The 243,793-nt window shown below is 40.7% G+C and overlaps 1 protein-coding gene across 5 annotated transcripts; it reads left to right on the plus strand.

Annotated features, from left to right (window-relative positions):
* Positions 1-57,500: 57,500 nt before the first annotated feature.
* sorcs1 (sortilin-related VPS10 domain containing receptor 1) lies at positions 57,501-242,780 on the plus strand. Of its 5 annotated transcripts, XM_063477026.1 has the most exons (28): positions 57,501-58,293; positions 138,358-138,425; positions 162,235-162,334; positions 179,984-180,142; positions 186,832-186,905; positions 191,116-191,180; positions 192,938-193,056; positions 193,245-193,334; positions 196,311-196,490; positions 198,254-198,400; positions 201,004-201,106; positions 205,782-205,858; positions 208,173-208,264; positions 208,607-208,714; positions 212,400-212,517; positions 213,986-214,119; positions 219,931-220,044; positions 224,417-224,588; positions 225,737-225,923; positions 226,567-226,700; positions 228,960-229,086; positions 230,335-230,447; positions 233,006-233,140; positions 236,192-236,291; positions 236,720-236,825; positions 237,413-237,567; positions 237,700-237,769; positions 239,008-242,780. In XM_063477026.1, exons 1-27 carry the CDS (start codon positions 57,601-57,603, stop codon positions 237,726-237,728), a joined length of 3,699 nt encoding a protein of 1,232 aa, XP_063333096.1. In that variant the 5' UTR covers positions 57,501-57,600; the 3' UTR covers positions 237,729-237,769; positions 239,008-242,780. The 5 variants fall into 5 exon arrangements, 3 of the variants coding, with proteins under 3 accessions (XP_063333096.1, XP_065327223.1, XP_063333095.1); XR_010094074.1 differs by lacking the exon at positions 237,700-237,769 and having other exon boundaries at positions 237,417-237,567; XR_010094075.1 differs by lacking the exon at positions 239,008-242,780 and having other exon boundaries at positions 237,417-237,567; positions 237,700-237,756.
* Positions 242,781-243,793: the final 1,013 nt, after the last annotated feature.

Below are 243,793 nucleotides of genomic sequence, written 5' to 3' on the forward strand. Positions count from 1 at the left end.
TATTTAACAGTATCATTTTATTGATGCTTCACCACATAACAGCAGAATCACCATTAAACCCGAGTGTTAGTGCTCCCTCTGTATTGATCCTGGGCGATGTAACCTCACTAAATGTCTTACTTGGACATCTTGAAATGTTGAATCAGCAGGAAAATAAAGGTGTTGTGGGGCAAAGTAATTGTACAGAGACGGCAGCTCGCCTACTGCTTCGCCGTGATTCTCACTCATTTATGAATCCTCACCGGTTTAAAGGTTAAGAACTATCATCAGATTAGCCATTGATTTCAATTAGTGTTGCCTGCTACTAAACAACCTTTGTCTGTCTGCGATCACTGACTTGTATTGATCCCCAGGCTTGTTCCATTACATTTGATTGCCACTGGCCCACTGTCAGTTCTGGAACGAGATTACCAGTCGTTCTGCATTGTTCTGTGCATGAAGCCCAACTCTGACACCGCATCCAGCCAGATTCTTCAGAAAAGCATGTTTATCCAATTAAATGATGCTAAAAAGGTAAAGCTGTGCATGCTTTTACACAGGCATCAGAGGGGACAAAAGGCTGCCTCAGAAAAGGGTTGAGGAGCGTTTCAGTGCTTCGCAACTATAGATATGTTAAAAATAAAAATAAAAACAAATAAAATATATTGTTAGAAAACAAATAAAAGCATGTTTAGACAAACTCTGCACCAAAGGTCTGTAGTTTTGAGTAGACAGAGATCTTTTAACTGCTTTTATCGTGAAGCATTTCACTGGCTGTGAAGAAAAATGGTGCACAGGCATATCTATGGCTGTGACTTGGTTCATGTGTTACTCAATAATTGGTGCACTCCTGTACTTGAACACATAGCATTACATCTCTGATAGAGAGGGAATATCAACAACCAATAAAAAGAATATGAATCATGTAAAATGTTACATTAATTGTGGTGATAATGTGATTATAATAAGTTGTTAACACTGGTCTCCAGAAAAGTTTGACTCTGCTTTCATACAAAATGATTTCTTGTATGTACTCCCCAGCCCTCCATTAAGTAAATCCTTGGTGCAGCAGTATCCTGCTGAAAGGTTCACTTTAGGTTCATCTTCATCTTTTGGATAGATGGCTTTACATTATTGTCAAGCACACTTTGATATATGAAGAATTCATGCAGGCTGCCTGTCCCCGAGGCAGAGAAGGAACTCCAAACCTTAACATTACTGCCACATCGGTTAACTGTTTGTGTGAGGGTCTTATCCTGAAAGGCTGTCTTTGGTCTGTGCCAACCATGTTTTACTGGTACTACCGCAGGTCCTGTGATGAATTTCATGGTTCTTTGATTTTCTTTGGTTTCTAAACCAGCTGGGCGACCACTTCTGGGCAGATATAGTGGTATAATGTCATGCCCACCATGTTATAGTGTAATGGCGGTCTGATGTGGAAGGAGCGGCTAGCAGATCCAGTGGGCATGTGACGTGGAAGTTAGCTGGACAACTCAGAGGCCAGTCAGTTAGATAGAATAACAGACCTTTATTCGGTATTACAGTTTTTCTCCATTGGTTTGGCTCATTTCTTGAAACAGAAATTACATTCTCAAAACTCTAAGATCATTTGGCAAAACACTCTTACAGTTTAGCACAACACTATAGCTCACCTGCAAAAGCTCATATCTCTTCCAAAACTGTTCAATCAGGCTTCAATCTAAATCCCTTTCTCATCTAAACAGTCAGTGTCTCCAAAATGGCAAAGATCCTTCTCAATAGCTTTGGCTCATTTCTCGACACAGATCGGACATTCTCATCATTCTTGGTGCTTTTGTCAAAATAAACCTGGATGGTTGATCACAACAACATGGTCCACCTGCAAAAGCTCATATCTCTCCTAAAACAGTTCACTTATGTGTCAAAACTACATTTCTTGCTAATCTGAATAGTCAGTGCCCCCAAAATGCATCGTCCCTTTGGCATTGTGTGAGTACTGCCATACAGAATGTTTAGATGTTTTGTCACTATGGCAGAGGACCAACAATATACAACAGAAAAGAGTAGCCTCCAAGGTTTGACATCACAGATTGCACTCACACTACCAAGGAAATTATAACCATTTTATATTCATACGCAAAGAAAGTTTCATACATATGTAAAAAGAAAATGTACATTACAGTAGTAAATTGTATGAACACAAAAACAAAAAACAAGGACTTATTCAGTGGTCGCTGTACTCATTTTCCCGCTCTTGTCCACTGTCTTCACCCTCCTGATTATTTACACGCTGTTGTCCGTCTGGCCACAGATTCTCGTCCACATCACAGCGGATACTTTCTCTTGCGATGCAACGAGGGAAGAAACGGCGTGCATGCCGCAACCATCCCCTGCATTGATCTCCTGTAATGTCGTCCCACGCTGCGTCCATAGCATGGAGCAGGGAAGGCTGATCCTGCGCATTATGCTCATATACTCTCCACCTACAAGCAGAGAAAAACTCCTCTATCGGATTGAGGAAAGGAGAGTAAGGTGGTAGGAACCCCATGACCATCCTTGGATGCGTTGCAAACCAGCCCCTAATGAGTGGGCTATGGTAGAAATTGACATTGTCCCACACAATTACATAAATGGGTAGGTGAGGCCCTACGAGACCTCTCTCATTTTCAGGGATAAAATCGGTATAAAGGCGATCCAAGAAGATGAGGAGCTTGTGTGTGTTGTATGGGCCAAGACTGGGGATGTGAGTGGCCACACCATTCTCAGAAATGGCAGCACACATAGTTATATTGCCCCCTCGCTGACCTGGGACATCCACTGTGGCCCGGTGGCCAATAATATTACAGCCACGTCTTCGGCCCTTGGCCAGGTTGAAGCCAGCTTCATCCACGAACACCAGGATGTGAGGGGTCTCATGTCCTTCCAATGCCATTATTCTCTAAAATAGAGTAAAGAACATAAAATCAGTCATACAGAAGAGTCATATACTACAGTTAGACAATTGCATGTTCTCCCCCACAGGTTCAATATACTACAGGCCACTACTCCAGTGGTTCTAAACTAGTGATAGGCCTATGAGGAAGTACTGCAGGGGTATTTGATAGAAAGGGGAGTGGGAAATACTGATGACTCACTGAGATGTTACAGTAAAACCTACAGTAGATAGATTTGATTGGGAGACAACAAAATAAGGATTATAATGAGAATTGTATCATACAGTAAACTGCAGATTTCTGTTGAAATTGTTGAAGTCAGATGCAGCAAATACTGATTCTGAAATCAGGTAAAGGAGGTATTGAAACCAAATAAGTGAACTACTGCTTACTGTGATTACAGGTAAGGTTATAATGAGAGACAACCAGTAACTGACTTACATTTACATACTGGTAGGGCAGCTCCTTCACTCTGTCAGAGTTCCTCTCAAATGGTACTCTGTAGATTTGTTTCATTGTCATCTGATGCTTCTTCAAAACCCGGTCTATTGTGGAGATGCTTATTGTGTTTATATTCTGGAATATATGATTGTCCTGAAGGATGGCATCACGGATCTGTCTCGATGTGATGGCATTATTTGCCATCACCATGTTACAAATCTCTCTTTCCTGTTGTTCATTGAGCAGTTTTCCTCTGCCACCCACGCGAGGTTGTCGTCCAATCCTACACATAGAACAGAATACAGTAAGTTACCAGTGTAATTGTATTATTGTTTTACTCACAGTAACTTCACCACAATCCTAATGCAACATTGCACAGTGACTGGAATACTACTCTAAACTGTATGAATTATGTAATTCCATAGTTTACAGTAATTTGATTAATATCTTTCTTGTCATATTTAGTATCACAACATTCCACTAGTCCTCTCCACCTGCTAGTATAGACCTACTACTGTAGGCAGATGCACACAAAATCTCTACAGTAAGTTATACATTTTTTGCCTCACGCACAGTGCCCTGTCCTATACAACATATAATTCCATCATAGATTACATAGAGTACATACCTGTTTTCCCTGCGAAAGGTTTGGATGATGGAGGAGACTGTAGAGCGAGGCACATTAGGCTGCACTCGACGACCTGCCTCTGCCATTGTGAGGCCATGGTTTATGACATGGTCTATAATTGTGGCCCGAATTTCATTCGGGACAGCACAGTGTCTTCGCGCACCTCGGCCTCTTCCCCCTATTCCTCCACCACGCATTCTCAGTCCTCCTCTTCTTCTTCTTCTTCCTCCTCTTCCTTGAGGGAGAACTTCCCCTTGTCCGTTTGCTTGGCCTTGTCTATCCATGTTCAGAGATCGGACTGGCTCTGGTCAAGCTCTATATATCTGTGTTTGGCAGCACACAATCATGGAACACACCTGTGTGTGACACTCCCCCTTCGTTAGTCTAGTTTCACCTGACTGTCAATGACTGTCATCAATTTATCAAATATTCAAAGAAATTCATATATGGTATTCACGGTATTATGTTCTTGACCAATTTTGACAATTGAACAGACAGTTGTGCATGCGAGTACTTATACAATGAAATCATGCTGACATGTTTTGGAGAGAATGATCATTAGACTGAGAATCAACTAATCAGTTTAGATCTACAAGATCTATTCATTTGGAAAATGTGCTAAATGTGGGCTAACTGTATAACTGTAGGCTACTTGTACTTAATCATTTGCAAAGATGCACTGAGACAATTGAGACATGTACTAAGGCATTTGCCATTTGATAAAATGAATGAGAAATGCCATTCTGTTGTGAACATTTGCCAAGAGGTTTGGAGGTTTGTCCATGTTATTTTGAGAATGTAATTTCTGTTTCATAAATGAGCGAAACCAATGGAGAAAAACTGTAACAGAACAATAACATACAAGCCAGTTCTCCACGTCTCTACGGTATCCATACGTATATGTGCCGGGGTTAGGTAGTTGCCGGCAGCAGCCCATTACAATGGTACGGTCTCTCTAAACAGACGTACAGAGAGCAACGTGCTCGACTGTAATGGCTGCCGCTGCACTCACACTAGGAGACTCTCCAACTACAATAATAGGACGCCACCTGCTAGTGGTGCTATGCCATAACAAGGGTTGTTACATCAGCTGACCCACGAAGGGAAAGTTTTATCTTAGCCATTTGCTAAATAGACCAATTTTTGCAATCTAGAAGATGTTTCCTGTTTCAATTTTTAATCCTTCCTCAGCCTAACCCTAGATGGCTCGCCATCTGTTTTTTTGTGCTTTTTTTCCGTCTGTTTTGGGGGGTTTCTTAAATAAAACCTTTTACAAAGTTCAAACTCTAGAGACCCAAAATTTAAATAGGCCTCATTCCACCTGTCACTTCTTGACCTACACACAGTGACTTTAGGTTTAGGGATTTAAAATGTAGGGGTGTACCTACTGTGACTGATGTATCAACGACTTTATCTGATATTATACAGTTGGGTTTTTTAGGTGAGAACAGCATTGCTCATCTTATCAGATCACAGGGTCGTAATTTGGATCACAGTCTTGACTCAGAACCGCTGCTCTCACAGTCCATTGTGTGTTTGATGAAACAAAAAAGAGGAACTGAATACCTTAAAAAATGCCTTTGTCTGTAGACACTTGAGGAGCTCTTAGGAGGCAGTTTATTGATTCATTCAAAGTGACACACACAAGTATTTTTCTTTGAGGAAGGCAGACTGTTGCTCTTCAGCTGTGAGGGACCTCTTTGGGCTTTTTGCCCGTCTCTTGGTGGATGGCTACTGGGCTACTTCAATGGCTGTCACATTATCAATCATGTACGAAGATCATGAATCATTCAGTTCATCTTGATTGAATTTAAGAAATGTCTAGTAGGGTTATATTGAGTGCCACTCAGGGACATTTCCAGGGTTTCAATCTCGCTGTCTGGCACTGAGCCCTCCCTCTTCCCACAGAGGAAGAGGGACATTATGGAAAGATACCATAATGTCACGAGTTCCAAGGAGCAGCTCTTTTCCTGTGAAAAGATTTTCTTTAAAACCTGAAAGCATGTTTATTCTTTCTGAGGTTTAAATAAAGGCAAATATGCTGCATTTGAAGGCCAAAGTAAACATATGAAAACATGTAGTTTGTTACTAATTTATTTAAGGTGGAATGAAGAAGCTTATCCCACCAATATATCCACAGCGTGTTGAGAGATGTCTGTGTATTCATTAGAAAACAAAACTTGAGCCTCTATAAGTCACCTGATGTTCAAAGCTTCTGTATGTTATTATTTGACTTGTTTCAACAGAATAATGTAATATTACATTATTCTGTACATTACTCATATTAATCCTGTAATATGAATTATGGAGCTCTGAATGTGAATCACACTTTATGATTAGCTGATTTCTCCAGGCAAGCGATGAGAGTGACACTGTTTGACTCTGTGTTATTCAAATTTAGGCCTAGTTTCAATAAGATCAGAGACAGATTTATTATATAAAACAAACACAGGTTTTCTTTCCTGGAGGAGGACGTTTGTGGTTAGACATATTCACATCAAACAGAAGAAAGAAAAGGAAAAAGACACCCATATGTGTGAGGTTTTTATTCATTTATATTTAATTTATAACAGTTCTTCTCAATCACTGAGGCAGCTGATCAACACATACTCTTAAGTTATCCAACCAAAGACTGTATATAAAAGATGAACATACCTGCTGGTTGTTGACATATGTTAAACAGGTGGCTTGTGTGATGGGTTCCTGGCCAACACCGCCGCCACCCCCACCAGCATCCCTCGACTGCATGGGAGTGGCTGATGTCCGGACTGCTCCCATGCCGGCCCCCAGGGTGAGGCCAGCCAGGGAACAGCCTACCTCCGCACCATTAACCACTCTGTGGGTGGGTGCGGCTGGTGCCCGGCAGGTGCCTTCACCCATTCCTGTTCCCCGGAAGGGGGCAGCAGAGCAACCTCCATTCCCACCACCTGCTCAACCCGAACTGGTGAACAGAGCGCCAGAGGGAGCTGCTCTGCCAGAGCCGAGGGTCGAAGAGGCGGAGGGATGTTCTCAGCCTGAGCTGATGGACAGTGTGCGGGGAGTCCTGCGCAGCTGGAGCTGGAGGTAGGTGCGAGGGAGGGACCTGCGCAGCTGGAGCCGGTGGACAGCGTGAGGGAGAGACCTGCCCTGGCTAAGTTGGGGGTTGGCGCACCAGTGGGACCCGCCTCGCTTCCACCAGAGGTCAGTGTGCGATGGGGTCCTGTCCGCCAGCTGCCTGTCAAGCCACCTGTGAGCCTCAGCCCACGTCCACGACTGCATTGATGCCCCTTACCACGCGGTCGGCCTCTGGAGCAGCTTCGGAGTCATTAGACTCCAGACCATGACATTTATTTGGCTTTTCAACTGACGCATACATCAATAAAATTAGGAAATAATACCATGAGAAATTTATTAAACCTTTTAATACAGAAAGGTATTAAAAGGTTGTTTACAGAAAACCAATCAAATCTCCAATCCTATTTATCCCATTGTAATGATATATACTCTTTTAGGTACCTATTCAGCTGCTCATTAGTGCAAATATCTAATCAGCCAATCACATAGCAGCAACTCAGTGCATTTAGGCCTGTAGTCATAGTCAAGAAGACCTGATGAAGAAAGGTGATCTAAGCGACTTTAAATGTAGCAACATTCTTGGTACCAACGTACTCCAGAAACTGCTCATATATTGGGATTAACCTACACAACCATTGATGGGTTTTATAGAGAATGGTCTGAAAAAGAGAAAATGTCCAATGAGCAGCATTTTCTGGGAGAAAATGTCTTGATGCCAGAGGTCAGATGAGAATGGCCAAAAAGCTTCAAGCTGACGAAAACAGCATGAAAAGATGGATCCGTCTCGCCTCATATCAATAGTTCAGGCTGTTGGTGGTGGTATAACGATGTTTTCCTAACGCACTTTAGGCCCCTGAGTACCTGAGCGTCATTCAAATGCCACAGCCTACCTGGGTGCTGTTGCTGGCTATGTCCATCCCTTTATGACCACAGTGTAGCCATCTTCTGATGGGTGCTTCCAGCAGGGTAACACACCACATCATCTCAAACAGCTTTCTTGAACATGACAATATTTTTCATGTTAAAAGTGACAAAAGAAAAAAAAACAAGACAGCAAAGACAAAATCACTGATTTTGCAGTGCAGTTTCAGCGTTTTTGTGTCTCTCAGCTTATTGTTTTTGTTTACTATCTACATTAAGGCAAAAATAAATTTTTAGTATCTTGGTGGTAAACATAGCTCAGCACTTTGCAACTGAAAAGCCATTCGTCTCCCTCAGGAGTAAGTGGGAACTAAAAGAGAGCTGAATGGAGAGGAGATATTGGACTTCCATTCATCAGATTAGCACTAACAGGACTCTTAATGAATGCTAATGTTGTTTCCTGTCTGTTGCATCTGCTCTCATTCGCCATGTTAACTTTAACAGGTGAAATATGATTGCAGTTTTTATGTTTCCCCAAGTAGTAAAACTTCATTTATCATTTATTGCCTTGTCTTTGAGTAATGTTCCGTGCTACTGTACGAGTAAACACAAATCTAGATTCAATTTTTTTTTAACAAACATGAGGAAGTCTCAAAGTGGTTCAATAAGAAGTAGACCCTGGAGTTTTGTCTTATTTATAGCTGCTACCCAAGAACCACTAATCGATGTCGCCTTAAAGATAAAACCCAGGGCAAAAAAGTCCAAAAACAAGTCGCTGCCGCTGTGGGAACACACTGAGGAAAAATTGGGATTTCTTGTGTATCAGTTTTAGTCTTAGCATGAAATTTGTCCTATTAGCATGAGCTACAGATATATTTTAAATTATTATTGAACTGATTACTATTTATTGTGTAATAAAACATAAAAAAGTGCACAAGGATCAGGCAAGAGTGTAAACAACATCATATAAATGAAAAGCAGGCGATATTAAACCACTTATCCATGGTTTCCAGAGGGAACAGAAGAAAAATTAAAATCAAAGATAATTATGTCTGATTTTATACCTAAAGACATAAAAGCTTAAATCTGCATGTATAAAGTCGGACACCATGGTCTGTCCTGCAGCTATTTTTACAAGGCTGATGAAAACCATCTAACAGTGGCCCCGCCGCAGAATAATAAAAAAGGAACCTCTGCGTGTTTTGCATACTTACAGTTGGTTGGCTTAAAAAAAATAAGCTTCCAGGCTTTTCCATTGGCACAGGCAGAGAAACTTGACACGACACTGCAAAAGCAATATAGTGATGAACAAGTATCTGAGGCTTTGTCCATCTCCGAGCAGAGAGAGTGATCAATGCACAGCCACTAATTGGCTTGTATTTTGTGATGTCTTCCTCTGACATTTTGCTCCAGCACGTCCCGTCTGCTCTGTTTATTGGCTCTGCAGCAGTACATGTATCTGAGTCGCTTGTTTAGCAGCATCGTCAGCGGACACACGAGCGAAAAAAAAGCGATAAAATTGTGAAATAAATGGCTCGTGCATATAATAATGAGCCACCGTGCCTTTTTCAGAGCCAGTGCTTTGCTGAGTGCTCATTTAAAGTAATTATTAATTAAAAGAAGGGCGAGTGAGGCAGTGTGGAAATCAATTACAATAATTTTTTGCCTCTGCTTTTGTTCGGGAATACTTCTAATGAGCTTCATGGATTCCTTCTTACTCTCGTCTAGGCCTGGGCTTAGAGCTTGTGCTCTCACTCCGGCTTTTCCCTTTTCTAGTTTCCTCTCTGCTCCGTGCATTTTCATGCAGCTGCCAGGACTCAAAGCCATTTAGCAGCAGGAAAAGAAGAAAGAGAAAAAAACCCTCAGTTATTAAAAGCAGGATTTCTAATCAGGGTTTTTGACTTTGGACATGAAAACACAGATGGTGTAAGTCATACTGTACCACCCCACTCCACCGTGTTAGGAAAACGCAGAGGGGGTTTCACTTATCTGCATTCTCGTTAATAAGGACTAATCATCAATGCCAGGCTTTAATTAACCCTGCTTTGTTGGGAAAAAAGACATGCTCAGTATTCTGTAAAATCCTCCCTGCTGGCGCCACAGCCCGAACCGACAGAAAACGTCTGCAGCTTTAGAGGACATCCTCTCTATGACTGTCCGCTCACTTCCTCCGAATCGATATCCTCCATATCCACATGCAACACAAAAAAAGATGAATGTTTTCATCTATATTAAAGTCTCTGAAAAGATCCCTTTGGGGGGAAATAGTTCACCTCTTCAACTCTGCTGGGGGAAAGTGGTTAGTATTCTCTGTGATAGATTATAGGCTCTATCATCTTCCCCTTGAAATGCAGGCACACAGCGTGGTAGGGATGCCACAGCATTAGATAAAGGCTTCTTGCTGTCTGGAGTGGTAGCTCTAATTTGAATACGACTTTACACTTAAAAAGTGAGAGCGAGGGGAGTCTGTGAGCTGGCTAATGAGCAGATTGGTAATGCAATTATTGCTGCTTGCTGAATATGGAACATGCGGGCCTATTATTATGCATCAGGACAAACGGGGCAGGGTTGTTATTCTATTAGTTATTCATTATTAACTTCCAGTGACATCACCGTCTAATTAAAAGCGTTACCTTGTATGACATATATTAAACACTGCTATCTGCACAGCTCACGACTAAGCTGTGTTACATGTTACATGTGTTATAGGAGGTGTGATCAAAAGTTCCAGAAGTCGGACGATTAAAAACCAAAAGCCTGATTTGAATCTGGCCGTTCTCCCATTGAAGGTCATCTTATCGGGGGCGTCCAGTCAGCTTTCAGAGCAGCTTCTCTATCACTGCACGACCTCACCACAGACCTCGAACCCGTGCTACGAACAAACATCAACATCTGTTTTAAACTGACCAGAGTTTGTATCAAGGAGCATCACTGGTGATGAGAGCTGAGTCTGGAGCTACCAGTTGAACAGTCCACACTTTCCCACTCTGAAAGCAGAACATCAGGTGAGCAGTAAGTGCACTGTAACCTCCGGGGCATCAGAGGGAAAATATAAAGCACAAATGAGCTGTGGCATTGTGTGCCAACACAAAGTCTGTTCAGTACAGTTGCTGTTCCTTGTGTTTGCTTCCTACTTTTTCTCTGCTGTTCCGGTGCACCGGGTGGAGTGATTGATGATTGCCTTCCTTCTATTTAAAGGAGGTTGGGAGTATGCCTCACTTTCCTTTTTGTAGGGATTTATGGGGATTGTTTGGGGAGACGGGATGGTGATTGTGGGAAAGAAAAACTTCCTTTTAACAGGAATAAACCTCTGGCAGAACCAGGCTCAGGGAGGGACAGCCATTTGCCATGGCTGGTTGGGTGCAAGGGGAGGGACACAATAACCCCCTGACCTAGATGCCAGACTGGACTTCCTGTGATCTACTTCCCAAAAACAGTACAGAGGTCCACAAAAGGAGATGACTTTATTGAGTTCCCATCTTAGGCTCTCGGGTCTTTAGTTTCTTTGTGCTTGTTTTTTACGTTCTTCCCAGTTTCGGTTTTGCTAGTTTAGTCACTGTCTCCTTTTCCTTTTGTTTGTATTTTGCTCTGCCGTTCATCAGCGTCTGCATTTGGGTCCACACTCTCTTTCCACTCCACTTGTCTGCAGACGTGACAGTGTATAGTAATAGCTCAAAATCTCAGTTGAACTTGGTGTGCATTAGTTCTACCTCAGTTCTAATAATGAGATTGTGATAAACTATAGTCCTGCTCTAAACAGCTCGCTTTAACCAGGACTACATTGACAGGTGCACATTGTAACTAAACCATTTAAAATCTCTTTCCAAAAAACACAAAAATCACACTAAACACCTGCTTATTTGAGCAATTATCCATTCAACCAATCATATGGCAGCAGTGCAATGCATGAAATTGTGCAGAGACAGGCACCTTTGAATGCATTTGCCTTTTGATGTTTTATAGCATCCATGTTAGCTGCTTATCTCTGCTGGCTGGCTAACAAACCTGTTTTTGACTCCTAGCATGAAAAGCACAGGTGAAACAAATTTTATTAAGAAAGCCTCTGTTTCATAAGTGTCCCAGTAAATCATAACAGTGAGCCAGCATGCACAACACAGAGACTGCAACAAGCTTAACATAACACAGTTGTCCTTAATTTTGGCATGCATACCTGTGCTTTTTTAAAGGGAAAAGTAAAATTGTCTCCCTAGAAGGTCACTGTAGGTGAAGAATTCGATATTGCATATAAATGTAATTCACAGGTAACATGTTTAGCATGCAAACAAACCAAAAGCAAGAGACCCTGTTCCAATGTCAAACAACACATGTCACTCTTTAGATGTAGAAAGTGAGCTTGCATTTTTTTTTGTTCTGTTCGAAGTCACAAGTATTTAGAGCACCTGTCAAAAGAACAGAAACAACAATATATGAAGAAACTTAAGGATTTTGATGTTTTTGATTCATAAACAGTACCTACTGCAGTGTTTGAATCCCCCCAAATCCCCCAAAATGGCAAAGTCCCAGCATGAGCTCCACTTTGGTGATGTTGACACGTGGAAAATCCCTCCTCCTACACTTAAGATGAAAGCATACAAAGTACAGACAGTTTATGCATTTTCCATCTTAATGATTAGAAAAGGCTGCCATTTGGGAAGTGAATAAAAATAAAATCTTTGTTCTGAAAGCAAATGTTAGAGCTAATTAGTAAATATTAGCTACTAAACTGCAACAACTGCAAACAAGGTCATTCTTTCCTGTGTTTATATGAACTTGGTGAGATCTTTGAGTCTTGTATCTAGTTATTACACAGCTTTTGAGTATTGACCAACATTCTTTGACTCCTTTTCTAGTCTGTTTGTATTTTATTTGTATTTTTTGTATTTTCCTTCTGCTATCTGTACCTGAGCTGAGGTAACGCAAGAATTTCCCCGCCGTGGGATCAATGAAGTCTTGTCTTGTCTTATCTTACTGACATTAATTTAAACTACATCCATATTTGCTGTTTTCATGCATGTTTGCTTATGTTTTATAAAATTGAAATTAAATTAATTAAGTGAATCACATACGCTTAATTTTTAAAATGCCTGCGTTTGGAGCAAACAACGTAGTTGATCAGAGATTTTTAAATATACTCTTTAAAAATAGTTTGAAATCTTCCTGAATTAATTAAAGGTAAAAGCAGAACATGAAGAAACAACTGCTATGACTTTACGTCGAAAGCATTTATGAAGAGATATCGAGTAAAGTTTAATTATCATCAGACTGTATCAGTGTGTACCACAAGTCAGTGTGCAGCAAGTCAGTGTAAACTTTGTTTAACTGGGCAACTCAATAAGAACCAATAATCATCTTGAAGTAATGCTGGTCACAGGAAAGAAGATCACGATGTAACCCACTATTAAAATGTTGCCCCCTGGTGATAAAAGTGAAAGTTAGGTAATAGATATTGCAGGTTTAATATAGAGTTGTGTGAAAAAGATATCCGCCTATGAATCAGTAGCTTGTAGAACCACCTTTAGCAGCAGTACCTTGAAGTAATAATTTTCTGTGCAACTTTATTAGTCTCTTACATTGCTGTTAAGGAATCTGTGTAGTTTGTAATCTCAGTGGGCAATCATGCCTGGTTTTTCATTCATACTGGCCTGAATAGTGCACAGTATTACAGATACAACATTTGATCAGCTAATGTACCAGTGTGGCTCAATAGTATAGAGGCTCACACATTTACATAATAAGCAAAAGATCCTTGGTTTGATACATTCAGTATAAAAATTTTCAGAATCAAACCTTGGCTTTTATCAGCTAATGTCAATGTCTGATACCACTCACTATCAGTTTTATAAGTTGTGAGGACTGTAACCAGCCCTCACACATATTTTTCATGGCAATGCTGCAGTGAAAAATTGTACTAACCCTTCATGGCCCAAACATGGGTGACCACCTCTGAGCGCCATAGCGACAGCTTCATTGCTGTATTACATCCACATGTTTGCCAAACTTGAGCTCACACACACATTATAAACTTCTCTTTTGTTGAGGTCTTAAAGCCCCCCCGTGAATTCAAGTGTTTAACTCTGCTGTTTCTGTTCAGTGACAAAGATTAGTTGGGTATATATGTTGCAAGCTGCAGTAGGTTTGTGATTTTACATACAGAACAAGAGGGAAGTTTGATTCGCACTCCCCCAAGTCTATCAAGAGATGTTTACGCCTGGCTGCTTTTAATACATCAGCAGTGTGGAGCTACGGTGGGAGGATTTTTTGCAGTATAAGGGAGGTGTAGATTTATGGCTCATGCCTACCATATTCACTTGTTTCTCTAGGCCTGAGATTAACCAAGTCCTAATGTAACAATTCAGACATGATTGCGTCTGTATGGAATCAATATCTCATACTGCTGTGAAATTGAGTTTTGGGAGCATAGAGGTGCTGGAGAGCTTATCCCCAGTATAATTTTGACACAGAATTAAGAGCACTGTTTTCTTTTTCAGGCTTTAAGAGGTGCTCATATTGGGCATGGTTAGCAAGCTGAGGTTGTGGTTCATCTTATAACCACAACCGTCACCATCAGGGGATATATTAGGGAACAAGCAAACATTTTGTCCTTAAGTCAATGAACAAGCGTGAGGATTTGACAAGGACCAAATTGTGATGGCAGCTGGTCAGATCATCTCTGAAACTCCAGCTCGTATGGAGCGTTTCCAGTCTACAGTGGTCAGTATCTATCATAAGTCATCCAAGGAAGGAACAATTGTCAACCAGTGACAGAGTCATGGGTGACTTGGGGCTCATTGATGACTGCAGAGAGTGAATTCAATTCAGTTTTATTTATACAGCGCCAAATCACAACATCAGTCGCCTCAAGGTGCTTTATACTGTAAGGCAGACCCTACAATAATACATTCAGAAAAAAAAAAAAAAACAATCATATGACCCCCTATGAGCAAGCACTTTGGTGACAGTGGGAAGGAAAAACTCCCTTTTAACAGGAAGAAACCTCCAGCAGAACCAGGCTCAGGGAGGGGCGGGGCCATCTGCTGTGACCGGTTGGGGTGAGAGAAGGAAGACAGGATAAAGACATGCTGTGGAAGAGAGACAGAGATGAATAACAGATATGATTGAATGCAGAGAGGTCTATTAACACATAGTGACTGAAGAAGAAACACCCAATGCATCATGGGAATCCCCCAGCAGCCTACACCAATTGCAGGATATAAGGGAGGATTCAGGGTCATCTGATCCAGCCCTAACTATATGCTTTAGCAAAAGGAAAGTTTGAAGCCTAATCTTAAACGTAGCGATAGTGTCTGTCTCCTGAATCCAAACCGGAAGAGAGGCCTGAAAAGGTCGGCCAGTGTGGTCCATCCAACAGACGAGCTACTGTTATTCCAATTTAATACTGGTTCTGATAGAAAAGGTGTGAGAATACAGAGTATCACAGTGTGTTGGGCTCAAATAGGCACAGACCAGTCAGGGTGCCCGTGTTGATCCTTGTTCACTGCTGAAAGAGCCAACTATGTGTATGTGAATGTTGGAGCTGGTATCAGAACAGCAGAGGAAGCCAGCCTGGTCAGATGAAGCGTGTTTTGGAGGAAATATTTCAATCTGAGTTTATTTTACGTACCATTGCAAAACTGAGTTTTGAAGCACAGAGATGAGATTTGTAAAGCAGCACAGTTTTGAACTGCTTCAAAAAGTCGGCACAGAAGTAAAAGGAATTGCTTTATTGTTCAGGCTTAACAAAGCTTTCAGGTAGGACAGGGTGAGTATGCTGACATTCTGATTTCTTGATGATGCTTGATGAATGAACCCTTTATTAGTTTGAAACATTCAAACTCAAATGCAATCCAACACACTCACCAGCACTGATTTGTATTCTGCAAACTTTGAACCAAGGTCACATGAAACAAAGAATAAAACCGTGAAAGAATGCTATTCCACGAGTGTTCCTTGGTTTGAGGTTGTCTTGTAACAAATGTGAGTCCTTGAGAATCGCTCTGTTCGCATCATGAATCTCCAGGTAAAACTAATTACAGCTACTTCTGTGCATCATTGCCTGAGGACATCATAAGCCCCAGCTTCACAATAACCATGTGGTGAGGCAGCGCCTTTGTTTAATAGGTGAAAAAGTTGGACGAAGTGGTTTACTTCACAAAAAAAAAAAAAAAAAAAATGCAATCTTAAGATTTCCATCCACCTCTGTGAAGTTAAGCTATTATTCTCAGGCATAAAATATACAAATTGGTACATATCATAGTTGCTTTACAGTGCTGGTAGCATCACACCAGGAACTTTATTCATTCTGTTTATTTAAACATAAAGGTTTTACTGTTTCATTACAGTTATTTTATGTGTTTTACTGTCTGTTTTATGTCTCGGTGTGGGTATGTCTCCAGGATTTGCTTCAGTTTTGGGGCTATGTGAGTTCGCCAATGCAAATTCCGGCTTTCTGCACTGAAATAAAGTTTTGAGTCTTGTACTTGAATGATATTCATTGAAACATTTGAAAAGGATGCTGCTGAATGGTGAGTGCATCTTATTTGTGTGAGAGCACGGCAATACATATATACCAAGTCACACCTCTTAAATAATCCATCAGACACTGATGGGTTGGGCTTTCTTGTTTGCCTTCAGCAGGTTTGCCCTGCAAACATCAAATGACGAGAAGACTGAAAATATGAATATTGATCTCAAAATACACGAAAAGGCAAGGGTCCAATGCAGGTCTGTGTTTCCAAACCCAAAGCATTTCTAAAAAGGAAATTGTGACCTCTGGGGAATTAATTATCAGTAATAGTTTCTGTCTCCATTCATATTCATTCCTATGATTCTATAAAGTGCTGCAGTGCTCAGTTATTTGTGTAAATGTTTTTTTTGTCACTTTGACCTTGACATTTCTTACCTGTCACCAGTAAAATGACCATCAGATGATGTGCTCTGAAAAGATTTTGGCTTACAACATAGAAAACACGTCTTCTGTTCCTTGCTGTGGCGTCAACAGCAGAAAGACAAAAAATAAAAAACATCAGAGAATGGGTTTCAACTAAATTTGCATATTCAACTGTGCTGACTCCAAATTCACAAAGACGGCGTAGCAAATGAATATTTTTGCACCTTGTACAGACCTTGAAGATATTTCTGATAAGCCTCTCACCTCTCTCTGTATTTTTAACAGGGCTTTGGGCGGCATATATCCTAGCTGTCTCCTCGTCTTTCCTGCTAACACTGTCTACGCTTGGAAAACATGCCGGCTTTAGTATCAGTTCAGAGGAGTACGTGGTAGGACTAAGATGGATCAATGCGTTCACACACACCAAGTGATCGATGCTGTTTGGTGTTCATTCGTTTTTCCTGTTTTACCAGCCTTGTGAGTTGTTGATGCACTCTGATAGAAAGATTTTGGCCTTCACAAACACTCGCTTTGGTCTCTATTAGATCGGTGGATCTTTCATCATCTTGGAGTTATTTTTTTTTTCCACAAAATACCTGAAGAACTCCTTTAGTTGGTCTGACAGAAAAATGATTAAGAAATCCTCAGTCACACATGACTGAGAGAAAAGGATGCTGGGTAACAGACATGAGGGTCTGGTAGGTGTCCCGAGCTGCGAGTAGAGCTGCTGCTCTGACTGGAGGAGATTCCTGAACAGTGAGATTATGTCTATCATCTGGCTTTAGAACATTCGCCCTAAAGGTTTTGAATGGGGAGAGGGAGGTCAGGGCGTCTCTGCTCAGTCTGTTGTGTCTGTGACCTGGACCCAGATAAATGGCAGAAGATGGATGGAGGATTAAGAAAGTGCATCGAATATGCAGGTGTTTTTATAACTGCTACCTCGTGGTCACATAGTAGATGTGACATTTGTAAGTAGTAGCAGTGTGAAAAACACCCTATGAAAATCCGGCCTGCACGGTCTGTGTGTGTGTGTGTGTGTGTGCGTGTGTGTCTGTGTGTGTGTGTTGAGGGTAAATTTTGACTTTAATCTCAAATTAGGCACTAATGTTTTTCTCTTAAAATGTGGCCCTAATAATGTGTCATAAATTGTACACCTTTAGCTGTTTAAAATGTGTCTCGGTGTGAGTCTTAGTGTTGGTCTTCATGTGCGAGTGTTTGTCTTTTTGCTACTTCCTGTTTTACCTTGAATAATACTTTCATGCTTCAACTTGTTTTGGTTTGACTTCCTGGTTTTTGTTTCTTTCCCTCCTTTATGATTCTTTGCCCTGTCTTCATTAGTGACACCAGGATTCCTTCCTACATGTCGTCTTTGTATTCCCCTGGTGTTCCTCAATGCTTCTGTTTTGGGCCTTTTCCTGCTTTGGGGGTTTCATGGCTAACAGTCAAATAAAAACTTACTTTTGTTCATTCCACCTGCCTCTGCATCCTGCACTTCCACCTGCACCCGATCATTGTGGAGTCCCATCTTGAAACCTCGAGTTAAATCTATGAGTAGTATACATGGATTTTTGCTGGCTCAGTGTTTTTGATGGTCCTCTCTGATTTTATAGAAATGTTTCCCCTCCAAAAAATACTCTGCTGTAGCTATTAGTAAGTCAGCTGATTGATGGCATGCAGTGAGTGTACAGTGATACCATCTGTGTGTGTTTCTGTTAGCTTAAAAAACCAAAGCAAAGAGCTGAAAGGTGCTCAAAGATGGTCACTCTTTCATTTATTGTACCTTTTAATATCTTTTACGTAAATCAGTCACTGTCACTGAACTGTGACAAACTCCTCCTTGAAGGAAATCTGACCACTCAGCAATCATCTTAGAAACCCTCCTGTGTGGTCATTTTGAAGGATGACTCCTAAACTAATTTTAATGTATCGGTTGACGAATTGTCCCCAAAAAATAAGGTTTTGAAAAACTTTTTTTCTTCTCCTGGAAGTCGTACACTTACCATCTTTGCTAATATCAGTTCAGGGCTGCCAAGTGTTTCTCCTTTTATGGGTGTGACTGTAAACAGGCATTAATATGACTTTATTTAAATTCCATACAGATTCAGCAGCAGACAAACGACTGTGTGTGTATGCTGGGTTACAGAGTCCACAACAGTCAAACAAATCGGTAACAAAAACAGCAGCTCACATGATAAACACACTACATTGAGAATGCTGTTTGTAGATTACAGCTCAGCATTCAACACCATCGTTCCCTCGAAGCTGGACAGGAAACTGCAGGATCTAGGACTGAGCAGCTCCCTCTGCAGCTGGATCCTTAACTTCCTGTCTGACAGACGCCAAGTGGTCAGACTGGGCAGCACCACCTCATCCCCCATCACACTGAACACTGGTGCTCCACAGGGGTGTGTACTGAGCCCTCTCCTGTACTCACTCTACACCTACGACTGCACGGCCACTAGAAACTCCAACATCATTGTGAAGTTTGCGGACAACACTACAGTGGTGGGTCTTATTACCAACGGTGATGAGACGGCCTACAGGGAGGAGGTCAGCGCCCTGACCCACTGGTGTCAAGACAACCATCTCACCCTCAACGTCGCAAAGACAAAGGAGTTGATAGTGGACTTCCGGAGGTGCAGAGGAGTACACACCCCCATCACCATCAACGGCGCCGCTGTGGAGAGAGTGAGCAGCTTCCGCTTCCTTGGTGTACATCTGGCTGAGGATCTTACGTGGTCAGTACACATAAACAAAACAGTGAAGAAGGCGCAGCAGCGCCTCTTCTTTCTCAGGAGACTGAAGAGATTCGGCATGAGCCCCCGCATCCTCAGGACCTTCTATCGCTGTGCCATTGAGAGCATCCTCACTGGATGCATCACCACCTGGTACGGCAACAGCACCGCTCACAACCGCAAAGCTCTCCAGAGAGTAGTGCGGTGTGCTGAACGGATAATTGGAGGTGAGCTTCCCTCCCTCCAAGACATCTACAGGAAGCGGTGCCTGAGGAAAGCGGGGAGGATCATCAAGGACTCCAGTCACCCCAGCCATAAACTGTTCAGACTACTTCCATCAGGAAGGAGGTTCTGCAGCATCCGGTCCCGTACCAGCAGACTGAGAGACAGCTTTTTCCATCAGGCCATCAGACTGCTGAACACTTCATAGACACCTCACCCTCACTACTGGAACTTCAACATTATGCACTCCATACTGTATATAAATACCACTGTTTTGCACATACCAACCTCTGTATATTTTATATATCTTATTTTATTGTTTACTTTATTTCATTTGTAAAACATGTATATACATACTATATACACACTCAAACACACACACGTAGAAAAACATATTTAGTATACACATTCAGTAATGTATATACCTTTACATATTGTACATATATTTATTACTTTTTAGATTAGCCATTTTTATATTTTGCTTGTTTTACATTATTGTATTTTGCACAACTCTGTTGCTTGTGAAGCTCGCACACAAGAATTTCACTCACATGTACTGTACCAGTGTACCTGCACATGTGATGTGACAATAAAAGTGATTTGATTTGATTTGATTTGACATTGTGAGTATCTGAAGATTTTAAGAAAATATGGGCACTAATGACAGAAAGCAAGTATAATCAGTTGCCATGGACACAGAATTATTGGTGTCCTAAACCATAAAGGGCCTCTTTATGTTCTACATTCAAAAGCATTTGCATGTAGTTCATTTTCCTCACAGCTCTTAAGAATCAGGTAGCACTATGCAGTTGCTGAGTAATTGTCATGATAATCACGGGTGCGATACTTTTATTCGCTCTAGTCCTTCTGTTGAAGATCGCAGATGAATGGCAGCAGACAAAAGAACATCATGTTGTGCACCGACCTAATGCTGAAAGAAGACGTGACAGAGGGAAAGAGAGTGAATTTGGTGATACACGAGTTATTTTATTATTGAATTTTCGACTGATTACAAACATAACCCCGTGAGATCTAACTAACACCTAACCCTGTCAAAGGATGTGATTTCTGTCTTTTCAAAACCCTCACGTCAAGTTCCAAGATAAGCAATCTGGGGAGAAAAATGAAGCTATTTGTTTTTCCCCAAAACGTCCTTTTCCCCCCAAACCCAGTGTTAGTCGCCATCTGTGACGATGACTTCGGGGTTAAAAATGTAGCTGAGTCACAGCCAGTATTTTTCAAAATTGCGTCCCAATGCGAACTTGTGTACGCCATCTTATCAAATAAATTCAAACATCCATCCATAGATCATCAGTAAATCACGTCCACGGTGAGAGATGACGGTCTCCACCTCCTCTCCCCACTCTTCCATTTCGTCTGTGTCCTCCTAATCATGTTTATAAGGATCCATTACCTCCTCTCCTCTCACAACATCCCACGTCCTCTCTCAAGGCCTCCTGTCATTGACGGCTGATGATGAATCAACAGCACATTGCAGTGTAACTTTCCAAAATACAAGCAGCTTGTTGTGTTCCTGTGAGACATGTTTCCTGTTTCCCCCCTGCCGCTTCTCTGCAAAGACGGGTGCTGGATGGCGTAGGCATTCTGTAGACATCGACAGCCGAAATGCCCAATTTAAAGGAGAGGTCTGGGAGTTGAGACCATAGCAAAGGGCTCATAATTGGCATCCTTCTTGTCTTATTAAAGGTGAAAGCACTGGGATGGATCCCCAAAGCCTGATCTCAGCCTTTGTTATTCGTGGTGTGTAAACACAACCTCACACAGAGACAGAAAATGTTCAAACTCATTGCGCTGCTTTTGTTCTCGAGCAGCAAATTAAAGTATTTAATACCGGCAAATTAAAGTCATTGTTAATGCAACATCACTCAAATGACAGTATTTAGTTAAATTTGATAGCAAAGCTGATTTTATGTATTTATTTTTTCAGCAAACTATTTCAGGCTTATCAAAAGAGATTTCATTTAAACCAGCTTCAAGCTCCCTTTTCAAATTTGCAATAATGACTGTTTTTCATACTGCTATTCTTTCCGTTGAGGCTTAGCCTTGAAGGCTCTTAATGCCGTGGTGTTTTGTGATGCCCCCAGACAAAGACAGGGTTGATAGATTCACAGCTGCTCTCCACAGCCTCTTCTGCTTCAGTAAAGCGCGGTTGGTTTAACAAGTTTGTGCCATTCGATGCTCAAGGACTTAATCCCCTAAGGGCGGCAACAAAGATACGTTCAGAGGAGAGAAAAAAGTGCTCTCGCTTCTTCTGACTGCTCAGTGTTTTCTCGCCTTGCCTGCATTCTTCAGTTGCCTCCAAAAAGGAGAACTGTTCAAGATCTGCCGCCCCCTCTGAGGTCGCAGCTACCAGCAGTCCACTCTCAGCTGTGCTAGCAACTTTTTCCCCTTCGTGAGCCCCATTTAGAATCCGCTGACACGTGAACAAATCTGACAATTAGCAGTTTGCTGCTTTAGTAAGGGCCCCGCAGTATGGACGAGGTAATATTTCCTTTGCCAGCTGAGTAAGAAGCTGGAGACCCTGAAAAGGCTCTAGAGAGGGTTTGATGAAGATGGCACATGTGCAATTATCATGTTACCCCCTGTGGTTTTCTTTAACAGCCTGTTTTTCAAATGGTGGTGAAATTAGCTCTAGGAGCAAATTGTCGTGCTCTAAACACTTTTGCACTGTATATGTTGCCAGCAATCTGCAGCGTACATCGTTTATGTTCTGCAGCGTGGACAGGCTTTCTGCTTTGCCAGTAGCTTCATTATGCGTGTTCTGTGAATGCACAAATATGCTTTTATTCTATTGTCACGCAACGCTGACAGAAACATCGTTTGACTGTTGCCTGAAAACCTGCTTCTGCACCTTTCTGACAGACCTGCATAGGACTGTTGGCAGACACCGGCAGAGTCCTTGAGCTGTTTGGTGAGGTGAGTGTGTGCCTTCAGTCCGAACCAGAAGAACAGGTCATGTTCATTATAGGAAAAATGCATCATATGAAAGCATCAAATAGCTGTGTGTACAAGTTTGTTTTGTTAATGGATTAATGCAAGTCTTTGATGATTTTGTGGTCATCAAAGGCCCCCGCCTGTGGTATGAGTTGGGTTTTATTGCTTTCAAATTAAGTCTTTACATTTTGAAATTTCTGCAGAAAGCTTTTCTATTTAGGTAGATGACACCTACATGTAGACCTATAATCCTAGATGGAAACTTATTATCAGAGCATTTTGTCACAGTATGGACCCAACATAAAACATAAGTTCAGGCATGACAGGTCTAAATTTCCGTTACGTTAAAATGTTAAGTGAGTAGAAAATAAAGTGATCGCAGAAAATACACTGATTTGTCCTTAGTTCAGAGCACAATTTAGCATCACAGGTATCCACGTGAACCTGGAAACATGTTCTCCTGACTGAATTTCTGAATGAAAAGTCACCTCTGTGACTGTATGGCAGGGGTGGCTTGATCATACTTCAGGACTGTGTTGTAGCTAGTGGCAAGGGATAAGATTACAGTGGATTCAGTGGAATACTGAAGGAAACTCATGCCGAGTTCTACAGGAACATTTTGTTTCTAAAACAGAGTAATGATGTGAAGCACAACTCAGAACATGCATAAAATTTCATTTGAATAGACCTCATAGTAAAGCTAATGGTGTTTGTTGCTGTTGGAGGTTACACAAATAACCTCGGCTCCAAGATCCTTAACAGATGCTTACCAGAACTGCAAACACCTGTGCCATCACTATCCAGCACTACTATAAGGAGAGAACTCAAAGAGAACAAATATAACCCTCCACCAAGGACAGCAAGCCTTTTTTGTGCAGATGAAACTAAGATCAACTGACAACGGATTGAAGGGGTGGAAAAAGTATGGAGATGGCTTGGGACTGTGCATGAAGAAACCTCTGGCAGAACCAGGCTCGGGGAGCGGCGTCTGCTGTGAGTGGTTGGACAGGACAAAGATTATTATTGAAAATGTAAAATGTAAACTGTGAATCAGTCTTAAAACATATGGTTTGTTTTAAAGAATACCCATTAATTTGATAGACTGCACCTCATTCTCATACCTATCCATCATAAAGAACAATGTCCTGAAATGCATGCAAGGTTTGGACAGAAAAACTCCAGGTGTATAATGAGTATGACTAGTTTGTAGTCTGTTGGATTTTCTTTATTCATCCTCTAGTTGAAAGAAGAATCAGCGTGCAATCAGAATAGTGGTGAAATCTGTGAGGATACAGTCACTGACAGCTCTCTGCTTCATCAAATGCTGCATAGCTGCTTGAAGCAGAAAGCCTTTGTACAGCATTAATCGCCACTTTAGTTTTAACAAAGCCACACTTGTGAATCAAGCACTAATTTCCTCATCACCCAGGTCATAAAAACTAGCAAAATGACTAAAGGCAGAAAACAGTGATGGAAAGAAAAGGATCAAACACGATTGAAGTCGTAAAAATCAATGAAGTTTTGCCATTCATGTCACTGAATGAGCGCAATTAAAGTAAACCTTTCTGTTAATCATAGAAGTGTATTGTCGAGAGACCAGCGTGTGCCAACGTTGTAGGATGCATTTGGGATTTCAAGTTTATCCACCAGCTGTTTCTATGTTGGCAGGCCACACCAGCATTGTATATTGCTTTTGGACATTAAATCTGTTATTATCCAGGAAATGTTATCTCCATGGATTATTGTTAGCAAGTAAAGAGGAAAAAGGGTGAGGCCAAGGAAGGGAGGCAAATAGGTGGGCTGTTTAGAGGAAGCCTCCAAGATTATGATCTGGAAGACTTGTGTCAAAAGCAGTGACATAAATGATGAATCGCTGCAGAGCCATCAATAACACCCAAAGAGGACCTGATGGAGGTATAAAAGTGGACAGATAAGAAGTTTTGCTTGGAGCTTTCATAAATCAGCCCCTCACAATGACCTATATAAAAGTGGACAGCACTGACGGGCTGCATATATTACAAACAGACACTGTAGGAAGTACTCTTGTTATAATTAACATGAAGCCAATGACCACGTTAGCACATGTATTAAATATCCAGGTAAAAGGCTCATGGATTTATAATGTGATTTTTTAATCTCACCGATGTTTTTTTCTAACATAGATCTTATAGGCAGGAACTCCACCTCCTGTTATCACCAGCCATTTTCACTCAAATTAAAATAATACTTCATCACATGCGGTTTGTTCCACCTGAACGATGCTCTGTGCGTGTGTGGGCGCGCAGGCATGCGTGTGCTCTTGTTTGTGGTTGACCTTGACCTGGTAATGACTCTGCATCTGAGCTAAATATCAACAGAGTCCATTCCGTTTTGAGGCCGCTGCCATTTAACAGGGAGAGCGATATTAGCGGCAACCTCCTCAATCTAACTGGAAAATGACCTTTCAAAGCCCCACACGTTTCCACAAGAAGCAAGAGGTCGATGATGAATTGCATAAGAGTGTTCCCTGCCTTTATATCGCACACATCATGTAGCCTGCTGCCTCAGGCCAGAATCTATGCTGCACTCTCACCATGTTGGCAGGAAAAGGGAGGAAAGGAGAACTTTCTGTTTTTGTATTATGGCCTTGGAGGTTTGATGCGTATTTACATTTATAGAAACCCTAGTTATAGTTGTAATCACTGATTACAGTTTTCAGTGATCCACAGAGCTTATGGCTCCTATTATATCAGTGTGGCTGCTTCTGTGCTGTTCTGTACAGATTTAACCTTTTACATTGTGGCTCACGAAACATGGCAAACAGACAATGATACAACAGAACCAAACATCCATGTGCATGTATTACCCACAGTGCATTTGACCTGATAGTGTAGTTGTGACATCCTTTGAAGCCATAAATCGGACACGACCAGCTTTACCTGTTTTTTCCACATTATAACTCTGAATATCTCATTTACAGTCACACTGAGGAATCAGATGTTTTCTCATAAAACTGGTTTGCATTTGCTAGTAAAATCATACATGGGTGACATAACTCACCATGAGCTGTGCAGTTACCACAAAACAACAAATGATGTGACCAGAGGTGGGTAGTAACTAATTACATTTACTCAGTTACATCTACTTGAGTAACTTCTTAGGAAAAAAATATTTTTAGGAGTAGTTTTACTACACTGTACTTTTACTTTTACTTGAGTAATATTATTATGAAGTATCGCTACTCTTAGTGGAGAAAAAATTCTGGCTAACCTACTCAGTGTGAGTAACTTCAGTGAATTTCGTTTTGTTGTCCCTAGAGTATTTAAAAGTAGATTGGGAGGCAGAGCCTTCAGTTTTCAGGCCCCTCTTCTGTGGAACCAGCTTCCAGTTTGGATTCAGGAGACAGACACTATCTCTACTTTTAAGATTACGCTTCAAACTTTCCTTTTTGATAAAGCATATAGTTAGGGCTGGATCAGGTGACCCTGAATCCTCCCTTAGTTATGCTGCAATAGGTGTAGGCTGCTGGAGGACTCCCATGATGCATTGAATATTTCTTCTTCAGTCACCTTTCTCACTCACTATGTGTTAACAGACCTCTCTGCATTGAATCATATCTGTTATTAATCTCTGTCTCTCTTCCACAGCATGTCTTTATCCTGTCTTCCTTCTCTCACCCCAACCAATCACAGCAGATGGCCCCGCCCCTCCCTGAGCCTGGTTCTGCCAGAGGTTTCTTCCTGTTAAAAGGGAGTTTTTCCTTCCCACTGTCTCCAAAGTGCTTGCTCATAGGGGTCATATGATTGTTGGGTTTTTCTCTGTATGTATTATTGTAGGGTCTGCCTTACAATATAAAGCGCCTTGAGGCGACTGTCTCTGTGATTTGGCGATGTATAAATAAAATTGAATAAAATTGAATTAAATTGAATGAATTATAAGCACATTTTAACCAAAAATGCATGAAAAACAGACACAAATCTCCAGTTTATTTCAAAGTGAGACTTCTTGTTTGTTGTTTAAATGTTATTCTGTCTGCTGAGCCTGTTGTGCCATTTGGAGAAGTAAAGTAACAAAGTAACACCATATATTGTCACTGTCAAGTTTTTTTTCTGCTTAATTTATTATTTTGTAATCATGTTATTTATATGTAGTATTTTTTTTTTTTTGCTTTTCAGTCTTTAAAATACCAAAATTTGCACTAAACTTTCTATGTTTGTCTGTCTGATTATCTCAGTTTTAAACATCAAATCAGATGTTATGATCAGTTACTCAGTACTCAAGTAGCCTTTTCTTATAAATACTTTTTTACTCTTACTTGAGTAATTTCTTTAATGGTTACTTTTTACTTTTACTTGAGTAAAACTATGTTGAGGTAGTGCTACTATTACTTTACAATTTTTGGCTACTCTACCCACCTCTGAATGTGGCGTTCTGCACAAAAGCGTATTAATCAGTAAAGTCTGATATCTTTCATTGCTGCTATGGTGACAGTAGATTATTCTGCTTGGCTACATTTGTCGAAATTTTAATCAGTCACATTTGAGCACGCTTTAGTTGCATTCAAGTAAACCGTGTGCATTTCACACCTCATCTTTTGCCTTCCCTTTAATCCAGAACCCATCAAGTATCACCTGATGACACATCAGCTTTTTATTAGCTTTTATTTGATTTATCTGCATAAGTAAACAAGACAGAACACAAAATCTCAAACATGATACCTCTCAGGAACACTGCTACCACTGAAAAATTATCTGTTGTTCCCAGATGCAGACTTAGCATCCCAGAACAACATCTGGGAACCCAGATTCAGATAGGTCTGTGTGGCTTTGGTTAGCCTTTGTTACTCCAGCAAGTAGAAGCAGGAGCAGTACGAACAGAGCCAGATGCTTTCTAAGAAGTAGCAGCAAAAGTAATGAAAGTACTGCTTCAGAGCTGTGCTGCTGTCTGAAAATTACACTCAACCTCCAGCTGGAGATGAACGTGTGCTCTCCTTAGTCAACATACTGTTAAACCCAATTTCTAATGACTCTGAATAGCAAAGTTTACCATGCTGTAATGTCCATAGCAGAGCTGTACAGAGTCCTGATCATCTGCATTCCCCCCAGCAACAACCTCCCACTAGAGGATAACTGTGCTGACCCATGACATGCATCACTGCATATCTGTACCCCTGCCAACTAGAGCGGCAACAGGAGGCTATTCTCAGTTTACTTTGGTACCTCTGTAGCTCATGTGTAACATGGCCATTGTAAGATTTACTTACTGTTACTTTCACATCAGAGTCAATAACCTCAGTGTTTTCTGACACATGGTCAGCCGAAACTTTGTGTGGTTAGTAAAGAAATGCTGATTTGGGATTAAGCTGAGCTGTCACTGCTTTTTAATCATGCTAAAAGTAAGGTTATTTTGTAAGGACAACAGTTGTTAGTCATTCCATGGATGTGGGATGGATTTCCATGAATACATATAGAAGATGTGGACTACAGGCTAATTCCTGTTTCCTCTGGCACCTCTGGAAGATGATAAAAAGGCAGTTTTATCAACTTCTGTTTAAAACACAGACTGTATATAAGAGATGACCACAGTCACAGAGGCATCACCTGTTGTATTGAGAAGCTTTAGGGTGAGTGTTTTTTAAGAGCGAGGGGCAGAGCTGACTTAGAAACTAAGGGACACCAAACGCTCATGTGGTCTCCACATGTGATTTAGAAGGTACGCCTTCTTTAAAGCTCATCTGGCTTCATCCTGCTTTTTTTTCTTTTCAAGAAATTAAACATTATGTTGGATTCAGTAAGAATTATAGATGGAGAGTATCGATTCATCACAGAAGCGTTTACTGAGGGCGCAAATTATGCTCAAGACTTCCTATAGACTTCTAAACAGCTGGACTTCTTTTCTGCCCCCTGCTGGCAGTTAGAAGGAATAAAGTGGCTTTACTTGAACAATGAAGAAGAGAAGATGCATTCTGCCACAGCTCCACTCACACCACGTCTAGGTCTTGTGCTCTGATGCATGCCCAACATAGTAAGACGTGGCCTGCATAACCGTATGATGTTCAAATTTAACATCATGTGACTCTGGAGATGTTTATATACTTTTATAATCTTTCATGTTACTCACAATCCAGAAAAAATCAGGAATTCTAATGAGAAAATCTCCAGTCAGAGTTAAATGTTTTTAGCTATTCAGTAAGGCTATGGCCTCAGTGCCATTATCTCCTGCCGTAGCTAATGTATCATATTGCAGCATTCATTCTTAGCAGCACAGCTCATTTCCCAAAGAGGCTGTGGAATATACAGAAAAATGGACGTGCCAAAAAAATCTGTGACCCTCTGCAATACATCAAGCTATTCAAAATGTGACAAAAAAGGGCATGCAATGTGAAAACGTCACTCTCTATATCCTTGTCCTCTTAACTTAAGCGATCGAGCAAATCTGATTCGAAGAAGTGTTTTGCCTTAAACTTCTAAAAGGATACGGGGAAAGAGTTGTGCGTTCACGACGGCCCGGCTCCGTAACGAGATCTATCCATGCCTGGACAATTGGAGAGGCAGCTGTTCTCAGCCAGGCAGAATGGGAGCTGTGGCTTTTTCCACCGAGGAATTAGACATGATGGAGGGAGGAGAGTGGAGAGAAAGGAAAGGGGAAAGAGATGTAATTAGGGAGCAAGACAGAGAGATGCAGGAGGACAGTGAAGACGGAGGAAAGATGGAGGGAGAAAAGCCACTGAAGGAGAAACACAGAGAGGGGGAGGGGGAGGGGTAGCGGGGGGGGAGAGAGGTCGGAGACAGAGACAGTTTGAGCTGAAAATCATTTAGCACTAAGCTAAATGCCAACTAAGAATAGACTTTGAATCAATCAGGCCCAGCTATGTGGCTGGAGAATTAATACGTCCCCTACAAAGCGTTGCCTTTCCCCTAAAGGCTGAAGCAGGGCATATGTTTTCTGAAACCTCTCTAAAAGAATCAAAAATTGAACGCTTTCAAAAGCCCAAGGGGCCCATGCTTATGTAGACAGATTACTTTCATGTTGCACAGTGCAAAGATCAATGAATTTCCAACAACATTCAATAAGAAAGTGACAATCAAATGCACTTTAATATCAAAGCGACCCAACGAGCTTTTGGATAAACACTGTAAAAAAAAAAAAAAGAGTGCTTCAGTAGTAAAGTACATTAAAAGTCAACTCTAAGCAGAGAACTCTCTTTGAAGCACTACAGGTAGTGTGCTTTCTCTGGAGGTGTGACAGCTTGGTTTGGTCCCTCTTCAGAGATGGCGCGATATCTTGGAAGAGAACACAGTAGCTATGTGACAAACGTGGTGCCTATAGGCATCCGTTCTCAACAACAAAGACTCCTCCTCAACAATAGAAGGGAATACAGAGTGTTTTTCTTCATGCATAGCTTTATTTAGAGCTAGCCCCATTTTTGTAGCATCTGATTATATGCAGGGGAAATGAGCTGAGCTAAAAAAGACAGACACTCTCAGCTGGCCCATGCATTTTGTATTAAACTTCTGTGATAACTAGTTCACTTGCTAATTATCAGGGTCTAGGTAACAGTTTGAGTTTTAATCCCAAGAATGGGACAAATTGTTGGCTAATTGCCTCTAAGAGATTTTTATCACTCAATGAAACATTTATCAGAGCGCTCCTATTATTGTGAGTGAAGGGTTTTTTTATTTTTATATATATATAATAGATAATAGTTTCAAAGACAACATTCTATCTGCCTGCTTCAAAGGCGCATGTAGAAATGTGGAAAGAGTTTAGAGAGATTTCTTTAGCTGTTGCCACCTTGTGCTTTGAAGAGGCCATTTTCACCATTGACGATATAATGGATGCCACATGAAATGCCATCCTGCAAAAAATCCTGCGTCCCCATTCATCACTCTTAATCATTACCAGCAGATTTCTCAAGACCGTGTTTATTGAACGCATCTATCTTTCTCTTGTTGTGGCTGTGGACAAAGACGGATCGCTCCAGCCACCAGATTTAAAGACTTCTCAGGCCAAACCGAGCACGGCCGACAGTCCTTTTAAATTCTAACCGCTGCTTGATCTCGAGCATTTTCGGGCAGATTTTACCAACCTGTGGACTTACACGATCCCCAATACAAATACTTCACTGGGAAGTTATGGCAACACCACAATCAATGCAAACCTTTGGACTACAGTGATTTGAAGTCAGGTTTGTGATATTTATTATTCACAATTTTCCTTGCATCTCATATTGTTAGGGTTTAAGAGTATATCCCAACAACACCCTCCACAGCTGAAAATTAGATTCAGTTTAGTTTCATTTCTATAGTGACAAATCACAATCGATATAAAGACCTCAGAATAATACAGAGCAAGCTGTGGGCAAGCACCTGGCAACAGCGGGGAGGAAATACTCCCTTTAAACAGGAAGACACCTCCACAGGATCAAGCTCAGGAAGAGGCGGCCATCTGCTGTGAGCCGGTGATCAGAAGGTGGAATTAGAGCGGGGCGATATGACCCAAAATTCATATCTCAATATTTTTCAGCTGGATGGCGATATAAGATATATATCTCGATATTTTTTTTTAAAGCCATAAGGTAAGAACAAAAAGAGAGTTTAGTCAAAGCTGTGTCCCAGATGTCACACAGGCACTTTTATTAACATACAGTGTAGAGGTACATGAAGAAATTACTCAAAAATAAATTATCAGCATTTATTAAATAATAATGCTCCATAAATAAAAGAACACAATGTTGTTTTTGTGCATAACAAAAAGCTCACAATTGTGCAGTCAAAATGTAAACTAAAAGACGCTGAGCATAATAACAAAGACAGACAGATTTCACAGCTGCTCTATTCCCAAGTTCTACTGCGTGACTGACAGCCTTGAGTTTGAAATCCTCTTTGTAACCATGTCTCTTAACAGGTGTCATTTATGGTCCTTATACACACACAATACGGTAATATTACGTTGAAGCACAGTACGTATCACTCCGCGAGGCTCCACTACGGTAGCCGTAATGCTCCGACAATCCATCAAGCGGTGCGGCTCCGTAGCTTACCAAAGTCGTACTAAAACATTTTTTGACAGATTGCTGAGCGCCGTGTACCACATAAAAACGGTTCGCGGTCAGTAAGCACAACCAGAATTCATACATAAGGTGCACTGTCGATTTTTGAGAAAATGAAAGGATTTTAGGTCGTTAGCACGGTTAGCTCGTTAGCGCGGTTAGCTCGCTAACACGTTGACGCCGTCCAGCCCCACGCACGGGGCGATCCGCGGTAACTCGTTAACGGAGATTTGCCGTGTCCATCTTGTCGTTGCCTGCAGGTGAAGCTATGGGGGAGGGGGAGTTGTGTTCAGTGAAGGAGAGACAAAATGGACGAAAGAGAGGCAAACTTGCGGCTCCACAAGTATAATTATAACGTAACATAGACTATATCGATATAAACGATATTGTCACATCTTATATCTCGTATGATAATATATCGATATTTTTAAAAAAAACTCGATATATCGCCCAGCTCTAGGTGGAATGAAGCCAATGTAAAACTTCCAAAAACTGCAGCTCCTTTAACGGCCCCTGGAGGATAAAGAAGGATCAGTCCCATTTGACTCCCATTGTAAAGTGTCCCACTTTACTGCATGTTATAAAAATGGTTCTTGATCAGTGAATATTATGTCAACTGAATTGGGCATGAATTTTTTAATATATATATATATATATATATATATATGTATAATTCATCCATTTAATTCAATCAATGAAGTTGTCAACACAACTCTATCCTGTGTTGTGGCCTATGAGCCAATCACCTTGGATAGCTGGTGCAGCACACACAGACACAGGTATTAACTCATTAGAGCCTAGTGGGACAATAATGAGAATTTTAGTGGCTAAACTGAAGCACAAACATCTCGGATGGCCTTTTCCACTCAGACCTTGAAATAAACTGTTTAAATGTTCCAAAAAAGGCACCTGTGTGCGCACGCCTGTCAATTAGGGCAACCACACCCCTACTCAATTATCCACCTGCATGAGTTTTTAAAAAAAATCCACCCCCAGTTGAAATGAAGGGGTGTTGGGGGCGGGAATTATCTGTATAGACCAATTAAGTTTCTTTTTCTTTTTTTTCTTTTTTGCATTTGGCTGTAAACATGTTTATTTCTGCAGTCTGACATTTTAACAGGGGAGTCTATGGGGACTGACTCAAGCAGACATTAGAGTAACTGCACTTTTTTCTACTTCCATTTTGCTTTATGTTTCAGCCCCAGAGGTTTCGTTAGCTTGAATACAGCACAGTAGGTTAAACACGTTAAGGTTAATAAACACTTTTTAAATCAAACTGCGACACAGTGAAGACCTACCACAGGTTATCTGTCCTCAACACCTCAGCGTGCACTGTTACCCTCAGCTGTGCGGGCTCTGCAGTCCAGTGAATTATATTGTTTTTATGCTATTTTTACATTTCCTGGTCCTACAGTACAGTTGGTCTTGGTAAACAGCAGCTGTATATGGAAAAGATTCTTCAGCTACAATTGAAGGCATTATGAAACCATCAGACTGAGGACCCTCTGTGCACTCCCCTAAAATGGCTTCAGATGCAAACGTCCATTATTCATGTATCTCTCCCACACTTGCTATACACAAAAACCTTTCTCTGCTGCATGTGCCCAGCCAGAGGTCACGACCCTCATCAGAAAATGCAGAGGAAGACATTTTTAGATGTCTTAAACAGAGTTAAAATCTCTTTCTTTTAGCATGTCAGGAAGTCGTGTGCTGCCTCTGCCTCAGTGCTGCTAATGCTGTGGAGGAATACTTTGCTGTTTTGCCCGCAGTACCATTTCACTATGTAATCACCTAACTCATGAAATTTGCAAAGGTAGTGAATAATTTAAAGTGGCTGCGTTAAAAATTATGTGTTGTACGGTGTCATAACGACGGTGGTCCAGAAACAGGGAGGTAGTGAAGTAGATAAAAAGAAATTCAAGTGAAACATTTTTCTTAGTCACTCATTTATAGTGCTCACATTACGTATTCTTCTGTTTCCAATATTTCGTTATTGTTACTCGAGGGCATGTTTAAATTGAGACGAGGACCTGCTGTTTGGCAGCAGAGGAGGGGAATGTACTGTACCTATGGCGTTATCCATTTTAATCCTGTGCACATGTTGTGCACCAGAAATGAAATGCAAAATGTTGCACGATTGACTCAAAGTACAATAAATGGCAGTTTGAAGTTAGACCATTTGCCGTTGCAAGCTGTTCAAGTGAAGGACGGAATATTGAACTAAGCCTTTCAGCCACCCAGGAGAGCTGCGCTGATTTTATTTGATTAACTGCAATCATGAAATCCCAACTCACCGGGGTGTGCTCGAGTCAGGCCCTTCATAAAAACACCATGTATTAAATAAATATTGCTTTGTCAGGGGGAGAATAAACACTGTTATTTGTGTTGATGCCTTTGTCTGCTGCTGTGCTGCATGACAACTAAGCAAGTAATGAATGATTTCACAATAGCTTATGTAATGAGCATATTGGCACATATCAAAATCAGCAAGTCTTTTCCACATAAAAGGTTGATTAGCAGTATGTGTATTTATGTTGCACTGAGCCCCTAAAGTCCCATAAGGTGGCTTTTTAAAAATTTGTGCATCAAGTTAATTATTTTCTTGTTCTTTTGCTTCTTGAAACAAGTTAATATCTTATTCAGTTCAATTTTATCTATACAGCGCCAAATCACAACAAAAGTCGCCTCAAGGCGCTTTATATTGTAAGGTAGATGTTACCGGCACCAGACCTAGGGGAATCTGGACTGGCAGAAAGCGGCACACAGGCTAGAGAGCACTGCGTAGCCAAGTATGAGCAAACTGTCGATAAATAGAGAGGACACCGAAGTTAGCGTCTTGCTCAGACCGGAGCTCATTTATTTCTGCAACATATACACAATACAAATCACACTAGACCATGCATTCTTCCCATAAAATAACAGAGTTCATAAACAAAAATAAAGTTACAAAAAGCATTCTCTCAAAAGCAAAATAAATACAAACTAATTCAAAATAACTTTACATACTCACAACTTAAACACTCACGTCTAAAGCATAACAACATACCAAAATAACCCATCTCACATTCACACAACCTTTCCTCACATTCGCGCCATATATGCTATTACTTTTGAACATGGCGTCCCCTGAACGCAACACAACATGGCGGCAGACAACTGCAAATGTTTCACCAACTAACAGCTTCCCCCTTAACACATGTACTCGGTACTGCTTGGCTAACACTAAAACAAACACTACAACACATTTTCTGAAGCCACAGGTTGCCACTGTCATAGCATATACTTATATTGCTATGTAATGTAACAGCATTATGCCGATGATACACTAATACTCATTACAACAAAATACCGCAAAACAACATCATCACAATCATCTCAAAATATGGCCGAACAGTTGTTACTCAACTTACATGACATTCAGAACCAGTTCGGTAACATAAAAGTTTGTTTGTCAGTACCTGTGGATTAATAGAGAGGACACCGAAGTTAGCGTCTTGCTCAGGCTGGAGCTCATTTATTTCTGAGCTGCGCATGCGCAGAGCCTATAGCTAGAGTCTCTCTGGTAGTTCCACATCAGTGCAAGAGCACCATCTACTGGCATAATGAGATATAACTTTGGTCTGGCAACGCATAACAATGTCAAAATAAGTCACAATAATAAACAAAAAAAAAAGGGGTAATTGGTTTTCTTACAAAAATAAACAACCTTTTCCAACCTGCTACATAGACCCTACAATAATACATACAGAGAAAAACCCAACAATCATATGACCCCCTATGAGCAAGCACTTTGGTGACAGTGGGAAGGAAAAACTCCCTTTTAACAGGAAGAAACCTCCAGCAGAACCAGGCTCAGGGAGGGGCGGGGCCATCTGCTGTGATTGGTTGGGGTGAGATAAGGAAGACAGGATAACAGCCAGACAATTATCCCATGCACACAGTTTCTTGATCATTTGTTAAACCATGGACAACCAACAACTTTGGATCTGAGCTTGTCGTGTAACGTATGTTTGGCAAAAACTGTAGTTCCTCCTGTGACTACTTGAGGGTGATCATTAGAAGAGCCTGTACCACCTGCTGGGCCACAGTCAGCCCAGCAAAGACTCAAATCCAGCCTACTGCATGCCTTTGGAAAATGTGAAGGAGGACATAAATCTTTGGCCTTAATTTATTCAATTTTTACGATTAATGCTGCAATTATACTACACCAAAGTAATCAACTAATTGAAAAACAATTAAATGACAGAACAATTTCTTTTTTTATTTGAAAATTTCATCTGCTTTTGATCAAGAAAAATTTGTCAATTGACAAAATTCAAAATATTTTATAGATATTAAAATGTAAGTTTCATAGGTAATTTCACAAGTTTACAACAACTACAATGATAGTCTGGACAGTGAAATGCCAGAACTTTATTTAGTTTGTCTTGTAACTAAAGAGTCGTGTTGTCAGGTGTTTTTCATTTTCTTTATTATATAGAAAAACTGTGATGTACAGTTGAAATTGCACTACTTGTTTGTATCTCAGTAATTAAATGTGTAGTAAAACTTCTTCACACAGACACAAAGGGACTTTGACCGGGCACGCTTTGGGAGGACAGCTGTGGTGATTGTATAACTGAAAGCAAAGAGAATTAGTCTGGCTTATTTAAAATAAAAGCGGGCCCACAAGGTTCAATGGTTTAACATCCCTCATCCAGATACTTAAATGAGGGGCGTGGCTACTTTGACAGGTATCCTGACACAGAAAGCTGTAGCTGATTGGCTGACAGGCTTAAGTTCTCCTTGGCACTTGTTATCCGATATGTGGGATTGCAGCTTATAGATGCTGCCACTTTGTGTGGTACAAGATACAGATTCACACAAGACATCTAGAAATGCAGAAATGAAATCTTCTCATTTCTGCACATAACCTCCAGTGACTTTGATAGCTTGTAAAAATGCTTTGCTTTAAGTTTGTTTGTGAAAAGCAATGGTTGGTAAAGCAACTCTTGTGGTACGAATGATCAAAGAATAACGTGCACCTCAACTCTCACCACCTGTAAAAGCAGGTTCGTGGATTCTGTTCTGAAGGCAAGGACAAACATGTAATAACAGAAATTTCTAAACTCCGACCTTAGCATGTACTGTTGGGCAAGGTTATGTTCTAAGTGAAATATTTTTGTTTTAAGTATTTTTACTCATTTGCAGCTCAGTTTAAATCTGAACCGCTCAGCTAGTTATTATGACTTTGTGGTTATAGTTCAATCAGATTATAATCACCATAATCCTAATTGATTGGAGATCATGTATGTGCCATCACCTTTTGTCTTCTTCAGCCTCTCTGAATTCACACCAGGCCAAAGATGATACACAGGAAAACTTTCCCTTTTTAGGAACTCATCGGATTTCCAAGAAAAAGTGCTGTTTGAGAAAATATTCAGCGGGATTTTCAGTGTTTGTGGGTGGATAATCATTGAAAAAGGAGAATAATATTGATGGGTTACTGAATGATAAATCAATTCTACAAGCAGGCACTACTGTGCTAGACAGCTTTAGGACACAGATACTCATACCCACCAGTAGGAGTGAAAACATGAATTAGTAAGAGACTGCAGTGAGTCACACGAGCTAAATGGAAGATTGGCAGTTGGGGAGGTGATATCAGGACTACCTCTGTCCTCTAACAGGGCGCCCACATCCTGACATCACTTCTGGGTCATCCTCTGTCTGACTGGCTTCTGTTACTAAGTCAGAAATGTGATCTGTTTTTTATGACTAAATTTAATTTGGTAGTGGCTCACTTAAAGATTTACTTTTAAGGTAGCCTGCATCAGTGATATGTACCAACACTGAGATTAAACAAGTTCTTCATTAGTTGATCAAATGAATAAAAATAACTAATCACAACCTCTTAATATAGACATTAAGCTTTGGCGATCCTTACAGGATTAGGATGGAGGTTTGAGTTTAGTTAATGATGAGCTCTTTTTAATTTTAATTTCATTTAATTTTTATTTTTATTTCTGCCTGTTGGGAATCAGGCATTCAACAGAAACTGTGATACCAAAGAAATGAGACTTCACCTGAAATCTAACATCTCAGTTTCTGAGTGTTTTCTTCTTTATAAAGTGCCAGTAACAAAACACAACTCTAAGTCTTTGGCGATGCAGTCCAGATCAAGTGTTTAAGACCACTTGAAACAAAACAGCCTGTTTCAGTTTGAGCTTTATTTTCAATAAAATAATTGTTGCATGTTGAAGCTCTACTTAGAACCTTGTTGAGATCCAACCATACAAAATATGATTTTTTTTTACCATTTTTCAAGTGGCCTTAAACTTTTGACCGGGACTGTATGAAGGATTTTATGAAGTCAACTAAACACACTCGAGCTATTTTCAAGAAAAAAAGAGTCTGTGTGTGTGTGTGTGTTAGAGAAGGGGGTTGTTTTGTTTACCAGAGATGAGTTTTTGAAGCGATTCAGACCAGTCCCTGTAGATCCAGGAATATTTGAAAGGTTTCTTTATCATTGTGAGACTTGGGGACTTTGGCAAAATTAAGCATTTTGGACCATAACGTTCCCATTTTAGCTTTAGTTTCAGTTTTATATGCAACTGGAAACATTTACTGAATATTCTCAAGAAAATATCACAAACTAATTAAATTCCAGAATTTGTTCTGGACTGCATTTCATGTATGTTTTGCATGCAAATTTTGCCTTTGAAGAAGGGATTCAGTCTCTGCGCTGCTCGTTTCTTTTGTGTTTCCCCTTCCTCATTTCTGTTTTCTCTCTTTGATCGGAGGAACGTGGGACCACACACGCAATCAATACACACGTCTTGAAGTCACCCACTCATCAGCGCCCTACAGCATTTACACTCCAGCTCATCTCATCATTCTCCACCACATCATAAAATTAGTGTGCTAAAAAGGTTATTTTAAACTATAGTTATAGATTTTTAGTCTCTAGATCTCTTGTTCAATCTCAGTCTTTTGTTTCTATGGTTCAGGTGCATCATCATCAGTCATCATTGTGCTGCTTGCCTGACCAAGCTCTCCACCACCTACTCTGCATGGGTGAAGCTTGCCTGTGCAGCCCTCTGTTTGCACACACTTCTTTATGTTTCCATTCATGAAGGCATCTGATAGCATTTGATTGTAGACTTTGACAATGTCATGCCTCCCTCCACAAAAGTGTTCTTGAAAATAATTCTGTCATTCAGGCAGCTTGTCGGGTCTTTTTTTTTTGCTAACTGGCCAGTCCATTTATTCTGCTTAAAGATGTACCAGAGTGCTTAACCACTTGTAAAAGTTTTTGCTATGTCTCTAATATTTTCATTGTGTATTTTTGACCTAATGATGGCTTCCTTCATATGTAGCTCCATGTCTCTGGATCCTTATATTGAGATTTCCAGGGTAAAGCTGTTAGGATGCCTGGGTCGTTGACCCAGGGTTTTGAGTTTATTATATTATTTATCATTTCTATCAATCAATCAATCAATCAATCAATCTTTATTTATAAAGCACTTTTCATACAAAAAAATGTAGCACAAAGTGCTTTACATGGTTAAAAGCAGCCCACCCCACCCCACCCTCCCACTCACTCCCCACACTCTCATTAACATAAGCGATCATGGATGCATACACACACATCCCCCCCACACACACACCCACACACACACACGCACACTTAAAGAGTAAAATTGGGCTGGGTACGCATTAGCCAAGTGAGGAAACACTATCACAGGGAGCCGTCTGCACCAGGAGCCGGTCACAGACCGCAGCCTCCAGGCTGGGCACACAGCAGGAGGGAGGCAAAGAAGCCCCCCAGCCAGGCTGAGAGAACCCACAGAGCCCCAGCAGCCACGGTCGATCACAGCCCCGGTGCAGAGAGCCCCCTCCGAGGAAACACTGGAGATATGACCTAATAAGAATATATACAGGATAAAGAGATAAAATAAATAAGAATGGGATACAGTATAAATATAAATATAAATAGAGTAAGAAGATAAAAAATGAATAAGAATAAAATCAATAAATATTAGGTAAAACCTAAATTAATAATATAAATAGAATAACAGGATAGAATAAATAAGCATAAAATAAATAAACGTTAGGTGAAAGCTAAATTAAAAAGGTGGGTCTTGAGCCTGTTCTTAAAAACATGTACGTTCTCTGCGGCCCTGAGCTCCTCCGGCAGGCTGTTCCACAGTCGAGGACCATACCACTGAAAGCTGCCTCTCCGTGAGTATGTGTCCTGACTTTAGGGACAATCAAAAGGCCAGTACCAGAGGACCTCAAGGTCCGCGAGGGTTCATATGGTAAAAGCAGATCTGAAAGATAAGAAGGCCCAAGACCATTAAGACATTTAAAAACCAATAAAAGAACTTTAAAATCGATCCTGAAACACACGGGGAGCCAATGCAGCGATTCTAAAACCGGTGTAATGTGGGCCCGCCCTCTGGTCTTCGTCAGCACACGAGCTGCAGAGTTTTGTAAAAGTTGTAAAGGTAAAATATTCTTTTTGGGGAGACCAGAGAGCAGGGCATTACAGTAATCAATGCGACTGGAAATAAAAGCATGCATCAACATCTCCGTGTTGGCCCGAGAGAGAATAGGGCGGACTCTGGCTATATTTCTATATTTCTAGTCTTTGGTTTCTTTGTTAGAGTTCTGCCTTATGGTTTATGTCTCTGTGTAATCCTTAGTTGCTGTCTCCCCTGTCTGCTATTTCCCCGTGTCCAGTCAGTGTCTGTGTCTGCCCTGGTCCCATGTCTCTGTTCCCTCTGTAGTGCCTGCCTGTGAGTCTGTGTCTGTAAGTTCAGTCTGTGTTATGTTTCCTGTTTTACTTTGAAAGTCCGTGTCTCATGTAAATGCGTCTGGTTTTGCTTCCTTTGTCTCGTTAGGCCTGATTTGCCCCAGCTGTGTTTCCCTCCTGTTACCCATTCCCTGATTGCTCCCTCTGTGTATTTAAGCCATGTGTTTCTCTGTGTCCGTGTCGTGATCTACCCTTATCTTGCTGTGTGTTCTGTCTGTATTTTGTATTCTTCGTTTTGTTACACTTTTGAGTTCAGCATTAAAGCTGTTTTGAGTTCACGTCTGTCTCCGTAGTCTGCACTTTGGGTCCTTTTCCTGCCTGCACACAGCCGTTCCATAACAAAAGCTACTGAATACAAGTTACAACATTAAACAACTCTAAAACCTGCTTAATTGGTCGTTTTTGCATTTTGTGTTTCTTGTATCCTTGTGATATTTTGTATTATGTGTTATGTTCTGATTCATTAGTATTCTTTGGTATTCTGTTTTGAGTTTCTTATATTTCTTGGTTAGTTCCTTGATTATTTAGTATTTTTCCCCTCGTGTCTTTCTCTGTGTGTCTGTGTCTATATATGTTGTGTGTGTCTTGTTTCACTCGGTGTTCCCTCTGCTTTTCATGTTTCTCTATGTTTCCCCAGCCCGTCAATCTTCTCTCTCTCCCTCGTGTTCCCTCACTCCCTCTCGTCTACCTGTTCCCCACTCCTGTGTCATGTTCCACTGTTTCCTGCTTTATTGTGAAAGTCTCGTCTTTTAATGTTTGGTGTGCTTCCCGTGTGGCGTCTTGTTAATTTGTATTACCTGTGTTGCCCATGTGTTCTCACTTCTCACTGTATTTATGTCAGCGTCTCCCTCATGGTTGTGCGTTTCCCTGTGGGCCTCTTCGTGTCCGTAGTTCATATAAATTCCCAGTTTAGTTTGCATTTCCTTTGGTGCAGCATTAAAGCTGTGTTTGAGTTATTGTCTCCGTGAGCCTGCACTTGGGTCCTTTCCTGCCTGCACAGCCGAAATCATGACGGTCGTGAAATAATGAGGCCAAGAAATTGTGAGTCAGTTGTCCACTTACGTTCTGCCTGAAGTTGGGGGACTTTGTATTATTTTCAATGTTAAAAAATGTTAAGTGTCATTGTCCAAATGCTTATGGACGCCTGCACCTCTCTCAACAAGGTATGTCCCGCTGAACTGTTCATCTGCGTATAAAATTTAGTCAACTCAGTCAAAAGAACAAAGGAAGGTGCAGGAAAAGATTCCCTGCAACAAAGGCAGCTAAATAGTGGCAGGTAATAAAGTGAGACTTGGATTGCAAAATGAATCCAACTCTGGCTCTCTCTAGCTATCCTCTCCTCCTATCTATGGTTTTCTCATCGTGTGTCTCCCCTTGTATATTAGTATGTACTGCAATTAATATAGTGTTTTTCTGGCTGCACACACACACGCACTGCAAGCTCAGTATCGTCAATCCCAAATTCTAGCCAGTCTAAATCTGGATATATAACTCCCAGGTAAGCACTAGTCTGGTACCCGTCACATCAACACACTGTGTAAGCCCAGAAAAATGAGCTGTCTGGTGTTTTGTTTCACCAGAGAGGCCTGACATGAATTTGCATCTGCGTGTCTGTAACGGTACTAATTTGTGTCACTGCAAATGTCAATGGGAACCCACAACTTCCTGTTTTCACATTGTTGTTTGTTACTGCATCAGGTACAGTTACTGTAGTTACATTACAATCCATTCTGATACTACTCATAGTCAGATTTGTATGGGGGGAAACTGATAAAACATCCAAGAAGTAAAGCTGTGTTCAGCAAACTTATTGCTCCTGTGAAACTGCCTATTGGTCAGGAGTCAGAGATACTTGGGACGTAGCAGGCAGGTGTAAAAGTGTGTAACTGTGCAGAAAAAGAGCATCCAGTCAGCAAAGCCCATCATCTGAGAGTCTTTAAAGTCTCCCCCACAACATATCAAAGCCACCGAGCTAACTTCCTCTGAGGCATATCACTATATCTACGCCGGTTTAATCAGCATTGTAAGTGGTTAATAAAAAACCCAGAGTTATCCAATTAGACAGTGACCTTTTTAATGTTTGTTGCTATGTTGTGTGTTTCGCATCACGGTGTCATTGAGAGGTTTAGAGAGAAAACTTAGCAGACACTGCACTTCTCCCTCTGATCCAGCCACTGAGCCAGGAGCTGTAAATGCCATCACATTAACGATGCCTCCAGGGTATAGACAGTCCCCTGCATCTCTATGCAGCATGTTTGTTAAACACTGGGTGGTCACATCGCCGTCACCGTGCACTGGTGTCATAACCGCACTGTTTAACAGCGTTGCAACCATGGTACCGCTTTAATTACTTTGCCGTAATGAACTGGAAGAATGAGACTCCTTTATCAATTCATGACTAAAAAAACGCTTATATGGTGGATTTTCTTTCCCCCACTCAGATTCATGGCGCATCACACATATCTGCAGCCTTTGATTAATTTTATAGCCACGAGACACCTGAGACGTGTGACACATTCCATTTAAACAATGACTCTCGTTATGCACGACTCATTCAATTTGTTTCATGGTAGGATCATTTCCTATTAAATATGTGTGCGTATGTTTTATACAAAATTCATGTCATAATCATTTTTCACCCCAGACTCATTCAGTAACATGCAGTAATAGAAACATGAAATGGAAGATTAGGGTGAGTGGCTTATGATGCACCGCTGTCCACAAAAGATTTATCTTTTTCATATTATCAGGAAATGAAAGGTTTAATAAGAAAGAGCCGGTCACTCGATCTGAAATCATCAAATTTTGAGTGTATTTTCTGCTTAACCACCTCTGATTTGCCAGAAGATTTTATGGTTTTATATTTTGACGTATATAATGGTTTCTGTGAAATTTCAGTTTCATTTATCAAATCATTTTGAAAAATGGTTCTAGCGTGGTTTCTCACGCTTTGTAATCTGAGGCCATGTTTGAACACGAATATCTCGAAAACCATTAAAGATAAAAGCCTGAAATTCTCACTGTCGTGTTTTACCATAACAAATAAATCAAAGTGTAACTTGGGGCAGATATTTAAAGATAACAGCTAGAGAATTGTCTACTTCAAATATGGAAAAATAAAAAATAAAAATCTTTTATATGAGCACACACACAGCAATAAATAAAACTGACATTGCAAAAGCAGCTAGTGGCAGTTTTTGAATTGTATATAGTCTTTTTAACATTTTTAGTAACATCATTCATTCAGCTTTCACACTGGACAACAAATTTTACAAGTTGTACCACAAAAACAGAAATGTCAGTGCATAGTCTGATCCAAATCAAACAAAACCTGGAGTTTCCTGATGGAAAATCATTTTGTTAAACACGCATATTTTTAATTTTCCCACCTTGTCAGCATGCACTCTGTCCTGGAGGAGTCTGATAATTCAGCTTAAGATTAGGATGTACTTACAAGGCATTAAAAATGCATTAATGTTGCTTTTGTTATATATATTACAGCATTCACTCCAGCATCAGTGCGCCTCAGAGTTTGGAGCCTATAGTCAGCATTCCAACCTTCATCCCAAAAAGTATTTCCTACCGTTAAAATATCTTTTACCTGTTTGACATGGTCAGGTGAGATATTTTAAAATCTGAATGAGATGGAATGATCCAAAGGTAAAATGGTGAGCAAGGCTGCAAACACAATTTTGTGTTTGATTTTGACTCTTACCCCCCTGTATGCCCCACACACTCAACATTTCTGTATTCTTAATAAAGATAAATGTTATCTCACCTCCTCTGGTGCTCAGTGACCTGGTGCTTCCTCTCATGCTTCTGCTCAGGTGTTCCTGACACGTTGTTTTGTTTGATGTTCTTAGATGTCAAATGAAAGTGAAAGTGAAAATTCAAATATTGAATTTCCTGAAAGTCTTATTGAGCTACTTTTTCGTACTAGATAGATGGAACAGCTCTTATAGCAAATCTACCCACGCCGTCATATGTACTGTACATCTTGTCGAGCGTCACCCAACTGTCTCCTTTACAGTCTACAATGAACTGGGCCTGGTGCAAAACAAGAGTTCAAAGCAGAGTGAAAACTGAACTTGCCTTCACTGTGCGGTCAGAAAAACGAACTCTAAAAGCATGTCATGACAATTTTATGAGAAGAAAATATTTCAATGCAGTATTTGAGTATAAAAAACTGCTCTTTGTGGCAATGTCACATTTAATTGTATTGCTTTTAAAACACAAAGTCAAAGGGAAGGAATGGTGATGTTGATTACCAACCTTTGTGCGGTCAGAGGCGCAACATAGCAGGAATACACCCCCAGATGTCCCGATAAACTGGATTCTCTTAAAGCTACGTAAATTAAGTACATAATAAACATATTATGTACTTATGAAAACGTATTGTTTCAATGTATTTTTCTAATGGGGCACGCCCCTATGAATGCTGACTGGTTGGCTAAAGCTGACTTCCTTCCCAGGGGCTGTTTAGAGCCCCTGCCAGCAGAACCATGATCTGTTGACCATGCAGTCAGTCTGCTGATATATCCCATTCTAATAGGAATGACAGATTGACTGTTTTGCTCGCTAAAGCCCTTTTATAAAACCATAGATTGCAGAGCAGAGCCTCTGCCAAAACCACAACTCTCCTCAATAAATTCAAAGGCTGACAGGGTGTCTTTTTAGTCATAAATATGCATAGTGGACTCAATTACTCGGGATGTTATTCGCACAGGTGCTCTGGCCATAGTTTACTATGAGCCCCAGCTTCAGAAACAAGCATGTTATTTATTTGGCTCAGGTGAAGAATCTGAGGTGTGAGGGTAATTGTCACCGGGTTTAGAGTGATTTGTTTGCGTGGGGTTTCACAGCAGTAATGGCTTTTGCCATTTTAGTGACTGAAAACAAATGATTCTGTTTAATAGGACAACACAGGACAACATTCACTTTTCCACCATCAGTGTAGTGCATTCATTGATTCTTAATCCACCCCCAAACCCCCTCTTTTTTTCCTTCCAGCACTCTTCAAGTGAGTTTATGAAATAACTGGTATAGAAATCCCCTGGAGCACCTGCCCCATGATGAAACAGATGTGTCCTAATATTCAGACCAGCTTACTCTAGTAATTGCCGCCAGTATATTAGATACAGAAAAGATGGAAGATGTTCACTGAGAACATATCACTGATGTTCAGGAAAAGACAGGGAGTCGTATTTGAGCTGTTTAGCCAGAAGCAACCATGCAAAGTGAATCTCAATCAACATCCATCTCTCCCTTTTTCTAAATAGATGCAAAACATGTGTGTGATTTCTGAATTTTGAGTAGGCAGTTTCTCATCTGACCACGCATTTAAATGCAGGTAAACAACCGTTCTTCATTATTTTTCTCTGAACTCTGAGGACTCTAGAGATAAATCATAAACACATAAGATTCTGTTGCCTCTCCTTGTCATTATTCAGTGACATCTCACATCAGGGAACAGATGCTAATAGCCGGTGAGAAGTGAGACAGGCTGCTTATTAGGCATGCTCCAACTGAACTGAAAGACCACCCACTATCTTGCAATTATTCTGCAGTCTCTGCCTCAAATTACAGCTTAATTGAACTTCTCACAATCATACCATTGCAAACTATTCCTTGGGTCAAAGTTGACCGAGTGGCGAAGGGCACTGAAACTTAAAGACATCATTAGCACAGCTCATCTTATAATTATCCTCTTAGGCTGGTGGCTCTGCTCAGATGTGAGGTCAATTACAAATATACTTATTTGCATGGAAGTGCATGTTAGTGGGAGGTGTGCAGATTTATCCTCAGGAACAAATTAATCAGTTATCTGACAACTGCAGAAAATACTGCAAAAAGATGCCAGTATTGAACATCATTCTTCCAGTGTGGAGGGGAGTTATTAGACCAAGTTTGAAAGAAGCAATGAACACTGAACGTTAGGTTTTCTTGGCCTTATTTTGTCTGGTGTGACCAGGAGCCAATCGTGGCAGAGTTAAAACACCAAATAAAAGTTAAATAAAATATAATATTAGTTAATCTGCTGATCTGACCTGATCTTTTTGCAATGGCTGATTTTTCAGAAATTGGTGTGAAGCCTCTGACCCCCAACGGTCACACCAGATGCCTTGCCCGCCCCGAGCCTGGTTCTGCTGGAGGTTTCTTCCTGTTAAAAGGGAGTTTTTCCTTCCCACTTTGTCAAGTGCTTGTCCATAGGGTCATTTAATTGTTGGGGTTTTCTCTTTGCTATTGTAGGGTCTTCACCATTGCACCAAAAGTACCTTGAGTCACCTGCTGCTGTGATTTGGTGCATGAATAAAACTAATGAATAAAACTGTCTTCCTTCCCTCACCCCAACCGGTCGCAGCAGATGGCCCCGCCCCTCCCTGAGCCTGGTTCTGCCGGAGGTTTCTTCCTGTTAAAAGGGAGTTTTTCCTTCCCACTGTCGCCAAAGTGCTTGCTCATAGGGGGTCATATGATTGTTGGGTTTTTCTCTGTATGTATTGTTGTAGGGTCTACCTTACAATATAAAGCGGCTTGAGGCGACTGTTGTTGTGATTTGGCGCTGCATAAATAAAATAAAATAAAATTGAACTACAAATAATTTAATTTAATTGGATTGGATATCCTTGTGACTTTGTGCACAACCTCCCAATCACTGGGTCTCGTTGAGTTGATCAAAATCTGTACATAAATTGCATATTGTGTAATTCACCTGAATTTGTTGATGAACTTTAGCAGTGCTTCAGAACATGTGCACAAACTAATGAAGGCATGGCTGTCTGAAAAATGTAAATACAAATCTTTAAAATAAACACTAATACTAATCTTACAACCACTGCTAGTAATAACCCCTTGATTTACATTGATGTAGATAGAATGGATTCACTAACATATGCGTGGTGGTAAGAACAAAAAGTAGGCAGGTGCATATGATTCCACCAGGAATCATGTGGTCAGGAATCACTTACTGTTGTATTGTAGTGCAAGAAACACCTTAGTTACACCTTAGTTGTGAGGAGGAACAATAATAATTGTTCTGTTAGAATCATATCATGCTATTAGGTCTTTAAGGTATGTAACTATGGATCTACTGTCGTTGTAATATGGGTGTGCAATATAACATTAAAGGTGGACATTTTTCTGTTGATTGAACCCTTTTACTTTTATTAATGTAAATGTTACTTTATTTAAGTGCTGCGTTCCTACTTTTAATAGATAACATATCACGAATGAATATATGCCACTGCTTAAATTTAGCAGATAGTAAATATTTTGATGATCATTGTATCTTTTGTGTTTTTTGTATGTTTTTTCTATTCAATATGACTGGAATCCTGATGCTTCTTCAGACAGGAAGTAGCAGAGAACAGTGAAGATGTCCAGCACGATGCAGGAGAGAGATGGAAAGACGGGCTGACTAAAGGTAGATGTTGTAGACTGCTCTTTTTGCCTCACTATATTAAACAGCACAATCACTCATTAATAAGCTTCTGTGTCGCTCCGCTGCAGTATGTTTTAGTGCACGTATTCTATTTGATTTGGTTATTTTTATCACCCGTCTCTGCTGTCTCAGGGCAGCGTGTAATGTAAAGGTGATAACAACCCTGCGTTACAGATGGAAATCCATCAAGCCAATGATCCCCGTGAGTGAGTATTTGGTGACAGTGAGTCTGTGTGTTGTGAAGCCATCTGAACAGCTTATAGCTTGTAGCATTTAACTTTTTTTATTTTCAAGGGCCTCGTGATTATTCAACACAACTCTGTGTGAAGTGGTGCCGTCTATTTCAAATAACGCCCTTGCTTGAAGAGCCAATAAGCAAAAGAGAGCCTGAACAGTCTATTCATCAAAAGTGCGACGTCTTCTGGAGTGACGCTGTTTTTCACATTTTTATGAATAAGTTATTTTGAGCACAACCGCTGAGGTAAACAAATCAGCAAGATGAGCTCCATCTGCAATAAAAGAATAGTAACAGATTGTTCATTTCTAGTCTACTGACTCCACGTAGAAGCCAGTGCTGTGCTCTGCTTTCCCTCTGAAGGTCGCAGGCACTTTGAACATCCAGCACAGTGGACTGAAAATGAGATTCATTAATAATTATTGTTGCCTCACTCTGAGGATACTGGTAATGTTCCCGAGGAGCAAATATTAATATTTCAGCCCCAGTAGGAAAGCTTTTAAAGCCGTCATTCATTTTAGCCCTTCGAATGGATTAAGAAGGATCTTGTTCTACCTCTTAACCCACCTTTTTTCAAACTTTTTTTCCCTTTCCTCTTAGGGTTGATATGAGAACTCAAAACGTTAGCAGGAAACTGCAGTGACAACCTCAGAAATGCGCCCCTACCGCTCTGCCTCTTTCTAACAGAAAGGCCAGCCTGATGAATAGAAGCTAATGGCTTATCTGTGCCTGAATAAAACCTGGTGGATAAACAGCAGGTGGATTTGGTTTCTACTCTGAATGTCAGAAGCATAGCTGATTATGTGTTCAATCACCAGTACTTCATGGAAGAGTCATTTCACCCCTGCAGGATGTTCAAATTGAGGGAGGGTGGGTTTCTAGAAAGGCAGAAGAATCTGGATGCTACTAGTGAGAGCTGGCTTTGTTAGTGAAATATGCACAGTATGAATGAAGTCACTGTGCGATGAAATCCCTCCTTCTTCCTCTGTTGTTCACTAACAATTGCTCTTTCAACAGGACACAGTAGTTGCTTCTTTGGCCTGTTAGGTATATTGCAAGAAAACTATTTGCTCCTGGTGAGGTCTGGTTGAGATGTGCCCCCAAAAAGTGCTGCTGGAAACTGGGCAGAGGGGAATAAAGTACTCTAAAATAAAGTCCAGCGTGAAGGCAAAGCAAAAGAGTCATCTGTGCACGAAGCGAGCTGCCGGAGAGTTTTTCACATGATGCACTGCACAGTTGGATTAACTCTGTCAAAAGTGCTGGTGCTGGATTACAGTATTACCTGGTATCAGTTAGATTCTTTCGCGAGCCCTGACTGCTTTAGATTTGGGTTTATCCAGGACGCCATCAGCGCCAGGACAAAGTTTCAAAAACTGCAGTTCTTCAAATGTCCACTCACTCTAAAAGTGAGTTAGTGCCCATAGTCTCCTGTGTTAAGAAGTTCAGCTTTACAGCAGCTGTAACTAATTGCTGAAAAGCAAACCTCGACCCACCTCATTTAATTCACTTAACTGGACTTCTTGTTCACTTTTAAGTTGCTGGTGTCTTCGGTTCAGTTTATTGCAGTTTATTGTTATGTTATTGTTATGTTGCACCTTTCCCAAATTGCTAGCTGATAGTCTGAGCACTTCCAAATATGGTCACTTGTGTGGTCAACAGTGAGGTTTCAAAATGAGCACTGTTTCAGAACCATGGTATTATTATGCAGTTATTGCTTTTAAGATGTAACGGCACTCCAGAGCAGAGCTGCCTCATCCGGTTTGGAATACTGACTTTGGAAGCAGAATCCTAACTAACTGCTGGTCTTTTTCTGTAGGTACTCTTTTTTTTTCTTCTTTGTGAAAAACTGGCTTTGATTTAGGCTGCAGTCTATTTCTCACAAACTCATATTGCTATGGGTGGACGGTTTTGCAATTAATGGCAGACTGAGACACAAACATGCCAAAAAATGTTGGAAATTGAAAGATGTTGAACTCAGATGTTGCACCCCTCTCCATGAGCCCATGGCAAACTGATTGCTCCTGACCCCATGTCTGCTCCCTGCAGTGTATGAATACCAATAAAGTCTGTGTTACTGGGAAGCTTATTTATCTGGAGTAACTTTCCATTTCAGTTGAACACAGGCAATATAAAAGAGCCATTTACTTAATCTCCCTACTACCCAGTGCCACCCCACCCTCTTCTTCCTTGCTTGGCTTCTGTTCTTGACTTCCTTCCTCTTTTCAACTCTTGCTTGTTCACCTAAAAAAAAAAAAAAAAACCCACACACTCAAGCTTAGCTTTTGCATTCACTGGACTTTTGCCTCTCCTTCTCTTGTTAGGAATGTCTTTAGGCTGGAAAAAGGGACATCCATGTTTGTTCCACTGATTCCAGCTCCTGTTTGTGATACTGCTGGAAAGCTTTTACTGGGCTGGGAGTAACCTCAGGACCTGACCCAGGGAGGGGGAGCAATGCTGTAAAGGTTTTGGCTTTATGAGTCAGTGCTAGTGTTTAGGTGAATGGCTGAAATAATGTGAGGCTTTGAGAATGATAATAGGGACTCTGTGTTTGCTGTGTTTCACATATAATGATTATCTGAAAAGCCAAACAAACACCAGGCTGCGGTAGGACATTTAAAAATATCAATAAATGGACATTAAAAATGAAAGTATATATATAAAAAAATCACTTGCATGATGCCATCTATGACTGCAAAGCAGCTACATTCCTATTCCCCGCATGCAGACCAACATGTTTCATTGTCAATGATGCAGACAGAACTTGAGGCCTAAGGTAACACATAAAAAGAAAGCAGCAGAAAAATGGAGCAAAGTATGAACCTCAGACTGTATTTTGTTATTCATTTGAAGCTTAGCTAGTTTGATTAGCACACTACAGACACGCATATCTGATAATTACATGTAGTAGAATTTCCTTCACTGAGACACAAATGTTTGGATGTTGTGCAGAGCGAGTGGAGTAGAACGAGCTGCAGAGCACGGCGGAGAGGTCCAGTTCGGTGTCTGCAATTAGCCAAGTTTAGGTGTAGTCACAACTGTCAAAGTAGCTCTGCCGCTAACCTTCAGCTTTACCAGTATCTAAGCAGATGATTGACTTGCTTTTGGAGCCAGTCTCAAGTGGCCATCAGAGGAACTGCAGTTTTTGGCACTTCCATGTTGGCTTCATTTTTCAGCCTCTGCAGTTGTAAACTGTTTGGAAACTATCTAACATGGAAATGATAAAAAGAGGGAAACAATGTACCTCTTCATCTGTTCAACATGGTGGAGCTTCTGTTTAGGCCTGTCCGGCTGTCAAGCTGAAAACTTACTGATGATTTCATCAACAGGATACCAGAGCATTTGGTTTGCTCACATTCAGACAGCTGTGTCAAAACTCATGATGCTTTTCATCAGTAAGCAGGATAAAGATAACCTACTAAACCAATGTGCTTTTGGGGGGACTGTATATGGCTGTTTTGCCAGATGCCATATGTGTCTGAACAGTATACTCAAGGTATCTTTTAGAGTTGGATTCTTAATGTTGTTGGAGGATTTGAAGTAGTTGCTGTGTGACAACAGTTGTGAGGTTATCACACCTACAAAATACACATTAGGAGACTACCTTGGTGCTCAAAGGCCCGATCTCACAGAGGAGATCGGGCCTTTGCTGTGACTGCTCCTAAACTGTGGAACAAACTGCCCCTTCACATCAGGGCCTCCCCAACATTGGACACTTTTAAAACCTGTCTGAAAACCCACCTTTATTCCTTGGCTTTTAAATCAGAATGAGTTTGTATTACTTTTATTGATCTTATTCCTTACTCAAATATTCTAATTTTATGATTCTTTTTCTTAACTCTTCTCATGTCTCCCTATGTTTTTATTTCTTTTAATTATCTTAATTGTACAGCACCTTGGTTAACGGTTGTTGTTTGAAATGTGCTATATAAAGAAATTAGACTTTGACTTTGACTGCCTCGGTGGCAGTTAAATAAGTTGCGGTTCATGTCCCATTTAGGTCAGGTTAATACAATATAACCTACTTGGTTAGGAGAACAAGAACGGCCCAGTTAAGCACATGCCCAACTTGACTAAATCTTTCAGAGCGCTGAGGTGGGATAGGCTCAATCAGTCAGCTGATCTCAGTCTGACTGAACTGCGAGCTGCCTGCTGATGATCAGATTAAAGGCAAACAGATTCTATACCAAGCAGAATTTCCCAGAGAAGATACCTGCTGATGTCTGTGTTGGTCCAAAACTCCTGGAGGATTCAATGGCACTTATTATGACACTCGTGTAAACCTACACAAAATAGAACTGAGGCTTTAATTTCCTAAAATCTATGAGGTCACCAGTGGCCTAACTTCATTTAACCACATGCTAAATTAGCAGATTTTCATAAGCTACATGGTGTTGCTCTATCAAATGAAGTATTATACATTTTGGTATTACAGTTTTCTGTTAAAAGCTTTCCCGTTTGGGTGTTCGGAGCAGGCAAAAAACTTCCATAACAAGGGGTGGACGTTATTTGAACCCTTCCTCTACCCTTAACCCTAGGTGGGTTTCAAGTGACACGGTGGGTGTTAAAAGGTTTTTTTCTCTCCTCAGATCAAATATTCTGAAGCAAAGAAAAGGACAAAAGTGTAACTGTCAAACACTTACACTCTGCACTGTGTAAGTGTAAAGACCATTTGAGTAGTTCCACTTGCCTCTGGAAAGGCTTAAAGGCTCTCAGTCATGCTCATTTTACTATGTTAGATTTGTTTGAAGCCCTGCGGTATATTCCCTGCCCTCATTTTTCCCACAAGAACACTTTTTTCTGATTTCTGAAACTCACCACCTTGTTGTGCATTCATAGTCCAAAGGGGTGCACACAAATCAGACAGCCCAGGCCTGCATATTGCCTTTTGCAACATCCTCAAAAATCCATCTCTGCTATTGGCAGGACATCGATTCCCTGTGAATGGATGGTGAGTCCAGACAGGGACAGGAGATGATGTGGTGTGAGACGGTTACAACGCGCGCCCGCGCGCGCACATGTGCGCACACAAACGGGTTGATAAGTGTCTGCTAGCCATGTGGGCCCTGCCCATTGCAGCACCATTAATCCAGTACAATATGTCTGCCTAATGCTGTGTGCCATGAAGAAAGGCAGCACTTATCATCTTTAACGTCTCTGGTAGAACATGGCTGGGGAGGATCGGTCACAAAAAAAGCAAAGAGGGTAATTTAAAGGGCCATTTCATCCATATTACCAAAGAACAATATTGAGGGTGAACAGTGAAGTGCAGGAAAATCATGTGTATAGTTTAACCAGAGTAATACAGAATATTTCAGGTCGATACTACAATTGATGTCTGTGATTTAAAAAAAAGGTTTGGCGTGTTCAAAACAAATAGGATTATACAATATTCATATTAACCCCTTTAATGTGTGTTGTTTTAAGGGGATATTTGCTCTCTGGCACACAAGCTGTGCCGTCACAACACTGTTTCCTCATTACCTTAAAATAAACTTGTGCTGCAATTTATTGTTACATGGGTTTAGTTTATTCTCGCTGTTGTCATCGCTTTCCATGACTTCAGTTATGGAAAGGTGAGACTGGTATGCTCTCACGTAGAAATTATTTTTTGTGAGATTCAGGTGAGAAAAATATAGGTGCATTCATTATGAAACAACTTGTGCAGATTTCTTTTAAAGACAGAAATTTTCCGTAATGCTAAACTTCAGACAGGAGTCTCACCAAACAGCTAGGCAGTTCTTGAGGATTTCAGAAGAGGTAAAAAGGCGACCAATAGTCAGTGCATTGCGCTCCAAAAGGCTCATCGAGCCTGACCTCCTTCAGGCATTTCTCAGAACAGTCAGAACATGCAGAGTTTGACTGTTAAGTCGCTGCTGCAGGTTAGCAGTGCAGACTGGTGTCTTTTCTGCTTGTCATGAACCTCCAGCCCTATTGCCATGGAGCAGTGGTGTATTTTTCTTGGCAGTGGCACCTATCACTTAGGAGACGACTGCAGTCAGTTGTGCTGATGTCAGAGTTTGGATGGAGTCCATGCCAATCCCAGCCAGTCTGATAGAGCAGAGATGTACAGGCTTGTAGGACTGTGTATTTGTACCGGCACTCACTTCCACAGTGGAATCACTGTCATTATAGTATCTCTCTGTGAAGTGCTCTCTGGGTTGTTTTCGCATATCTTGCTTTCAGCTTTGTGTTAATATTTAAAATGCCTGTTTTTAAATGTGGTATTAAAAGAACTGTGTATCTGTATATCTGTAGATATGAAACATTCAGCCAGTTTGTTAACACAGTCTATGCGGACAAGTAATTGAAAAGTAATGTAACAAGTAGTGTAAGGGATTACTTTTTTTTTTAAAGGTAATGTGTAAATAAAAGTCAGACACTGATGCCAACATAAATACCCATGATGCTGAAATAAACAAAAAAACAATTTCCTGTATTTTGGGGACTATTTCTTTTAACCACGACCGCTCCATAGTCTGATTCTTATTGTGAGTATTGTTTTTAGAGCTAGCCGAGGTTATGAACGGGTTACATCTCAGTATAAAGACACAGCCTTTGTGGTCAGTTATGCTAGACAACGTGAAACAAGACTGTTTCAGTGACACAAACCTCTAAACTCACTGTGACTCTATGACACAGACAACAACAAGAACATAATGACTGTAATCTAAAAACATCAGCCTATTATCACAACAGTATACAGTAACACATATGAGAGTACTGAAACTGTAGATAGCTCCCACAAGTGGATATCCCTGATATGCTCATCTTAGGCATGTAGCTTTGGCTGCACGAAAGCGCCATCCATATTCAAAATCTTTTGTTTAGAACAGCCAGCCAATCAGAAGAAGGTTGGCTCAAAACCAGGAAGTTTCTGACAGAAAATGAGCTGAGGGGCTCTACCAGTGCTTAAATAAATAGACAGAGAAATACGACCTCCAAAAAGTTGGGAAGCTGTGCAAAATGTAAATAAAAGCAGAATTGATTGGTATGCAAATTTCACAGTATGACACAGAAAACACATTAAGGCCGTTTAAAATGAGACATTTTACTATTTCCTGAAAAATATTAGCTCATTGTAAATTTGATGGCAGCAACATGTCTCAAAAACTTTGGGATGGGGCCAACAAAGGCTGGAGAAGGAAGTGGGGCCGAAAAGAAACAGCTGGAGAAACATTTTGAAATTAATTAGGTTAATCGGCAAGTGTTCGATTAAATGATGGGCTCTTAAAGGAGCATCTTATAGAACCAGTTTCCCTGTAGTAAAATGGACAGCTGGAACAGACTGCAAATGTAGACATTTTTTGGGATAACATTCCTCAGCGTAAAAGTCTTTGATTAGGTCTTCAAAATATCATCCAAGGATTCAGAGAATGTGGAGAAATCTCTGTGCGCAAAGGAAAAGGCTGAAAATTAATATTGGATCCGTGTGATCTTCAGGCCCTCGGACAGCACTACGTCAAAACCAGACATGATTCTGTCACGGAAATCACTGCATGAACACCTCCAGAAATCACGGCACTCCCAACCTTTCATCATCTGACAACATTTTGAGCATCATGAAACCAAAGATATGACAAAGAAGACCAAGGACAACATTGCTGTCCCTAAACTCCAGCAGGAGATCTTCCCAGGTCCCCGATGTTTACAGATGATTGTTAAAAGAAGAGGGGATGCTACACAGTGGTACGTGGTCCTGTCACTGTTACTGTCATCAAATTCAAAATTAGCCAATATTTTTAATCAAAAATTGAGTATTTTCTGAGTTTAATAGAAAACAAAGTGGAGGTGGAAATGAATCAAATGGGTTTCTTTAAGCCTGGTTTATTGGCAAAGTGCATTAAACTGTGAGTGCAGGGATCATCTAACGAGGATGTAGCTTCTTGTAACTAACCATGAAAACTTCAGGATCAGGACCTTGGAGAGTGCTGCAGGATACATTTTCCCACCATCTCTGAAGGTTACAGCGAGCTAAATGGATTGTTTATCGGGTTTAATAACCCCATGAGCAACAATATAGCAGTAAATGCAAACAAAGAAAAACAAATATAGCTTTAGACAGTTTAGGAAGTCTAAAATCATCATCTGACATGACACTGTTAAATGGCTTGATTATGGTTCAAAGCTTGGAGAAATGAGATGATTTGCTCTCAGGAAACAGTGAAGGTGGCTCTGAATGAGCAGCACTGCACTGTTATCGCCCCAGATGGGTCCTTATCAACAGAAGACTCTTTTCAAACCCAGTGAGTTTATATTCAGCAGCTTTTTCAAAGCACGTGACGCAAATATGTTGGGAGGAAGCGTTTCTCTACACAGGAGTGTTGTTTGGCAATACTTCAATGAGCCTTTACACTTTAATCTGTCGCCTTTAGATATTTTTCCTTGTGGTAAAATAATCACCTCTCCAGGCACAATCTGTCCATTTTATTCCCTAATGGCTGCAAAATAGAAAGCAGCCAGCTGTTGTAGTAGTCTGTGGCCATTTGTATACGCCTTTGTACTACTAAGTGCTCATCCTTCAGTTATTAGGCACAGAGACCTGCAGGGTCAGATAGAAATGAATGTCCAGCCTTGTCCCACTCGCCCCCTGTTGCCTGACACTAAACCATACCCAATGTCTCCCAGAGCATTTAAATACTCATGACTCAGTCCACACTGAGCCTCGCAGGTGCCTCCACAGCTTCTCCGCAGCTGGACTGGTGCGCACAGTAAACGCAAACACATCCTGGAGGGGTGAGAGATGTATGAAGAGATGTAAAGTGTAAAAATCTCATGTTCCCGTGTGGGCTGCTAAATTCTTTATTGCTGTTTAATAAGTCATGGAATATGTCATCCGTGACAGTGCGCTTAATTGGAAACATATTAATACGTTCCAATTACCCGAAGCTCCCGCTGAGACCCGAAAGGGCCCGATCCAAACAAGTTCATCACAGGTAAAATAACTCAGTTTCATTTGCTAAATTAAGAAATGTGCTTCCCCGGAGGGAGGTTGGTGATAAAATCAGCAACAGGAGAGAGGAGGAAAAAAACAAGCTGCAGCAGCTTCCTCTAAAAATGTGGCTGTGAGGAGAAATAAAAGAGCAGCAGAACAAAATGACTGTATCACTGACTGCTTTAATTATAGGCTGCCATATGGTGGCAAATAACAAATATGGAGAAAGACAGTCGCAACATTATCCTTCCATCTCTCAGTCTGGATCTCTCAGCTCCTCCCCCATGCGCGCGCGGCTTCATTTGATCAAATCCTTCAACTTGGACCACTTAGGCTCAGCCGCACTTTTTACAACACTGCATTTGGGCAACGCCACAACTTGCAGCAGTTCCTCTTCCAGAGCCGAGCGCCAGTTTACACCTCGAAAATCAAGAGAGGACAGTCGAGGGGGAAAGGACTTCCAGCACCCACGGCATCCTGCGCACCGCCCGCGATGAACGGGGAGGTCATATTTTGCCCAAAGTGGCACCGCGCGTTTTGGTTTTTGCTTTTCGCGGTGCCCTGCTTCCTTCACACCGGCGAGGCTGAGATAACTTGCCGCTCATGCCAGCCTGGAAGTAAGTGGCTCGGACAGGAATTACTGCTGAAATTTCACACGAGCGAGTCCGCAACAGGGTTCAGGGGACAAGTTTTTGGGAACAGGGAGCGGAGATTCGGGGCCGCGAGTGCGGAAACTCCGCGGCTCAGTTGCGCAGCTGGGTCCGCTGAATGCGCTCGAGCTCGGGTGGAATACCCGGAGACGACCCTCAAACGGAATACACGAGATCTGCGCGCAAAAGGCGAACTCGGCCAGAGCGAGTTTACGCAGATGAAAGTTTCCAACGTGTCGGCGAGTGGCCAGAAGAAGAACGGCCGTGTCGAAGGTGTGAGGAGGCGCGCCAGGAGGAACAGCCACGGGGACAAAGTCGGATCCCCCCGTTCGGCCCAGAATCAGGACCGGGGAGAGGCCACGGGCACGGTGGCTGGGCGCAGAGTGACGCGCTCTGAATTGCGCTGGAGCGGAGAGGAGCGGAGAGCCGCCGGTCCGAGGCAGGAGGAGCTAAAACTTAACAGTTCGACGTTCGCTTTGACCGGAGATTCGTCTCACAACCAGGCTATGGTGCACTGGTCCGGGCAGAACAGCAGCGTAAGTGATTCACTGTGTCAGCTTAAAGCATCACTGGTCATATGCACGAAATCACAGCAGAGACAAGTGTGCGCTTAGGCTGGCCGCCATCAGGTGGGCACACCGGCCTCAGGACAACCAACCGAGTCTCCGCTGCTTAAAGTGTGTGTGTGTGTGTGTGTGTGTGTGTGTGTGTGTGTGTGTGAGAGAGAGAGAGAGAGAGTACAGATCCCCACTTCTTAATTAAACTGTCAGGTCCACAAATGTAATAATCTACACATTTCCACGCATTTCATGGTTTAAATGAAGGATTTGAAATTTATAGAACACAAGTCAGGAGTCCTAGCCCATCATTTCCACAGGAATCTTTTAACTCATGGTATTTGAATCTCATATCAGGCCTAAATGTGCACGTGGTTTTGGTCTGGTGGGCAAAGAATGACCCCTTGAAGAAGGTACAGAGATGGGTTGGGGTGGGAGTCCAGGGGCTTTATCTCAGGAACTTCTGCAGTCTGAGCAACTCAACTGATGTCGGGATAAAGCTGTTCGTTTTGAGCATCTGTGGCCAGAGGGCAGGATTTTTAGGTAGTGCAGCAGGTTGTGGGAGAGGTGAAGCAACTTGAGCCTCCCTCTTTTCTCTACTGCTGACAGGTTTCCTGAGACACGCCAGTAAAAGGAACTGCAAAGTCGACAGTTGCATTTGCTCGTGGGCCCTTTCTTTTAATGGCAGGACTGAGGAGATTAGGTTTGACGGTGTTGCAGGTCACGGCTGGAGTTCCTCATGAGGCAGGAGGAAGAAACTGCAAGTGCACCTGTAACAGGCTGCTTAATTATTGCTTCACTTCTCCAAGTTTAATATGAGGATGGAGCATATTTACAGAGCACATGACCAGCGAAACTTCTGTGTCAAATCTCAAATAAGGTGTCAGATGTTTTGGGGTATCCAGAGTAAAAAGTGTGTTTATGGTTAGACCCCATTCCAAGATCTAAATTAAATACATATTTTTTAAAGTGTCTCAATCAGAATATTGTATTTTTTCCTGTCTCCTCTTTGCCTCACATGAGACAACAGTTGCAAAAACAAAAATGACATATTTTGATAGCATAGGGCTAGGACACCTCGCAGGTTTTGAGGGTTAGCAGTGGGGCTGAGTTTAGCTGGACAGTGTTAGAGACTATTTATTTTGTGTGATTAAAAAAACAACAAATGATTGCATAGAAAAAGTGGAATTCCTTAAATGCAGTTCTTTTAGGATTTGCACTAAAATGTTGGTATTGGCCTGCTTTTCTTGCATGGGCAAAATATTTACAGATAGTGGTATTAATACCTCAAAGTTTACATACTTTTTTATGATTATTATGAACATTTCTCTGTTTTTTAACCATAACATCAATTTAAAGTGAAACCAGTTACCACAAAAAGAGAGAAACCTCCTCTAGACCAGAAAAAAAGATTACTGATCAAAATGATTTCGGATGTTGATGTCAGCTCGGAATTTCACAGCTGCAACTGTAACATTTTTAGGGTTGCATTTTTTTAAATTATTCATGAGAAAGCATTATAATGTCTCTTGATTCCAAAATATTCCTTTTTACACTAATGTGAAGGAAACCAAAACACTCACATAGTTATTGGATTTTTGATGTTTTTCTGGAATAATGACTGAAGACATATTTTTACAAGGTTATTATTTTTTATGACATCCTAATGGAAACATTGGCTTATAATTTCTGCACTGCTTTTGGTATTGAAACTTTGGTAAGAGACACACTTTGGCTTTTCTTTTGATGTGTCACCAGGATGAAAAGTGTGTCTTAATTTTGTGGGTGTTTCCACATCGTGGCCGTTGTCCAGGTGATGACGATGTCAAACGTGTCCTTTGCCTCGGTTCAGCTCTTAGAGCAGGTTCACACTTGTCGCACTCGTGGAATTTTAAGCCATTCACTTAATGGCGAATGAATGTAATTGGACTAGAATTAGCGTTAGGGTCCAGCTGACGATGCTGGATCCCAACACTCAGAGTATCTGGAGTATAAATGTGTATGTGGTGTGAGTCTACTCGGACATTAGCTGGCAGTGGATGTGTCATTCCTTGCCGTGTCGTCCACATTTTATCGGAAGCTGCCTTTTATGCAGCATTTTTGCTCCCTCTGTAGAGGGAACAAACAGCTGGTGTAGGAGGAGGAAAAGAGCTCAACATTTTGTCTTGGCTCGAATCTACGCACGAATCAAAACCTATACAAAGCATGCTTTATCTTAGCATAAATGTTTTTTTAAATAATTGCTTGAAACTTTAATTAACATCACGAGATGCGAAGAGAGACTTTGGGAAGCTTAATGAAAAAAATCACTAGAGCACAGTTCAAATATATTCATCTGCTGTGAGCACTGATATCTCGACAAGGCTGCTTGTTCTTCTTCAGAGTCAAAACATAATTAGCCTCGACTGGAAGGCAATAAAACATAGAAAGTCTTTTCCCCCCTCTCAATTCCAAATGTCCAAGTCCAACTGCTCCACACTGCACAGCTCAGTGTTACACCCACACCACTTAGGCCTGTCTGTAACCAAACCAATTACAGTCAAACACGTATCACTGGCTCCCATGGCCTGCACTTTGCTTTGGACTGAAATCCCATCCTGTGCCTCAGGTGTTTCTGTGGGCTTGACAAACTAGTGTAGCTCATGACACAAAATGACCGTACAGTGGAGACGAGGGAGGAAAAAATCTTGAGAATGTCAGAAACGGTTTGGATTTTTTCCTCCTATTTTTCATTTCTGCTGCTCTGCTTCCACCAACTTGCGTTCACCCTCAAAAACCAAACAGTCATTATTATTTAGCAGCCCTATTTGGTTTTGTGATGTGAATAGACTTGTGTGACTGTGAAACAATTTGCCCCTATTCTTTCAGCCGATGCAGACGACGAACTCGAGAACATCCTGCATTAAATATGTCGAGTTGTTGCTATAAGCAGGAACAGACGTGCTTGGTCTTTACAATCGGAGCCACTTTATAAATAAACAGATGAGTCAACGGCATGCCACAGAGCCAAAGTGAAAGGGATACAGATAAGGGCTCTGATGCTCTTAATATTTAACCTTTAAGGCATTTTTGCTCATCCCTCAGATGTCCCAGATTACTGAAAGCTTGTATATCAGGCTGGATTGGAGGTTGTAATTATGACTCATAAAACATTGGCCACAGGAGTCACGTTAGCCTCAAACAATAAACAAAGGAAAACACGCTTGCAATGTATAAAAATACACCCGGCATCAAAATGAAAATAATAAAAAGGCAGTCTGGACACGTGTATTCTACGTCACGCCCATGATTTGTACTTTTATCATACACTTATCTCCAGCTTCAATAAAAATCCAGGACTCAAGTTTTTTGGTCACATGCCCAAAGTTTAACCTCTAAAACTTCTCCCTCTCCCAGAGAATGGCCCCAGTGTTTATCAAGGGCATGATTTGTCATTCTGTTGGACTTTTCTCTTTTTTTGTGCTTGTCAATCCTTTTCCTTTGTGTCTGTCTCTTTTACTTCCTTGCACTCTCCAGAAAGACATTTGACAGCACAGAGAGCTGCTGTGAACTTGCTGTGTTGAGCTGTGTAGGTGGACAGCACTGCGCTGTAGTAATGGCATGGCAAGATCTAAAGACTGTGTCACTGAGAATCCGTCAATACTCATATGTGTCATTCATAAGTAGTGCAATCAAACAGGTGAAGGAGGCTGTGAATTAAAAGTCTTTCTCATTCATTTCCAGTAAAACATAAAAAATGTAACTGCCATACTGTAAGTGTTGATTCAGCATTAAATTTGAGCTAAGCGCTAACAGTAGAGGACAGGACAAACATTTTTTTTTCCCACTGCTCCATCAGCATTCGATCATTTCAACACAACAAATTTGGCTGTCGGATTAGCTTTAAGTTTGTATAATGAACGAGAACAAAAAATCCTGAACATGTTAGAAATTTAGGATTACCATCTTACAGTTTAACGGCTGCTATGATCTACGTCTCCAAACCGACATATATGCAGGATCAAATTAAACTGGCACTTGTGAGAATTAAAAAATAAACCTAAAACAGATGAAGGTTAAATATGCAAAACAAAATATCTGTGAGGAATGAAGGAAATCTAGTTTTGTAACTCCAAACTTTGACCTGAGCTCCTCCAATTTGGGTCTTTCCTTTATAACTGTAAAAACACCCCCGTTTCATTTCAACTTGATTACTTTCTGACTCTTCATTGTCTTGCCGTCTGCTACAGGATTGATTTTTAATGTTGTAGTGTTTGCTTTTAGTTCACTAAATAGATTAGTGAAGACTTGCGTCTTGAGCTTTGACGTATTCTCTTCCTCTTGGGAACCGTGAGCAGATGCATTTGGTTGTTTTAAGTTGTTACGTTCCCCTAAGGGGTCTAGGCGGTGAGGGGGAAGTAACAAAAAGTGTCCGGGTCAGAAAAAGGAGACAAGGAGGCAAAAGGGTTAAATTAAAGAGTTTTATTAAAGTAGCTCAACTAAAAGAGACGGAAAAGCCACTATCACCATTTAAGGAAACAAACAAAACTCAAGCGTTGGTCAATAAAGTAAAAAGTAAGTCAAAAAAGAGCAGCTCACTAGCTACAACCACACAAACACACACCTCAGTAGCTACAAACACACAGCTCACTAGCTGTAACCATTCACATGGCACTCTGGCCCAGAGCTCACCTTTCCCTGGGCTTAAATACTTTTAATTACTGATGTGAGTCAGCTGTGTAAAAGAGAAAGGTGGCACCTCAGGCAGAAGAGATTGTAGGACACGCCCACACAGGCACCTTCAGTAGGAGGCCCTGCTAGGGCCGTAACATAAGGTCTACATAGAGCTCAGAGTGGATTCAGCCAAAACTTTTGAACAGTTTATCCCTCCCCATGTGATTTTACAGACTTGGCATATTGTGTACTTAAAATACATTCTGTGTGCCTCTGCATTTTAATTTATATATTCTTTATGGTGTTGAATGACAAGTATAAAGGTTATTATTGTGGTTATTAAGGTTACGGTTATAGGGTTAGTGGGTCATTTATAGCATACGATGATTAAAAAAAACCACAAAACAGTTCAGCAGTAGTGTAGTGGTAAAACCTGCCACATTTAATGATACCAGGCTTCCAGTCTGCAGGCTGTATCATCACTGACAAGTCTGTGGTCCTACCCATGAAACAGCCAACCTTAATTGATGGAAATTATCCCCTTAAAAAAGAAGAACTGAGAACTGGTTGTTGTAGAGAACCATTGCCAGTAGTCCAATTTCTTGGAATTATTAGTCTGCCTGCCCTTTGAGCTGCTTATCGGTCGTTGTACTGGCGCAACAATCAGCTGATTTCAGTTCATATGTTGGAGGAGGAAATAGCAGCGCAGTCTACAGTGTGGATATGGACATAACTTTTCTATTGATTGCACAAAAACACGACAGGGCGATGGTAAAGTAAAAACTGCAACCAGGACAGAAGCATCTGCGTTAAGTTGCTAACATAATTTCGCTCTTTTCAAGCACCTGTGCAGACAGTACACTAATGCTAAGCTAGCCAGACAGCATGCTAATGCTAGGCTAGCCAAGAACCTTGAGTGAACGCTGACCTCCGCTCAGCAGCCAGACCCTGAACTTTAACAGGTAACAAACTGATGAGCAGTTAGGCTGCAGCCTCTGTTTCTGTAAAAACTCTCTTTGCGCTGGTTTTCATCATCTTTGTGTTCTGCTAAGAGAAAGATCATATGTGTTCTTACAAGGATAGAGATTTGTGTTGGTGTGTGGAGCCGTAGCCTGTAGGTTTACATTGTTAAATGGTAATTATGTAATTACGAGACACTGTGTTTCAGATCATTTTACAGTGTAACATGAAAGTAATGTAACGAGTAGTATAAGGCACTACTTTCTCCTTGGAGTAATTAAGTATTTGTGTATTATGTGTAATAATTAGCTTTTTGAGTAACAACCACGACACTGATCACAACAAAGTGGGCAAATAACCCCCACATTCACACACACATCTACCCACAGAGCATACAGTTAATTTGCATTAATATAAAGTCTTTGATGTGATGCTTAAAGATGATGGAGACTCTCAAAGGGAAGCTGATGAGAACCCAGTGAGAACCAATAAGGAATCAAATGATAAGTGATAATATAATATTGATTATGGAACTGAAATCGCTACATTCTTATCAATCCCCCATTGCCTCCTTTTGTAGCCCTGCACCACTTTCAGCTCTACTCAATTTTTCACCCGTTTTCCTTAATATTTTTGAGTGTTTCATTATTTGTACATTTACTTTATTCGTTTGGGGAATATTTGTAGATTAGATCACAGAGTTGAAAAGAATGATTTAAATCACAAGAGTGGCCTTTATAATAAAAGCTCATTTGAGGCACCATAAGGGCCAGTGAAATGGTTAAGTACTACAGTGTTTCTACATCACTGTTCAAACTGCCAACTGTTTTCAACTGACATCTACAAGTAATACAGATAGAGAGCGGCAGATCTAACTGATCAAATACTGACTGTGTTCTTGGTACTGGCAGGAGCAGCATTGAAATTCTATGAAAAAAGGTTACAGGTAAAGAGCAGAGTCACTTTGGGACTGGTGGCATATTGCTCAGATGGATGTAAGACATGCACCACCACAGCATTATTTACATTATGAAATGTCAGGCATTAAGTACCTTGGTCTGTCACTCAGAGGGAGTCGGGCTGACATATTGCCTGTCAGCCTCAGACGTTTGCTTTTGAGCTTGCAGAGACATAGGACAAGCCCTGTGGGAACGTACCTAATAAAAGCAAACAGAAGCAGGTAAATTATGAAATGAAACCCCGTAGAGACGACGCAGCGTGCCTTTTTTTTCCTCTCATACAAACAGAAAAGTAACGCATCATAAGATTTTGTCACCAATTAATGAGGAGTCGATCACGTGACACTCTTTGAAGAGTTGTGAGAAGCTCACTCACATATGCTGTCTCAGCTGACAGTCTCACACCATCTCCGGAGGTGTTGAGAGAATCTATTTGTGCATGCGTTCCCATAGCCGTAGCAACACCCAGTTTACCGCAGACCCCCAGATCTGTTTTACCAAAGTCACGTCTCTGCCGGTTCTCTTGACACCACCGAGCCTTTACCGTTTGCTCATTTTCAGACATTTGAGGACTGTCGACACTGCGTGGAGTTGTGAGACGAGTAGTAGATGGAAAACATTCACAACCGGCTCATCAGACATGTCATTTAGAACAGATATGCCACGTTAAAAGGAACCGTGAAGAAGGGAAAACTGGTGTGGTTAGAGGGCAATACGGCTCATCTGTTTTTTACAATCCTGTTTTGTTGGCTTGCAACATATTAAGTCCTAAGTATAAAAGCCTGTTCTTGAAAGTGCACTAAAGGTTTTAAAATTAAATGATTTATCAGTCATAAACCTTTGGAATGCATTTGCTCGCAGTGCAGCCTCAGGGACAGTAATGGCTGTCTCTTTAATTGGTCCCCAACTTTGATCCTGAATGAAATATCACAGCTTGTATGACATGAACTTTTAAACCCAAATTCATGGTCCCCTGATAATGAATCTCAATGACTTTGTCCAGTAATTTTGCTAAAAGCTAAAACTTTCAACAGTGGCGTTAGATTACAGCTATTATATCACCAAACTGTCTTGATGCATGCTCAATCATCCAGGTAGATAGATCCCAAAATGTTGAGTCTGTTCATGTGGATGTAGCATTCTATGATCAAGGAACTGACCTCACAGCTCACTTTTCATTCAGTGGGCTAGTTTCAGTCATTGTGCAAATGTACTGTTTGTAAGGTTGGGGAAACCTGTAAGGTTGACGAAACATTTCTCCCACAAAAAACGCTATGTCCAGATGAACAGAATCAACCTTTTGGTATTGGACAAACTGCTATAACATTTTGTATCCAGAGAAAAATACCGACTGACTGGCCAGACTCTGAGAATTTTCCAGGTACAATTAGAGAAAAAATATAAAATCAAATTCAAAGAAAATCTGCTTTCATAAGAAAAGAATAGCACAAAATACACCATCAGGTCAGTCATTATAACCGCTCTAAACTGCACACAATGACCTATTTTGGAGTAAAGTTTAGCAACATGTTAACACTTTTAATATTCCTCAATCCCAATTGCGTCAAGTTTGGTCAAGATTGCATTTTAGCCACACAAGCATAGTTTCAGAAACTAGAAACTTTCAAAATAAAGCTCTTAAAGCATTAAAGCCAACTGAGTGCAGGAGAATTGATTAGAGAACAAGCATACAAATTGTAGTAGCTATTACCTGCTAATTACACATACCTACTAACTGTGCAGCAACAGAGTAAACAATACAAATGTGGTAAAAAAGTCCAGTTCAGTGACTTGAATCAAATCAAACCGTATCAAACAGCTTCCAGCAGCATCGCTCTGTGCTCTTGACTTTAAGCCTTGACAAATTGATAAATTCAGAAAAAGATCACAGCTGTTATGAAGGGGAAATTAGCCGCAGAGCCATTTTTGCAGAAAACTGTAAACATGTTTGTTTCTGTGCCAAAGTTGACCTGGGACACTATGATGACTGTTTCTGTTTTTGGAGCAGACTTGAGTGGACGTGTAGGTGAGGCGAACAGAGGCGATGAGGAGCTGTTGGGTAGGTATGGTGTAGAGAGTAGAAGAATGGAGGATAGTAGTGGTTTTTGCAAAAAGTATGGTGAAGACATTTTTTTAAGAAGAAGGGGAAACATTGGGTGACATATAAGAGTGGAGAAACGTGCACCTGAGTGGATTACATCTTATGCAGAAGGTGCAAGCTGAAAGGGATATTATACTGTACAGTGGTGTCCGAATGTAGCTTAGAAGCATTGGATGGTAATCTGCAGAATGACTTTGGAAATCAAGACACAGGAATTAAGTGGTGGAAGCTGAAGAAGGATCTGGGTGGAGGGGGAGATACCAGATAGCTGTGACAGTACAGCTGGAGTAGTGAGGAAAACTGAGAAGAAGATGTTTGGTGTATCGTCCTGACAGAGGAAGGAGGAAAAGGAGACTTAGTGGTGAAATGAGGAAGTACAGAAAAGCATTCAAGGTAAGAGATTAGCAAAGAAGAAGCGGAACAGTCGGGTAAGAAAGTAGACCAGTGTGCTATGGGCAGGGTGAGATGAAGGCAGATGATCTGCTGTGATGACCCCCCAAAGGGAGGAAGACGAAGGAGATGACACAACAACATTTAATAAGACAGTAATAAACTACAACAGTCACTTTAGACATATTACTCAATAAGAGTGAGTTATTGTCACATTTCTTTCAAGGTAAATGTTTGTTTTTTAAATGTGACAGAGTGCAGGTCACCCAGACCCCCCACCCCAATCCTCCACTTTTAATCACCAAGTGAAAAATCACAAGTATGAATCCTAAAACATGATAAGAGCTACAATGAAACAAACATTGCTTAAAAGAATCCTGAAGAAGGGAAGTAAGAAACTTGAAAATAACCTTTACGTTTGTGCTTTCGTTAATTAAACCGAATGTTTTTAAAGCTTATTTCCACCATTTCTCACTGTCATGTCTCTAGTTTCCATTCTTCACTTGACCCTTACTAACATGTTTTCAGGTGTACACGCTGTATCTTCAGATGCCTTAAAAAACTTCAATCAATTTCTTATGTAACACTGTTAAAAATGCAGTTTTTATAGATGTTTTCTTGGCTTCTATCTGACAGTGAAGTCGAGGCAGTGGCTCAACTGTTTCACAGGTATAACAGCGCGTCTTCCAAATAGTCACTTTAAGGTTCGCCAAGTAATTAACCTACAAATGCCTTTATTTCTGTTTGTTGACAAGAGAAATGTATAAAACTTGTTGAAATAGATTTTTTTTATCAAGAAATATAATAGTACAGTTTATGAGCTGTTGTTTGAGAACTTGTGTTCTGTACACTAATGTGTTTTTGGAGCAAATAAAGTCACAGATGTTTTAACAAAATCCAGATGATTATTAGTAGAACCTGATACAGGATTTTAAAACCAATGCTGATCTTTGATGATTTAAAAATTAGATATTCCGATATATTGGCTGATGTGTTTAGTGTTCTTTCAGATACTAAATATGCACAGTTTTTCCTAAATTTTGTCAGGTATATTTATTTATTTACTCATTTACCCTTTGCTTGAGCCTGCTCAGATCAGCTAGTTGTTGGTGCTAACAGAGAGTTAGACAGTGCCCTCTGGTGGAAAATGATGCAACAGCAGCTCGCATAGCAGAATTGAATGGCGTTTCTCCGATGCCTTCTCTTTTTTGGTTTACGAGTCGCTGTAAATGCTGATACCCATAGATCGGAAATTAATTAATATCGATCGCATCGCTGTTCAAATCAAATCAAATTCAAATTTTATTTGTCACATACACAACCATACACAGTACGACATGTGGTGAAATGCTTATTGCTGTGCAATGCCCGACCATTAAATGACAGTAAGAATTGACAGATTTACAGATTACAACAAAATTTACAGATTTTAACTTAGAAATTTAGAGTAAAAGAATGTGCAAATAAACAGAGTGTGAGTCCAGCCTACAGTCCTACACCTGGTTCAAAGACCGAATAGCCTGGGGGAAGAAGCTCCTCCCCATTCTCTCTGTTTTGGCCTTAAGGGACCGGAAGCGCTTCCCAGACCTCAACAGTGAGAAGAGTCCATTGTTGGGATGAGAGAGGTCCATCATAATCTTCCTGGCTTTAGTCGTGCACCGCTTGGTGTAGATGGACAGCAGGTCAGGAATAATCTAATTATTAGTTTTAACTGGTTTCCTTATTATAAAATATTTGTGTAAAAATCGAGTCCAATAAATATATGCCTCGAATTACTAGTTATACATTATACATGATAGGTTTACATCATCCTACACACTTGAGTCATGAGTGTGTCCATGAGCGACTTACCCTTTAATATGACATCTTTTTAAGTTGATTCGGTCACATTTGATATTTGTACACAGCCAGTTCTCTGTTTCATGTGCTTTTATTCTCCTTAATCTGTATCCATGTCTGTTTCTTTCTGTTTATTTTACTCACATGCACCCGGTGTCTTGGCCAGACTCTTCCTGCGTAATGCTGCAATTACAGTGTGAGCTTCCAAATCAGGTTGTGAACATCCAAATTTAATGCGAGTGGAGTCTAATCTGTGTGCTTTCAGACCTGTTACTTAGCACATCCTGCTGAGAGGAAGCATGAAAGACACATCGAAACAACAAACATAACCGAAGCTGCTGTGTGGGCTAAGCGATCCTTCGGGTACGTGCCTGGGAGTGATCAGGAAGGGGGGACGTTGTCACGCTCCGCTGAACGGCGTTTACTTGTCATCAAGCTGCACATGCTCATAAGCAAACTAGGTTCCTAGTCCCTCTGTCTTTCTACGAGCAAAATCCCAAGTGAGCCCCACACAAATAAGTCCTTATTTCTTTCAGTCTGAAGTCATATGGTGTAAACTCAGTCTCTTGAGTACTCTGTCTTCCTGCAGGCAAGCTCCCTCTTCACAAAATATATACATTTTGCAGATAATGCGGGATATTGTCAGCCAAGCTTGCGAGGCCCTTAAGAACAGACACTTTATTTAATAAGTACTCTCAGGAGAACCTGAGAGTATTACTCCTACAATCCTTTAGTTTTGAATCATGCACGGTTCCCACTCAATTTGTGACCCTCTGACTTTGCAGAAAGTGGGTAAATTTATACACAGCACAGAGTACTGAGGATCTCATACAGGTAGCTGATTGTTCACAGTTTCTTCCTTTTATATTGATGGTGAAATTATCAACTGATTCATGCATTAAAATGCTCTGGGTTTTTGTTTTTTTTAATTGACCCATTGCGTAATTGTCTTTAATGGCAAGCAAGGAAACAGTAGAAATTCATCAGTTTAAGCCACAGTATCGAGTTAAGATGAACGTTAAAGTCTTTAAAGACTAAAATTCCAAAGTGATCTGTAAGCTACTCTCTACATTAAGCTGAAAAAACTAAGAGCATCGAAAGCATCTGTGCATCAGCGGAAGATTCCTGCTAAAATAATGTGACATCACCTCACAGTCACAGTTCCCAGAAGTGTAGCGCGCCTTCCCAAAGTCACACCACAACCTTAGGCAAGAGCACCTGGCTGCAGCCACTGTGGAGCTCCACAGTATGCTTTTTTTCCCCCTCCAGCTTTATTTCAAAAGGAACAATGACAACAAACATAATACATGGAGGAGACATTGTACAATTGTAGTGCAAAATAATAATAAAGTGGGAGAGTATGTACAATTAAACAAATAAAGATTAAAAGGGAGAAAAAAATAGAAAATTAACTTAAAAAAGAAAAAAGCGAGCGATACAGTGACATTGAATAATAAAAGAAAGACATTAAAAATATTACAAATATTGATGGTTTTTAAAGCTTTCTTGTTGGGAGAGGAACAAATTGTATGGTTAGGGTTCCATGTTGGGTATTTTGGCCGTTTTAAGGCATTATTTGAAATGGCAGAGTGAAGAGTGACAGGAAAGCTGTGGGAGTGAGAGCGGGTAGCACATGCAGCAAAAGGCCATGGGTCGGATTCGAACCCGGGCCAGCCGCTCTCAGCCATGCGACATCTATATGAAAGTCTCTGTCCCAGCCTTTACGATCCACTTTCGCGGTTTCCACTGTATCACGTGTTTCCACCTACTGTGGATCTCCACAGTGGCTGCAGCCAGACCCTTCTCAACTTAGCGGGAAGGTTAGCATACCGCAAGCTAGCTCTTTCGCTCTGTGACAAGCCTGCTAAGTGGATTGGCTCTTTGTTTTAGCTTACTGGCATTGATGCTTTAACTAAATCCTGTAAACGTATGTAAGAGCAATATTTCCCTCTGCTTCTAATCTTAAAGACAGTTCATTTGACTCCTACAGTGTAGGCTAACTCAACTAAAATCATTGTTTCCAACTTAAAAGACAAATGGACCAAACTGTCGATTTGTTTTTTGTCTTTACATGATCTTTTTAACTGATTTATGTTTCAGCTTAAGTGTGTATTTATCAGCCAAATGACAGGGCAAGTAGTGTAAAAGTGTGAGAAATTAGGACAACATAATTAATGAGTCCCAGCAACGGGAAAAGAATGGCCTTGAGCGGGAATGACTTGAATGTCTTGAATCACTGAGTATGTCTCTGTATGTTCACTTACTTAATCATTTCCTGATAGTTCAGAAATAAAGGCATCATTTCAGAAACTGGTTCAGTTCAGCTGGGTTGCCTAACATGTCTGATACAGTAGTGCCATAGAGTGTGAGATTTTATAGCAATAAAAGATTTCATTAAAGATTTGTTAGCCTTGTCATAATGAAACTCGTTATTAAACCCAAAACCTGCAAGCCTTGGCCTTGACTTGTTACAAATGCCTCTATGTGCGCCTTTGTGATACAGCACATGTATTTTTTTAACACAATGCCATTTCTCGTCAGTGCACTCACTTTTCTGCTGCTGCTGGCGACAGTACTGCAGCTGCCCCACTGCCCCTGTGATGTGATTGACACTTTGATGTGAATGACGGTGATGGAAGTGATGGGTGTACGAGAGAGAAGAGCTCTGCACACTATTAGGAGAGCATTGAAGCGTGGCTTAAAGGCTGAGCTGCGAGGTGGAGCACACTTACAGTTCAGATTTTGTCTGGACATTTGTGGAAGTTGTTGAAGCAAATGTAATTTATGCAGCACACAGAGTGTATTAAGCAGGAGCAAGGAGTTAAAATTACTTTGGGATATCTGAAAAAGTTCAGCTTTAGAGATTTAGCAGATACCCTCCGAGTGCAGATTTGCTCTCTGGCACAAACATTCAGTCTCTGGTCGTGGTGTTTATATATTACGCTCTTCCTTTGAAACCTCTTCCCCAACGTAGCAATTCAGATTGACAAGGGTGATTCTTGCAGCTATTGCAAGGCAGCCAAGAGGCTGCGGTCCCATCTCACTCGCTGATCAGCTTGAGAATTGCACGGGACATTTCTGTGGCTCAAATTGAATCCCTGGCAATCTGTAAACCACAGGAATGTGTCTGAAAGATGAAAAAGGTGTTTTCTAAGAGCAAAGCACATTGACTGAGAGAAGCAGATGAGACGGCCGGTCAAGTTAATTGACCGAGCCTGATATAACATGGAGACAGGGCGGTAGGGATAGCTGGCGAAACAGGCGATGGATGGAGGCTCTGGTTTTTAAATGCACGCCGGTTGCATTTGATAAGCAGCTGCTTTTTTTTCTCTGTCTGCATTCATAGCAGAATCCAGCTTCAGAGGAGACCTTGTGTTGCCCACTCATGCTCTTGAAATTGAAATGGTGCATAGCGAACAGTTTCTCTTTAAAGGCGACAACAAACTGATCCTTTTTCCCTTTTCTTTGCCTTTACAAAAGCCTACACTCTTCCTGGCTGTGCGTGCAGAGGTGACCTAACATTGCAATTGACAAATCTTATAATGAGTCCATATCACAGTGCTGTTCATTATGATCAATGTGTTTTCCTGCTACAAAGGCCACTGCTCGAAAAAAGTATAATAACAAGAATATATGTTGAAATGCATTTTTTCTTGTTTTTCTCTTATCTCCTTTGATGCTAAAGCTCACACAGTGTTTCTTTTCTATAGAAGCTGCCAAGGTTCCTAAGGGCTGGTGTGAGTGTCCATGTGTACCCGAGTGTAATCTGTAGATGAATAAACAAACCTTATCAAACACTAGAGAATAAAATGCTAAAATCATGTTTTTTAAAATGATAATTCCCATTTGGAATATTTAACATTTTATATCTCTCAACATGATTAAAAAAGTTACAGAGAACTTACTTTGTTGCTCCTTATAATTAAGATTTATGAAACGTGACTGTAAATTCATCATACATATGCCATCTAAATACTTCTTTCAGCATCTATTAGCCCAGTTAACACCTGTGTTTAGTGGAAGTGCATAATACCACATTAGCGCTGCAAATCAGTGCAATGAATTTTAATTGAAAATGAGAAAGTCAGAGTACACAGAGTACACACTCGGAGCCGATCCTGTAATTATGATGTTTTGCTGATGTAAAAAGGTAAAGCAGAGATGGTCTTTGTGGAGAGGATGATAGTCTTACAGCTGTAATAGAAATTCCCTCCAGATCGCAGAGATTCAGCACAGCTGAATGTCAGGATGCTCTTGACTGCTGAGAGAGAATCACCTGACAGTTTCAGTGTTTTACTTGGTTTACCATCTTGCTGGAGGTAACATGCTTTGTGAGCTTATGCTGTCAGATGTACTGCAAAGGAGAATTGACACCTCAAACCTCAGGCTGTGTTTTTTGCACTCCTTTCTTCTTGGTTATTTACAGATTTATCTTTTAGCAATGAACTCCCATTGACTTTATGTCTGTGGAAGGATATAGCCACAAGTTCAGGGCCGCTGCAATGAAGTCATTTTTCTCAGAACCAGAAGTGACCATATTTGGACAAGTGGGTGGAGTGCTAAGTTGTCAGTGAATGCTAGCAAACATAGTTAGCAAATGCTACTAAAACTGAAGCACAGACTTCTTGGATGGTCTGCACCGCACGGCATTTCATTAAAATGCTCCAGAAAGCACGAGCATCGCAAACAGAGTGGAGACGAGTAGTTCAGCTTCTGATATTAGCTGAGGTGAAGCCTGGCAGACGCCTATAACGGGACATGACCAAAACATCTGCACCCCAAACTCCAGTATCCAAATAGATCCATTATGCTGTATAAGAATGTACCCACCCTATAGATGCTATGCAGCTTGAAACTATCATATGAAAAACCATTTGTATTAGGGTGTACAAAGGCTTTTTAATAATGGAAGGTTGGACAGTTTAACTAGAGATGGCACGATACCACTTTTTTGTGTCCAATACCGATACCGATATCATAAATTTGGATATCTGCCGATACCGATATGAATCTGATATAGTGTGTTTTTTAATCAATAAAACTGTTTTTTAATATCTTGCTGGATTTTGTATAAGTTCATACTCAAGTTTTAAAAAAACAAAACACTAAAGCTATTCTGTTATACCTGTATGCAAAAAATACACTGCTCCCAAAATATTTCATAGTTCAGCAACACTGCTCAATCTAATAAACTTAAACCTACTCCATCCTCCCTATTCTGGTATTTTAAAGAGTCCTTAGCAGAAATATTAAACAACCTAACTAATAGGGTTGTCAACTCCCAGCAAAAAAAAAAAGGGAAGCACCCCCCACCCTCCACCTTGTGATGCTTAATCGACGTAATCAACTTTAATTTAATGCTCTTGTAAAAAAAAAAATGCACAGAAATCAATTATTTTTTTCTACAATAATTAAATAGATTCAACATTTTTCTTCAACATAATTGCAGACTGCACAGATGGTACCTTCCCAAAGGAAAACATACTATAGCTTACTAGGGTATATATTAGACTTAATAGTTACTATATTCAGTAATGGACTTCTATACATGTAAGATTCAGATAATTATTTATTAAAAGCTAGACATTTTAAATGAGAATAAGAAAGATAAGTATTTCTTTGTGCCCCCTTTCCCTGTTAATGCCCTACCTGCCCCCCTGGCAAAGCTTTGCTAGACCCGCCCCTGCACAGTTACCAGCCGTCAGCTACGTAGAAAAGGATCCTGGTGTAGAAAGTAATATTAAATAAATTCTAACAACAGCTTATCAAGCTTAAACGTGCTGCTGTTGTTTATCCGCTGGTTTCCTCTTTCTGGCGCAAAGTGGGCGATAAACTAACATGAGACGGGACTCGTGACAGAAAAGCCGATCAGCTGATCATTGATCATTTTCATGATTGAAGTAGCAGCAGGAGAGGGAGGGGGAGAGAATGAGAGGCAGTCATAAGCTTAACGTGGGAATGCTTTACAATCATTCAGAGATGAACTTACACACTTGCTTTACTTCTCTCTGGGATAACTTTCTCGGAGATGAAATGCCAGGTTGGTAGCGAGGCTCCAAATGCTCAACCAGACCGCCGACAGGTCTCGCACGCCACAGCCGCTCTATCACGTGACGCATACTGCTAAAGTTATGAGCTGAGTTACACCATGTCGCAAGTTTTGTGAAGTGCTTTTGTGATATTTAATGGATCGGATTACATTTTTTTATTTGTCTCCGATATCCGATCCAATAATTTAGGTCAGTATCGGACCGATACGTAATATCGGATCGGTCCATCTCTAGTTTTAACATGAGAGTCTATGGGGGCTGAATCACTTTTGGAGCTCACCTCAAGTGGCAGTGAGAGGAAGTGCATTTTTTGGCTTTATTGTTTTGACTTAATTTTTGGGTTGAGAAATGCCGCAAATTATCACGTCTTTATTAGTATATATGTTCTGGAGCACTTTAAAAATCAAAGGTTGCTATTTAACATTTATTCCTTCTTGTCTGCGCGTACGTGTGATCACACTTATAAACTTCATTTAAACACATTTGATATAACAATCAATAGGAAGATGGGTGTTTCAGAGATAACAGTAATTAATGGGTCAATCCGAGCGTATGTAAAACCATACCAACTAAGCATGTTGACAGTTTATAGTGTCTGGATGATCCAGACACAATGTGTAATGTTTCCATGCTATCACAATTTGACGTCTGCGCAATAACGCTACACAAGATTTGAGCAGCTGTGTCGGAGTGCAGTGTGCAACAGATGTGTTTGCCATGGAATCGAACTGATGTTGTCATTTTAGCACTATAGACATGAAATTTAATTGAACAGCTGCATGTTATGCTGCACGAGTCTATATGTATAAGTCATGCTTATATAATATGTAGTAAGTCATTAGGAAACAGTTGACTTAATATATTATTTCTATATTATTATCACTTTGTGTCAAGTGTTTATAAAAAAGAACTTCAGAGAATAATGCTTCGTGAGCCGTACTGCTGCTTGGTTTTCTTTTCCATTATGGCTGCAGGTAATTGATGAACACTCGGTTATGAGACTGAATAACGGAACAAGAGCAATATTGAGGATTTATGAAGTAGAACTGTGTGGAATCAAAATCAAACCGTGGCTCTGTAGTGACTGAAAGGAAGCCGTTTCATGACTGAGGTTCATGTCACGAACAGCTGTGAAATCATGCATTATATATTGCTCAGACCAAAAATGTGGGCAAATCAAATTGTCCTGCACTGTTGTTCACGTTTGTCACAGGCTTGCCTTTGTTCTGCCTTGGGCAATGCCCTGAAAGAGATGCCCAGGAGTTTTACGAACCTGAAATACCTTTCTAGAAAAAGAAATCACTTCCTGCTTTTTGGCAGGTCCCATCTGTGTATATTGTCATCCTTGAAAAGACACACTAGGGAAAAATGAAGACATCTGGAGATACAGTATCTGCCACATCTGCTGATGTCTAAACAAATTTACCTCAACCCTGTCATTACCATGTGAATTACCATGTATCCCTTGGACGACGCTTTGATCGACCGAGCTCCCCGTGTCACGGCTCTTGAAGCCAGCATCCAACAATCACAGCGCATTAGCTGCAGTGTCAACAGCCTTGCTTTACTGCTGTCTAGAGTAGCACCGCTGGATCAGATGTAGAAAACATCCATATGCTATTAACAGCTCTGAGACATGCACACAGACTTTCTGAGTTAGTACATACTGTTTAAAGAGGTTTCTTCACTTGTGTAGGGTCATTTTGACAAGTTCACAGCTTCAAGTTTGTCTTTTCAATAAAGAAAATACAGTTTTCAGTCACTAAATATTTCACTTTTTCTGCTTTGTCCTCCTGACCAATGTTAAGGTACTGTGAGGGTAACATCTAAAAACATATATCTGTGCATGAAAATATAAAATCTGTAGGCGAGGGAGAAGATTACTGGTCACTAAACATTCTAGTGACCTGTGGCGTTCAAGAAAACTTTGGTTACATGCAAGTAAAAAGTCTATGTGGACAGAAAAAGAAAGAATAAACACTGAAAGTTAAAAAATTTATAAACAATACCTCTTCAATTTCAATTCAGTTTTATTTATACAGCGCCAAATCACAACAACAGTCGCCTCAAGGCGCTTTATATTGTAAGGTAGACCCTACAATAATACATACAAAGAAAAACCCAACAATTATATGACCCCCTATGAGCAAGTACTTTGGCGACAGTGGGAAGGAAAAACTCCCTTTTAACAGGAAGAAACCTCCGGCAGAACCAAGCTCAGGGAGGGGCGGGGCCATCTGCTGCGCCGGTTGGGGAGAGAGAAAGAAGACAGGATAAAGACATGCTGTGGAAGAAATCTATCTATGCTGACCAGTGCACAGTCTCGAATCTGATTTGTTTTCCGTTTACGCTTGCTATAGGAAAAATTGGGTGGTTGTAGTCACCCGACTAGCTCTTAGCGAAACTCAACATTTTCCGAAGATGTTTCACAATAAAAGCCCACCAGGAAAGGCGAGACCCTAATGCTCATTTTGGGTCACTTAAAGGGTTTTAATCGATGAAAGAAATCCAAAATAGAAATAAACCATAAATTAGTAAATGAGAAGAATATTTGTTAGAAATGCAACATGCTAAGCACCAATCCAAGACAGCGTCATGTTCTACTTAAAGATCATGTGTAAAGATATAACATCTTAACAGCACAAAAGTATATATAAGCTGAAAATGGATCAGCTGTAGCACGTTGTCACTGATATCCAGTTCAGTTTTTCCAGTCAAGATTGGACCTTTTGGATCCAAATACCAGATCCATCCATCCTGAAGAAATAATGCAGTAGAAATTATCATTTTGAAGAAAAGATGTTTTCAACGCTGGCATTGCAGTAAATAAATATATTCAAAAACACATAACAAAATGAAGTACAGTACAATTAAATGTACTTTTATAAAGTGGGGGAAAATGCATACAATTAAAATGTGTGGATTTTAAATTGGACAGGCTGGCTCGCTAATTGGAATCTGTCTCATTGTCATTCATCCTCTACTGAAGAGATTCAGTCACAACCAAACGTTGTATACAAAACTGGTTCAGCAATGAAAATAATGTTTGCTTGGTTGTAATCTTTATGTAAATCAGCAGACTGCGAATAGCAGGATGATAAATTGGATAAGTGTATCTGACTACAGCAGGAATTAGCTCATTAGTATTTCAGGTCTTCCTGTTGGACAAGAAGAATACAGCAGTATAATCAATTCATCTTTTCAGCAGCGAGTCGGTCCAGGGGGCTGAGAGGACCTTTTAAAATAGGACTACATCATAGCAGGAATCCTACCCGGGCAAGAGAAGGACTGAAAAGACATCATAGCGCTTCGGGTCAAGTACAACAGTGGCCGTCATGCCTAATTGAGCACTGCGTCCACGTGCCATACCTCTCATGCTTCTTTTTACCGCTGAGGTTATGCACGGAGAGTGGAACGAAAGCTCGAGTTCAGCTCTGTGAGATAAGGCGATACTCCGTGCGATTGCCATTGTGAGAGCGGCGATAGGCTCTTCACATCTTTGACTCACCACTTGCCCGAGAGGTGCAATGTGGAGGTGTGTGATAGTAGGAGGTAGATAAAAGGAGTAGATCGGTGAATTCGGATATTACTTCTGATATTTTTTGAGAACCCAAGGCTGTTGCTTTAGCATTCAAATAATAAAACAATTTAGGAATTTGTTGATTTAAAAATAGAGACATTAGAATAAGTTTCCCGACCTGCTGAATTTGAGGCAACAGTACTCATTCATTTACTAATATTAAACACCAATTATTGCAGCAATTATTGTAGTTTTACCAGGTAGTAAAAATCATGTCAGTTTCAGCATTAGCATTTCTTCCTTCTCTCTTAGATGTGCTAATAGCAGTAAAAACACACAAATCAGAGAAAAAAGCCCAAATTAACACACTTGCACAATTTATTTGTGCAGCCAAAACCTCATTTAGCATCTGCCTCTGTGTAGCAATATGCTAACATGTTCCTTCATTGCCATGAACATTGCTCCCATCCCAATCATGCCATCCTGCTGTAGGAAATTGGCACAAGGTTGGTGCGATAGCTCACCTGGTTGAACAGGTGACCAGTGTGTTGAGGGTAAGGCTATTGGAAGAGCTTTGAGTCCATCCCAGCTCATTTCCTCCATGTCATTGCCTCACTCCCTGTACCCACTTTCTTGTAAACTGTCTCCACGATCTAATAATAATCCTGTGCAATAAATCCGAAATGCCAAAAATGTTAAGAAGAAAAAGACAGCTGTTCCAAAAAACTACACTATAGTTAAAAGCGGTGTCGGAGGTTACATAGTTTAAAGTACTGCATGGCTGGAAATACATTATTAATCATGTCACTTGCTCTGCAAAATTTCTTCAGATATCTTCAAAATGTGGGGACAGAGATGCCAAATGAGTGTCTGACTGGAGATAAAAGAAGGATGTGGAACTTCTGAGGGGTGGAGATTTGCACATTACTTTGAATTTATTAGAAGGACAAGAACGTGAGAGTAAAGTCTAAAGATCTGGTCCTTTCTTTCTTTTCTAGGGATTAGGAAAGGGCTTTTTGCTGATGTATGTGTGTACTGTGTTGAATACGTTCATGTGTGAATACACTGGGTGTGCGTCTTGCACGAGTCCTACCAGGGCTGCTTCAGAAGTTTGGTCTGCGTCTTTGTAAAAGTGACTGACTTGTCATTGCTGTTTCTATGTTTGACTTCATGACCTCTTCACCTGCTCTGTGCAGCTTGCTTCAGTAAAGAAATGGTCTCAATGATACTTCTTCTGGGATGCTTCTGAAACATGCTGCAGCACATCTGCTGGAAACACTGGGTGCAATCGGCTCCAGTGGTCACATGACAGTCAGTGTCCCCGCATCTGGCATATTCCAAGTGTTAGAGTCTGTAGACAGGGTAGGGATCCTCAAAAACTATTAAAGGATTGGAAAGTTGAGTTTGTTTGTTTTTCCTGAAGTGTTAATGATGTAATAATATTTCACCAGTTTGACACTTCCAATTCTTCCAAGTGTTGTTTCTGAATAACTGTTATTTTCTACAGTTTAAATTTTCTGTTATAATTTCAGTGTAAACTGCATTCCTGACGTTATATTTGTGAATTCATTTCCTTTTAAGGCAGTTTAATCTCAAAAAAGCATCCCGTTTTGAGCTTCATGGTCTCTGCCAGCGTGAGATGCATATGAAGTTCTTGCAGAGCTGCACTTTGAACTTCCTGTGCTCCATTTGGTAATTTTCCAGCCAGAGGGACTCCCTGCTGAGCGGACCCATCCAAATCAAAGTGATATCTTTCCAGAGCTGGAACATCGCCAAAGAGTAGCCTGCCAACTTTACCAGGTGCCTGTGGCCCTGGTGTAGGGGGCAGAGTCAGGTAGAGCTCTTCAGGCCAGATGGCCCCTTCATGGGGCTACATCACTCAGCCCTCCCCCTGAGTCCTTCTGGAGACCACTGACTATGGAAATGGCAGAAATGTGTTACTACAAAAAGGAGTAAGATTTGCAAACAGTACAGAAATATGCTACATGTAAAAACTGGTATTAGTTAGACAGCCCATGCAGAAATGTTAAACCGACATGAAAAGTATGAATGCTCTATGAGCTTACATTTGTCTACCTGCACACTGCAGTCCAGCAAAGCCTCAAAATGAAATGCCAGCAATTCTTCACACAGTATGGCCAATCAGGACAGATTTAAATTCAAAGTCCATCAATGCACTTTAGTGAGCCGTTGGCCATGTAGCCCCTTTTCAATACTACGCTCGGCGCTTGATTGCTCTAAATCATGAAAGGAATGATCAATGCTTAAATGACAGACTGCATTGCAGCATAGCATGCTGAGGGAAGTTGGGGCTCAAAGTGATCTGGCCACTCACTCTACGCAAAGCACACTCCCCCTGCAGACAAGGTCAAGGTTGCTAACAGAAGAGCCTGTACAAGCATATCTATTCACTTTATATCTGCAAAAAACAGCGGAACTGGTGACACATAGGAAGTGTCCCTGGATTGGTATGTCCAAGCTGCTGATGAAATGCTGTCCGTCTGCAGATGGAGATTAGGAACTCGAACAGAAACCTAAACACAAAGATTTTAGGAACTGATAATGTGTGGGAGTATATAGTCAAATCATACAGGTTATTTAGATAAGTTCAAATGCACACTAAAGATGTATTTCTATCTGTTTACTGTTTTTGTCCTTGTAAATTTCTCATTGAATATGCTATTATTGTGGTGCAGCAACACAAAAAACCCTTAAAAAGGAACCGCTACCCACAACATGGCACTTGGCAGCAGCAGAGAAAAAGATGGGAACAGTATTTGCTTTGTGTGGGGGTACTTCCTTACATCTGCCTCTCTCCCTCCTTCCACCGTCTCTTTTTCCATCTCACTCTCTGCTGTCAGATGTTGACTGAATCAGGTTAGAGAGGGGAGGCGCAGAAACAGAAGCATCGCTGATGAAAATGACAATGCTTCTCCCCTGTTTGGTTATTGAGATGCACAAACTTGCCTCCTTTCCCAGGAAAACGCAAGCTTATGTAACCTGTAAAAAATACAGAAGGCAAAGAAAGACAGACCTGTGAATGTGTCACGGGCCTGAGCAGGTGTAATCAAAAAGCAAAACAGATGGATTAAAAACTTATAAACGAAGACTGCTATAAAATATTACTGTAAGTCTGACACATTTATAATCTCCAACACTTCCAAAATCCAAAGGTATAATGAAACAAATGTTTCCTGATTCACAAGTAGCTCGAGATAAAAAGTAATAAAGTGTTTTGTAGATAGTGGTGCTGTGATGGAACGCTGTGCAGGTTTTATTTGATGTGACTGTGACATTTACTGATTTGTTACTCAAATAAAGTCTGACACAATGAGCGCAGATAGTCTTGACATTAAGGAGCTCTATCTGTCGGCACTGATGGAGTCTGTACTTCTCTCCAGGACGTGTTCCTCTGCTTGTTTTCAACGTTGTGCTCACCTTAGATCACACAGAACAGCATAATTACAGGTTAATGTTTAAATGTTAAAATTGGCTATAATTTGTTTTTATCCACTTCTTTGCAATTCCAGGTCACATAGTGATAATAGGAGGGTTTCGAGAGACAGACTGTATTTGATCTAAGACCAGGGATGAGCTTTAAACGTTTGACTGTGTGGTAATTACTGCGGTAGTCTTTCGTCCCAGTTGTAAACCATCTATATCTGCCAACATCCAGATGACCCTCAATCAGCTGCAAGTGGAATGAGAAAACAGGTGTTTTGTTTGTGATCTCACAGCCTCAGTCATTTGATGGATGCACCTCAACCCTTATAATGTATTCAGATCAGAAGATCAGATCAGAGTAAAAACTCTAGTTTGCCATTTTTGCCCATGGCAAAAATGGCAAACTAGGACTAGGATCGTATATCTGTGAAGGTTCTTGATCAGGTCATCGTAGTCTAAGGAGCTTGGAGAGAAAAGCGTCTGGACTTCTTTAAATTTCCTTGAAGACGTTTCATCCAAGAAGCTTCTCCAGTTCAAGTCCCAGATTTTAAGCCCTATGGGAATGTCCTCAAGTGGGTTGTGGAAAACCAAGGTGTGAAAACGGTGTGGGTCACAATCAGCCAAGGTTTGCGTTGAACCCCACCCTATCATGTGATTTACTGAGGTCAAAAGGCCCAGGATGTGAGTGGGCTAGGGGCTCGTACTGTCATATTCTGATGAGAGGGTGTGTGACTTTTCAGTCAATGCTAGGTGCTGGATAGCCCGGTTGGTTAGTGATCCAGCTTTAATTTAATGTGATATAAATGGGATACCAATCAATCATAATGGCAGTAGATGTGTTTATCTGCTGTAAAAATTGGCATTTTAGTGCAATATTCTCTTGGGACTGGCTTGCTTTTAAGCTAGCCCCAAGTGGACATTGTGGGCACTGCAGTTTTTGGCACATTATGCATTAGCTTTATTAAGTTTTTATCATTATTTATTTTTTTTAGCCCTGGAGGTTGCTGCTTGCTTGGCAAATGCAAACCTAATATTCACTCTTCCCTTAGCTCTGTTTTATTGTCTCATACTATCACCTGAGGAAATCTCTGGCTCCAAATACCCCACTATGTTCACTAACAGGTAGCTGACTGCACCTGGCTAGTCTTTGGTGGTTTACACAGTGGATTTAAAATGTATCTGTTTAATTTATCTGAAAACAGCTTCCTGCCACTGCCAAAAGCTATACTACATTTTAAAGTTAGAAGCTGATCTAATCAGTGATCTTGTAATGTGAAGAGTATCACTCTGGACCACTTTTATTCTCTAACAGCATAATTCATTATTTTGGTTTTCTAGCTCTGAGCTCTTCAATCTTTTAACCAGCTGGCATTGCCACGAAGAGCTCTGACGAGCCTTTGACAGGTAACCTTTTTAGGAAATTTTACCTGCAAGTTCTAATTATACTTTCTAGAAAGTGTTAATCAAATCTACAGATAACGAGTGAATAATATTTATAATTTAAAATAAAGTTCCTGTAAGGTTAAAAGTTAAAACCTGTAAGGTTAAAATGATGCGTTGGAGTTGAGATTATACTTTGGTGCCTTTAAGGATAGCTCATATCAGTGTTTGTTCTTGAAATGTGAAATGTGAAATTCATGGTCCTCAGCTGATGAACCCTGTTAGTTTGGGAGCTTTCCTCTAATACAGTCAGACCAAAATCACAACTCTAGTAACTGTACTAATAGTCACCAGGCCTGCACTACTTTTTCAGATTTTTTATTCCATATTTAGTGGTGATTCAAACAGAATTCCACCACAGATACAAATTTTGGTGACCGTTAAGTCATGTAGAAGCAAGATATCCTGAACGTGACACGTAAAACAAACGTAAATGGATAACACAATGCTGAATACAAAATTCCAAAGAATTAGAATTTGTAATAAATCTTTAAAAAAGATACAGCTTTTAATAATCCCTGGATATGTGACAATGCTCGTGCAAGTACATACAGACATATATACATACATACTCTATGATAATTAAAGTAAGATAATTCAAATTTGACATTTAATGTCTTAAAATTCTTCTGGAATCTGGGATCAAGTGTCAGTTATCATGTTCATTTCCTAAAGCGATAAACTGTCAGATATTTCTTGCTTTTTTTGTGCTTTTTTTTCATTTGTTTGTTTGTTTAATTTAAGACTAAAAGAAAACTAAATGAAAGAGATGTAAAATTTGAGGGGGTAGGGCCAAATAAGTGTATACTTCTGCCTACTCCTTTTCAAACAAAGGAATGGAATGATATATGTAATGATGGTGAATGTACATGTTTAAAAATAATTATTAACTGAACTGAACAGTTCAGGTTCCTATATCATCAACAACAGGGGTGGCTAACTCCAGGCCTCGAGGGCCGGTGTCCTGCAGGTTTTCGATGTGTCCTTGATCCAACACAGCTGATTTAAATGGCTAAATGACCTCCTCAACATGTCTTGAGTTCTCCAGAGGCCTGGTAATGAACTAATCATGTGATTCAGGTGTTCTGACCCAGGGTGATATCTAAAACCTGCAGGACCTGCGCTGGGTATAGCAGCTGTAACAACTGTAATCTCCACATTTGGACTTTAATCTCAAAATTTCGACTTTTGTCTCAAAAGATGATCGATAATTTTTCCCCAACACTCCTTCGAAAGATCAGCCACATGCAAAGAACTGATAATTTGTCTAACATGGCTTCATTAGCATTAGCATCTCAGTGACTCGACTTTAATAAAGATTATACAGTATTACAGAATAAAGTCTCTCATTCGACGAAAACATTCTAGATTTTTAAAAACCAAATGATCTCTCCCTCGCACCAAAAACTGTAGCTGGTCTGAGAGGTTGTTCCACACGCACCTCTACAGCAGGAGAGTTGACTGCAAGCATCTGAACAGAGTCTAGACTTGTTTGAAGCTGCCTATTTATATCTCCCAGTGACTTTATTCTTGTTATCTCAGGGTAGGCGTTTTTTTCTGTTTATATGTGCCTCGTATGCAAGAGCTTCCGTTCCTCCACCTGGGAATCTGAAATATTGCTGGTTAGAGCACTTTCGCTTCATCTCGCGGTGGGAATTTTGCAGCTCGGCAGCTTTTTTAAAGACGTCTGTTTCAGTGCCACAGAAGCACATCGAGGCGAGCGGGATGTCTTTGTTTCTTTGGGTTGCTGCTTTTTTTCCCCTTAAACTTGACTGCTGGGATTCCTTAAGCACGACACTGTGATGGGGCAGCTGTGCTGAAAAAGTATTGTGCCTAATGAGATTTCCTTGCACTTTCCCTTCGCCCGGGGCTTCAAGCGCCTCGCTTAGTTCAAGTGGAGGTCTTATTACCGTATTCCTCAATCGAAGGACTTCTTCTGATTCACACCTCAAGCAAATTCCAGCCTGTTTGATCCCTCAGTGCTGCACTGATGAGTTGATCTGAGGGTTAAAAAAATAAAAGTGCTTCCTTCACAGATGATGAAAGATGCAGCGTGCTGTGTCTTACCAGCCCTGTGCAGGATTTAATTGCTGGAGAATTGAGGTTCAGGTCAGAATGACGCCTGCATTGTGTCATTAGACGGAATGAGAAATTTTCTGTCTTGTCAACGTGGATCCATATGGAAAGCGTAACTGCAGCAGCTTTAATTAGTATATCTCCCAATGACAGATGGCAATGTCTTGCTATGTTAATGACATCCAAAAGAAACCTTTTTAAAACTTGTAACTTGTCAATCCCAAGGTTTGGTTTCCTCTGTGATAAACCTGTCGCATTTTTTTGCTTTTCATTTTGAAAGCTCCCAGACAGCAGCCGCAGCTCAGCACATTTGTGTCTCTCGGTCTGACAGTTTGCCGTTTACCATATCCAGACGCAAAACTCGAACATAACACAAACTTCTCATTATGGTTATGACGCTACAGATAAAAAAGACATCTCCGGCATCCACGAGGGTGCTGAACTTTCCAAATGGAAGGCATGGGGGAGGAGAGTGGAGGCAGTTTTTTTCATTAGCATCAATCATGAGATTGTTAATTTCAGTGATTAATGTCTGCTTCAGTCTCCTCTGCTATTTCTGCCTGTCTCGATACACATATTTAGCTCATAGGGATGGGACCAGCCAAAGCAATGTCACAGGAAGGAGAAATGACGGGGTTTTTTTCATATGAATTAATGTTGCAGAAATGAATGTGAATGGATAATTAGAAGTCTTCATTAACGGTGAGCAACTCGGGACTTAATGATGAACAGGAATGAAATGTTTGTTTAAGAAATATTTTATTGGGATGGATAAAACATGTTGCATGCTTACGCCTCTGTTTTGGTATTTCACACGTTAGCAGCTGTTGTTGGAAGATATGATTGGCTACAAGTGATGTAACAGAAGACAATAGATAAAGAAGATAATAAAGTCTGAAGAAGCGACATGCATTCATAGTTGTAATACCTGTGTTTTCTCCTCATGTTGCCTTGAATTGCCTTGGACAGGAAGTTAAAGACACCACATCATTCAGCAGTGAATGTGGCATGAATGTCACAGAGTCTTGAGCACATTGAAGTGTTTCCATTAGTTGGTGACAATCCAGGTAACTGTTTCCTGTATTGTTAAAGTCAGAATAACTTGAAGACATTTGCAGCTTTTTCAACCTTTTCTCAGATATCGTGCTCTAATATTAAATGTTAAACGGTTGGGTTCTTACGTAGCACTTTTTTACTCTACCCGAGCACTCAGAGTGCTTTATACTACAAGCCTCCTTCACCTATTCACACAGACACTTTGCCCTATGCCTAAGTGCTTTCTATCTAACATTCACACACATTCACACTACAATGAACGCATCGGAGAGCAACTCAGGGTTCAGTGTCTTACCAAAGGATACTTTGGCATGCAGACTGGAGCAGCCAGGGATCGACCCACAGGCCTTTAATAGATGACCTGTTCTACTGCCTGTGCTACAGTCACCCCTAAACCATATTAACCCTGGAGAACCCATGGGGTCAGATCCGACCCCATTGGTTTTCTAGGGAAACCATGGGGTCAAATTTGACCCCATGGGTTCTCCAGGGTTAAAGCAGGGCTTTGAGATTCTTATTTAGTAATTATAATAATAATAGTAATAATAAAAACACTGGTTATCAAGTGTTTAAACTTAAGTCTAGGGACAATCGCAAATGTGCAAAATAAAGTGAATGGAGTCTCAAAAGTGTAAAGTGATGACTTAAAATTAGAAAAAGATAAGATAAGATAAGATAACCTTTATTAGTCCCACACGTGGGAAATTTGTTTTGTCACAGCAGGAAGTGGACAGTGCAAAAGTTATGAAGCAAAAATTAGAATACAATAAGAAAAAATACAGTACACAACTGTACAGAATAGAATAAAATAAAATACTATATACAGTAGAATAAAATAGAATAAAATATACAATAGGATAAAAATAGAATACAAATGCTGTAAAAAAAAGTTGTGAAATGTGCTAAATAATAAAATGCTCAACAAGTTTTAATCAGGGATTGTAACAAAAGGGTAATTTAATGTATCAAAGTTAGGGACTCTGATACAAGTGCAGCTAAAATAGGTGTGTTTTGCTTTGAACATTGTTGCACTGCATCCACAGTTTTTATTTTATTTATCTTTGAATTAAATTAATAAATATGGTGCCAGAAGCAACTATTGGCTGTTTTTTTATGAGTTTCTGTTTCATTTTTTAATCATAGACTCTTCAGACCCCCCTATAAAAAAACCAAACTAATTTCTTGCAGTCAGATCCTCAGGTTATTTCATTTCCTCCTCCTGTTCTTAAAAATACAGTTATTTATTTCATTTATTCTTGTGCAAAGTTTTTTTCCTGCAGATATAAAAAAAGGGGAAAGAAATTTAGGAAAACTGGACACAAATTTAAGGCTAATCCAACCTCCAGCCATAACGCTACCTGTATATATCTTAAAAAGCAGATACTGGCAGTAGTTTTGTACAGAAGTTTAATCAATTTATCTACATTTTTGCAGCACATAACCTAAATGAATTACCTTCAAGTTATCATGCTGCTGCTATAAGGAGGAAAGAAACTGAATGTGTTGCAGGTGCTTCTCAGTTCCTCTGAGCTACAGGAACCTCACGCCAGCACGAGGATGCTAAATTATGTTGCCGTTATTGGCAGCGCGGCCTTGGCATATTTAAGTGACAACATCTCGTGTGTGAAAAGTGGAAGTCGGCTAATATAGAAGCACGTGTCAGGAATTATTAAAGCGTTTTACCTGAACCCTGCGACACCTCTGTGTTGATGTTGTTCTGCTATAATTACAGTGCAGATGCAGCAACGTGTCACGACGGCATTAGCGCGGCGTGCGTGACACACTGATGAATCAATGTGTTCCTTCTATCAGATGTAGGAAGAGGCAGCTGTGCGTTGTGAGAACTTTGACTAGTAGCCTCCTTGTCTGCATTCACAACTAGACATTGTGTGTGACAAATGGAGAAATTGGATGAAATGGAGAATGAATAATTTGCAGTCTAACTCTATTTAGCCGTAAATCAGAAAGACAGCTGTTTTCTTTTCCTTTCTTATTGGCATGTTCCTGCATCCCGCCATCCTCTATGTGGGGGTGATAATCCAGCTCTTTGCTGTCATTTGAATAGCATGCTCGTACTGATCCTTGCAGCGTGTGACTGCGATGCTTCTGTAGGATCTTCCCCCCCAGAGAACCATAACTCTCTGTATAATGTCTCTGGCATTTTTTATTCTGCCTTCAGCAGAGAGGACAGGTTGTGTATATCCATCAGTCACTGAGTGTAGTCATTACATGAAGCAGGTAGGAGTTTCAGCACTGTGATGTGCACCATATTGTAATTTGTAATTCTTTTTCACACCTCCTCGTTGCATCGGGGGAAGATTAATGTGGCTGCACAGCTTGGTTTAGAAACTTTCTTTTTTAATCTCTCTCATTGCCAAATGAGCGTCCTCATCAGAATCACCAAAACCTGAATTCAATCAGCATGCAGCACACTCACCAAGTCATGGTTTAATGTACTGAGTTCCCCATCGTCATAAAATATTAACAGAATTATTCCTCTATTAAAGATAAAATGAAAGCCGTTACTCACTGTTTATGAGCTTGTGAGGAAACAGGGCGATGCAGCAGGTGCGATAAGCCGAGGCAGTCTACATCTCACCAAGTTAACATCTCATTAGGACCTAAAAGTTACTCTTGCGTGTACGTTTTTTAAAGCGGTGAGTGATGACAGCGCGAGTCTTTTAACTCTGACTAAATGCATTTCTGAAAATATTCTTAAATTAAAAGGCCGAGACTTGTAGAATAAAGGCTGCTTCATTTCATTTCTGGGTTCAGACTGGAAGCTGTTTGGTTGCTGTCATGGTGGAAATTAGAAATAAATGAGTCATTTCGTTCTTTGACTTCAAAATAAAGGCACAGACTTTTAGGTTTGATATGCACATGGATGACAAATTAAAAGAAAACCCATAGCCTGTATATCAATGATAGTATGCCACTGTGGCGCCACCCTGTGGTTTCTGAAGTCCCCTTTCGAAGCGGAAGCTGTGTGAGAAACAGTCGGAAGCTGTGCTCTCATGCTTTACCGACGTATCAACCACGAGGAAGCAAACTCTACAACGTTGCCAACATTGTTCTTTGAATAATCACAATTTTGGCTTTTGGTAAAAATAATTACTTTTTCATTACTAAGCTCTTATTTTGCCTTGTCACCGATTTAGTTTAGTTCAAATCTAGAAGGACAAGTCAAGGACAAGCAGCTGCTTTTAACTCTGTGGGTCTTCCAGAGTCACCTGGTCCACTTTTGTGGGGCACAACTGAGGCGTTGTTTACTTGTTGGCTCTCCATCTCCCTCCCCACTGTGCTCCTGAGATCAGTGAGTGGGGTGCTTGGACCTCTGCATGTTCTGGACTCACAGATACTGCTAATTTTGGTCAAAGACTGCCAGCAGGACGGGCATCGCTACCAGACATTGGCCATTACTCCAAACTCTTTATCTGCTTGTTCTTCATTTGAATTATGTTTAGATTTCTTTAAAAAGACATTTGGAGTCCATTAAATGGTAAATGGTTATGTTATTCAATAATCAGGGGGTACAATTGAGATTACAATGTCTAATGCACAATGCAGCCCTACTTTATTATCTTTTTTGAATCATAATGTTCACAGCAAACTTCTTATTGTGAGACTTTAAAAAACCTGCGAGTGAGACCATCTCTTCCCATCTTTGTCACCTAATCTAAATAGTTGATGCCTTTTTGTTAAAAATCTCTGTTCTTCCAGCTACAAAAATATGACAAATCTATGTAACATAGAAAAATGAGTTATGTATCAATATTTTAGCTTTAATAGTATTGCTATGTCTCATCTTCGGGTCAGGGAAGATACACTGCTCTACACTGGCTCACAGCACCATCTTGGGGTACAAAGTTGTATTACACCAGAGTACAGCCTAGTCCTGTTTCAGCTTCAGCAGATATCTCAGGAACAAAATAGAAAGATGTCTTGGACATAATTTGACAAACTGCAACAGAATGTAAAGAAAGAAAATCTATGACATTAAGAAGGTTAGTGACTCTTCGTGCCCTTTGTGAGGGGGAAAGAGACCACTCCCATCCCAATAGAAATATTTAATTGAAAGTAAAGGTGACCACTCACAGGAGGCCATCAAAATGCCTGTCACAGCAAATAGAGCTCCTCACTGTACGAGTCCAGGGTTCAGATTTCTCTATTTTGCAGTTAAAAAGTTCTTAGAAACCAAAAAACTGCTAAAGGGAACATTAACCTTAAAACTGCGTCACATACAGAAACGCATCTCTAATTAAATTAATGCTAATGTGCCTTTGTGCCTCCTGGATGTGTAAACTGAAAACCAATATTTTAGCTATAAAACTTTTCAATGACAAAGATAGGTGACAATTCCACGAGTTTACAAGTTTCTCTGGATTTCACAAAACTGAAATGTTAGTCGTAATTTAAATTTAAAGTATTTCATGGTTTTGCTCTGATGTCTCTCACATGCTTATAGCATATAAACCCACAGGGCCCCTCGGGTCCTCTGTCATGGATGACAGACATTAAGTGAGGAGATAGCTTTTAGCTGCTGAACATGTCCGAATGCGACGATCCAAGAGCGGCTTAAAACCCTGGTTGGTAGGCTTGATTTACTTATCTCACTGTATTATGGTTTTCATATAATGAGGATTTATTGTTATTATTTAGGCTATTTAAGTTTTTATTTTACTTTCTCATTATTCACTGATTGCTCTTACTTTTACTGGGATGCTTTCATTGTACTTAGAAGCTTTTTAAATTGCATTTCTATGAGGTGCTATCATTTTAATTTGTTTAAGGCTGCTCAACGCTGCATACCATTTTCCATTTTGGTGTTAGCCAATCATCCATGAAGCAGTTTGAACCTCAGTAACATGGAAAAAGTACATATGCTCAGAAACGTTAGACTGATTGACTGAATGCAGCTTCAAGTAAAAACTATCACATGTACTGGAGCTTCTTCTTATGCAGGCTTCAGAGTGATAATGAGTCAACACAGACTTTAAATTACACACTACCATATGCTTCTACAGCTGATAATGAAAGCATATTTGCTGATACAGATCAAGAGCCAGGAAAAATAAACTCTTATCTGTATAAGTGGAATAATTTGTGATAAGGATTCTCTGGATCAGGTTCTCACTGTAACTCGAGCTCGCTTGACTCTTTAAAAATGTGCAGCCAGGTGGCATTACTGGTGACACAAACACAACTTCTGAAGACATTCATAGCATCAAATGTGATTTCTTTGTATTTAATAGAAAAATGCAAATCAAAAGTGTTTTTTCCCCTTTCGGTGTTGTGTGTGACTTTGAATGGTGGCTCTTTGTTATCCCCGTTAAACAGCTGGCTCAGACAGACTGCTGAGCTGCAGCCGATTCTGCTTTGGGTTTGTTTTCCCTATCAAAAGACTGCAGAGAATAGAGCTTTACAGAGAATTGCATTAGTCTGCATAATTACGACAAATTATGCATGATCGTTTGTCATCCCGGGCTAAAAAGCTCATCAGACAAATGTTTGTAATAATATCAACTTTCTCTTCAGAGCAGCAACAAAGTCTGTCAAGTAATTTGTAGGAGTTTTGGTTGTGTTCACACAAAGAGAATGAGCTGCCTTCACTCTGCTTAGAGTATACTCATGCTATTATACCTTTAAAGTATTGTCAGCACAGAAGAATGACTCAAAATGACATTTAAAAATGTTTAACCCTTCCTGTTCTTCAGCACAGAATGGCTCCTCAGAAATAGCCCCTTATAATTGTGAGCTCTTTATTTTAGAACACATTCATTAAATATGATGGTGGGTGCAGCACGTATGAAATAGCAGAGATTTCTGCCAACGCCTTCTCTACATCATCTTAATATATTCATAAAGCTTTCTTATTTAAAGAAGTAGTTCATTATTTATAGTCCTGAGAATGAGTTGCATCATGTCAAGCGCTCGAGTGTCAAGTCCACAGCTACTTTAAAAAGTGCGTGGAGCAGATCGACTTCCTTTTTAAAATCAGGACGCTGTTTAATGCCCGACCAGAAATGGCCTATAGGAAGAGAAATATAGAAAACAATGTCACATTTCATTTGGAGGGGTGAAGCATTTAGCACACTTGGACTTCACTGGGTGGGCTGCTCAGGTAAATTATCAGCTGGCAAAATATATTTGACGACTCGTTTTACCTTTTTTATTTTTGAAAATATAACTGAGAAGTTTTCCTCAGCCTTTTTCACTCAGTGAGTTACATTCCACGGCCATCTGTACTCTCAATGAGCACGGATCTGTCTAAATGAAGCCCTAAATAAGAGTAGTCTTAGCAGCCAGTGATAAATCTGTCACTTTGTGCCCAAGAGATCCAGTACTACAGGCCTCAGCTAAATTTGCTGTCGGACTCGGGACAAGGAGGAACAGAGAGCAACTCAACCCGGGGACTTCAGAGCCTCACAGAGGCTACTACATATGATTAATGTGGATTTTTGGGGTTGAAAGTCCCCAGGCACCTAAGAAATACAAGAAAAGCCAGTCTGTGGGGTGGAACAGTCACAGTTTTGTGTGCCCTTCAGGACCCGAGACACTCTCTTGATCTTTTTTGGCCTGTTTTTGCAGTTAACTAGTGAATTTGAAATGTGATGCAAAAAGCTGAGCTGTTTTGTACTTCATCTTGACTGCAAACAGAGCAGACTCCACATGCACCATAACATAAGTTATGATCTGAAGTGAAGATGTACCACGGATCAGTATTAGTATGTCTTAGTTAGGTTTTGTTTGCTTAAAGTTTCATCCATGCTCCTGAGTTTATGTGCCATTTTCTGTTTCCACATTCCTCTCCTTTGTGTATCATTCCATCTCCCCAGTCTGTTATGTGTTTCACGTCTGTGTTATTGTCAAGCTCCTGTTTTCACAGTCTACTTTTCATTATGTACCCTGTTTTATTTTGACAGTCTCGCGTTCCCATGTTCAGTGTGTTTAGTTTTTCTTCCCCTGTGGTGTCATGTTAATTTGTGTCAGCTGTGTTCCCCGTGTGTTTCCACTTGCCTGGTTACCCTCCTGTGTATTTAGGTCCTCTGTCTCTCTTTGTTCAGTGTCAGGTCATCTGTTGTCTTTTGCGCCCTGTCTCCATATTCCAGCTTTCTATGCATCCACGACAAGTTTCACATTTAGTGTTTTTTCATGTTTAGTTTTAGTTTTCCCAGTTTAGGTTATTGTTTATTCTCGTCTTGGTTCATGTTGTGCATTGTTTTGCATTTCTCCATCAGCCATAATAAACGCCTCGCTTTCAGTTAGTATAAAGTTTGTTTCCATGCTTTGTTTTGTCTGCATTTGGGTCCTCTACTCTCCACTCCACACAGTCTACATCCACTGACTGCAACAGCTTCACCCTCATCCATACCTAAGCCATTCTACCCTATGGCTGTCATTTTTCATAGGAAATTCTGTCATAGAAAATAAATTATGGCTTTAGGCTGTCAGCAAGTGCATATATGGGAATTACGGCCAGACAAAATTATATGCCATCAAGCCAAAAGCTCAAAACATATGATGTGAAATACAGTAATTAATTAATGTTATAACCTGCAAAGCCTAGCATCATTCTAATCAATTAAAAGCACCTCAGATGTTGAACTAGCTCTACTCTTGTGTAATAAATGTTTTCATCGTGTGCAAAAACATCAAATGATTGCTCTCTCTTCACCAAGATCACATGACTGACCTGCAGTGTCGTCATAAAAAGTTTGATCTCAAAGGTCAGTTGATTTGTGGTGTGTTAAAATGTTCCTAATCGGTTAGGTTTGCACTAATTACATTATAAATGAATAGAGAATCTCTTTGGGATGTGCGGTCTATAGCATTGGACCAAATCCTCCTCCTTATTGGCCCAGGATGCAGAATATTCAGCTGCAGATGAATTACCCCAGATCCCCAGGCATTTCATTTGTCAGCACTAATGACCAGAGTTCCCTCCCTCTCGCTCTGCTGTTGTTTTACCTGTAATAATGGATTGATTTGCGACTCAGAGGCAAAGCAGCTGTGAGAGAGTGAGGGAAAGTTTGCATTGAACTCATTAAAGTTTGTATTACCCAGTGTTTAGCACACTGATTATAGCAAAAAGAGCCATCTGCTTGGGGGAACAGAGATCCCATCACAGCTCTGTATAATTTAGAAAACAAAGTTTGTCGCTACCGTCAAAAATCTGCAATCCAGATGCGTAGAGCAGAGGTTTGTGTCACCCGGTGAACTGAGAGGTGTAGGTGTATCACATGTGAATGAATATTATGTAGATGATGTTTTCATGGGGTCCTCCTTGATGCTCTCTGTGTGAGTCAATTAATGGAGTTAGCTATTAATCTGTTCTTGAAAATTGGATTGGCTTATTGAGAAATGAGATTGACTTGTTTCTCATTAAAAGTCTGTATCATAGAGCCTTTACACAGGGCCTTCCAATGTGGATGGCATTGGCACATTTCTCTTTAGCCTTGCTAACGTTCTGGACCGATATCTATAAGAGCCTCAAGGTTTTTACGGCTGTAATGAGTGCTAATTAATTTTCCTTTATTTCTTCATTTTTCGGTCTTTTGATTTATATACTTAGCTTCCTGTTACTCCTATAATGGATATTAGGATAAGGTTATCCACGTAATACACAGTAAGACATAACATAATCTTCTTATAGTGCTGTAATTTCTTAGAAAACAAAGTACCTTATTGTTCCTTTAGGGGTTCAGTGGCTTACCACTTTTGTGGTACCCTCTAAAGAACTTGACAGAGGATACTTGTTTATACCCTCGTGGTTTTTTCTAAATCTCTGGCGACAATTTTGTACCTTCGCATTAAGGTACGATGGTACCCAGTAGTGTATTTTATTCATTAATATATATGAATATAGACTGGCATAGTGCCTTTATAATCTTACAAATCCCATCTGTCAAACATCTACATCGACACTCATAATATATCCATTAGACCCCGGAAATGTTGTAAGTATATCTCACAGCTAACACAAAAATACAGACAACCGATCACACTCACAGCCAATTAATCTAACATCTTTGGATTGTGGGAGAAAGACAGAGGCTGCAGAGAGAACCCACGCAAGCACGAGGTGAACAAACTCGACAAGGAAAGAGGACTTGAACCCAGGACCGTGTTGCTCTAGGACAACAACGCTAAACACGACACCACCGTGCTTCGCTGGTAAATTCTGTCTGTTTCCTGATAATACATCTTAACCTTATGACAGGTTAGGTTATTAGAAGGTTATTAGGAGTGAGCATGGTTTGGTTTCTGGTAACCTACTATTCTTTCCAACAAAAAAGTTTTTTAACAGTGGGTTCACCTAATGTAAAAGCTTCTAACAGAAAAAACTGTAATAATTAAATCCATCCATTCACTTATCCTTTTCAGGGTCGCGGGGGGCGCTGGAGCCTATCCCAGCTGTCATAGGGCGAGAGGCGGGGTACACCCTGGACAGGTCGCCAGTCTGTCGCAGGGCTAACACACAGAGACAGACAACCATTCACACTCACATTCACACCTATGGGCAATTTGGATTAATCAATTAACCTATCCCCACAAACTGCATGTCTTTGGACGGTGGGAGGAAGCCAGAGTACCCAGAGGGAACCCACACAAACACAGGGAGAACATGCAAACTCCACACAGAAAGACCCCGGCCTGATGGTGGAATTGAAACCAGGACCTTCTTGCTGTGCGGCAACAGTGCTAACCACCGTGCCAACGTGATAATTAAATTAATAATAATAAATTAATTAAATTAATAATTATTTCAGAAATTCATTTTAATTGTAACAGCTTCTGTTTTCAGAAAAGAGGCTTTTTCCCCCATCGGGTGGATGTGGTGATGTGGTGGATGTTAAGAAGTTTAAGTAGTAAAGCCACGGCACTGCCACAAAAAATGGAAGTGGCCGAGGAGGTTTAGATGTTCAGAAGGTTTTACAATTCAATTTGGTTTTGTTTACATAAGGCCAAATCTTTAACAAGGCGTTTTATACCGTGAGGTAAAGACCCTACAATAATAAAGAGAAACTCCAACAAGCAAGCACTTGGTGAGAGTGAGAAGGGAAAACTCCCTTTTAACAGGAAGAAACCTCCGGCACAACCAGGCTCAGGGAGGTGGAGCTATCTCCCACGACTGGTTGGGGGTGAGGCGAGAGAGACAGGACAAAATACAGTTTCATGTTCTTTAACTGGAAGGAGATCCCGGACCGAGGACACGCTGGAGAGACTTTGGACCATGTCAGCATTGCCCTAGAGGATCTGGTAGGAGGTGTTAGCCAGAGACACGCATGCTCTGGGTATCTACAGTAAACTGTAATAAATGATAGAAAATGGATCGGTGCAGATTAATGTCTAAGAGTGTAAAACCATTCTACTGAAAACCAAATTGTTGTAAAAACTCACCAAACTATTCGCAGATTTGCAAACCGTATTGCAGCTGACATCATCCATCCATCAAGCCATGTAAATAAACAAACGTCTATAGTTTTAGCTATGTTATAGCAAATGGGCTAAAAAGCAAATAAATAATTAAATAATTAAAGTAATCAAGCAAAAGTTGTGAAGTAGTTAGTTATAAATAGTTAAGGGAGGATTTTTGTCCTTTAGAGTGGGCATCAACTGAAATATACGAGCCACAATCAGACTTGATTATGGCTCGTATATTACTGGTCTGATATATTAGACTGGTGCCTAATCAGCCCCATACCATTTTACTCTAATGTGGAAATGGCCATCATCCTATCAGGGGGTTCCCTGGACTTTATTCATGAACCACTCAAATGAACAGATTTGTACTTTAGTGGAAAATGTGAGTGGAAAGAATCCATGGCCTTCACCATTTTTCTTGTAATTTTCCCTTGACTACATGCAGTGCTCAGGAGTGTTTCAGACCTGCTGTGTGAGTCTTGGAGAGAGAGTCTGGCACTCTCTTCAAGCTTTAATCTGAATGAAACGAAGTAAAATCAAATCTATCCTGTAACTAAGACCAACTTAATGCATATTTTATATTCACTTCACCGTGTTGTTATCATATTGTGTTGTTTTTTTTTCTTAGTTTGTTTTTTTTAATCTATGAACATTTTCAGTTCCCATGTGGTGTTTCTGCAGCTAACTGTCCAGTTTCATCCTCTGCTGCACCTAACATCAGCTACCGGAGGCGATTTCAAATATTCTTTCATATCTGCGTGATTGTCGTTCCCTTGACTGCATCTCATATTAATCATGGGCCACTTTGCTTTTGTTTGTTTTTTCTTTTATCGTCCAACTTCATGTAGCACAAACCGTTCCCTCCGTCACAGTACAGCTGCTCTGATGACATTTTGCTGGCAGCTGTACTATTATTATTCTCTATAAAACCCTCTAACACTACTGACACTGACACAGATGGATGTTTTATGTGTTTGTCTGCTGATTGCAATATCATTACCTGAAACTCTGGTGGGAAACTCTTGTTTTTAAATTAAGGACCAGGTGATTATTTAAATTATGTCCTATAAAACCTTAGAATTGAAACAGGGAATACTTTCTTTTTCACATTACTGTTTGTATTTAAAATAATATACAGCACCATTATACACACATACACAAATTCATTATTACGATTCAATTCTGTGTATGTTATTCTGCAATACATAGTTTTATAGTGCCGAACATTATTAGAAAATAAAGTATCTCATTGCCCCTTTCAGGATTCAGTGGTTTACCTCCAAGGGCCTCGACAGAGTCTGCTTACTTATAAGCTCATGTTTTTTACCTTATGGAGACCAGATCCTAAACCTCCGGTGGCAACTTTGTGCCTTTACATGAAGGTACGATGGTACACGTTAGTTTTATACTTTCACTATTATTCATTCATATTCTTACTGATCCCTCAGAGCTTTATCTGTCACACATCTACCTCAGTGCCCCCGACAACGATCAAACCATCAACCCTCTAAGTGTTTGATGAGAGTGCTCACCTATGAATAAACAAGTCAAGCTTTTCAGAAAGTATCCAGTGATTTTGCTTAAAAAAAACAAAAAAAGTGAAATTATTATCCATCCATCTTATGTTGGTAATCCAATTCAGCATCACGGTTGTGAGACTGTTGCTTCTCAACAGTCTCACTAGGGTGAGAGGTGGGGTACACCCTGGACAGGAAACCAGTTTATTGCAAGGCTAGCACAGAAATATAGACAACCATTGACTTTGGACTGTTGGTGGAAGCCAGAATCTGCAGAGAGTTTTTTAAAAAAATAAACACTTTTGTTTCACCTTTCTCCTTTTACCTAAATAGAATTATGATTATGATATTCAGTATTCACTCTACAATAACATTTCCGGTGCTTATTTCTCATCATGTCTGCTGGTTTGGGCCCACCACTGTATGTTCTAATTGGTTCATCTTTAAAAACAGTGACATTAGGACAAAGTTACAGTTGATTACAGTCAGTTTGTAATTGCAGTACACAGAGATCTGAAAGGGTATAAACCTGCAGAAATGCTGGTAAAACAGAAAAGTTAACTTCCTAATTGTAAAACCCAACTGAACTGAATGGCGAGGTGATTGTTTTGGATTTTTGATCCTCGCCAATTGAACAGAATCTGATGGACAGCAAACCAGCTGCCTTCTATCATCACAAGAAACAAGATTAATGACGAATTGAGCCTCCATTCTTCAAATGTCAAATCGCAGCCCGAAGCATCTGATGGTCTTAGATCATCTCTGCCTTTGAGGAGTCTTTGTGGAGTACTCGAGAGGAAGAAGCTGGAGAACACAAAACTCACATCTTTGCTTTTTTTCCAACCGCAGCTGTGGATTTGCTATCTCGGTTGTATTTTCAACCACCTTGCTTTATTTAGAAGTTAGTTTTAGTGTCTGATTTAAGTGCCTGTTCCATTTGTTTCGGCTAATAAAGCCGGCAGCTTCATAGGGATAAAAAATGTTCATTACCTTTCAAAGTTCACCAGGTTTTTATCTGTCCTCTTAAGAGGGTTTTAAGTGCCCTGTTAAGTTGCTCATTAATTCAGGCCATATTGATCTCACATGGGTGCTGGAGGGCTTGCCAACCATCATATTTTTGAAAACTTCCTCTTAACTCTAAAATGCTTACTTGCTAATTATTTTCGAAATGTTGGACCTTCCAAACCTCCGTCTAAACATTAGCGGTCGATACGGTTTGATATTTTTCCACACGTGGTCATTATGCATGTCACTGCCTCAATTACTGCATAGCGGTACAGCAGATATCGATGCGAAGCTTTTTCAATCTCCAGGGTTTCACACAGTCTTAGTTAAACTTGTGACAGAAAGATTTAGCCCTGATCTTCAGCTAATTGTGGAAGTTTTCGTCATCTGCTTGCTTATTATCTTCACTCTGGCTCCCATCTTTGTGAACCTATCAATCAATACGCTCCTCAAGCAGCATTTGATCTCGCAGCTCAGTGATTTCTTTTCTTCTTTTTCCCCACTCAAGCATCCTCTCACCAGCTTCTTGATGTCCAGTCGCTCAGTTCTTATGACGCCTGCGCTGCTACAACAGCCCAGGAACAGACTTTTATCAGTGTGAAAATAGTGCGAGAGACAAAACTTTTCCTGTAGCACCTATGACAAGCCACAACAGATCAATGATAAACACAGTCACGAAGAGTTTCTCTACTTTTCCATCACAGGCAAGTTTCAGACGGCATTACAGCCGCTGTAACTTTCTCCACCCCCTCCCTCATTCTCACAGATGAAAGTTTCTTTCCCTTCTCCGCCCCTCTTCTCCCCATTCGCTTGTCACATCTTATGCCTGCCATAAATATAGACACAACCTTAGTATTTTCTAATGCTATTTACATTCAGCCCCATCTACCCATTTCCTCCCTGTTGAGCAGTGTAGTCATTTATATATACGTCTGCAAGCAACACTGCGTCTCCCTGTCATCCACTGATGCCGAGGTAAATATAGAGCGAGATAAACAACAACACGACTTGATCCCCTGCAATGTACTGTATGTATAAAACGCAATATACAGTACTGTTAAAATATTGAAGTCATGTATCTTTCATCTGAGTCATCTGAGTCTGTGTTGTTCATTATTCCACCTTGATAACAGAAAGCACTGCTATTATACAGCAGCTTCTGACACTTTGACCGATGCAGTGCAGCAAAAGTGTTTCTTTTTTTTCAAGTTAGGCATTTTACTCTGTTTGTTTTTGCCTCCTTTGTTTTCTGCACTGTGTTGCATCATCTCCTGCAGTTGAGGTTATTGATTAGGTGGATATGGAAACAAAATAAATCTACTCAGAATAATCCCAGTATAGCTGTTGTTTCATATGAAAGCTGTTCCAGTTTGTGTTGCACCCAGCTGATTCTGGATTTTTGTATAAATACAAATATAGATATATAAATGAGAGACAGAGAAAACAGTCTTGTTAATGAAGGAGTTCTGAACATTACTCCTGTTTAAGACTGTCTTATCTAGTGCTTTGGGGAGCTGGTGAGAAGCAACTTTGCGTGTTTATTTGGAGGTGGAAATTTAACCGGATGTGCATCTTGTGTTGTGTTGTGTTTGCACTGTCTTTGTTTTGTTTTGGGGTTTTTTTTTGCACACTTGCGCGTTATGTACTTTATGTGTTGATTGTCTGTTATATGTCATATGTAGCACCATGGTCTTGGAGGAACGTCGTCTTGTTTCACTGTGTGCTGTACCACAGTCGATGTTGGGGAGGTTACTTTTAAAATGTATTTCACTACAGATTACAGAATACACGGCAGAAAAATGTAGTTTGTAACGTATTTCGTTAAGTTACTTAATGCTTTCAGAACTGCACATGACCCATAACCCAGGTAACTACCACAACTAAAACAAGGTAGTTGCAGCAGGCTAACGTTAGCTTTTAACTTACTTCCAGATGTTTTTTTTAGGTTGGCGTCTTTTGACCCTGAGAGCAGCTTGGTTGCTGACAAACAGAGTTTGCATTGCACGGTCAGATTTCCGGTCAGAGCCTATTATTGCGTGTTTTGTTTGGGTTTCTGGCAATGTGTGGAATTACCAGGGATAGAGAGGGCATAGCCTAACATATGAAACAGGAAAAGACCGCCGTGTAATCCATTTATTTCAACAAAGTAATTGATTCTAATTATCACCTATTAAACTGTAACGGAATACAGTTACTCATATTTTGTATTTTAAATCCATAACACATGTATTCCATTACTCCCCAACACTGTCCACTGCACATGGTTGGAATGACAATAAAGCCACTTGACTTGACTTGATCTACCAAGTTCACCCCGTTAATAAAGGGGAGCACGAACAGCAAATATGTGTATTAAGTTTTGGGGAATTGATTATTGGTTGTTTACAAAGTGGAAAAAGGGCGGGGGGCTATGTTGAAGAATAATGATGGTCATACTGAAATATTGACTTTCAAGCTTGTTGGAATTGTACAAACTCTATTTTTGTACTATTTTGTTTATTGAAACATGTTAGCATGTGTTTCACAGCATCTATTTCTCAAATGTAAAGAAGCGAGGCCTAGCTCAAGACCTTTGCACAGTTCTGTGTAAAAATAGCAATATGGAAATAAAGTGAACGCGGCTGCTTTAATTGTGCAGCACAAACCCCAACTGCTGCATTCATGACTGGTAAAAATAACCAGCTTGTTGTTCAGAGGTCGGCTTTGATAACCAATGATGCAACCAGCCACTCACAGAGAGTCAGGGGTAATTTTTTGATTCGTTCCTAAACCTGAGATTTTCTTATCAGACTATCAGAGTTTTATTAAATTTTCCGTCTCTATTGCAAATCTGGAGCGCAGCGTGTGACATTCTTCTCCAACATAAAGAAGAGTTTTTCTTACAGCTTGAACCGTCTATCAAGTCATGCTCATTACAGAGTATTTTTCTAATCAGTCTTAGCTCAGAGGAGATATGATGATAATGCACGATTGACTTTGGTTTCGTGCTTAATTAGCCAACTAGCCATATGCTTCTCAATTAACTGGGCACAGCACAGACTGAGCTGTCCCCCTTGTAAACCAGAGATTACTTGATTTGATTAAGCTCGTATGTGATCTGTTTGCGGTGATGCAGCCATAACAAAATGTTACATTTAAAGTTGCCCGTTTTGTTAATTGATTGAATCTTGCAGAAATATCGTGAAGTGCTGCAGTTTTATACGAGTTTGTTTGAGTAACAGATGAACGTTAAACACACTTTACACATAAATATTAAACATACGGAAGATGTTTGAAAGTGGGAAACAAAAAAGTGTTTCACTGATAAAAAGTACCATCCTGTCGCCCTTCTGTCCCATCCCCGCTGTGTAGCTTCATGATTAATCCGGTCGCTCTGGTGCTCCGGCTGGCAGCCAAGGCTCCTGCCCGAAGCACCTTCCTTACTTTAGGGATAGACCTCTGTGCTTTTAAGCACTGAGGAGAACAATGACCTGTCTAAAGTGATTGATCTCCCCGAACTGGCAGCTGGACGACATATTTCCATTTCTTCCTCCTCCTCGAGCTGAATGTGCAGGGAGACTTGTGAAGGTCAGGGAGGCAGACATCATTCACAAGTGAGTGCAGGAGTATCCAACACACACATCAGAAGCACTTTTTTGCTCTTACTGACATACGGACATTCTGCTACTCACAATGTAAAGCTTTAGGCTGATTCAAGATTGAGATTATCTCTTCTTTGTCATCATGCCTTCTTTCTTAGAGAGTTTGCATAAAGGCCAATGAACACTGCAATTTCATTTTCCGCCAAAGCAAATTTGCTGCTCTTAGCAAACTGGGAGAAAGCCATGAGAATTTTGGATGTCGACTTTTAAAATTGAAATTAAGCCATTCATCAGTTGCAAGTTGTTTGGAATATAATAATGATTCATTTTAGCAGCACAAATGTATTCTTGAGATTTTCTTTTTTTCTGATGTCATTACAATGAAAACTATGAGGGTCTAGAGCAAGTCCTCATTGCCTGCATTGTTGAAAATGTTAGAAACAATTTTAAGAAATTGTTTGTGGGGTTTTGGGGGTATTGGTTACACCTAAACCTATAACATGAACCAGAATCATCATTCTGTTTCTTGTGCTTGCACATCACATGCAACCATTGGGTATACTGTGATTCATACATGCCAACCCTCCCAATTTTTCCGGGAGAATCCCGAATTTCAGTGCCCCTCCCGAAAATCTCCCGGAGCCACCATTCTCCCGAATTTGTCCCGATTTTCCACCCGGACAGCAAAATTGAAAAACTATATCCCAGAATTCATAGCGCGGCCCAGCCAATTCCAGTTTCCAACAATAGCGGCAGCTACTTAGTTTTAATATTACTCTTATTTCTCTTTCTGGGTCACAAAATAAACTTTTAACATATTTTCAGGCGAGAATGTAGCTGTGTAAACTTCAAATATCTGAGCCGGCGAGAACAGCAAACTCCCGGCACATCGTTTTCAGACCCCCGCGGTCTTTCGCTACTCAGGTTAAACATGATATATAAGTCACTTAGATAACTTAAAAATGTTACTGTTTGGCTTTTTTCAGTGTTTTATTTGTTCATGAGTAAATCTGTTAGGCTGAGATCAAAGTTATTAGATTAGATTAAATAAAACTTTATTAATCCCTCGGGAGGGTTTTTACACAGCTGAATAAACATCAAACAGAAAACTGATTAAACAGAAGTGAGAGATGGTCGAGAGTTTAAGTCAGCGTCCGGTTATATTTAAATAGCAAGGAGCAGACAGCAGAGTTTCAGTCTACCGATAATTCTGAAGGCTAGACCGTCCAATTTCATAGTCGCTCAGTTCCGGCCTACCCGGCTTTCGGAGGACCTGACCCACTTAGATCGGGAAGGCCGGGTCCTCAGGTGGATGCAGCCTCTGAATTTGGACACCCCCGCCGGACAATAGTAACGGTGACACTTAACTTATTTTAAGTGTTTTGGAAATATGAATGTATGAATGTATGTTTTTTCATGAGACAGTTGATTTGGGTGCCAGTTTAGCTCACTGGGTTGAGCAGGTGACCCATTTGCTGTAAGGCTAATGCAGAGGCCCAGGTTTGAGTCTGCCCAGAGGCTGTTTATTTCATGTCTTCCTCATGGTTTCTCCCCCAGCTTTCCTGTCTTTACTCCATTGTCTTATCACATAAAAACTCAAAAAGCCCCCAAGATATATTTTAAAAAGGGAATATTTGAGTTTAATTGCATTCAAGTGAAAAAGATAGTTTTGTTTATTAGACGGAGAGAAATAATTGAAAAATACACCAATTTCTGTTCAGTAGAGACGAGTCACTGCCGTCAAAGGCTTTGTGATTAAAGTTAGCAATAATCTCTTAGTAAATTGAAAAAGGCCAACTGATCGTAGCAGCCCTGGGAGTTTGGATGAATTAGCCAAAAGTGTCCACATGACACCATTTTGCTATGAGAGATGGATTGCAATATGTCTGAGTTAGCAGGTATGCTAGTATTAGCTTAGGTTAGCCAGAAGAAACACAGCTAGGGTCAGAATTCATCCCAAAAACCAAATAATCCCTCCATTTGTTACTTTTTCTATCAAAATAGCAGCCTTTATTGTCTTTGTGTATCGTTTGTGTTGGAGTCGAGGCTAGGAGCAGGATAGACAAAGAAAAAGAAACTTCCAAAAGACAATAAATCAATCAATAGATATTATATAATTTAGCATCCAGACATAATAATGCCACAAATTATGTCCAATTCCTCTAACAAACAGCTTTAATGTGTACATGATGTTGCTACACATGGTGTTGACTCGCAGCCTGGCATGAACCGATTATAATCGAGTTATACAGGAAATGCTTTTTGCAAATGAGGACATTTAGTTTCATCACAGGTGCTTTTATTGTCATTTCTCTGAGCAACACATAGCCCAAATTAGAGCACACCTTTTCCGGTAATTGAGACTCCCTTATTAAATGATGTCCCTGCCAAAACGCATAAAGAAGAAAAAGCTTTTTTCCCCAGCGTAATAGGCCCCGAGGCTTCATTTGCTGTTTGTCGTTGGCTGGCTACTCATTAGGCCTGTGGATAACGCCCACCTGCCCACATCTGGCTTAGTCCCGATGTAAAAGTCTGTGTTCGTAAATCGTTTCCTGTATACATAACGAGTGATGGAATTAAAGGCTTACGCTCCAGGTAAATCATTTAGCACACAGACAGTTCAGAAACAATCATCAGGCTTTGGAGGAGAAAACTTTTGATTTTCTTCTGTCAGAAATGTGCCGCCGCTGCCTGCGGACCTCTGAACCTCTCTTAGAGGAAAGCAGCATTGATGCATGATCACTACTCGGTGTGAATGATTGATACCACACGTTGGAAGGACTAAATTGCCACAATTTGTTTAGATCCTTGGCAGAGAATATTTTGCATTAATAAAACATTATCAATCATTAGCATGAAACTCTGCGTGAGCCTGGCTGCAAATTACTCTCCAAATTTAGCCAGAGATGTGCTTCTCATAAAAACAAAAACACATATGTCATGTCACCCGCAATCCACCCAAGTCTGGAGATTTGAATAAGTCAAATAAAACATATCGGCGTGTTCGCGTCTCAGGGTTTCTCACGTTTCTGGGAGCAGTGCTGAAAGCGTGACTGAGAAACATAAAAACAACAACACTTTTTACCCGTTTTTCCTGGGAGCACACCAGTGTCATCATTGGCATAATATTAACAAAACTTATTGGCACCGCTAAGCGATGCAACCTCTGTGTGAACGTAGTGACAAGACGCAAAAAGAAAAGTGACGTAAACCTCTAGCTTGTCTGCTTCTGTGCATACATCCAAACCCTCTCTGTTCCTCTAAAAACAGATGACAGCATGAGGAGTCATAAATAAACCTCAGGCAACTTACCAAAAAGGGGAGAAAAAAAAACAAAGTAGATCTGGATGGGAAGCGAAAGTGAAATACAAAGGACTAGGAATGGGTAGAACTTCAGAAAATAATTAGTCTCTGTAGGGATGAGAATAAAAAAGAGGAATGTAAACCATGAGGAGGACAGGGATGAAGAGCGAGGCAGCGTTTCATTGTAAGTGCTGGGCCTGTTATGTGCCGAGCCTTTTTTCTTCATTCCCAGAGAACACGGCCATCGGTTTGTTTCTTCTACCTGTGATACTCAGATCTGTTTGCTCTGATTCTAGCGGTTGTAATTATTACAGCTTTGTGTGTATCTGTGCTGAAGCTAAGGCGGGGAGGGGGGGGCTATTCTCTGTCCTCTAAGATCTTTTCTGGGCCAAACAATTTTCGTTAAACATGAGTGACAGATGTGAAGCAAAGTAACACCCACGTGAGTTTTAAATGCTGAGTACGAAGCCTTCGCCAAGATGACAATGTGCTACTTTGACTGTTGTTTGAGATGACATTTAAGATTCTCGCGACTGTAGAGGAGAAATAAGTGCAGCTGCACGAGACACCTGCAAAGAAATCCTCCTTGCACTTGGCTCTAAAGGGTCCCAGAGTCGCAAAACGTACATGGAATTATTATCGGTACCATTACGACTCAACTTTCGCATACCTGCCTTCATCCGGCCGGCTGGCTGTATTTTGAGGGTTTGCATTCTCCCCCCGTCACCAATAAGCAGAAGGTTGCTGTCTGCGACTTGGCAGTCTCTCTGGTCCTGATGCTTCACACATGCAAATTAAATAGACAGTATGACATTTAAGTAAGTGCCATATCTGCGCCTTTGACTTCGCTCTCCTCTAGTCGTTCATGCTGTCTTGTCCTGGGCATGGATGCAGGCAGTCGTCAACAAGAAAGCTTTGGCAGAGGAACACATGGAACATGTATCCTTCACTTATGCTGGGACACCAGATTGGCAAAATAGTCCACAATCTGGCCCAGCGTGGAAACGAGGCTGTGCTGTCTTTTAGAAGGCACTTCCTGTGGCAAATCACAAGGCCTCCTGCTGCCGCATTGAGTCCTCGAGGCTTTTAGAGGGATCCTACTGAGCTCTTTACAACTTGTGGTCAGGGCACAGAGGACCGAAGAAAATCGGTGGAAGATGGATGACATCTATTGTTACACCTCAAATGAGAAATTTGTTAACTTTTCTGAGTTTTGTTTGAGTCCAAGAAGTCCCAGAAACAAAGGAGAGGCCAGCAGCTTGCACTCTCTTTTCTGTCATTTCTTGAGGCATCGTTCCATATTTATGGAATGTAAGTGCCGTTTTTTTGAAGGCAATGTATCTGCAGCATATGAAAAATGTACAAGCTACAACTGTGTAATACAGCCTCGTGTTGTGTTGAGTGTGGAGCTACCCACAGTCCCATCAACCCCAGAGAGGCCCCTGTCGCATTACCGACAGCTTCCAGCTGACTGGTGCCTCTATCCGCTGCAAGGTGTTTAAGATAAGACCCTAGTGGTGAAGATGGAGAGCGAGGTAAGGGAGGGGAGGGAGGCCATTTTCTTTTGTTATCAATCACGCCTTCGGCTCTATGGGATTTCCCATGAGGTCCAAAGCACAAACAGACCTTCTGGGGAACCGAGTGAACAACCCTTTGCAGAACCAATAGGGCAGCGGTGTTGATATCATGGGACTTTAAACGGAAACCCGAGTGGATAGCTCTAGCCAATCAGTCCCTCAGAGAGCATAAATCAATCAACACATGCTGTGCAGCTGCAGCTTCTTTCCGTGCTGTGTTACACGGAGAACGCGGGGATTTCATTTACACGTTGTTTAAATCAAATCATCCCAAAGAACTTAACCCCCAGTTATGTTCAGGTTTATATACTGATGAATTTAATGATGCTTCATCGTTCCAAATTGGATCACAGTTTCAGTATTTCATTGTGTTCCCACAAGTCTTTGGCGTACTGGAGACTTAAGATACAGTTTACACTTTGTCAGCAGTAAAGGATTCCTTCTAATCTATTCAGTCTCATTTTAATGCTCAGTGGTGTGCATTAACCCTACAGCTGTCAGTCTTCATAATATATTTAAAGCACGTTTCTATATATGCTAGATTGCAGGTGAAGAGATCAATAATTAAGGTACAAGAAGAAGATCCAACATTTATTCTTCTCTGATGGAGGTATACTTCTTGTGTTTTCATTGATGGATTTGGTGGAAGGACCAATTTTTGAGTTTATCCCCAGAGTGAACTGTTTGTATTAATCATGTATTCTGTTTTCAGGGCATCAACCACATTGTCAGAAACCAGTGATCAAGACACATCTTCTCTTTTGTTATGTTTATCCACCAAAACCACAGGGGTTCCCTACATGTTGTCAGTTTTTGTTCATCCTGGTGACCCAATGTCAGATCATCCTGGTAACGCTGATTCAGTTTACTCACAATCAAATTTGGGGAAAAATACTGATAGAAGAAAATAAGGATGTAGTTTTTCTGCCCACACGTTCACTTTTTCTGAAGCCACAACGTTTCCCTCTGACAAAAGTTTCAGTTTGATTGCTCTGAGTCCTTTTAACAGTAATCATCTGTATGTATTTCCTAAAAAAGGCTGGCACTGTCATAATTAAAATGAGAACATTAACTCTTACATGTAGGTACTGTAGCAGGCTAAAATCTAGCACAGCAGTGGCCAATGCATCAAGGCAGCAATGGCAAAGAACACTTTGTGTGTGTCTTTGAGACACCAGCTGCTTTAAAACGGCAGCAGTGTTTGGTGCTCGAGGAATGAGAATGGGTTGGTCCCAAACACATCTGTTATACAAGATGGATGTGGCCACTGTGAAGTCTCATTTTGAAGAGTCAAACTGATCTTTTCCCTGGCAAACTGAATGTGGTGAGACGGGCGAGTCTGCTTGAAAAACTGAGGACACTGCACAGGATGGCAACTGCTGCTTTATCACCTATTTTTCCAAAATGGAGACCATATTTTACACAATGAACATTACTTCTGTATTAAATAAGACTTGAAATGTGTAAAAAGACCATAAATCCACCAGGAAATTGTTGACCGAGGTCACAGATCAAGTAAGCAGCGCTGTCGTTTTCTCATAGATTACTTCTAACAGACTTCAGTCTATGCTGTGCTGACACCGACTGATAGAATAATGAAAGTTATGCACTTCATATGCAGCTTTACGACTGCCCGAGTGGAAACCCTGGGTATATGGAGTGTCTTTAAGAGGGTATTCTATTAAGAGTCCTTCAGGTAAGTTGCAGAGACAGCAGCTTGGTGCCAGTGGGGAGAGAATGACTTTGATGTCTGGCAGAAGTCCCCGGCCCCCCAGTGGGACGCGGAGGACAGAATTTACATAACTAACATCTTGATTTGCTGTAAAGTGAAATTAGGGCCTTCGCTATGTTCAATTAACTCCACGAATCTTCCTGTAATTAAAACTCAGCAGCCCCCCACTGTTCAATAACTCTGCGCCAGGAGACGGAGAGAGATTGAAAGGTGATGGTTGGTGGGGGGGTTTAGAGAGAGGTAGATGGAGCCAGAGAGGGAAGGAAAGAGAGGAAAAAGCAGAAAGATAAACTGCTGCTTCATCATGTTTTCATCAGATATGACCTTGGCAGTCATAATGGCGGGGCAGAAGATATCGCTGGAGAAGAGCCACAGTATCCATAAGTTGAAAGTTAATGGGAGAAGCATCAGCCACGGTGGCCCCTTTATAGCGCCCTTGCCAGCTGTTGTATGGAGATCAGCGGCTGCGTCGCTGGTCCCTAATGAGATGTTTCTGCTTAAATTGATTACATAGGGTAGGTTTTATGTCCCGGAGTATAACTCTGAGTACCGTCCTTTAGGTGTTAGGTTAACTCTGAGCTATATCGCTTCCGCTTTGTTAATTGTTGTAATTCCGAGTTTTTATCCTCCCAGAAAGATTCCACTCAAGCTGTGTAATTTCAATCCTTGATAATGTTTTTGATTTCGTTTTTAATTGTTGGGGAGTTACAGTGAGGCGTTACCAAAGATTGCTGCAGTGCAGATCGCTGTTTGTCATAGGCGGTCGAAGTGCTTGTGTCATTATGATATGCTGCCATTCTAAAACTGCAGTTTAGCTCCCGAGCTTTTCTTTTATGCAGGCCATTAATCTTTATTAGACATTTACCTGAAAATTGCAAAGTGACAGGAAGGCAGCGTCTGTAGTCTCTCCTTTTCCCACGCAATGCATCTAAAGTGGCTGTTTTATGGCATCAGTTAGAGAATTTTAACTAAGCCATAATCCCTATATTGATAAAATTGCCCTCAGATCTATTGTAATGTTTAATTCATGAGCAATAATAATATACAAGCAATAAATCTGAAAACAAGAGAAAAGCGTCCACAGCTTCTGCAACGTTCTGCTTTCACAATGTTGTTTCGGCTGTTTCTTCTTATTTTCACGTCTCGTAATGAGACAAAAGGTCAGCTGTGTGACCTCTATTAAATACAGCACATCACGTTACTAAGAAAGGGCTAAAAGATCAAAAGAAAACTTGCATATAATCCATTTAAAATGCATTTATTGAATTTCTCTTATTCTATTTTAGCTGATGGACTTGAATTAGCAGGAAGCTGAAGACCAGCTTGGCTGCGGTAATTTCTTTGCATCTTCTGCTTATACGTGCAATTTCTGGTCCAAGCTATCAGCTAATATTCCCCAGCTTACTATAAAATGGGCTGCATATATTATATGTTATTAACTGCTTCAGCTCTTCCCCCCACTATGTGATCGCTAAACTCTATTTATAAAAAGCAAACACAGCTGCCTGCTGCGAGCACTTTGGGAAATACTGATTTTTTTAAAGTCCATCTGCAGCAGGCAGTTGATCGTGCATGTGTTCACAGACATAATTAGATCAATGATCACTATGTGTAAACGAGTAACAGCCTTTAACATCATGGGGCATATCCTTTACAGAAGCTCTGGCTAGAACGTTGGCGTCGTCTGTCCACTCAGGACGGTCAGAGAGATACGAGGCGTGCTGCGAAGCACTGCTCGTGGATATCATAGATTTACTGACAGTAACGGGGGCCGTGGGCGGTGGGAGCGAAAGGCAAAATGCTGCCTAATGGCCACACTGTGGTCTCCATTGAAATAAGGGTTTTAATCACAAGAAAAGTTAATCCTCAATCAATGAAAATGTAAAGCAGCGGCTTTCCGTTGTATTTGTGCTGATAGCGGCTTAAAGGATCCCTTTTGAGGGGCTCAGACCTCATTTGCGAGTGCCTGGCACGGCTCCTAGTCATGTCACGCACTGAGGGGACACAGACTTGCTATTTTTATTTTTGGATGCCCCTGAAATTTATCTATTACTGTCCCAAATTTCCCTCAAATGCCAACATTTAAAGGCCTTTACAGGTCATTTCCACGAAGAACACACAGTGTTCAATGCAGTGAGAAATTTGGATTCTGGAGAGTTTATCGATGAAGAAAGATACACACGTATATAATGTACGACGGCCTTGTCTTCTCCTTTTCCCCTCTAATGTTTGTAGGTCTGGGTTGTTGTCAGAAACATATTTTGTTTAGCTGACACCAACAATTCTGCCAAGTCATGAAACTGCACTGCAGCTTGTTATGTACTTTGTCAGCTGGTGTGTCAGACTCTGATAAGAGAAGTCGGGACGTTATTCACCCCTGAGTCTTTATGGCTCTCACTAAGCAGCTCCTTTAAGGAAGGCGGGATCAAACGGAATCGGGTTGTAGTGTAATAGGCAACATTAAAGATGCATTATGCAATTGTCAGTGCGCAATGACAATAAACTGCAGCTTAAACTTGTGTATATATGTTTGGGAGATGTACTTTAAGTATTTTTTTAACCCATTCTTGGTGTCCAAATCTATTTTGGAGCAAAAGCTAAACCTTGGCTCGTGTATGCTAAACTGTCCCAAAATTACACTGTGTCCTCGCCTACAGGATAGCAGTGCATTCTCCTGATGTTGCACAGGGGATTCATTTGTATCATGTGAACGCTCCTCACTCTGTCCACAATAAATCATATCTGCTGCACCTCGGAGAATGGCTGCGAGCTAATACAGATTCCCTCCACCTTGACATAGTTGTAATCAGATTCGCCACCTGTTTGTCTTGCTGCTGGGATGTTTTTCACCTCGGAGACTCACAATTATGCATCATCTGATGTTCTTTGTGTGATAAAGTTATGGGATTGTTGGAACGGCTTCCACATTAGATTTGCACGAGGGGGTGACCATGTGCGCTTGTTCGTCATTTTCTTTTCTGCTCAGAGTATAATTCACTTCATTTAGATCAAATTGACAGTGATATTATTGTGTTAGAACATAGCCTTTTTTTTGGAAATGGCATACCTCCAGAAATTTAGTGACCGAAAAGTCCCTCTTGGCATTCGTCCCATAGAGAATCTAATTTTAGCCACGCTGGGGGCACTGTTGGTCTGTGCACTGCAGTGTTTCATCGTTAACCCACAGCTGTGGTTGTGATCGTGGTGATACCATCATAATTGTAAAGTCTTTATTGAATCCTTAATTTTTTCAGCGTTGTGGAAGGTTTGCTGCAAAACTAATGATTACCCTCCCCCCCTTCAAAGATCTAATCTTTGATAATAACCATTTTTAGCAAAGTGAAGGTCCTTACTTCATGGGTGTTTTGTTTCATAAGTAAAATAGTCTCAAAATGCCTTTTTATTTCCTAATGGGAATGTCCTTACTTTCATTTCAATATACTTTTAATTTCATTTCACACTTTAATGATGTAGCTTCTTTTAAGCCAATCACATATCTGCCTGTTGTGTTAAGCCAACACGCTTATCATCTGCTGCAGATGCGTCCAGCAACTCTGTCTTTAAAATTAAAAAAGGAAATGAGCCATTATGAAAAAATTAACAGTAATGATTTGAGTTTTAATGTTTTCAATTATGAATAAATTGTTAAATTATAAATGTGACACAATTGGCCGAAGATTTGTAGAATAAATAAAAATGAAAAAAAATTTGTCTTTTTTTAAGCTCTGGTTTGTAGAATAGTCTTAATTGTTCCAGTTTCCAGTTTTTATTATTTAAAATGATTTTTTTGTTTAGTTTTCCTTAGTTTCACTGTTTATGTTCATGCAGACTCCCCATCAACATGCCTGCTGTGTCGACACAGTTAAACAACTCATCAAAGGCTAAGACTGAAAACAAAAAGAAAAAGATTTCCCCTAGATTGTAATTGTATTTCAGTTAGCTTTGAATGTAACCAATATTGGTAGCTTTCATTATTTTTTTTCTGTAATCCAGGTTTGATAAAAAAAATAAAATAAAGGTTTTTATGCCTAATTTGTTTGTTTTTTTAGTTTTATTTAGCTGTAATAGCCTTGAATTGTGCATTTTCTGCATTTTCTATATGTGCATGAGCAGTCAAAATGCAGAATGGGAGAGAACATGGACACATTCTTCTTTCAGATGCTTCCTTTAGGGGTCACTAAAGTTGATCATCTGCCTCCATCTCACCCTGCCCACATCAACCTCCTCTGTCACATCAACCCTTTGCATGTCCTCCCTCACTACAACCATGAATCTTCTCTTCTGCTCCTGCCTAGCAGCTCCGTATTCAACATCTTTTGCCGAGTTTATCCACTGCCTGTCTTCTGCACATGTCCAGACCATCTCAGCTTTGCCCCTCTTACTGTGTCTCCAAATCGCTCAAGCTGAGCTGTCCCTCTGATATACTCATTTCTAGTCTTGTGCATGCTGGTCACTTTTAATAAAATCTCAGCACCTTCAGCTCTTCCACCTCTAGCTCAGCCTCCTGTCTTTGTTCTAGTGCCAGTCCATTCCTCAGGCATCCTCTCACTCTCCAAGAGGGTGTTAAACAGTATGGTTCAAAACTTCACTGCTCTCTTTCCTAAACTAAATCTCCTCCATATGTTCTCTCTCACTTGCTTGTTTTCTTCAGTCATCAGTTCCTCAAAGTCCATTTTCATCAGCACATTATCTGCCCTCATTAGAACATTCCCATCTCTTTGCCTAATCCTAACCTGCTGCACATTCTTTCCAGCTTTACCTCTCTGACTAGCCAATCAATATAAGTCCTTTTGTCCTTCCTTAGTGTCCAGCCTCATGTACATCTCACTGTAAGACTTTTGTTTTGGCCCCTCTCTCTCAGCTAACCTTCCAGTAGTGCTGGGCGATATGGAAAAAATATTTATCACGATATGAATTATTTTATATCACGATAATGATATATGTCACGATATACCACCTGACCTGTGGTCATCTAGAAAGTATGCAGTCTGTAAACAGCGAGTGGAGAGGGTGCAGTCTTTGTTTTGAGTTACCGTAAAGCATGTCGCAAATCCGGGTGCACGTAAAGCAGCACCATGTCGCAAAACCACAAGACGGAGTTTCTTTGCGAAAAATATAATTTTTTTATACTTTATTTTCTCTTGCATAAAGTTAAGAGTATGTATAGTGAGAAAACAACACTAATATATTTGCCACAGGCTATTTAACCCTTTAAGACCTACCATAGAACCAAGTCCGCCAGAGCTTATCTTTACATTTTACATGCTGTAGTGCCACTTGTGGGAGCATTTCAAGTTGCTATACATCAATACAACCGTTATAGCCCAAATTTTAATAATATGTATGCATTAAGTCCATAGTAACTACATAAATTGCAAAACAGTGCAATAAACTACAAAAAAATTGAAAATCGTTTTTGTTTTGTTTTTTTTACATATATTTCTAGTTAGAGAAATTTAAGAGGTTTATCCCTCAAAACTGTAAATACAAAAAAGTTGCACAAAATAGTTTCCAACCACGAGAAATTTATTTTGAGTGTCTTCATAGTTTTATTTTTGAGTTACACAAATTTTTATATACTACAGGAAAAATGAAAATAAATATTATAATGCAAATTTGCAAAAAAACCCAGCATGTGCATCAAAATAAACTATTTCCAACAGTGTCATTTGACTTCTAAGCATCCCAGAAAGGATACAGAAAAGCATAAAGTCAAACATGACTTTTAAAAACTACATTTTCCGCGAAAATGACGTCACTTCCGGTTTCGGACAGGTAATGGCGGACGTGATAGTTCGCGCTGACTTATATTCCAACGTAGGAAGTGTTATGAACAGCTGATCGGATCGGCAAAGTGTGTTTCTGGAATATTGTTTTTGTTGTTGCAAGTCTGGAATATTATGTTTTTGTTGCTGGAAGTGCTTTTTATGCAATTTTTGCAAAGCTATATGTGGAAGGAAACCGTGACTTAGGACAAGCTAATGGAATAAGATCTAAGTACAACTCCTACGGTTTCATATGCAAAAAAAATTATTGCGCTACCTTACGTGGTTCCAGTTCTACAGGGATTTAAAAATAGTTAGGCAAAACGGAGTGTGCCTGCTCCGACTGGTTGTAAAGGGTTAATGATATATTTTATGTAATAATTTATAAAATTAGGGTTAGAAACGATAGAAACGATAGAAGACAAATGGCACGATAGACACTTTTCTATCGTCCACACGATATATATCGTCATATCGCCCAGCACTACCTCCCAGTACTCCATCCTACTTTCTTCATCTCACTGACACTGAATATGCCACTTTTTCTTTGCTAACCTCTTCCTTTGAATAGTTTTCTGTACTCATTGCACCACAAAATGATGTAGCACAGGCAAAGGGGAGTGACTGGTGCAATTCGAAGTGTGGGTCGTTCTTATGAAGTGGGTTGTAAATAGCAACCAAATGTTACTAATAAATGATGTGATCAGTAAGTTTGATGACCACTAGAAAAGCAGAGATTTGGACATGTTGCTGGAGCTTATATTTAAACTAGTGCTGTCAGTGTTAATCTAGATCGCCGCGTGCGTGGGGCTGGACGGAGTCAACGCGTTAATGAGCTAACTGCGCTAACGCGTTGATGCCGTGCAGCCCCATGCACGCGGCGATCCGCGGTAGCTCGCTAACGGAGATTTGCCGCGTTAATGTGGTTATGGTGTTAACGTCATTTCAGGAGTGTGACCACTCCTCCTTCACGCCCCCTCTGGCCTCAGGCTATAAAAACCCCCTTCTCCAATACCCGCCGTTCTCATTTTTCATGCCCCACCCTGCCCCCCCTTTTTCTTTCCTCTCTTCTCCTGTCCTCTCCTCTCTTCCTTTCCTCCCTTTATTTCTCGTTAGTACATGGGGTTCTGCCCGGCCCGAGAGCCGTCGCCAGTCCCCTTCAAGGCCTTCCCCAAACCGCAGCACTATTCACACTTCCTCATCCCTCATCGCCCATCGTTACCAAGGAAGTGGTCCCTGCTAGTGAATTTAAACATAATGCCATAAGTGGACATCCCAGCAAAACTGGAAAAAACATTTCTTTCTTCTTTTTTGTTTTTTTTTTATAATTCGTGTTGCGACCCGGCTCTGCTACGCGACAGGGAAGGTAACATGAAGGAGGCCACCATGAGGGGAATCGGTTTAAGGAAAGGGTTTATTACAAAAAAACCTCACAACTGAAAACAGATAGCATCGCTTACAGCAAACCACTAGGCAATTAGCAAACACAAAACAACTCTCTCACGTACGGGTGCAACTTAGGACTAGCCTCACAGGCAGGAATACGACTGAAGGCAAAATTCCACACCTTAAACAGAGTTTAACAAGTAGGGTACAAAGACAGAAGGTTGAGGGACAGTTCTTCAGCCTTTTGTAGTCATAGGTGAGTACAATCAGTCACTCATTGGCTCCCTGGAGCACCACAGGTCCCCAGGCAGCCAATCGTCTGTGAGGACTGACACATTCAAATTTACATGCAGGAGGGCTGGCACGGGTCCCCACCAGTCTGTATGTCCTGACACACTTGGATTTCTTTACAGGGAGGCCGGCCCACTTCCTGCAAGGCCACGGGCCGTACCAATTAGTCAGTGCGTGATGTGTTTATTGATATTTAATATTTAAAAAGTTTATTGTTGTAAGTCATTTTCCGGCTGCTGTTCACATGCATCAAGTCAATATTTCATTCATAAAGTTTTGCAAAAGGTTATATTAAACTTGGCTGTAACAGATTTGAATTTACATGGAGTAAATTAAAAGTGTCATCTGTACGTCTGTTGATATGCCACTACTACAAATATCAAATTTAATGAAACCTCCAGACAGTTTTCATATTACAATCATCAGATGTGATATGAAAATAAATAAAATCAAAGTGAATAACTCATATCAGTGGAGAATGTAGGAGTTTCTCGTTGTGCTAACCTTTGATTTCCAAATATTTTTAGCTTAGATGTTGGCGTTTACAGTTTTCCTCATGAAACGGGAACATGAAACGCTTCACAGGTCAGTTTCTCAGATGTAGAAAGTGTTCAGAGTGTGTCAGTGAGCGCGTGCCAAAAGAGGAAAGAAAAGAAAGCTATAAATTGTTTTGAAAAAAAAAAAACAGCCTGTGGGATGCTTTGTCTCCTGCCAGAGCTCGGTGAAAATTGAAGTAGAGTGAATGCGTCTGAACATAGACAGATGAGATATCAAATTGGCGGGCAGGAGTGTGATAATCAGGGAATTGGAGAGGGAAAATTGCATCAGAATGGAATCATAAGCCTGGCCAGAAGTGAGGATTTGCTGATCCCTGACCTTCTGTTTCAGAGCTGAGGATTTTAAGTAATGAGATCTATGCAGTGAAACAACTCCACTATCAGACTGCCAGTCTTCAGCGTACTGGGAGGAGAGCGTGTCTGCTGCTTCAGAAAGCATAGTCGAGGGATTTCACGCATATTTAGAAATGTGCTATGGCAGCACTCTAAGCCACGAAGGGTTAAGAAGGAAGAATGAGTAAAGGAATGACATTTTGTTGCAGTAAATAGACCTCGTGTGAAAGTATAATGTGCTGAGAAGCTTCTGCGGTGTTGAATATGTGATCTAATGACCTTCAGTTGCAGGAAGGAACTACCTGCAAAAAAAAACGATCATAAGAATTTTTTAAAATTGTTTTCTGACAATAAGCAAAGTTGAATGAAACTAAAGATGCAGTAACTGTTAAAAGTTTCTTGACCTTTTTCAGTATTTTATCACCTGATAATCTAATTGAAGGTTTCCTGTGAAACTGAAAGTCTTTCTATTATCGATTATCTCTTTTTGAGGACATTGAGAGCGGTTTAGTAATAATTGAGACAGTGTATAACAGCCCTGCTGAACACGAGTCCTTTCTTTTGTAGCTGAATGCTAATTGCTCCTTACATGTTTTTGGGTCTGGAATGATCCCCGGTTTAAAAGCAGCCAGGCAGCATTGATAATCCTCTCATTAATTCTGCTTTTATCACTGGGATGATTAGATCATGTTTGGAGAAAGCCAAACAGCTTGAGAAGTGGAATTACACATTTTTCACAGTCTTGAGAAACCTTTTCTGTGTTTCCATTTTCATTCAGTTAATTTGTCTCAATAATTAACATAATTGGACTAATTTGGTTCATTATCTTCTTCCAGTTTGTTTGTGGCTGGGCAGTGCATGTTTCCATGCCTAATTTATCAAAGATATCACAGCTGTTACAAACAACTTTAATTCCAACCATAAAATAAAAATATGTGTCTTGATCGTAAATGTGTACGATGTATTGATTTTTGTTTAACTGAATGCAATCTTGCCTACATCTAAATAATAACTCTAAGTTGTAAGCGTCATTTCATGTTTTGAAATAACAGCTTAAATCCATTCGAACCAATCTGATCTCAAGTTGGTCAAACCAGTAAAACAGTTTCTTTCATTTAGTTGGGTTAACAAGTTTAAGAGGCTCACATATTACAGTGCAGTGCCCCCAAAGCATTTCAGCAAGTAGTGTTGGGAATCTTTTTAAAAGTGATGGAATTATGAACACAAATGTAGCACACCTATTTCCCATTTACCCAGTAAATAAAGGGGAAAAGACTTTTGCACGGTACTCTAGATATTCAACTTAAATTACAAGAAATGGTGTTGGGTAGTAGAGATAGATTGCTTCTATCCCTGTTTATTTATTTATTTATTATTTTTATCATTTATTATTATTATTATTGCATTATGCTTATATTTAGGGGCGGGGCTACTTTCACAGTAAGCTGTAGTCGGGGGGAGGGAAACAGGCTGTAAACATAACAGTAATATACTATCAGAATATAAAATGTTGGTAATATGTTATGTTATATTAGAAAACTAACTAACTATATTTGTGTATTTAAGGAGATTAATTTTACTGGAGTTATTTTTCTCCTCCTGTGTATATAAATCCACATCTCTCTTTTTTAAAAACTCAGTACTTCTTTAAAAATCTTACAGTATGGCTATCACGAGTCTAAGTTAAAGTACATTGGAGTAGACCTTCTGCTTCTTTATGAGAGTAAAGGCTGACACATTCAAGGAAATCAAGATTCAACTGAAGCACTAAACACTGCTCACATAATCCCGAGCCACCGTTTTCAAACTCAAATTTATTTAAAAAGCACAGAATGGATAGAAATAAAAAGGGAGATAAATAAGAAATAAGTCAAATGCAGGCTAGTAGGTAGTTAACATATACAGTCATGGCCGATGGAGGTACAGGAGACACCAGACAAACCAGACAGACTCAAATGCCAATGATTAAAAAGAAGTTTAAGGTCTAGTTTTAAAAGACTCAACGGAGTGAGTGAAAGGAATGCAGTTGAAAGAGCAAGCAGTAAAAGACACATGGATATCTCGAGGCCCCTCATTTGAACCCGTTGTACGTAGCCACCGCAGAGACCAGCGCTACAGGTCCTTAGAACAATCACTCTACGCCATGTTGACGGGCTGTGCTCAGCTTGCTCCGGTGAGCGCTCGCCGCCAGCTCACCACAGAAGTCTGCCTAATTCCAAACATCAGCCTGTGCTGTCACTGAATCCCTGCTTAAAGAGATGGGGATGATGGGATGGTGAAAGGGGCTGGAGAGAAGCTGTCTCAACAACAAGAAGGAGAGGTGCTACCTCAAATGAGATTGGATGGGGGTGGTGTGAAGTGGGGAGAGGGTGTGCAGCACGCTGACAATACCGAGTCTAGATTGCAGAGCAGAATGGCAACATGGAGCACTACGATCACTAAAAAAGAAAAGAGAAAATAGAGACTTCCTGTCCATCTTCTTCCACCTACACACCACAGTCTCCCCTGAGCTACTCCTGACTATCCAGACATGAACTCACAAGCTAAACTCTGGGACTCAAGACTGCCAACCTTTTTCAAAAACAAGTCTACACAAAATTAAAGTATCAGGACATTAAAAGTCTTACGGCTGACCTCACCTGGAAACAAAGTTGTTCCTATCATGTTACTTTAAGAGCTGCTTTTGACAGCGTGCCACCTGCTGCCCATCCACTTCTGTACCTCCGAGAGATGGACTGCGGCTGGAGCGTTAACATGCTATGAGCACTAATCTGCAGCCTGAATTGAATTTTGAGCTTGGTGCCATAGAAAATGTCATCTACTACTGTTTGTTTGTGCTGTGGTTGGCTCTTTTAGCTTCGTCCCTGATGTAGAAAGCAGATGCCACGCTATACAGATAACTGTTAAAGTTGTCTACTTCTTTTCCACGCTTTGTGTGTTTTCTCCTCTTCTCAGTGAACTCTGAGAAGATGGTCTAACAGCAATCAGTGAGCTCTGAACCTACACACAGCACAGCGTACCTGAGTGAAGTGTTGTTGGCTTTTTGAAGGATTACCACAGAACTTTGAAATATTCAAGAATTTCCCCTTCATGGGCTTCAGGGTTCACGGAGGGTGCTCGCTAGATAGGTACCAGTTTTCATCATGGTTTGGATAGACATCAAACCTTACATTAGTTTCATGTTTTAGATTTTTTCACACTTTTGTACTGTGGTGGAATATCCTTCTGTTAGCACTGGAAACATCACAAAACCGTGAGACACTTTACAGAATCTGTCGTTTTTACTTGAGCTGTGATATGAAGAGCAGCAGCCTGATAGCGTCACCTTGAACCATCACAACCAGCTTCATCTCTTATACCAGAAGTCGGCAACCTGCGGCTCCGGAGCCGCATGCGGCTCTTTAGGCTACGTTCACACTGCAGGCGAAAGCGCATCAAATCCGATTTTTTTGACCCTATGCGACCCATATCCGATCATGGTATGACAGTCTGAACAGCACAAATCCGATATTTTCAAATCCGATCTGGGTCACTTTCATATGTGGTACTGAATCCGATACATATCCGATGTTTTAGAAAGCGACTGCTGTTTGAAAGGTCATGTCGCATTAAATCTGTCTTTTACGTCACTGACACAAGACAGACGCCAATTATCAGCACTGGAGAAGCGCCCGAGAAGATGTCGTGAACGCTTCCTGGCCATCCAGTGTAGATGTCAGTGAAACTGTTTGGAAGACAACGTTGGAGAAACGTGAACATTTTATTTGTACTGTATAATCTGCAGATTCTGACAGAAATCTGCAACTATCCTTTGAAGCACCGCTCCTCTCTAAGACAGCAATAAGGATAATTATTAGGCCATATGTAAATAACAAAATAACTTTACAACTTAAAGCAAAATTGGGAAACGTAAAGTCCGAAACAGGTCTTTATATTAAGGGCCATCAGTCAAACAATACTGTTTGGTCTGGGTCTAAACAGAGCGCGTTGTGTGTGACGTCTTCTTTTGCGCATGCGGGCCGCTTTGAGGGTTCACACTAGAGCGCGTTTGCTGTCACATTTTATTTGTAGTGTGAACAAGCAGACAAAAAAAAATTTGGATTTGATCAAAAAATCAGAATTGAGCATTAAGACCTGCAGTGTGAACGTAGCCTTAGTCCTTATAGTGCGGCTCCGCGTGGTTTGGGAAAATAAATTAGAAGTATTTAGCTGAAGTGTATTTTATTTATGTTAGTTCTTTTTCAACTTGTAGTTCTAAATTGGAAGATTATTGTGATATTGAAATATAAAAATAAAATTATATCTATTATTTTTTTCATCGCTCAAAGTAAGAGTCACACTCGCGGAAGCCGGTGTACCCGCTGAAACGCCGTGCATTTATCGAGACTTTCAACCCCAGGTAGGCCAATTATGGATCTTCGGATCCACATTGTGTCAGCAGCTATTCTCCACCGTGAACTATGTTAAAAACAAACACCGCTCACGCCTCACAGATGACAGCTTACAGTCCTGCGTGAAGATGAAAGTGACTTCGTACAGCCCCGGTCTGCAGACGCTGTGCGCAGAGGTTCGGGAGCACATGTCCCATTGTAAACATATCACAGCAGACCCGACGATGTTTCCATGAACACGCTTTTCAGCATCTCTTTATTGACCACTTTTCACACACGGTTGCTGTACGCATAAAGCCGGCTGTAGCTTTTCAGCTCACAGCCCGACACACACCAACACAACAGCATAGATGGCACAGACGTTAAGGCGGCGAGGCGTGATTGCGGGTGCCGCTCAGGTGCGTCGTCTCCCCTGCAGCAGCGCTGCAGACCACGCCCCGCCACACACATTAACCTGGTAAAATACATATTTGAGCAGAATTTTGCAAATATCTATTTTTCATTTTTTTTTAGCAGCATAGTGCTTTTTTTCCAATTATTTTTTAAAAGTCAGGTCAAGGCTCCGAAAGCCCAAAGGCGATATGAGGGTGGCGGCTCACAACAGTTTTTGTTTGCTACATGGATCATTTTAGTTCAGCTGGGTGTTTTTCCTTTTGTTATATTTCTTTAAGAGTTCAAAATGTGTTAATTACATAAATAAAATGTAATTTTCTCTGTAGCACTTCATGGATTTGAGCAACACACCTCATTTGTTCACACAAAGCATAAAGGTAAAAAACAAGATATACAGTGTTATCTTCATTTTAGATGTCAAAAAGTATTTGCGGCTCCCAGTGTTTTCCTTTTGCGTGGAAGCTGGGTCCAAATGGCTCTTTGGGTCTTAAAGGTTGCTGACCCCTGTCTTATACACATGAAACCTCATGCAAATTTCTTTCATATAACTATGCTTTAAACTTCCAGTTATCTTGAGTGTGATTGAGATTAAGGCAGCATGCATTACCATGTAAGTGTTATTTAATTTCAATTCAGATATAAAACCAATGTTGTATTTGCAAAACCTCAAATAAAATAAGAGTTTGTTTGTTTGTCGTTAGAAGATGTAATTAACTCAGCTGTTTAGCTCTGTTCAGACTCATTCACTGATTACTATTTGGTGAGCCCTGCTGGCTGAATTGCATCCCGTTTCTATACAACAGGAATGACAGGAAGTGGAATGGCGCCCCTCAAAAGTCTCACAAATGGACAACAAGTTACCATAAATCTACCTTTAGCAAAATTTGCATTAGGCATTAAAGAAACAAACCTTTATCATGTAGAGTCATACAGGATCAGTATAGTTGATCTCACCCATAGATGTCACTAACCCATGAATGACATGACAGCTCCCAGGCATAAAACCAAAATATCTTGACATAAATTTCAAAAGCTTACCAGGTGACTGAATGATTTATTCTTCCGGCAGTCATTGCGTTCCTGTGGACTGGTTTCTGTTGGGGCTGGTCATGTTCAGTCTGCACCAGTTTGCTGATAGCAGTTAATGTTTTTGACATTGATTTAAAAGCTATTTCTGTAAGCTGGCTTGAAGGAATCCGTTTGCATGATCCTCTGGGCCCATGGGTGTTTTTGAATGCAACTTTAAAGGTCTGGCACAGGAAGCTGATGTACCAATTTTTGAGCCTGCCAAGCAGCAGCCAATTAGCACAACACCAGACCTCTTTGAATCTCTGCAAAGCTTTGAGATGTTGGCATTTCAGTATGGACCCAAGCTCAGGTTGAGGCTGAGCCATTAGAACTGACCAGTTGTCCACAAGTAGTATATTTACAAGAGATGTGGGCTGCTGTCTGTGTATCTTGTGACACTTTTAGTGCTTCTTCTACCTGAGACTCAAAGGCATTCCTGCCTGTTGTCTCTGAAACCATCAGAAAATGAATTCCAAATGCTCTTTTATACACGTCCTCATTTATGGTGTAGCCTCATGCATGACTAGCAATTACCTCCTCCAGCATTGAGCCATTTTTAATTATAGAAGGTAAATATGCAGGCAGTGAAACTGATCAGGCAAATTACATGTAAGTGCTGATAAGGCAAATATGGTGAGAAGAGTAAAAGAATTGTAATGCTGAGCTGGGCCCTTGCTCCTTTAGGCACTTTTACATCCTTTCCTAATCACAATATCTCCTGGATACACAACAGTAATTACATTTCACTGAATACGCCATTGTGAAGTACAATAAAGCTTCTCCGTTCGCATTTCTCACAGCCACAGTGAAGATCTGAAAATGTCATTTACTGCGAGGAAAACGTGCAGATTTTACAGCGACTGTCAAAGCCCACAAATCAATCTGCTCATAACTGTTTGACAAATTAGGCGGTGACCTTTCACAGATTCACTTTGTGGTTTGATCTTAGTCGGGATAAGTTTCATTTCAAATCTGAATTGAAATTGACAGCTCAACTGCTGCGAATATTAGTCAGGTAAAAGGTTTGCTGTCTTATTCAGAGCTTCCAGTCATTTCACTGATGAGTCATTTAGTTATTGTGGAAAACATCCACGCCTAAACTCATCTGTTCAGGCCTTCATTTTGTTACTAAAAATTAAATGACTGTTACAGGGTCAGCTCCCCTTGTTATGGATCTCGTTCTTGGTCAATAAATCATTATTGATAAAAACTTAAAGCTACTTATACACCTGTCAGCTGGTAATTTGTCTCTTCTCAATCTACTGCCGGCTTCCCTGAGGACTCCCTCCCTCTGCTGGTTTTAGCTGACCACAGAGAATCCTGCTGGTTCAATCTACTCTTTTATAATAAGCAGAAGTGAGCTGAGCCTTTGTTTTGTGGCTATAGGAAGCCACAGTAAGCAATAAATATAGTTGCAGATAGCATACAGGAAAGTTATGGTTTACCACCAACTCTGCAGTGTATTTCTCTCCATGGCAGAGCTATATTTTAGAGCTCACTCCTCAATCCTCTGCTCGGCAATAGACTCCACAGCCCCCTCCCACAGCCCCTCATTAATTTATGCATTAACTTGGAAAAGGTCCAGTGTGAAATTTCCAACGGCATCCAGGCGTCAGTGCAAGCCCAAATGATACCATGGTAAGTAATTGGATGGTGTTAGGGATGCCATTAAATCCTATAGAGAGGCTGGCAGAAGCAGGTCAACCATTGATCACTCCTGCATCTTGACTCATTTCATTTTCTTAGAGCTACATTTTAATAGGAGTTTGACTTGTTTGCGTCCAGCCTGTTGTGGTCCAATGGTAAGGACATGGTGTGTTTGACCCACCCGATGATGGCATCTGTGTCATAACTTCGCAATGAAGGCATCACAGCAATATCTGGCTATTTGGGTTTTGTGTTGGGTTCAAGTTTTTGTCTTTTTTAAAATCAGAAATTCCAAACCCTCCCTGCTGTAACGCCTGGCATCGCTCTCTCTCAGCAGTGACTTTGTCTTTAGATTTAGCAACTTTTTATATCCCCTTACAGATATTTCTCTTTCAAAAAGGCCTAAAAAAAACTTCCCAGACTGTAGGCCCATCTTACTGCTTCATAAAATCATCTTGCTCGCTTGGCAAAAGCTGTTTCTCCCCCTCTCTGCTGTTTCATTGGGTGAGTGAGCACTGAGGCTTCAGAGAGTGACAGAGAGCGGCGATTCACAGCGTGAGAGGAAAAAAAGTAAGAAACTTTCTTCTTTCAGAGAGATTATTTGAGATGCAAGTATAGCACAGCCATCATTTTTACTTATTTGATGACTGATGTGCAGACTGTCATGCTTTTGGTTTTTAGTAAGTTTCCTGTTTTTATTTGGTAATTAGTCTAGTTACTCACACTGCTGTCAGTCTTACTTTGTGCCATTGGTAGTTATTTGTTCCTGATAACTGTATGTCCCACCTGATCTGTCTCACTTGTGTTGGATTTGCCACTTCTCTGTGTTATTGGGAAACTTTAGTTGGTTGCTGTTTTCATGGACCTTTCACCTGGTTCCGTTTATTATTTTTTATTTTTATTTTTTTTTCATTTTTTTTCGGATTTCAGGAATTTTATTTTGTCTCTGTGTCCTGTGCTTGGTCCTTTTCGTCTGAGAGTGATAACAAACATTTGTCATAAAAAAACTTGTACGGTACGTGTGCTATAAAAAAAAACCTTGAATAGTTTATGAAATTTTGTTTATTTCATAAAAACTGTCTTGGAATAAGTGTTTCACCTGTCCTGTAGTTCTTATTCTATTTTAGAGTAGTTGACCTTCGCCATTAAACTCATGCTGATTGAAGGCCATTGAATAACGAATCTGAACACACACACACATACTCACTTGTTTTCATATCTTAGTGAGGACATCTCATTGACATAATGCTTTCCCTAGCCATTTACCCCACCCCTAACCAACAAAAAAGAGTGCCTAAACCTAACCCTCAGCCCTTACCGTAACGTAATTTTAACCCTGACACTAAAACCACATTTTGAGCCTCAGAAACTCGAGGTGACGGGGATGGGCGACTGTCAGTCCCCACAAGTATAGTAGCATGTCAATTTTCTGTCCTCACAAAGTTGTCTAAACATGTACACACACACACACGTACACACACACACACACACACACACACACACACACACACACACACACACACACACAAGCCAGAGTGGAAGAAAAAGTAAGAACAGTCTTTTTTTGCCTGTGGGGGAAAAAGTCCAGGTCAATAAAAAGGTTTCTTTCTTTTAATTAGTGGGAAGTTCGGAGGTCTTCAGTTCATTCTGTGCATAACCATGATATATGCTCATACAGTCTAAAAAAATTTAATTTAACAGATATCCTTAACAAAGACATTTTCTAAGTAACTTGACTAAATATATGGACGGTCTTTATCCTTCAAGCTCGGGTCGTCTATCAGAGGGAGCTCCAGGGTTCTGCGCAGTATCTTTGCTGTTACTAGGTCTCCTCTGGACAGAGATCTTGGATGTCATTCCTAGAATCTGCAGGAGCCACTCGCCCAGTTTGGGAGTCACAGCTCTGAGTGCTTCAGTTATCACAGGAACCACTGTTGCCTTCACCCTCCACAGCTTCTCTAGCTCCTCTCTCAGCCCTTTATATTTCTGTAGCTTCTCATTTTCATTCTTCTTGACTTTGCCATCACTTGGTATAGTTACATCTGTCACTACGGCCGTCTGTCTGAGGTCCTTTTCTTATCCCACTGAGCATACTGAGGAGGTGGTTTATAGGGGTTTATAGTGGTTTTGGTGGGTATGACTGTCAAGACAAGAAATTTCACGATACAACAAATGAGACACATTTTATACCCAAATACACCCGAATGACTATGACAATGTAGAATGATTTTTCTTTAGCAAGCTGGCTCTAGAGTTATAGAAATATAGTTTTATATATTTTATTTCTGTGTAAGACAAAATTAGAGGGGGAGTGGGTGTCATGTGAATACCTTGGAATAGAGATACACTCGCAACACCACCAATGAGTTCAGAGTGTCTCTACCCTTATTTAAAAGGACTCTACAATAAATGTGTGCATTTGATGACGGTTGTCCTCCAGCCCACATCCTGTATGTGCGCACAGCCTTTCCTGTTAGTCCAGCGTGCACCAGAACACATCTTGAATCCAAAAGATAAAATGCAGTTTGATGTAACGAATATATCCTAAGGATTCTAATTTTAGGAGCTGCTTTTGGAAGGATTTATCACAGCAGTGTAAGAAGCAGTCGTATCGAGCTGAGGATACAGTGTAGGCCCATCATTGACACCAAGCAGACAGGCCACAGCAGATAGACATTGATCATGTTTACTCTTGTCCTCTACATTAACCTGCAGGTAATGACACCTATTCAGATCAATAGTTCTCGTTGCATCGTCTGCAAATTGATTCTGCGGTTAGATGCTACTGAGCACCTACAGCTGATACTTAGAGAGAGAAATGACTCAATTCCTCTGATTCGCCTGCTTTGCTCTCACTTTCAGTCCTGCCAAACTTGCTCATTTGTCCTTGGATTTATTCCTGCATTAGGGGAGCCAGCATGGGTTCTGCCTCAGCTTGTACACGCACACTGGAGCCAAGGCCGCGGCTGGCTCGACTGCCTGGCCTTGAATGACTTCCTGTGTGGGCTAGGTTGAATTCTTGGTCAGGAATGGTATCACGAGGAGACGGATCAAATGCCAACAGTATCTCGGCCCGAGTGAAGTCTGAATATTTGCTTTTGACCTTCCTGGCTACACGACGTGTCTCTCGAAAGCAGCGACCGCAGCGCACACGTCACGTCATTTGATGTTCTGCTGCAGCAAAGCAATCTGTAGATTACTTTGCGTGCTGCATGATTCGATGCTTCTATTAATTGCGTGGGCAGTGATACAACTGTCAATTAACATGTGGGAAAAGGCGTCCAGACTCCCAGGGGACGATGCTTGATCATCTCATTACCGCAGCGTTGAGACAAGGTCGCCACTGTGATTAATTTACATCCCTTTACGATGTATTCCTCTTAACAGACGTGTCAATTTCCTCCCTGAAAAGCCTTATCGTCTTTTGTCTTATCATCGTCTAATTTTCCATCTTTACTTTAAATACTGTCAGTGTCTCTTTAAAGAAATGCATCACCAAATGAATTAAATGTAAAATGTCAACATTTGCAAGAGCAATTTATGCGGCGCTTTGATGATACAGGAGAAGAAGGCCGACAACAAAAGAGGGTCAATGTCAGCTCTACATTGTTGTCCATGTTGATTAAACTGCAGCGGAGGTAAAAGGAGCCACTCTGAAGTGTTTTTCTCTTTTTTTATCACAGCTTATCTAATCATCTTTAATCAAATGCAAATGATGAGAACGGGGAATCTTTAATTCTGAATTATGTGAACAAAGGGAGAAAACATAAGAGCTTGTTAGTTACCACCATCGGTTTGCTCTCCAGGCAGGTCCTAAGGGAGCTTCTTTTAATCTAGCATTGCCTTGGGCATCAGCTACCCAGCCCTAAAGCATCCAAACGGGATGAAATTACACAAAATCAGTGAGCCTAATTCCCTTTGACAAAGTTGACGAGTTCTTCTTTTTTCCCGCCGCTGCCGCCGCGCCTTGTCTGGGGATGACGTTGTTATAAATTTCTTTATAAGCATATTAAACAATTAGCCAAACAGCGGTGCTTCTAACAGCACCAATGTAAATAATTAATCACCTTCAGCTGTAAAGTTCCTCTCGTGTTTATAGTCCATCTACTCTACATATGATAACAGATTTCAAAGTGATGACATGACAGATTTCCACAACTGTGTTTTCCAGCATCCAGCTGCCTCTTCACAGCATGACCTCTACCTTTGTTGTATTAAAACTCCTGACTGTACTTTATTAATACCGCTTGGGGACAAATACATCTGTCTCTGGGCAAGGCACCGCTTGCAGCGCTTCTTATAAACTTCCCAAAAGTCGATAGTCTTTCGTGCATTACATGAATCCAGTCATTTTTTTATTACTTCATATAAAAAATATCCCAGGGCAACACAAGAAGCGATACTTGTGATTAAAATTCATATATTCACTCTGTTTGTTTAAATGACCTGCATAGAAAGATGATGTTTCTCTCAAGTTAGGCAAGGTTGTTGTTCGGCTCTCCATTCAACACAGTGAGCCTGTTATGTGCGTGGAGTGATGCGCCGTCTGTTATCAGCAGGACGAATGTCCGTGAATTTCTTTTCAGTAATTGTGTCAGGCGTTATCTCCTCTTTATGACAAAGTGCTAAACAGTGATTTATTGGCTAAATGCGCCTTCTTTACAGGAACATCAGCAGCAACGCAATTCTTATGCAAGTACACAAATTCAACGCAGGTTTTCTTCCACGCTTTCACACACACACACACACACAGATATATCATATGAGATGTGTGCCATTTAGCAATAAGATTATGATATATGTACGATTGCTGAGAAGAAAAAAGTTCAGTCAAGACTGTTATCATCAAAAGATTATTTTCACCTACAATCATTTATATTTGGTGATATGCTTCTGTTAAGAGCTCTCTCTTCTATGTACATACAGGGAAAGCCAGGGGAAGGGAGACAACACAAACCCCAGAAACGGCATGTAAATAAAACCTGTGGAGGAGGTGGGTTGTAAAGCAGCTTGCAGATGAGCAGCACCTGCTGGCAGACCTAAGGAGCTTAAACACTGGCATTTGGCAGAGTGCTCACACATTCTTTGGAGCAAGAGGCCGCTTGTATCTGCGATCCTATTCTTTTGGTCACTACCTACAGTTTTGCCTTAACCTTCCTGTCGTGTTCGGGTCAAATCTTCCCGGCTCTGCCCGGGTATAAAATCCACATGACTGAAAAATGGCACTCCCATCACTTTTGACCCCAAGATACTTGAAATCATCCACTTGGGGCGTTCCCAGCTTGAAGTGGTCAATCCATTCTTGTCTGGTCGTGAACTATGACCTCAGACGCGGAGGCGTTAATTCATCCCAGCTCCTTTGAACATCACTTCAAATTGTCCCAGTGTGAGCCGAAGCAATTTGTGGAGCACATTGTTCCCCCCAAAAAAGCCGTGATCCTGAGGTCACTGAAGAGTGAACCTTGGCTGCACCTAATTCTGTCCATAAAAGTTATGAACAGAATTGGTAACAAAGGGCAGCTTCAGCCAAGTCCAGCATCCACTGGCAGTTTACCAGCAATCCCAGCTAAGCTCTCTATAGGATTAAATAATCACAATTTCTAATAAAATACAATTACAATTACTTGCATTTCCTGGTTTAGAAGATTTCTTGTGTCAAATGGGAGTGGTGAGAAAAGCAGCTGTGTAGATGCAAATACACTGAACATGTGATGTGAGAAGGTAAGGGTATTGTGGCTTTGCATGATAAATCATCGCTCATACGTTAGCGCAGCATTATTTCGCCTCTTACTTCACAGCAAAATGCAATGGAACATTTTAAAATGAGGAGGGCTTGTAGTTTTCGTGTGTCCCATCATAAAAGAAGATCATGAAGGCGCAATTATTATGCAGAGAAACTGCATACTTTTAATGCTCATTACCAGCAAGTATCCTGTTAATATCTTTCTGAAGCCTTTTCATGTCTTCAAATGCATTAGCAGCTCCACACTTGAAAGATTGGCTACTTAATTGCGCTAATTTTCATACACAACATCCATCAGATGTGCTGCGAAAGAAAATGTGCAAGTTGCAAAGAAGGGTAACAACCAATTAGAGGCTGCAAACAGCCACGTTTCAGGGAAAACACTAGTGGTTAACCCTAAGACTGCATCATCGTCTTCACAAAAGAAACAACGAAACAAAGCTGACAGGTCTGCGGGGATCAAAGAGGCGACAAATGAAACAGCAGGCTGCAGACTTCCTCAGTATTCCATAAACATCTCTGCAAACAGCACACGCAAAATAATCTGCTCCGATGGAAGTGAAAATAGAAAATGCACGTTTTCTGATATCTTAAAAAAAAAAAAAAAAGAGCAGGAAATATGAATTTAACTGTGTAACTTTCCTACAGCTTCTAGGTGTCATGGTGGAGAGAAATCAGGTCAAATGAGACCACAGAAGACTGATTATTTACTGATAAGCATCCCCCGGTTGGTGAACATTAGCATGCAGTGGTGTGTGTATATGTATATATCCTCCCTGGGAACTGCTGCCACACAGGCCTTGATAAATTCTGATCTTGATGAAGATGCATTATTTTTAGATTTGTGACAAGCAGCTGAAAACTATGTTTCCCAGGCATGTTTTACTTTTATATTAGCAATAGGCACAAGTGGTGCATTTTCCAAAGGAAGATGTGACAGGCTAATCCACAGAGAGGCGCGTTCCTGACTCAGTGATCCCCCATGAGCCTGACAGTTTGAGGCATCTCCAAATGTTGGCAGGTAAAACTTGTTTACATCTTTTCGTGTGTGTATTGTGCTGTTTTTCCTCCCCGAGTCTTCATTGCAGAATTAATTTGTAGATTAAAAGGAAACTTAAATGCGTCTCTGTGGCAGCAAACTTTTGTCGAGCCGAATGTGTATGTTTTCTGCTCGAATCATCTTTTTTCGCAGTAATGAAACGGTGCACAAGGACCCGTCCCCTGGAGAAATCTGGTCTCACGTGATTACAAAACTGAGATGAGAAAAACAAATAGTTCATAATGCCCTGCAGAACATGAACGCAGCACATTTCCATCTTTTGGAAGCTTCAGAATATGTGCTAATGCTCTGCATTTCATATTTGTTTATTCTGCCTTCTCACGCCCCAGGAAACGGTAATTGTTGTTTGTATATGCATGTTTGGGAATTCTGATCCATGATGATATTTTCTCTCCTCTATCCAAGGACAATTACCAAACAGTATAGGAGATAACAGTGTTTGCTAGCAGCAAAGGCATACTTTTGATTAAAAAGAAATAATAGGGAGATATTTTAAATACCTAAAGCTTTGCACAGACACAGTTGTTACTGATCCTTACCTCCAGCTACAGCTTCCCTTTGCATGACTAATATTGTTGGACTTTTTCTTTGTACGTCTGAAGGCCTTCTTGAACAACTGTGAGAGACAAACTCGTTTCTTTCTTTGAACTTTGTTCTTCAGTGGAAGCTTGTCGAGTTTATCGCAATTTTTGGACTTCAGCCAAGGATAAATTAAATTTTGATGGTTTGATTATGGCCAAAGAAACAAAGAAACGAGTTATTTTGTTTTCGTTCAGCCCTGAGCTGAAGTAAAACTGTAACCTTTTGGAAACTGCAGTGATGCCGTTTGAAGACAGACACACCTGTTTGCTTAGTCTGATCCCCTTTGTGCTATATGATATCTAATGAAACAAAAGAGGAAATATATGCAAACCTACACAGTTTCTACAGTTCTAATGAGAAGTCAGTATTTGGTACGAACACCTTTATTGTTCAGCACAGCTTGAACTGTCTTCAGCAGCTTTCTTGTTATTTCTTTAAAAGTCTTCAGTTCTCCAGGCCTCTTGAAGGAGCTTCAGAGCTCTTTGTTTTACAAATAGCTGCAGACACTCACTGCTGTACCTCTCTGCTGACCTCCTACATACATACTGACAACGATTTTGAAGCTGCATATTTGGGTTTATCACTCAATAATATTTTCCCTGCAGTTCTCCTACAATATGGCATACCTCAGCCTTCGCTCCGTGTTTCCTTTCATTAAGAATGGCTGCTTGACAGTAGATCAATCTGAAGGTCCAGATGAATCTCTTAGCTCCTGTGTCAGGTCTTTGCTGGATTTTCTTCCCTGTTTCTTAAGGATATGACTTTCAGATACTGTTCACTGGGTATAGGTAGTCTTTTAGGCCTGCCACTTTTTCTTTGGTCCACACAGGACACACTGCACACTGTACTTAGATGTGCCAGTTTTTAGGCTAATAGCACTTTGGGAATCACCTTCTTGGTGCAAAAACACCATTTTGTGCCTGTCAAACTGTTGCATTTCTTTGGCATAGATTCAACAAAAGAAATGAGAACAAATGAGGTGTTTTGTAACAAAATCGGCTCTTTGCTAACTGGTCTGTTACATGTAGACACAACACTGGTTCATCCCTTGATGAACCAGGTGCTTATTAATGCTTGAAAGGTTCATAGGTCAGTGTTAAGTGGCCTAACAAACAAAAAACCTCTGTTCAGTCAACAGCAACAAGCTGAGCAGCTTCATGCCCGTGACATTAGCTCAGCTGTTGTTCTTGTTTTAGTTTCAGTGAGCAAAAGTTACAGCTTGCTGCTTTAGCTTTAGCGCCCACCATAACAATGCTGTTTCTGTTTGTCTTGTTATCTCGAGTCGGGCAGGCAGGGATGGCTGGTGATCCTGAAGCCACATTATTGTATATTCTTGACATATGGCAGCAAATGTTTCATCAGTGGACATCATTCCAGTCGTTGTACGGGACACATACTGTACATTTGTGACACCGCCGCCTGTCCAAAAGAGTATACAACGACATTGTAAAAGACACGATACAGTATTTTGCAAAGGCGTGAGCGTGAGCCTGCAAGAAGCTTGTTTTAAAGCTTTTCCTAATCACTGATTCTTGCTGTAACACCAGCTATGTCCCATCTCGTTCTGATGCCTTCATGCTCTCCTGCACTTCTCCAAACTGTCAGAAGTTAGTGCGTGTCTGTGCAGAGGTGGTTTCTTCTGGCCTTGATGGAGAAGAGACTTGCCTCATCGTAGTATTTACAGTAGGAGAAGCCCACAGGCCTAATTGGCACAGGCAGTGATGGAGCATATGCACTTTCCAGTGGGAGCCCATCTGACAGGGCCGCTCACTGATGACAGCCCACACAGTCTCCATATGTGGCAGACAGAAGGGCCTGTACGCACACTGCCCTTCAACTAATGCAGCCAAGTCATCGGGCTACTACTGCAGCCTTTTAGAGGACTCCATCCAGAGTCCAGAGCTCTACCTTTCACAGCGTGTATACACACAAATATGCATGCGCAAACATGTACACAAGTCACAAGGGATGACTTAGGGTTGTAAAAGCTTAACTGCTTCCTTCACCTCCCCCAGAAACCAGGTGCGCACACAAACACACAGCAAAGTGGCTCAGAGATGTTAAAAACATAATTGCATCATTACCCTCACCTTCACCTCCCCCCTTCTCTCCCTCTCCTACACAGAAACAGTGTTGGGATGTGAAGACGAAAGGAAATAAAGAGAGCGAGTACAGAGAAAGAACGAAACTGTGTGGCGCGGTTGTGAATTCAGCCTCCAGCTGGGCAGCTAAATGGACTTGGTCAGTCATTAGCATGCAAAGGTCTAGTCCGGACATTTAAGGTTATTCATTCCCCGGGCTAATTCTCCCCACACTGAAAACAGCCAGCCACTTCCTGAACCGCTCTTAATCAATGCCTTTTTACTAGTTGTTGTCCTGACGGTTATTTTCCACAACACATCCTCAACTCCGAAACCCCGCCAGCCGCGGGTCGGCCAAGTGCACCGCACGTTTCGAGTGTTTCGGGGGCTGCAGATGTTAGTGCATACTTAATAAGCCTGATCACAGGAGCCCCAACCTCGCGATGTAATTCTCCTACCCAAGGTGCATCTGTTCTGCTTGTACTCACAGGAACCCCATGCTGGTGGAGCTGTTTCACAAAGTCACACAAGTCATTCGGCGGTTCAGCTGTTGCCTCCGTAACAGGCAGTGCGGAGGTATCAAAGGCAGTCAGGCCGAGGGGAATCGGCTGGATATTGGTCTCTCACAGTGTGGTATGTCTTAAAGGCAACAAGTATAAACTACACAGATTTAAGTTCTTTATGTTAGCGTTACATACAGCCGATATCCCCGACAGCAAAGTCAGAGATAAGGATGAACCAGGCCGTCGCAAACAATGCACTACGTGAATAGATATTTAGATATACACAACCGGTAGAATCGCCCACCTCATATAACTAGACTGCTGCGCCCTGGGTTACCCACAATGCATAGGGGTTATCTGATAATGGAAAGGTCACGGCAAAATACACAGCTTTATCAAAAGGACAAATAATGGAAAAGGAAGGACTCAGCACAACTGTTAAAAAACAGAGTATATTAAAGTGAAACCGCAGCGCTCCCTGAGAACATTTTCCTGCCTCTTCTGAGTTTTATCCATTTCAAATATACCTCCAGTCACAAAGTAAACAGAGGCAGAAACATCACATTTTGCTCAAAGGGTAAAAGAAGTAAAGCAGCACGGAAACTCACAATCTGTTTTTCCCCCCAGACTTTAGCTGACCCACTTTTCCTCATTGCCGGCACCTCCGGGGTCTGAACGGAATAAGGAATATTTATGGCGTTTAGAATCAGCCTTATGCGATTAAGTAATGACTTTGAAACAATTAGATAGGATCATGCTAAGCAACTGCAGCGTGTACAGAAGAAGCTGCTCACACATATGGGTGGTGTTGAAATTAAATTACATTTAAATGTACGCTTCCAAAGCCGACACCTCGTGTTTCACAAAGAATCTCGTGAAAACAAAACTCCAAGTTTCGGTTATTGTTTCAAGGCTACAGTGAAAAAGAATCTTCATCGTCCATGATGGGACAAATAACATGCTGGAGTTTCCATTTGTTGTATGCACTTGGAGGCCACATCTCTTGGGGTGTGCTGTGCTCTGAGGGCTGCTCAGGGAGTCAGACTCTTGCTCCCACTTGCTGTTGGATTTCACCAGGGCTGCCCTTTGTTCCCAGTTCTGTTCATAAGGAAATACAGGAAACACGAGACGTCTGCAGAGCTCATGAAGCAGACTGAGGACGCCCTAGAGAAATGCAATTTAGTTATGGTTGGCTTCACTGTTTGTGATGGCTAGAATGAGGTTTGCAGAAAAGTCACAACTTTAGCTTGGTGATGGGTTACTGCGTCAGGTGAAGGAGATCAGGTGTCTTGTGGTTATTCCACAAAGAGAATGAACGTTTGTGGTGATGCTGATATTTTAGCTGCCTGCTGTGGGAAAAACAAAGCTATGCATGAACACAGAGCTCTTAATTTACTTATGATTCAACCTTTACCAGCTGCTAGTGACTGAACAAAGACGATCAGGGTCATAAGTGACAGAAATTAGTGTCCTCTTAAGGGGGTCTGGGCTCAGGCTGGCTTGAAAGGGGGCAGTTAAGGTAGTCACGGCAAAAAAAAAGCGGTGAGGTGTTTTGGATAAGTTCTGCTAGAAGCAGACCTCATGAGGCAGGCTGAGGACACACTGGAGAGATTATGTCTCTCAGCTGACTTGAGAATACATCAGTATCTCACGAGAGCTGGAGGAGGTGGTAGAGATTAGACTGCTGCTCCTCTGACCCAAACCTGGATAAATGGCAGAAAATGGATGGATGGATTTAATTTTGGAAATGCTCTGATAAAGTGATTTAGTGATAGCAGTTAATCATACTATTGGCTGGAGTAGTTTAGATAGCATGGGCTCTGTTGAGAAACTCCCTGCTTTCCTCTTCTAATTTAAACCGATTTCAAGCCACATCTGCGGGAGACAAATGGCACAACAGGAAGTGAGTGAGAAAAGATTGCAATCACAATCTCCTGAGCACATCGTTCCAACCTATAAAGTCAAACTGCTAACCAGCACAACATGCAAAAGCTGTGTTTGGCTGTTTGCAAAACGTCCTGGTCAGATTGAGTATTTGCTTTTAGCCACTATGTGAAAAGAAACGGATTCATGTGTATTTTCTGAAAAGCTGCAGAGAGCTTGCGTTCACTGCCCAGAAATGTTTCTTTTTTTTCACTGCTCGCTCTCCTGAACCTCTTGAGCAGAAGTGGAGACTCCCACCTCTTCCTGCTCTTTAGGAAAGCAAACACCAGAAGAGTGAGCTATCCTCAAATGATGTCACTGTAGTCTGAACTGAGCTAACTAACGCTCATCAGCTGGAGTCTACATTAGCATCTGCTAGCATAACGCACCCAAAACTCAAGGCAGGCTGCACAGCAGGTGAACTTGGTTTTGAAGGCAGAGAAAGAACACACCAGGACTTTTTCTGTGACAGGTCTATGTTATACAGTCACAACATAGACCTGTGTTTCAGTACACATAAAAATTAGGGTCTGAGGCTGACTTGGTAGAGGGGGTATGACTTATGGCTTCTGCCAAACTGTATTTTTCCTCAAAGCGTTGGTGTCACGCTGCTGCCGTTTGACACGCCACCACTCACTGGATTAATAAGTCTGCATAGGCCGCTAATTGCAACGCTCTTTTTTGTTTTGCAGGTGATTCTGATGCTGACCAAACTATTTGACTTCAACCTCAACAGCGTGACTGAGAGTTCATTATGGAGGTAAGCTTATCACACTACATGAGCTCATGACATTTTCAGAAAAGCCTCAAGCAGAGCAGAGCCTGACACAACAAATTGGTCAAAGGGGACCGAACGCGGTTCTATATACTTCTGATGTTTTTAATACCGGGGTTTGAGCTGCTCCCAGCTCTGTTCGCAGGAATAAGTGAAACCAATTTTCACAAAGATCTCATAATGTGAATTAATGAAACATTCACAGCCTGAAAAAAAAGGAAAAGGAAAGAAAGATCTGTTAATTGGCGAGCCTTAACAGCAATGTCCTCGGTTGGTTTTAATGTCTGTGGGCATCAGAAATCCCTCACATGAAAGTCACTAATCTCTGCCAGTGGAGCTGGTGGTCTTATCCGGCAAATTACCTCGACCAGCCTTGTTACAAGTGTAGCCTTACTTAAATCACCAGCCTCATTTCAGACTATAGTCTGATGTAATATTTGCAGATGCCATTTAGGAAAGAGGATGTATATATTAATGTCTGAAAAAGAGTCTCAACAGTCAACTTAAGAATTCAGAAGCTGGGACAGAAGCACGTCTTTGTTTGGAGAGAATTTTGACGGTTAATAGCATGAAAACAAAAATGAAGAATCTCTTAATTTTCTGTAATTGAGCCAAATCTCAGACTAGATGGAAACCAATTTTCTGAAGTTTGCAGAAAACTGAATGTAATTGCTGGCCATAACTCGTGCTGCACAAATAAGAATAATCATCAGAGGTTTTCAGTGCATGGCATCTCTTCTTTTGATTTTTTTCTTTATTTAAAAGGAAAAAAAATGTAAAGCTTCTGTGTGAATAATTGTGTAAGAGCCCTGAAACTGAACTGCAAAAATTAAATGGCGACAAAGCTTCAAAGTGAAATAGTAACAAAAGCTTCAATTTAAATCACACACAGAAAAATGCATCATTTTACAGTTTCACCTGTGTGCAAAGATCCACCAGTAGCTTGATGGTTACTGTGCTGGATTCCCAGCTCTGCTGTTGAGCTTTATTCCAAACCACAGAACTGATTTGAAATTCCAGTGGCGATAAGAGAGACTGCGTGTCAGACAGAATTACGAGGGAGACGTGCACAAAACATCTAGAGCATTTCCATTTGATGTAGTGTTGCAGCCATAAAAATATAGCAGCGTGGGTTTGAATGTTTAACTTCATGTAGCTTCAGCAAAGTGTTGAAACAAGCTGATCCTTGTGTTGCGATGATACCGAGTGTCAGCAAGTGTCAGAGTAAAAACAGATTCTTTCTCTGTGATATGTTAAAGAAACAATCAAGTATTTTGTATCTTAGTTCCACTAAATACTGTGAATTTATATTCTATTCACTGTGACAATGTATAGCATCGAGAGCTTGTTCACTGCGTGTGATGACAGGAAACGCCACCCTGCACCTTTCACTTTCCTGATGGACTCAATTCTTTAAAGAATATCAAACTTTAAAACTCTCAGAAAAGTGCGCCTGTATACAGAGTCATAAAGGTTAGGCTGATTCGAGATGGTACATCTAAATTTGATTTTGTGGGTCTGTTCATTAAATTTCACACTTCCAAGGTTATTTAAAAATCAAACATACAAAAACCCTGAACAGACTTTGGTATGTTGGTACAGTTTTTACCTTCTGTTAGAAAACAGAAAACAGTGCTTTCAAAACCTCACTTTGAGTCATCTACATAATGTCAGGTAAACACAAGAACTGACTAATACTCATTTTTCATGATACACCACAGACCAGCTTGCGCAGTAAATTAAAGCAATTGGATTACTATAGTTTGTCTAGAGTATATAAATCAGCAGCACACACTTTAAAAATGCCCACCTGGTTAAACTGTAGTGATTTCCAAATTTTTCATGCAGATTTCGATCTACAGAGCAATACCAGCTGGAAAGCATCTGATATGCTTTCACGTTTTCAGCATGGCAGTGATCCCAAGCACACACAATGTGCCTTGGTGGTATGTTTTGGGTCATTGTCATGCTGGAAGACCCATCCATGACCCATTTTCAGGGTTCTGACTGAGGGAAGCAAGTTTTCATCCAAGATTTTAAGGTAAATGGTCAAATCCATTGGCCTTCCTGTGTGGTGAAGCCATCATGCGCCCTTAACAGAAAAACAGCCTCGCAGCATAAAGTTTCCACCTCTGTACTTGACTGTTGCGATGGTGTTCTTTGGGTCATACTACAAATCTTGTCCCAGATGTCCTTGGACAGCTCTCTGGTCTTCCCAGAGTTGGTGGACAGGTTGCAATGGAAGAAACTGATAATTGATTCTGTGGACAGGTGTGTTTTATAAACATAATGAGTTGAGATCCGGAGCATCTGTAACTGTAATTGACTGTATGTGTGAGTCACATGGAATTCTGGCTAAGTTTATCCACTGTATTTCCATGGTCATAGTTATCAAATGATGACATTCCAGTGAATAAACAGAACATTTTGGCATTTGGTTAGAATAAACAATAGTCCTAAAGTTTTACGACTTGATAGTATTTTGCTCTCCACTTTAGCTTCCACAGCTAATACAGTGGCAGTGGCATGGTCATAACCTGAACCATCAAGACACTTCAGGATTCCAATGGGCCAACGATCCACTTGTACCTCAGTTTCTATCATTCGGTTACATCAGAGTAGAGTTGTTCTTCTACATGTGAGTGCAAGGCCAACATTACTGTGCACCAGTCTGTCACAGTTAGTATGCACCTGCTGATCTGCTGTAAGTCAAAATTAAGGAAATCTGGCTTCAGGATTCAAGCCTGTCTGTGTCTTCAGCATCTGCACTGTCATCATCGTCAATTTCACCAAAGTTTGTGGGTTATTTGCTCTGCTCTCCTGCCTCTATGTTGAAGTTATGAACTTTCAAACAGGTAATAGAATATTTCAAGCCTTTTTGAAGTTGAGGAGTGTTGGAGAGTACCAGCTAGCCTGAAAACAGAGGTGAGATTAGTTTTGTTTTCAGCAAATATGTGCGACCAATCATTTGTGTTTGTGTTTCTGTGTGAAAACTTTACAAGTGGACCCCAGAGTGTCACTTTTGCTGTTTTCCAATGGAAATGTGAAGGATGCAAATTAACTCTAATTCTAAAATGCTTAAATGATTTTTTCGATTGTCTGTCTTTACTCGCGCCCTTTGTGGAGTAAAAAGCCATCTGGTTCGCAGAATAACAACACAGTTTTCCACAGAGACAGCCTCAAGGCTTAAGCTCTTATGCACGGCTATAGTAAATGTACCATTATATGACTGCACGTACCTCATAGAGGATCAAGTGAGGCTGTAGCTTTGTGTCTCAGATCACGCTACCGCATTACCCTGGTAATGGTGCATCTGCTACTGACGCTTCACTGACATCGTTATAAATCTGATGCGTTGCGAAAACAGAGCCTCTTGTAATGGACACAGGATTAAAGGTGCATGTGGATAAGCCAGACAGATTGACAGAAAGACAAATGAGTGAACAGGTGATGCACATTTTGAGCTAGTGAAGAGGATAATGAGAGTGTAGAACATTAGTGGACAATTTACAGTCAGGGAGATAGAGCGTGGAGCAAAGCCACATATACTACATTTAAGATAGCCCGCTGCTCTGCCGGCAATCCAGAAGCTCTTACAGAGTCTGAAGCATCTCTGCCTGCTGCGGCCCCAAATAGCAGCATGAGGTAACAGCTTGAAACTTCATCATGCCGTATACCTGTCATGTGATGTGATGGGTGCTTGTCAACCTGTTATAGCAATAACAGACAAATAAAGTAAAAGCCTCACACTGATATACCTTGATATAACTAGATGTTTTTCTATGTTTGTTTTCACTTCATTTATTGATACAGAAGGCTTAAAGGGAGTCTTAAAGACCCAAATGCCTAGTCCCAAATAAAGACTTGGAAATACACTATGTTTTTTCGTTCTTTTGTCCAATACTGTCTGTTATGGTCAGTGATGGGAATAACGGCGTTACAAGTAACGGCGTTACTAACGGCGTTACTTTTTTCAGTAACGAGTAATTAGAGCTGGGCGATATATCGAGTTTTTTAAAAATATCGATATATTTTTATACGAGATATAAGATGTGACAATATCCTTTATATCGATATAGTCTATGTTACGTTATAATTATAGTTGCGGAGCCGCAAGTTTGCCTCTCTTTCGTCCACTTTTGTCTTTACGCAACGTTACTCGACCTCGCCTCTCCTTCACTGAACACAACTCCTCCTCCTCCCCCATCGTTTCACCTGCAGGCAGCGAAAGGTGGACACGGCAAATCTCCGTTAACGAGTTACTGCGCATCACCCGTGCGTGGGGCTGGACGGTGTCAACGTGTTAACGAGCTAACCACGCTAACGAGCTAGCCACGCTAATGCCATGCACGGCCTGAAATCCTTTCATTTTCTCAAAAGTTGACTGCGCGCCTTTTGTATGAATTCTGGTTGTGCTTGATGACCGCGAACCGATTTTATGTGGTACACAGCGCTCAGCAATCTGTCAAAAAATGTTTTAGTTCGACTTTGGTAAGCTACGGAGCTGCACTGCTTGATGGATTGTGGGAGCATTACGGCTACCGAGGAGCCTCGCGGAGTAATGCGTACTGTGCTTCAACGTAATATTACCGTATTGTGTGTGTATAAGGACCATAAATGGCACCTGTTCAGAGACATGGTTACGAAGCGGATTTCAAACTCCAGGCTATCAGTCACGCAGTAGAAGTTGGGAACAGAGCAGCTGTGAAATCTGTCTTTGTTATTATGCTCAGCATCTGTTAGTTTACATTTTGACTGCACAATTGTGAGCTCTTTGTTATGCACAAAACAACATAGTTTTCTTTTATTTATATAGCATCATTATTTAATAAATGCTCATAATTTATTTTTGAGTAGTTTTTTTCATGTACATCTATGCTGTATGTCAATAAAAGTGCCTGTGTGACAGCTGGGACACAGCTTTGACTAAGAACTCTCTTTTTGTTCTTACTTTATGGCTTTAAAAAAAATATCGAGGTATATATCTTATATCACCATCCAGCTAAAAAATATCGAGATATGAATTTTGGGTCATATCGCCCAGCTCTACGAGTAATCTAACTAATTACTATTTCTATCGTTACAACGCCGTTACCGTTACTAACAAGAAAATGCAGTGCGGTCGCGTTACTATTTTTCAACAAACAGACTTCAGCTTACCGCATTTTATATCAGTTGCACGGAAGTAGCTGTCTATGTAAGTAATCTGGGCGCTACAGCTTTAAGCAGCTGCGCGTGCTCCCGCGGGCGGCAATCACTTTTTCCCACAACACCTGGAGCAAAGGGGGTAAAACAATCGCATGAGTGCTGCTGTTTGACTGAGGAAGAACAAAGTAGTCGTGGTAAGCCAATCACATGACCACTTTAAGACAAAGCAACAAGGTGACATATACCAGTTTATAAATTGTGTTGATAGGCCACTAAAACCAGAGTCATGATAAACAATATATACACAGTGTTTTTTCCTCAATAGTTTTGCCACGTTTAACGTCTAAGGACAGCGCTAGCAAGCGCTCTCTGCTTATGACCAAAAAATAATAAAGCAAAACAAAAAACAGCCCGTTCGTGCTGGTGGAAAAATGCACCATGTCGACCAATCAGAAATGATATGGCAACATGACATTTGGTTGTTTAGGAAGAGGGGGAGTTTTAGGAGTGACGGCGAGAGAGAGAGAGAGAGAGAGAGAGAGAGAGAGAGAGAGAGAAAGACAGCAGAAAAAGAGAGACCTGTCAGACCTGCAGGTATCAGGCTGTGATGTTCTCCTTTATAGTCAACAGAAATTTTTGGAGTGACACAAGTAATTTGTGTGGCATCTTATTGAATGCAGAACAGCTGATTGTTATGTAAATAGTTTGAAATGGTCATTTAAAAAAAAGGGTAAAAGGTAAATGGCTGCAAATAACTTTGTTGTTTGCAAAACTTGTGTGTATGATTTTAAAATTGACAATTTATATTTGCATTTAAAGTTATGAAATATGATTCAATAAACATGTTTGTGGTTGTTACAGTAAAAATATAAAATTTTCTACTCGGATTTTATGTTTTTTGTCTGATTTTAGATCAATTGTATTAATACAGTATGTCAAAATGAAAACATAACTGTAAATTCAGACACGTGAGGTTGTGCTGAAAAGGATGATACCAAACAAGGCAAAGGAAATAGCTTTTAAAGGTGAAATATAGAGGAAACATCAAAAGTAGTTAAAAATGGCCAATTATACCCTGGACTCCAGAGGGTTAAACATTTTTTTTAAAGTAATGAAATAGTTACTTTTCAAGTAATTAATTACTTTTAGAATCTTGTAACTCAGTTACCAACTCAGCTACTTTTTTGAAGAAGTAACTAGTAACTATAATTAATTACTTTTTCAAAGTAACTTGCCCAACACTGGTGATGGTCGTTAACAAGTGGTGATTATTCAGCTGAGAGGGGCCACATGCACCACTTCCGTTTACATACTAACACTGTCGCCTGGTGCTACAAATGTTTAACATCTATGAGCTTTGGTACAAAATACTGGAAATCAGCAGACACAATCAGCTAGTCTTGAGTTTCCATAGCTATGGGCGTCATCTACAAGAAACAAACAAAAAATCTGGATGGAAATTGTAATGTAATTTTTTTTTTGAACAACCAGTGTATTGTTGTGTTTACAGATCTAAGGGTTTATTATTCTTCTTCAGTCACCTGTCCCAGTCACTATGTGTTAATAGACCTCTCTGCACTGAATCATGCTTGTTAATATTCCACTGCATGTCTTTATCCTGTCTTCCTTCTCTCACCCCAACCAATCACAGCAGATGGCCCCGCCCCTCCCTGAGCCTGGTTCTGCCGGAGGTTTCTTCCTGTTAAAAGGGAGTTTTTCCTTCCCACTGTCGCCAAAGTGCTTGCTCATAGGGGGTCATATGATTGTTGGATTTTTCTTTGTATGTATTATTGTACGATCTACTGTACAATATAAAGAACCTTGAGGCGACTGTTGTTGTGATTTGGCGCTGTATAAATAAAATTAAATTCAACTGAAAAAACTAAATTGCCAAACACTGATCTGGACCTTTGAATTTTGTTCGCACAAAGACAAGTAGCAGTGGCCTTCATAGTTTTAGAGCCTCTGTTGCAAAGTAGACCTAAAATTATTTTTTTACCACTACTTTTTTCTGTTTATTTGTAAAAAAAAAAAAAAAAATCTTAAAAGTTTTATTTATTTCAGGTCTATCATTTCATAAAATACAGCAAAAACATGTTAAAGTATCAAATATAAAATAAAGTATCAAATATTCATGGCACACAACAGAGTTTAATTATTTTCATCTATTAATAATGTTGATAATAGACTGTCTCAGCTTTATTATGATTTTCAAATATGGTTTGCAGTTCTATTTTTCTTGGTTAACAATTACCCAAAAGTGTCTGTTTTGATAATTAAGGTTTCTGACCCCCGACCAAGCAGACGATCCTCTGAAGCAAAGGCTGGACTGCCAACAAAGCTGAACTCAAACTTAAACACATTAAGTCTGTGACAATTTCACAATTACAAGTCCTCAATTAATGAGGTCGGAGTCTATCCAAAGAGATACTTGTGAGAATTATTAATAGCGCATGTTCCACATCATCACACCAGAGAGGGATTAGAAACTAATCAGCAACTTTGCAACAAACAGCCAATAAACACTGATAATAATCCTTCAGAAATCCTCAACTTATCCAATTAAAGATTGAGCATAAGGCCCAAACACCATATAGTAACTTTAGCTTGTATTTAAAATGTAGACATCCTCAAGACGGCTTCAAGTGGCCACTACAGGAACTGCACTTTCTGGGACTTTCAGTTTGGTGTTTCAGCCCTTGATGCTGCCACTTGGTAAAAACAGTTTTAATTTAAGTTTTAATCTGTTTTTAATTACAATTCCTGGTTCAGGGACCTTCTCCGATGGTGAGTGTCGGTGTTCCAGGAATTATGTACTCGTCTGTGTTGTTTCCAGTGTCTAGTCATCTGTACATGAGCCTTGAAATGTGGCCTCACACCATTGTGTCATCTTTCAAAGGATCATAAAGTCGACACATTTACACACTCAGAATTCAGAAGCCCAAATAAAATAGCAGAGAGTTAATATAATGCTCTCTAAAGTAATAGTTTCTTGCCACTGTAACTCAACTGGATTACTATTCTGACGATATGGAGTGTTAACATTTTGCCTGTGAATTTCAGACAGATTTATGGATGTTTTCCTCTGCAGAGCTAAAGTTTCTGGCACAACTTTACCTACTTCAGACGTCTGCCAACATACAGAGTATGCCGAGTTCAAAGCTTCAGTGACACTTGTAGTATATAGAACAGCTTTATTGCTTAGCTAATACATTTCTGCTTGTGGATTTCATCAGGGTCATCAAACGCACCAGGGTGCTTTTTGGACAGTCTGTATCACGCAGAAAGCCACATTATTTCTCAGATAATTCCATTAAAATGCTCCAAAAGGCATCGACATCACAAACATGGTTGAGATGTCCAGTCCAGTGACCCAGGTTAGCAGAGGTGAAGTCTAGCTAGCAGCTGCGGCTGCCTGTCAGGACACCTGTCAGTCCCAGAGCTTAAAGCTGTTATGAGGGCAGAAGCCATCCAGGGAGTCCAACATGTTTTGTTTGTGTGCTATAAAACTGCAAAGTTGGACATTTGAAGATGAGAAGTAGGGATGACTCACTTTTGCAGCCAGTCTCTGATGGGCAGATAAATGATCCTCCTTAGTTCAGGCTCAGAAAACATCTTTAGGCTTCAAAAACGATTTTATATCGTTCACAGCAGCAACTCAGCGAATCACTGTCTGTCATTACTATTTACTGTGTTTAAATCACACCAAGGGTCCTTTGCAAGTTTTGAGTGAAAACTACATTCTGTGTAAATCAAAGAAAATAAAGCCCTGCTTTTGTTCATCTGTACAACTGAAATTAGAAACATCCTTTTCAGAGTGATTCTGGAAAAAGTGCAGTTATTATTTCTGGGCTGGACTATTGAAGTTCATTATTTGCAGGTTTCTCTAAAAACTCCCCGAAAAGCCTTCAGTTAATTTAAAAAGCTGCTGCTAGAGTTCTCACAGAGACTAGAGATTACATTTCTCCCATATTGGCTTCTGCTCCTTGTTAAATCCAGAATTTAATTTAAAATCTTTCTCCCCACAAACAGGGTCTCAAATAATCAGGCCCATCATTTCTTAAATGATCTTATAGATCATATTCTCCCAACAAAGCTCTTCACTCTCAGACTGTTGAACTGGTGGTTCAGAGGATATCTAAACGTAAAGTGGGAGGCAGAGCCTCCAGCTATCAGATCCAGATCCCAGTCTGGATTTGGGAGACAGACCTTCTCTTTGTTTTTAAGATTGCATTCACAACTTTCCTTTTTGATAAAGCATATAGTCAGATGACCCCAGATCATCGGATAGTTATTCTGCTATAGGCTTAAGCTGCTGGAGGCTTCCCATGATGCACTGAGCTCTTCTTCTCCACTCACCTTTTTCACTCTCCACGTGTTGACTGCTGCAAACCATCATTAGTAATTACTGAACTGGCTAACTCTCCCTCGCCTCACCCCCAACCAGTCACAGCAGATGGCTCTCCCTCACTAAGGTTTCTTCCTGTTAAACGGGAGTTTTGCCCTCCCACTGTTCTTGCTCATAGGGGATGATCTGATTATTGGATTTTCACTCTAATATTGTAAAGCCTTTTCCTTGTAACATAAATAGCCTTGAGATGACTTGAGATGAACCGGCGCTATATAAATAAAACCTTGTGATTGTGACATGCCAGCAGCTTTGAAGAACAGGAGATTTGGACACCCTGGGAACAAGAACAGGCTGCTCTGTCCTTATTCAGTGGGTTCCAGCAGCATGTGTATATTCTGAGTTCAAGGTGGAATCAGTTTAATGTGATCCTTTCTTAAGGGGGTGTGCATGTTGGTATAAACAAAAGGTTTAACTGAAAAATAACTTTTCTGTCCAGGGCGTCAGACTGTTCTTCTCTTACCCTAAAAAACACAATCCTGCCCGGTGCAGCTTTAAGTGTGGAAGTTTGCCACCAGCCCTGATGGGCAGTAACATGATGGAAAGGGACTGCAGATATAGAGCGAGGGAGGGAAGGCTATGATTCAGTCTGCTACTCAAAAGATATACTGTGTGAGCGCGCTGAAGGTTTCATAAATTCATCTTGGATCGTTCAGCTCAGCTGCCATTTGTCCAGTGTTTCAAAGAGTGCCGCAGAGTTTGAGCGCGCTAATGCAGCGAGTGACCTCACGTTAACTATCCCGGGACGCGTGCAGTTCTCCATCCTCTGAACAACTATTAATCAAAATCCCCACAGAGGATGTAAATGTCTAGTGGCTGCGTATCAACTTATACTAGACTCTGAAAATTCTAATTGAAACTCCATCTAATAAGTCTGTTAATATGCAGCTGTAGACATAATTTTAATCTGTTTTAGAGAGAAAGTTAAAAAAAAGAACCGTTGACTAAAGGAGGTTTGAGGCTTTTAATCGAGCGTCTATGTGTGTAAGAGTGTGTTTCAAGATTTAATGGGGAGGAGTCCAGTCATCCTCCCAGCATATCCCGAATCCATTTTCCTCACTGAGCCATATCGCCGTAATAGGACTGATATCATTCTGGTGTCCTCGCACGGCGTTTCATTAATTCCCCCTTTGTTTAACCCAGCGTGTGGACAGTGTGGAGCTGCTCACCTGCAGCCCCTGAGGAGCTAACGTCCTCACAGCACAGAGCGGTCAGAGCTGCTCTTTACATACACGCAAAACCAGCCAACAGCATCTGAGAAGTCCCCACCGAGACAGTTTCGCTCAGAATTATCGTCCTTCAGAAACTATCATTTTTCATTTAACGCAGCTTTCATCTTCCTGGGATCTGCTGGGGCTGTGCCATTTTATTGCTTCATGTTCAGATTCACTGGGCCCTAAATCAAGTGATTCTGTGACAGGAGCCGATCAATAGACCGATGATGTCATTGTCCACCGGTCTTAGGTGTTGATGGTTTCTGATAAATGACGGAAATGACTCCCTCCAGGAGAGCTCATCAGATGGGAAAGTATTTGCTCACCATGGAAACTAGCCCCAAGAAAATCTCAAAGGGTTACCGAGTGAGACAAAATTGACAATTTCCCATGAATATTTCTATATTTTCACGGCTGGTTGTAAACTTCAAGTGCCGCTCTCTCAGAAATCGCCAAACCCTTTAAACAAGGACTTCAGTGTGGATTTAACGGCTCCACAGAAAACACGCCGGTCAGAAAAACCCCACATCAGTCGATGTAAGTGATTGCTTTATTTGAAGTCACTCAAGACATTCTCCGGTGTCTTTGCTGCCTTTTAAAGATTTGTATGCTTTTGGGCTTTTTCTCTATCTTCATGTGAAATTAGAATAGCTCCTTGATTGAGCCTCAGGCCTCTCAAAATAAATTAGAGCTGACAGCTCAGATAAGTCGCTCAAACTTTCAGAGATAGTCTGAAATGCAAAAATACGACAGAAGACAAATTTCGCATTAGCACTTTGACCAACATTTGAATATTTCAGCCGTCATTTGAAGATTTAACGGGTTTATAACTCTCTTCTATGTAAATGAGGTTTAAGAAATGACTCTGCTTGCCAGTCATGTCAGACAAAATGCACAACTCAAGATATCTGTTTTTTTACTGAATGCAGTTCAGAGAGTGGCGTGAAATACGCTGGAATAAAGGGAACTGAAGTCAGGATAGGCTGGCTCTTACTAGCTTCTTTGAGTGAACGCATCGATCGCTCAGTGAGAAAATAAATAAGCAAGTTCCTCAGTTTTCCTTTCATATTTGAGGACAATCTGGCTTCAGTTGACTTGAGAATTTAAACATGTATAATTGAACCTGGGAAAAATATAGCTCCATTTTATTTTATTTTATTCATAATTTCTGCAGCACTCAGATTTCTGTTTGGCTCAGCCATGCCACACAGACACATGTGAGCCACTTCTGACCCGTCAGTTCACTCGTGGACTTGAATCCTCTGTCAAACTGTGACATTTAGCCCACAATCATCTGTGAAGGTCTTCATGTGAGAACATGTAAAGTGGAAGTTTTGAGTCTTTCATCTTTGTCATTATGGCTTCAAAATTATAAAAAAGATGAACTGATGGTTGTAGCATCCAGAGTTTAAGCATGCACAGGTAAGTGAAATTCAGACAGACATTTGAAATAATGATTTAGTGGATAGCTGATGGTGCTGACATGATTTTGTGTTTTTTATTTATTTTCTGTGTTTGTTTATAGCATTTAGTTCTTTGACAATAAGCCAGAGCAAATTTGATGCCGCTGTTCACAGCAAATAGCATCCTTTTTGCTGATATGTTGGCATCAACCAGTCTGATCTTTGTCCAAGATCATTTTAGAAATTGTTTTCTGGAGGCTGAATCCTGTTTTAGCTATTAATGGTTCCTTTTTCTGAACCAACAGCCTTAAAAATCGAATTATTAACCTAAAGGTTTTGAAGCATTTAAATCTGTTCCCAGCACATGCACACAGCTGTAAGCAGCAGTGTAAGCTTTGAGCTTAGCATATTTTGTGAGCCACAGATTAACAATATTCCTTTGATATACTGATAAGCATACCTGCATTACTTTGTAACTGATAAAATCTTATAACCTGATGATTCTCAATCAGGTTTGGAAGCCTTCCTGTTCCTGTTCTTGCCCCGTTAACCTGCACGTAGTGAAACAGTGTGAGAGTTCTCAGCATTATCTCATCCTCATTCCTGCTATTTTCAGATCTTATAATAAGAAAACATTGGCTTCTAAATTATGCCTAATAAGTCACACAGTATTTATACATAAGGTTGTGCAGCAGGTTTGCGTTTGCTTCATACCACTGAATTCTGTTCCAAGACTGTATTTTTAGTTCTTATCATAGTTACAAGTATTAGTGGGAATTTGAAGGTCTTGATATTTTTTTAAAAACTGGAAGTTGCAGTTTCTCGTCATCTCTCGAGAGAATTCTGAGCAATAGTCATGTGAACATCAGTGAGATGAAGTATTTTCTGACTTTTCTGTGCTGGGATAGTAAAGCCATGAGGCAAAACGTGAGGTGGTAGTGGCAATGTAATAATGATGTGTAATCCTCACACCGCTGTGTGTTTGTGTGTTTACAGCTTAATTAGATGTTACTGCTTCCGTGGTAACTGAAGTGCAAATGAGGTTGAAAACATAGTTTTTCAGCCATTGTGCTACTTAGCTACTATATGCAGAATAAGGAGTGACTGTTTCCAGTGTCTGTCACACACATCTGCTGTTAATCTTTAAGATAACTTCCCCTTTAGCTCATTAAATATGGAGAGAAATTTGCTCAAAAGTGTTATGAATGCATACAATATGATCCACAAGCATATAAACTAAGATTCACAAATATGTGCAGTGATTTGTGTATAACTCACAGAGTCCATACAAAAATACAAAGCAATTTGATCAAATGCGTTCATAAATAGTGATTATTTACACTTAATTATTTAAGTCCAGCTTCACGAATCGGATATTTTCTCCTTCAAAAACTCTTCTGTGCATAAAAATGTCTAAAACTACACGTAACATCCCTCTCTGGAGTGTTCAGGATCAGCTAACATCAATGTTAGCCTGCTCTTAACAGAGACCAGTAAGATTAACATCAAAGTGTTATTATCTACAGTGTAGATTATTTCTATATTCAAAATATACACAGGTTAGTTAGCGTATACTCCCTCCAGAAGGACTCACAAGTAGAGCAGGGCGATATGACCAAAAATATTTATCACGATATACATTTGAAAATTTGCGATAACGATATAACTGACGATATAATTGACACGAGACAAAATACTTTACAACTCCACAACTTTATTAGTGCAAAAACCCATCAATGTATTTTCACTTAAACAAGCAGCTGTTTTTTATGTGCATTAAAGTTATATAAACATTAACAGTGCAAATGCAAATTCCTGCTGACAGTTTAACCAAAAGGCATTTCCAGTGGAAACTGGCCGACATATCCTCAGCATAACCATGTATAACATCCACAAAACTTAAAAAGAGGTTATACACACACAATACGGTAATATTATGTTAAAGCACAGTACGTATCACTCCGCGAGGCTCCTGCCTACGATAGCCGTAATGCTCCGACAATCCATCAAGCGGTGCGGCTTCGTAGCTTAGCAAAGTCGTACTAAAACATTTGACAGATTTTCGAGCGCCGTGTACCACATAAAATCGTCTCGAGGTCAGTAAACACAACCAGAATTCATACATAAGGCACACGGGATTATAAGGGGCACTGTCGATTTTCAGAAAAATCAAAGGATTGATTTTAAGTGTGCCGTATTTTCCAAAAAACACGGTAATAACGACGGCCCGCTAGCATGCTCTACCAAAAATAGTGCTTTGTTGTGTATCTGACGGACGAAAGCTAAACCAGTTCCACACCACTGGAGTTGCAGCATTTTTACAAACCAGTTCTGGTTCATCCGTTTCATTCAACGATCCGCTTTCGCCCTTCTCATTCTCCGTCGCCGCCATGCTTTTTCCGCTATGTGCGTATGAAAACAAAGGCACTGCGCATGCGCGTTTTACCCATATTCTATTGCAATATTTCATTTTCTTATCGTTGGCCAAAATTATACCGGTATTACCGTGAACGGTATGATATGGCCCAGCCCTACTCACAAGCACACGGTCCAAGGATGACCCACAGAGATGTACAGCCATGGTGTTCCCTCATCTGCAGCCGTGCACTGACTCCCTTTTCCTAGCAGGTTATTGTGTAGTGTTTATAATTGGTAACAATATGTTTTCTACACTCAAAAAAAGGAAATTGGGTGGTTGTTACATTTACAAAAATCATTGTGGTTTAACCAATCAAGGACAAAAATGTAAAGAAAATTCTGTATTGAGCCTTGTAATCATAGCTTTTCTACTTTCGTGAAGTCTGTATTGAAAGCTCGGTGGCACATCGGTCAGCACTGTTGTATCACAGCAAGAAGGGCCTGGGTTCAAATCTGCAATCAGTCTAGTTTGCAGTGGGTTCTCTCTGGGTACTCTGGTTTCCTCCCACAGTTAAAAGTTGTGCAGTTATTAGTAAAAATGGTTGTTTGCCTCTCTGTGACAGACTGGCGACCTGTCCAGCGTGTACCCTACCTCTTACCTTTTCACACCTGGGATAGGCCCCAGCCCCCTGCAACCCTGATAAAGATAAGAAGATGGATGGAGGGGATGTTGTTGTAAATCCATTAAACGTTTATGTTAAACAGACTCTAGACATTGTTGAACATGTGACCAAGTAGCATTGGGGTAAAAGTTATAGAATAGTGTTGGAATAAAGTGAGAACATTGTGAAGGATTAAAATATCCCAAGTGCTCAACTAGAGCTGGGCGATATAAGATTTTTTCATATCACGATATGTTTTTTTCATTTCAGGCGATAACGATATATATCACGATATAAGCCAAATAACTATATTTGTAAGATATAAAGGTGCCGTTGCTCACAAGTAAAATGTGAAATAATCAGCAGCTTGTTTTGATTTAAATATTTATTTCCCATAATAAGTTCAACAGGGTAGATGTACTTAAGGAACATGAGACTTTTTCAGATAAATAAAGGCAAATATTGCAAACTACACAAAAGGCAGCCACTGAAGTGTTTAAGTTTCAAAATAGAACAAAACAAACTACTAAATTGTCAATTCCACTTAGAAACAAAATATTAATTCTAAAAATAAATCTTAGTTTGTTTTACAGAAGAACAGACAAAATTGACTAACTTTTGTCAATATCAAATAAACTGTGAACTAAAAGGAAATTCTCAATCTCTCCTTGTTGTATAGCTTAGCTTTTCAAACAGTTTTAACAGTGACTTTAGTCTGACAAAAGCCGAATGACGAATTAGCGCTTTCAGTCAGAGATTGAGCATGCACCGGTTTATTGTCTTTCCAGACTTGCTTTCGGCACAATTTACAGTGCGCGCTACTCTGTTTTTTGTCAGACTTGAAATAGCTGAAATACCTTCACACTACGGAACTTCTATGGCCCTTCCGTTCGACAATCTCTCCGGCATTGGAACCATCATCTGTTTTCTCTTCGGTAACCTTCGGTCACGCTCTCGGTTGATTTTTCTCTAGTCGGCACACTCATTTCCTCCATTACCCGGGCGGCACGGCGGCTGGCTGCTTCCCAAACAAATACACATGTGCGGCTTGGCATTTGTGCTGTACGTAACAAGTCACGTGACGTGATGCTGCGGCTGTGATTGGTTCGGCTCTGCGCTACTTAATTTGGATTGGCTGTTCTTCTTTTTTTTTAAGAGGACAAGAGAGATGAGGCCTATCACAATAGTTTAATTTTTCTATCGAGAAAAAGTTATTTCGCAATACATATCGTTATCGTTCTATCGCCCAGCTCTAAGCTCAACTTACTTCATCTAAACACGTTTCAATCACATTTTATCAGCAAAAAATGCACAGCTTTATTGAATATGGATGAGTTCTGTTGATTTAACTCAGTTGTTTAAGTTTCTGCCAAAGCAAAACATAAGTGTGTAACCAACGTCCCCGACTGAATTGAGTAAATCCAACATGTTCCTTTTTCCAGTGGAGTGATGAGCTGTTCTGTTTATTTAGAAAAAAGAATGTCTGTTTTATTAAACTGAGGAACTGTATAAATATGTGTGCTGAGCTGTGACAGTGACAACACACACCGACACAAGGTATATGTCAGCTTTTTATAAACACTGGAATAAGTGTCTGTATATTTTGTAAGTTTTGTCTTTGTTGTTTTCCTTTTAATGATACGGGCTAATTTTCTCTGAAATTAAATAATAATAATAAACAAAAAAAAGATAAGAAAAAGAAAAACACAGTGCAGGAAGAGAGGAAGCTTACATTTGTTGATCTGTACAAAGCTCACAGCGGGAAAATTTGTGTCAAAATCCTGCGTGGACATGCGACATCGTCTCTGCGTATCAGGCGATTGGTGCACACACATTTAAGGTTTTTAAACGAGCGACAGGGATGTTACGTGTAGTTTTAGACTTTTGTATGCACAGAAGAGCTTTTGAGGGAGAAAAATATCCGATTCGTGAAGCTGGACTTAAATAATTAAGCGTAAATAATCACTATTTATGATTTGTAATTGACAAAATCATTTGTAAAATAGTTTTACGTGTGATCAAAGTGCTTCGTTTGTGGGTTGGAGCATGAGCCTGCGAATCCTCAAAAGTTACACACAAATCACTGCACATATATGTGAATCTTAGTTTATGCTTGTGGATTGTATCATATACATTCGCAACAGTACAGCAACACAACAAAGACTCAAATCAAATTTAAAAAGTTTAAGAGTGATCTTGTATCAAAATGTAAAATAGTCAGAAACATGCGTTCTATTTTTGTGGACATCTACACAAATGCACCTTTTTTGACATCACAACTTTGAAACTGTTCACTGGAATTATGTTATGCTCTTGACTTATTATTAGTTTCCCTGGAAACCAAGAAAAATGAAAGTTTATTGTAACACAAACCATGATCATTTTGTAACCCCAAGCAAGTAATGTATTTCTTAAACCTAGCTGATTAGTTTTTATTTGGTAACCAAATACTTCTGGTATTGCGTCGCTCTAAACATCTAATTCTAAATGCCTAAATGTAATTGAGTAGATGTTTTTTGTGTTAATCTAACTATAGTTTAGCAAAAAACTGATTAAAACATAACTGAAGTGCAGAAAATATAAAGAAATTAAAAACACAAAAGAAAGTTTTAGAAAAAAGGTATAAAAATCAGTTCTGTGTCAGGCCTAGCTGATTCACACCACCACCAATCCCTCCTGTTTCCAAATGTGAACATCTTTGTCTTTATCTTTTTCCTGATTAAAACAGGAATCAGGTTCACACGGTCTATAGATTAAATGTACTGAGTATGAACTATTCCACAAACTGATGAAAGAATGCAGGGAAATTGGAAAAATGTTTCGTATCTCTACCAACCAACCTGCAACAAAGAAAATGCAACATCACTACAAAGATTATATCAAAGAAACTGGAAAAAGGTTTGTTTTGAAAACAAAAGCTCTAAACCTCCAGATGCTAGGTTTTGGAAGAACTTCAGGATACATCAGAAATTAGACCGGGAGGATACAAATAAATGAAAAACTGGTGTTAGGGTTTGTGCCCCGGATCTGAATTAACAACCAATTAAATGCTCAAAACTGTAGTGGGACTGTCTTACACACATCCAAAATTTACAATTTATTTCAAATTATTACCCAGGTAAAATAAGCATTGAACGTGTCGCCAGTTTTCAAAGTAAATATATTTCTAAAGGTGCTCTTGACATTAAATTCCCATCAGATATCAGCAACAACCCAGCCAATCCACAGGTGCAAAGAGATGTCCATAAATTAAGCTACATGTAATAATGCGAAACAACAACCCTTCTATGGACTCTGAGCTTTGGTTCTTTCTAGAGTTTCAGTTGGATTCAGGTCAGATGAATGGCCGGGCCGATCTAGCAGCTTTATTTTCTTTCTCTGAAACCAACTGAGAGTTTCCTGGGCTGTGTTTGGGATCATTGTCTTGCTGAAACGTCCTCCCGTGTTTCATCTTCATCATCCTGGCTGATGGCAGCAGATTTCTATCAAGAATGTCTTGATACATTTTTCCATCCATCCTCCCTTCAGTTATATGAAGCCTGCCAGTGCTGTATGCTGATAAACAGCCCCACTCCATAATGTTCCCACCTACAGGCCTCACTGTAAAAACACTGAGGCCTGTAGGTAGGTGTTTTTGGGGTGATGGTGCGTATTATGGCATCCAAAGAGTTCAGTTTTGGTCTCATCTGTCCAGACTATACTCTCTCAGTATTTCATAGGCTTGTCTAAATGTTGTCCATCAAACTGAGTGTGCTACAACATGCTTTTTCTTTAGCAGTGGAGTTTTGCGTGGTGAGCGTTCATGCAGGTCATGGCAGTTGAGAGCATTACTTGTTGTTCTCTTTTTTTTTTTTTTTTTTTTTTTTTTTTTTTTTTGTCTGTCCCATTTGGTTCTTTAGCCGTCAGAATTGTTGTCTGAAGACCAACAAGGATACCAAATGGATTTATTTTGCCAAATGGATCATCATGGCATTGCCGTATTGGTCCATTTGATCAACTTTTGTTGTTATTATTTATTTTATTTTCAGTAGTTACAGATGAGACAGACATGATTGGGGGATAGGAAAGGGAGAAAGAAAGAGAGGAAGGAAAAGAAAAACAGAAGGGAAGAGGGACAGTGAGAAAGGGCACTTACAAAGACAAAGAGAAAAAAAAAATCTCCTGGATCACCTGTTGAGAGAAAAAGAATAGAAAACAAGCAAAAAAAAAAACAAAGCAACATACTAAACACAACACTATCATGTTAATCTAGCTAAGTGTAAACAGCAATAAATACTAAATATTGAATGTTGTTGTGCAGCACAGACAGCGCACAATGTGCTTTGAAGTAGCAGCTAAGAAAGGTGTAGTTTATGTCTACGAACAGTGAACACCCGTGTGCACACCTGTGTGGATCAGCGCGCTTGTATACAGAAGGTTTCCCCATGTAACGGTCTGCTAGAGGGTGTGGAGGGCCATAGCCCCGTCCCCCAGGGCATGAAGCAGGCATGGAGGAGATCCAGGCTCCAGACATCCAGGGACCCCAGAGTGCGAGAGCCCAAGGAGTACCACCGGAGGGGCATCCGTGCCACCCTCCTGGGAAGGGCTGAGGAGATCCCCAGACGAGGGGTCACCCAGTAGCCACGGAGCAGAAGCCAGAGGGGGCTGCACTGGCGCGCCCGCCGGCTCTGCCGGCAGCCAGCTGTGCCAGAGTGAACCGAGCTGCAGGCCCCGAGGCCGGAGGTTCGAGGGCCCCCTTTGCCCCGGAAGAGGCCTGACCGAGCGACAGGCACCAGGCCCCGCCAAGTAGCCACCGGGAGTGAGCTGGTGTATACCTGAGCGCCCAGCCCCAGACACCAAGAACCACCAATGCACCGACCCCTGAGTGCATCAGTTACCGGCAGGGAGTGTGGTGAGGGGAGATAGGCCTCCACACTTTGGAGGGCCTGGGTGTTCCCAGGGAGGTGGAGTCTAAGACCTGACCTGACATATAAACACAGACAAACAGGCACACACAGACACAAACATGCATTCCCACCCTCATGCACACATATACAAACACTCAGCACTCATCCAACGTAGGAATAGACATATATGCACATGTACACACAATCGCACTCCCCAAACATACTCTATACCCCGGGTCCAGGTACCCTCGCCCCCAGAGGGGGAAACGGCACCCAGACCCAAGAGATGTGACCCTTTCCCCCCGGGGTGGAGGCAAGCAGACCGCCCCAGGCCCTGCGGAAGCAGGGAGGCCAATCTGTCAGCCAACACCTCCTCCCAGCCCCCCGCCCCGATGGCTGGCTTGTTGTTCTCTTTGAAATAATTGTACTTTCTGATTCCAGGTCTTTCTGTAGCTCCACACAAGTGGTCCTTGTTTCTTGTACAGCTCTTCTGATAATTCTTTTCACTGCTCTGTCTGAAATCCCGTGCGGAGCACCTGGTCATGGCCGGTTTATGGTGAAATTATGTTCTTTCCATTTCTGGATTATGGCCCCAGCAGTGCTCACTGGAACCTTCAGTAGTTTAGAAATTCTTCCTTAACTAATTCTATCTGTATGTTTTACAACAATAACATTGCGCCGGTGTTGAGAGAGCTCACTGGTTTTACTCATCATGACATGTTTCTTCTGTGACACCATGGTAATGAGACACCTTTCTATAGGCCATCAGTTGGCACTGAACCAGCTGATAATAATTTGCACTAAGTGTCAGGATTGCTTTCTAATTACTGATAGATTTCGCTCATGTCATGACTTTTTACACTTCCCTTTCTTCGTGTGTTCAGTATTCCTCCTTGTCATTATTCATGAGAAATATTCCTATTATATAAACATCTATGGTTTAATGTCTTTGCACGTGTGGATTGGAGGGTTGTTGCCGACATCTAGTGAAAATTTCACGATACTAGCACCTTTAAGAAATATATTTACTTAGAGAATTGGTGTTCAATACTTATTTTACCCACTGTGTATTGTTTGTGCAGGGATAGATGGTGGTGGACTAAATAAAAGTAAAAATCTGGCAAGGATATCAGATGGTCGGATGTTGAAACCAGCCTCATTTCATCTGAGTAGACGAACATGTTCAACAGCCCTTTTTAAAGAGCTATATTTTAAATGCAATACCTCTTGAATAAAGCACTCCTGGGCCAGCAGGTTTGTCTGTACTTCATTAGAGATGCACTGCACTGAAGTGTTGTATAAATATACAGTATACTACATGGTGCAGAGTGACAGAAAGAGCCAAGTCGCAGTGAGTTCTAAAGCCATCTTCCTGGTATGACTCTCAGAGTGCAGTGGTAAAAAAAAAAAACATCTAACAGCGAAGTGCAGTTGATGGCTGTTGGATATAAATATTATCGTCAAGTACGCGGATGATTGCAGACTGAAGCTCATGCATGAGAGAAAACAACGTTTATGCGTCTGCATCGTGGCATGTATGTTTTTCTTCTGAGTTTTCATTTGCTACTGTAGCAGTCTTTCTTGGGAGGTTCAGTCAGCAGTGTCAGTGAGATCTGCCCATTATGATGCCTGGCACAAAAATTCATCCAGTTAGTTGGGTTAGAGGTCAGACCAGTCAAATTCTGCTACAAGCAGGAAAAGTAAAACCCAAAACAGACAAATAAAAGTGTGTGTTTATGATTTTTTTTAGTATATAATGGGAATGTTTTTTGAAGTGTGATGCTGAAAGTAAAAGGACGTAAGCAGGGCTAAAGTTTGAAGTGTAGTGCGCTCTCGTCTGTTGTACGGTATATGTAATACATCCATGGAAGTAGTTAAAAGAGAATTAAATACATTTAAACTGCATAGAAAACATTCCATAAAGGCTTTATGAAGACACTCTTTAGCCTTTAGCAAAGCATTGTTTTACATTCTCCCTTTCTGATGCACAAATTTAAAAAATGTAGCTTTTATCTTAATCCAGTCTTTTTAAAATTTCTCCAGTCTTTCAGTTTTCCTGCTCATTGTCGTGTTCCCTTTGTTGCTTTCGTCTTCAGCTGGGTGCTTTAAAGCTTTCAGATGCACAGTTGTATATAAGTTGTTTACATTTCTACATGAATGTCAGAAAAACTCCCTGTACTGTGTCTTTTTTCAGTATGGCAGGCAAAGATATTGTGTATTACAGTCATGATCAGTAAAGTTTAAAAGTGAAAAACTGTATTTTTAAATGATATTCATAGATTCATGAAAGAACGTTTACAGTGTGTCTGTTTGTTTTTCCGATGTCGAATTTTTGTATAATGTTGCTGCAGCCATCTAAGAATATTCATAACCGGTTTCTGTGTGAAGCAGAGCTTACCTTCTGCATATTTATGTAATTGTGACATTTTTAAATACTTAAAACTTAAAAACACATTTTCTGAAAGACATCAAGAATGTCAGTGAACGGTTTCAGTATGCATTTACTCACACTGTTTCATTGCACCACTTCATTACACAGGTCTAGAGACTGGTCAGCAATACCTTGGGCAACCGACCATCGGTAGGGAAAAGTGTGTATTCTCTGACCAGCTGGTGAGTGGATGCGTTTAGATGGATGTGTGAAATCAATAACATGGACTGTGCTGCACCATAAACCTCCTTGTAATTACTTTGGTTGCTTGCAGACTGCTGATGTAACCTGTAGTTTGCATGGAAGATGGCGACTTGTCAGCAAACACTTGCTAACTCGTGTGAAACTTGTGTGATGCAAACCAGAAATGGTGAATGTTGCAGAGTGAAAGTTTGGCCTTACAGCTGAAACCAACATGTTTCAAAAGACACAACTTTTGCTTTGAAGGTGAACTGTATCTGTGTTCAGTTTGTGTCACACTCCTCATGGTTTAACTACAGCTTAGTAAGTAGTTGGCAGAAATGACACCATCTTTCAAACAAAGTATGGGAAACTGCATCAACTACAGCAATCTGCAGGCCACCAGTGCATTCGTAAGATGGTTATTGGTGAAGCACTGTATACCTCTTTGCAACCAGTTTCACCTACCAACAAGAAGAAACTACTTCCAGCAACTACTGGTCAGGGAATGGTCTCATTCTTTCTTAGTGACCAGTGGTTATCACTGACCAGTCTCTAGGCATAGTGATTTCCAGCAGCTACCTGCAACCTGCTGAAAAATACTTGTTTTTCCTAGCGATCAGTGGTTGCTGACTGGTGTGCAGGCATGTGGTTCTGGGTTTTATGGGGTTTGATAGGTGGATATCGGTTTTATATTGACCCTTGACAAATGATTAAAATAAAAATGCACATATTTTGCTTTAATTATTGAAAAAGACAGTTAAAAATAATCCAGTTCATTTTTCTATCTTCAAAATGACCAGGAGCAGTGGTCAGCTCTTGGGTGGTACAGTATGAGTTCACTGATGGTAAGATTGAGACATGTGTCTGCATTTACTCAAGTATGTCTACATCAGGTTATTAAGGGTGCAATCCATGCCTGGATTATAAATACAGCAGCAGTGACCGTAATAGTCCTGCTGGGGTTCATGTTGCTGTGAGCACAAAAGGGACTTAATCAAGTCTGTGCTCTTTCCCCTCCAACACTGAATTCTCAAGAGGAGTCTTTTAATTGCAGCAAGTAATTCACCAAGTGTTCATCAGACCTTTCTGATTAAATTTCAGGTCAACAGACTACGGAGCAACGTACCAGAAGCTGAATGACAAAGTAGGAGCAAAGACAATACTCAGTTATTTGTACGTGAGCCCCAACAACAAGAGAAAGGTAATGGTACCTCTTTTGTCATTTCTTCTGAATCCAATTTTAAAAATTGTCTTGACTGTATGAGTTACTTTTGTTTGCTCCTCACTGTTGGCATGACAGTCACACAGTATGCAGTATTGAATGCAGGCAGACATATTGATGTCGTCTGACTCACTGGTCTCGGTTTGATGTCCGTCTCTCCTCTGTCGCTGCCTACAGTCTCAGTAAGAAGCACTGAACTCACTCATTTATTAACAAGTTCAAACCAAAATGACAGTTAGCTGACAGAAAGGAACAATCTCTCCCACTTCTACATGAATATAAATCAATTAGAAGACAGACAACCCCTTCAATCAGTGCCCCTGCCCTTCCTTTGGTTTGGGTCATTTGATGGTATTAACCACCTGTCTGTGTTCACACTCGCTTTACATGACTCCCTTTACACAACTCTAATCAGGAAGTTTTTCAGTTAATTACCGTCTAATTATGAAAAGGGGATGCAGCCCCAATTCAGTTCAGATGCTGGCCATATGATGCAGATAGGTTGTTGGGCAGTGACTGTTACGCCCCTGAGGTCTGTTAAAGGTGCTGAACCAGATGATGAGATGATGAACCTGAACACGGAGAGAGACATCCAGGACTCAGCAGAAAGGCTTGAATGTCCTTCTGTTATCGTCAGCAAAGCATTAAGAGACTTTCTCTGACTGTGGGATTTTCTACAGCATAATTTAGTGAGAAATTTTTGAGGAAAACAACTACAGATCAGTCTGTCTTTGTTAACACACAAACCTGGGGAGTCTGGAGACAATCTGCAGGATATGACCCCTGCTCCACCAGAGAAGATCTCTTTATACTGTATATGAAAACTCCTTCACCAGAATTACCACTGGTGAGGATATTCTCCTGTTTTGGACACTCAAATAAAACCCTTACAACATAAATACTCCAAATCCCCCAAAAATAATTCAGCATCTAGTTTCTGAGAACACATTGCAAAAAGCAACCTCAATACTAACCCTAGACACCTCACCATTGACCTGGCACATGCTTGGATGTAAAAAGCCCAACCTTTCATTCTAAAGCCCATTGTCATCTACAGGTGGTCTACAGTGGTAACAAAAGAACCGAAAATCTTAGAAATCAGAGTCTGAGAATTGCAGCTGATGACATTTATCAAAATATCTTCAGGCTATGACTTCCTGTTGATCAAGTGATGCTCCAGAAAAACAAGTTTATCATATTCTGTCCTAAGATCTCTACATCCCACAGTCTGTATCTCGACTTGTCTTTGTGTTATATAGGTCAATATGAGAAATGACAGCATTTACAGACAGTTTTTGCAACCTTACACTTTTAAACGATCGGTGTAGAAACTCATCATCGTAGAGTAAATGTGATAATTGGCTTTCCCATTTTTCTTTCTGCTTCAGAGATGCTGGAAATTTCCAATGATACCTTTTGACTAGATGTCATCTGTCTACTCCACTATATCTGCAAAATTCAATCAAGTCTGATAACCACAGCAAAACAGGAAATTCTTACTGACCACAATACTTAATCAATGAAAAACACAAAAACAGGAAAAAGAAAATGTGGTCCAGGAATAAGGAGAAATTTTAGCTTTCATCTGATGACAAAATACATGATGGGAAGTTATCAATCAGGCATAAGCAGTATATAGTATCTCAAATTAAAAGCCCTTTGCCAGAACTGTTGCATTGCCTTCTGGCAAAAGCAAATTATTTGTCCTTGCAGCCCTATGCGTTGTGATTGTTTGTTTTTTTTTCAATAAAGTCAACCAAGTCAAATACATCCGATGGGCCTAGTTTTTCCTATAAAGAGCTGAGTTGCTTTATCCCTTTATACAACACATCTACACGTTCTTTACCCAACCATTGAAAACGTAGATGATGAACTGAAGCTGAACGTGGATGTTTTCAGCCTAATCATTAGGAGCTGCTTGGATATAAATCATAGGTTTTCTCAGCTGGTTTAGGGTTGGATGGGGTTGCTGAGGCAAGCTCTCTATACAGGCTTAAAATAAATTAGAGGGAGCACATCAGCAAATGGTCAGAGTTAACCACTTTTTCTGTGCTCAGGTCCATTTGGGTCAATTTTGCCAGGTTCCATTATGGCTTTGGTCCATTAGGGTTTTGGGCATCTCTGATTGTGTGTTTGTGTATTTCTATGTTTTAATTTTTGTTTTGTCCATGGCCATTTTGGGTTTATGAAACACCATAATTAATCCACACATTTTTGCCAGACCCTAAATATCCATTTTTTCTCTTGTCTTTATTTGTCACATCCATCTAAATGTTAGTGTACTTGGAAAGAGTAACAACAACACTGGACTAGTGATTACCGTTTTAAGTTCCCCATTCTAAGCATGTCTGTTTGGGACTTGGTTTAAGTAAGCTGTAAAATCTCTTCGTCTTGCATGTTTGTATTATTCATGCTTTTACGATACATATTTGGCCAACTATGGAGTCTTTATGACATGCCTCTTAATTGCATCAAAATGAGTGGCAGACTGGGGTAGAAATGTTCGTATTAGCAAGGCTATCTTCTGTTTTATTGCTTGTAGAGTGATGGGATCTGGGCAAACCCAAAGAAGATGTCTCTAATGATGCATCAATGCAGAGAGACAGAGAGACATCACAGAAATATTTCAGTCCACAGAAACCAGCAATCACCAGTTTCACAGAGCAGAAAACAGATGAAGGCCAGCAAATAACTTGACATGTTGCTAATGTCACACACACATTGAGACACACTTTCTACCACATAGCCAAAATGACAGTCAGCCATACAAACCATCACGTGCCAGATATACACAAACACGAGCCTAAATAAGCTCTTTCACACAAAGTCACGCATTCATATATGCTTTGTCTCACACTTACGCTTTTTTCTCTCACACATCCATAGTATCACCATATTGCCAAAATATGACATGTAAAATAAAAATGCTACTGAAAGCATCCTTGTCAGTCTATAGAGAGTTTATTACATGCAAAACATACTAGTAATGTTGAGCAGAGGAAAAATGACTTGGTAGACTAGGCTTTGTGTCATCTGCAAGATGTAAAGTTTGAGAGCAGTATGGTCATTGTGCTCATTGATAATGTTAGGCAAGCTGAGGCTAGCAAAACAAATCAAATTCACTTTTTATCTGTCAATAATGTAACATAGAATTCATAAGTGAATGGCTTAAGACTATGGATTTTATAGATTTAGATTGTATAGACACTCTTTAGCCCAAGCAGTGGGTGTTGGACATCACTGGGTGCTTTATTCTCCTTGAAATCAGGAGACTACACTACCCATTTATAGAGCCCGTATCTATAAGTTTTTAATCAGGAAATGAAGATTTTCCAACGTAATTGTTAATCGGGAACAAAGAAGTAGGAGAGTTTTACGCTGCATTTCTGTGGGAACAATCAGTGATTCAAACTGGATTCCACATAAACTGTTTGTTCTGCTGTGTGTTTGCTCACTTATCCAACTGAGGGTCATGGGGGGATTGGAACCTGTCCTAGCTACTGTAGGCAGGACAGGTCACTGACTTAATGCAGGGATAACACAGAGAGGCAAACTACTATTCAAACACATACACATGTATGCACAATTAAGAACTAGATGTCTTTGGACTGTTGAAGGAAGCTGGAGTACCCAGAGAGAACCCACGTGCACATGGGGAGAAAATGTAATCTCCACGCAGAAAGGCCCCGGTGGATTCGAACCCAAAAAATATTCTTTCCAAGAAAATCATAATCTAGTGGGTTATTAAAAGTTTCTTATATCACACATGGTGGCCAGCGTGGTTCGCAACTGAGACTTCTAAGATGATAAATCCCAAAGTGCTTGAGTACTTGCTTATGCTATGCTATGCAAATGTGCAGATGGTAACTGATCACAGAGCAGTGAAAGCAGAGCCAGTAGCAACTTTTCTAGCATGTTAATTTCCTGTTAGTTTCTCGTAACACTGGAGGTTTATCCACAATGCACAGAGTACCAGGAAAAAAAACCTGCTGGCCTCTAAGTTTGCCCAGCTCAGACTTTCGTTAATGGGCCACAGACACACCAATGAAATGAACACATACTTAAGTGGAATTGGACGGAGAGTCAAACCTCTTTCATGCAAACTGGGACCACAGTTGGCACTGATAGACGATGAGAAAAGCTTACTGGACTGAACACTGTTTGAGACGTAAGGAGAGAGATTTGGTCTTAATTTATGTTTTAAGATGAAACTGGGCAAGCACTAATTGCCTTGCTTGCCCCGGGGCAATGCTACTGATTTGAGATATCCTAAAATACAGTTAATGTGTAAGATGTGATTGATGTGGGGCGAGTAGTCAGTCACTTTTGCAGCACAATAGCAACATGAATGGTAAGTTTCCTTTTGTCAGTCAAATCTACAAGTCTGCATTTAGAATTGGCTTGTAGGATGCTCACTTGAGGCTTTCGATCCAGCCTCAAGTGGACAGCAGAGGAACTGCAGCTTTGGCAGTTTCTTTCATTTCTCACATCAGATCCTGGACATCACTGTCCTGGATACCATTTTTATTTTATTCAGATGAGACACAAGACAGTATTCATGATGTCATTGTGAAATAGGGCAATTATCCTGTCATGAGCTGATACAAGAGAGCATTTATCTTGCTTAGATAATATGTCTGAACCAAATCTAATTGCAGTCGATTCAATATTTGTTGTAATACTTCATCCTGAATGGTAGCATTAGGCTGACATATAGCAGGATAGACTGACATTGTTATCTACTGCTAGCGTCGCTAACATTAAATAAAAAAAAGAGTGGAACCAGAGAAGAAGCAACTTTCTCTATAAAGCACTCCAGACTCAAACTGTTTTATCCTCCATTGTTGCTGTTTCCACATACTTGGAAAGTAGGGACGCAGTAGAGACTGCAGGTTCGTCAGTCTCTGTCACCCCCGGCACAGCACCATGTGACTACTGCCGGTGGCAGACAAAAGCCCCTCTCTTCATCCAGTAGTGGAAGTAAATCAGGCCTGTGTGGCTGTGGGGGATAGTGGGAGTAAAGCAGTGGAGAGGGACAGAGAGAAACTGCACAGGGAGCGAAGGAAAGAAAGGGAGCAGGGGGGAAAGAGACAGCACATAAACTGACAGGGAGCAAGTGAGCATGGAAGAGTGGCGATGGGAGGAAAGGGGAAAAAACACGACAGAGCAAAAAAATAAATAAACAGAGGCATGGCCCGGGGGTCACTTATGGAGGAAACAGTCTGACAACACAGCAATTACATCAATTTTCATATTGTGGCTTCATACTGAGGCTGTACATGAAAGAACAGAGCTCGAGTACACATTAGGGGAAGTAATTTGGGGTTTTAGCCTGAGATTTTGTGTGAGAGCACATTATTACAGTAAATGGCTGGGGATGGTGAGTGCTGGTTAACAAAAAAAAAAAAAAAGCACACAGATTGCAGTCATACAAATGGGTATTGCCTCTAATGGTTTGAAAACAAAAGGGATTTTTCCAGGGGAAGCATTTGAGTGACAGCAGAGTCAGTCTGAGCTGCTTTCCTCTCAGTCTCAGCCTTCTCTTTAAGGAACACATAATGACTCTTTTTCATCAATGTACCGAGTAAAAGAAAAGTCACAGGGCTCAAATGTTCTCTCGTGACAAAGGCCTTGAATGCTCACCCATTTGTGGGAGTGCATGCCTGTGTTTGTATGTGCAGTATTCAAAACAATTATGGCCTTGTGGAGCTGTGAAGGCAACAATAGGCAGGTGGGTGGAATATGAATTCACCTCAGAAGAGACCTCTCTCCCACAGTCAAGCTTCAAAGACTTCTGTTCATTGTCTCGCTTTTCTGTACAAGTTCAAGACTTAAAAGTGAACTTAAATATTTCATGTCCTCGAAGTGTCCTCAAAATAACAATGACAACAATAAAAAAAGAGAAATGTTTCGCAGGAAGACAAACAGAATCCATACGAAAAATGTCCCGAGACTTGCATCATCATGCAAACGCTTTCATACATAAATACTTAGCATTATATGACATTGATGCATTTCTGTGCAGCAGCAGTGAGGAAGGAAAAGAAAAAAACATTTTTTCACTCCTTTACCATCGTTAGTGAAATACCCAAACGCACATCATCAGTTTACAGATTTTATAACTGAAATAGAAATGTGTAGGGCGGCTTCTTGTCAGCCACGTAGTCCAATGATGGGATTAAGTTCCTGGAGGAATAACAAATGTTCAATTTGTCACTTTTTTGAATGGAGTGTTGAAATGCACACAGCAAGTCATGAGACCAGGATTCTTACAGAAGTCATAAGTGGAATGCACAAAATGAAGAGAAGCATGTTAGCAAAGAATTGCATGAATTTAATTTTTTAAGGAGATTTCTGGTTTCATCAAATCAAGTCAAATAATAAAAGTAGAGAATGTTTGAAAAAGAGTGGGGAAAAGCACCCAAATGAGACAAAATGAGAAAAATAATGAGTAAAAGTCAAGTTCGTTTTATGTTGCTTTTCCTTTGTTCTGAGCTGAAGCTGTTTTCTTGGCGTTGGATGCTACAAGACAGCCTTTTTCATGGCTCTCTGATTCTGGACGTGCTGAATAAGTGGGGCACGGCTACTTTCTAAATCAAGCTGTGAAGCACAGATGCGGAGCAGTCTATTCCAGGGTTGCAGTGGTTTCTTCAGGTGCTGTTGCAGAAGAGACGCTGGAAACAGTCGGGCTGTCAGACTGTGTTAAAAAAAAATCTGAAGTTTGCAGAAGTTGTGAGGACAAATTTTAATAGCATCGGGTTAGATTGATTGCCATTGATGACTTTAACCTCACAGGGTCGACTTCCTGACTTCCATCAGCCAGGCCAATTGATGTGTCACTTTCCTGACACATTAAATTAACAGTTAACTTTAATTTGTAGCTTTTTTGTAGTTATATTGCAGTAATAAGGAAACCAGGACTTGGTGCTTTATTTTCCAAGTGTTACAGCTAAGTGTAGCTGCTCTTTACTGTTAAAGTCAAATATTAAAGATGATTTGATGATGAGAAAAGTGGTTTTGTTGGTGCATTTTTGATGAGTGGTGTGCATTGTCTCCCGTTATGTCTTCACAATAGCAGCCAGCTTGTGTTTTGCCAGTTGAGTGCTTTTAATGTGAAGCAGCAGGAGCAGAAAAGTTGATTTTGCATTAGCAATAACTTCATCCAGCTCTGACAGTGTGAAGACAGTGAGCATTGACACTGTTTAATAAGATATAATTACACTGGAACATGCGTGCATCATTGCCTGTGAATCACTTGTGAGATACAAGAATTTTTTTACTCGGTGTTGAACATTAAACGCATGTGGCAGGAAAACAATCCTGAGCAGAGTCAAAGACTGTTATATGTTAAGGTTAAATAGGGTTAACCGAAGCTAAAAGCTCTGCTCTTCCCAGTTTGTCTTGTATTCTCTTACAGTCACGCTCAGAACGGTGAAATAGGACAACAATGTTGCATCATGTGTTTTTTCTTCAAATAAAATATCAGCTTTAAGTTAAATAAATGCTGCTTTTTTTAAAACATGCCGCTCTCCGAGACAGAAACGCTGAAGGAGAGAGATCAAAATGTGAGTGCTGTGTACTTGCTGATGTTGACAGGTTTGTTCAGCTCCACAGATTTATAGACAAATACTTTTATTACCCGAGTTATTTTATTCATTTGTAATTTCTGTACATACTTTTAACTTCAGACGGTAACAAACAATCATACTTAATGAAGTGTTTCCCAGAATAAATAGATTTAAAATAAGAATAAACTGAGCTGTTTGAAAATGCACCACTTAAAGCTCTCGGTGGGAAACACTTGTGTATGAAGCCTTGATTGTGTCTTTGCAATGTAGGTTAAAGCTTGATGGCCTCATGCTGCTCATAAATATGATTTATGTGCTAATCGGAGGCCTTTAAAGATATATGAATATAATTTGTCAGTCATGCACCAGCTTCAGTCCAGGACAAACATCCGTCGTTGAAAGAGAGACATGAAAAGCTCTAAACTTGTTATTATTAGTGACGCAATGAAAAATCATTGTCACATTTCAAGATTCAGAATCTTTCCAAACTTGCTTTAGTCTTTTTGTTATGCAAAGAAAGACAGACTCTTATTTGAGGACAGTGCTAAAGTGAAAAGATGCAATTTTCCCCTCAAGACTGAAAACATCAAGATGAGAATCACTATTTATGGAGAATGCATATTCAAATAGCTTTTATTACATATTTTCAGCAGAAAACGTTGCATAAACTAGCCAAGAGCTAAATTAGTGCTAGAATAAAATTGCGACGTCACTTCTAATTAAACAGGTCAATTCATTGCAACACATGCTTACTTACACCAGACAAACCTGGAGCAATACCACCTGGTGCATGTTCAGTGTACCGACAACGGCACGTAGAGCTGCGTGTTGCATGGAGATAAGAAAAAGAAAAAGAGAGGTAAAGTGTCGTCTGGTCCACCAGCTTTTTAAGGACACGGTGCATGCCAAAATAATCGCAGCGAATCAGCCATGCTCCCCTGGCCTGCACAGCAGTGGTTTCGTTTGAGGTGACGATGGTGATGGAGGTTCTGGTTGCTCAGAGGGGACGCAACATCTGTCAGGCCTAAGGCACAATCTCCAAATGGCTGCGATGAGCGGAGAGACGAGTGCCCCAGAGCCCGTGGAGAGACACGGCGACAGAGGAGGGGAGACAGACTCTGAGACGCAAATCCAGACGGACAGAGAGATGGAGGGAGATGGAGACGGGGCTGACAGAGTGTGAGGTGCTGAGATGGAAGAGGGAGAGAAGGGGAGTTGTAAAGAAAATAGGATGGGTAAATCTAGGTGAGCCGGGGATATTCCATCAATATTCTTTTACGTGCCTTCACGGGACATTGCCCACTTTCTCAGCAGGGGATTGAAAGCTATACAAGTCAGTGTGTGCTGCTGTCAGAGTAAGAGAGCCGAGCTCCCCTTGAAAAGCATGCTAATGCAAAATGTTGTGGAAAAGGCATCTCCAAATGACATATGTTGTTGTGTTATTTATTGATGATCGCTGTGAAGAATTCATTATTTCAGTAACTCGAGACAGATGAAGATGTCTGAAGTGGGATTGCTGCTGGTTAATTATCTAAATGGATCTTGTTTGTCTTGTCTCTGTTCATTCATAATGAACGTGTAGCTCTGTGTTTTCACACGCAGCTTGTGAGCTTCCAACTTATGTACTGCCATAAGGGGCAGCTAGCTGAGCCAAGATAGAAAACCCAATTATTGTGAGAGGCAGAAACTGACATGTTTGTCAGGTCTGGCAGGAGTCTAGGTGAGCTAAAATGTCAGGCGGCGTTCAATTAGCATCGGGCTTAAATGTCTCCGATCAACAGACGGGAGTTTCGTGTAATAGGACGGATCTAACAGTTGAAAGCACCTGGTCGATGCAGCGGACGAGGCGGCGAGCGAGCACAGAAGCGATCATTATGAATATCTGCGTCAACTCTTCTTTGCTTTCATGTCCTGCACTTAGACACACGTAGCACAGTGGAGTGTGATGGCTTGAATATTCATCGGGAAAAAGTAGTGACAGGGATTTGACTTGTCTATGCAGACACTTAGCTAAGTTAACACGATTCCACGTGGATACACAGTAGCTCGTCTTGTGCTTGAGGACTACGGTTAAATCATTATTAATTTCACCAGTCTCTCCTCATATCTGTTACCATTAGCTTTGTGGCCATTAAGCTGATGGAGGATGGCGTGTTTGTGCTATTAACACTGACACAAGGCTCATGTAAATCACTGTTTTGGGGTAATTTAAAAACTAAGCCAGACTACTTCTTCCTGTGGACCTCGAGAGGCTGTAAATGCTTTCTCATGTCAAAGAGCAAAAAAGCACATGAAATGTTTTTATTTTGAGCTACCAGAAATCACCGTTACACCAGGTTGACAGTGTACTCTGAGTCAGTGGGGTAAACTGGTAGCACTCTGGAGCTATTGTTGCAAAAGAAGTGGAGTTTGGATCCAAAGATGCCACACTGGTTGTGATTTCCAGTCAAAAGGAAACAAGAAAGTGGTATTAGTCTGTGCAGCTTTCCTTTCAACACGAAGATGAGAAAATGCTTTCAAGAGACCAGCAGCTGTGCTCTCTGAACATTTCCTCTGATGCATTTAGTATATTTTTTAAACTGTGTTGTGTTTAGACTAAAACTAAACACAATGTCTACAGTTTCTGCCCAGAAGCAGTCAGAGTGCCCCAGCATAACAAGTGGAAATCGAGACGGGAAATTTGGGTTCTCTCCTGCTCTTTCCCAACCCCGATCACAGAGGAAGACGACAATCTGCCCTTTCAGTCAGCTCAGCCGTCCATCTGTGAGAACATGTTCCTGCAGGACTGTCAACGTAAGATCAATTCAACTGCTCAGAAACATATAGACATGCTGGATGCTGCCGTACCGTCGCCAGCGTATGTGGAGCTGAACAAAACTGATGTTCATCTCACTGCGACCAAGACTGTTTCAGCTATTAGCTAAAAATCACCAGACTGTATTATTTCATAAATAAGTGAAAGGATTTTTTTTCAAAAATTTGATTAAAACAAAGACATTTATAGTGTTTGTGATTTTTAAATGCCGATGATAATAAGCAAGTATAAACAAAAACTGTTGACTGCATACATATTTAGAAAAACATCCACATATATATGCATGCAAATGTCTGCATGGATGTGGTTATAAATAAAGTCAGAACTATGCTTTTTGGATGTTGCGTTATCATACAGCACAATGTGAAAGCAGCCAAATTAAGACAAATTGAAAAGCATCAAATTTGCAGTCCACGTTAAAAATATTGCCGAGTATGACTTCAGCAGATGTGATCCTAATTGCAGAGTTATTAAATGTACATCCAAGACAACCTCAGTGGAGTAAATTAATATATTTTTTAATATACACGGACAGGGAAAGATGAGCTCGTGTATCAGTTCTTCCACAGCAAAGAAAATGTCACTGTGAAAGAGCTGCGTCATGGTCCTGCCATGCCACCGAGGTTTATGAGAGACTACGAGTTAAAATCCATCAAGTCTTTGTAAACCTTTAAGACTTGGAAGCCATAAAGTCAAAGTGAAATCAGTGCAGAAGTGCCTGAAGATCTAAGATTAGAAATTTTAGATCTGTGAACACTTAACGACCAGCACAGAGAAGCTCATGTGGTTGTACAGACGCTTAAGGGAAAGCGGCCCTTGGCTTCTTGGCTCTCTTGACCTCGGTAAGTATTTTACTGATGAGTTTATGGTCTCAACTATTGGTTATTGGATACAGCATTATCAGTTTTTAAATTATGGTCCTTACATTACTTTGAAAAAGGAAGTTAAAGCTTTAGTGCGGGGCTTTCCTGTTACTGCAAATTTATGAGACACAAAATCTCAAGTATTCTCAATTTTTTTTTCTTTACAATCAGAACGACTGACAGATATTTCAGTTAGAGGTCATGCCTGTATGACGTACATAATGAGTTTTATAAATAAAGGTGCCAGCCATATTTAAACCTAAACCTTAAATATTTTCTAATCATAACTGAGTAGTTTTGGAATCTACACCTAACCAAAAAGTGTCTGAAAACACTAAAGGCCATTACACACTGAGCGCGTTGTGAATAAAACAACACGTTTGTGTCCAGACTTGTCGTGTAAGACATTTACAACCCTAACCCTAACTCAGAAAACGCACAGTGAGGCCAAAAGTCTGAATCAGGTGTGTGAAAACATGTTCCTGCATGGACGAGCTAATCTTTTATGGGTTCTTCCTGCCTTGCATTTTTGGTTAAAGGAGCTGGCAGTGACAGCAGGAGGTGCCGGGACCTTTAGCCTGTCCAGCACATGTTTACCGCTGACATTTTAACAACCTATTGTGAATGCTTCACTCTCTCCTGGCTGAAGCTGCTCCACCTTTACTGCCCTTTGGCTTCATTTATGAGACTCAGTTCCTCTGGCTTAAGTAGCACCTGAAGCTAACTTCTGCTTCCCTTCAGCCTGTGCTGAAATAATCCAGAGTTCATTCTTTGGCTTTGAGGAACATTTGTTAAAAAAAACCCCAAGATAATCCCAATCCTGGGCTCCTGCTGGCTCCGTCAATCCCAGTTCAAACTGTAACCTCAGGTGGATTTAGCTGTTTAGGTGTTCACCTTCTCTGTCTTTTTTTATTATTATTTCTGCTCTGCAATCAAAAAGGGTGAAGCAAGTCTAGTAACTTCTATTAAATCATCCCCAAAGCTCGAAAATTGAGTTTCCCCAGAGAGAGAATAAATCTCAAGTTGTTTCTTTTGTTCCTCTGCTTTGCCAATCTGGACCTGCTTAAAGTCTCAGCAATGAACACTATTTATTGCTGAGTATTGCAAGAAATTAGTCATTGATTTATTGAGAGGAGTTGGTATCCAATTACAGGCTGAATGTATGAAATGGAAAATATGAAGCTAATTTTATTAGTATTCTCTCACAGAGTATTTATGCTGCTGCAGTGGTGGATTACACTCCTTACACATAAATGTCCTCCAGCAGACACACACATGCTTCATTAACCTTTGTCATATTCAACCTTTTTGGCCTCATAATTTAGTCTCCCACACACACACGCTCACACACACAGAGTGTGAGTGCTGATAAGAAAAGTTTTAAGGCAAAGTTCCTAAGAATTGTGACCAGACTGTTCAGTGCTCAGAAGGGCACTAAATGTTAATCTGTTACTTTGAATTTGATTACTGTGGGTTCATTACTGCACCATTATTAAAGTTCTGTTTATATTACCGATTACAAATGTGATGCCACAGATCTGTTTGAAAGTAATACCCCGAGTTTGACTGTTGTTTTCTGCAGTAGGAGTATTAAACACGACAGCTGAATAGCACTTCAACACTCAGCAGTGAGCTGAGACATAAAAAAGAAAATCTAAAAGTCTTCAGTCTTTGTCATGGATGGACTCCACAGTTACAAGGATGCAGCAGTCAATATTCACTGTACTTTATAACTGCAATCATTTTGTTAAAACACCATTTCAGTGACGAAGAATACATTTTTAAGTGCCAAGCTGAGACAATTGTGGGGTTTCTGCTGACATTGAGACCCTTTTTTGTAAAGCCATAAAAATTTAGCTAAGCTTTAAGCAAACTGTGCTTCATTCCAGCCTGTTTGCTTCTGTTTTCTCAACTGTACTTAAACAGCCTTTAGAATCACTTTTCAATGCATACATTTAAATGTGATGCCAACAGCATATTCGACTGCATAAAAACCAAGGAAATGAAGGTAATCAGAAAAGCTGGTGGAAATCAAATTTGGCAAGTGAAAGCCAAGGAAAGAAAATCCAAGATATGAAACTACCAAAAATGGACATGAACCGTGTCTCATGGCTGACAAACCTAAGAACCTCTAACCACTTAGAGATCCAGCGGCTGTGGCATATGGGACTCTATGAATTCAATTCAGTTTTATTTATACAGCGCCAAATCACAACAACAGTCGCCTCAAGGCGCTTTATATTGTAAGGTAGACCCTACAATAATACATACAGAGAAAAACCCAACAATCATATGACCCCCTATGAGCAAGCACTTTGGTGACAGTGGGAAGGAAAAACTCCCTTTTAACAGGAAGAAACCTCCGACAGAACCAGGCTCAGGGAGGGGCGGGGCCATCTGCTGCGACCGGTTGGGGAGAGAGAAGGAAGACAGGATATGAGCAGCAGTGTTTGATGCACTGGGATCAGAATGTGTTGAACTGTCATGCCGTCATGGATGGATGGTTGGGTTTGTTAACAAGAGAAAAAAACAACAACAAAAAAACACCTAGATATAGTTGAATTGAATTGAATATTTGAAATGGAATATTTAGACCTCACTGATATTCTTTCCTAAATGAAGATTTACTGTTTAAAATTATCATTTTTGACACAGACATTAAGTAAAAAGACGAGATATACTTAATCTATCCCAAAGTTGAGAAAGATTCAGATGCAGTCTTCTTTCCATCTGAGGACTGTAAGTAAAATCTTCACCCTCCTCCATACTCAGCACTAATCTTTTGTCCGTGCACCAGATAAATTTAGATTTCTTAAAAATTTTGTACAAAAATGTTGTACAAAACAGCAGCTTCTTGCTGCTAAAGGCAAAGTTAGGTTTAAGCAAACAGTACCCGAGTCCCTCTAAAAACTAAGTCCCTCAGCAAAAAGAGGCTAAAAGCTACATTGGATGCATTTACAGGTTTGTCTCTGAATCATGTCAGCCATTGCTTTTATTAAAAATATTGATTAGTGGAGCTTACTCATTATAATGAGTGAGAATGAGAAAAGGCCACAGCCTACACCTGAAATGCATTAGAAAAGGATGCAACATTTTCTCATCTGACAAGTTTCTTTGCTCTTTGTCTAAAATGTAACATTTATTAGCTGCATTGTCTCTGCCATTTCTTCTTTGTATAACAGTGTGGAATCCAGTATCTGTATTCAGTCCGTTCATGCATGTGTTAGCTTTCTGCGCTGGGAGGAGCCCACACAAAATGAATTTATGAGAGCTCATGTGAACATCTACATGCAGAAGTTTTATGTCGAGCCTCTTTTGCATGCTGGGACGCTGCACGTGGAGCGAGTGAGGCGAGAGACTGAATGCAAACAAGGCAAAACCAAGCTATTTTCACACCCTCACTTTGTGGAGCTAAACAACATTATGCTACAAGAATCCTTTTTTTCATGTTGTGGTGTCTGTCTGACAGCATCATCCATTATTTGTCCGTGTCTGAAAAGGTTAATGAAGTGGTCTTTTTTTAATACAAGAGAGCAAAGCGGGGGAAAAAATCCCCCCCAAAACAGAGCCATGCATCATAGCTGTAGTAATTACCATATTGTATTTACACATTGTAACAGGCTGTATTGATCTCTATATTTTGATGTATACTAGTGGATTACACATTTCTGCAAGCATGCCAACAGTGTTTAATGCTCCTGTAATCCTCCACTCACCACAAACACAACAGCAATTATAAAGTTGTCTGTTATTGGACCTGCGTCGCTGTTCCAGGGAATGAGAAAACTCTTAATTGGGGTTTGTAGTTCAGACAGCATTCGAGTGTGTTTGATTGGATTGGTCAGCATGTGGCTCACGTATGTAACATTATATCTGCCTTCTGTGATTGATGAACTGGTGTTAGTGGGCCTGCCCACCACGGCTGCTGTTACCCGAGCAAGTGCTGACAAATGACTCACCGGCATGAGTGAACAGAAACACTCGACCGCACGCTGCCACACCGAGACGGATATTGACTGTGAGAGCAGTGTGTCTTCTCATTCTCTCGGCTGTCTGGTGACATAATGGCCACACGGAGCTTGTCATGCTAAAGGCCATCTTTAAACCTTAATGTAAGCCGCGGGGACTTTTCTTTATACAACTTTACACAACTGCTTTTATCGACATGTTGGCATCAGAAACGTCGCGAGAGCTTTGGCACTTTTAACAGCCTGTAATTGAGAAAAAACAGAGCTAGGCTTTCACAGTTATGAAACTCGACAAATAAGATTGGGCTGACAAAGGAGTCAAACTCTGCCTTATATACTACCTTATATATTCTTAGTTACTGAAAAGACTCAGACCATAGAGAGGATGGATAAAAGCTGATAAACACAGGGCAACCATTAGGATAGGACAGTAGAAATATATGACACTGTTAAGAATAGAACTTAAACATCGAAACATTCAGTAATAATGCTCTAATATTAAAGGTAAAATAATCATCATGCACATAAGTGAACTTACTGAGTTTTCCCATTGGACTGTTTTAGGTTCTTAGTTTGGAAACCTGTCATCAATAACACTGACCAGCATTGAGCAAAATAGCAAAATGACAAACATTCTAGGCTTAAACATCTGTCTTACAGTACCTATACTTATATATCTACATGTAGGTACCTAGAAAAGTGTCTGTGAACTGTGATCACATTAAACACACTTATCTTTTTCATCTTGGAGAACTTTCAACAGCTCAGCATTTTGTGTTTTTTGTCTTATCCTGCAAACTTTTTTCATATACTTCCCAGATATTGCTGTATTTGTATCCTGCCAGGAACACTGTGCTTTACTGTCTCCTAATGTTCGATCCCAACACTTTTAGATTAATATTTTCAACTAATAAAACTATATTAACACTTTTTCAGCCAGTACAGTCTGTATGTAGTGTAAAATTTACCAGGGCTCTTGGAGCTTCTCTGCAAGCCTATTGCCTGTGGTACACAGTAACACATTTGTAACAAATCCCTTTCCCTCCAGCCTTGACAGGACAGTAGGAGAACAGTGGGGATGTTTTTCTCATGTCCTGTGGAAATTAAACCCTTGCCAGAGACGGTAAAGATGCTGAAGCAGTGTTTTCTCTAAAACATTTACAGCACATTTTGCCCCTTAAGTCAGTGTTTGCGATCTTTAACCTCTTAACATCCGTGAAGCTGTCGGCCAACTGGTTAGGGATAGGTTCAGGTACCTACCCCTTTATATGGAAATGTCACCTAATTGACATCCAAATGTAAATTTGCAAGTCCAGAATGTGATATTCACGCCATGCTTAGTGGAGCTGTAATAATGAGTTCCCCCATGCTGGCTATCGTAGCTCAGCGTTGTAGATATTGTGAGAAGACAAATTCAGGAGTAGCTCAGAGTGGAGTCTCTTCACTTTTTTGAGCATGTCCAACTGGGCGGAGACGTATATCTCACTGAGGGCAGGGAGCTCTGCGCGTCTCAGCATAGACTGCTAACCCTGACCAGGATAAGTGATGGATGGATGGATTAATGGATTGATGGATGAATGGATGGGTGGATTAATTATCATGGTCAGAACTGTCCTGACGTTTAAACCAAAATTCTGATGGTTGTATTTTGCTTGTGTTTTACTCACAAACGCCCTCTAGTGTCTGACCTCAGCAAACTGTCTGCTACTTTACTGCTACTCCTGATGCTGACAGTACTTGTGGCGGTTGAGGTCCACCGATTCAATTATATTTGCATCTGATAATAAGCAGGAATTTTGGAGGGTGTTTTTTTGTCCTTTTTCTGGGGGCTGTGCCAGAATTTGGCAAAAAAAAAAAAAGTTGGACCTCTAAGAAGAGAAAGAAGCTCATGGGAAATCAAAGCGCTTAAGGCCTGACTGAGCATAGGCAGTGAGCATGAAGACAGAGACAAACAGCGGGTGCACGCTGCCGCTGTTACACACACCCATTTGCTGCAAGATGTATCATACTGATTATATCATCAAACCTAACAGATACAAATTATTTTTCGCGATATGGTATCATCAGTGGAAAACTGACTGTGGATGACAAGTTTTTATATGCTAATCTGCAGCCTCACTGGTAATAATATGCTTTATATCTCAGATATGGTAATCAGTTCTGATTGACTTGTCTCTGTGTATTTGTCTTTTACAAGTGGGTGAATTGGAAGAAAAGCGACAACGAATTCAGCACAATCAAAGAAAAATACTCACACGCTTGCATTTTAATGCGCAAATGTTTCACTGTAGGCTATTCTCCGCAGGCCTTTCTTTCTGCTCTGTTTGGGCTAACTGTTACTGCTGCTGTTTTGTGAGCTGTTTTCTCAGCCTGCTTGCAGTGTCCTTAATCTTTCATCTTTGTGACATTTTCAGATCATGCTGCTAACCGATCCAGAGATAGAGAGCAGCCTTCTGATCAGCTCTGATGAAGGAGCCACCTACCAGAAGTACCGGCTGAATTTCTACATCCTCAGCCTTCTCTTCCACCCTGAGCAGGAGGACTGGATTCTCGCCTACAGCCATGACCAAAAGGTGAGAGAACGGGTGAGGCGAGTTCAGTGGCCAGTTGTTCAAAAGGAATCAAAAGAGCGTTAAGTAAGATAAGCAACAATAAGGGCAGGATTACCGTGCCAGGAGCAAGACGGATAAACCTGTTACACAAGAGTTTAGCTCAAGCACGGGTCAGAGTTCACGAGTTTCACTTGAGAGGGAAGCGGATAAGTGAGGATAGTAATATTAAAACTGGCGGTGAAGCCCGTTTCACCAGGAGAACAGGAGAAAGATGGGAATTATGATGCTTTTAGTCAGACGTATATGCTGAAGTTCACTTTGAAAAAATCTGGCTCATCTTCTGACTTTACCTCTGGAGGCAAGGGCCAGTGTCACAAAGACATCAAGATAGCAAATAACATATGATATCAGCTTCGAGCCTTCTTGTTTTGTGTGACCAGTCATCGTTTGCAAATGTGGAGAAATTCAAAATGGCATATAATATAGTCCTCTGTTTTTAACAGGGACAGTACTTTAGCCTTGAGAAATGCCAAGTTATTCTGAAAAAGACTGACAGCACTCACTAGACAAGCAAAACTAAGACAACAAACAAACCCTCTATGGAAGACCTAGTCCTTAAATGAATTTCCTTATTTGCTTTATTCAACCCAGAGAATCCTTTTTTCTTCCTCTTGGTGGAAGTGGGCTTCCATACACTGCAGCTGTGTGCTGTTTAAAGAACCATGTTCACGGATAAGTGATTCAGAAGTTAAAATGCACCAACCCAATAATCCAGAACCCACACAGCTCAGCTCACGCGGGCCCGCAGCTACGTAACGAGCGGTTTTAGGTTGAGAAATTCCTTTAAATCTCTTAAGCATCTTAGCTGTTAACAAGTCACCTGGTTTGAATGCACTGCATTTCAAAATGATGCCACCACATCACTCATATGAAGCCAGACTTTATAACACACCTCCAGCATGGCTAAAACAGGGCTTCTCAATGAGGAGAATGAGCCACTTTAAAACTCCATGGGGGCAGGCTCACTGTGAGCGATATTAATTCATAGAAAATGTATTTTGAAAACCTCATAAACATGTTGCATTTATAAAACAAGGTAGAGTCTGTTGATTTGCCATTTCTGTTTTTATAAACAAACAAACACCTGTTCATCCTCAACCCGTTTATTTGTTCAACACATTTGCTGAACCTAAATAATTCACAGGTGGTATTAGCTCTCTATATGGAGGATTTCTTTAGTTGTTTAACTCTTTGTAGGTTGTTTAGCTTATTGGGTTTTTTTAAGCCACAGACTACATACTGAGAGTCTCACGGCTTTTGAATTTTGACCCAGATGTTCAAAGAGTCTTTTTTCTTTTTACATTTTCTCAGTATATATGATTTGTTCTTCGGTCGAGCTCTGAAAGTGCACCTGAAACCATTTTTGTATTGGTAATAAAATAAATAAATAAATCATTTCCAGGGAATTTGTGCGTGTGGTAGAAGCTGAACTCGTGACCTCTGACCTCTATCATGCTTATGACTGTTTCTGTTCTTTTGAAATGAAACAGCTTTGACTTAATCTGAGCTGTATTAAAGCACACAGTAGCTTTGTTCAGACTCTATCTTTCTAACGATCCGTCGGGGGGAGCCAAGGTTTTTGTGTTTTATTGACCCAATTTGACGAGTGGAGTGAACTCTCTGCTGTGAATTCATTCAGCTCCTCATTTCCGTCTGAAGTTCTCGAGTTTCTAAAGAACTGTCAAAAAAAAAAGAAAGCTACACTGAAATAACTATGAACTAAACCTCAGTATTGACACAGACTTTTTTTTCCAGTCATCATTTTATTAGCACACAAACTGAAAATTAGAGATTGGAGAAAACACTGACTCATCTAATATAGGAAGCAATGTGGGGAGAAAGTAGCTGTATGTCTGAGGCAGACAAAAAAGAGAAACAAAAAGAGGTGGAATTTATAGACATTTTAAAATGACCGTCTGCATTAATAAAAATGCTTTTCTTGCAGCTCAGCCCATTTGGGTCTAATATTTCAGCTGCGATGAATAATGAAGGGATTCTCCTTTGTTGTGGACGCGTGGATGTACAGAGTGTGGGTGAACTTGCCTGTCTCTTTTACAATGAAAATAAATCACACTCTTACTGATGCTTCCAATGCGCACAATACACACACACACACACACAAAGTCGGCCTATCAGTCGTAGGGACAGGTTTACTAAATAGGGTGTGAGTGCAAATCCCATGTGCTGCTGATAGGTGTGGGTAGGTTTATGGATGATTGACCAAACCACCTTTTCTGTTTTTCTAAACACAGGTGAGGTCAGTTCATTTCAACATGACACACCTCGTCTGCCAAGAGCCGTGCAATTTAGCACAAGGTTACAAACTAAGAGATGATATTCAGCTGCAGGTCAACAGGACAGGCACCACTTGTTAATTGTAATCAGGAAAGCACATAAATATAGACATATAGGCCATACACATGTAAATGGAGACTTATACAGAGTTATTATGAAGGAAACGGGTGTCAGGCTCCGGTGTAGTACTGCAAGCCATGCGACAGTTTTCTATTATCACGTTCTGTGGCACTGTTGTATTAAGAAAACTTACAGTACTTTAAGGGATAAAACCAACTGGAAATGTATATATCACATAGTGTCAACGTGCACACAGCAGAATTTGTCCACCACAAAAAAACACAGTCATGTGTGCTCTCCGTGGTCCTGAAATGATAAAAAGGATCTATTGGATTCATGCCTTAATGGGTCGGGGCTGTTTAGCAGCAAAGGAGGAACCGACACAGTCTATCTCTGCATGTGGTATCGCTGCCGCACAACAGCAAAGAGCACACTCTGCGTATCTGTGATACTTTGTTATTAAACATCATAATTTTTCAGCATTTTTTGTTTTGGTTTTAATTTTCAGATTTTAGTCCCATTTTATGAGGCTTAGGTTCAAGAAGAGCCCGTGTTTATGGTTAAAACCCATCCTTTCATAAAGGTAATTATGTGTCGAAAGCAAAGCCGGGACACGGTCACCGATGGTGGTGGAGCGACACATGATGTCACAGGAACAGCACCAACGTGGCGCTGTCAGGTGATGTCCTACCTTGCATCACCCAGCAGATGATGTAGTAAACAGTATATTAAAACTTCATGCTCTGTGTCTGTGCCATTTCTTTGCTCGCTGTATGTCAGGTGTCAGGACTTGCTCAACCCCCCCTCTTTCTTGCACTTACACTCTCTGCCTCCCCCACCCAGCTGTGCTCCCACCCACATGCATTATCTCCACCCCTAAAGTGCTTCTCTTTCAATCTGCTCACCTCCTTTTTGGCAGTGCTGTTGAATTTGTTGACTAAGAGACCTTTTGGAGGTTGTAAAGACTGCGTCAACCCCCTGCACCCAACTTAACAGTTGCTGCTCTTCACCGTCACTTGCTTGGCTACATACTAACTTGCTGTAGGAGGGTAATTAGTCAGAGTGATTTCCTGCCCCCTCCCACTTCCTTTCTCTGGCATCTGCTTAGCACAGCGTTGCATAGATGTCATGGAAATCTTATCAGCCGTGCTGTTTGCCATTTGTCTCGTCGCTGTTCGACACGCGAATGCGCACGAACCAGATGCGATAGTGAATATATGGTTTGCATATACTTAGGATGAGGCAGGTAAGCTTCGTGTCTCAGAAGAGCATGCCCCACTGATTTCTACTGTCACCATCATGCTGAGTGTTTGGCTGCTTTTTTTATTTAAAGATATTGAGCAATATAATCATATAATTAAGGCTTTTAAAGTGAAATGCTATTAGAGAGTAATTAGTAATACTTTTTTTCAAAAACAGAATACAGTTATTGATTTGACATCAGTAATAATCTATCAAGATATGGTCTCATGGATGTTTTTTGAATGCAGGCCTCCATGCTACCCTTCAGCACAGAGTAAATATATGCAATTAGAAAATAAATGAATATAAACAAACAGAGTCACATTTCTGTTATCCACTAATAAATGATTGTTTACACATTCTGCATGGCTGGCCATGCTTAAAATGGAAAAAGGTCCAGCCTGAAACACTGAAATAAGTTTCATGGCTCATTAAATTCCAGCTGTAAGCTACAGAGTAAACGGATTTGTCAGAGAATGCAGTTGTTTGGGGACAAAAAGACTGTCAAGGTTGTTGATATACTGAACAAGCAGCACGCAGATGCCTGCATAATCATCAAACAAAAAAAAAATTGGATTGATGTGATTTTTTACGTTTGATTTCAAATAGCACATAAAGGGTCAGAGTAGGATTAAAATGATTTTTTAAAATATCATAGTTTTCATGGTACAGTAAGAAGCACAGGTTTGCAGATATTTGACTGTGACATTTCTGCTTCCACTTCATAAAATATTAAATAGATTTTAAAAGCCTTTATGAAATATTTAATGAAATAATATTGTGTGCCTATTTTAAAAAGGAATTAAACTCATTATCATATTACAAACTGTTATATTTAAACATTTTATTTTATGTTTTTGAACTTTTAATTTAGTATTTTTTGTGATAATAAACAAACACAATGTTAACATTCTCTGATAAAGGACCACAGAAGAGAAAAAAACAGACCAAGATCAATAAAATAAAATATCATAAGAGGACTTTATAACCTTATATTACAACATTCCAGGATTCTTGTTCATTCACCAGGTTTCTGGTCACACAGTTTCATCTCTGATGGACGCTCACTGTCATTCACTCCGTTGTGTGAACTCTTTTCAGTCTCTGTTTCCGTTGTGTTATGAATAGTGGGCTTGGTTGTTTCCATTTCACAGTTATCATTTTCTTAGCTATCAATAGGAGTATCTGTAGAATATTTTGTTGTTGTTGTCTGGGCTATATGCCTCTCTAGGTATAACTCCTAAAATAAATAAGGTTGGATTTAATGGAGGATTAACTTGTAGGATTTTCTCTGTTTCTTCTTTGATTCTTTTCCAGAATCCTTGAATTATTGGACAATCCCCACAAATATGTGAATAATCTGCTGTTTCCCCACATTTTCTCCAACGGCATAGTTCTTTATTAGGTATATAAGATACCTTGTGACAGGTTTTGCTTCCCATATATTATCAGCGATTATAGCATTTAATTCTAATTACCAGTTCTCCTTAATATAAACTGTATTTTGGCACGACTCATTTATTTTGTAAATATGAGAAACATGTTTCTTAGTTGGGAGATGTTTTTCCATAATATTAGTATTTAAGCATTTTATATCCAGTTATCCTACATAATACATTACATTATACATAATTCTAAAGAATATAGATTTAAAAGACAGATTACAAAAAAAGCATGTCTAATACAAATTGCGCCCTAAACGTGAGCATCTCCTTGATGAGTTATGCAGTCCCACCGTTTTCCATCACTTCCCTCGTCTCAAATTCATCATCTGCAGCAGATCCAGACAACATTACTGTCATGAAAAAGCTTATAACATAAAAACATCATTGTGAAATATGAAACTGAATATGAAAAAAACAAAAAACAAATTAAAAACAGTTAAATTAATTATGAAATACCATTTGGCCAAAACAATTAGAACTTTAATAACTTCCTTTTGCAAATAGATTCTTGATTAACACAGCGGTATGGTACAATAAAATCCCATTATTTATGTTTGTGGTAGCGTGTGCGCCTGTCATCTTTCTGTCTGTAAACGTGACAGCTTGAAAGGTTTTGAACGTATTCTGCTGGTAAAGACCGCCCACATGGCGAGTGGAGATTTGTAAAGAAAAATACAAACACACACTGATACCACTGTTATTATTACTGCTGTTATTCCTGAAGAACAGATCATTAACTTTATGAACAAAATCTAGAATATCAGTGTGCCGAGATCACAAATTCAGTGTAATACGTTGTATCTTGAAGACAGATAATTAGTCAATTAGTCTTTCAGTAATTCCATAAGTGCTTGAAGAACACAACTTGAATAAGCTGAAGTCTCTCAGTTCTCAGTGGATGTGAGTCTGGAATGAATGGAGACACTCGGGGGCTCCTTTGTGGACAGCTGGATGCATTACGCACAGATTTTCACATGTATTCTCTGCTTACTGTGTAAACGATAAAATCTCAGCTTCCAGCGATTTACCCACCAGTGAATAACGTCTGTATGGAGACCACCCACTATGCTTTGGCTCCTCATATCTCATATGTCGCTGCAATTTGCAGGCTTGTTACAGCGAGGCACATTTCTGTAGCGTATGAAAAGCTGCACCCTACACATTTCATTCTTATCGTGTTTTTCATTGTGTTAATGGCTTCATGGCAAAAAATTCTCTGTAAGAGTTCTCTAGTAACGCACAGCCGTGTGGGAAGACAGACAGTGATTACATTGCTAGATGTTTTTAAGCCATGTTATTCATTTGCAGTGTTTGAATATTATGTAAATTTGAATCTAATTTAGTACGTTCGACTCGAGCCAAATATGTGTGTGTTAGATATTGTGAGAAAGCTCGTCTCCCACTCCTCGTTATGCTGCTGCTGTTAAATTGACGAATAAATCAAGGTGTGAAAACAAACCCACAGTAAAGTCCTGGGCAAATGCATATCTTTACCAGAGTAAACACAGCTCGTGATCTGAAAAAGGCCAGTGTTATATAAAACGGTCAATTTCATCAAGTGTTAAGATGTATGTGAAGAAATAATCATGTCTGGTTGTCTTTTTACAGCTCTACAGCTCAGTGGAGTTTGGACGGAGGTGGCAGCTGGTGCACGAGCGAGTGGCTCCCAATCGTTTCTACTGGTACGTACGGCTTGCACAACGCATCCAACCGAGCCCTAATATTTCTTTATTTATAGTGTTTGTAAATTTTTAAAAATATTTTTTTTTTCAAACCAGCCAGCTGATAACATTTTTCATATTCTAGGAGAAAAACATGCAGCTCATCCATATTTAGCAATTGTTTAATGTCTGTGAAATTATGACAATCCTTCTCTCCCCCACCAACCATATAATTGCTGTCCAACTGTGCTCAGGCATGTTGTCTGCCCTCTATGTCACGGTGACACACCATCATCTGAAAAGGAACGTTTTTTGCAGGCCTATTGCACTACATGACTCCTGTAGAATCAGCTTTAGCTGGAATAACTTGTAGTGTTCATTTTCTGTGTGACTTTCTAAGTCTCTCACATCATTGTGGAGGAATTCTGGCCCTCTCTTCTGTAACCTTGCTTCATTTCATTGAAGTTTGCAGGCATTTGTTTATGCACAGCTCTCACCTCAGTCAGATTAAGGTCTGTCAATTTAACTCTTGCATAATCGTTTTCAGTCAAGCTTTATTTTTCTCACATTTGACTCAGGGATACTTTAGTATGAGGAGTTCTTGACTGACTTAATAATTGCAAGCTGCCCAATGTCCTGTGGCTGCAAAACAAGCCCAAATCATCAGCCCTCCTCCATCGTGCTGACAGTTGGTTTGAGGTGTTTGTGCTGATATGCTGTGTTTGATTTTCACGAAATATGGTGCCGTGCATTTCGGCCAAACGTCTCCACTTTGGTCTTGTCTGTCCAGAGGCAGTTTTGCATATCTAAGCATTTAACATTCTGGCTGAGGCCTGCAGAGTCAGAGATGTAGTTTTTGTGAATTTGTTGGGATGCATACATCCTTAAAAAAACCTTTTTCACATGACTGTACATGATTTAAAGTTTTTTTTGTTTTTTTTTAAATCGTCACGTGAGAAAAAGTCAACTTTCAAGTAACGTAGTCAAGGCATTTTGAGAAAAAATAGAATTAATCCAAAGCTACAATAGTCCTTGAGGCCTTGTGATTTGGTGATAAACAGTGTTGGGTAAGTTACTTTAAATTAGTAACTTAGTTACATTACTAGTTACTTCTATCAAAAGTAACTCAGTTACTTCAAGTTACTCATTACTTTTAAAGTAACTAGTTACTAGGAAAGTAACTTTGGTTTTACTCAGAATTCTCTTATTAATGTGTTGCTTCCCTGACTGAATGTGCATATTTCCACGAGAGAAATCCCACGCCTGGACAGTCGTCGACTGCTGCCATGATTCTAGCCTACATCACAGTGTCACGTGCGCTTTTTATGTCCAACACAGAAACTGCAGTCGTGGTGCTTTCGATTGTACTAGGATCTCGGAAATTCTGCCTTCCGAGTAGGAAGTTGTAGGTAACTCCAGACTGCAGATGAGCTGCATATGTGTTTAGTAGTAATTTGTTTTTGTAGAGAGCTAGCAAAATAACCGTTTTCGAGGGCGTCGCCATATTGGAATCCAGACTTCTCTGATGAGGCTAACCAGAACGCCATTTACTCGAGTGTGACATTATTTCCGAAATAAGTCGAACGCAACACATGAAGTAACGAATAACGACCCTATCTAAATCCCAGTAACGATAAACGTGTTCCTGATTTTGGCATAATAACTAGTGACCATGGTTGTTACCACAATAATAACGTAGCTACTGTAACGCGTTACTTAATAACGCGTTAGTCCCTACACTGTGTATAAATAAAACCGAGTTAAACTAAATACTTCCTACCATTTTCACAATTTAATCTGTCATACATTGTTTAAAGCTGTATAGAAAAGTAGGGTGTCAATACCAACCTGCTGCTCGATTACTCTTTAGTGTTAGCAGTGTTAGCAAACCACTGTGTCTAAAGGTTTTGCAGACCCAAAATTAGGTCTTTTGAGAAAGGAATAAATTTTAAACAAGCTCTAACGTTTCTCGACCAAAAAATCGCAAACTCCAAAATCCAAAAGAAAACAGTGCACCAATCTATAGAATCCAAACATCTTGAACATATTTAGGAAACACAGGAAAAACAAATCGAGAGAAACAGACATCAATATGGACCACGTGACAAAGGAAGACCGATGGCAAGGGGAGAGGAACAAAATCGACTTTTTGGGATTTCCTTCCCTGGATGATCGAGCATGCATCAAGACATGGCCATGGTTTCTAAGTGTTAATGCTTTTTGCCAATTTTAGACCAATAAAACACAAAGTTGACCTTGAAGACCTTGGAGGACATGCACCAAATTTGAACATGACCGCACTCGACATCAGAACTCTTTCATGTTTAGTCAGAAAGAAATGCAAACATGCAAACACTACAAAACCTCCAATAACTTAAAATACATTTTGAAAGAAAGAACCATAAACTCTAAAACTCAAAACCCTGGATCCAGTTTTGTATGTATGCATTTATTTATACATGTATTGCTTTGTTGATACAAAAACTAATTGTGTGGCATATACCAGGAAACTTACCAGCAAAATGAAAAGCATGTTTATATACATTAAGTGTCCTGTACACTCTACGTCATTTCCTTTTCTCAAGGTAAGGAGGAGATGAGCCAGAGAGGTTTTTAAGATTTCCATTATTCATGTGTCTGACGTGCCTGATCGTCTTCCGTGTGACCGACAGAGTTCAGTCATGAAAAAAGGCTTCAGAACCAGTTTGGAGTGAATCTGAAAGTTTTCTCGTCCACTGAGGTGAAATAAACTGAAATAATCTACTAATTTCTTTCAGCGGGCCTTAAACAGCAACACAAGTTGTCATCTTAACTTTGCTGCATTGCTTCATCTTCTCATAATTGTTACAATGTTCCCTGGCCTTCCCTCGCTGCCACCGCCCCACAGTTGCTGTCCAACTCGGTGTTATCTAGCACATCTGCCCTCTGTGCTGTAACTAACATGTAACAAAAAGCTTTCACCTCGACTAACTGCAGAGGAACCGTCGGGTGGTAACGAGCTGGGCAGCCAGGAGTGAAGGGAGCCTGAAGGGCTGATGCTGCAGAAGCTGTCAGAGTTCTATTTTGGGACGCTCGCTGTGCAGTAGGTGTGGTGGTAGTCCCGGTAATGAGGCTGCAGAGCGAGCTTATATCTGTTATATACATAGCCACCAAGAGTGTAATCTCATTTCGTGTTTTGGTAAACCTGAGCAGCACTTGGCCACACGCCGTTCTAACTTTGGCCACATTTAATAAGTTTGTGAGCTTAACGTGTGCAATTTGCCTGTGACATTACAAATGTGAAAAGCATGCAGAGCTGCCTGTATGCGATATATTTTTGCAAGGCGATAGCTGCATCTCGTTTTTATGCATGCCTGTTCTGAGTCTCTTCAGAGGCCACACAGCTGTTCAGACGAGTGTCATACATACAGACGCCCCATCACTGAAAATACACAAGTTTAAACAAACCATCGTCTTCTTCTGTGCCCGTCTCACACTGTTCCTGGGTACCTGAATGGATTATTCAGTGAAAATGGAAATGTGGCTCAGATAACTAGGCCATGCTATTCACAGCTGCGTTTCATCTGGGAAATTACCAATACTACCAATAAGTATAATAATGATTAGACAATATAGTGGTCTCTGCCTCTCATTGTGTCTGCTTCACACAGACTCCCCTTTATTTCCCTCCTCGTTTGTGTGTGCGCTCTACCTACAGCCTCTTTCCCAGCTTCTCTCCCCCGTCTCGCCCCACCTCCCCCATTCTCTCCCCTCTGTGTGCGCTGCCTTTGCTTCTCCTCTGATCCCCCAGTCTTTTTAATACATATTTAATGCCGTAATGATTATATGCTATTCCATCTGCGGGCATCCCTACTGTAGTGCAAAAAATCAATGGCTTTTCCTCTCCTAATGATGCCAGGAAACATCTTCCTCCATTTTTCTGGGCGAAAAAGGACCTTGTGGGGACTCTGAACATTTAGATCGCACAGTAAACCCGAGGCCCTCTTTTTCCCTTTACAAGTTAAGCTGCCTTTCACAGTGACGACAAAGACGAGGTAATTCCTGCAGCCAGCTCCTGCTGATGTTTACCACGACTGTCATAGTGCTTGACTTAACCTATCCGTCGTCATAAATTTGTCTGACTTCGCAACACGCAATCTCTCGTGTTAGACAGCAGCTGCCATAGGTGACATCTGCCCGAAGGCAAAAGACCAATAGTGATGTTCCTGAAACACATTTGTCTGCCTTTCAGGTCGAAAATGGGTTTGGACAAAGAGCCGGGCTTAATTCACCTGGAAACCAGTATCACTGAAGGACGTGAGTAATTGAATTCCGAGTCCGGTGCTCCATTTTCCGCCGTCTTTGTACTGTATCGTGAACATTGTGCTAAAGTAGAGAAGAATTGGGAGTTGTGTGGACAATTCCATTGAAGGGTAATACGAAGGGACAGCGGAAATGGCCGAGTCGGGGGACACACAATGACAACGGACGGAAAAGTAATGCATATATTAGAACGCTTTTAAAAGCAAGTGATTTAGCTCAGGGGGGCTCTTTTAAGTATAAAGAAACACTCTTCGTCCTGAATGACAATGAACACTGGGATATTTCGGGTTCATTTTCTCTTGTTTAATTTTACTTTTCTGGGAGTGACTCCTTGTTCTTATATTTTTAATATTTTTCCTTAAATTTTGGCAATTTTCAGCAGCAACCCAAAATGCCAATAAAGATAAAGAAAGAAAAGGATTGAATTAAATGCAAAGAGCACAAATTACTGATAAAAAAAAGTTTAGACAGAAACTTGCAGCATCTACTCTTTTAAACAGCATTTTCTAAAACAAAAGTACATTTGAATAATTTTAAAACCCCTGCAGATATAATCTATGTACATAAGATGTTAGGGCTCAGTACTGAACCCCAAAGGTAACTCAGTAAATCAGATATGACTTGATTTATTTTTATCTGTTGAGATAACTATCATTGTGATAGCTTTCTGAAAATGTTCTTGCTATTTTTTTTCACAGAGGACGATCTGTGATTTGTATTAATAAAGCACCACTCCCACAGACTTCTCCTCCCTTTCTCAAAATTGCATCACTGCCATCGAGGCGGATCTATTTGAGTTTAAACGAAACAAATCAAATTTTTGCAAAAAAATACAAATAAAAAACAACTTTTTTGAAAGTGAGATAGATTGGCCTTTTATTTCCTACTTTTATAAACCAAAACAACGTTTGTTCTTTTCCTGTTTCATGTAAATATACGTGTTTGGGTGGACTGTCATTGGTTTTTCATTTTCAGTCCAAAGTGGAAAAATGGGGGAAAAGTTTGTATAAAAACTAGTAAGAGCCTGTTCTTATTCTACAATCTGTCAGACAAACTGATGCTTATTTATTTGCTGGAGCTATTTTTCTTTAATCTTTTTTCTGCAAGAAAAATAATTCATGGATAAAATTCAGTTTTAAAGAAGTTAAAAAACACGATCTAGCTTTATTGGTGTTACTAAGAACTTAAAGTCAGGATATATTAGCCTTTGCCACTTCAGTTTTAACCACGTTTTAGTCTCCCTTTAACACTTAAATGATTATAGTTAGTTTTTTTTAATCTCACAGAGTTTGTATGGCACCTCTTTGAGGCCAATACAGTAAGGGAAAGCCAATCATCCAAACGTGCATAGCAGACATCAATCGTGTCAGATGTTACAGTCACACAGCCAGAGACTATCACTATTGATCATGCGCGCGTGGGGGGAGCCGACACATATTTGGCAGAGGCTAACGTGTGGGGACAGGCTCTCTCCCAGCGCTGCGATTGAAGGCAAAGAAAGCAATTGGCTTCTCTGGTCATCTGTCTTCCCCTCCACCCAGCTCCTCCCTTACTGGGACCACTTTATTGACACGAGTAATGTAGGGGCCAAAAGAGGCTGCTTGGCTCTGGGTGAAGGCTGCCTTTCTTCATTGGCTAATACCATTGCTGATGCCAGGGCTTGACGTGTGTGTGTGTGTGTGTGTGTGTGTGTGTGTGTGTGTGTGTGTGTGTGTGTGTGTGTGTGTGTGTGTGTGTGTGTGTCGGAGCAGAGGCGCTGTATGTCACCTGCAAGCTGCAGAACTGCACCGACGCCAATAAGGGCAAACCATTCCCCGGCTACATTGACCCCAATTCTCTGGTGGTGCAAGATGAGTATGTGTTTGTCCAGGTAGGTAATTGTCCAGTTTGCTCAGTGAGAAATATTACAGAAAAGTGTGTGGAGGAGAAAAGATGTTGGGTTTTCTGGGGAATTTTTCAAGGTCATTCTTACAGAGAGATGCTATTAGTTGAGCTATACGTGTGAAAATCCTTTATCTGCTTTATTAATGTCTACAAACTTTTTTGGCTCACCTTAAGGTGTCAACTGGGGGAAGGCCAATCTACTACGTGTCAGCTAAAAGAGATGTCTTCACCCCTATGAAGCTGCCCAAGTATACGCTGCCCAAGGTAACAAATATACCTCGTTGGCTTCTTTCTTTTTTCTCATTTCTAAGGGGGAAAAAATAGGCTTTGAGCTTTGTTCAATACGAAGGCGAAACTTTCAATAACGCTCCAGATCGTGCTGGCTCCGTGTGGTGCCCTCTCTGTTATTTATGGGCGAATCAAGGGCAGAAGTAGCTCTCGCAGTGTTTCCAGAATTGTTATTCCATGCTGCTCCATGTGCGCGTGGCCTCGCTTGTCACGTCCCCGTTGACAATTAAACATGTTTTATTCAATCAAGCTCTGGGCGCCCAGGTTGCTGCCAGCTCACTGCAAGGTGTTGCTGGCACAGTCAGAGGTAGATGAAGCACACAACTAAACAGCATGGCCTCAGCTGCATAACTCTGCCCAATAAGCCCGATGTAGTCTTAATGATTGCTGTATCCTCTTAGTGGAAATACATGAATACTAAACGTGAAGCGATTCTGATTAATGAATATGATTAAGCCCAGCAGGAGGGTGAGAACAATATGTATACAATAAAAAATTATATTTCTATTAGCATAGAAGAGATCATGTTGCCTCAAAAAAGCAAATTAAAGCTTTTACAAATTTCCATTACAAATTAGAGTAAATGAATGTTCTTTTAAAGTGTAATTTCAAGCTGATGATGATATTAAGAGCACGCATAAAGAGGGAATGTTGACTTTTATTGGATAAAAGCAATGAACAAAAATATCAATATGCAAAATGCACAGAGGAGTCGGGAGCACACTGAACAGAAGCTTACTGTTGACAATAGATGCAGTGAATACAAACTTTTTGTTGTCTCTGTCAAGATATTAACAAACATTTAAACTGCTTTATAAAGAGAGGGAGTTTCAATCTTTATGATGTTACCATTGCAGTTCCAACACTTTGCTATTAAAACAACCATCTGTAAGTCTGTGTGCATCACTATAAGATCATGGCTGTTTCCCATTGTAGTTATATAGTAGAACTGACACAGGGCAATATGGTACTGCACCAAAACCTATCACCAAATTGACACATTGCTTATAACACCACATAAATAAAGGCCTTTAAGGTGTCGCGGATAAATACAACAAAATAAAATGATACGACCGAGACAAAAACTTTGGTATGTTGTAAATATAATAATAAACCCGAAATTACTGTGTAATTGTGTAACTTTATTAGCAGTATCCTCCTGAAAATGCGCCAACAACATTAAGAGTAACATCCTCCTCTCTGCTCCTTAATGCTTTCTGGTCACTATGGTAACTCGGAAATATTTCTTGCAAAATAAGTCCAGTGAGTTAACGATACAAACCCTGAAAACCATAAATTTCACACCCGAGCCTGAACTCAACGACTCATGGACCGGTACCGGTCTGTGGCCCGGGGGTTGGGGACCGCTGCATTACATGGGCAAAAGTCCTGAGCTCTACCTTTTAATCTTTGAATTCAGGTGTGTGCGTTCCCATTGCTACAGGTGTATAAAGTCCAGTATTGACCCACGCAGTCTGTCTTCATGCATCGTTCCAAAGATCTCACTGAATTTCAGTGTGAGACTGTAATGGGATGAAATTGTTGCCGCAGGTCGGTTTGTGACATTTCTTTGCTTGTATATTTCCCGCCATCAGCTGTAGGTGCTATTGCTGCAAAGTGCAGCTGTTTAGGAACTACAGCAACTCATCCATGAAGTGCCAGACCTTGTAAGTTATAGAGCAGGTTCTGTGTGCTGAGCAGTGTTGGTCAAGTTACTTGAAAAAAGTCATTAGTAACTAATTACTGATCACTTCTCCAAAAACGTAATCCTGTTACTATACTGATTACTTATTTTCAAAAGTACTTAGTTGCTTAGTTACTTTTCAAAAACATGATACACAACCTGAATACGTAATAAAACAACAGACCTTTCAGCCCAATTCTATTTTTTCTGCATCCATCACATAAAATATAATCAAATGAAAAAGTCTCTTTTTAAAACTTGTTTTATTAGTTTTAATCTTTTAACTTTATGCACATTGCATTAAGCAAAAATTTAATTATATACAACATATAAGATCATGGCTGTTGCTTTGACTTGAAGAAATTTGTTTACTATTTAAACCTATTTCCTGCATAATCCAGCATATAAAATAAAATCATGTTTTGTGTTTACACTCACTCTTTCAAATAGATGCAAGTAAAACACAGCAAAAATTAAATAAAATCAAAGATTCAGCAGCACTGAGTCCTGTCACTCTTAAATCTATTGTCCCCTGTTTAGCAGGAGTGGGGCGGGTGGAGGTTTGCCCACAGTGGTCATGTCAGCGGGGGGATCTCTGGGAATGTCACATTCCCGTGGCAGCGTGCTCGCTGCTCGCTCAGATCTGAAGTTTAATTTTTCACTGTAGAAAGAAGTTTTCTTCCCACGCAGAGTGTACAGTGGACACTAATGTTTTTGTCCCTTTTTAGGGAGTCAGTACTTCCACGCTTTAAACGCTGCATGGTCGTACTCTCTCCTGTACTCCGTATTATCCATTGTTGATCTGCACACGTCTGTTACCACGAATGTCGCACGCGTTTACGTCATTGTCATGAGACACTCTCACAAGCAAAATCACGGTTTAGTAACGCAGTAACGCAGCGTGCTTACGGGAAAGTAACAGTAATCTAATTACTTTTTTTGCAAAGTAATACCTTACTTTACTCGTTACTTGAAAAAAGTAATCAGATTACAATAATGCATTACTTGTAACGAAGTTGCAAACGCTCAGTGACTGCAGAGATCCAAACCTCCTCGGGTATTTATATCAGCACAAAAACAGTGTGCCAGGAGCTTCATGCATGGGTTTCCATGTCTGAGGTGTAATGTGTTTTGTCCACATGGTGTATGTCGATTTGTTATTATTGTCAAGACTTTTTATTGTACGATACAGAACAGCGCAAACCTAAGTTGCAAAGATAAAAACGCTGGGGTAACAAGAGTCTGTGATATCATTTTATTCCTACCAGGATCTGCATGTGATCAGTACGGATGAAAACCGTGTCGTCGCAGCTGTGAGGGAGTGGAACCAGAATGAAACCTACAACCTGTATGTGTCAGACACTTCGGGGGTCTACTACACTCTGGCTCTGGAGAATGTGGTCAGCAGCATGGGCCCCGAGGGAAACGTCATGGTCGACCTCTACGAGGTAAAAAAACCATTCAATTTCAATTCAATTCAATTTTATTTATATAGCGCCAAATCACAACAGCAGTCTCCTCAAGGCGCTTTATATTGTACAGTAGATCGTACAATAATAGATACAGAGAAAAACCCAACAATCATATGACCCCCTATGAGCAAGCACTTTGGCGACAGTGGGAAGGAAAAACTCCCTTTTAACAGGAAGAAACCTCCGGCAGAACCAGGCTCAGGGAGGAGCGGGGCCATCTGCTGTGATTGGTTGGGGTGAGAGAAGGAAGACAGGATAAAGACATGCTGTGGAAGAGAGACAGAGATTAATAACAGATATGATTCAATGCAGAGAGGTCTATTAACACATAGTGAGTGAGAAAGGTGACTGGAAAGGAAAAACTCAATGCATCATGGGAATCCCCCGGCAGCCTACGTCTATTGCAGCATAACTAAGGGAGGATTCAGGGTCACCTGGTCCAGCCCTAACTATATGCTTTACCAAAAAGGAAAGTTTTAAGCCTAATCTTAAAAGTAGAGATAGTGTCTGTCGCCTGAATCCAAACTGGAAGCTGGTTCCACAGAAGAGGGGCCTGAAAACTGAAGGCTCTGCCTCCCATTCTACTTTTAAATACTCTAGGAACAACAAGTAAGCCTGCAGTGTGAGAACGAAGTGCTCTAAAGGGGTGATATGGTACTACAAGGTCATTAAGATAAGATGGGGCCTGATTATTTAAGACCTTGTATGTGAGGAGCACTGAGGAGGACCACTGATGCTGTATCCACAAGAAGATAAACTCTGTGTCTGAAGCAGGAACGTCGCACAAATGCAGAAACCTCAGCGTTAGTTTTGAAGCCTGCAGTATTCATTTTAGACAATTCTCTGTTTTTAAATAACAGGCCTGCTCGATGAGCATGCGGCCTGCAGGTTTATTATGAACGCTGATCAATACTTTGGAGCTAGGAGGCAGACGTGATGAAATGTACTTGCTTTGTCATTTTGCAAAGGAGCCCTGCTGCTGTAGGCCTACAATCTTCAGAGCACGTTGTGTGAATACGAAACAGCTTCAAAGTGCTGACATCAACAAAGGCAAAAGGGCATTGTGCCAGCGATATAGATTTTTAGGAGCCTGAGATTATTTCTTCCTTTGATTAATAACTGCAGATCACTTCGCGCAACACACCAAATCCAAAAACAAAAGGTGTGCTATGAGCTGGTGTTGAGGCTCTGTGGAACTCATGATGCTTTTAAGTCTAACGTAGAGTAGAACTATATCTGTGAATCTAATAATTAAGCTGTTGGTGATGCCGCTCATGTCTGCTGTGGCCCGAGCAATAGAATCGAATCTACTGTCTTGATTGGGGTCGCCACCCGAAACGTACGATGTGCTAAATCTCTCCTCCGAGCGAGATTGAAGTATCTGTCAATTACTAAAGTGGAGTTTCATTGCCTGATGCCACTGTCACAGACTCAATTCAGTATCCCTGAGTCGTCCTGCAGGTCTCCAACAAGGAGTCAGATTCATTTAAGACACACATCGATTATTCACAAGTCTCCAGACAGTCGATCATTTCCCACTCAGGGTTTGTGGCTGCGTTTGGTTTTTGTTGGGAATGCAGAAGTAGGCTGCGTTTCCTTGAAGTGTCTGATTTGCTTTTGCAATGCGTTGCGATCGTTTTCGGCAACGTGACTTGAAAATAGGAAAGTAATCATATTTTTTGGTCAAATAAAGTCTGTCCGAGTTTCACATAAAGCCGTGAACCATTCTGATTCTCCAGGTAGCGGGAATAAAAGGAATGTTCCTCGCCAACAAAAGGACGGACAACCAAGTGAAGACGTACATCACCTACAACAGAGGCAGAGACTGGAGGTTACTGCAGGCGCCGAGCAAAGACCTGAGAGGCAACAGCATTCACTGTGTGCTGGTGAGTTTCTTTGCATCTGCCAGCGAGATGCGTTCATACATGTTTTTATATGTGTGCGCTTCCATCAAAGAGAGGCCTTGACAGGAGTTGACTGATCCCAGCAGCAACGAGAGCCCGAGCTCGGAAAGAGCAGCGCCCGTCAAAGCTGAGTGCTCTGAGGCTGCTCAGCTGAAAGGTCAGCCATTTTGATTCAGTCCAATAAGCTGACCTCCCATTTAAAGAAACACAGAGAGAAAGACTTGTCAGACAGAAAGGCTTTTTTGTATTTTATCTGCCTTTCTTCCTGAGAGCCTCTAGAAAGTTGGAGGCTTCTCATACTCTAGTGGAGTTTTCACTCACTAGTAAAGTTCAGAATTCCAAGTAAACAACCTACCCTTGAAACTGGAAACCACTTATTTCTTGTAGGCCATTTTTCTTTTCAATACCTTACCTCTTTGTGTATTTCTCTGTTAAATGAAATGTTGCAAAACCAGTGACTCAAAGAGAAAAGCTAGGTAAAGAAAGCACAAAAGTCCTGAGCATTTGAAGAGTTATGTCAATACTCCAGCAATCTTAGATGCTAGAGCCACTTCTGCAAGAACCATAGCAAAGCAAGACATTTATACAGAGGCCAAAGATGAAGTCAGTCAGTGGATGGAGTACAGATTGCGTATCCGGTTTTTAAATGATGACATATGAACCCTGCTTCCGGGTCCAAAGTACTCTTTGTTTTTAACATGTTTTAATGCTTTGTATCTTGTTCTATTTAATCTGAACAAGAACCTAAACAAAATCTCAGTTTTTAAACCCTTACGATGTAACTACAGCCCAGCCGTTGCAGCAGTATATTAATGACTAACCTCGTATTGTGGATGGATTATCTCAGTCGTTCTCCTCACTGAAGTTTGGTCCGTTTACAGTATCCTGCCATGTGATTGCATTTGTCCCTAACCATCGGGAACCCTCACGTTAACTTTTATCAAGTGGAAAAAATTAGCTTTCATCCTCCAGCTTCACTGTGCTAATGTCTTTATGTCATGCTAACTAAAGCTGCGTAGCTAGCCACCACGTAGCACATCATTATATACCAGCTAGCCCAACTTCAGAAACCCTACAAATGTCACTGCTGTTTAGTTTTCTGTCTTCATTTATGTTGGAAGTGATAGCAGAGCTGTACATTTTAATTTTTCAGAAATCCCTCAGTCAGAACATGTTTCCATCTAAAGATTACATACCTAGCAAGTTAACTTCCTGCTAACTTCAAACTTTGTTAAACTTCATAAATCCTGTTTTCATGGATGCCTGGATGTTAAACTTTATTGTTGCATCTGGTAAAGCAGCAACGCTGATCATTTTATTAAAGATGGAAGAATTTAGACAGTTTGTAACTCTCAGTGATGCCGCAGTGTTCGTTTGACTTTGGGACCTAAAGCGGAGTTTGGACCCGGAAACGGCTAATGACGTCAGACGTAAAGACCAGATAGGTGCTAAGAAATGCCAAAAGATGTGCCTTGCAGACAACAATGGGGGTGATCACTTAAGAGATTCGAAAAGCACAAGACTGTGCACAAGTTTGCTCACATTGTTATTTTAACAACATTGTGTTAATTAAGAAGCAACCAAGTGGCAACCTCCAGGGCTGGTTGATGCTGGCAGGTCTCATCACTGCTAACTGGAGCTGATCACCACTGCACCACGTTTGCGGTTTTGATTGCGTTTAGAAGATTATTAAAATCAAGTGACCTGAGAAAAGTATGACCTACTGTGTGGTACACACCAAATTGTGCTTTAGTTCAGTTAGTAAAATTCTAGTTTTTATTAGTCTACACTCATTTCCAGCAGGTATCTGTGCCCCTCCATTGCAGCTGGTCAGTGCAGCATGGTAATCAGACTGCTAAGACTAGCAGATAACTCAAACCTTGGACCAGATCTGATGGTTTCTGGCTCTAAAAGAACCTACATGGCAGCCGTTGAAATGCTAATTGTGAGGTTTAACAAATGCTTCATTTAGATGCCATAGGTGCGTCATGGCGAGGAGGAGCTACAGCCATCTGTTATAGTGTCTGTGGCAGCAACAAAATATATAAGTGTCAAAGAACGAGGGTTAGACACTTTTCATCAGTACAAGTTTCGGATGAGCACGGCTCACTTTAATCACCTTCTACTAATACATGTCGCTAGATGACCACAGTTTGACAGTTGGTGTCACTGTAGCACACCTTCGCATATGTCCTCTTGAAATGACTGTATGTACAGAAATAATCACCTTTTTTGATAAACCAATTAGCGATTCAGTGGCATGCCTCGCCTTCCACCCATATTATACAGTCATTTGTCAGGAAATGTCAGAGTTTTAATAAACCTCTAAACAGCCCGTCACAACATGGCCTGCACCAGTGGCATTTTGCTGGGTCGTAATGAGAATTGTGTCTGTAAAGGTTAACCCAATCAAAATTAATGGTGAGGCCAGTCAATGGGGAAATGGTGTTTGTGATAAAACTTAAGACTTGGGAGGGTTGCCGATCCACGTTGGGGCAATAGCAGTTTTGCGCAGAAGCATCTTTTGGAGTTTTTTCTTTTTAAATAATTGACTTTTTGATTTCTCTTTTCCCCCCCCTCTGTAGCCGTACTGTTCATTACATCTCCATCTTCACGTGTCTGCAAATCCCTACACATCTGGAAACATAGCCAGCAGGGACTCGGCGCCGGGGATCATTGTCGCATCAGGTGGGTGAGAGGGAATATGTTTCGAGCAGCACGTCATCTACATACTCCGTGTCTTCTTGGACTTCTGAGGAGTTTTCTTTAAGACAAAGCTCATGTTTTTATCTGTCATTAAATTATTTAATGAAAGAAGGACTTTTAGCCCTTGACTGAAAGGTTAAAACATCTAACCAGTGCTCACTGTTGTTGATTTGCCAGGGTTGTAGAAGGAAAGTCGAACAATATGTGCATTATTCAGTTAATAAAGTAAGGTATTCTATGGTTTGCTTAGATTTTAGTATACAGCAAAGGAGACATGAAAGAGCCTCCAAACTGCAAAGACATTAGTAATTAAGAAATGCTTCTCCTTTATTGTTTTTCTTGTTTCTTCATGTTAACTTTAAGATATTTGTCTGTTTCTCTTAGTTATTAATCATTTCTGCACATTTTCCATGACTTGTTCTTCTATGCAGTTGCACTGTAGTGTTTGTTGCATTTAGCATCGGTACATGACTCCTGCAAGCATGTGACATGCTGGCATCAGCTCACCTTAAAACGCAAACAGATAACTTGACAACAGAAAGCCCTCAGAGCAGCATTGTTCCTGAGAACACGTGAAAAATAGGCAAGGACTCTAATTGATTCACTGTGAAGAAAAAAATAAGGTAATGTGAGATCAGCAGCCCCCAGGTGGATTCACACCTGTGATATTTACTCCCGTGTGGACCGGCTCTGTCAATAACATGCAGGCACCGGCCTCGGGTGTCTGGAGAAGGCCAAGTTTACCCTACCAGCATGAATGCCATGACCTTTATGAACCACTGTGGGATAAGTCGGTTTCACTGATTTGGGAGTAAAACAATTAACTTATTTATTTCAGTCTATGTCATTATTTCAGCTACAGAATGGTGAAAATGAATGAGAATGATTACTTATTTCTTCTTTGCTTATTTCTTCTTTTCTGTCCCAGACCATCATTTGGAAGTTATTTTAGGAATAGAAATGGTGGGATATAGTCCTAAAACAGTAAAACATATTCAAAGTCCTGGGTTCTGAATGATTATCTCAGTTTTACATTTTTTCTGCCATAGTAAAAAGGTGGCAGATGATATGGGATACATCATGGCATTGTGTAAAAATCCCATTTTACAGAGCTATGTGGAAAGGTTAGGTTTAAGGTAGGGTCATCAAGTCCATGAGTTGAAAGACACATTAAAAGCTAAAATTATTTATTGATACAGAGTCTATTCATACACTTGTGATTAATTAATGTTATGTTATGAACATTAGCCCATTCACAATGTGACCTGGGATGGGCTTTTAAACCTTCCAATAGTTTTGTGGTCTTGTTCATGAGTGGGGGAAGAGAGGAGCGGGAGGTTGACAGATGGATTAGTACTGATGCGATCAATCACTGGTCCAGTCTCTGTGGTTAAAAGCATGAAGGCAAAGCTGTCGATTTATTGGTCAGCTCCTATCCTCATGTTTGACCACAAGCTGTGGGTCATGACTGAGGATTGAGGATACTATCAGCAGGACAGCTTCCTCTGTAGGGGGCCCTGACTCAAGCATAAAGAGGGTGAAGAGCTCAGCCATACGGGAGGGGTGCAGGGGAAAGCCACTACTACAGGTTAGGTGGGATTTTCCATCTTTGCCCTACTGGTAGGAAACTCCAAGGGCAGAACCAGGACATGCTGATGAGATTTTGACATGTTTGGGAATGTCTCTGAGCTGAAAGCTGAGCTGAGTCTGGATATTTGTGCTTAAACTTCCAGACAAAGCTAGAAATAATCATTCTTTTTAGACAGTTAACCTCTTAAGCCCCAAGGGGGTTTCTGAGCTTCCTGCTCGAAAATGCAATGCCTAAATTAAATTGATTATTTCTCTGCAATTACAAACTCTGTCCTTACAATCTTGGTATCAAAATGAAGCTAACACTTGGGACATTTAATCAGAGGTGTAAATATTAAAGCAGATATTACTCTGTCAAAGTTACTGAGACTGTAACACAGAAAAAGTAAGTAGATTTTATTCTCGCCTAATTTTTTTTTGTAATTTTTAGCATATAACCCTTTTAAAAATATGCCTCAGATCATATTTGGTTCCAGAAATCCAGTAACCAACATATAAGCATAATCTGTGCAAAGATTTGTGTTTCTAAAGTAAAACAGTGAAAAACTACAGCCCTGTCAATACATGAATATCCAGACGTTGTACAAAAATGTCCAATTTTGGCACACAATTGGACACCATGCCAGTTAATTTTTTTAGGTATTAAAGAGCAGAAATTAATAAATTTTATTAACAGGCCTAAAAATGCTTTTTTTAAAAATATATTTTTGAAGAATTAACCACACATTTACATGGTAATGGCCCTTTTCTGCCGTGCGCATAGAGCGCTTCATTGGCCTCTGGCCCTTTAAACTCTGAGGGGCTGTAACGTTGGTTTCTTTTGGTCAATTTGCATGATTGACACCTCTTTTTAATCGTTTTAGCCAATAGATTCAAAGTAACGATGCCACGTTCACGTCACTTCAACCAATCAGACGTTGTAATGCCAAAACCCACGTGTGTCCAAATTTACTGCATGTGACGTCTGTCCAGTCACGTGTCTGTAGGTGGGTCTAAAATGGAGGTTGTTGACGGAAGATGGCTCTGATGCACCTAGGTAGGCATGGTAAATAACAGCAATCACGTGGTTACCGGCTACCGGCGAAAATAATGGAGGAAATCGGGACGGTAAGCCAATTTCTGTGTTAGCGCATTTGCGCCGCTGTGTGTTTTTGTGGTCTTCTTTTGCGGCTAATTCAGTGAATTCTGGTCTGATCGTGGTGAAACTTGGTGTGTGGAGTCAGTGATAGCTCTGGGAGCTAACCAGCCTATTTTTAACCGCTTACATGAAGTCTGAAGAATTTCTGGTTCGGTTTTGTGTGTTTAGCGGACTTCTGCGCATTTACGTAACTGCTCGTTTAATCGCGGCTTGTTTTCGGTGTGTTTGGTGGTTGTAGAAATGGTTTATATGACATTTTAGCTGAGATTCTGGGGTTTCTGTGGATACCACACATGTCTGGATTTATATTTCTCAACCGGCGTTATAACCGATTAAACGTGATCTCCTCCTTTTTGCCCCCAATGCCGGGGGCGTGGGGCTTAAGAGGTTGACAGTAGTACCAGTACCCTAATTGCACAATTTATCCTTAACTTATAGTCTTATTAAAACTGCATATATACACTTCACCTACCGCCTACTGGTGATGGCCAGAGGGGCCGATGGCGCAATATGGCAGCCTCGCTTCTGTCAGTCTGCCCCAGGGCAGCTGTGGCTACAACTGTAGCTTGCCTCCACCAGTATACTTAGACAATATTATAGCAAAATAGCCTTTATAGTAGTGAGACCAAACACTGAACTCACTGTAGGATAAGGTATCAGCATTTAATGGGCCTTTATTTAGCTGAGATTTAACTGCTATTACAAGTTCATTGGTCAGTAGCAGGAAACTGGACTATAATCCACATGGTCACATGGTCACTGTTGTTTGGAGTCCTGCAGAGTTTGTAGGCAGTAGACTACAGTACTTTCGCAAGACTCTATGCTCATAAGCTGTGCAATGTGAGGGCTAGGAGATCTAGTAGATCTTTATTTTCTATGTCTGGGTTATAGTGCAATTTGTGACACATTAAAAAAGAACTGTTGGGTAGAGAAAATGAGACCTTTATAATAATAGCATCCCAAGATTTCATCCCAACTCTAAATTGTTCATTACAGCATTTGTTGCTTGTCTTTTGAAATCAAAATGAAAGTAAATCTGTTATTTCGACCGCCTGTAGTGCCATATGGGACCACGAGCCCCCAAACTGCAGACTTTATAACTTTCAAAGACAGGAAGCAGAACAGTGATAAAAGCAAGCTTGTATTTTAGAATATTAATTGGTTACCAACGACGTCTTTCAGACATCTGCTGAGTTCTCCCTAATCTTATGTTTTTAATTAAACCCAACCCTGAACCACTGTCAAGGTGGAAGACTCGAGGAAATCATTATCAATCACTAAAAGAAGAAAGAATCATGAAGCACAAGACGACATGAGGCTAGAGGAGATGCTAAACATTAGCACGTATAAAGTTATAGTTCTGTGAATTATAAGTGTATTACCCTGTTAGTGCATGATACAGATGCACTGTATCCACAGCACACCTGTACATCAACTGGAGCTCAGCAGAAATCTAAACATTCAGCACTCGTGTAGCTCTCGTATGTTATGATGAGTGTGAAGCCTATTGTTTTTCAAGAGGCATTCAGAGTAGGGGACAACTGGAAAAACCGCCACCTGGCGCCAATTACGGGCTAAATTAAAGCAATTACAGCCGTCTGCACAGAATTAGGGAAGCTTGTCTTAATGTGGTCAGAACTGCTGAATGAGGGATACAGTAATCGGGATTTATTGGTTAATTTAGGGGTATGGGCAAATGTTGCACTGCACAATAGATCTTTCAGAGGACTGTAATTACAGCAACTGTCTGCAGCTGCAAGCTGGTGCCTCCCGCTGTACAACCACCTCTTGTCTGAACACACTGTGTAAAAGTCGTGGTGTATTTTGTCAGAAATTAATTTCTTTTTTGTGCATCAAACTGTCTTTCCACCTCGAAGCACTTGATCAAGTTTGTTTTCTATCCTTTCTGTGAACTGGCCTCACGTCCAGGCTCCATTGGGGCAGAACTGACCACCAGCAATGTCAGTGTGTTCATCACCTCGGACGCAGGAAACACGTGGAGACAGGTGAGGCAACTTTGTTTTTGGACTGTTGTAATGTCTCGCTGGTAAACTAATTCTGCATATGTGTCACATTTGAGGAAAAAGTAAAGTCTTCACATGGCAACAGCTGACTGACATTTAACAGTTGGTACGAAACACACTGTCAACTTCTGCAGTGTCCTACTGACTGAGAACATTACTTTCTTTTCCAGCTGATCAGAAGTGACCAGACTGTTAAACAGAGCGAGTCCTCTCACGCTTTAGCTCCGTGTTTTAGTTTAACACCACTTTATATAAAGTTTAGAGATATTTTGGTTGTATGGAATATTCAAACTTTTAATCTTGTTATTCCACCATTTCAGACTAGTGGATAACCATCCCTCTGAAAATTTAGGTAAAGGAGTTCATAAAAATATTCATAAATTCATAAAAATTATTTTAAATGTTTTTCTGTTAGCATATACTTTTATATAAAAGATGTATGAAAGTCGAGCCAACGTGTCCTTCACTAGTTTTGGAATCTCAGAGACACAAATATCTGATAATTAGTGTCAGGTAACAACAAAAGGAATATTCCAATGTTCACTTCTTGGATGCACTGCACCATGTTATTTGTCAAGAACACAAACACAGTGGAGAGGCCCAGTTCAGTGACTTGAGTGTTGGGTACTTCTGCATTGGCTTTATTTTTCCCCCCAGAGGTGGTTGCATGTCGGTGGATAAATACAGAAATATAGAGGACAGTTGCAGGCTGATCCAGTTACCATACACTGTGTGTGTGTGGTTCACCAGCCCACTGGAGAACTGACTGTTTGGTCTTTGTATTTTTCTCTTGGGTGATTTCTGGGAAGGTGAAAACAATGTGTAGGAAGGCGGCTCACAGTGTATATGAAAGTATTTCCAGAGCTGACTTTCATTCACTAACATGGACTTTAAGCTTGGCTTCAAAAAACGTCAAGGCAAAGTGAGCAGTTGGGACCTGAGCATTGAACGTTGTGTATCGCATTAGAACATCCGCCTGTCTTCTTCTGTTTGATTTCACTTGTCTGTGGACTCCAGTTCCAGTAAACATGGCTGGCTGTCAGTCTGAAATGACCTGCAGCCCTGATCATAATCATCCATGTGGTTATCCACCATTCCGTTTAGCTTCTGAGTTTCATTTAAAAAAGCCTCACACATGTAAACAAACCAATGTGCAGTGATGAGTATGAGGTGATTAGGTCAGACATTACCCCTCAGATGGAGATCCAGAATGCAATTAGCAAATGACTGTTACAAAAATAATTTGGGATTTGTTTTATGGAAAACTTAACATTGGAGGTGGAAAGTGCAAAGTTAGAGTAGCTCTATAAGCATCATTAGTAAAATAAAAAATAAGAAACGACTGCATTCATCCACCAAGGCTGAACATTTATCCAACACTAAGCATGAATTGACTCCTGAGCTCATATTTTATACCCATACTGAACCCAAGAACATCAAGACAATGATGAAGATTATGAAGAAATGAAACAAAACAGCAAAGAGTCCTTTAAAAATGTCAAAATCTTGAAATTGGCTTTAAACGTTTATCAAACAAATAATCAAATACCTCATCGGAAAAGGTAAGAGCCAGGAAAACCCCTTAAATTTTCACCAACATATAAATAACACCAATTAAAAAATCAACATCATTGTTCAGAAACAAACCCATCCCCACGGCTTCTATTCGGGCTCCACAACGTTCTAATCAGATCAGTTGTTCTTGTTTCCAAGCACAAACAAATTTTAATTTAAGAGTCACAAAGTTTGGCAAGTCACTGCTGTTGGCGAAGATCAACTTCCTGCAATTACACAATCGTGCAGTGCAGCAAATATGTTATATTTATTAATATTACAGCCTCATGTCTGATAATTAATTTTTCCAACGATGTGCCCCGTTAAATCTTTAACAAACAGCCGCTCGCCATATGGAGCACAATGAACCGACTGACCTCCCGTCCTCTCGCTGAAAACATCCTCCTCCTCGCTCGTTGCCTATCCTCAAGTTTAGAATATAAGTCCTCAAACAACAGCTTTTTTTTAAGGTCACCAATCATATTAATTCTAAAGACTGGCTGAATTCATTGGCTGCATAAACCACGCATTAGACGGCCTCTACATCACTTGATTCACTTCAGTTTATGGGGCTTGTTTCTAATTAAACACAGCAATGAAAAATAATTATTTGGAAGGTAATGTAGCAAAGCAGGGCCATGATTTGCATGTGTGTGTGTGTGTCTGTTGTGAAAAATGACAGGGTGGGTGTGTGCAAATGTGTATACAAGTAAGAGTACATCAAGCGTTTTTGTCCCAGCAGATTTTTGATGAGGAGTATGCAGTGCTGTATCTTGACCAAGGAGGGGCCTTGGTGGCAATAAGACACACTCCGCTTCCCATCCGACACCTGTGGTGAGTCATTATGACAGAGACGCCATTTGTCACAGCATGACTAATTTTCTCTGAGGAAACTGCAAGCCCTAAGTTAGTCAAGTAAAGGCAAATGAGTTTGTCTTGGAACGAAGGGACGGTACGACTCTGTTTAGAAAACCTTGGATGATTGTCATTCGGCTTTCTGGGTTTGAGACTGTAATGACTTTTGCTCTCACTGATCAGCGTTCTCCGAGCGGAGAACCTTCAGCCCTGCGCGGAATATAAAATAAAGTTGTTAGACAACTCTCGGGGTCATTAGTGTGCGCACACAGTTGAGGGATTAGCAGCGGCCCCTTGTGAAGCAGCTGTTTGTGTTCCCAGGTTGAGCTTCGACGAAGGACGGCAGTGGAACAAATACAGCTTCACCAACACGCCCCTGTTTGTGGACGGGGTGCTCGGAGAGCCCGGGGAGGAGACTCTCATCATGACGTGAGTAGAAAAAAAAACAGAGGAACAGCAAATTGCTGGTGTCTTTAAATGCGTGCTCTCTCGCGTCGTGACCCGAGCCTGTGCCGCTTCCATCTATAGCTCAGCCCGCTCTATTCAGAATTCCTGACTGTGTGTTTTCCTTTTCATGAATAAAAAAAAAGGTTTCTGTCAAGGTCTAGCCAACATCAAAACTGGCTGTCTGCTGATTATGATCACAGGAGATCAATGCTTCAGCGACAACGTGACTGCCCATTTGAAGAGCGTGAAGAAGAATGATCAAAATGATCAAAAAATGCCTGAGAAAACAGACGAGAAACTTTATTTTTTTTATAAAGTTTTAACTGCATTAGAAAGTGGAGAGAGGCGTGGGGATGATTTAGCGTGCCCTCAGAAATCAGATTTATGAAGATTCCTTCTGTGTTCTTTCAAATTTATTATTAGAACAGCCCAGAGCAGAAGTGCTTGCATATGGTATGACGCAGCACTGCTCCCTTATTGCAGCAGAGATTTAGGACTTTGGGACGTGTTACCACAGCCATTACATCAATGTTTCATGATACCTGCCATAAATGACAGACTGACAGCTGGCTGTGGAGTCAGCTCTACAGGAGAGTGATAGGGCACAGCTGGAGAGAGAGAAAAGGAAAATGCAGCTCTTTTTTTGGTGGGACTCGAGGGTGGGGGGCTAAAGGCGATGCTGGTAGAATAAGTTCTCGAATGCAGAGCCTCTCAGCTGGCAGACACACCATTAGTTTTCATAAGACCATCATGCACTGTTTTCTTATCAATTTGTACTCATTTTTACAGTAAGTGCCTGTCATGGCTGGGTGCCTCAGAAGCTAATTGACAGATTGATTGTGATAAATATGCTGTGGTATGAATGGTGAGGAGGGGTCAGTGCAAAGACACGCAGCCACTCAATTTAGCTAGAGATGGAATATTTATCCACTTAGTCTCATAACCTTGGATTGTGTTTTGTTCCTGACCAGTACATGAAAAATTATGGCTTTTCGTTCTGATTAAGTTAAACTTTAAAAGAAAGGTTTTTTGGTAACAGCATAACGCTGGAAATTATATACTGTGGATTTAGTTTTTAGATTGGGAACATTTCAAGTGTTAGTCACTGTTAACGAATCCCATGTAAAGACTAAAGCCTTCCAGCAGAACAATTTATTGCACAATATGTCTTATTTTCCATGTTTCATTTCAGTCTGTGCTGACACCATAAAATAAAATCAGCAAACCCTTTATTGGATAGGGAAGCTGTGTGGAGGTGACAAAGTAAGCTGAGGTTGAACTTTCAAGTTGGCTCTCTGTAGTCGCTGCACAACTATTTCTGTCACATGTGCTTTGAATGAAAAGTTGGATGCCTTCTCGAGTCTAATGTGTTTTCCAATTTCCCAGCTCCCTACTAGAATCCAGCAACTGGTGATCACTTGCTGCAAGACAGAGCCATGCAACAGGGACTCTTTTTGTTTTAACTTCCACCATGTCTCTGGCAGTATGTCTAGGGTTAGGGTTGTGAGTGTAGGCCGGGTTTGGGTTTGGTTAATGTGCTCTCCTTTTCATAGATTTTTCACCTCTTTGCACTACTTACATCAAAACACTTTTAACAGAAAAACTGTACCTACAAAATGAATGAAAGTTCACTTGAAATCCAACATTTAGTCCCTGAAATCTTTTTAGTATGTTGCGAAAGCCTAAGCCCTAAGCCTAGACAAATCACTGGTGACTGGATGGATTTCAAGAGTTAAACTTTACAAAACCAGCTTGACAGGTGACTTCAGTCATGCTATCAAGTGATCAAGTGAATAATAAGCAGTTGTGCTTTACAAGATACCGAGCTGAATTCTTAATTAATCCCAGTCATTGGTCAGCACTGTCCTCTCACAGCAGAAAGGCTCCTGGCTCAAACATCTTGTAGCCTCTCTTTCTGGTGCTCTGCTTTCCTTCCACAGTCCACAGATATGCTTGTTAGGTCAACCAGTGATTCTGTGTCTACGTCTCGTCTGTGATGGATGAGGAGCCTGCCCAGGGTGTACCTTACGTTTCGTCCTACACCTGCGGGGATAGGCTCCAGCATCCCCATGACGCTTACTTGGATAAGTGGTTAACAAAGTGGATCATTGGATGGATGAATAAAGTTTCAAAGAGGCAGACTGCTAGATTAGTAAATTAAAAATACAATGCCCCAAAAACCAAACATGATGGATTTGCAGATAGCCGATAGATTTGTACAACTACCCAACTCTAACGTTGCAGGATAAAAAGTGCCTTTCTGTTACCTGTTGGTTCTTCCAATGATGGATCGCAGGCTGCAGATCTTGTGTGTTTTAAGTGAGGAGCCAAATGCACACAACGCAGGCGCTGATCTTAACAAAAGTGCAGATTTATTTGGACTAATGGCAAAACAGACAAAACAAAGGGCAAAAGGCAAAGTCAGAGTTAAGATAAACTGAACTGGGAGAGCTACACTAAACTTGGACACAGGGAACGTGGATGGTGACACGAGGAACCTAGACATGGAGACCTGGAACATGGCGTGATAACAGACAACCCGACAATGACTACATATTATAAACACACGAGGGTGACGAGGGAAGTGGAAACGCTGGGGAACACAGCTGGGACGAATAGACATAATGACAGGAAGGAAAACTGAACACAGAATGCGAGACTGTCAAAATAAAACAGGAAACAGACTAAGATGCAGACTAGATGCACGGCTCAACACTGGGACCGGGGAGAGAAACAGACTTAGAAATAGAAACGGGAGACCAAACACAAAGACATGACGAGGACTCGGGGAATTAGAGAGTGAGAGACACAGAGAGGAGAGAGGGAGGGACGAGGGAGACATGGCAGGGTGGGAACATGAGAACAGAAAAGGGAGAAGAGACATAACAACAAGGCTAAGACCCAGAGGTCCCAAGAGAGAGGGACACAAGGATAAGGACACAAAGAGAACCTAACAGACAACTATAGACTTCAAAGACAAGAAAAACTCAAAACATAGAAAGAACTAAACTGAAGGCTAAACTGTAAACGTTGAACTTAAACCCTCTTTATAATGCGAGAGTCACAAAAACACTATAATCTCAAAAGACCCAGTGCCCTGACACAAACCTGTAAATCTTATATATCCATGCTTGCAGCAGTTTTCTTGCACGGATCATCTTTTGAAGCATTTGGCTCTTTCTAACTCACAGTCTTTATCAGCTGTTTAGTATTTCACTTTTAAAGGCTCTCTGTAATTTCTTAAAACAGCTGTCCACTGCTGGTAGTATCAAATGCTAGCTAATGAAGTTGTTTATTTCTGGTTGCATTTTCAGTTTGATGCTCTGAAGTGTATTTGGGGCATCCGAAAGCTGAATGCGCGGGATCAGCGTTAATAGACCTCCATGCTTCCTTTCACGATAATGATGGCTCACGACATTCAGTGCAACAATGAGCCTCACAGATGTGTTTTTAATCATGTGTGGTCAAAAAAACATCAGCTCTGTGGCCTAGATGATAAGATTCATCAGACAATGCTTATTAGCAGGATGAATTCACTCCCGGCTTTGATCTTCATGTGGGATTTGCTCACCAGACTTTTCCTTTAACATCGTTTTAGTTCGATCATTATCCAAATCGCGTTTTGTATTTAACGAGTGCAGGGTGTGTATCTGCTTTCTTTTTTCAGGATATTTGGACATGTCAGTCATCGATCGGAGTGGCAACTGGTGAAAATAGACTTCAGGTCCATTTTCAACAGGAGGTGTATAGAGGCAGATTATCAGACATGGCACCTGCACAACCAGGTACGGCATTTAATCAGATCAGGATAGAGTTTTGATTTTTTTTTAGACCCTATACAAAATGTTTTAACCGCTTCCAGTTTTAGGGCATTTAATTATATTTCAAAACTGTTTTTTAATTAAATAACATTTCAAAGAGGCAGACTACTAAATTGATTTTTAATTTAAAAAGTATACTCTTGATGTTTGCTAATGAGCTGCTTCAGTAAAACACATCATTATGAAACCAGGTCTAAGTACCCTAGCTATACAAACCCTAAGTGCTATGTTTAGCAGAAAAACTAAATAACTTTGAATTATAAACAGTTTTCCCTTTGACTGCATGTCTTGAAAAGCCAAAATTCCAATATTCTGAAATCTTAGGGTTAGAGCTTTCAAATTAGGATTAGGAATCATGGAATAAAATGGTAGTAAGTAAAAGGCAGGACTCAACCTTGCATGAAAAAACTCCAAAAGGAATTAAACTTGTTGCTTAATGAGCTATTATTTCCAACTGAGAAGTAAATTCATTGAAGGAATTCTGAAGTCTGTGGAGAGCATCTCCTCCAAACACAAGTTCTTAAGTTTGGTTGACCCTCGCTGTACGCTTTCAGCTTTGCTGTGTTGTAAAGCTGGAGACCTCCCAGTGCAGAATCTTTACGATTCCTCCCTCATGCTTTAAGTGAACCTCCCAGCATACGTTAAACCTGCTCTGAAAGCTCCTCAACCTGGTCGGGCCTGACGAGGAACCAGACGTTTAAAGCTTGCCTTTATTCATGGCCCACTTCTGTAATTGGTTTAGACACCCATATGCTCAAAGCAGGCTAATGATCAAAACATATAGCATGGAAGATGACAAGAGTCCAAGCCAATTACAGGGCTAAACTGCCCAAATGTAGAGGTAGTGTGGGTATAAAAAATAAACACCACCTGAAAACAGAGGTTTTGTGTTTAAGTTAGGGAAGGAGCTGGCAGTTGTATTTGTGGATACTGGCAAGAATTTTTTTAGCCATCTCACTAGTGACACCTAATGCACAAAGACAGAATCTTGTGGTAATAAAAAGAGAGCAGCAGTGTAGGATGAAGGATGCAGTGGAAACAGGCTGCTGATATCTTCACATCTTTTTGTACTCGACTGATTTTATATTCACTTCCCACACATAGACACGTGGCTAAAAATGGATTGGGTTCTGGCAGCGTTTGCAGCTGAAACTCCTTCACAGTCGTTCATCTCAATATCACAAAAAAATCCCTTAAAAAAGAACTCAAGCAGCACATTCGACAGTGTGACGCTTGCAACGGAGGAACAGTTGCTGAGCTGAGCACGCCACACGCCACGAGCCCGTAAATATTCGCTGAACAAGAATGGTGCTCTTTGCACACATGGCCGATTGTATCCTGTAAGTTATTTATTGTGATATGGAGTTACAAAATCACTTTAGTTTCAAACTCTGTATTTCTTTCCGCTTGGCTTTGTTTTTGGACCTTGCAGGGTGAGCCATGTCTGATGGGAGTCAAAAGAATCTACCGAAAGCTGAAGCCCACATCCAGGTGCGTTATGGGAAAGACATACTCAGTGACCATGACATCGGCACCATGCGACTGCACAGAGGCTGACTTTGAATGGTCAGTATTTTTTTTTTTTTTAAATTTTCATACAGTCCACTTTGTATGTGCTTACACTTTACAATCCCCATTTTTAAACTGTGCATTAATAATTCATCAGATTTGAATAAGTATAATCTGGGACTGCTGGGCTCTGGTGGCTCCCTGGGAGCTGGAGAACTGTGCCTGGGTCTCTGCCTCAGTTGGTGGCGGTGGGGGACTGGGGTTGGTGCTCTCTAATGGTCTTGGAGTGTGGGGTCTGGGGTGCTTGTGGTGGCGGGTTGGCCTCTTCTGGGTGGGTCCGGCTACAGGGCCTGGGGACCTGGTTCCCGGGGTCTTTGGCTAAGACCCTTCTTGCGTGGGGTTGGTCTGCGCCCCCTTGGGTGGGGTGGGCTTTCTCAGGTGAGGAAGCATACATTGCTGAGTGCAGCTTGTCCCAGACCCTGACCAGGGTGTCTTGTCCTTTTCCTGTGTGTGTCCCAAGACTCATCTGAACACTCCGGTCTACTGTCTTGGGTGGAGGCCCCGGACTGGGTGGTGTCATTGCAGACCCTACACCCCCCCTGTGGCTGGGTGTGGGAAATGGGGGTGCCTACTGAGCCAGTTGTTTCCTGGCTCTCTCCTTACACCCCCCCCCCCACCACACACACACACACACACACACTCTCCCTCATACAGCACATGTACGCGTAGGGTCACAGTGGGTGGAGCCATTCATGTGGCTGTGCCGGTGCTACCTGTGAGTTTTTGAGTGTTTGTGTTCCAGGTGTTGTATGTTTGTTCTCTTACAGGTGCGGTAGTTGGCGATACATTGTGCATTTCTTTATGTACTCTATTCTTTTATTATGTCTTCCCCAATCCTCTCCTATTATTCTCTCCCTGTCCTGCCTTAGACATTGTCATACTGTATACCACATATAATAGAATAACTGAAATAACAGGAATATAAATGAAGAAGTAAACAGAAAAACCCTAAACAAGAGGAGCCTATAGAGAATTTATAGAGCTGCTCTTGGAAAAGCAAAATGTGTTTGGCACACAGTGCATTCAGATCATAATTCTGATTGTAAAAGCTGCCAGAGGTCAGGACTTGAACAAGAAAAAGAAAAAAAAACAGCTGGAGCAAACACTCGACATCATCAGAGTGTTTGGATTCTCTGTGTTTTTGCTGGGTTTTTTGTTTTTGCTAAGAAGTCTGACTCCTGTGAGCCCTTTTTGGTGTGTGTGTGTGTGTGTGTGTGTGTGTGCACGCACTAGGAAGCCTGCAATATTAAACCAAAGTTGCTGGAACTCTTAACACTTTACCATCCACTTTGTTATTGCCTTTGACTTTGAACAATCCTGTAAATAAACCTGTTAAACTTTAAAAAAAAAATGACCTCAAAGCAAACTGTGCTTGTTTAGCATGTGGCCAAAATGTAGCCTAACCCGAACTGAGATCTGGTGGATGTTAACAGTTTATGAATTTTACTGTGAACACACAATGATAATTCATTATTGTTAATAATCATTAGCAGTACTAGGATTCATCATATTCATTAGTTTATCCATTGTTAGATTGTATTTATGAATTTTACATTTTGTCATAGCTGATAAAACATGCTGATAGTATTTTAAAAACATTACATGTTATATGATATACTGTGTATTTGGTAATGATGTTTTGTACCCAGTGCTTTAGATGCACTATGTAGCTTTAAATATAATTTTAATGTTGCAGTGAGGTATTTTTAACCTAAACCATAATGTTCCTAATGTAACCACATCTAGCCTGTAGTGCAAAAAAATATTGCATTTAATCTTATTGAAGAATATGAATTCTTTACAAAAGACTTTCCAGTAATTATACTAAAGGTTTATTGGAGATTCTGAAAAACTAGTTCATGCATTTATTACTTCCAGGCTGGACTACTGTAATTCATTATTATCAGGCTGTTCTAAAAACTCCCTGAAAAGCCTTCAGTTAATCCAAAATGCTGCAGCAAGAGTCCTGACAGGGACTAGAAAGAGAGAGCAGATTTCTCCTGTATTGGCTTCCCTTCATTGGCTCCCTGTTAAATCCAGAATTGAATTTTAAATTCTGCTCCTCACATACAAGGTCTTGAATAATCAGGCCCCATCTTATCTTAAAGACCTTATAGTTCATGTACAATATCACTTGTTGTTCCTAGAGTATATCAAAGTAGAATGGGAGGCAGAGCCTTCAGTTTTCAGGCCCCTCTTCTGTGGAACCAGCTTCCAGTTTAGATTCAGGAGACAGACACTATCTCTACTGTTAAGATTAGGCTTCAAACTTTCCCTTTTTTGCTAAAGCATATAGTTACTCTGCAATATTAGGTTATATATAATAATATAATATTGGGTTAACATAGGCCGCTTCAAGCTTCCCATGATGCATTGCATCTTTCTTGCTCACCTTTTTCACTCACTATGTGTTTATACACCATGCTGCATTTAATTATTAGTTATTATTAATCTCTGGCTCTTTTCTATACTGTGTTTTCTGTCTTTCTTCACTCACCCCCAACCAGTCACAGCAGATGTGTTGTCTAAATATTGCTGCTAAATGCAAACCTCACCAAAATATCTTATACTTGTTGTTAGGAATGTTTACATCACAGTTGCCTGGGCTTGGCAAACTTAACACAAAGCCACCGTAATTTCTGTAAGGTGGTAAGGTAGAGCGGGTCTAAGGAGCTTGGAGAGAAAAGCGTCTGGACTTCCTTGAACACGTTTCATCCGAGAAGCTTCTTCAGTTTTAGGATTTTAAGGCCTATGGGAGCGTCCCCCAGGAGGGTTGTGGACCCCTTATTGATCCTCTGCTTAATCACACGAGCCAAGGTGTGAAAACAGGTGTGGGTCAAAATCAAGGTTTCGGGTGGACCCACTGTGACACCTGGCCCCACCCTATCATGTGATTTACTGAGGTCAAATGGCCCAGGATATGAGTGGGCGTTAAGGTGTCTGGGAAGGATTCTAGATGACAGACAGTTGGTGTGGTAAGCCCCGCCCTCTGTTCAAAGATGGCTGTTCACAGTGGACATAGATGGCTTCTTTCAATACTCTTTCAAACCATCTTCTCTGTCCAAAATGTGAACATTGGCATCCTCGAAAGAGTGGCCTTTGACCTTTAGATGCAGATGTACAGCTGAGTCTTGTCCCGTGGAAGTGGCTCTTCTGTGTTGTGCCATGCATTTATGAAGTGGCTGTTTGGTCTCTCCAATGTAGATGTCTGAGCATTCCTCGCTGCACTGCACAGCATACACTACGCTGTGAAATGTTAAACATGGGGTCCACGACCCTCTTGGGGACAGTCCCATAGGGCTTAAAAATCTGGGACTCCAGTTGCTCTTAGAACTGAAGAAGCTTCTCGGTAACATGTAACACGAAGTGTTTGTAATGCCTGTCATTACAGGGGCCTTTGAAGTATATTAAAATATATCTGAAATAAATAACCCCTGTCAAGGTCAATTACTGAGTGACCCAGCAATACAATTTACCAGCAAATGGTAGAATAATCTACTTTATTACAGTTATTGGATTTCAGCCATTTACCCTCCATTGGTTGGGGGTGATGGGAAAGAGAAGAGAGCAGACAGAGCCACAGTTTAATAAATGTAAAACTGAGTGTGTTTCATTTTTCTCTTATTGTTTCTGCACTCCACAGATGGAAGTAAAAACTAGCCAGAGCTTTAAGTTCAGGAATGACACTGTGTCCCCCTCATAGTATTACACACTATTAGTGCACCTATCAGCCCGGCCCCACTTTTCATTGTATAGTGTTTCAGTTCAATTCAGCTTTATTTATATAGCGCCAAATCACAACAACAGTCGCCTCAGGGCGCTTTATATTGTAAGGTAGCTCCTACAATAATAGATACAGAGAAAAACCCAACAATCACACGACCCCCTATGAGCAAGCACTTTGGTGACAGTGGGAAGGAAAAACTCCCTTTTAACAGGAAGAAACCTCCGGCAGAACCAGGCTCAGGGAGGGGCGGGGATGTTTGTAGTGTCAGTGTGACTCCCTCCAGTTAATACACAACACCACGGTTCTTCATTCACAGATGGATTTATTCTTCCGTCACACTTCTCCCCGAACCACCATAAAATTCACCGTCAAACTGTCATTACATAAAAGTACAGAATGACCAAACATAAATATTACAAATAAACATTAAACCCAAGTTAACAAATGCGCGATACACAAACACAGTTAACATACCTCGCTGGCTGCAAGTAACCGTGAGGGAATGAGTCCGCTTCAGGAACAAAAACTTAACGAAAATAATTCCCAATTTCTTCTTCTTCTTTACAGCTTTCTTTTACTTTAAAACAGCTTATTTATTCCTTCTTGTGACTGAGTTAACTTATAGTTTAGTTCCTTTGCACATGCTTTCTAGACTGCACTTTGCGTCACTTAAAGGGGCCTGTGCACAACACAGAATAAAACTTAGTTCCTACCCCAAAAGGAACAACAATAAATAAAGGAAATAAATAACATACATAAAGACAATAAATTAAACAAATTGACATAATTTACAATTATGGCAGTTAAAGTCAGGATACAAAAATCATTCATGCTGGACTCCCAGACATCACTCTAACTGCCACTCTGGACCACTGCTGCCTTCTGTTTGTTTGCTTTTCTGACATCCGTGCACAAGAAGCTTCTGTTTGTGGCACTTGGATCAGAGTCGTTTGGTTTCTCAGTAGCTTGTAACTCAAAGGAAAGCGTGGGCTCTGTTTTGTGGGACACTCGCATACATCATCACCGAGTGTATGATGGCATCACCTGGAGGACAGAGAACAACAAATAGCAGCGGCTAATTGTTAAGCGAGGTATTTTCTTGTATTTGGCACAGCGCCATGGTCTTATCAGTTGTAGAGATGCATTTGCAATATGTCCCGGGGTTTAAGGAAACTGGGTTTAAGTGAGGGATTAAAAGATAAGAGATCACCGTGAAGGATAACATCCTCCAGATTATAATTGCAGAGCAGCTCTGGCACATTCTCCCGGTGGCTGCTGCTGCTAAATGGAAACCAGTTAGCTGCTCAAACATATAACTGTGTGTGTGTGTGTGTGTGTGTGTGTGTGTGTAGTCATTCCCATAACTGTGTGGCATCGTCACCTCTTGAAGGACAAAGTGTTCAGTGGAAAAAAAGATGATATTTCACACCTGCTTTTGTGCTGGTGACTCCTGATATCACAGCTGCAGTCACAGAGAATGCTTTTCTATATTAGACAAAAAATGCTTTCTTTGAATTATCAGCAGTTTTAATGTTTGTTTTTCTGCGTATTTATTTTTCTTTTTTCCTCACGTTGGTCCCATATCTGCAGGTCTCTCGAGGAGGACTGCTTTTGAAATAAGCTCTATCAAAACCATAAATCACTGAGCCTAATAGCTTTCATTAACAATCACAACACTTTTGCATCTGTGTGCATGTCGCGCTAATTGGGGCAATTTGTCCCTATCATTTTGGGGACACAGCGCTGCTCTGCCTTTTAATTTATGGCACAAACAACTCGTGGGCTGTGTTTAAAGAGCACCAAAGAAGCAGCTGCCGCGGCTCCTCTGAAGTCGATACTTAGATGACATTAAGTTTCCATGTTGAATTTCAATCTGGAATGATCTTACAATATGGAGCCTCTTTCGGTTTAGAATCTTTTATTAACTTTTGATTGATTTCCCTGTGAGTATTATCAGCCATTTTATAAGCAGGTGTCACACTTGTAACAGCCTGTATCTAATTTTCGAATTGAATTTTCCAAACGCTGTCTCCTCCATGTCCCGATTTAATGACGGCGTCTGTTTTGTCGGATCGTTGCAGTGATTACGGCTTTGAGAGACGGACGGACGGCAAGTGCACCCCCGCCTTTTGGTTCCATCCATCATCGATGTCCAGGAGTTGCACCACGGGGATGACTTTCCTTAACAGCACCGGGTGAGGATGAGAGCTGACTAGAATCAGCATGCACAGTCTCAGCAGCAACTCGCAGGGATTGGATAAAATGAATGGTGCATTTGAGCCGAATAGCTCCGGGTGCTTTAATTAGTTTCTCAGGGACGACACGGTCAGGCCGAGGAAAATGTGGGCTGAATGATCAAACCTGCACTTTTAAAAAACAATCATGAACCAACAAGGATAAAGCACCGGTAATAAAAAGATCTTCTTTGGGTGAAAATTGTGTCAAGAATTTCAAAGAGGGATGAATGAAAAATTCAATGCCAAATCCAGTGTGAGGGTGTGTGAAGTGCGGTGGCTTTTTCCAAAAATAACTCAAGTGCCCAGGAAAAAAAGTCTGATTTAATATTGATGATCACAATGTGGATTAAAGCTCAGAGCTAAATGGTCCTCAGGAGAAATGCATTTAAAAAAAATGCCTTAAATGTTAATAATAATGGGACTAGTCCATTTTGTTCACTTAGGAAAACATAAGCAGAGGTATTGTGAATAAAACTGATGGAGATAGACGGTCACCATCTTACCCAGAACATAAGCAGGATTGCTGGGGATCAGATGTACGACGCTTGCATATTCTTCCTGTGCTAACGTGGGATTTTCATCCCACAGCCCAAAGACCTATGTTTTAGTTTCATTTGTGTTTCTAAAGTGCCTGAAAGTGTGACTGGGAGCATGAATGAAAGCCGTTTCTCTGAGTTAGCCCTGCAATAACTCCTCTCTCCCTGTGACAGCTGGGGCAGTTTGGAAACGTCATGCTGTGAATTCAGAAATGTGAAGAAGGCTTTATACAAATTTGAAAACTTGAATTATGCTAGCTTTAGCGTATTGGACGCCCAGAATAAGAACTGCTTCTGCTAAAAATCTGCTTTGGAAAGAGTGGATTACTATAATTACTATAAGGTCATAACTGATTAATGATTATTTCTCTGACTAAAAGGTTTGGAAGGTGTCACTCTGCGCTCTCAGCTGCAGAAATCTACCATTTAGGTTCATTACTAGACTTTAAGATTACTAAATGTATCTTTTTTTTTTTTTTTTGCAGTGAAAAAAGAATTTAAAGCAAAAACTATTCAAAGTCTACAGGAAACTATTCAGGGAACTGCCCTTCTGTATATAACTTTGGCTGCCTGGTGACATGTTAGCATTATCTGGTGTCGTTTTCACCAGACATAATTTTCTTTTTCTCAATATTTATTTATTTATTTTTTGACAGAACCTTTTAAGATAGAGAAAATGTCGGGAAAAATAATTAGATCACATCCCTACAATCAGAAATAAATGTGATCGTGACAAGACGAAACATTTGTGTTGCTGCTGTCCTGATCGCATGGCCATGAAGCCGTGTTTCTGCAGCAGTGAGCTGTGCTGCTGTATCCATCCGACTTGGTTGTTTATGTCTTGCACTCCAGACACCAGACGGTGCATCCTGATGCTGTTTTTGTGTGTGTGATCTCTTTAGAATGGCACACGGGTGGTTTAGAGGTGTGGAGATTTTCTCCCAGTTCCTAACAGAAACTAGTGTTTTAGTTTAATTGATGATTCCAAATTGGTCAGAGGTGTGGATGAATGGTAATTGTTGTCTGTGTACCTCCCCTCTTGCCCAGTGTCAGCTAGGATAATCTATCACCCTCTGTTGCTCCAGCTGGATAAGTGGTTAAGAAAGTGAATTAATGAATGGATGGTAGGTTGTACTCCAGCACAGTTGTGGAGGGTCAGGAGGGTGTAAGTTGATCTCTCATCCAAAAAGAAACTGACTTTCATTTCTGAACACATGTAAATGTAAATATTTAATGCCTTGTAAAACAAGGCACTTTTTTTTAGAATTGATAAAGATTTGAGTTGCAAAAAAAAAAAAAATTAGATTGTAGGTGTACAGTGACAATAAATGGCTATTTGTTTCTATTCTATTTGAATAGATTAACTTTTATGAAAATAGGATTATTACTATTATACAGTCAGGTCCATAAATATTGGGACATCAACATAATTCTAACATTTTTGGCTCTATACACCACCACAATGGATTCCAAATGAAACAAACAAGATGTGCTTTAACTGCAGACTGTCAGCTTTTATTTGAGGGTATTTACATCCAAATCAGGTGAACGGTGTAGGAATTACGACAGTTTGTATATGTGCCTCCCACTTCTTAAGGGACCAAAAGTAATGGGACAATTGGCTTCTCAGCTGTTCCATGGCCAGGTGTGTGTTATTCCCTCATTACCCCAATTACAATGAACAAATAAAAGGTCCAGAGTTCATTTCAAGTGTGCTGTTTACATTCGGAACCTGTTGCTGTCAACTGCCAGGATGAGATCCAAAGAGCTGTCACTATCAGTGAAGCAAGCCATCATTAGGCTGAAAAAGAAAACAAACCCATCAGAGAGATTGCAAAAACATCAGGCGTGGCCAAAACAACTGTTTGGAACATTCCCAAAAAGAAGCAACGCACCGGTGAGCTCAGCAACACCAAAAGACCCGGAAGACCACGGAACACAACTGTGGTGGATGACCGAAGAATCCTTTCCCTGGTGAAGAAAACACCCTTCACAACAGTTGGCCAGATCAAGAACACTCTCCAGGAAGTAGGTGTATGTGCGTCAGAGTCAACAATCAAGAGAAGACTCCACCAGTGTGAATACAGAGGGTTCACCACAAGATGTAAACCTTTGGTGAGCCCCAAAAACAGGCAGGCCAGATTAGAGTTGCCAAACGACATCTAAAAAAGCCGTCGCAGTTCTGGAACAACATCCTATGGACAGACAAGACCAAGATCAACTTGTACCAGAGTGATGGGAAGAGAAGAGTATAGAGAAGGAAAGGAACTGCTCATGATCCTAAGCATACCACCTCATCAGTGAAGCATTGTGGTGGAAGTGTCATGGCGTGGGCATGTATGGCTGCCAGTGGAGCTGGTTCTCTTGTATTTATTGATGATGTGACTGCTGACAAAAGCAGCACAATGAATTCTGAAGTGTTTCGGGAAATATTATCTGCTCATATTCAGACAAATGCTTCAAAACTCATTGGATGGCACTTCACAGTGCAGATGGACAACGACCCAAAGCATACTGCAAAAGCAACCAAAGCGTTCTTGAAGGAAAAGAAGTGGACTGTTTTGCAATGGCCAAGTCAATCACCTGACCTGAATCCGATTGAGCATGTATTTCACTTGCTGAAGACAAAACTGAAGGGAAAATGCCCCAAGAACAAGCAGGAACTGAAGACTCTTGCAGTAGAGGCCTGGCAGAGCATCACCAGGGATGAAACCCAGCGTCTGGTGATGTCTATGTGTTCCAGACTTCAGGCTGTGATTGACTGCAAAGGATTTGCAACCAAGTATTACAAAATGAATGTTTGAATTATGGTTCTTATTCTGTCCCATTATTTTTGGTCCCTTAAGAAGTGGGAGGCATATTTGCAAACTGTTGTAATTCCTACACAATTCACCTGATTTGGATGTAAATACCCTCAAATAAAAGCTGACACTCTGTAGTTAAAGCATGTCTTGTTCGTTTCATTTGGAATCCATTGTGGTGGTGTATAGAGCCAAAAATGTTAGAATTGTGTCGATGTCCCAATATTTATGGACCTGACTGTATATGGCTTCTTTGGGTGGTGTTTTATCCTTGAGCTTGAGGGTCCTGCACAGTATCTCAGCTGTTCCTAGGACTGCACTCTTCTGGACAGAGATCTTGGGTGTTGTTCTGCTGGAGCTGCTCGCTTAGCTTGGGGGTCACTGCACCGAGTGCTCCAATTACCACTGGGACCAGTGTTACCTTCACCCTCCACATCTTCTTGAGTCCTTCTCTCAGTGGGCATGTGGCAAGAAATACCAAGAGCTGACTTCCTGATGAAGGCTCTTATGGTCCTGTTGATCTTGTACAGTTCTAGGTACTAGGTAATATCAAATGCTGTACTCTGAATATGTATAACAACCAACATGATTAAAAAAAACATGCAACACAATATCTTTGTGTTTGAAAAATAGCACATTCATTGTCACCGGAACATTAATCAGGGTAAGTCCTTTTTAAAATTTCTGAAGGAGCCTCAGCACGGCTCTTTGTTGCAGGAACATTGACATTCCCACCACATTTTAGAGTTTCTGTCAAAGGGCACACTGTTTGTGTTAGCGTCTACGCCCCTCACTACACAAACAACACTGCTGGCACTTCAAATTGAAAAGGTTTTTTCCTTTTTTCTGTTAAGTTTTCTTGTGAATCTAAATGAGGGAAGTGCAGACAGATTAGGCTCTGCTGTTATTTTAAACATAAATATGGTTACAAAGAGAAGTTTATGTTTGTCTGATGGCACATCTAATCAGTTTCATTTGCTTTTCCACCTTCAGCTACAGAAAAGTGGTCTCCAATAACTGTACAGCTGGTGTGAGCGCAGAGTACACAGCCAGGAGGCAGCAGTGTCCTATCCAAGCACCCAAAGGTCTCCACCTGGTTACCAGTGAGGGTTCGCTGACAGCCGTGTTAGGCACCAATGTCACCTTTCTTGTTTTTCTGGAGGAGGTGAGCTGTATTCAATGTTTCCCATGAAGTCACACAGAGTCAGTGTCATTATATTTACAGTGTAAATAAGTCAGAACTGTTAGCAAATATTAGTGGATTGTTTCAAATGTACAGTTAGATTCGAAATGGCTGTCTGGGTTGTTTCTATAGCAACACCAGCATCCTCAGCTGCGACTGTGCTGTATCCTCTCATATTTTCCTGTGTTCACACTCTAAACTAAACGTACATGTTTAAAGGTAGAAAAATTGCCATTGTACACCTTTTTTTTTGCTCTTTATGACCAACAGTACTCACATACTTTGACATAGTTACACATCAACACTTCCAGAGAAGTGCACACAGTTATTAGTGATCCTAAGAGGTGTTGTCGTAGTAGTAGTGTTAGGCTTTAGGGTTCAAGTTACTTCTCATCATCGTTGAAAACAAAGAAGATACTCAGACAGGGACTGCCAACCGTGGGACGTGGGACTTCCTTGTGATTATGGAGCCAGCTGTGCGGATTGTCTTTGTTTTTAAATGCAGATCATAAAGCAAAGTAATTAAAGTAATTAATGACACTGACTTTGTTAGCAAGAGTGACTTCCTATTTGTTTCCACTGTCTGAACACAACATTCTGGAAGCAAAAAAAAAAAAAAAACCGAAAAAACATTTTTTTCATGTATAGAAAAGTAGAATGACATTTACATTTAACTACTATCTGCTGCAGTGAAACTCTTATATCTGGAAATTATCCTTTGTCCTCTGAGAGGGTGACAGCGTCTGCATGTAAAGGCAGCAGATCGTGATCTGTGCTCCTGTTGGAAAAAGTTGACAAAGTGCAAACTGTGACTCAGTGTCTTTTACAAGCATCCATACATGATGAGCTAGGACTGAGATCCATGTCACTATTGACATTGCTAACTTTGGAGTAAAGTCAGTGTCTGACAAAAGTATTACATGCCTTGGAAATGAGACTGAGCTGAGTGACCACACTGACAATCGCAGCCCTTAGCAGGGAGTGTGATAAGCATTACCTACACATATTGTGCCTAGAGGGAAAACTGTGCTCTGTGTTGGTCAAATGTAATAAAAGCCACCTCAAACCAGAGTGAATATTTCATAAAAGGCCAGACCTGCAGATTTCCTGGAAGTGTTTGTCCTGTTCAGGGTGACGGGGCGAGGACGAGCATCACTCTGGACTTTGGAGATGGCCACGCTCTTACATATTCCAACGTGAGCTCCATCGAGGATGGGATCAAACACATCTACAAAGCTGTGGGAATCTACCGAGTGACTGCTACCGGGGAGAACAGCTTGGGCTCAGAGACCGCCATGCTCTACCTGCATGTCACATGTGAGATACCGGGTTTTCTGAAAGATGTTTTTGTGCATTTATTTATATTCTCCAGTGTGTCTGCTCTTCGTTTCAACTCTTTCCACTTTTTATCAGAGTCTATGGAATTGCTGTTTCCTGCTTGTACGACATTCTATCCTTTATCTCTTCACAGAACATGTTCCCCTCCCTTAGCCAAACAAACAAGTGAGATAGAACAAATCCCATTTCTCTTCCACTCAGTTCAGCTTATGCTTTGCAGCCACTCAGCCCGCAGAAGCCACGGCAACCTCATACGTAACAGGGCTGACCACCCCCCGTGTATTCAGGGGGTGACAGATGTAACGGAGCTGACTTATTGATCAGGGAGCAATGTTGCCCCCACCAATCTGTCAATCCTATGTGCCAACCGTACAAATAGAGCCACCGCAGGCTCCAGAGTGCCACGGATGAAAAATAGTACACAGATGGCAGCCGGCAGTCCCAGAGCAAGAGCGAATCTTGAACAAACTCACCCTCCTTACCACCTATAAACCCCATCTCCTCCCTCTTTTTTCCCCTCATTTGAACCAATAAAGTTATTTCTTTTATTTTTATCCTCTTTTCACATATTGTGGCGCAGAGCATCGAGTTCACACTGTGATGTATATGTGTGCCTGAGTAGGTCAGCTGGAGTATATCCATCTCTCAGCTCCCTTTGTGGCTGTGAGGAATAAGGAAGTGAACCTGACTGCTGTTCTGTGGCCCAGCCAAGTGGGAACGGTCACCTACATCTGGTGGATCGGAAATAACACAGAGGTACAGCGCACTCAAGAAATTCACCACTTCTCTCAGTACTTCTCTTCTTCTTTTGCCCATTTGCAATTAAGTAGGTTGCTGACTCTTCTGGTCCAAAATGTGAGAATCATTATTTTGTGGAGCTATTTTTGTGCATGCAGGTTGGAAAATTTGTAGCCTTGTTAATCAGCGTCAATAAAAATGGTGGAACGTGCTGACCTGTTCACATAGTACCTTAATTACTGATAACCAGAGAAGTGAATGCATCTTAGTGTTAGTGTAAAAATCCTCCAATTATAGGGCCTGCTGCAGTCAGGCAGAGCTGATCAATCACACAGAGTTAAAGGGTCAGAAAAGACATATTTTTCTGTTAATCCCTTTGCGGCATCTAGCCATGCGGATAGTTTCAGCTTGGGGGACACAGCTTTGGAGATATCGGCCTTTGAAGACAAAAGATCTGAATGGATTTTGTTCAGAATAGCGAAACGTGACACTTTAAAAATGGAACAAAGACTTCTGGAAACACTGCAATTCAGAATCAGTTTACAAAATAAAATTAATCAGCTTCCACCTCGCTGGTGGATTGAGTGACCATTATGTTTAGTGTCATTCATTTAACAGAGTATTTGCATGATTATGCCAAAAGTACCAGGCCAAAAACTGAGCATGGATAAACTGTTTTTTGCCAAAAAAAGGGTATTGAAGATATAAAACTATTTTTTTTTAAAGTAAAATATATAATCCTCGCACATTCTCACTGCCATGGTGCAGGTAAAATAAAAATTATAAATGCTACTGCTGATGGTGATGTGACCTATTAGGATAGTGCTGCCATGTGTATCACTGTCTGATGAAGTTGCTTTCAAAGTGCTTAAGTTGTCACGTAGTGTGGAGATGTAAAGAGCTAGCTTAGCTCTTAGCACGGGGGATCCCTCATGATTCATGAGTGGGTAGTTAGCCAACTAAATCTAAATAACACAAGGTTAACTTTGACTCCACGGCTACAACTCCTGATACAAGAAGAAAATCAGGTCTATGAAGTTAATGCACCAAGTTAGCTTGCTATAGTTGCTTAGGGTTAGCTTTGCAACTCACCATTGGTCAGCTCGTTGCTAGTAAGTGATGTCAGCAGTGATGTCAGCAGTGATGTTAGTCATCATCAAACAAGAACTTTGGCTGTCAGACACTGACACTTCTCACCATACTACACACAGCAGTGCTGCTTCTTTCCAACAGTTAGCCATTATTCAAAGGTTTTACATGTAAAAGGCTAAACAGCATCTCATGCTGCCGCAACCACAAAGTGGACAAACACAGCAAAGCTCTTCAATAGATAAATAAAGTTGGTGTATCTGCTCAAAGGCTGCAGGTGATTCCTGGAGTCATTTTTCCCCATTGTGGTATGAAGATGATATGCAATAGCACCCTAAACTTGAAAATCACCCTAAAGTGAAAATTTAAAACTGGTGGTGGGAGGAAAAGTTTGCTTAAATAAAGCATGAATTTGTCAGAGAAATCGGTTTTAAATTTTCACTCTGTCTAAGAGATGTGCTCCTTGTGCTGTTGGAAAAGTAGCACACCTATTGCTGCTGTTAGGATTCTATTAGAACTTCCTGAAAAAGTAGAGCGTTGTTCCTCCAAATATAGCAACTCACTGTCAGAGTGCAAACACGCTGACCCCGGCTTTAGTAGCATCAACAGGATTAGCAACTAATGTAATCAATAAACTAGATGTTAGAGAACCATAACATTTAACATGACACATCAAAAAAATTATATTAGAGAATAAAAAAAACAATTCAAGCATTCTGGTCTGAGGATGCACTGCTGTAGCTGTAGAAATGCTCCACTCCTCTCTGTCTGTGTAGTTGTAGCTGGGTAAATGTGTTTGCTCAGCACTAACAGGGGCCTTTCCACAAGGACAAGCAGTTCTGTCGCTTGGTAATAAACAGTGGCAGCATTAGCATCTTAAAGCTATCTGAAGAACAAATGGAGACGTGAGTAATGACAGTGAGGAGCTGCTGGTGTCACACAGGAAACTCCCTGTAGGCCTCTGTGCTGCATGCAGCACAGCACAGACTTTAGCAAAGCTGTGTGTCATCGTGCGTGTGTGTCTGTGTGTGTTTTTGTGAGTCGGCCAACAGCCTGACACCTCTGTAGTGTAAATAACAGCAGTGTGAGATGTTAACCAGCCGTTGATAAGGGTCTCTCACGGGAGCACGTACAATCTGACTCCCCATCTCCCTCTCCCCTTCTTCCTTCTCTCTCTCTCTCCCCCAGCAGCCAGTAATCACCCTAGAGGGAAGTGTGGCGTACACATTCTCCCGGGAAGGCATCAATACAGTCACTGTGCAGGTGTCTGCAGGGAATACTATTCTGCAGGACAGAAAAACCATCGCTGTCCACGGTGAGCCGAATTTCTCACTCAGCGTCCACTGGGAATCTGTTGCTCTGTAAACAGGCTGATAAGTTTTGTCACCACAGTAGAATAATAATGCTGCTTCCCTTTGATGAAGTTATACTTCTTAGATGTCATTCTTCTTCTTAATGTTTTAAAAATAATCTGCCATTCTCCAGACTTAAAGGTCTTTTTTAACCATATGCTAAAACTTTTCCTTTGCTAAGCTATAACAGAAATTGTATATAAATGACAGATGTAGCATTCCTTTTGTTCAAATAGGGCCGTCTGTGGCTCCAAAACACAATAATGATGTCGTCCAAAATGTTAACATTAAAGCTTTAAAATCTCGAGTCCAAACATGAACGTCCACATGTTCATATTCGCCTTTAAATTTCTCTTTTGTTTCCTCTAACTCAACATTATGCATAACTGATGATGACTGTCTCTGAGACATGTAGAGCTGCATATTCCTGTTCTTTTTCCCAGTTATTCACCATTTAAGCTTTAATTGAAAAGATGCTTTTATTGGCTCAGTAAACACTACAAATCATTACGAACTGTGTTATAAAATAAGTGATACGAGCTTGGAGGAGTTTAGAGCAGAGCTGCTGCTCCTTCACACTGAAGCTACCTGAGGTTTCTAATCAGGATGCCTTCTGGCTACATCCTCTTGGAGGTTTTCAACCAGTTTGGAGGAGAGGCCCAGGAGTGTCTTAGGAGAGATTGCATAGCTCATGTTACATTGGAGTGCCTCAGGACCTGCTAGGAGGAACCTGAAAATGTGGCTTTGAAACTGATGTCTAGAATAACCTTCTGAGCTGCTGCCACTGATACTGGACTTTGATTGATTGGCAGAAAATTGATGCTTACATTACCTTTGAACTCCCAAGATTTATTTTTCAAAGTTACTACACGTGATCCATTAACATCCGGTGCATGCTAAAGGTATTTATCAATCCTTTTTCTTAACAACTACAACGCAAAGCATGATGAATAGTTTATTAAGAACATCAGCAGCTAAAAAAATGACTGAGCTGGTACAGAAGGACAGCGCTCTATCATTTATGTTCTCATACTGCAGCTTTTTCTCCCCTTGTAAGATCTGAATGGAGGCCGAACCTGAAAATAAACCCAGAATTTAGCAAAAAGAAAAAAAAGCACACCTACATGATCTGAATCTTAAAACCGAACTTTGCATTTAATGACAGATGAAAGGCATAAGCTTCCCTCACACATTTACTTTTCTTCCTGCAGAATATTTCCGATCTCATCTGCTCGCCTTTTCATCAAACCTGGATGAGCACAACCCCGATATTGCAGAATGGAGACTGGATGTGAGCCGAGTCATTAAGAACTCTCTGATCCAGGTAAAGTTCTCTCTGGCTCTTTTGTGGCAACCGTCGCCTTCCTTTGGTAAATACTGTCAGCGCTCAGCTGGACCTCTGAGTGCTGCGTGACCTCCCCGAGGCTTGGAGACATGAATCTGACTTTTATGATGATAAATGACAAGGCAAGAGGGAGAAGAGGGGAAAAATATAGTTCAAGAGCTGGCTGATTGCTGCTGCTCGCGGACCCTCAGAGTTCAGGGCCGTACAGTAACGAGGTTGTGTACAGAAGAATAAACGTCAGTGAGGGTCTAATGCGTGTTCTGCGCTGACCCGAAGGAGCGCTCGGAGACGAGTGCTTTGCAATCCGTCAAATGGACGACATGATTCAAACCCACACATGACATGTTAGGTACAGAGTTTGCCTCATTAACTTGCCGTTATTTCTTCCAGCATCCTCGGAGTGTCAATATGTTTTCTGAAGCAGAGAAGGAAGCAATCTGAGCTTTCCATCATATTTTCACACTTTTTGATCTTGCAAATCAAAACGGATGCTAAAAATATACAGCCTGTCTTCAGTCTTCACTGAACACGTCAGTTCGCTATTGACATCTTTTTTTTCCATGACATCCGCAGCCTGGAGGCCAGAACGCATGCCGAAAAAACAACAACAACTTTCAGACAAAAACACGACGCACTGGTTAAAACCCAGCGCGTCGAGAGGAAAACCCAACAAGGAAAAGCTGGCAGCCTCAATTGGAATCAATAAGGCATCCATAAATTCATGTTTTTTTATTACACCAGTCCTCCCAACCCAGCTCATCAGTTTGACTTTCTTTAAGCAGCGATCTGAAAGTGAGCTCCAAGTGAAGGGCTGCCATTGGTTGAAAACCACACCTGACCTTTAAGATTTCATTCATGCTCGAGATGAATAACTTGTTTCAAAGGTGAGCCCTGACGTCCCTCTTTCCAAATTACATACGAGATTCTGTACCAGCCAGCCGAAAAATAAAGCATCAGCGTAAGAAAAGCCTAAAATGTAAAACCTGCGGCGGGGTTATATTTTCTTAAAGCCGGGCCACGCTGTTTGCATCTTTCAAGCCTGTCACTGAAAAAAAACAGATATTTTGACAAAAAAATACTATCTATTTAGAAAAAATAATATTTTTGCTCTATCGTATTATAATTCAATTCAATTTTATTTATATAGCGCCAAATCACAACAACAGTTGCCTCAAGGCGCTTTATATTGTAAGGTAGACCCTACAATAATAGATACAGAGAAAAACCCAACAATCATATGACCCCCTATGAGCAAGCACTTTGGCGACAGTGGGAAGGAAAAACTCCCTTTTAACAGGAAGAAACCTCCGGCAGAACCAGGCTCAGGGAGGGGCGGGGCCATCTGCTGCGACCGGTTGGGGTGAGAGAAGGAAGACAGGATAAAGACATGCTGTGGAAGAGAAACAGAGATTAATAACAAGTATGCTTAATATGTGCTTTTCAATAAAAATAATGTTCACTAGAACACGTCAATAACAATATCCTTTAGTCTTGCCTTGCAATCCAGCCATCATCATGACAGCACAAAAACACAAACTGCTTAATTTTTTAAACAAAATATTTTCCAATATGGCATCAAAACTGTCTGTTTCCCACTGCGGTGAGTTTACTGCAGGATGGAATACAATCACGGACACGCGTCCAGCACCTTTGAATGAGCACAGTAACAGTAAGGACATTTAAAGGAGACCTTATTAAATCATCTGTGATTCATTTATTTTAGCCCTGTTTTTATTTAAAAAACAAATAAAGCAAGTTGCTATAATTAATCAATTGTAATTACTTTGATACAGGAAATTATAATTTTTGATGTAATCGTGGAATTGTAATTTTATGCTTTAATTTTTTGTAAACTTTCTTCTGCAAAGCTGCTCATCACTCAGAAACAGCACTTTGAAAATGATATTCAAAGGCTCGTTTTGGACTGCAATGCACATTTAATCCAGCAGATGGCGGCTGACGCAGCACTGCTCAAAGCGGGACTGAAGTTAAATGCAGCTTGGACTCCACTCGGGTTCAGGAGTAGCAGACATCCTCTAATCAAATGTACTGTGTGGCACATTTAAAATTATGACTAAAAATGGCATAATCACTTTTTTAAATCAGTTTGTTTCCTCCTGTGACCCTGAATTGGATAAGTGGAAGAAAATGGATGGATGGATGAAATTTGTTACCTTGAGGGATATTTGTGTTCATGTTTTGCAATAGTTTGATATTTTGGAAACTTAGTTTCCTTTAGTCCTCCTTCCTTTGTTGTTTTCCCATTCTGTTCTTGCTGGAGAGGTAACACTTGTACTGATCTTCTCATGTGAGTAAGTGAGAACATTTCTAAAACCTCAGACTGCAGTAAATGTTTAAGCTCGAATGATAAATGGTTGCAGCCTGAATCCAGCTAAATTCTGGTCGACGAAGGACCAAAAATATCTGAGCGAACGTTGACTGTCAGAGCTTTTTTGTACTTATTGTTAAGGTTTCATTTCTGTGAGCTGACTGCTGCAGTTCAGTCTGACCCTATCCACTCTACTGTCCTCCTCTAGGCTACAGGCGTGAGAGAGGATCAGCTCCTCGTCACTGTCCTCCCAGGTTTACCCACAGCAGCAGAGTTTTTCCTCCTGCCTGACAAACAGATAACTGAGGGGAAACCGGAGAGGAGCTCAGCTCATTTAGATCAGGTGAGGCAACAACACCTGCTTTCTGACCTGATGCATGTCCTCCAGACTTGCTCCTTTTCCCCATCTCCACAGTGTAGGTGGATGGATTTCACCTTGTTATCCTCACTCGAACTGTACCAAGTTTGAAGCATTGTTCCCCCTGTTTCTGCTTTATGACTCATAGAGGAATTTTTCTTCTCCTAGCAGCAGCAGCTTCTCCTGTAATTGCGCCCTGAAAAATCATCTCAAGTTCCTCTTTCCTCCAGCAGATGTCAGTATTAACCTACTCAAGCATGTCCAGTTTTTTCTTCTCCAAAAGTCTAATTCTGGAATACGCCTGAGGAATATCTTTGCAATAGATTCATCAAAAAGCCTGACAAGTATTAACAAGTTATCGGGGGGAATGACTTTTAGACTTACTTAAGTCACATCCTGTGGGGTGCAGGGGGGGTGCGGGGGGTAGGGGGGGGGGGTGGGGGGGCACTAGAGGGTGGCAGCATCTCGTAAGAGCCTAAAAGGCCACACAAAGAAAATTGTCGTGGTCCATCAGTCACTAAATCACCAGCATATCAACATGAGCTCAAATAGCCCTCAGCATCACGTATTAGACTGATAATGCTGGCCGTGCTCTCTGTGGGAAGCATTCAACGGGCATGTGCAGCAAAGGAAGCTGGGAAGAGAATCAATTTGATTTTCCTCTTCCCTCCCCGCTCACACCTGGTTGATCGCCTGGAAAGTTCCTCTGCCCTACAAGCCGGTGATAAATCTTCATTCAAGGTTGGCATCTTTAAAGTGTAGCGCAAGCTCCGCTTATTAGAATGTATAATAGATTTACTGACCCTGGTATACAGTGGGAAAAAGTAATTAGTCAAAGCATAGTCTAAATTTAAACAGCTAAGAAGTATAAAGGCGAGGATGAAGGACTACAGAAATTACTCATATCACAATTAATTTGGCAAATGAGGCAGATAAGATAGATGAAGCCTCTACAGAGGGAAAAGGCTGCTGCAGGGAGAAAATGGAGAATTTTGTTTAGTTTTGCTCTGCAGAGTAATGCAGCAGTATATATGCTGATTTCATAAATGAGAAAAAACAGATTAATGATAGTGAAATGTCATTTATAAAGAGGCTCATTTGACTGAGAATTGGAGCCCTGAGACAGAGATTCATGGAAATGAAAAGATCTGTGTGAGGAAAGTAAGAATTCCTCCTGCTTGCTATAGTTTACCTTTGGGTCATGATAATCTGCTCAATTTATATCAGAGTCAGATGTTCTCAATGCAGAAGGTTACTCGCCTGTCTGGAAAGCAGAGATCAAGTGAGACTGCATGGTATGCATTATGCATTACACTGGAAAGGTCCCACAGACAAAGGCTCTTACGTAAACAGAAGAAAGCTCGGATGGGGTTGTCGGTGGAGGTAGCGAGGTTTCTTCGGGTCATGGGTGCTTACAAATAATGCAGCAGCCTTGCAAAAAGCATTACATTTAGAAAGTTTGGTATTTAAAGTATATTCAGTTTGGTGGTAATTTGCATGCAGTGATAACCTACTTCAGGTCAGGTGCGCATGTAACCGCTTCCATTTGTCTTTCACAGGCAACCTAAAGTTGCATTAGTCAATATTTTTATGGTGGAAATAAATCAAACATCGATCACAAAGTGTCTCTCAAATGGACAAAACCACAGATAATTATCACCCAGCTGCTGAACTACACCACCTTTTTATTTCTGCCCCATAAATTTCACTCTGGAGCACTTTTCTAGGCACATCATGTGGCAAAAATCTCCAGAAATTAGCTCAGATAAACTCAGCGCAACACCTGCCCAGTTTGCAACTGTTCTCATACCAGTGTATTAAACTGATAATAACTGTATGTCACTGCTGTGTTTTTGCTAGTTTTAGTGGTTCTTATGCACAGACAACTTTTAGAGGATCACAGTAACCACGGTGACATCACCGACTTCACCCAATGGTTTATGAATCCTCCTGGCCATCTCTTGACTTTTTTGAGCCTTGAAATTGTGTCATATTTGATCAGTGAGCTGCACCCGTGCATCGTATAGACACAGATACAACAAATGCTCTAAACATACAATTAACTGCACGTAATCACGCAAAATGCTCCACGAGGCCTCCACACCACAAAGGTTATCCTATTCAGTGAATAAAATTAGCCTCTTTAGCGTTCACCTGCTATATGTGTTATCTTATCCACTACGTCGTCATGCATTTATTGCCATTTATTTTACAAAGGCTGCAAATGTCAATTCAGTTTTATTTATACAGCGCCAAATCACAACAACAGTCACCTCAAGGCGCTCTATATTGTAAGGTAGACCCTACAATAATACATACACAGAGAAAAAAACCCCACTGGCGACAGTGGGAAGGAAAAACTCCCTTTTAACAGGAAGAAACCTCCGGCAGAACCAGGCTCAGGGAGGGGCGGGGCCATCTGCTGCAACCGGTTGGGCGGAGAGAAGGAAGACAGGATATTTCTGCTTTTGAGTCGGGTATTTTGACATCAGAGTCTAGGGGACCGATTCGATTTCAGCGCCAGCCTCAAGTGGTCATTCAAGGAACTGCAGTCATGGGCTCTTCACTTTGGCTTCCTTTTTCAGCTGCGGAGGTTGCTGCTCGTGACAAATCATTTTAGGATTTTAAGTAAAACAAATATATATATATATATATATAGATATATATATATCTTGTCCTGACCCCTGTCAGTATATTAAGATAACTCGTCTTTCATAATTCACTTTGGCTGTTTTTTCCTATCATTTACAAACTCACTGAGCAGACTCTGAAACTTTTAGAAATGCTGTCAAAGGCAAGCGAGTTTTGGACTCAATTATTCAACCTGGCATCAAAGGACTGATCGTGACTTTGACCACATTTGCTCTTAAATGTCAAAACACAGATAATAAATGACGAGTCAATACCAAAGATGGATGAGACTGTAGTGTGATGAGCTTGACTTTACCTTTTTTTTGACTTGTAACATTTTCCTTTTTTATTTATTTAAATTGCAACAAAGGGATTTGAAGCTCATCTCCATCTTTGTCTCAACAGCTTTCCGAGCTTTTGCTCAGCGCACTGAATCAAAATCTCGTCCAGTTCACGTTGCGGCCCGGGGTCCAAGTCACCGTGTATGCAGCGCACTTATCAGCAGGTAACAAACCCCCCTGCATGCGTGTGCATTCACAGCTGCCCAGAACGGCCTTTGTACCTTGTGTAGCAAGCGGGACTAAACATAGAAACAGCAGTCAGTCAGGTGTATTTTATTACTTAACTAACAACCCCAACTCTGTGTGTGATTGGCTCCCACCATGTAGCTACACAGAGACATTCAGAGAGTGAACATCGTTACAAGTATGTGTGCCTCTTCCTATTGGGGATGCTGCTACTGTCCTAAAGGGGCTAATAAGATAAAGAGTAAGAGAAGTCCATACTACTGTATATTAAAATGATTCATCTTTGATTCACATAGGCTTCATGTGTGTAGACTGCTCATTGCATGATTCAGCTGGGTGGAAATACGGGTGGTGTCGTTGATGTGATATTTACGCTCTGGGGTTCCTGTCTCCCCTATCTCTGCAGCGCCCCTAGTGGACACCAGCGAGAACCACAGTGGCTCTGCCATGCTAATGCTGCTATCAGTAGTGGTTGTGGGTTTAGCTGTATTTGTCATCTACAAATTCAAGAGGTAAAGTGTTCACGTCTATATAGTCGTCACATTGTGCGCGATAGGGAGTTGTCGAGTCATCCTGACAGCTCGGTAAACAAAAGCTGTCGGCGGGGCTAAGAGAAGGTTGATAGGTGCCTGTCAAATGTCTACCCCGCCGTACCCAGTGCTCCTGGGTGGAGAATTGGGTTTTCCCCTCACTCACACACAGACACACACACACACCTGCAGAAATTCTTTTATCAGGTCAGTCTTTACAAAAGAAATGTCAGTTAGTCTTCAGCTGCTATCAATATTAAGCCCTTTGAACACTGGCAGTTGACCTTTCTCAAATGTTAAATTATGTCTCCTCGCCAAGAAGCAGTTCCAAGGGAAAATGATGTAAAGAGTCATGGTGAGACAAGCAGAGACAGAATCAAACTTCACATTTACAGACCATATCATTTCTAATGTTCCTGCTGATTCGCACGCAAACATCGCCAGATGGCTCATAATAAATAGAACTGCAGATGCGAATGATCAAAACAGCACTGCTGCAAACTGCTGGCACTGTTTTAGTTTAGGCCGTGCTCTTTATTCCTCTGCCTCACTGTAAATCTTTCCTCAAGGAAGATCCCAGGCCTCAACGTCTATGCGCAGATGCAGAACGAAAAAGAACAAGAAATGAGTCCAGCGAATCCAACGGTGGCCACGCCCAGCTCTCAGCGGGACTTGGTGCATTCTTTGGAGATTCTGGACACAGAGTTTAACTCGCGGCCCATCGGTAAACATCAGTTGGTTTTTCTTCTCGGCTCGATTTCAGTATTTTTTTCTTTTATGCCGTTGTTTATTTCACACCATCGTGTTCACGTGTTGTTTCATGACACTGTACTGTGCGTTTTGTTGTGTTTCTCAGTGAAATGGTCCAGTCAGCAGGACAACTAAATGAAAATGAGTATGACAAACTGTGGAATTGCCTCTCAGTGGTACAATTAACACATTTTTCTCTCTTTTCATGTCCCTCTTTAATCACCTCAGAATATTGATGGGTGGCAAATGAAAGAAAAAAAAAAACAAGCCTGCAAAAGAAGTGGCTCAGGAACATCTATAACTGTTCTGCTCTACTTTACTTAAATAGCACCTTTAATTTTAAGATGCAGCTTGAAATTTATTACACTTGTCAAGAAAATGCATCGGCCCGGCCGAGTTTGGTGATATGAAGACTATAAGATGATTCATACCATTTTTTTTAATTCATTATTCATTTCATGTCTCATTCATTCAGCTTTTCTTTCAATTTGTCACCCATATGTACATCCTGACACAACATTTTCTTGTCTAACATGCTAACACATAACAAGCCTTTCTTTGGGGTGGGAGATGTAGTTTTTCGTTTTTGTGGATCCCTCTGAATGTTTGTGGTATATTTGAAGTTTAAAGTGTCCACATTTGACAAAATTAATAGCGAAATAGATCTGAATAAATTCATTGTTCCCATAATTCCCGGCACTGGTGTGATCAGTTGTGTATGTCAGTTAGTGTTAGCGAGCTTCTGCTCTGTTGTTGTGTAGCTGCATGTCATCTCACTCACGCATTTAAAGAGCTTCTTGTCATTAATCATTATGTTGTAATTGTCACTTGTAGGCTCATTCATCGCTGTTTAAAAATCATATATTGTCTGACCTCGTGATGTCTAACTGACACCTGGGCAGGTGAGATTGTCAAAACGACTATAATGTGAAAGGCTTTGATTCCCCACCTAAGGTCAATTAAACTTTGCATTTAAATGCATCTTTTGTCCTGTTTCCTTCCCCAACCGGTCGCAGCAGATGACTGGTTCTGCCAGAGCTTACTTCCTGTTAAAAGGGAGTTTTTCTTCCCCACTGATGCCAAGTGCCTGCTAAAATGGGGTCACCTAAACATTGGGGTTTTCTCTGTATTTTTTAGGCTGTATTTTTTCCATCCATATCTGAAGTACCAGCACTGCTTTGGTAAAGGAGGCCTCAGGTGTTTGGTGGGGACCAATAAACAAGGGAAAGGAGCTCAAATGCAGGACTTTAATTCATGATGTTTTCAAAATAAAACTTCAAATGAAGGCATGAGTCTCCTAGATGTCCAGACTGTTCCTAACACATATTTACAGTTTTTAATGATCGATACTGTTGTTCGTGTAATCAGCTAGTACTGAATAAGCGTTGACACGTTTCTTTCTTTTCTCCACCAGGATGTATGAAACCTCATGTACATGTGAAATTTTCCACAGAACTCCCCACGTACATCGTCTAAACTCCGGACTGGATTACTGTTCCAGCTCTGTCATGGATATTTTTTACCATTTGGGACACAATGGTTTTGAGCTTTATACCTGTGCATGTTGGACCCCGCTGACACATACTGTGCTCTGTTCAAACCAGAAGAAACTGTGTACAGGTTTTCAATTTATTTTAAGACATGTCTCCGATAAATTAAACATTTAGAAAAAAGTCCCGTTTATTTATACGAGTCGCATCCATAATGGAAGAAGGATCGACGGTGTGAACCGAAGAGGAGAGAATGTGTAACGAGCAGCAGTGTTTTGGGTTTGGTTACATGTCTGGGATTGGTTTGCTGTTCTATGAAGTTAACAGCAGTAGTGTATTATTTATTCATGAATATACATGAAGTATGTTATTGAAGTGAATTACACATTTATTTTGTAAATCATGAATGTCTATGTTAGAAATAATTTGTGTATTTTAATAACAAATGTCATACTAAAAAGAGATACTGTTATAAAATATGAATAGGGCACCTCAAAGCTTTTGGTCCTTTGTCTCTCAGAAAGCTGATTTATGGCACAATACACATTTTCTACAAAAGTGTTAAATTTTTTTTCCCAATTTTAATTTATTAACAACCGAACAACAACAGGGTGTGGATCTCTGGATTAATTTAAACCTTGCTGTTAATCTAATGCTTCTGGTACTATTTATGATACACGCCAGTTTGTAAAATGTTTTGTGCTTCAGAATATCACTTGATGGCTGAGGCGCCATCCATCTGCAGGTGACCTCCAAATATCACCGGACCTTTTAGACCTTTACAAGATACAACGGATGATGACCTGGCAACGATCCCACAAAGAAAGGTCATTCCTGGCCACAGTCTGGGAGGTACTACAAGATGCAGAGAACAACTTATCGCGGCTCAGATTTAAGGTGGCACTTAGGGATGCAGCTACTTTGTGGGAGAATCCAAAGAGCATGGCAGTGAGAAAGAGAGAGACAGACAGAGAGAGGTTGAGAGAGATTGAAGACGGCTTTTAGCGGACACGACGCATTAAGAGCATTCTATTGGACAGAATAAGAAGAGGTTGACTTCTTGAATACTTAATGTGGCCTGTCAAGCTCAAGGCTGGCTAAGGTTGGTTACACATTTAGGGTAATATCCCAACCTGCTCTCAAGTAGCACCCATCTTCATCCCAGCTCATTATTTCATGCTGTAGGAGCAGGAGAAGTAGAGCGCAGATGCTACCAGGCTACATGGATGGTTAGCCTCAGAGGACTGTCAAGCCCTCTGGTGCTCTGTGTGTGTGAAATCTGACAGATGTAAATGCCTGATTGATGCCTTTCATATCTTCTGAGGCAACTTTTTAAAATGTTCTTTTCTCTTTTTTATTTCGGCGGGATGGAGAAATACAGCACAGAGGAAGTTGCTTCTGTTAGCTTTGCATCATCTTTCCTGCAAATGTGCCAAAATTCACAGAGTTATGAGATGTAAACTGTGCAGCATCATTTCATTTGACTGTAAATTGAGCGACTGGGGAAACTGATGAACAGCTAACGATTGGACGATTCCAATTTTGGTCCAAATCTCCACGCTGTTGACTGAGGCGCTAATATTTTCCAAAAACAATTATTTGCAGATCGCCAATGGCTCCCCAGAGGTTGTGAGTTTTTCTTGTTTGGCCTCTGGGCAAAGATGGTCATCGCAGCGACTTTCCAAAAGTGGAATCAGCAGGAAAGCACTGATTTTTCTTAGTCGCAGCGAGGGTGCCATCCTATTTTTACTCGAGTGTAAGTGAACCATTATCTTAGTCGGGATAATTTGCCCTCGTTGTAATGAAAAGGTCTGACTGTTCAGAACTCTGGGGTTCTTCGTGTAATGAGGTGTTAAGGTTACACGTGCAAACAGATATGAATCAAGGGTTTTGTCACCAACTTGTGCAAATTGTAAAAGCAGCAGGTAGTTTTGCAGCACAGCTTGTTGATGTGCTCCGATACTGGAGCAAAATTGGTTAGTGGTGTTCAAGTGCTGATAGTTTTTTAGCAGAGAAAACTTGAAAGTAATTGGCTGTAATCATCAGCTTTATCTATAGCTGTTGAATGGAAGAGTTAACCCCATGTGCTTGAATTACAGCACTGTCTGTATGGCCAGGTTGTTGCTATCACATGTCTAAAGATGTGAATATTCCTCCTTTCTTTGCATTGCTGGGTGCCTCTGGATTTCCACATCACACTTATTGGCACCCTATCGCACTTGAAGTGTTTGAGTCCATATACTTAACAGGGAAATGATGCATGCAGACATCGGGCCATGACTGTGTTGGTATGCAGCCAGTGTGTCCTGCCCTTAAAACTGAAAAGTGCACAGACAAACACCAGTGATATTTTCAGTTGTCATAGGTCTGTTCAAGAGGAAGTGTTCATATTTCAGAGCTGCATGCAAACATGATTTGGGGAACAAATCAGCTTACATCTTCATCTGTCTTGTGGCTCGGTGTGTTCTGTCTGCTGGTGCAGGACAAAATTTGTACTCAGCCACGAGCTCGGTTTATGGAGTTGTGCACAGTGTACGTGGGTAATTTTACAGACTGGTGATTGGGGTTTTGTAAATGCAGTGTTGCAATATATTAAGACATTTTAAGGGGCCTTTTTTTTGGTTTTTGCTTATTTCAGACATGGCCAAGGTTTCAAAGAAAGAGGTCAGGGTATGCATAAGTAATCTTTGTTAGCTAAAAGCTCAGACTGCTCAGTTTCATACGTTTTCTAATCTTGGCTCAGTGAGTGCAGATATCCCCATTATGGTCATTTCGGGTGCAAATCTATGGCTGTAAGTGCAGAAGACCCATCTCCCTGCCATTCAACTCTTTAGAATCAGAAGTTGTCTTAAAGCCAGGGCGAATGGTGCCAAATCAGCTTGTTTCAGATGGAAGGTAAACCCAGGGTCCAGTAAAAAAGTATTATTTAACATCAACTCATGCAAAGCTACTCTAGTACAGTCCAAGATTAGAGTATCTTACTAGTGTTTCACTGTAAAGAATGTAATGTACGTGTGCTGGGATTACTTACGAATTACTTAGCTCGTATTTGAGAGCATTAATATCCATCTCTCTGTCTGGCTCTGGTTTTGCATAGCTTGAGGGAGAAACTGTACAGCAGCCTGTAACCACAGGCCTGTGATCAGAAACAGCAGGGCTCTAATCTGAACCTTAACTCCAGGGAACAGGAAATGACTCTGACCAGACAAGATCAGCAAGGCCGTCATAATAACAGCACCTCCTGCCTGTGAGTTTCACAGGGAGAAAGACAGGTCGAACAGCCTGGAAGCCATGTTAACAAGGTGGATCTCTGGCCTCCTGGTTAGGGTGAGCTGTGATGTGACAGGACCCAAGGGTGCGGAAAATCAAGTTGTAGCCTAACTCTGAGCTACTCTCTCTCCTTCTCCCCATCTCCTCCGCCCTGCAGAATTAGCAAGATTATTATTTTTGTAGAGAAATATTAATAACAATTTAAAAAAAAAAGAGTTTTACTACTGTACAGCTTTTGTATAAGAACAGACGGTAAGGTGTTCCAGTGTTTTTGTTCGACCTCAACTGTGCTGTGTGTAATTGTTTTATGCATTTACAATCATATTTATTAAATGGAAAGAAGTCTGTTAACTGTGTTCTCATTTTCTTACAATATTTGTAAAGAAATACTATGTATTTGCAAAAGTAATAATCAACCTATAAAGAAAACAAGACAAGCACGTGTTGGTTCTTTCTTCTGCACACATACCGTATACTCACCGGGTCCACGAGTCGGAGACATTTTGAATTGAATGGATTTAAATCATTCATTCTAAATGAAATTATCAGCATGCGTGAATGCCACAAGCTTTTTCATAATTGATTGCCCAAGTTATCCCAGCATGGGATGATAGGACAATGTTCCAAAAAGTGTTGAGCTCATTACCCGACTGCAGTACGAAGCCTCCTCCATGAAGATAAAGAAGTGCTGCTTCTACTTAGGCTGGATTTGATCCAAGTGAGGTTTCCAACTCCAGTGCAGCACACTTTAATATTTCCGATGTGTCTCACTGTCTCCTTACATTCAGATTCATATTTCTGCCACTAATATCTGACAGTGATTCATTGTCAAACAGATTCCATCCACTTTGAAGTGTTTATATAGTTCAGTCCATAAGTATGTGGACAGTGAATTATTTCTCTGCACCACCGAGCTGGACTTTGAATCCAATCTGCAGACTTTCAGCTTTAATTAAAGAGGTTTAACAAAAACATTGCATTCAACATTCCCCATATTCAGAGGCTCAAAAGTAATTGGAAAATTGACTGAAAAGTAGTTTCATGGACAGGTGTGCCAGGTGTGGCCTGTTCCTTCGTTATTCCATGACCAACTAAGAGGATAAAGACTTGGAGTTGATTCCGAATAATGAAACAAAAATCATCTTCAATAATGATGATCTTTAATTACTCATCTGCTTGCTTTTCTTCGTTTTTGACTGTTGGTCTCTTCTTTACACCACTTCCACTTTCAATACTGATATCATTATGATAGTCCAATAATTTTCTTCCCCGCCTTCGGTGAGCCAGTCAGCCTACATCCTGTGTGCTTTACATCTCAATGTACCTCTGTCATTCTGACTGTCAGTCTGTCTCTGCCTCACCCTGGTTACTCAGAACATATCTGAGCCTCCAACTTCACCACCACCAAAGTCTAGTCTCTGAGGGGTCCTGTCGTGAATT

This window comes from Pelmatolapia mariae, linkage group LG6, assembly GCF_036321145.2.
Source record: "Pelmatolapia mariae isolate MD_Pm_ZW linkage group LG6, Pm_UMD_F_2, whole genome shotgun sequence".
NCBI classification, from domain to species: domain Eukaryota; kingdom Metazoa; phylum Chordata; class Actinopteri; order Cichliformes; family Cichlidae; genus Pelmatolapia; species Pelmatolapia mariae.

Coding starts and splice junctions, on each gene's coding strand:
- sorcs1 (XM_065471151.1), top strand. CDS start 57,601: ATGAACGGGGAGGTCATATTTTGCCCAAAGTGGCACCGCGCGTTTTGG. Junction 186,906..191,115: donor GCTCCCAATCGTTTCTACTG/GTACGTACGGCT, acceptor TCTGCCTTTCAG/GTCGAAAATGGGTTTGGACA. Junction 201,107..205,781: donor GGGGATCATTGTCGCATCAG/GTGGGTGAGAGG, acceptor CCTCACGTCCAG/GCTCCATTGGGGCAGAACTG.